This window comes from Opisthocomus hoazin, chromosome 3 (assembly GCF_030867145.1).
Source record: "Opisthocomus hoazin isolate bOpiHoa1 chromosome 3, bOpiHoa1.hap1, whole genome shotgun sequence".
Taxonomy (NCBI): domain Eukaryota; kingdom Metazoa; phylum Chordata; class Aves; order Opisthocomiformes; family Opisthocomidae; genus Opisthocomus; species Opisthocomus hoazin.
The window spans coordinates 59,819,599-60,107,956 of NC_134416.1; the positions used below are offsets into that span (position 1 = coordinate 59,819,599).

Below are 288,358 nucleotides of genomic sequence, written 5' to 3' on the forward strand. Positions count from 1 at the left end.
CCAAACACGCACCGATGGCGCTGAAGCCCGACAGCCCTGGGGAAGCCGCAGCCCCTCAGCAGAGGGCAAAGCCCCTGCCCAGTGTAAGAGTGGTGGGGGAGGCCCCGCCCCAGCCCTGCTCCTCTGCCCCATCACCTCCACCAAGGGGCTTGGCTGCCCCAGGCCCCGCAGCACCAGCGCTCGCAGTGCTCCTGGTGAAGAAGCCACGCTAGCAGCCACGGCATCAGAGACCACTTGCAGCAGTTGCAAACAATTAACTGAAAAGCCAAAGCTCATTTCAAATAAAGGGGAAAGCAATGACAAAACAGGCACCCGAGTGTTCATAGGCTGCCTTGTCAATCCCCAGGGCCTGACAATGGAATCTGTGAGCTGCAGTGCTCAGGCGATCGCCTCCCCCGGCACCAACAGTGCCTGCAAGGTGCCACCTCCATGAAGTCCACGCAAGTCTTGAGTAACCCAGTTACCTGAATCAAAGTATTTTAAACACATTTAAATTGACCTAAAAGAAGACTTCTTCCAACAACATACAGCTTGTATGTGCTGAGGGCAGCACCGGACCCGGTCAGACCCTGTGGACAGCACACCAGGCTGACTCACCTTTACCGAAATGAAGAAACAACAGGCTGCAACGCTAATCCTGCTGTTCTGGGCTTCACAAAACTTTTCATGACATCACATCTTTTGTGACACTTTGTGGCCCATCTGCATTCCTCTTGTAAATCTAAGTGTTTGCACCACAGAGCATTACTTAAGGGGAGAACAAGGGGACAGGGGACAACCACATACCTTACCTGTTTTTATAGCCCGTGTCAACACAAGCCTGGAACAGGTTTTGTCAAATCCGTCAGAAACCCAGCAGGAGCCAGGACACTGCACCAGCGGGTCACTGGGACCGCGACACCAACGTGAATCAGGACACAAACCTGGGTTTTGCCAGCAGCAGGTTACTTGAACGGGACACGTGACAGCTTTTATTCTCACAACTGACTGAAACACTGCAACCATACAATGAGCCAACTTCAGATATCTTGCATACCAAGCAGGGTTTCCCCCCCTAATAAGGTCTTTCTACTCTGAAAAAATAGCAACCCAAGTTATTGCCCGAATTTTATTTATTGGAAAATAAAAAAAAACCAAATTGAAACAATGAGCAGTACCTCTCACATCACATCCCTACCACAAGTCTAAAAGCATCCACTCACATCGACACCGTGCAGGATTCCAGCCAAAAAGAGGTCTGACCAAGCTTAATCTGTCAAGGCTTTCATTTCTCAGCACGTACCTCTGACTCACAGTGCTTCATCTGCAGAGGGAAAAATGCCTCATCGGGACCAAACGTGGCTTATATCCAACACCATTCTTTACAGCACTCTCTAAAACATGCTCTGACAGCAGAAGCCAGCAGCACCGTAGCAGAGGACGGCTGTCAGTCCATCCTGTCCCAGGGAGATGGCACGGCCTCCCAGCACAGCCTTGGGCTGAGCCCCCTGCCGCTCCTCCATCCTGTCACGGATGCGGATACCCAACGCGACGCCCAGCTCAGCGCTGGCGCTTCCACTGCTGACCCGCTCGGACACAATGGGCTGCTACCAGGTTTCGTCTGGAGTTTCTTGTGTTGCCGACGACCTTACCACCGCCAGCAGGAAGGCCTGCCACAGGATTATGCTGCAAAGCCTACGGTTTTAACCGGACAACCCCACTCCCACGCACTGGACGAATTCCCCGTCTGAACTGCAGAACACAGAGTTCCCAGCACAGCGAAGTTTCGGCTTGGGGCAGTGAGAGCAGCCCTTGCTGCCTGCTGGAGTGCCCCAAGGCCTACCCTGGCCATACCCGCTGGCTACACAAGAGCTGACAGCCCTTCTACAACTTCTGCTAACTGCATCCGAAAGGGGGGCCTGTGGGGAAGAGAGCAGGGCAGACATCAGGAAAAAGGCCAAGGCCAGAGGTTGCTGCATCCTAAAACTTCCGAGGCTGTTCCTCAAGTTTCTTTTGATGTTCGAACAGTGCAGCCTCCCCTCCGCTCAGCAGCCTTGTTCAGAAACACGCAGAGGAGGGTGCTCAGTACCTTCACTTTTCGCAGTCACGACTCAAAACCACCTGCAGCTAATCCGGCTGAAACGTTTCCCACACAGAAACGTGACTATGCCTCTGCAGGAACAGGTCACGCTGTTTCAAGCAGACCATCATCAGAGGGCTGGAAGGTGTTTAAACATCCAGTCACTTGTCTCTGCTAAGTCACGGTGTATTTCAGTGAGCTGGATACAGTCCAGCCTCAACAGCAACTGAACCTGAAAACAATCCTGTTACCGTGGGCTCTTTATTTTTCTGATCGAAGTAAAATGTAAAGTAAAACTAAAACACAGAGTCTGAAAGCACTTGGGGTGGTGGCTGGAGAGGAGAAGATCATGCACATTTTAAATGAGCTTTCCTGTCATAGAGTTACCTTTTTAAGACAGTCCAGCAGTATGTCCCAACTCTGCACATAAAGAAAATCTTAATCACTTTACATGTGCTTTCCATGTTGGCTGAATTCCAGCACAGGCAGGAAGACGAGCCCTGCCCATCAGTGTCAGATAAGAGAACTGACTTGAGAGAACAAGTGGAATTCAGAACCAGTTTTTGTCCATCTGCCTTGGCTCAGAGTCCTCTTCCCATCCTACCATGACAGAGAGGCCCTGTGGCTGAAATCAGGTTGGGAAACAGGAGCGCTGCACACAACTGTCCACACCAAAGGGCGAGGGAACAAAAGGAGACCTTGCCAACGGGAAGGAACCCAATCAAAGCGTAAGAGCGTGCCTGAGCCCCAGGGCAGACTTCACCCTTCTCCCCTCTCTGCCCACCCACTGCCAATTCAAACTGGCCATCTCTGGACCCCAACCTCTGATGGTGCAGAGAAAAGGGGGGGGAGCACGATCCACTGACTGAGCACGAAAACCGTCATGGCCAGACCTACACCTGCGCAGGAGGGTGGCCAAGCCCACACAAATGTTTGTTTCAGTTGGGCTGAAGTTAGCCTGCTGTTCTGCAGCCCTAAAGAACATCGCATCTTCTCTGCAGGGCCAGGAATTTGTGCAACAGCTATCTGGGACATTCAAAGCAGCAAAAACTGATTTCCAAGCATCACGTCTTGGTTAAAAACAAACCTCCCTCTAGAGGGTTCCAGACATTTGCCAGTTTTATTGGCATGAAATCTGCATGAAAGCATGGTGAGAAAACAGCCCTACCAAATCCCGGCAGGTCTCTGGGGAGGAACAACCAAAGACAGAGAACCTGCTGTGAAAGACAGCAAGCGGGAGAAAGCCAGGCAGTGATGTAACCAGAACATGGGAAAAAAGGGATTTCCCATGAAGCAGCTCCAAGACGAGTGAGCCAAGAGATTAAATGGAAAACAATGACAACTGCTTGTGAAGGACTGATTTGGTATCCTACCAAGAAGAGCTGTGCTACAGCGTTTGGGAAATCGTGGACCAACAGACGACAGTTCAGGAGCTCCCTCACTTTCTGCTCAAGAAATCGTGACCAACAGATAAAGGAGTTGAGATAGAAAATGAGATATGCATGAGGGAATTCACTGGGATCTTTGGCAGCGTTTCCAGATACTGCCCCATAGAAAAAAACAGCTCCTTTTCTCACCACTCAGAACTGAGATGTGCATTTCCCCAAGCCCCACGTCCTTAGGGACAAGTTGAAGCTCGAATCACTGACATTGCTAACACTGCTGGCATGAGAAAATTCCCTATCAGAGTTAAGCAACAGCGACCACAACCCTCAGGCTGTAGAGCAAATGCTCTTGGGCAACACTGAAAATAAAGCAAGTCAGTCTTTCCCTTCTTGGGAATCACCAAATGAAGCAGAGAAGAGGCAGGCAGATCCATGACACGTTAGGTGAAGGAAAAAGGAGAAAGACAGCTATTTCTCCTCCTCCCTGAAGAAGACCTTTATTTGTTACACGTCAGGGGGAATTCAGGCACTCTGCAACTGAAAACACTCAGTCATCCTTTGGAAAAGCCTCAAATTCACAGGCCTGCACTAGTATTGAAGAAATACAGAACAGAGAAATAAATCATTTGGAAGATTGTCTCATTTTTCAACTTCAAGCTGTCTTACCCTTAAATAACTAGAAAATACCTAAATGGATCAAATATAATGCTTCATTTTACTGGACTAGTGGCACAGTACATTAGTACAGTAACAGAATTAGGTTGGGACACGTTCCTTCTGGACTTCAAACACTAAGATTTCTTTTAAGTCCCAATACTCCTCCAGTGAATACCGCACTCCATTCCCGGTTAGAAGATGACCTAAAGCGTGCTCTGGTCTGAACAAAGAGTTGATCCCCTTCACCTCAGAAATCGCACACGTGACCCAACTACAATGCAACTGTCACAACACTGAAGCAAAAAAAAGAGACGAAGGGACTTATGTTCCCTGAACAAAATGCAGAAATCGACTGGACTTCAATGCATATTTCTAAAACAAGAATCATCTGGCCTTGGAGAGACTAGTTCCTTTTAGTTGTTCTCCGTATGGCAGCAGGGAGAGCTCTGAAAGCCTCCTGCCTGAAGAGCTCACTGCTTTCTGACAAGCTGCTGTCGCCCAGACACAGCACGGTCACACTGCCTACTCCTCTAGGGATTTGCGTGTGATGTCTGAACAATTATTGGAGAATGTGAGGAACACAAAACCTGATGAGAACATTACCTATACTACAGGAACTTCTGACCTGGGCATACAGTTACCTTTTCAAATTTTAAGCCAATTTTCAAAAGAGAGAGGCAAGCAAAGGAAAAAACCTACCCCCCCCCCCCCCCCCAACACACACAAAAAGCCCCCACAAACCCAACCCTAAAAAAAGAAAAAATAGAAATAAAACAAATCCCCAACACACCAAAGCCCTGCAAGCTTCAAGGCAGAGAGAGGTGACTCTGGATGTTAACCATCTCCATGGCCATGCTCAGGAGTAGAAAAGCAGGCCTTTGTGGAGTAAATAGCAACTTTCTGTTTTACTGGAGAAGAAACTGCAAAAGAATCTGTTTTCCCAAGAAAGAGAGACATCTGCCTGAGGCTGAACTGCCATGGTATCAGGCACCTGACTGATAAATGAAAATGTTCTACTAAAATACCTCAAAGATAAGCTGCCATAGCCATTTCTACCTCCTCAGGAAAATAAGCTTCACACGCTTCAGGTTCATCAGACTGGAGGAGAGGTGATTTAAGCAAACTGCCCCTGGAAGACACAGAAGGAGACAGTCTATCAGTCAAATGAGAGGAAACAAAAGCAAAGGACTGAAGGTAGATTAAGGGCAGTCTGAGCTCACAGTTCCCTGTACATCTGGACAGAGGTGGATATTCAGACTCACTTCAGCAAAGATGCCATTTCACGCTGGAGTCACGGGTTCCAAGCACAGCAGCAATGCTTGAAAGAGAATCTAGCAAAACCACAATTACATGGGCCAAAGTACATCTGTGCTGCAGTATATTTCATCCCAAAATGCACAATTTTTCACAATCATTAAGCAAATGACTTCCCCCTGCAATAGCCATCAAAGTGTAAAGAATGAGAGGAAAAAGCGCCACTTAAATGTCAAACTTATTCTTTTAATGTCTTAAAAAGGTCACAAGATTGCTTTCAATCTTATTAATAAATTTTATTTGGACAAGTGGAGAACAACTTGTATCACAACAGCTTTAAACAACACAATTAAAGACTGCAGCACTCCAAGGAGGCTCACAGATATGTACAGTATATGAAGAAAAAAGTTGCACCTCAGAGCTGATCATGATCAAGTTAAAAATACCTGACTTAAAGTACATGTGCTAATAAACTTCCTTTAGGTCATGACCAGCATGAAAATAATTAGGACACAGGTACTCAGCAAAGTTTTCTGCTAATGGGTACAGCAATATGCTGCATTTAAGGATTAAAATCAAATTCTAGTTTAGTGTTAGCACTGAGCCCTTAAGAGAAATCCAAATTTCTACTTTTCCCCATTTACAAACATCAAAGCTATTCCCACTTAAGGGTGTGCCCAGCTGCACACAAATCAAGTCCTTGAATGATAAAAACTTTTAGCGCTAATACTGGAGGTCTTACTTCCCGGTATAAATTTGCCTTTCTGGCCATTTCACATATCAGTTGCTACAGAAAATACTTGCTAAGTTAACTCCTCAGGAGAAACAACGCAGGTCTCTGGAACCAATCACATCCTTTCTACAATGAAAATGATCTGCCAATTCAAGTTTCGTTTGTTCAGGAAGACAGAAGATTTAAGGCTTCGGTGGCAAAAATAATCCTCTGAGCAGTTTTTATCTTAAGTCAAGCTGTCACAGGTATGTTTACTTTTTCTTGACTTAAAATCCCTGGTATCAGGTTTAGATAACATCCACCTGTTAAGTCTGGCAAGAAATCTCTCCTTCCAAAGAGGTTGTCCTAGATCAACCATTTCAGAAGCATTTGAGGATAGTTTGTTTAAATTTTTTTTAATTATAGCAACATTCAGAACTTTTCAATAAGTTGATGAAGCAGTGCTCATGGCATCATCTGCAATTTTGGTACTGGCAGGGTGTATGCTTGCAAAATATTTGACATCAGTGTCATCATCCATTTGAAGCGCCATAATTGTTTGTTCCACAGCTTCTTGATGAGAGTTGGCAGAATTTAGAAAATACTCTGTAAGAGAAAATGCACAAGACTTATAGGAGGAAAAGACAGCAGATACTTCAACACAAACCTCAGCATACTGTCATGAGGTTCAATCTCAGGAAACAGCGCAGACACAGAGTCAAACTGGAATATCTGAGCAGGCACACACTAAACTTCTGAATATACTTATGAAATCATCTTAAAAACAAAAGTCATTCCATGTTTCAGAGCACAGTTGCTCTAACAGTGCTGTTACAGTACAGGATTTCTTTGGTCCTTCCTTATAAAAGTAAGCGTGACAGACTCCATGAACAAAGAGGAAGAAAAAGCCTGCAAGAGACTCAGGAGTGTGCTTACAGTTGTGATGGAGGGGAGGTGTCACAAACCCATGGCCATGCCACTCCATTTCACTGGCAGGCTTGCCAAATAACTATCAAACAATAAAACTAAGATAACATGAAATAAGAGTGGAAGAAGTTCCAACATCTGACAGCTTTAATGAACTACACAAGTTACATAAAAGCAGGTAACTACAAACAGCTCATAGGAAGGGCAATTTAGATCTGAGGTTTAAAAACTTCTGAACTTATTTTTTAAAACCTGTCTTTCATGATCTATCCACCATCCCTATCACACACACAACATCTTTGAGGCGAGGACTACCTGTATTATAAGCTTACACAGTGGCAATGAATGGAGGTGTACCATCCGGGTGGGGAACACAAAAATAACGAGGACAACAACAAAAATACCAATACTACACGGCAACAGGAAGAACAGCGACAGCCTTGACACAGTTAACAGAGGATAAATTACTGCACATCAGGTGATCCAGCTTAACTGTCTGCCTATGCTTACTCAGAGTCTCCAACACGCACAACGCAGCTAGCAATAGCCTAGCTCTCACTGTGTTGGCATCCTCTGTGTTGTCCAGCATTTCAAACATGATGCATTTTTCTTCACACTTTCTATGCTAGAAACAGCAGTCCTCAAGCCAGTTTATGGGTTTGAGGAAGAAAGTGACTAGAAATGGATGAGATATTCCAAGTGGGGACACTCTGCTGGTTTACAAAATAGCATGATATTTCTAATGCTATCTTTCTTTACAATGCTTTGTTATCTGAACACTGCTGACTCCTCTGGCACCTAGTATACATTCAGGATGCTTTCCTAGGCAAATTCTGCAATTTGAAAGTTGCACGTCTGATTTCCTTGAAGAGACTGGAGAGAAAGTTTCTTCCCACTGCTACCATAAAATATAAAAACAAACAGCAGCCATCTCTTCTCCCCGGTGAGAAAACAGATGGTGGATTTGTATGGCAGGACTTTTCTTTTTTATCCTGATGACACAGAACATCAACAGGTTTGGTTTTTTTTAACCAAACAAAAGGCACTGTTCAACAACTTCAGAGTCACTAGATGTTCATTTGTGCTTTCTCTGCCCTGATGACACCTCTACAAACTAGCTCATTCAGGGAAAATGGTACCAAAAGAACAGGCTGGAACATAAGCAAGAACTCTTATTTCCCCAGCGCTGCACAACAGTGGCTCTGATACCACAACAAGGTTCATGGTTTTATCTCAGCCAAGGTAACATTCCACACCAAGGAGACAGTAAAAGCAAGAGCGACCCACATCTGATGTTGTTTCTTTTTTCCCATCTGACTGTAGGAAAAGGGAGGGACAAAAAGATACACAATCAGCCCACTGCAACTCTTTCTGACCGCTAACCTTTCTCTAAAAGGGTCTGCTTTAACGTTTTTGCAAGCAGGACGCGAACATTTGGAACTCTGTCGGATGCCAAGTACAGTAAGTGTGGCAACAGATACACAGCAAACTGGTCCATGGGCAGGCAGTCATCTTCACTGATAGTCTGGCAAGAAGACAGAAGCAATTTTATTAGATTTCAGCACAGTGAAGATAAAATCCCAACACATAATCAGAGCTGACAGGTCTTACTACCTGCATAGCATGAATGCACTAGGCAGTATCCACAAAGTCTTAAAATATGGCACAATGCCTTCTAGCACAAAGTCGTACACAATGAAGCAAGTTAGGGCTGAGGAAATTCAGGCTCAGTTAGAAGCTTCATTTCCTATGAAGTCTGTCAAACTTCCTTATTTTTATTGGGGTTTTTTGGTGTGCTTTTTTTTTTTTAATCACTGTATCGTTTGAAAACAGGGAAGAAAAATAGAAGACCTTCCCAATTCTTTCTAAGATTGATTTAGTCTTTGTCTTAACTAGGTTCTATATTACAACAAGAACAGTCCAACTCAGTAACATCCACTGTACCCAAACATGTTTCTCTAAATAAGCTCAAAGCTCACATTTCTCTAAATACTTCAAAGAACTGTCCCGCTTGGGCAGCAGTCTTGTTGGCTCCTCTACAACAGCCTCCAAAACTGACCCATTTCCTTGGGACCCCTGCTAGTTTCAACTCTTCTGCCTAATTTGCTGAGAATACATTGGTTTTGACCAAGCTGCACTAGCTGGCTATGGAGGTACAGGCAACCCCTAGCACTTGACTTCTAAAGGGCAACCCAAGAAAGTGGCAGACTGCTGCAGCATGTGGTAAAAATCTCACTTCATGATGAGTAACAAAGCAGCTTCCCAATTCAGGGATTATTTTGCTCTGCTTTTGTTTTAAACTCAACATCAGATCTGACAGCCTGATGTTAATATGCTAAGCTAAAGATGCATGCGAGTTCATCTGTGAAGCAGCACTGAAGAAAGCACCTGTGAAGCCTATTCCCTTGGAAACAAAGTTCTTAAATATTCATGAAAACAGTGTCCATAGACAGCTGAAGAGTTCCAGCTGCTATGCCTCCCTTAATTCTTACCACCACCCCGCCCCCAAAAGCAAAGATGATGAAAAAAAAGACATCTCACCTGGCAAATAAAGACAAAAGTTTGCCGACCAGACCATTTCTGGCATCTACAGAACTTTTCAACAAGTTCATTCATGAGGTTTATCACAAAGGTTGATGGTGAAGCCATGTACAGCTTTTTTACCATTTCACTAACCTTGAAGAAATGAGAAGAAAAAAAGACAGACACAAAAGTTATTTCTGACCACCAACCCTCAGAAGTTAGAAATCCTGAATTTACTTAAATTGCCTTACCAGCTTGTAAGAAATCCAACGGACAGAAGACACTTTGTCTGCACAGAGGCTGAACGCGATAGGTCGCAAGTAGTCATAAATATCTCTGGCACTGTACAGGTCTAGAAGCAAGATCAGTTGCCTGCAAGATGGAATAAGAACCAAGGAGAGTACATTATAATAATAAGAAAGATAGCTTTAACTGTGAATATGATTGTTTATATGACAACACTTGCCAAATATGCGATGTGGCCATAATAAAGTTACTGAAAGTCAAATCTTCTGTTTTTCAATGTCACCAGTTTGACTGTGGGTCACTTGCAAATTTTAAATTGCCACTTATTCACAATAATGGCAAAATGCTGCATGACCTCCAAGAATGAAAAACTAGGGGAGAGGCAAGGGAACCAAGGCTGCGTTTACAAGACAGGAACCTGATATCAGCTACAATGTACATGCAGCACAGCGATCGAGCCTTGAATGACGCCGGAGTGTGCACGTACATCTGAATACCTGGTAAAGACATCTCACACACGTAACATGTACAGCTACAATGCAACTACTCTGACTTAGTTTGGTAAGTATCCTCGGTCACTTAAGTATACAGATTTATCAAATCAATAAACTTCCTCTACTTCAGAGTATACTGGACAACTAGAGAAATTATCAATCTTCAATTTTTAATGAGTTTATTAAGATTTCAGCAGGTTGCAGACAGTCGTACGTGTCATGAATGGCAAAAAGTACGTCAAAAGACGTGGCGTGACATGTTACAAGCAGCCGATTGAACGTCTCCATACCAGCAGGAACAGGCAAGTGATTTGTAGTTAGTAAATCAAAACAACACTTCGACATAGCAAAAACATTATGACATCATGATCAGATGTTAAACTAGGTCTCTCAAAATTTTAATTCAAAAGATGCACTGTAATTAGTCATTACCATATGCTCGTTTCATCGTTCCTGCTAGAGAAGCCCTGGTCCCAGAGCCTCTCCTCACAGGGTAAGTGCTGCAGCCTTGACCATCTTGGTGGCCCTCTGCTGAACTTGTTCCAGCTTATCAGCATCTCTCCTGTTTTGGTATAGACACACTACTCCAGATGGGATCTAATGAGTGCTGACGAGATGGGGCTAATCTGTTCCCTCGATATACTGACTGGGCTCCTGGTAAGAGCCCAGCACCGTGCTGCCAGGACACCCTGCTGGCTCATGTTCAGCTCACTGTCCTCCACGACACTCTGGGCCTTTCCAGCAGAGCTGCTCCCAGGGCAGCCAGTCCTCAGTCTGTCCCCCTGTCAGGGCTCTTCCTTCCCACACGCAGGACCTGGTATCTACCGCTTGTTGAATTTCATGAGCCACTTTGTGTGCTAGCTTTGCTGAGCAACTTGACCCTTCAAAGCTGCCTCCCACAGGAGCCCACCTACCAGTTATATGAAAAAGCCAAAGTCTGCTCAGATGAAGTCCAAGGTCACCACTCTACTACTCGCCTTCTTTACTCCCCTCAATATCTTGACCTCCTCCGTTTCACGGTCTTGAATCCAGCCTACTCATCAAATACAGCAACTTGAAGTCAAATCGCTAGAACACTTCTACTGACTTCAAGAGCAACCAGATGTGGTCTTCTCTTTTGGCAGCTTATTTTTTATGGAAGGGTAATGTTTTCAACATTCAGTGATGGAAAAAGACATTCAAGTTCCAACTATTATAAGCGATATACAAATACTGGGAATTTTTAAGCAAGGGGGACAAGTGGAGAAGGATAAAGACTATCCACTATTTAAAAACAAAATGAAGAATGTCACTGTAAAACATCTATGATTTTAACATTTTAAAATATCCATAACAATAAAAACAAGCATCCAGGAAACTACATACTCAGCCAGCTCAGCACGGAAACGCCAGTTCCTGCTGTTATCAGTCACTAGGAATTCCTGAAGCTGATAAAGATACTCTCGTCTTTTGTCAAGATGAAGCAGCTGTAACAGCAAATACAAATTTACATGAAGAAATGTAGCCTACAATCAGCAGACAGAACAAAAGCTTTCAAATACAACTAATGAAACACTTGCTTCTACTTCAAAAAATAAATCTTTAGTAATAGCGTTGCTTTCCAGGGTTAAACCCTATCATGCTTAAGTCTGTAAAATCATATGGGGCACTACCGAAAGCAAAATCTGATCTTTCACCCTAGGAAACAATAGGGGAAAGCAGTAAAGATAGTCTTGGTCATAAAGGTTTTATGACTTGTGTCTTTAAGCTCCAAAAATGAGGCAGCTACAGAAAAACTCCTAAAGAAATTTTAGAATTAAGCTGCATAGAGAGGTCAGAGCCATCGAAAAAAGCTTAGCACCATCCACTAGCACCTATATATTGAATAAACACGCACAAACCAGGCTCTTCAGAGAAAAGAAAGTATCAGCAACACAGCATCTCCTGCAAAATATACTCTAATATTGAATAGACGTCTGTATGGATTCCCATAAAGAGTTATGCTGGTGCTATGTTAAAAAGCAAGTGCATACAAAGAAGCAAAATACGTAATTGCACTTGACCAGAGTTGAACACAGACATACCTTCAGAAAGTCATGCAAGTGTTTAAGCACACCTATCCTGACTTCATCCAGATCTTTTAAAAAGCCATTGAAGACAGGAACTAAATCTCCAGCTGTAAGCTGGTCTCCAAGGATGACCGCAAGTTCATGTATAGAAAACGCTAGTGTCCTCCGAACCTTCCACTGTAAAACAAATAAATAGATTAATTTTATTGATGTATCACCTAAAGTGCTCCATTTTAACTTGAGGGTCAGTATCCAAGCTGCACTCCCAGCAAGCTACAGTACTTACAAATACATTCAACAGTGTCTCATGTAACAATCTGAAAATTAAATTGGGAATTTTTTTAAAAAAAGAAAGAAAGAAAGAAAAGGAAAGAAAAGGGGACAAATTATGAGGTATCATTTCTTCCACCTGAAGATCGAGGAACTAGGCAAACAGAAGTAATGAAAATATTTTAATTTTCCAGGTGTCGGGAAGGAAAATAGTATTCCTGACATCAGTCCTCTCCCACACATTACTCTCTGCTTTAAATTCTTTTGGGTAAATGAGTTCCATACTACTATTCTCTCACTCATTTAATTTATAAAGCAGAATAGGATATCTATCCCATAATATTTCAGCTGGCATATTTTAGCTTCCATAATAGATAAAGTTTCACCCACACTGAGTGCTCAGCAGTCCAAGGACGAGTAGAGCCCTTACTCACCCTAAATTGAGGGGGCACTGTTTTAACGGATTAACTATTTCAAATAAGTCTTTTTAAAATAAAATACCATCTATTAGTCAGCACTTTCCAATTAGCATGGGTATTGTTCATTTGCCCTGGTTTGGTGATTCAATCTTAATTCAGATTAGACAGATGATAAACTCTGGATAGTTTTGAATACAGGCTAATTTGGTTTTACTTACATTTTAAATTTATTAGCTGGTTGTTTTTAATAGCTGCAAAAGAGTTCGGAAAATATGAGCAATAGCCATGTATAAAATTACTCACTGCACATCACTGAGAACTGCTGCTCTGACATAGCAAGCAGCAAGTTCGAGAGGTGAATTAGTCTGAGAATGTTTAAAAAAAATAAAAAGAGCATCTCCAAAAAAGGAAACAAGCGAGGACTGGGAAACAACTGTAAACCACCAGTAAAATGCACAGCGCCACCTCCTTACCACCTGACAACAAGGAAAATGCTGCTATTTCCAGCATTTGTTTTTAAAACAGCAATGCTGCATGGCGATAGTGATGTTATCCCTTACGACTAACTGGATGCAACATCAAAAGGCCACCAAAAGGCCTGGCGTGAGGCTGACTCACTGAGCTCCAGACACGCCTGCAGGAGCACACGCCTGCTCATGCACAGCAGCACAGCCCAGATTCCCATACCTATGAGAATCCCAAGCACTACCGTAAGATCTCAAGCGAGCAGAGGAAATGAGAGACCTCTCCTCACACTCCCACTGGAGATCCACCTCCAACTACCCCATTTCTTTACTACCCGAGCACCACACACACCCAGCTTCCTCTGAGACAGCTACACTTTCATTCATTATACGAATAAATAGTATCAGCAACAGAAAGCGCCACGTAAAAAGCAGAGCAATCCAACACCCAGTGAACAAGAGAAATCATCATAGAAGTTCAGATTATTCATTGCCACATGACAAAAGTTCAGATCGTTCACTGTCTGAGCTTCTTGAGCTTACCTGCATGTCAGATGCCAGCGTCTCATAGGTGTCTTTCAAACAGTGCCAATTCTGTCTGCCTAACGTAAGTGCCACGCCTGGCAGGCTGTAGGCACAGTGTTTGGCAATCTCGGTATCAACTGTTTGTGCACGAGATGGATCAGTCATTGATAAATACTGATCCAGCAAGGCTTGAGGTACAACATCCTACAGCAAGAAAAGGGCAGAGTGTTTACACTATTTTCAATAAGTCCTCATAAGGCTTACTAAAATTTCAGGGCACGCTGTCAGAAGAACATTTTTTTCCCCCACAACTACAGAGTATTATTAAATGACAATCTCCTAATAAGAATGCAAAGGTTTTGTATTTCCTAAGTTCCACCAAAAAGTTCTAAAGAAATGATGACATGACTGCGGAATATTTGAAAATATACAGACTAATGTAACAGATGAGTGGGTGGATCACTGTCTACTTAGGCAGACCGGAAAATTAAGAGGCTACATTCTACCTTTCTACAAACATTCAGGCTCCTAGGCTATGCAAACTGGCCATTTTAACTCATCCATAAAAATAGGAATGGCTCAAAAATAATTTTCCTGTCGCTGTAGGTGACCCTGCTTTGGCAGGAGGGTTGGACTAGATGACACACAGAGGTCCCTTCCAACCCCTAACATTCTGTGATTCTGTGATATTGCTTCCAAACTCCCTAAATAATCAGCAGGAAGGAAAACGCTTCTCCAGAGACAAAAAGATCTCTGGTGAAGACCAATCCTTCTCTCCACTGAGAAATTAAAGCATCTGAACTGAAGTTTTGCAAAAACCTCTTTGTGTTGACTTGAACACTGTCAAGTGTCAACTTCAGCTGTTTATCTCAGGCACTGACCCTACCGAAGGGGGTGCACAAGAGCAGTTCCTTAACACATCTAGCGAATAGTTTGGCTCACAGCTTGGCTCACATAAGCAACAAGAGGGACTAAGATTCCCACTCAAGGAATTAGGCTGGTGCAGGGTGGCACACTTAATACTGAACTCCGTAACAAACATTTGATACCTTTTTGGGGAAAAAAACCACAGAGTTTGAGCTTAATGAAACACTTTCACAACTTATCTGCAAAAAGCTCTCATGAAGTGTGGGTGGTTCTACTCAAAACACTTCACAAAAAAAATCCTGTTTCCTCAATAACCTAAATTTCCACTACACAATAGTCTCCGTAGAAAATAAAATAAAATGAAAGCAGAGCTTAGAAGTCTGCAATAACTGTTACTATATCAGAAGATACTGTCATCTCTTCTACATAATTAAAACAGAAGCAACTGCCGAATTAAGCTATTCTCTCTGGAAACACAGAATATTTTAAAATTATTTATTTAAAGAGGTTTGCCGTATTTTATAGAAGCCACATTACATCAGAAATGATTCAATGAAATGCATAAAAGAAATCCCCATGTACATAAAAAATGCCATTTATCTGATACATGTAAGAAAAACAGAAGCCACTGTCATTTACCTGTACTTTGGATTTTCTTTCTTCTTCAGGGCTGAAACTACTGTTGGTGCTCAAATCTGAATCATTATGAATGTAGTGAAGTGTAGAATCCATATTCTACAGAAAAAGTCACACAAAATACACTCAAGGATTAAACACAAAACAAGTGTCAACATCAAGCAGTGCTGTCCTTACCTCAGGGTCTCTTACTTAGATCGAAGGAATACATGTTTTAATATCAAATACGATTTTGCTACAGCCTGAAATCAAAAGGCCTGTAAGATAAATCTTTCTGCTTTAAGTTTCAAACACAGGCTCCTCTTATTCTGCTCCATTTTGGTTCTTATGGAATGAAAATCACAGGAGAGCAGTACCTTTGAGATTGCATTAAGGAAAATGTTACTAACACATGGGTCATATTGCTTCCCCCCTGAAGGGAAAATGAGAAAACATCTGTAGTGGATTTTGTTGGATTTGTTCCTTTGGATTTGTGCTAGAAGAAGGTCAAAACAAAGCCACTCTCACACTTAAGAGTAGAAACTGATGAGACTTATGCTGTTGCTCCTTTCCTAGAGGATCTCCTCTACAGATAAGCGTCACTTTATAATAGAGTCCTAGTGGACCATAGCTTCTAACATCAGTCATCACACCTCTCAGCAGTTCTATTAAAATAATTTTTAGCAGTCATTCAAGCATCCTGGCTACATATCTGGGCCTGGAAGACAAGGACTGAGACACTGTTTCAGAACTCTACCAGGCAGCAGAGGTCTGATATGCTAAGATAAACTGTGCTGCTGAGGGGATGCACTGTCACTTTCTATACCAGTTGAGTTCCCCAAATACAATGGACTTTGCATAATCAACCATGAATTTCAACAAGTATGTGATGAATATCTGGAAAGTAGATCAGGCTGGTGTCTGGAAGAAGAGGGGAAAGGCATTTTTGCTAGATATGAGCCACAGTATCTATTCACAGACGCTGCAGGTTACGCTCTCAGGGTCAACACAAGCACTGAGAACGTGCCTACTCCACCAGCTGTTCAGATCGGTTTGACAACGAAAATTTTCCAGCAAACTGTAAACTTCTTCAAAAAAGCCTCCAGGATACCATCTGTCTTCCTTGGTTTGACTTCGGAAAGTTGCTTTTTCCTCTTCCACGAGCTGCTTTCGTTTGAGCACTAGTTTGTAATTTTAGTCACTGAGGTATAATTACAGGTGATAAAGAACAAGCAGAGCTGTGAGGCAATTGCATATTGCTGGCACAGCAGCCCATGTCACCTGGCAGGCTTAGCAAGCAGCAGCAAGAGGGTGTCAAAGAGTCAAGGAAAAAACAGATCTGCAAGTGACTCATAACCAGATGCGTCCAGCAGCATGCAACTCCAACTACAAAACCTCCAGAAGCTCTGAAAACCATCTCTGCAGGATTTTACACTGACAGTCAATTCTTCACTCCATTTTTGCCTTTTTTTTTTTTTTTTAGAAAGAGATAATTTTCAGCATTGCCAGAAAGTCACCGGCTTTGACCTCTTTCAAATCAAGAAGTTGAGGCAGCCAGCACAACACAGCCACAGTGCTTTCCACAAGTTGCCCAGGTGCTTGTGACCAGAGGCTAGTCATCCTTTCAGCTACAATAAAAATTAGAAGACTCCATCTCACAACCTCTGCTACCCCAGCATTAAAAGGCTAAGTAAAAAAAAAAAACACAAAAACAAAACAACCCAAAAAACCCCACAACCACCCCCAAAAAACTCCAACTTTATTGACTGAACTAAGTTGAACAACTAAATATACTGAAGAGTGTCACAGATGGGAACATTTTTGCCCAGCCAATTTTAACGTCAAATATGCATCCCAGAAAGGAAGAGCTTCAGTACAGAAGAGCACAGTGTCAACTGGTATTTAAGTCACCAGAATACCTCTACTCTTGCAGATGAAGTTCCATCTGCACTTCTTCCATGTAACGTGCACACACTGAACTGAGCACTGCAGAGAGCCAGGACATAAAAATTCAGCAGGGTTTACTTCTTGCATACCAAAGTGGTGAACCACCACCTTCGAGATGCAAAATCTTTGTCATGGCCTTACAAATCTCTTATGTGAGGTTTCCTTTCGCTGCACTGTAACAAGAGCTCCACGGCTGTGCTCCACAGACTCCTGCTCTGCACCATGGGTTGCACGCAAAGCCCACAGCACCAGGACAAGTGGTGCTGGCGTGTCCTGACAGGGTCCTGTCTCCTCCTGGGATCCACCCTCTGCTTAAACAGAGGTCCTTATACCAGACAGGAGTGGGCTCATTTTAGTCCAGTGGATTTTTTGGTGGGTTGTTTGTTTTGGTTTGTTTGGTTTTTCGTTTTTTGGGGTTTTTTTGAGGTAGAGGGAGGAAGGAAGGAAGGAAAAGAAAAAGAAAGGGAGGACTTGCACACCCATCCACTGGCAATGCAACTTGGGCGATTTCTTGAGGCTTACATTCATTTATCAAACCTTATAGACAGCATACAACCTAAAGAAAACAAAAATCGTGGCTCTTGAGGAACTATATGACACCTACCCTCATCCTCAACAAACAAGCTTCATCTTGGTCCCAAAATCTTATCTGTTCACTCTGTAACAACATTTATTTTCATTTGAATAGAGAATCTCTCTAACAGGCAGCATTAACACCTTCAGGAGCCAATACGGCTGCAGAAGAACAGGCAAAGTGTGATTTTGCTTTGTGGTATGTATGCAAAACTGTGAAGGCTGCTTCCAAGTATGAAATGCTACAGCTTGAGTTTTCTAAAGTGTCCAGTACCCTGTTGACACATTGCTAGCCAAGACTTACAAAAGAAACACACACACACACACCCCCCCCCCCACAACACCACAAAAAAACCCACCACCATCACACAACCCCACCACAAAAAAATCCACCCACACCTGTGAAAATCAGAGCTCTCTTCACTGCTAGGGGCAACAGTTCACTTGCTCAACATATCACAGCTTGATTCCCAAATTCTAGGTCACCTCTATAACATCCTTTCACTTGTAAAATGAGGACTTGATTCAGTGCCAGTAACAAACAAGGTACTGACTGATTGAGAGCATCCTTTTAAAGAGTAAAACTGAAACATGCAAAACCAACATATACCAGCAGTGTGACAGGTTCTTAAACTTTGTCACCATCATACTCTAAAGAAATAAAAGGGCAGGACAGGTCCCTCTGAACAAACACCACCCTCATCACCCCCAAAAATCGGAAGGACAGAGGATACACTTACACTGCCATTTTACAGGTGACCATTAGAAAGAAATGACTACAACAGATCCCACAATAAAGAAACATGAGCCTGACATCAGGAATTGGGGGCAGGTTGTTTTTTAGAAACAAACCAACCAACCACATTTGTAGTGCTAAATTATGATTATGCATAAACAGCAATATCCAACTAAATGTCACGTTCCTCCACTCCACATATGTTTTTGGGCTACATGGCAGTCCAGCAGCTTAGGTGAAAAGTTAATTAAATGTCATGTAGGAACACTGTTCTAATTAAAGAAGGTTGAAAATGTTTGCACTGGACTGATGTCAGTTCCTAGGCTTTTCAAAGATATTTATCAAAATTTCAACTGAAAATGCCATTTAGGCAATATGATATCACTTGCTACACTTTTATGGAGCATATTTTGGAACCATTGCTTTCAATATATCTATAGCTTTAACACCACCAGAGCTTGTGGCACTGTATGTAGTGAACATAGTGGGTTTGGCCTAATACACAGTACGGAACAGAAAACAGTATCAAATGCCACAGACTTCAGTTGGGCAGGATGCAGTGGTGGGTGCTGAGAAAGTGCAAAACAATTTTAAATGTTACTGATCGCCAGAATCCACTTTCTCTTTCACACAACATCCTAGATTGCCGGTCCTGAACTGCTCTTATGCAAGCCAGTAAAGTACTATTAAACATTTTCACAGGGAACACAGGGAACAAAGTACCTCTTTCTCCTGATGGGAGGGAGAGCGAGGGGGAAGACACTGGAAAAGGGGATTCATTTATTATCAGTAGGGTGCTCTTTTAAGGAAGGCATTTTCACAGTAATAAACTGCAGTAGCATTAAAACATCTTAAAATGTGATAGCCACAACAGAGATCGTAATGGAAACAATTGCAAGCATTTACATGGACAAGCACGAACTGGCAAAAACAAAGGCATCCAACACAACTCATTTTTAGTAACTAATGCTTCAATACCAACCAACAAAACCGAATGCCACGCTAGCCAAAAGTAGGAAGCATTTGGCTGCAATTACTGCACAAATGCATGACACAGGTCCATCACTGGAGCCCTGGCAATCCTAAGGGGGCGAAGCACAAAACTCACTGCTTACCTCAACAGTGTCACCAATTAAAGGCATAATATCAGCCAGTACAGGTTTAAACTTTTGTTGGTCATTGATGGTTAGTTCAGTCTGTGAGTCTGTTCCCTTGCCGACACTGGCCATTGTCTCTTCTTGAGGATCCAAACTGGATGCTCTGAGTGCAGCAGACAACACCTCCACTTGTGCTGCAGCGTATGAAAAAGAAATGCATGAGAGACTGAACTGCAATAAACTTTTAGCAAGTCCACAAATCAGCTTCCACACAGTGACTAATTAACTGAAAGATGGCAGAAAAACTATGGGTGAGGTACAAATTTAATATTATTGACTGTTAGTAAATCCCAAACCGGGGATAGTTAGCATAAAATGTAGGGCAGATTAACACTCCACTCTTTTCCTAGGGTGCTCAACCACGCTACAGTTCAGTGAAATTTGTCTTTAAAGCAAAAAAACCCAGGAGTAAGAGACTGCTGTTATGGCAGGATCAGTTCCTTAAGAATCTTGGTACATACTAATGGTGCAGTCTTTGGGGCAGAACCGCACATGAATACTAACTTACTGACTGGGTCTTTTGTGGGAGGTAGGAATAAGAGAGAGAAGGGAAAAGTAATTCAAATAAAGGCTGAGAAAAGGTTTATTCATAAGGATTTAGGTTATGAGTGGCTGTCTCTATGTATATGGTCATTGAATTGTTAGGTTTTTATAGCAACTCTAAAGCACCGTCTGTATAGGAAGATGCTAGACCCCAGTAACTCTTTTCTGAACAGGGTACTTTAGCCTCCTTGCATCCTCCAAACAAATAATGAAGGCTGCACTGTTTGATGTAGTCTTATTCATCAAAAGAAAGCATTAGCACTTCACTCTGCCATCCACTTTTGAAAAAGATCCACCAGTTCTGAGACTGCTCTGCTTTCTATCCCTATGCTTACTGCTAATTAAAAAAACCTTTGTTGAGAAATGTTCCTTGAACATAGCCTGACCTAAGCAGATCAGGTACCAGAGGCAATCTTAGCTGCAAGCAACACAGAATTCAGTACAGACTGATCTACCCCGCCTCTCTCCTCCTCTGATTCCTTCCGAGGAGGTAAGGAGGAATAATCTCCTGACCCATTAAATTAACCCAGCCATCCAGCAGCTCTGTTCCTCCTAGACTTTGGCTTTCCCCAGGTTTCTTCAGTGCTCATTGTGGAATTAAAACAACAAACCATATGCTTGTTTTTAATCCCATTTTGCCATACTAAGTTACAGAATCTGAATTTCTCTCTCTAGCTTTTTTGATAGTTATTATCAAGAACTAAACAATGAAAATTTTGACTTATTTGTAGATAGAAGAAACAGATATGCAACACATCTGTTACAAGAAGCAAAATTATAACTTGGCACAATCTTAGCTAGCAAAAACTGGAAAACACTCTACAGGTTCATTGGCTTCTAGGTTGAGTCCGATGAGCAGGAATAAAGACCATTCTTTACAATATGCACTGCTAGCTCCGTAACTGCACCAAATTTCTGGTACAATAACTGAAAGATATTCTTGCTGTATTACGGTAATTCACCTCAACAGGAAAAACCACAGCAAGTTAGAAACTTAAAGCCAAAACCAACATCATACTAATACTTCCACTATAAACGACATTATGTTGGAAAATATAGTTACAATATCTAATATATTATAATATATAATTTTTATATAAATATAATATTAGGAATTTTACATATTGCAAGATTAACAAAAGCTTGCTATGACTTCACTCTTCAATTGTTACTTCACTGACAATGAACCTCTGTACTTTAAGGCCCATGAGAATAAACAAGATCAAGGTTAGTAAATTCCTCCAGAACTTGGAAGTTAAATGAATAAACCCCAAAACCATGCAAAATAGGTGGCCATTTCAAAACATCTGCTATGGCAAGAAATGCCTGTCTGATTTCCAGTTTATTCTTATTTGGAGAAATCAAACAAGAAAATAAAAAAAGAATTATATTCTGCTGCACATCAAGGAGACATTTTTCATGAAGACTTCTTTCATGTGGGACAATTTCATGAAAAATGTACGCTCCTCTCATTATCACTTAAAAGTCAAGAAAGCTCACCTCAACTAGGTAACATATACTGCTTCAACACTGAATAAGTATTTACTGAAAAATCCACACACAGCTCCAAAGATTACTTCTAGTAACAAGAGTGAAGGTATCTCAGCAGTAATTGGGAATTTTCCAAGACACATTCCCCACCCATGCCTCACTGTCAGCCTGCACGCCTGGACCACCCTTGCTTAGGGGCTTAACAGTAGGAGACTACACATCCCAATTCCCTCTGCCTGCCCTAAAGGAGATATGACACAAACATGTATCTCCTCAGCTTCTGGTCAATTCTACAGTCCCACAATGTGGAGATAAAGGACAGAAGAGACTAAACTCCCCAGGATTTCATAGACTGGCAAGTGCCTTCTTTCTTCTTTGCGTGGTTCTCCCTAGCTCCTGTCACCAAGGATGACTCCAGTGCTGTCATTCACTGAAAGGTGAATTACCTGAAGTCCATAAACATCTTAGGGTCCTAGCCAAACAAAGAGCCAAACACAGTCACTATGGAAGGTTTCAGAACAGTGGAGTGCTTATTAAAGGAGGAAGAAATAGAGAGTGCATGTGTGAGCATGTGCATGTATGTGCACAGCTCTACGTGGCTGCCTTGAAGATACCAAAACTTGAGACAGCATCCTAATAAGCAGTCTTCATCACCCCGGGCTCAGGTGCCTGTAATCTTCTCATAATCCCATCACACACTGACACAGTCCAAGATCTCTGCTGATAGATCCCTCCCGAATGAGGTGGCTGCTGCTCCTCCCCATGTCCCACAAAGATCTTTCCTACAGCCATAAGACAGGCAACTTTTTCCAGAAAACCATTAAAAGTACAAGCAAAGGACAAGGCTCTCCTCTCATGCGTGACACCAAGAAATGCCTCGGAGCTCTCAGAAAGCAAGGTTTTGGGGGGAAGACTGGAAGTGAATCTGCTGGCTAACTAGCTGTCACAACTACCCTCAGTAAAAAAATGTAGTGTAAAGGTCAGTTTTGTGCATAACACAACTCATATTGCATTGGTAAGGTAAAGTCAATGTTCATTGATCTTAAACCATCTTCTAATTAACTCTTTCTTCCTTTGACTTCTGCTTCAGGTGAGAAGTATTTTTCAGCAAGGAATTATTTACTCTTGGCTATGGTACCTGCATCCTAAAATAACTGGCACAACCTTTAAACTCAAAACTACATTTTACCTGGCCTTCTTAAGTTTCCTGGCGCTCAGGAGTTTCTGTCCTTTGAATTTGCTTTATTACTGTTTTCTGTTTCTCCTGATATTTCACTATAAGACAATGATATAGCTAAGTGGCATGCTCCCTTCTTTTTTTCTGAAGGATCTGTCTTCCTTACCCTCGCTTCTCACTCAAAGGCAAAAGCTATGGGCTGCATTAATGGGTACAGAGATGCAAGTAATTAAAACAATTTTGAAAAAGGAGATTTTTCTCCACTTTGTCCTCACCTACTGTTCCATTAACAATATATTTTAGACTTTTACTACAGGCAGCACCAGCAGCCTAACTTATAAACACAGTTTTTATAAGGGAATGGGATCAATTGACCCCCACATTTGGGCTGGTTTATGCCTATTAGGTCTCCATTTCGCGTAGCAGCCTGTAACTGGCATAAGCCACAGTAAGTGCCAGTAACCTGCAAGTCAGGCTTTGTGTCTTCCTCCAAATAATATTAAAAAAAGCTGACATTACATGATTCAGCACTTTCTATGCAGAACACATGGAGATAAACAAAGCTAGAGAAAGCGTCCCTGGAAAGAAAAATAAAGAAATAAAAATATCTGGGGAAAGAAAAGCAACCTCTGAAGTAAGTGATAACAGCAGCAGCCTCAGGAAGCTGGAGAAAGGTGACCTGAGTAAAGACCCTGTGACAATTTTAAAAGAGCCGGCGTATTTCAAAGCAACATGCAGGCTTCCATCTCCCAGTTTGAGACCCTCAAGATGTCTGGCCAGTGGATTGGAAAAGTCCTGTTAACATGGATTACATACCACTGCTTAACTTTGCATAGCCTGTGTAGCTCTGCTAGCCAGTAGAGTCTGTCTGTGAGAAGCCAGGCTCTCTTTATCTTGGTTGATGACTGCTCAGCTACCTATTATTACTCAGATTTATCACTTTGGCAACTAGCTAATTCTGGAAAGCCTCAAGCTAAAGATTTTTGGGAGTGAGATTCAGTTAAAGCAGCTTATCGCTTTCTGAGAACGAGATTACAGAAAAAAATACGTTCTACGGCAGTTGCTGGTCACTTAAAAAATTGTATTTGCTAGGGACCTCATCAGTCTCCATGCCTTAGAGCAAGGATTTGAAGTTTAAAATGAAAACTGCTGTGATGATAGGGAGGTACACTACAAAGACAAAAAACACAGTCAAAAGTTACAAACCTAGGAAACCCCCAAACAAACAACCAGCACCCAAAACCCACACAAACCCAGTCTCTTCTGTGTATGCAAATAGTAACCCATTAGTGCTTGGCAGCCAAGACACCTGGAAGATTCGGGTATGCACTGAGCATATTGTACTCTGGGCTGCATGAGCTGGCAATGCCCTTCCTTTCAACTGATCCTTCTCCTTGTCATAGTATGCTGAGGCACACTTAGATGAAAACTGACTTACTCCGTTCTTAATATTCCTTCTATAATGATGCAAGCAGGTGAGGGAAGAAGCACCTTGCACAACATAGAAGGGTGAGGCGAGACACTGAAGTAGAGGAATGCAGAAACCAGAAAGCAAGAGAAATGAAAACAAAATAGGAAATAGGAGGGGAAATACATGCGGAGGGAGGGGATAGGGGTGCAAAGGTATAGTAATTGCTATGGCTGCACATACAGTACAAAGCACAGAAAAAAAAAGTTAAAACTGTGCTCCTCTGACTCTGAAAGAATCATTGCTGGTTGAACTCCAGTACCAAATCTCCATACCTGTCCCAGTTGTCAGGGACTGGCTCTGAAACCAACTGGCAAAATGGAAATAAACCTCCATTGATTGTACCATGAAGGACACCACCTTATTACCACACCAAATATTCTGAAGAGTCAACTAATAAAAATCCAGTGTGATCTTAAGAACCTTCAAAAACCTTGTGCCAATGACCCCAGCCAATACAGTTCCACACAACAGGTATTAATTTTCTTCTTTTTTTAAATTTAGAAAATATTCTCCAAAACAAAACATGTTAAGAGAAGGATGCTGAAGTTGCAAAGTCAAGCTCTAAGAGCCTAGGTACAGCCAGAGTTGAGGCTGTCAGAACAACTTCACCTTCCTGACACACGCGTAACATCGCGCACTATAGTCTCGTTCCCAAACTACACTTTTGCTAACTCATACCCACTTCATCTTGTGATGTCTCTGGGATATTTGCCCCGTTTACTATAGAAGCCAGAAGATGTGTACCTATGCGATCTCTCCAGTATGGCAGGCCTCTGCTTACCCACCACAGAGAACACAGCATCTTCCGCTCCCATCCCTCGGCTGAGAATGCAGCAATAAAGACAGGAGCACAGCATGGATGCAGGAATCCAGGACTTGGGTGACAGCAAACCAATGAAGAAAATAATGCAAGAAAAAGGAATTTTAAAAGAAAGTAAAGGAGGAAGAAAGAGAAGAAGAAAAAAATGGTACTTCCTAGCTTGCTCAGTCTTTGCTGTCAAGAACCAGCCCACTCGCAGTACAAGACCCATAAAAACGTAACGGCTAGTCTTGTGGGGGGGCAGGGGAAGGAAAGACCCTAAGCACTGCTTGGGACCAGGGAGGGCTCTTTGGCAAACACTTGTAAGCCACATATACTGACAACAAAATTATCTGTGAAATTAAGAAGCTTCATAAAATTTCTATGAAAATAACAAATTAAGACAATCTTTGGACTGAGTATTTATACCATCAGTTTGCAACAACAGTTTTAGATGGTAAAGATGGAAGCATTATTCCTGGTATTGCCATGAGCAAAGAGGCAGTCATGGCTCTGACCTTCTGGATCACCCCCAAAGGGAGTCTACCTCCCTCTTGTCACAATTCATGGGAGTGCAAGGTCCAAAACATAGGCATTAAGTCAGCTACTCAGAGACTAAAGTTTGGATACGTACCACTTCCTTGTGTGCTTTAGTGTTTGAGACAAGCATGTAAAATGAATACTATTCTATCAGGTTTGGTCTCGATTTCCTTATGCTTCAATGCACTTTGTGTAAAATTAAAATAGCAACATTACCAAATTTAAACAGGCATGCTCTTAAATTCCAGTTTCTGAAGTATGTAGACTGAATAATGAGAGTACAGACGAGGAAAAAAGTGAAACAAGTAGTTCTGCATTCAGTGCAAGGTTTAGAAGGTGTGCTTCATGGGGCTTCACTACACAGCCTTGATAAAGTCAGAGGTTCTGTGCGGGGTAAAAAGCTGACAGAGTAATTAAGACCACCCACCCCACATTAGAATAAACAGCACTGGTAACCTGGTAACCCTAACTCCAGTCTTTCCTAACTTGTGAGCACAGGACACTTATGGTGTTGACAACAGAAAACACACAAGTGCTAGTCAACAACTGCACAGAAAACCTCAACACCCAGTCAAGAGAGCTACAAAAAAAACACCTCCACCTGCTCTGAAACAAGACATGAAGACACACACACACGACAAAACCACCCCATAACACAGGACAATTCTGGATGTATAAACACTTGCCTACATAAATTTTCATTAAAAGTGTTTAAGATATGTTCTATAACTGGACAGAACAAGGTTTTATAAAACAAACCTGAACAGCAGTGCAAGTTTTAACAGTGGGCTTCAGTAATGGGTTATGTGAAGACTGAGATCGTTAGCAAGGCTGAATTTTTTTTCTCATCTCTCTCCTTAGAGAGAAAGTCCCCAAAGCACTCTTAAAGCAATAAAGTTTCATCTGCTGACTTCACAATAGATTAAACAGAAGCAACCCAAAATGGATTTGAGAAAAGTTATTAGCATATCAACCTACTAACAACAAAAAGAAACTGAAAGCAGTATCAAGTTTATTCTAAAAATGTTTTTCCCACTCCCAACTTGCCCCTCTTTTTCCTTCGCACTTTTTCTGGTATAGAGGCATGCATTCCCCCATGGGTTTTTCAGATCTGGAATAACGTGGCTTCTTCCTTAGTGGTACCTCTGGACTTTGTCTGCGACACTCAAGCTTGATGTCCCTTACAATTTATTCAGCATACGAATATCAAGAGAAACCTGTCTCCAGGAGGTATGTGCGAAATAGCCAAGTCATTTTAGCCCAGAAGGTATCTCGGAGGTGCTGCTCCACCAACCATCATACTTATGAAACCCATCCGTACCCTTCAACAGTTTTTAAAATGCAGGATATGCGTTCGCTTCAAGAATTCAGTATGGATCGATTCTCAGTTTGACCCAAACTTGGCACACTTGACAACATGAAACTGCAATAATAAAGATCTCGCAGAAAAATGGAGAAACCTAATTCATTAAAAATAAAATGGATAATTCATAAAATGAAAACAGTTTATCATACTTTGATATTTAAAAAAAATAAATCTTAATCTGCCTTCTTATTTTGCATGTATGCTAATTACAAATTCATTTCCTGATCAACAGCTTATCCCATTGAACCATCTATTAGATTATACTGTCAAAACATGCAGTCAGAATTTTCTACAGCTAACTGTATGTGTATTCAGTTTATGGAAGGAGTCATACTACCTTTAAACATCTTTACACAAATGCAAGCTCCCTTTTAGTTCATCATCAATTTTCACAACTAAATCAAAATAGATATAATCTCTTTGAGGACCAGGAGAAAGCAGTACTGACTTTTAAAACAGCTAGAAGGTTTTAAAGCCCAAACTGCTAAAGCAACATACACATCTCTCCAAACACCAAAAAAGATTCAGTATCTTTACTATACCTTTAACATCTGGATCATCTATATGGGGTTCCAAATTTTCTATCATTTCTTCCAATTCTTTCCTTGTTGCCATAGGAATGTTTGGAGACACTGGCATAGTGAGTTCCTGAATTTCTCTGTCAAGTATTATCTCAGAACTCTGCTGAAGCTCGAAGTCAATATCTATTTCTGGAAGCGGAGTCCTCCAAAAATGGAAAGAGTTGTATAATTCCTGCTCTGAAAGAGAGGCTTCCTGTGAATTCAGCCCAGCCTCCCGCAGACCTGCTGTACGGCAATGAGAACTTTGCTCATTTTCGTCAGCCATTTCCCCACAAGATTCTGAAGACAAAGTGCAATGGAAGGATGACTCGGTCTGGAAATCGCTTTCCCTCTGGGAGTTATTTGACACTGTATTTTGATCTTCCATGGCATTTTCAAGTCTTGTTGCAAAATCGTCATTATCAACACATGAAGACAGATCCTCTGTCCTGCTGTGCTCATCCTCTGTTGTGACATCTTCTGTAGTCCTGACTTGTTCACTGTTGAGTGCCAAAGAAAATGAACGTTTAAAAAACAAAACATACTTGCAAACAGATGCTCTTGAAAATTCACACACATGCCATCAGCTTGCTATTTATCAAAGTAGATTTACTTACAGCATAGCAAAATAAATCACAGAATCACAGAATAGTTGAGGTTGCAAGGGACCTCTGGAGGTCATCTGGGCCAAAACCTCTGTTCAAGCAGGGACACCCAGAGCCCGTTGCCCAGGACCAGGTCCAGATGTCTTCTGAGTATTTTGGAAGACGGAGACTTCACAACCTCCCTGGACAACCTGTGCCAGTGCTCGGTCATCCTCACAGTAAAAAATAAAAATTAAAAAAAAAAAAAAAGTTTCCTGCTGTTCAGATGGGACCTCCTGTGTTTCAGGTTGTGCCCACTGCCTCTGGTCCTGTCACCAGGCACCACTGAAAAGAGCCTGGCTCTGTCCTCTTTGCACCCTCCCTTCAGGTATTTGTACACATTGGTAAGGTCCCCCTGATCCTTTTCTCCAGGCTGAGCAGTTCCAGCTCTCTCAGCCTTTCCTCACAGGAGAGATGCTCCAGTCCCTTCATCTTGGTGGCCATTCCTGAACTCTCTCCAGTACGTCCACGTGTCTCTTCCATGGGGGGCCCAGAACTGGACCCTGCTGTCAGCACTCCTCCAGCCCAGGATACCAGTGGCCTTCTTTATTGCAAGGACACATTTCCACCTCATGGCCAACCTGGTGTTCACCACGACCATTAGGCGCCTTTTCTGCAAAGCTGGTCTGCATCTGATCAGGCCCCAGCATGTACTGGTGCCTGGGGTTGTTCCTCTTCAGGTGCAGGACCTTGCATTTCTCCTCCTTGAACTTCAAGAGGTTCCTGCCAGCCCATTTCTCCAGCCTGTTGAGGCCCCTCTGGATGGCAGCATGACCCTCTGGCACAGCAGCACTCCTCCCCATTTTGTGTCATCAGCAAACTTGCTGAGGGTACACCCTGCTTCACCATCCAGATCATTAATGAAGATGTTAAACAGGACCGGGCCCATTGCTGATCCCTGAGGTACACAACCAGTTATTTGCCTCCAACTATGTGTTGCCATTTAGCCAGCTGTCAATCCACCTCGCTTGCCTGCTCATCCAGCCCATACTTCATCAGCTTCTCTAGGAGAATCTTACAGAAGACAACGTCGAAAGCCTCACTGAAATCTAGATAGACTATATCCACTGTTCTCCCTTGTCTATTGAGTCAGTCATTTCATCACAGAACGTATATCCTAAGGTATTCTAAGTTACTGAACAGTCATGTATTTTCAGTAAATAAATGAAAATTTTGCTAGTCTGTTAAGTAAGATGAGAAGTTCCAGATCTTTCCATTTACCAAATAGTCAATTTATATAAGAAAGTTCATTTTCTTAACTTGCAGGTCATACAGAAGAAAAACAAGGAAGAAAATAATTCGTAGATTTAGCAAATTCTTTACCTGTTTTCCTGTGCAGAACCACAATCTTCTGGGTTTTTACCATCTTCTTCTTTAAAGTACTGGCCACTGCTGGATGGATTAGCAAAAGTCGAAATGAAAGGCCCCAGAGACTGAAAAGCAGCTTGGCGGACCTAGTGGAAAGGGACCAAGGTGAGAAAAAAGTTTTATATATACAAAGCTTGCCATCCTATAAAACATAAACGCCTGCTACTAGGAATTGGTAGGGTCATAAGCCTACTGAGGAAAGCAACAGCAGAGACTTTTGTCTGGAAAGAGTCAGCCAACTGTATACATAAAAGTGCTAAGTGAAAAAAAAGTTAATAAAAAGCAGAGTAAAAACAGTTAAATCACAGATAACTGTTGACAGGCCTACTATTCGCAACCAGAGAAATCACAATTACCTAGACAGCAGAAGCAGGTAAATTTGAAAGCTCAGGTGAGAATTTTAACAACTTGAAAGGAAAAAAATTACCTGCAGTGAACAGACATTTCACTACCATAAGTCTGACTGATAATAAACAATATAGCCAAATAGGAAAAGGACAGAAATGCAGAGTTTATTTGCTCCTCCTTTCTCCTACTATTTATTCTCCCCTTCTCAACAACTATCTTATCTACCTCCTTTTTAATTATTTGATTAATTTTGCTGGGCTAAAACTTGCATGACTTTCCAAGATCCAAGAGCTCATGCGCCTGTGCAAAAGATCTACCTTTGGCTCTTGGAAGTAGTCTGCACAATAGCTAACTTAACAGTTTGAATAGTAGATCTTCAAGACAAAAAAAACCACAACCCACCACCCAAAAAACCAAAAACACACCCACACAAAAACCCCCATCCAAACCACAACGAAAAAACCCAAAACCAACACCACCACCCCGCTCCCCCCAAAAAAGAAGTTGGTGGTAGGGAACCTGAAGACATGCAAATAAATCACATTTAATTTTCTAGTTTTGTTAATGGTTTTCAGCAATGTTAAGTCACAGGCAGTTCTGTAGCAAAGAAAAGCCATCCCACTGACTTACAGTTTTTCTTACATGCTACAGTGAAAGTGTGAGGGACTCTCTATACACATTCACAAACTAAGCCGTCTGAGAAGAATTTTGCTTGAGGTGCATGTAACAAGTTTTGTTATCCACACCTATGAGGAGAAGTTCTATATGGAACATCGTAGTAAGATCCTTTAAATATGACAGCTATTCAAGAAATAAAAAGAAATTCTTACCCATCGTGAAGGATCACTAATCAAATTAATAAAAAGGGTTGACAATTTTGTCCTCCGGACTTCCTGTGATGTTGCACAAGAAACTGCCATGAAACATTCAGCACAGGCTTTCCTAACTCCCCACACGTTATCAGAGCAGAGCTGGAAAAACCTTGGCAGCTGTTAGGAACATAGGAAGTTTGCAAGTCTTAATAGGTAGTACTTGTTCCAAAGCAAGTTCTTCTTTCACATTCATTTCCTTCATTTCATTCTCTGCCCTCATACTCAGACACATTAGTTTAACATTTGCAAGACAAAGAACACACATTCAGTAGCACCACCCTTCTAATCTGTTGCTCACATGTTACTTACGGATACAGACAAGGAAAATTCACCTGTTTGAAGAATAGCAAGAAAGTACTAGCTTTCCAATCTGATTTATATCCAAAAAAACCCAACTCTAAAAATATCCCCAATCCCAGAAAACCCATCATAAGACAAAACCTCATCTCTACACCACTCTTTTAAAGCAGGTTACATTGAAAGGAACAAAACCATAAAGAATACTAGTGCATTAACATTTTACCTATCAGAGACCCCTTCAGATTTTTGTAAGATTCTCATTGAAACGCAGAAGAGCGTCTTCAGAAAGAAATAAAACCATTCTTTTCCACCTAAAGTTCTCATTGTTAGATTCACCAATCTCTGTCACCGCCTATCCTACAAAGCAGGGCCTGAACTACACAGAGGAATAGGGGAATGAGAGAAACACTGCATTTGGTCCAAGAGAAAGCAGGTTTGATCAGAACAGTGCTTTTACCGATAAAGCTGAAGCATTTTGAAATTGCGCAGGTGCTCGAGTTTTTTCAAAACAGTAATGGTAAGGATGAAATGGTGGACAGAGTGCAGGTGAGGCAGACATGCAGGTCACCACGTCACTGCTTTCACTTGCCACAGGCAGAGTGGCAAGATGCAAGTAATACACTGACTGTTGCTACAGCTCTGTTCTCGATTATTGATGTTCAGCTCTTCCTACTTCCTGCAGCAAAATTTTCTGGACTTTGCCTCTGATTAAAAAAAAGCATTTATGTTACAAAATGAAGTTTTATCTAAAGCCATTCAGCTTTTTGGCCTCCTTTTTAAAAGAGTCCAAAAGAGAAGAAAATGGCATTTTCTGTTCTGGAAAGAGATCCCCAACTATCCAGCCACGTTACTGCCTTCGCATAAAATAACCACCACTTTTTTATTTCAGTCTAATTGCACTCTCTGCAAAGTTTTAATCCAAATTCATGACATGCATCACTAAGAGGCCATTTGTGTGAGAGCAATCAATTTACATCCTCAATCAAGAAACACATGGGATGGAAACCTGTGCAAAAATACTTCATTATCAAATGGCTTGAATTGCACAATACCTACGCAAAAATGCAGCAGACGCTGTAAGGACATAAGAAACGCCCTGAGGGTCACACTAGGCCTACTTGACCAATACCACATCAGCAAAAGCTCCAGGGTCTCTTGTTGAAGTCCTGCTTGCGTCTACACTCTCTCCAATATAAGTCCCTTGTTAATTTATGGCACTGACTCATCAACCTCCTCTGGCCCTCAGCAAGCTCACTGTCCACATCCCCAAGAGGAGAAAGCTTGAAGAAGGATCCCAGCGACCATCAAGCTGATTTCTGCTCCCTAGTCCTGTCATGTCTCCAAGCCTAGCAACATTCACCAGCTCCTTGGACCTGCCAGGGGAATGGGGGGCACAGTTCAGATCTTCTGCTCACTGCTCCATCTAGTTCTGTTCTTTTTCATTCTGAATTTGGATCTCTTCATTTGTTATTGCCCATATTAGTTTATTTTCTTTGTCTTTCTTTCTCTTCCCTCCTTCTCAGGAGGGCTGCAAGGCCTTGTTAGTCAGGAAAATGGACTTTAAAAGATTAAACCAATGAACAGCAGCATTAAGTGATGCCATTTAAAGAGACTACATAAGCCTTGCCACTTCTAGCAGTCTATATTCCCGACGTTCCTTCTCTATCTGCAATCTCTCATTGCATTTATGGACATTAGAAGCCATACTCCTGCCTCCTCCTTGCCTAATGTATTTTTGAACTTGCAAATACTCTCTGCTTCCACAGCCCAAAGTAGTTTCTTTAGCCTGCTTTAAACTCTTCTCCCAGCTCTAGAATCGAGCACCCCTTAGCTCCAGACCATTTCACTTGGCAAGTGAGAGTTCTGTATTCATAGTAAGTGTCTTCAAGATTTTGTAAACATCAGTCATAACCTCAGGTCAGCAATATCGAAGAGTCACAGCTTTTTTAGTCTCTCCTTACTCAGGAATGTAGTAGTTGTCTAATCATTTTAGCTGCCCTTCTTCTGTACCTTGTCCAGCTCCACTATTGAGTTGTATTAAACAGAAAAATCCTCTACGAAATGGCTTACCAGCATTTCTTCAGTGGCTTGCTGCCCAACCACGCTGCAGATATCTCCAAAATTGGCTGCACACACCTTGCAGACAAAATGCAAGAAACAACCGCTAAGACCACAGTTTTAATAGAATGAGCAAAATCAAAGGAAAAACATTAACAGCTTTTAAAACCATAAAACCAGGTTTCAGTGCAAATTCAGTATCAGCTACTTCCCCATTCCATCAGTTCCCACGGTTTCAAAAAAAATTAAAATTTAAAAATTATTTTATTCATTTCAAGTTAATCAGCCTTTTTTAATCATGAAAGAATCATCCCAGAACTTAAGTCAAAGCAAGGGAGGATAGAATGTGTTCAAAGTGCTGTCAAATGAAAGAATACAAACAGTTAGCAAGAAAATAATCTATGCAATGGCAAGGTGAAACCAAAAACATCCTCAGCACCTAAATATCATGATGGAATACTGGTTTATTTTATCTTAATGAGCATCTTTAATTCCATCTATGCACAGAGATACAAGCTCAGGTGGCTGATGCTGTATCAGTTACAGCTGGTTCATATTTTCGTGGCTACCTACACAATTATAATGACAAGCAGACTCTTTGTTTCTAATAACAAAAGTAGTGACTTTGGAAAAAAAAACTCAGGGTCAAATATAAAATCTGTGGAAACATGAGCTACAAAGAAACCCTGTAGCTTTCACCTTCTACATGTCACAAATGAGATCTAGCACGAAAAAGTCATTTCATCAAACGCAAGTTCCAAGTTGATGACACTCCTTTTGCAGATAATGCAGACCAGATGCTGACAATTCATACCTTACGAACATGAAACATTCTGCAGTCACAGCACATCTCGCAAAACCTAGGAAGAACAAGTCTTTCCGTGATGTCCTTTCCCACCATGGAGGCCATTTTGCACATTATCTAATGGCAAGACAGACACTAATCAGGGATGCTTGCACAACACACAATTCCATGTCAATTAAGCAGAGGCTTTTACATTTACTTTTCATCCTGATATGTATAATTTTATTGAAAATTGTGAAAAATATTGGAAAAAAATCTGTATTTTGAATTGAAAAGGTTTGGCCACTTCTGGAAAAGCATTTTTTTTTTTTCCTTTTTACCCTCCCCCTGTCATGATGTAACACAGCTGTAGAAGACATTTCTCTTTCACCAAATTAAATCAAATTCCTAACTAATGGAGTTAACTGAGCTCTCGGAAATTACTCTCCTATCTTACCAGACTTACAAAAATAATTAAAAAAAACAAATACAAGATTCCCTCATTATTTCAATACTTAATGAATATATATTTACAATTAACAGAAAATTATTGACACTTAATATGCTTAAGTGACTTCTACAATTTCTGCATGATTTTAAAACTAATTGCAACACTCCATATTGCGCATATGCAAGTCCCTAACATAATACTAGTGAAAAAGCATATCCAATCAAAGGCAGTGACAGCTTTTCCCTCTAACGACTCTTTCGTTCTGATTTTTCAACTTTTTTAAAAAGAAGGTAATCTATAAGAATTTTATGTTTAACTTTTCTAACCAAGTCAGTAGAACTACTTTAATTTATTTTCCTATAATAGCAAATTGTTATTTTCCTAACCTCTAGGGGCTTGGTGAGCTACAGAAGCCCTTCTTAAGTTTCAGTATCTTCAAAACAACAATGATGGGTAAAACAATTCTGCTTTAAATTTTATTCCCTTAGGTATTTATAAGCATCTTCAAGAAAATACTAGAAATTCTGTGCCAAATACAATAATGCCCAGTCTGCTTCTTGTTTACGGGTCCAGCCACTTTATGAAAGTAAAATATTAATGAGGTCCCTCTCAACCAAAAAGAATTAAAAAAACTCTACTCTGAAAAAGCATCAACATACAAAAGCAAAAATTCAAGGGAAAGATAAGGACATACATCTTCTGCTATTTGTCCTTTCTAAATCAACTTACCAATGTGATTACTATTTATTTTAATTCAACATGCAATAATTTTTACTTATTAGGGTTGTGTCTAATGCAAAAAAACCCTACTAACCAACTATGAGTTAATCAACTCAGATGCTTATTATTTCATCTAATAAAAGAAAACAAAATCAATGAAGAGACTAGACATACAGCAAAGACCAAAAGAAATCAAGCATTAAAGATTTTCCACTGATGGAAATTTTCCACATATGCAATTTAAACGTCCATTAAAAAAATAAACCTGAAAAAAAATAAGAAGTCAACAACAGCAGATGCTTTAGGAGTCAATAAAATTCAGCCCCCGCACTGTCTTGTCTAGTTGAGTTTTTCTTTACAGCATATATAAGCTATGGAATTTAAATCTAACCTTGACTTGAGTGTAACACAGCATGGAAAAAGTTACAGATTAGTTCTGGATACCTATATGATTTTTTCTCTTTAAATACCACATGGATATGCATCTTGAAAACATATTACCATCACTGCAACAGCAAGCATTCAAGCAAACTTTATACTGTGTGATTTGGTATTGCTGTTACTTACAGCCACTGCTTCCGTCTTCACATCATCATTGCTGTCTGGAGCTGTCAGATCTATCAGAACAGGGCATACTTTGGTCTCCACATCATATCTCTCTATGAGTTCTTGCTCCAACAGAACTAACAACGCTGCCTGACTTGTTTTTCTCACCTATCATAAAAAGACACAAACTGAACCAAGGAATTTGAAGATAGGTTTTTTTAATTTTTGTTTAAATGTGTCCTGTATTTTGGAAGCTGTACCTATATACTGCCACACACCTATAACAATGGCAGTTGCTGAGAGGGCAAGTGCTCCAAAACCACTTGTGCAAACACTTCATGTTTGAAACAAACTATGTCTGAACCCAAGAACACCTGCATATTGTAAGCTACGGCAATGCTATTATAAAAGTGTCCACCTACATGCATCCCAACACACAGGACAGCAATGTCAGAAAAAGTAGTCATGGCAAAGCTCATGCAAGAAAAGCAGCACAATTAAATGGGAGTAACAAAGTTCTACGGAATGTGAATTTCATTAAACAAATCCTCTTTTTCCAAGATTACCAAGTTTGGCTGACAATGAATAACTGCGTTTATTTCAAACTATTTTAAATTCTGAGAGACAATTTTGCTTAGTCCCATGTAACAAAAGAAGATTGCACAGAATTAAGATAAGCATTAATAATTGACTTCATACGTGGCTAACCCCTGCCTCTCAAAAAGTTCATCAGAAGAGAAAACATTACATAAAACAAGAGGCTATATACTGGAATGAAGCAGTTTTGAAAACACCTTTGAGATCTTTGTTTCAGAGGAAACCAGTCAAATGAACTATGGAGTGTCAACAGAGGTCAAGATAATGAACAGAATTGCTGATTTGCTACCAAGAGAATATCAAACAGAAGTATGGTTGCTGTATTATACATGACTTATAAAACGAACTATTAAGAAAAACAGGGTTTGGTACCTTTTTTTAATTATGGAAAATCTGGAAAGGGCAAGGGGAAAAAACAGTGACAAACTCAGAGGCCTAAAATACGTAAAATAATGTATCACCTAGGATCAGTCTAGTCCTAAATGACATGGAAAAGCCTAGAGAAAGCTTTAGACTAGCTAACTCATCCATGCAAAGAAACAAACCACGTAAGTACAATCCAAAAACTTTATTGGATCGATATACAAATAACTGGTTATGAAGGTACATAATGGTGTTACACAACTGAATCATACTAAGGAGTCAGTTTTGCATAACTACTGTTCCTTTTTGCCAGAATTTAAATTATTTAAGCTTATCAAAATGACTGTTTGATTTTGTTCATAAGAATGTAATACCAGATAAAAGGCCCCAAATCAGAACAGATCACAACAGATGAAAAAATGTTGGAAATTTTCTTTAATTAAAGTTCAGAGTGGCACGTACTTGATTCATGCTATGCAAAACCTTTTTACCCTGAGATATTACACACTTGTACGATGCTAAATTATTTAAATAGAAAAACCTCACACTAGGTATATTCAACTAGATAATAAACTATTTGTAAAACACACTTACCTGGTTATTCTGGTCTGCGAGGTATCGTACCACAATAGGCAGTAAGTATTTCGAAAAAGCATATGGGATTGAAGGTCTGTTTTCTTGACAGAACATAGCAATATGAGGCACCTGTTCCATCAGCTCCGCCCGCACTGTTGGCTCTGTCAGGGTCAAAATAAAACCAAACAAGGCACAATAAATGTCTACAAGTATACTGCCAGAATAAGCTTTTTACAGTCCTCTACATACAAACTATGTTCTCGAGTGTTTATGTCAGCATGTTTATATCAAGCTTCATTCTGACAATCACCATCTTTTTGCAAAACCAGGTACAACTACACTCCGTTTTGCTAAACTACTAAAAAGACGGGTCCCACATTCTCAGTAAATACAAAAAAAAAGAAGAACAGGTGTAAGAGAGCAAGCCACCAAACATTACGAGTATCAGATCTCTCTGAACTCCCTATGAGCATCATTTGCTTCCAAGAAACCTGCTAAGCAGAAAGTCAACCCAACACTGGTACCACTACAAGAAGAAACGAACTACTGAGGGGGACTCCTGGCCACAGCCTCTCATGACAGCAAGATCCCACTGAGCAGGAAAACCAGCCACAACCACCAACACTCTTTTTCATTCTTCGCTTTTTAAGGCTACTAACATTTTTGTCAGATGGAAAAGGTCCTGCATCTTTCCAGTTGCTTCTGTTAAACCTTTCAGGTATGTTTTTCATCAAAGTTGGTGACTATTTACAAAAAATTTATTCAGTTTTTAACTCAGAAAACAGTGCACTGCTTGAATGAATCGTAATCCCAACAGAACATGCACATCTATTTGGGGGATGAGAGGAGAAACAAGAAAAGAAATACAAATGTGGACTAAATTCCAACCACTAAAAAACCAGCTTCAATTCAAGAAGTAGGTCATTATCACAAGCCTGGTTTCTACATATGAATCTTTCAGGTAAAACTTCATGGTATGACCAGAACCATCTTCCTTGGAATTAACATGGCACATTAAAAATACAAACTTTTGCTAGACAGAAGCATGTAACTTGCATTTGTATTTAACATGGCCAATGCATGCAGCACTTGGCTTTCTTGAATGTTAGTTACAAGTCACAACTTCAGCCTGAATAACAAAGATAAAGCAAGTACCATGCTGCATGCAGCCTCTTCTTCACTGAGGACAGTGAGAACAGAACAGATCACAGCACACAAAGCAATCAAATGCCTATGGGCTCCATTTCTTTGGCTATAGACTTAAATTACTTTTTGTATAAAAAAACATACCAAGATCCTCTGTAAAGTTTATGAATTGCTGACAGTTTCAAAATACAAAATGAAATCCCAGATAAGTCAATACTGAATAGATTTGCTGTTCATGACAAGAAACAAAGTCTTGCAATCGGCTCTGTTTCTCTTCCCAAAACACTAACAGGAACACACAGGACAAAAGCCTTTTTATTTAAACTTCAGATCTTCCAAAACACGTACAGGTTTAACTACATAAGCCATACACACATCCTGAAATTTCTACTGAAGAAGTCAGATCCCGAAGAAGACTACTCAAACTATGTGCAAGCTTTAGCAGACTTGTATTAATGAACATGAACAGATAACAAAAGGCTAAATTCTAGTTTGGTGAACACTCTGTCTGTAGCACTAAACATGACAGCTGGCCAAAATAAGCACCTGTAAATAGGACAAATGTAATAGTTAATCAGATAATTAATTCTGAAAGCTAAATTCTACATATCATATTAATGCAAGGAAAGCAAATACTACTTCTTGCAGGTGTTCCAAAAAATGTAGTCAGAGATTAAAGAGTTACCATCCTCAGTCTAAATTTCTAATTTCAGCCTAACTTTCTATTGGGAGCTTGCAGTACCTCCTACTATTAAAGTTGCCTCGTACTTCTTATCATAGTAACTCATCTTTTGCTTCCTTATAAAAATGTGCCAGAGCAGTCCCTAAAACATGAGATGGCATAAGCTGCAATTCTTCATTACGATGAGGTTGGGGGGGGGGCGGGCACGGGGTGGAAATCTCAACCAAAGTAGATCAGCTGTTTTCAAGACTAAAGTCAGCAAAACCATCTATCTTATTCCTACTTTGAATTCTGGTCCTCTTATCTGACAAGGCCTAGCTTCTTCACTTCTGGAAGAGGGGCTTGAAATGTGCCAGAGAAAGGAGTCCTTTTATATCTCAATCTGTTTTCTCCATCCGTGTGAAAACCTGCCCAAAGGTGGCTGAGCTAAGAGGCCTTGAAAACACTCTCCAGTGGCACCTACCCAGTAGCTGACAGAGAGCACAGCAAGTACAAATTGAAGAGTCTTTCCTTGTGGAGCACATTTTGAGATGAGAAAGCCATCATCGCTGCAGACAGACTGTACACAGCCCCTCTCCCAAAAGCAACTCTTTTGAAAACGCTGCAGATGAGAAACAGAGCAGAATGAGGAACCACCAGGCTGGGTAAGGAGGGATGGAGGGCTGAGAGGAGAGTGACAAGGAGACAAAACTGCAAGTAAAGGGAAGGGAGACTGAAACTTGCTGGACAAGAAACTGGAACCAGGGCCCAATGCCAGCGCGGCAGGGACTTGCTCCCACCTTTCCCATAAGGCTGCTATTTTAAGACATGCCCGGGACATGATCTAAGTGTACAAGAGGCTTGTGTCACAACACCTATCACTAGGATCTTGTTCTCATTCCTTAGGACCCCTGCCTCATTCCTTGCAGCAGACAGAAGATGACTGATGTGGAGAAGGCACAGGGGAGGGGGAAAGAGGAAGATAAATTTGGCTGAGGCTGCACGTTTGGCAGCAATGCTTCTTAAATTGCTTCCAAATTTGCTTCAGGCAGTTCCCATCCTTCCAACCCCAAAACTTGCTGCTGGCCTTCCATTATACCAATGCAACTGTTTGTGCAGCCGGACTACAAACCATATCAAAGAACTGATCGGGCTGATGCAGCTTTTGCCCCACCACAGCAGCATGATTAAACAGCACGAACTGGCACTTAGATTGGTCTCCCTGTGCAATCACACATTTCTCTCAAGTAGCAGAACTATCCAACAATGGAAGCCAGCAAGTGACAGTAAGAGGGCATAGGAACTGCTTACTGTGATATTACCATCAAAACTGAGTAAAAGAAGTAAAATGCTGAGAAACCAGATTTGTTCCATTGCCTAGCATGAAGCTGTGCAAAATGCTCGTCAAACTCTTCACGGAGTAACGCATCCCAAACTCTATGTCTTCACTGAAGAAATACCACCGCTGCTCTTAAAGCCAACATGAGGTCTGAATTAAGCATACCAAGAGCTATGTATAAAGCTTCAGACACTAGGCACTCAAAATGGGCAGAGTGTTTTGACTTTGATACCTCCACAGTTTGCCCACCCACTGGTAAAGTAATGGCAACACTCCCTTTCCCCAAATTGACTAGGTTTGCTGTGAAATTGAATTAATAAATTTCTTTCTGAAGCATTCCAGTAAGAGAGCAATGCGTACCAACAACATAAGATCCTTTCATCTTCAGAACAGGGTTCATCTATTATGTAGCACTTAAGAGAGTGGCCACATCACCTCACAATACTGAGAGCTGCTTGCAGATGAGAAGTGAGCCCCCTTCTTCCTGAGCTACTATGCAAGTTCTGTCTTTGTAAGGAACACAGACAGATGAGACGATGCAATTAAAGATTTGAAAAATTCATGCCCAGGAAAGAATTAGAACTGTCACCTTAGTTCTTACATTCCCTAACTTTTAAGTACATGGGCTCTGATCTTAGTAAGGTCAATGCAAACCAACAAAGGAACCACCACTGCGTATGTAACTGGCTGTGTAATGCAACACTGTAATTCACTATCAAAAAGGCATTTGTGGTGTTCTGGGAAATTATTGCTGCTACGCAAGAACCTGAACCTTAAGATTATCAACTTAGGTAAGAGCTCAGTTATTCCAAATGCTGAAGTATATGTTCCAGTGTGTACTGAATAGAGCCTGATCTTGCAGTCTGACGGGGTTATCGCAGAGCTTTTTTTTTTTTCCATTATGTTTCCTAAAGACCCAACTAACAAAGCCAAAAATTTCCACTAAAGATCCAACACTTTCTCATTCCCTTCATCCATTCCTCAGCTTTGGCTTTAGCTTAGATGGGTGTCAGCTCTGAATACAGATTCCAGCAGGCTTCAAAACATGACAGTGTCTGCCATTTCAGTTTAAATGTTTCTGTTGTTTTTACCAAATGTATGGTTTTGTCATCAACACAGTGAACGGAGCATGGCAGTATCAGTTAAAATTATTACACGCCACTTCTTAAAGCATAAGCTCATCCAGCTGGGGAATACATCTGTATTATGTATTTTTTGCATTGTACAATACAGTCAGGACCAGGCTTTCACACAGTATACACAAAATCTGGGTGGAGAATTTTGCTTCACATCAAGACTAAAAGTTTCTATCTTAGGCACTCTGGAAAATCACTGTGTACAATTAGGTTCTCCATAACATTTGCTTGCAACAGTATTTTTTCGTTTGGCAGAGGAAGTATTTTTAAATGCTGCTCTTCTCCTCCTGAAGGTTCAAGTCTATGCCTTAAAGTAGCAGGATACTAGAAGAGCTGCAACTTGTCAAAACCAAAGAATTTGAAAAGAATGAATATAAAAAAATAGATCTCAGAAGCAAACTCATACTGTTTTTCGCATTCATTAGCACTTTATTTCATTCTGTCAGGTCTTGTGTATTCTCTAGGTGCAGAATTGTACCAAACTGAGTTTTAGAAATCAAGCAAAACTAGAAGAACGACAGAAGAAAGTGAAAATAGACTTCCATTTCTTCTGTTTGTGAAATAACTTTGAAAAGTTGCCAGAATAAAATGACACAGTTCCGCTTCTCTTGATTTCCAGACATTAAATTAGCAATATATTCCAACTGACATCTCCAGAACCTGTGCAGACTTTGATCTGCATGCACAAACCTTCAGTTTTAGCTGTTTTACAAATGACCATTTAAATCGACTTCCCAAACTGACTCCAGAATCATAGAAGTAATGAACTGTTCTTTCCTCACCCTTGAAAAAACATCTACATTTCTCCTAGAATTTGACACCATCTCTCATGTAAGTAAAGTGTCAACATACTCATTTAGCTCCTAGCACATACACTTAGCTTTCTTATAGAAATTTGTAATGTCTATTTCATCTCTGCTGAGGCTTCAGTTCACTCTGTATTCCACTTCAGCTATGAGAAAATAAAGCACCACAGTTAACTGCATAATGGAAATTAGAAGGGGATTATTACAGAGCTGCACAGCATAATACCAACTAATTGCTCCAGAACAGTTATTTGTAAATGAAGTAATTATTCCAGTGCAAGCTCACAACTAGATTTATTTCACAATAGCTTATTCTGCAACAACATACTGTATTTAGAAGAAATTCTGTAAAGCTTTTATTATCCCAAAATGACCATTCTGGAATACAAGCAGCAGTCCATTCCTCCTACATTTGTGAGAGGCTGTAAAGTTTTTGTGTTGTAAAAGTGCATAAAAAGAACAACTACAGGTGATGTTAATCCTGCTTTAACTGGCAATTTTGATGAATGTTTTAAGTACACTTGAATATTAATAATATTAATATTTGTTCTTATTAAGGGTTGTAAGAAAGTGAAGACATAAGTACACAGCTGTGCATTTACACTTTCATTCTTTTAAAAAAAAATTTGGTGAAAGGCAAATGAAAATACTGATTTGTATGTGCTAGACAGAAACAAGCAGCACAGAAAACACCTTCACGACCTTCCCCCTCCAGAGATTCCCACTTCTGTATTCAGCCTGAATATAAGGTCTACAGCATACTAAGATGCCAATCTGCATACAACATGGCAATAGTACTGGATTTGTATACATGTCTATTCTCAAACTGAACATCATTCGCATGATGAAATACAAAGTTTAAGTTGTACAGTTTATCAGCTCAAACTTTATCTATCCCCTTCTTTCCCAAACATAACTTTCCCTTCCTGTCTTTTTTTCCTTCTAGTGTCATCCATATTTTCCCTTTCCATTTCTCTCATCTCCTGTTTCATCTGTCCCTCCAACTTTCCTACCTTTTTTGAAGACAAAAGCAAATCTAGAGAAGTTAAAATACATTGTAACCAGAGCCCATCCCTTTTAGTCTTGGAGTCCATCAGAAAGACTGATGTGTCTGACGTGTGTGCTGCTTCAGTAGGTTCTGTTCTCTTACTAACCAGAAACGGACTTCATTACTGACTGGCAGAGCAAGGAGTGAAATACAGACTAATGAGAGAGCGTAAAGTCACCATTAAGTCATCTATCGTCAGATGCATGGAGAGACAAAAAAGGACCTCATCAAGCAAAGGAAAAAATTCTGAGCATAGCCAGAGATGGGAGAAGAGGTATGGAAAATCCAGAAATATGAAGATGAGGGAGGGGAGAAAAAACAGGTGGAACTACTGACAGCTGGGAAAGGCAAATATTAGCATTCCCATTAATGTAGCTGACATAACGAAGATTTTGTTAAATGAAATGCTGCAATATGTGCTATTTGACAGGTATTGTTGTCATCTCTCACTATACCAACAGTGGTAATTGAAATGGTCTTACTAACATCGATTAAGTGCACTATTAAGTAATTAAGGTTGTGAGGCCATCCACATTAAGCCTGATTATGCAGCTTCAAAACTTAATGACCAATTAGTCTAAAAATTGCTTTCTAAAATCATTTTGTTTTGCAAACTGCATTCACAACTGACTCTATGTAGTATAGAGACTACTTTTCATTCAGGAAAAAAAATAGTTGTTTATATTCAAGCAAATAAGCACCAGTCCTCCAGGAAGTCACTTTCTCCCCCCCCCCCCCCCGCCATCAGTTCTTTAGAAAGATACCTGTATGTATCTGTTTCATAGTACACTAAAATATCACGTATATTTTAGAAATGAAGATACAGATTCTGCCTCTAAAAGGACTCTCAGAAAATAAGATTTAAAGCTTCTAGCGCCCGGTTTTGCAGGCACACTAAGCACAATGCCAATAATGCAATAATTCTGGCTGAGGCTAACTTTCACAGCCAGTTAATTGCACTTGTGTACACAGTGGTGAAGTTTTATATCTGATAAACCATTCACAAGCTGGTACTAAAAAAAAAGTTTGAATAATACTAATTTACTCGAGTGAAAAAGACAGACATAAGGGCCTTGTTCAAGCTCACATAAGTCTGTGGCTAGTCTACATTTGAGAATAAAGCAGGCCCAGCTGTTTTAACACCAAGATAAGCACTTTATCACTAACAAGGATTTAAGGGGGATAGATTAACGTTTCTATGCCAAGCTGCTTCTTGTCTTCTACAGGTTCCAAGACACCATAAAAACATCTAAGTCGGAAGCCATAACCAACATCCCTAAAGAAACAGAGAAAATTACGAAGTGATTAAACAGCATATTCAAAAGCAATACAAGGTAGCATCTTTCTTACCACAGCTGTAACTATTCTAGGGAACTCCCTACCAAAGACAGCAGGGAAGGCCAAAGTTCAGAAGGACTGAGAAATACCCAGACCCCACAGGAAAAATCACAGACTTAGCAGTAACACCCAACTACAGCAATGAAGACAAATACTGAAGAAAATCAGCCTTCCGAACAACTGAGATTTGGAGAAACAGTTTGTTTGGCAAGTAAGGGGGTTGGTGGTGGCAGATTATTCCCCAGCTGCCACTGATGGGTTTCCTCCCCTGGAACAGCTATCCTGTGCTGCTGTTTACATACAGCAGGACATGGTAACAGGGCACAGCAATTCCTGTGTTCCATCAGCGCTGTGAGCGGCTCCTTTCCAGTATCACCTGAAGTGTTTTTTTCCCCCCCCAGCAGAAACATACTAGTAATTTTAAGGCTGCAAAACCACAGGTAACCTGGAACTAATTCATTAGAAAGAGTCCAAACTACCCTGTCAGGAGACGATCCGCTTTATGTCATTTGTATGTGCATTTACACAATCGTACTCAGAACTCTCCTTCACAAAATACAATTCCCTACAGCTCGCTGCCTGTCCACTGCAACCTACACATTGGCTGTTGACAGAGAGCTGTTAAAACACCACTTAGCATTCTTTAGGTATAAGCAATACACATTTCCTCTCCCCCCAAAAGAAACTTTCATAAATTAGTGATATTAATAAGATATTACTCAGAGTACAAATGAGCTCCCACCAAAAGCTATTTCTTTGAGAATTTTTTGTCAACAGTTTAAAAAAAAAAAAGTTTTAGAGCTGATATTTGCCTTTGCCATGATGCCTCAAAAAATTTAGGTCATGGCTAGCCTGTTGGTATATCAAAGTCTGTGTCAATCATACCAAACCATAATTTCATGATTTTTTGAGCCTTCCATCCTACAATAACATTTGGACCTAGACCTTTTTCTAGTAGAGATGAATTTTTATTTCACACTAATGCAGTATTTAGCACAGAGACGACATTTAGCTTCTTAATGTGTTATCACAGTACATGAAGACTAAAACTAATTATCATTTTGAAGTTCTCTTGCTCTCAAACACAGAAATGGCTGTCTCATAGCCCCAGCTTATTAAAAACAACAAAAAACCCACAAAAAAAACCCAAAGCAAAAAAAAACCACACAACCCACACCACCCCAAAAAGCGCCAAACAAACAAAAACCCCAAAACAAAACAAACCCCAAGAAACCCTAAACATGTTTCTTTTTCAAGCAAAAACCATGTCTGAAAAACATCAGCCCAACTACAGTACTTCTGAAGCTGCAAGGTATTAACAGGACAGAGGACTCCCTGGACAACTTTAGGGCAGTAGATATTTCTAGCTTGCTGCTGTACCCATGTTTTAGATAACCGCAGCAGCAGCACAAAGAGAGCATGGATATTGTGTACCCCGGGTATATTCTTCAATTCAAACATCATTATCCCAACTACTTCCAAAAAAAGAAAAGTACCTTGTTTTGAAAAGAGAAGAAAAAATAACTCCAAATGTTAAAAAACAGGCATAAGACTAATGAGTATCACCTATTAGAAAAGAGAAGCCTTGTACATAGTTTAGTTTGACTTCCCTAAAGTGTGGTTTGGTGGTTTTGTTTTTTTTTATGTATTTAAACATGAAGGCTTGACTCCGGGATGGGTCCAACCATTGAGACATTTGGCTATAACCAAGCAAGTCAAAAGGCACAGACACTTTTACAACGTTTTCTTATTCCAAATTTGATTGGGTTTTTTTACTTTACAGAACAAGTTGGGAAAAATATCGTATATGGAAAAACACATCAGATTAGAGAAAAATTAAGAACAAGTCTAGCAATAGCAACCTTAAAAAAAAACAGAACAAACCCAAACAAATCCCAGAAACCACTGTGCTGCAGTTTGAATAACAGTCAAGCACATATATTAAGATGACACAAAGCAGGTCTACTTCCCCAGTGAATTTTCACACGGTTTAAGACACAAGGATATTCTAATTACCTGTCTTACAGAAACAGGGTAAGTCCAATACTGCAACTGCTCGAGGCACAAAACTCAGTTTAGTTTGCAGAAATTTAATTTGTGGGGCACCTGCAGAATCCAGTGCTACTAGTTTGGCAGATCTGAGAGAACTTCTACAATGCAGGAAAAGCCTGAAATGCTGCTTTTACTGACGCTGAGGAAGATCAACCCTGACTAAAAATGTACTCCACCCTTGTTAAAGGAAACAAATTGATTTGAGCTCAACTCTTGGCTTTCATTACATTTCTACCTAAACAAACTCCCATTTTACACACTTAGCTGGTCACCAATGAAAAGCTTAAGGCTGTAAAGTTGCTGCACAAGGCCATTTCCCCCTGGACACCTGTGTCCTATTTTCCAGACTTTAAATGAAGCTTCAGAAAGTTTCTGATGCTCAAAACTGTTAATGTGATCACCCAAACAAACACTGTATATACAGACTTCAGAAACTGAGCTTTGCTAGGAATGCACTCTAGACAGTAGCAAGCCACTGTTCTCAATTAAAGACATATTTCATAGAATCATAGACTGGTTTGGGTTCAAAGGGACCTTAAAGACCATCTAGTTCCAAACCCCCTGCCATGGGCAGGGACACCTTCCACTAGACCAGGTTGCTCAAAGCCCCAGCCAACCTGGCCCTGGACACTTCCAGGGAGGGGGCAGACACAGCTTCTCTGGGCAGCCTGTGCCAGGGCCTCACCACCCTCATAGTAAAGAATTTCTTTCTTATGTCTAAGCTAAATCTACCCTCTTTCAGTTTAAAGCCATTACCCCTTGCCCTTGTAAAGAGTCCCTCTCCATCCTTCCTGTAGACGCCCTTCAGGTACTGAAAGGCTGCAATCAGGTCTCCCCGCAGCCTTCTCTTCTCCAGGCTCAACAACCCCAACTCTCTCAGCCTGTCCTCATAGAAGAGGTGCTCCAGCCCTCTGATCATTTCTGTGTCCCTCCCCTGCATTTGCTCCAACAGCTCCATGTCTTTGCTGTGCTGAGCGCTCCAGAGCTGGACGCAGGACTCCAGGTGGGGTCTCACCAGAGGAGAGCAGAGGGACAGAATCACCTCCTTCAACCTGCTGGCCACGATTCTCTTGATGCAGCCCAGGATATGGCTGGCCTGGACTGTGAGTGCACATTGCCAGGTCATGCTGAGCTTATCATCAACCAGTACCCCCAGGCCCTTCTCCTCTGGGCTGCTCTCAATTCATTCTCCACCCAGCCTGTGTTTCTGCTTGGGATTGCCCCGACCCAGCTGCTGGACTTTGCACTTGGCCTTCTTGAACTTCATGAGGTTTGCACAGGCCCGCCTGTCCAGGTCCCTCTGGATGGCATCCCTTCCTTCCAGTGTGTCGAACACACCACACAGCTTGGTGTCGTCGGCAAACCTGCTGAGGGTGAACTCAATCTCACTGTCCACGTCACTGACAAAGACGTTAAACAGTGCTGGTCCCAATGTGGATCCCCGAGGAATGCCACTCATCACTGGTCTCCACTTGGACACAGAGTCATTGACCGCAAGTCTTTCAGTGTGACCATACAGCTAATTCCTTATCCCCCGAGTGGTCCATCCATCAAATCCATGCCTCTCCAATTTAGAGACAAGCATGTCATGCGGGACAGTATCAAATGCCTTGCACAAGTCCAGGTAATCTTAAATAACTACTGACTTTTTTTTCCTCCCTCTTAAAAAAAATCCTTGGAGAGGTACTCAATACAACTACGTAATGCTTACAATATTTTTTTTTCCCCTGGCTAAACAAGGACATTCCCTCAGAAAAATAAAACCACGCATTTTAAGTAAGACCGTAATGACACAACAACAGAAATGAACAGAATACTCTTTTACCCTTGGCTAGCGTCATGTTCTGCAATTCTGGAAGTGGGGAGAAAAACTAACAGACATTAAACAGAAGAAAGATTTTCTTTTCACACAAGATTTAATACAAGTCCTACAACGACAAAAAAAAAAAAAAAAAAAATCACAGAATCTTTAGGGTTGGAAGGGACCTCTGTGGGTCATCTAGTCCAACCCCCCTGCCAAAGCAGGGTCACCTACAGCAGGCTGCACAGGACCACGTCCAGGCAGGTCTTGAATATCTCCAGAGAAGGAGATTCCACAACCTCCCTGGGCAGCCTGTTCCAGTGCTCCGTCACCCTCAGAGGGAAGAAGTTCTTCCTCATGTTCAGACGGAACTTCCTATGCTTCAATTTGTGCCTGTTGCCCGTTGTCCTGTCACTGGGCACCACTGAAAAGAGTCTGGCCCCGTCCTCCTGACACCCACCCTTGAGACTTTTAGAAGCATTTATAAGGTCCCTTCTCAGCCTTCTCTTCTTCAGGCTGAACGAGACCAGCTCCCTCAGCTTCTCCTCGTAGGAGAGATGCTCCAGTTCCCTCACCATCCTCATAGCCCTCCGGTGGACTCTCTCCAGTAGCTCCTCATCTTTCTTGAAGTGGGGAGCCCAGAACTGGACACAGTACTCCAGATGGGGCCTCACTAGGGCAGTGTAGAGGGGAAGGAGAACCTCCCCTCCTAATGCACCCCAGGTTCCCATTGGCCTTCTTGGCAACCAGGGCACCCTCCTGGTTCATGGTCAACCTGTCGTCTACCAATGAACTTCAGATCTTATCCGACATTTTGCTGCTGAAGCCTTCCTTCTGATGCTTCAACTGTATCAGCTACTCTGAAATCAAGCGCTTAATTCTTTCTAGAGCATCTTCAACCCGGAATTTTGTTGCAGCTCTGTCCACACCATTTTTCACTTCATCCACTCCCCCACCACTTTTTAAGCACTCTGTTTCTTTCACATCTGTTTTTCACTATTCTCTTGCTTTTGCCTTTTATTTCAAACACCTAGTAGTCTCAATATATTCAAGAGCAAAAGCCTCTCTATATCTACAGAGCCCTCCTACTCATTGCTTGTATCTGCATCTTGCTCAACAATATCTGCTTGCCTCTCCTCTCTTCACAACTGGTTCCCCAAAAAGGATGAAGGGAACAACTTCAGCACTCAAATTCTACCAAAACTAATCGGAGTTTTGCAAGGTTCTTTTCAAGGAAAGAAATTAATTTTTATCTACAAATCTAAAGTAATCACAGATCTGCTGAGTAGCCGAAGTACATAACAGAAATTACTCAAAAACATACTAATGGAAAGTAGTAATCTTACATTTTGAAGAAGCTTAATTCTGTCGAGGAAAACAGTAAAGAAAAAAAGTCATCTTGGGGGGGATGATTTAGCAAAATGAACTTTTACAGCGTTTAATTGCATGTGCAGAAGCCTAGTTTGAATATTGAACAAGAGAAAGAACATATTGGTCCTGTGCTGAACATAGGTTCAGCAATTCTGACTTTCACTCATTAACCCAGTAAAATGTGTAATGCTACCTACCTGAATCATCAGCTAATCTGCTGATTCTCTCCAACACAGCAATACAATCTCTCTCATCATCACTGACTTCCTTCAAAGTGTCCAGCAAACTTCGAGCCACCATTTGCCTAGTTTACAAGAAAGATTAAAAATTAGCATTATTTGAGTCCAGAAATACAGCCTAATCAAAAAGTTGTACAATCATACAAGTTTCTTAAACCAGTGAAATTTTACATAGGTTCACTTTTAACTCAGTGAATTTAGTCCTGCTTTGGGAATTCTTAATTCTGATACTCAAGAGTAAAGAACTGTTAACTTTAAATGTAACATTAAAAGTATCCCTTCAGTTTACAATGACAAGGGAAACCAGCCACAAAGATAAAAAAAATAGTAACCATCTGCCAAGTGAGTGAACAGGAGCTGAATGTTAGGAAGTCAGTGTAAGCCTTCCATCCTCACCTCTGAAGACACCACCACTATTGTCAGAACAGTTTTAAAGAGAATTATGAACTTCTTTCACAAACCAAAGCATGAACACTCAAGCTGAAGCTTTTCAACCAGTGGTGACGTTTAGAAGCTACTTCATTCAAAGGCTATGAAAATAAAAGGTACTAGCCCATGTGCGCCCAAGTCACACATTAAGCAAAGTAGAAAATGAAACATTAAGAAAACATGAAACCAGTCAGAATCAACTCCATTACTGCTTCTAATACATGAAAACTTTTTCTAAGGATTAACTCATCAGTGACAAGATATAATCGAATTTGGGATTTTGTCCTCTAAGGTTCTGTTGAAGCCTATGTTTCAAAGTCATACCCATCAATTACCTAGAGAGCCCTAAACATTAAGTTTTTAACCAATGCAGCTGGCAACGTGTGGCAATCAACATTTCTCCTCAACAACAGCCTATAACTGCATAACTTTTTTTCACCCTTTTGGGCAATGTGGCCGAAAATCAGTTCCAAGAGCTAGCAGGATTATCCCAACAGTGGAATGGGCCAAGGAACAGTGTCCAGCATGCTGCTAGCTCTGGTACTGCCCTGGAGCAATTCATCAAAATGCTGAAGCAGCAAGGGTCAAGTGCCAGATATTTCCAGAATTGACTGACGGAAACACTGTTAGGATGTAGCCTGGATATAAGCACTGTTGACAAACAGCAGTGCTGCAGACAAGAGCAGAAGTATAGCTAAACCTGATCATGTTCACAACAAACAGTGAACGCGAGAGAGGGTCACAAACTGGTAAGAAACAGATGGTTACATTCCTAGTGTACGAGGGAAGCGTGAGAACCGTATAATTCCGTGCAATTGGAGAAACACAGCAGGTTTTCATGAACCCTCAAAGCTAAGCAGACATTTCCATTTCCTCAAACTGAAAATCAATAATTTAAGTGTTTCACACTGGCCACTTCCAAAACTATCTTAAACTAAACTGTTTTGACATACATACAAACAAAATCCTCTAAAAAACAAACCGCAAAAACCTGCTTGTAACAAACATCTCCCTCACTCTTCAACCTGGTAAAAGTGCAACATCTCTCAGCAGAGATCCTGATATGCAGTTGGAAGTTCAGCTATCAAAATCCTAATGGACGGGAACAGACTACATGACACACTAACGTAAAAGCAGAGTTGACTTGGTCTTTTAAAGGGCTGGACACCTCTGAAAAGAGAAGAGGAACAGATGAAGCATATATCATTAACCAGCCTGCCTGGATGCATGTGTCTCCTACACATTAGACAAACTTGGAAAGTGAGAAACAAGTCAACTGACCCACTGAGCTGGGCTCAGCAAGTAAGGAACCACAATAAACAGCACTACATCCCATCTGGCTCCTGGTGACTAACTATGGAATGCCCCCCTGCTATGCTGGGAGTTTCGAGAAGACTAATCTCCTCATAGAGCTTTGTTAACAGTATTCTGAACTGTGGTGGGTGAATCCCACAGTAAGTCTTTGCTAGTTTCCGTGAGTTGGACGAATGGCTATGCCACTCTGTAAGCTGAAGGCCACAAGCCTTCTGCTAAAGAGGAAGAGATGAAAACACAAATCCTAACCTGAAGTAGATATGACTTATTTATTAAATCCACTCAAAGCTAAAAAGGGACATTCAACTTTTTCCCTGTGCTAAAGGCAGAACATAGCCCCCACCTGCATCCAGGTGGTACTTCCCTCTGGCTTGTAAAAGAATCAATTGATCTACTTCTGCATGTAGCAGATTCTGGTATAAAGCATTACAACAAAAGGCAACAAAGCAAGCTAAGCTCACTTTAGAAAACCTAACTGGGTAGGCAGCCAGTAATAACAGGGTAATCTCAGCTTCATCCATCCAGTATTCTGGGAGACAATGTCCAAACATTACGGGCTCTGACTTAATTCTGCCACTACCCCCAACAATCTGCCAGAATTCTTCTTGTGCCTCTAAGGCACAAATACAGGACACGGAGCTAAACCTACCTCACACTTGCCACAGGCTGAGTGTTAGCACGTAGGCACCTAACGCGGAATGACTTGAGCCCTGCAAGCTCACACTTTAACATGCTCCACTTACTGGAGAATAGAGAGTAAGCAATGGTCCCTGGTGCCCTGTCTAGCAGTCTGATCCTTCTTCTCATGCAAGCGCTGGTGGTCAAGATACAAAAAGCCTACAACAGGGGGCTGCAATGAACTACCAATGCATAGTAGCATAACGTAAGGCAAGCAGTAGCTTGCCCAGCAGCTTGCCAGGTGAGTACCAGATGAACATTTGTGGAATTGTAACAGAGCTCTGAAGGATGACCTGTCTGGTCTAGACACAAACAGAACAACAAAAATAGGTGGACATGCTTCATGCTCAAGAGGCAAGGAGATCCCTCCTGCAACACGGAAAAAGGGGATGAGCAGGTTTCCTCTAAGGATAATAACACATCCCCATAAACTGCATTCTAACAGGGAATCAGGCTCCTTCAAGTACATATGTGGCAGAAATGACTCCACCAACATTAACGACGACAGTGTAAGTGACTGCAATGTCATACATTCTGTTACTATACATTACTCCCTGTTATCAGGGCACGGTTTGGGACTAGGATTAACTTCCCATTCCCACTTCCCTCCTGCCACTGGCTTAGGTCTGTGCAGTGCTTGCTTCTAATGAGATACCAAGCTCCACTAAGAACTTCTACCTCTATACCTTCCCAGAACCACCAGAGTTGTCTTCATTGCAACAATTAATAGAATTGCATCTTCTTGCCCATTCAGTCAGATCTTGTACCCGAATCCTACAGGTCCAAACAGGCTTTTGCTAGCTGCTCTGGCAAGTGAAGCTTCAAATCAATAACCCTACAGCTGTGAACTCTCAAAGACAATTATTTATTCACCATACGTGTCTTTGGTATATGACTGCCACCTAAGCAGCAATGCATCTATTTATCCATTAAACAGATCATAGACCAAGGAAAGTGCAGAGGTCAAGGGCTGGAATACAGCATGCACTACAACTGCTGCAGCTGTTATGTGCAGAAGTGGAGGATAATTAGCAAAGTTCAATTTTTCACAAGCATGCATGGGGAGAGCTTGTCCAATGGTAGAAAAACTGACAGTTGCGGTATCTCATGGGCACACTTCACTGCAATTAGCAGTGGGAGAAAATGAGGATAGATTACAAACACCCTGCCTTTAAGTCCACATGCAGGGGGCATATTTTGAAGACTCTGTGCACACAGACTTAATTAGGATTTGTAATTATATACTTCAAGAGCAGCCATAAATATCTTTGCTTGGCTCATTCAAACTCCTTTCACACACTCCTTTGACCTTACCTGGAATCAATACCGGCAGTTCTAGGTGGTATAATTAGGATGTACTATCACCATCATTAGCCCTTTAATAAATTTCTACTATAGAATTTCAATTAGTTCATCTGCACAAGAAGTGCATTTAGCTTGTAAATATATGTTAAAAGAAAAAAAAAGAGAAGATAATTTTTTCTTTGCTCGTTGTTGCAGAACTTCTAAATCAAGATTTAATGACATTTCATATTTCAGTGAATATTGGTAGCAGTAACATAGGTTAACACTGTTTTCCCCAAACAATCTCAGAATTTATTCTGAAAAAAACCCCAATCTCAAAATCAACATTTGTGTACCCTTCTTAAGAAGAAAGGCTAAATATGCAGAGGTACTTTCAGTACTGTTGAAGTAATTACGAGTTCTCTTAGTGCTCTGGGAAAATTCTGCTGTTTTATGGTTCAGTTTATACCATTTTAATGTATACTTATAAGGTAAACTTTCTCAATCTGTATTGTGAAAGTTAAGTTTAAATAATTTATTTTCCATGAATGTATCTGCAAATATATACATAAAAATGTGTTTTGAGGTTTGTTTCATTTTTACTAAATTTTATTCTTTGACATACAGTGGACTCAAAGACCAAAACATGAATACAGAGGAAAGGAGAGTCAGAGATTAAGAGAAATAACCTAATCTATCCTAAAATGATGAGAAGTGTCCTAGTCAGAATGAATGCCACTACAGTTTCACCGCATGGCTTTGGCTTAAGTTTGGCATTTCCTTACAGTCAGTACTCAACAAATGACCCAAAAAGTTTTACACTGGGCTAGGCTGCACAGGCAGAAGGAAAGTAAGTGGGGAGATAAAAACAAAAGCAGCTGTGGATAACCAAATTCTCAATTACCTTGTGTATAATCTCATCACACCTAAATGAAAACCAGGCAAGGTAATTTCTTACACTTAAGGAAGGTTTTGATAAAATTCTTAAGATTCCAAAGATACTGTTTCAGAGAGGTTTTTGATACACATTAGAGTGCAGAGGGATGAAAACAGCATTCTTCAGTTTTAGTGGGGGTACTTTCTGCATGCAAATCCTAGTTTTTAAACACATGCTAAAATTATGTTCTTGACTCTGCAAAAGGGAGTGGACAACTGGAAAGGCTTATGGCATAGCTCTGATACATCTAAAACTTCACCGTTACCCTTATTTCCTTGGAAAGAAATTAATTTCTCAGTTCCTGGAAAGCCTCATTATGTAACAGAGCATATATTCTAAAAATTCTAGACCATCTTCCAGAATCACAAACATGTAAAACCAAGGTTTATATTATGCCTGTTGGAGTTAGGAATCCGATAACCACATTAAAATCATCATTGCCACACATGGTGCAGCCTCCTTTGTGATGTCAATTTCTCTTCCAGCTGGAATCCAGAAAGCAAGAAAGCTACCTTCAACCAACCACATCAGAAACCACATCTGTGCCATGAAGTCGAAGGAGCATATATTTTAGCCAAAAAAGACAAGTTACCCAGAATGCTTTAGGCCAAATCTTCACCTACACTGTACAGAGCGAAAGTGCTGCTGATAAGCTGTACCTGAGTACACACACCTACACTTCATCCCTCTTTGAGATCCAATATATCCTTAGTTACCACTGAGTGCTGCTCTACAAGTATTTTGAAGTTAAACTATTTCAAAAGACACCAGGTATTCTCCTAAGAGAAAAGCAAAGAAGTAGTCCAGAACACAAAAGAAGCATAGCAAGAGGATAACTTAAAAATATCTACGTTGACATGTAGATATAGTCTTGATAGCCAAGACTGGTCATACTGATGAATAAGAGTCTGCTGACAAGATCTGCTTTGGTGTGAAGAGAAAGGGCAACAGCAATTCCTAAAAAATTAGGCTGATCAAAAGGAAGGGTCTGTTGTTCAGGAACTGCCTCACTGTTCAAACAGATCTACTGGTGAGCGTTGTATACTTCTGAGCCTTCCCAATGAGGAATGGAAGGAAGTTAACAGCAATAAAGCATAGGAAAACCCACAAAGGATTTTTAAAATGAGAAGAAGCAAAAGCTATGTTCCAGTCTGCACCAGCAACTGTTTTTTAAAGCAAACAATAAAAGGAAATTCTCATCCACGCATGCATGCACACACACCAGTGCTACCAGACACAAGGAGACCTTGTGTTTCAGGGTGATAGTCTTGGCTTTCTGCTTGGCATCTACTCTTGCTGCAATATGATATTGGATTATTAAGGCATATGCTAGAGCTGCTTCTCAAACCTGGTCTGGAGGCTGCCTCTTCACTAATAAAACCATAACCAGAGGCCTGCTTGCCTTGGTTTTCAGCTACAAGAGGGGTCATTTATGGTAGCACTTGTCAGGTTCCCCTCCATTCTCATAGACAACGACAACATCTGTGGTGCTGATCAGCAAAACTTAAAAAGTGAGGATGTAGACTACAACATGCCAAAAATTGTCACATAACAACTACTTTGACCATTTAGGAAGCTATTAAAGGATTCCCTACCTCATTCTTTTTTCCAGTTCATCCTGTCAAAAATCATACATGTTTAAATGAAGAAGCAATTCCTATTTGCAAATTCCAAGTCCAACCTGCTAATATTTCTTAGCATGCAGACATAGATCCATTTCTATCTCAGAACAACTGGCTCTGGACTTCAGTCAACAGCTGAGAAATCATGAGTGCTCAAGGAATCCATTCAAAGGAGATTAGGCTTTTGTAGTAATTGTTAAAAATCACTTCACTTTAATAATTCAATATAATGACACACTGCAAATGATACATATGTAGATGACTAACCAGATAGAAAATGATAATGCAAATTCATCCATTTAAGGCTTGGGGGGGGGGGAGCAGGGAAATAAAAATATCTTACCCTGATTTACCCATGCTCAATGATTACGTTTCAAGGTTTTGGGCATCTATAACTTTAATGTTAAACTACACATAAGTCATTGGGTGTGGTTATACCATACTAAGAGACATAAATTAAAACACATTTGATTATTCTTATCTTTTCCCTATGAAATGCTCCAATTCATCTGTCTAGCAAATATATCTTTGATTATTCCCAAGACTGACTAATGCTGAATCATCATAAACTGCCTGCAATAGTTACTATCACTTACAGTCATCTAACTGCTACTCACGATTATATCACTAAAGGCTATCATATGCTATTTCCTATATTTTCTTATGCTACATAATACAGTAGGCCTACAGAGAGAGCTAGGATTAAACAACATGTTTATACCAGCCAAAAAAATCAACCCTAAACAAGCAAACAAACAAACAAAAAACCCCAGGAAAAACTACAGTTACTCCACCCATCTTCCCCTGCAGAAAAGCACAGGCAAGCACAGGGTGCATAAAGCTGGACAGCATCATCAAAACGATTTCAAGCTTATGCATGCCCCACACCCCATGCAATCCACACTGAGAGCCTCAGAGAGACAGTTTTTTCTTAAATGGGCAAGTAAAATATTAGAACCATTATTCTTGTTTAAAATTCAACTCACACAACTTGAGTTTCTGAGTTTGTTCTAATCCCTACTGGCTCTTGTTACATAATTGTCACCTATAGCCCTAAAGGCTCCTCTTCCCTCGCTCCCCATGAAAAGTCAAACACACAAAAACTCCCTCCTGGTTGGCAAATTGCTGATTTCATCTCAAATTGTAAAGTATCAAAAACTTTGGATTTTAGGAAAACAGAAAAACTTCAAAAACAGGCATTTCATTATTAATTTATGCAGGCTATAATAACAGAAACCATTCTATAATTGTTAGCTTCAGCTCAATCAGAAGGAAAACCTTCCAAACGGGGTATGTTCATACAGGTAGTTTGGAATTTTAAGTACACTTCATATGACTAAAGTTAAACACATGGCTAAATCCTTACAGAACTCGGGCCACAAACAACAAAATAGAGGCTAAACTACAGGGTGGTTGATCGTAGACTTATCTTCTGCGTACTACTGAATTAAGAATTCAACATAAAAGCAAACATGCTCTATTATTTACTTGGAGCCCAGACTAAACTGTGTTAAAACAAAACACCAGAAAACCTCGACCTTAGCATATTTTATACATTTCTGTGATCTTGTAACTGTTTATAGTTAAAATTAAAATAAATGCTTGTTTTTAATTTCTCCATTCCATTGCAGAGTGTCTGTGTGCAGGGGATGGGGTGGGGGTGTGTGTATCTGTCTGAAGTATGCTACAATACCTGGGCTTTTAAATGAAACAACTAGCTCTGTGGCATTACAGAAATAAAAAGGGGGAAATGCAGAACGCAGTATTAACTGGACAAGACAAGACATTCTTTTCAGCAGTTTTTCCATTTTCAGTAACCAGAAGCAGCAATACCCAAACTATAAACTAACTGTGAGGATGATCCTGCAGAATGCTTCTTGACTTCCTCTGGCAATTTACAGTGCTGCTCATCATCCTTTCCTGACCTTTCATGAAGTATTTTCTTAAAGTCACTTTCCACACAGCTATGGATACAGTTTACTATTATCTTCTAGCCATGTCTCAACAGGAATGTTAGCATCCACAAAAACCCTAAAAGTATGTGGTCCAATTAATAAAAAAGTTCAATAAGTCCTGAACTACACTTGTTTAAAAGCTAAGCAAATGTTTTTCTCTTATCATTAATATTTCGCTCTCTATAAGCAGAAGAAATATCAGCAAACAAACTGAGCAGCTAAAGAAATTGTACAGGTGTTGGGTTGGGCTTTTTTTTTAATTATTTGTATTTCATGCAAATTAACTTCAGTCAGATTTGAATCAGATGAATAGTTTGCATACTGTTAGCCAGACAGGACATTTAAAAAGCATACCTGTTAAATATGTTCTCACTTGCAGCGTACTTGTCCAGTCTTCCCAAAGGTGTCAACATTTCATCTTGTGAGACAAAGTCCAGGGCTGAAGGTATAATAATCACATCAGAGTCTGAGCTGTAGTCATCCACACCAACTATCAGAGACATCAGAAATATTCCTTACAATCACAGTAGTTTAACGCTATAATGATGTCTGTTGTTGGTCTGAAATACAGAAGCCTAGGCAAGGCCCCACTGACCAACTACACTGCATTATTCCACCTAGCTTTCCCCAGCCCCCATAAAGCCTATTCTGTACAAGTGATTGATTATGTGTAAATTGGACTAAATGTTGTTTAAGTAATTTTCTCTAAATACCCAAATATGACATTTCACTAGACATCCATACTTCACGATATTTTTAGCTGACAAGGAGTATTTTTATACCTTATATTTTTATTAAGCAAATGACTTTTAGCTAATTCTAAAGTCAGCTTTTTGAAGACGCATAGACTAAAATCATAGCAGCAATTAGCCCAGAGATAGAGTTAATAGAACATCATCTAATAGAACACAAAAAAATTTTTTAAACAAGAAAAATCTAAATTAGGCATGTTAAAAAGTTCAGATGCATGTTGCTATATCCAACTACCACTTAAACTAGGCACAATTCACCTACTGCATCATTATTATCCAGTGCATTAATAGGGAACTTAATCTAAAGAGACACCTTTATCAACATGGAACCACAATGAAATGGAAAAGGGGTCCACCCAAGCTCTGCAGAGCTGCTTGAAGAATTAGGATTCGAACTACCACCTTTTCTGGCTTCCATATGCCCTCCAAACTGCTCAAAAACTCAGTCCCATAACAAACACCTGAGCCTGAAAATACAATCATTTATTTGCTAGTATTACAAATGCATTCACTTATTTGCAAGAACCATCCCAAGTCACCCATTTTACTCCTGAAAAGACAACACTGCAGTACACTACACCTATTCTTCAGTCTAGACAAGATTCTCTGAAAAGCCTTTTGAAAACTGGCAAATAGAGACAGATGGAAAACAGACAGATATGCAGGTCCAACAATGATTTTTTTAAAAAGCAGACTCTACAGAGGAAATGAAAAAGATTGTGGTCCCCTTACCTTCCATACAATTACATTATGTTACATAAATTGGGTATCAGACATTGTATCATTATCTTCAACATTCAGAATACACAAGCAGCTATCATTTTCTGAACATCTTCCTTAACATATTTCAAATGTCAAAAGATTTAACACCAAGTTCTCCATAAAAGTAACATTTTTAGATCTAAACTGGGTTAATAGCATCCCTTTACCAGCAAACTAATCCTCCCATTTTCTAGGTAGAGAATCAATGGACATCATTTAATTGGTCACAAATAAATCCCATCCCTGGAGGAGGGTCCAAATTCTGCAGTTTTGATAAGACTTGAAAGCCTTGCCAGAAATCAAACGAAAAAGTGATGGGAAAAGAGCAAGGGCATAAAAAGAATCTGGGACATCAGGGCAAGGATGAAAGTGTACTAGCAGCTGCGAGACAAAGTAGATGGAAAAGAAATTTGTGGAGAAGAACTAGCACTCTTGGATACGCCTAAGGTAAAGGATAACAAACTGCAGGGGGAGGAGAGAAAGGCTCAAAAAACAGCTATTGCAGCACTTAGCAACCCCAGGTCTACACAACTGTTTGAATCTGTGTTTGGTTTGGGCTTATAGGGCTTATGGGTTTGGGTGGGGGGTTTTTTTGGTTGGTTTGTTTTGGGTTTTTTGCAAGATCAGTTTTATTTTCATAGGAAAGGTTGGGGAAGTTAAAAATGCACTCATAATGCAAGTTAGGATTTTATGCCATGTTAACAAAGAACAGGCCTTTAATTCAACCTACTGATCCAGCTAAAACCAGAGGTTTTCCTGTGTTTATAGTTATGCCATATACCTTTCTCACACAGGTAAGTCCTTCTAGAATAACTATTTCAGTTGAAGGGACCTACAACGACCATCTAGTCCAACTGCCTGACCACTTCAGGTATGACCAAAAGTCAAAGCATGTTGTTAAGGGCATTGTCCAAATGCCTCCCAGACACTGACAGGCTTGGGACATTGAGCACCTCTCCAGAAAGCTTGTGCCAGGGTTTGACCAACCTCTCAGTAAAGAAATGCTTCCCTCATGTCCAGCCTGAACCTCCCCTGGGCTCAGCTCTGAACCATTCCCACCCGTCCTGTCACTGGATCCCAGGGAGAAGAGCTCAGCACCTCCCTCTCCACGTCCCGTCCCCAGGAAGTTGCAGAGAGCAATGAGGTCGCCCCTCGGCCTCCTTTTCCCCAAACTAGGCAAGCCCAGAGACCTCAGCCGCCTCTGACAGGACATTTTATTGTATGTGAGCTCCTACTGTCTGAGGGCTGACTCAAAACATAGTTTGAAGTAACAAACACTTTCTGCAGCATCCACACATGAAATAAGTTACACAGACAGTCCTCATTCTGGGAAATTTTTTTTTTTTTTTTTGTATCATTATAATTGCGCTCTTCACTAAGGAGCTAAACCACTGCACTCAGATTGATTTCTAAACCACAGAACTTAAATTAATACAGTTAAGTTGTCACATAACCAACTGGGGAGAAAAAACATCACTAATATTCAGTAAGATTAATTCTATGACAGTGTCCTATTTTCCTATTTTGAAGTCTGTTGATCACACTGTAAATTTAAGCACATAAATTGAAGGAACTATGTCAAAATGCCAACGAAATTATTGTCACCAATATAATTATTTTTATTTAGCTATCAAATGCAGAAAATAAAAAAAAATACATACATGCTGACCATTATATCAACCACCACTAGTTTTACCTCCTCTATTTCTCTCTTCTCGACCTCATGTTCCATGTTCCTCTCTTCCCCCTCTACATTTATTCTCCCCTTGTACTCCTACAGTGAGTGGTCCAATGTAGATGCCATCTTACACAGTGCAGAACATAGCGACTGCTCACTCTGTATGTCTTAACACATAAATGTGCACCAAAGTTGACTAGAAGTCTGATGCCTTTCATTTAGTGAACCAAACATTCTGATAACTTTTGCCTTGTGAAATCAGTCAACCAAACTGCTAAATCCACTCTATATCAGATGTAAGTATCAGCGATAAAAATATGTGCAGCTGCTTACAATGTATCTGTTTGATGTCTCCTACTAGTTCAAAGAGAAAGTGAGGTGTGTGAATTTGACTCTGCTGTGTTTGTGAACTGTAAAATTAAGTTTAGCGCTACTTTGGGCTTGATGTGGCTCTTCAACTGATGCCAAGCAACAATCACTATTTAAACAATTCCAGCATCTCAGCTCATATTCACAAAAGAGAGCATTCAGATGGAAGCATCCTGATAAACACAACACTAGTACCAACAGGGAAGAGAGGAGGGGATAAAAATAAATAAATCTGCACATAAACAGTTAGTCTATAGTTCTTCTGAAGTACTGTTACAGTTATCTTACATATTCATTTTCACTTTCAACATCAAGACACCAATCCAAGTGAAAAGAGGCACCAGCCCAGTAGTATTCCCATTCTAAAAAAGCCCCTCAAGTGGATGTTTGCCTCTAAATTGCCCCAAATATGATTCACCAACAATCTAACCATTCCTCCTCTATAATGCATGAAGAGCATACTTTGCATTATTCAACCTATTTTGCAATAAACCAGGTCACTTTGATATTGCCTACACTTCAAAGGTTATTCCAAAAGGGCTATCAAAAAGGCTGTTAACTGAATCATAGAATGCTTTGGGTTGGAAGGGACCTTTAGCCCAACCCCCCTGAAGTGAGCAGGGACATCTTCAGCCAGACCAGATTGCTCAGAGCCCCGTCCAACCCGACCCTGAATGTTTCCAGGGATGGGGTCTCCACTACCTCTCTGCGCAACCTGTTCCAGTGCTTCACCACCCTTACAGTAAAAAATATCTTCCTTATATCCAGTCTAAAATCTACCGTCCCTTAGTTTAAAGCCATTACTCCTTGTCCTGTCACAACAAGCCCTGCTGAAAATATTTTCCCCATCTTTCCTATAGGCCCTCTTCAAGTACTGGAAGGCTGCAGGGAGACCTTACTGCAGCCTTCTCTTCTCCAGGCAGAACAGCCCTGACTCTCTCAGCATTTCCTCGTAGGAGAGGTGCTCCAGCCCTCGGATCATCTTTCTGGCCCTCCTCTGGGTCTCTTCAGCCCTCCTCTGCTTTCCACCCAATTTTGAGCACTTGCCCAAGTACCACAGGACCTTTTGCAAAATTTACAAGTGCAAAAAACACTCCTGAATACAAGTGTACTGGTTTGGCTGGGATAGAGTTAGAATTCTTCATGGTAGCTTGTATGGGGCTATTTTGTGCACCTCCAACCTACTCACTGGCAACACAGCGTAAGGAGTAGAAAAAGCCTTGACACTGTGTAAGCACTGTTCAGCAGTAACTAAAACATTCCTGTGTTATCAACACTAGTTTCAGCACAAATCCAAAATACTACAAAGAAATTTTACTCTATCCCAGCCAAAACCAGTACAAGTCTTGGCTAGTTCAAATGCAGAACATCAAGATTCATTCCCACCTCAGAATACAGACTAGGCAACAGGGCCACGTTACTTCCCTCTACTGACACAGAAAAACTATAGGTCACTTATTTTCTCCACTTTTTCGAACCAGTACAAGTAAGTCCAGACCAAATGCTTAGAAGGCATCTGAACTACAAGGCATCACTGAAAACTTACGCAAGTTCAGAGCCTAAATACCTTTTAATCTGGTCTTACACATTCACAGCAACATGCAAAAGAAGCAGAGCTAAGAAATCAGGAGTTTCTATAAAAACTCAGTATCCCAGCACTTTAAAGTCATTAGTGGTAATGGGGAGGAAGAACAATAATTGGACAATACTGTCAAAAGCAATCACAAGGCTCCTGTTTTCTGCCTGCATAAGCACCAAAGCAAAACAAAACGACTAAGCACATTAACTTATCTCGACTAAGTAGTTTGCAAACTTCTCTTCAAAACTCTACACACTGCTACCATCAAACACAAGGCAGCATCGCATAACAAGACAAGCACTGGATTTTGTTTCAATACCTGACTATGCCTGACCTGTTGTACGACACAAGCCAAATAACTCCTCCTCTCTGTACCTTCATTTTCCTGTCCCATCATTTTGACTGTTTTTTGTAGAAGTTATTCAGGCTTGTCTGTCTTGCATCTGGTCCATACTGTACCAAGAATATATTAACACCCCCAGCTTTAAGTTCTCCTGTTTCTCTTAAGTTCTCCTGTGTTTTATGGCAAGGATACAACAAATACTTGCCACAATTATTAACTAACATGTATCATAAAGCAGTTTTGCCGAGACAGACTATGTTTAGAGGTGCTTAGGCAACTATTGACAAGGTTGGTTGAGCATACAACAACAAAACAGAAGTCCATTTAAAACTCAGTCTCATATAATATCTGACTTTTCTACTACATATCTCATTTTCATAGTATCTTTCACAAAGATCTGGATCACATTGTGTCTTTTATAGATAGCTGCACAGATCATGTCTGAATAAATAATTACTATTTTTCTTTTGTTTAATAATGCACGAACTCTTTGCCATAGACTGTTCAGTAGCAAGGTCTACAGGTATTCTTTTTGTTCTGTGTCTGCTATGGGCTCCACGGCAGAAACACATCCTCCCTCACTTTCGCATGGAAACTCAGTAACAAGACATGTATTCTAAAAATGAGCAATTTTAATTTCTCAAATCTGAGCAAGAAACAATTTTAAAGATTCAATATTTCCAACTGATAGTGCAGTTCCCTTATTTTATCTTCTGCATTCTCAAGAAGTCTCTATGGCAATTGCTACAGATATATCTAGGAAAATGGACTCATTTTTATTCAACTGTAGTACAGGCTATTTGCTATGGTCTACATCAATTGTTACCATAAGCATGTTCAGGTTAATACAGCACTTATATGCAGAAAGGGCTTAATTCTGTTCTGCTGTTCAAGCAAGTAATTTTTCTGTTAAATTCTAAAGTAAAAATATAGTCCTATCCGCCCAAACATTTGATATCATAATCAAAAAACAGCAGCAGCAAGTTTTGGTTTAAGTCACCTTCCTCTATGCTATGAAAGAATAAATCCACCTTATATCCAGATTTCTGCAGAACACAAGTAGTGTTCTCAGCCCTTAAATATTGTAATTACATTCCTTTTCATCTCATTTTCTATAAGAAGTATCATTCTGCATCTTGATGCTCTGCAAAGAGAAATCCAGCTCAGCATGAGTATGGAAGCTAAACATCTATATTTGTCCATGGTTATGAACTCCTTACTCTCACCCTTTCACAGTGCACTATATTTCAGCTCCGGATGGAATCACAGACCAAAGTGTTAGTCACACTATTTCAGCATCATTTGCTATCATAAATGTACTGCACTGCTTTAGCAACATTAACTAAGAGCTACTACAATGACAGTTACACAAATATTACAAAATGCATTTGTAATGCTGGGTTCCACCATCTGGCCTGCCAGATCCAGGTATGATTCACCAGTGATCATAGATGCCACTGTCAGAAAGCAGGAGCTGATTTTTCCAAGACACTTCAAATCACCTCAGTTCTCCTGCTGCAGTTTGAAAATGCAAACGAGACACCGCAAATTTACCTTAATACTGCATTTTTCTCTGAAAAATTTTGCAAGTTTGAACAGTGTGTGATTTTACTCAGCAAAATCACAAAACAGGTGAATAAAAGTATAAAAAAGATCTGCGGGTGATAATTTCATATTCCAGTCTGTGCACCATATCAGCAGATATAAGAACCATGCTTCCGTTTCTCTGTCCCTCCCCCAATTTTCTGCTTCAAACATGGAGCACTATCCGCCTCAGGCCTCTTATGAATGTGGTGAAGTCACCACACCTGAATGCATAGACTTTGCTGTCTGCACTCCAAGTTTGGTGTGATTGGCTTTGGGGGAGAATGAGGAGAGAGGCAGGAGCAAGGAAGAAGATAACAAGGAGGAAATGCAAAGCAACTCTGATGCAAAGCTGCTGTGCTAACAGCAAGGCTAAAGGCATCAGCCACTACGTAGCACTTTCATAGCAGAGTCTGCTAACAGCTTGAAGCACAGACAGAGCAAACCTTTTAAAACAAAGCTTTGGTACAAGCTTGTGGGGGGAGCATTTAGCAGATGAAAGAAAGACACAGGAATCAAAGTCAGCAGCCGTTTACGTACAAAACTTACATAAGTATGGCACAGCAAACTTAAAGACCCACTAGACTAAACATAACAGACTAAGAGAATATTTTCATTTAGCAAAGGCCTTAAAAAAATAAAGATATATTTATCAAGCATGCCTAAGGAGTCGCATTTCTCATCACGCATCAGAGGAAGCATGGGGCGATACAAAATTTTTAAGCAACAAGGACAGATGCAGCTACAAACAATTTTGTCTCCTTGAGGCAAACACAAGCAGCATTGAAAATCCCAATTTGCTTTGAAACAAAGAATAGTTCTATCTCTTATTGCTCACTAGTCATTTATTTGCACAACAGTGGAATGTACCTTCTACCCATTAACGGTTTGACCTGCAACAAAAGCTGGTCCAGAGGAAACCGCCACAAAGAAAAGGACATCCAAGCTACCAGTTAAAACAATCAACAGTTTATATTTTGTCTGCCAGTTTCCTGTTGGGAGCATGTCACACCCATCACCATGGTACTCAAGTCCCCTACTAATTAAGTCCCTGTCTTTTACTCCTTCCAAACAACTGCATTCAGTTAAGAATTGTGGAAAGAGGCTGGAGTGAAGCAAAAGTCAGCTAGTGCGAGCAGTTCCTCTGATGTACTTTTTTCTCCTCTACAAGTTCCTTACAGTCAAAGAAATGTATCCACCCTCTCTCTGCAGAGCACCGCTGCTTGTGGGGTTTTTGATTGTCTCCATGACTGAGAATTCTGTAGCACTGCAAAGAGAATTCCACTTCCATCTTCAACCAAAAATGTTTTCCCTATGACAGGAGACATGCACTCACTGTGCTTGGGGCCACGCTCAAGTTCTGCCCCTAACTGGGTATCTTGTAAAAACAAAAATATCGAGTTCAAACTACATATGGGCTAACTGGAAGGGAGAGCATTATGAAGGAAGCAGCTGAATGTTCCAAAGGCCTGCGCTAGCTTTGCAATGCTGATGCGACACCAGGAGTTAGAACACATCAGCTACTAACCCAACTGCATCACTTGAAGCAAGCGTTGCTCCACTGCACAGTTACTTCGACTGGTTCAGTCACAGTAACTGAAATGCAATTACTTGGGCTAGACACTGCAGAGAAGGCAAGTTCTATGACTAGTACATCCATAATCTATAAAACATGGCTTTCCAACATAAATCACTTTGAACTTCCTAACTGTACTCCTCCTCCCTCCACTTAAACACCAGACAATGCTCTTGAGACGTTGTTTGACAGCATTCAAAACTCTTTGTGGGATAAGCCTTTGTGTTTCCTGAGCATTCAGAGGCGGAAATTCTTTCTGCAACTCTTCACGCTTTTCTTCTTTCTGCAGCTCTTCCCACTTTTCCTGTCTGTGCTCAGTACAAGGTACAAAACTGGTCTATGGGAGAATACTAAATAGTACAAAATGCAGTGGGTTCACTCTTAGAAAAAGTAAGGATAGCCATGAGTGTTAATTTCACTGTTATTTAAAACAGAGTTTCCTCCAGTAACAGATATATACAAGCAAACTTGCACAAGCAGTATCCCTACAGACTAATCAAGCTATTCCTCCTGCAGTCTAGAGAGGAAGGAAAAGGTGGCCTCTCCTTGTCTTGGTTTCGGCTGCCACCGGCAACAAAAGCGCCACGCGGCCGCCCCTCCCCCCGCCGGCGTGCGGAGGAGAATGGAAAGAAAGAGGCAGAAACTGGTGGGTCGGGATAAGGGCAGTTTAACAGAACAGCAAACAGAGGGAAACAGGAACAACAACGATACAGATAAGGAGAAAACACGACAAAAACAGACCCGCTCTCTTGGGCCGCACCGGCGCCGCACGCTCCCGAGCCGCGAGTGAGTTCCTGCCGCCCAGCTCCCCCCCACCGGAACCCAGCATGACGTCACATGGTATGGAATAACCGGCTCTGTTTGGTCAGGTGGGGTCAGCCCCCACCCCCCGGCTGTGCCCCTTCCTGGAGTCCGGTGAAAATTAACCCTGTCCTGGCCAAACCCAGGACATTATCCACCCCTTATTCCATACCATCTACGTCATGCCCAGGTCCCCCATTGTCCAGTTGATCACCACCACTTCTCCTGTCTCCAGATATCATTCCCTTAGTCTATGGATCATCACTCTAAAGTGTCCGTTGAGTTCATTTAATCCACGACTTCGGGCTCCATCTGTCGTAATGGTCTTCCGTGGCAGGAGAGGTGATGTGTGGTGATGGGCGGTCACTTGCTGCATCCGGAGCTCATGGCTGATGTATCTGGTGTGGCCCGTGCCCACAGTCTGCAGGAGATGTTGATCTTGATGAAGTTGCTGGATGCCAGTTGTTGAAAACCAGGTCCAGTTCCATCATCGCTGTGCTCTGCTAGGTTTTCATTGAAAATGTCCATCCTTCTTTAATCTGGAGAATTCTTACTATGCTACTACTGGTACACAATATAACAATTATAACAGTGATAACAGACAGTGACAGGGTTATTTAACAATTAACTTTATACAATTATTTATGGACTATTGTCGCCCAAAATTAAATCCCCATGAGGTACACATCGGACTTCCCCATCCTTCCGCATTACCCACCAGGTACACCCAGGTCCTTGAGCAAAAGCAATCCCGCGGACGGGCTTGCCTTTGCCCAAGGCAGGACTAACCCAAACCGTCTTCCCTAACATGTTCCGCATGTGCACTACAGGGACTTTATCCCCTTCTACGGGGCGCTGAGGTTTTGACTGGGCCGGACCAGCCCGGCTGGTGGACCCTCTGGTGTTAACCAACCAGGTGGCCTTTGCTAAATGGGTATCCCAATTTTTGAAAGTCCCATTCCCCATTGCCCTCAAAGTGGTTTTTAGCAGCCCATTGTACCATTCGATCTTTCCCGAGGCTGGTGCATGGTAGGGGATGTGATACACCCACTCAATACCGTGTTCTTTGGCCCAGGTGTCTATGACGCTGTTGCAAAAGTGAGTCCCGTTGTCCGACTCAGTTCTTTCGGGAGTGCCATGTCGCCACAGGACTTGTTTTTCCAGGCCCAGGATGGTATTCCGGGCGGTGGCATGGGGCACAGGGTAGGTTTCCAGCCATCCGGTGGTGGCCTCCACCATTGTGAGTACATAGCACTTGCCTTGGCGGGTTTGTGGCAGTGTGATGTAGTCAATCTGCCAAGCCTCCCCATATTTATATTTTAGCCATCGTCCTCCATACCACTGAGGCTTTACCCGCTTGGCTTGCTTGATTGCAGCGCATGTCTCACATTCATGGATAACCTGTGCGATGGTGTCCATGGTCAAGTCCACCCCTCGGTCACGAGCCCATCTGTATGTCGCGTCTCTTCCTTGGTGGCCCGAGGTGTCATGGGCCCACCGAGCTATAAACAGTTCACCCTTATGTTGCCAGTCCAGATCCACCTAAGCCACTTCAATCTTAGCAGCCTGATCCACCTGGTGGTTGTTTTGATGTTCTTCAGTGGCCCAACTCTTAGGGACGTGGGCGTCCACGTGACGGACTTTTACAACCAACTGCTCCAGCCGGGCAGCAATATCTTGCCACAATGGGGCAGCCCAGATAGGTTTGCCTCTGCGCTGCCAGTTGTTCTTCTTCCATTGCTGCAGCCACCCCCACAAGGCATTGGCCACCATCCAAGAGTCGGTGTAAAGATAGAGCACTGGCCACTTCTCTCGACTGGCAATGTCTAAAGCCAGCTGGATGGCTTTCACCTCGGCAAACTGGCTGGACTCACCTTCTCCCTCGGCAGTTTCCGCGACTTGTCGTGTAGGGCTCCATACAGCAGCCTTCCACCTCCGCTGCTTCCCCACAATGCGACAGGACCCATCCGTGAACAGGGCATACTGTTTCTTATCTTCTGGCAGCTGGTTATACAGTGGGGCCTCTTCAGCACGTGTCACCTCCTCCTCTGGCGATGCTCCAAAATCTTTGCCTTCTGGCCAGTCCATGATTACCTCCAGAATTCCTGGGCGACTGGGGTTTCCCATTCGGGCGCGCTGGGTGATCAGCGCGACCCACTTACTCCACGTAGCATCGGTGGCATGATGCGTAGAGGGGACTCTTTCTTTGAACATCCAGCCCAGGACCGGCAATCGTGGTGCTAGGAGTAGCTGTGCTTCAGTGCCGACCACTTCTGAAGCAGCTCGAACGCCTTCATATGCTGCCAGAATCTCTTTTTCAGTGGGCGTATAGCGGGCCCCGGATCCTTTGTATCCCCGGCTCCAGAACCCCAGGGGTCGACCTCGTGTCTCCCCTGGTGCTTTCTGCCAGAGACTCCAGGTTGGGCCATTCTCCCCGGCTGCGGTGTAGAGCACGTTTTTAACATCTTGCCCTGACCAGACTGGACCAAGGGCTATGGCATGAACTGTCTCCCGTTTAATTTGTTCAAATGCCTGTCGTTGCTCAGGGCTCCATTCAAAATCATTCTTCTTCCGGGTCACGTGGTACAGAGGACTTACAATCTGGCTGTAATTTGGGATGTGCATCCTCCAAAAACCCACAACACCCAGGAAGGCCTGTGCTTCCTTTTTGCTGGTTGGTGGAGACATAGCTGCTATTTTGTTGATGACATCCATTGGGATTTGACGGCGCCCATCCTGCCATTCTATTCCTAGAAACTGGATCTCTTGTGCAGGTCCCTTGACTTTACTTCGCTTAATGGCGAAACCGGCTTTCAGAAGGATCTGAACTATTTTCTCCCCTTTCTCAAAAACTTCCTCTGCTGTGTCACCCCATACAATGATATCATCGATGTACTGCAGATGTTCTGGAGCTTCACCCTTTTCCAGTGCAGTCTGGATTAGTCCATGGCAAATGGTGGGACTGTGTTTCCACCCCTGGGGCAGTCGATTCCAGGTGTACTGGATGCCCCTCCAGGTGAAAGCAAACTGTGGCCTGCACTCTGCTGCCAAAGGGATGGAGAAGAATGCATTAGCGATGCCAATTGTAGCGTACCACTTGGCTGCCTTTGACTCCAGCTGATATTGAAGTTCTAGCATGTCTGGCACGGCAGCACTCAGCGGTGGTGTGACTTCATTCAGGCCACGGTAGTCTATTGTCAGTCTCCACTCTCCAGTAGATTTTCTCACTGGCCATATGGGACTATTAAAGGGTGAGCGAGTTTTGCTGATCACTCCTTGACTCTCCAGCTGGCGGATCAGCTGATGAATGGGGAGAAGGGAGTCTCGGTTGGTACGATACTGTCGCCGGTGCACCGTTGTGGTCGCGATTGGCATCTGTTGTTCTTCAACCCTCAGCAACCCCACAACGGAAGGATCCTCCGAGAGACCAGGCAAAATGGACACCTGTTTAATTTCTTCCGTTTCCACAGCAGCTATGCCAAAAGCCCACCGATATCCCTTTGGGTCCTTGAAATACCCTCTCCTAAAATAGTCTATCCCAAGGATGCACGGAGCCTCGGGGCCAGTTACAATGGGGTGCTTCTGCCATCCTGCCCAGTGAGGCTCACTTCAACCTCCAGTACACTCAGCTCTTGGGACCCCCCTGTCACTCCCGAAATGCAAATGGACTCTGACCCTTTGAACTCTGATGGCATTAAAGTACACTGTGCACCAGTGTCCACTAGAGCTTTATACTCTTGTGGATCTGACGTGCCAGGCCACCGAATCCACACCGTCCAATAAACACGGTTGTCCCTTTCCTCCACCTGGCTGGAGGCAGGGCCCCTCTAATCCTCGTCAGAGAATTTGCTGCTCACCTGCTGTAAAAATGACTTGGAGGTCCCCTCCAGAGGATCGGAATCAAGGTCAAACTGTCTACCTGGTCTGGAGCGCTGGCTGCTGGAAACTGGAGCGGCATTTTTCCTAACAGAATCCCCTTTTGTGATTGTTTTACCTCGCAACTCACGTACTCGTGCTTCTAGACTTGAGGTGGGTTTTCCATCCCACCTCCTCATGTCCTCTCCGTGGCCACGCAGGTAGAACCACAGGGTGCCCCGTGGTGTGTAGCCTCCGTATTCTTCCCTCTCCTGAGCAGGAAAACGCTTGCCCCTAATAGCTGAGACACTGGCCCGCACAGGTGGGGAGTAGGACCAACTCTCTTTCATTTGTCGGACCTCCCGGGCCAGTTTCTCCGCAGCTGAGACAAGGGAGGAAGAGAGACTTTCCTCATATTGCCGGAGTCTGACAGCCACTTCATCCACTGTTGGTGCATCTTTATCTTTCCAGTTTACAACTGCCAGTGAGTTGGCATATGAGGAGGGTGCGCTCCACACAAACTTCCTCCACATGGATTGTGAGCACTGGAGTTCATCTGGGTCTGTGGGTACCTGCTCATCGTCTGTGTCACAGTAAACCAGCTCCCGCACAGCTAATTCCCTCAAGTACTGAATACCCCTTTCCATATTGGTCCACTTGCCAGGATAGCATACAAAATCATCACTGAAGGGGTACCTCTCCCTCATGCCTGACAGAAGTCTCCTCCAGAGGCTGAGGACTTGTTCCTTTTTCCCAATGGCCTTGTCAATGCCCTCGTCCCCTGGCCAGGGATCCCAGCTGCTTGGCTTCCTTGCCCTCTAATTCCAAGCTGCTGGCCCCGTTATCCCAGCACCGCAGCAGCCAGGTGACAATGTGCTCGCCTGGGTGGCGGCTGAAATCTTTCCACATGTCTTGCAGCTCGCCCAGGGACAGGGACCAGGTGATGATCTCTGTCTCTATCTCCCGCGATGACCCTGGCTCATCATCATCCCTCCCAGAGCGATCTGCTCTCTTTGCATCTTTCTTTAGTTTTACAGGGGCGACTGCTACCGGCACAGGTTGGTCATTGGGCTCAGTCACTGTGCCTGTGGCTGGAGCTGCAGCAGCTGCCATGCCCGCCGGGGGAGCCGGGACCACACCAGTGGCTGCAGCAGCCGTGGTGCCGGTCGGGGGGGCTGTGACTGCCTGCTGGCCTGGAGGGGCTGCAGGGCCGGCTGGGGGGGCAGTGCCAGTCGCAGCGCCTGCCGCTTCGTTTCCCCCCCTTTCCCCTTTAGGGCACTGAATCAGGTTGAACATGGCTCGGTAGGCGTGGGCCAGACCCCAGCACGTTGCTGTGACCTGTGTCTCTCTGGAGTTCCCAGGGTGGCAGCACACTTTTTGCAGATATTTTACTAGCTTTTCCGGATTCTGTACTTGCTCAGGGGTGAGTTTAAAAAACATCGGGGGTGTCCACTGCCCTAGGTACTTGCCCATGCTGTCCCACACACGCAGCCATTCACAGCTATCCAGCCCCGGGGCAGGTCTCTGCACGATGTTCTTAACTGCTTGCTTAACCCTAAACAAAACCTGAAACCCATTCAGGAGGCATAACAATAGAAACCCGCTGGCCTGAGCATCCCACGGGTACTCGAAATTCTCAAAAGCCGTTAGGACTGGCCTGAAGGAGAGGGGGGGGGGAGAAAGAGTGGGGGAAGGTATCCCCTTCGGTTTTCCCCACAGATTGGGTTTGATTATTAACAAATTCTAGGACATAGGATCCGAGGTATGGAAATGACCGCAGTGCCACATGCAAATACAAGCCTAATTTCATGCACATTGACGTTATCATGTCATAAGTCGATATCATACAGTATAGCAAAATCATCACCCTGATCCTTTTCCCCGACGTAATGAACAGCACCACAGGGAAAACATAGTGCAAGTATGGATTCAAAAACCACAACCATCTGATCACAGACAGAAACATTTTTACCGGCGACTGTTTAACTAACACAGAAAAATGCCTATAACAAGATTTTAACAAAAATCTAAGAAAGCAGTTTTAACACCCGCTGCTCAGCCCTGCCGTTATCCCTGCCCCATGTTGGGCGCCAAATTAATGTCTTGGTTTCGGCTACCGCCGGCAACAAAAGCGCCACGCGGCCGCCCCTCCCCCTGCCGGCGTGCGGAGGAGAATGGAAAGAAAGAGGCAGAAACTGGTGGGTCGGGATAAGGGCAGTTTAACAGAACAGCAAACAGAGGGAAACAGGAACAACAACGATACAGATAAGGAGAAAACACGACAAAAACAGACCCGCTCTCTCAGACCGCACCGGTGCCGCACGCTCCCGAGCCGCGAGTGAGTTCCCGCCGGGCCGCCCCCCCCACCGGAACCCAGCATGACGGCACATGGTATGGAATACCGGGCTCTGTTTGGCCAGGTGGGGTCAGCCCCCACCCCCCAGCTGTGCCCCTTCCTGGAGTCCAGTGAAAATTAACCCTGTCCTGGCCAAACCCAGGACACTCCTCCATTCAAATATTTGAAAACTGCTCAGGCACTACGGCAACAAGACAAAAAAATACTAATCAGACTTGTTTATCAGAGAAAAGCGCTCCAACAGTCTGCATTAGCAGTCATGTAAAATGTCACTTTTATACATCAATATATTCAGCTTTTACGGATATTGTATCTCAGAGTAATGCATATTTATTGTACTATTTATCTTTCATTTTTCTTTACCTTAAAAATAGTAAAAAAACTCCCACCAAACCAGTAGTGTCAACTCTCAGGGCAGTTGTTCTGCTGTTGCAAATGAACACCATTCACAAACATATTTTGACACTTTATTCAACCTATTCATTGGACAGGATTTTAAAAGCCTATTGCCAGAAAGAATCAAGAAAAAAACCACGCTAATTTGTGTTACACTATACCTTCTAAAGCAGACAGAGAAGCCCTGATGTTCTGGGTTACTTTAAGGGCAGCTGTCCCTGCCTCCTCTTCCAAAGCCAGAATTGTTACTCCAGTTCTCAAAGCAGAAGCTGTCCTTTCATCCAGTTCTGCTACTGTTACAAGTCATCTCTCGCAGCCACTACTCTTACAATGAAAACTTCCTGCCCACACAGAGGGAGAGTCTCAGCAGCAAAAGACACACACACAGGAAAGAGAGGCATTTTATCTTCAAAACACTGCGGTCTGCTACCTCCACAATAGGTCAGCAGTCAGAAACAACTACACGAACACCAAGGTTTCACTCAAGCTTAAAATCTTGAAAATTTTCATCTTTTCTCCTGACTCGTTCACACCTTCTCTCTTTCTCTCCCACTTGGAAAAAAACAAAAACGGGAAGGAGAATAGTTGAAACCCTAGGGGATAAACCAGGAGACAAAGACAAAATTTAAAAAAAAAAAAAAAAAAAAGGAGAAAAGAGGAGCTGGCAACCTTAATGGAAGATTCCTGCCAGAGACAGGAACATAAAAGGTGGCTGGTGAAAAGCACGTTTCCACATCAGACATGACGCTACTGGCCTTGGGAAGCTGAAAGCCTAGAAAATGACCTCTTCTTCAATCCTCTGTTAGGTGTAATGGAGAAAACATGTGCAGCTGCATGAGGAAGTCTCATTAGCCTATATCGTATATCGAATCAAGCACAACCCTTTCCTCGCATCACCTCCTTCTCTCTAGGATCCTAAGAGGTTGCTTGAGAAAAAGACACTAACCTTTACCCACCTGAGACAGCTAAAAATCAGAATTCCATGGGGACACTGCCATCCACCTAAGTCTCCCAGTTTCTATGAGGGTCAATCACCACATTAAAAGACAAAGAAATGAACTGAAGAGTTGGGAGAATTAAAACCTAATCTCTGGGGAAAACAACACACTTAACAAGTATGCCTCATTAGCATTAAAAACCAGTTATTAGACTCCCAACCGAACAGAATCTCAGTCACACAAGAGAACAGCAACAGAAAGTCTGCCATTAATTTCTGTTATTATTTTTTGCCACAAGACATTAAAGACTGCAGATTATCGAAATGCCAACCCAGTAACTCCAACTGTCTCAGCACTCTTTCATCAGAGCTAAGTCTCTGACATGACCAAAAGGTCAGTACTGCAACATGGTATTTGAACATTATGTTGGAAATTTAGTTATACTGGAATTAGGTCTAAGAAGTGACCTGACTTGCAGTCTATATGTAACACCTAAGAGTATAAAAAAAATTGCTAATTCTTGTTCTGTGGTAAAGGAACAAAGGAACCACAATACAAAAGCTCCTGATACACCTATGTACAGCTGCAGGAAAGGTAAGGTGAATTTTAACATAGTAAATGCACCTTATCCCAGCATAATTCAGTGCAAGGGAGTAAGAACTACAACACAGCATCAAGCTGTGATTGTGGTCTGACACCACAGGGAAATACAGACTGATTTCATTCAAAAACAACAAAAAACACCAATCAAAAAACCCACCACAAAACCCTTTTGACTTTAAGTATTACGAAAAAAGAAAAAACTTAAAAGAAAAAAATTAAACTGAAATTAGCTTCTATTTGGTAAGAGGCTTGTGTGCTACCCAAAGTCTAACAGAATAATTTAATTAAAAACATTCAACGAATACAAGATCAGTTCTAATGCCAGATGATTTGCTGATCACCTGGAACAAAAACATATCATCAGAGTTAAACCAGCTTTTGACACCTGCAGATACACAGAGTATTTTCTTCAGCTCAGCTAAGTAACTGGTTCACTCACAGGTGAGAACCCTGCTGGGAGGAGAGGCTAGAAAGACTTGTCCTCCCTTTCCAGTTAAGACCTCAATACTAAAACTAGATGTATATTAGATTACAGGTGCTGTATTTTTTTTTAATCTTTTGAACTGTTTAATTCACTAGTAAAATCCAACCAGCAACACTAGATTTGCTACTTGTAAAAACCATGTTATCGCTAAATTTTAAGTCTATCTTACTGTCAAACACTTATGCTAAGGAAAACAAGTTTACACACAGGTGTGTACACATACATATCTATAAAAAAATTCATTTAACAGTTCTAAACTAGAATGCCTACACTACGCTTAGATATTAAAATATAATTTTCTGCATTTTTATTTAAAACATTTGAATGCTAAGTCTACTGAAAAAGGTAACTATCACTCACCATTTTTCAACATCATAAAAGGTAAACCTTCAGAATCTGAATATTAAGCTACATAAGCACCAAAGCATGTATATAGTACTTGCAACTATCAAAAGCCCATAACTTCTATGTAAATGCAGCTGCCAGTTATCAATAATAGGCAGTTTTCAAAAAACACAAACGCAAAACAGTATTAAAACCAGTTATTAGATGAAAATTTCTTTACTCTCCTGATTTAAATAACAATTAAAATCCCAAGTTAAATGAAGCTATCCTCTTTCACAATCTGAATTCCAATTACAGATGGCTCTGTTCTTAAGAATACACATCCTGCACACATCAATGGACAGACTGAAAGAAGTCAGCATCTTGGTACATTTGATTGCATCTATCTGTACTGATCAGTTCAATCTTCAGAAACATCCGGGGGGGAAGGGGATGTGCAACACAAACTATCTAGGAAGAGTCACAAAGAACATCTTACTTCTCATCAGAAACACAGCGTTTTACAACCCTTGATTGCTTTTCAATCATTTTTGTTGGTTTTTTTCTGTTCTATACTTAGCTTATACAGTTACACTATTCTATTTTGATGTCATAGACACAAATCAAAGATATGAACCGAAGCCAAATTTTCCCTGACTTCTTTTCACATACTGTGCAAGATTTTAGACAAAGACTGAGGAAGCCAATCGTCCAAGTAGACAGCTGACACTGAATCGCCACCTTAATTTCGCCACCTTATAGCAGCCAGATGAGATGGGGAGTCTTCTGCAGGCTTCCACTTTGAATTTTTACCCCATTGCCTTTAGGGTGGGGTTTTTTTTTCCTTAATGGATATCATGCAAGGATTTTTGTTATGTTCACCTTCACACAGACGAAATGCAATGATTTGTTATTTATTTGAGGGGTTAGAGTCAATAACAAAGTTGCCTTTCACAATAAGAACTTGCATTTAGGAATTAAATTTCTTTTATAACCTTCTGTATGGTCAGCCAGGACACATTCATTGATTTTTTTTTTTTTAACTTCAAACTACCAAACAAGGAAAAGCCATTGGCTGAATATGGGAGAATCAGAATTTCTTTAGTTACTATCACAGCCTCTGACATCAGGAGCTACCTCTACAGAACCAACATATTAGCTAAAATTAAAGTACTGAAATACCACATGTCAAGCTATGTAACTACTTAAAGCAACCATCTGTGTAATCCACCATCAGGTGTAAAGTATGCATTCACCTGGAAAAAAAAAAAATCATAGATTTCCAGTGGTTACTAAGCAACCAAGAGCAGAAAATAATATGAAGCTTTCAAAATAGAAATGCAAACCAAAGCTCAAATTAATTATTTAAAAGTCAATCCAGCTGGTTTATCAAGCTCTCTCTAAAAGCTTTTCTTATAAAAGCTCCTGTTTAATCTCTGACCTCTTCAACAAATAAACAGAAGGCAATTTTTAAATAGATGCCTTCCACAGCATATATTCTCAAGGTCTCCCACTACTCTAAAAGCGGATTTACTACTTTCTGTTGAAACCCAGGAATGTTTCATTTAACCTAAACACTTACAAAAATCTCTTTGGGAAAAGGTAAACGTTTTTTTTTACAAGCAACTATTAAAACAGTACTCCAAAGATATAGTAATTCACTGTTTTATATTTCGGGTTAATTATCATCCAACGAGTTGGCACAACAAATGAGGGGAGGCACAAATTGTACAGTCGTACAAGTTGTTGATTAAGCTCCAACTTGCCAGTAAAATACTTAATTCCAGAGGCCTTAAAGACAACTTTCATAAAACAGCTGTTCTTAACTCTGCACATCTAAAAAGATATACAGATGCTTGGTTCATTACTTTTAGCAGCAACTGTACATCGTTGTTCGCTCGACTGCAGGACTTTCTCCTACCGTTTTAGAACATGACCAACAAAAGGTATCTATTAGTCACCTTAATGATTCTTTCATACTTTTATTGTATTAGAAAATAGTGAATCGCACTGTAAATTATCATTATTAAAACAAACAAACATTGTGACTCAGAATCAAACCTAGACTCATTGATGGGCTACAAAGGAACACCTAATCTATTAAAATGTCCTAATTCATATGCCTAATCAGAGACCGAGCTTCAGATGTCCAATCCAAATCTGTACACGTGCACCCAGTCTTACTCCGGGTTTCTCCAGTGCACCTGACAGACGTTTTGCTATTGCTTGATACCAGATCAATTAAAACCCCAAAGATTTATTGAAAACTGCATAGTTCACTTTTCAAAGTGGCCAAATAATTGATCCCATCTCAGCCTTTTCTTAAAATTCATATTATTTTACATTTACCTAATTTCTCCTCTTAAATTGCACCACCATTACTACAGGTACACCTGCACGTCTTTTTCCTTCTTTGTTCTTAACTATAGCTTAGCACATTTAATAGCAAGACCGCAGCTGGCAGAATCACACGCGCATCAAAGCTGCCAGCACTTCCAGTTTTCTCACAATTGCATTACTGCTTCAGGAATACACCTCTAAACCAGTGTCCAACTCTACTGCTCAAAAGAGCTGTGAATATTTCAAATATTTACAATACAGAGGTACTGTAGGGTGGGGTTCAGGCTTGGCACAGCCAAGCAAAAATCGCAGCTTTTTGTCATTTTTTTGACATTGTCCGTTTCATTTGTGCAACCATGAAATGTAAGCCCAAACAACGCATCAATTGGGAATGCTTTCATAAATCGCGAAAGATGGGTACAACACACAGCTATTTCAAAGAAATGTCACGCACAAAGGAACAGCGCTTTTGACTAGATACGTACAGTCTCCCTGGTCTGTATGATATTTCTTTAGCTCAAACCCACCTCACAAGAACAAAACCACATAAAATTTAGAACTATAAACGGCGTCGTGTGACTGAACTATGTCCAGACAGCACACATCGATTCCTACAGATTCCTAGTTCTTCTCTTAATATGCCTAAGTATTGAGCTATTCACTTTCATCTACTTCCATCAAAACCTCAGTAATTTTTAATAAGGTTTCAGATTTTTAGATCTCTACAGCTCCTGCCTTCAGGATGCTCTCATCTGGACTGAGTTATATCTCCACACATATATTGTGTTTTTAAATGCAAGACGATAACATTCAAACCTTCACCAGAAACCCAAGGTTCTGAACCACCTCTCCAATGACTACACTCATATATTACTTCAACTCCTGTAAAAAAAATCATCGTCTAATTGGAAATTTAAAACCACGCTTTTTTTTTTAAAACGTGTGCCATTTCTGAGACAGTCCTCTTGCAATCACAGTTTCCAAACAGCTATGCTATCAATTTGAATTTCAAGCCAGCGGAATTGACACACAAAAAAAAAAAATACAAAGCCTTAGAGAAAAGGCTCCCTCTTTGTGCTAGGCAACGTAGGAGAAAAGCCTTTTAAACATCAGCTCACAAAACCGAAAAGGATGCAAAACATTTACGGTCAAATTCTGAAAACTTCAAACAACGTTGCCCTAAAAACATAAACCAAAAGCTCTTTCTCCTGCAACCTAGTCCTGGCGAGCGGGTCGCTGCGCAGACCGCGCTGTCAAACAACATCCCTTCAGACAGCGACCAGGGTCCTCACGCCCATGGGGACCGCGAGGCAGGTGCCTGCCTCACCGGCTGACTCCATTTTCGCTTTCCGCCCAAAATTCATCCTCCTCTGCTTCCGAGCAGCTCCCTCGGCACTGACAGGGCCAGCAGCCGCCTCCCCACCTGAGCCACACCTCACCGGCCGCCCAGCCAGGCTTCACACCCTCGAGTTAGCAATTCCGCACCAGAGCCACGCTCTGCCATTCTGCCCCCTGACATTAACCCTTTCCCACAACACCTCTCCAGCGGGGTCGGGGAGAGGGGGAACAAACAAAACAAAACGAAAAAAAAAAAAAGAAGAAGAAAAAAAAATATAGATGTGTCGATCGAAAGGGAACGAGCAACCCACGGGCTGCAGCCTCCGACCCGGCGGGTCTCTCCTCCCCGGCGGCGTCTCCCCGCGCCCGGGCCATGAGGGGACGCGGCCCCTCGGCGGCCCGCCGCCTGCCACGCCTCCCCGCGGGCCGCCCGCGCGCCCGCGGCGGCCCTTAACGGAACCGCCCGCCCCCCCCCCCCCCCGAGCCCCCGCGCGCCCAACGCACCCCGCTGCGCGCCGCCGCTCCCCCGCGGGAAAGCCCGGCGGAGCCCGGCCTGCCCCACGCGCGCCCGGGTGCGCGTCATGTGCACCGGGAAGCGCGGGGCACGGCCCCCTCCTCCTCCTCCTCCTCCTCCCACAATGCACCGTGGGCGCTCCCCGCCGAAGCCACTTCCTCGCCCGACGGCCGCCCCGCGCCGCCGCCGCCGCCCCCCGGCCCCACTCACATCCGTCGATCTCCTCCTGCAGGTCCTCCTGGAGCAGCGACAGATCTGCGGGAGGGGAGACACACCGTCTGCCGGGCCGCCCCGCGCCGCCGCCCTCCCCGCCCCGCAGCCCCCCGCGCCGGACAGCGGCGGGAAGCGCTGCCGAAGCCGGGGGTGGGGGAAGAGGAAGGCTGGCGCCTCACCAGGGAGGCGGCGTGTGCGGGGAACGGGGGGGGGGGGGCGCTACCTACCCGCCATCTTGCTGCAGCCCCCGCGGGGCGCCGGGCTGCTTTCAACCCACGGCCGAGCGGCGAAGGGGGGGCGGCGGGAGGGGGCAGGCCCCGCGCGGTCCAGGCCCCGGGCCCGGCGGCGTCTCCCCGCGTCCCCGGGAGAGTCGCGCAGGGAGGGAGGGCGGAGGAAGGCGGGAGGAGGGGTCTGGGCCGGACACGCTGCCCCCGCCTCCGCCCGGCGCTGAGGCGGCCGCGCCTCCCCGCCCCTCGCTCTGACTCACGCCCGGCCCGGCCCGGCCCGGCTCGGCCCTGCCCGCGGGCGCCGGGACCGAGGACCGGCAGGGCACGGCCCGCTCACCTGGCCTCACCGCTCCCTCCTCCGTCACCGAGGGGCTCCTCCTGCCGAGGGGCGGGGAGGGTGGCGGGGCTGAGGGCAGGCCCCGCCGCCGGGACTGCCCCGCCGGACCCCGTTGCGGAGTCACCCGGAGAGCAGGGTCCGCCACCCCGCCGGGTGCCTTGCGGCCTCCCTGGTCGAAAGGTGCGGTTTGGCTGGGGCTGTGCGCGGGGGTGCCCGCCGTTGGCCGTGCCCCGTGGTGAGCGCTGGTGGCCGTTGCCGGCTCTTTCCTTAAGTTTTCCCGCTGTGAATTGGAAGAGTAAGAATGTCGGATTGAAAAAAAATTCTCTTATTAGTTGATACCAGAGGTATCACTCGGTAAAGGAAAGGACCGTGACTGACGCTACCCGGGAGTCTTCTCTGAGTCTTCCGCAGCCCGATTCTTGTTTCAGTAGTAATGGATGGAGTTCTTGATACGCAGGAAAGCAGAGTGAGTTACTTTTGGCTAGTTTTTTTGAAAAAGGATGCACTTTCAGTAGCTCTGTTTTTAGGTGAATGTTTGACAGCATGTCTTGTAAGCTGGTTTTTAACATGGTACGGTGGTTTCTATTTTGTAAATAAGTCAGGCAGGGATTAAATCTCTATAGTCATTCATTCTTTTTGCCATCGTGGCTGAAAATGTGTAATCTTCTTTTAAAATGCATACATACCTTTTCCTTACGATCCTACAGAACAAGCTCTGCCCTGCTTTGTACCCGTACAACCTTTAGACAAGTCACTAGGGCCTACTGGATACTGATTATCCAACACCTGCTTGTATTCAGATATATAACCTCAAAATCTGAGTAAATCATGTAAATTCACCATGACTAAGTTATATGAATCATCTTGTTTTCTGCCAGTGTAATTTAAGAAGAGATCAATGGGAAATGTTTGACATCCCACATAGCTGGCAGTGCTGGGTGTAATAGCAAAAGACCTGCAGCAGAAGAACAAAGCATACCTGAAGATCACATTTTTATCATCTCTATTACCACGAGTTTTTCAGGAAGTTTTCGCTCCTCTCCGCTCTACATCCTTCACCACAATCAAGGCCCGGTTTTGCTTCCTCTGAATTTAATAGCCAGAGCTTAAAATGCGTTGTGCTTTATTTTACTGAAAGGATCGCGGGGTTTGTTTCCTTTTCCCAGCTCTTTACAAAGAGGCAGTAATGCACACTAACCATAGATTACTGTGGTCTGAGGGTGTCAAAGCTACCTTGGCCCTTATCATCAGAGGGAGGAAACTTGGTGAGATACATCTATGACAACTGGGTTTATAATTTGGAATGCACCAGAATTACTGCTCTTACAAGTGTATTAGTAGTGTTAATTACTGTCAATTAATTATTGCCCCATATATAATAGTCTCTAGAGTATTTAGGATCTTTGTATTTCTATGTACATATTTGTTTGAAGAGAGGAAGAATGATTTATGCAATAAAGCAAGGAAAAATTATGATTGCAAGAGATCATACTTAACATAAATTCATGCAAATGAATTTTGGATCTTCCTACAGGCATATGATCTTCTTAAGTGGTGGTTAGTTCTTTCTCTGTAGGCAGGGCTGTGTGGTGCTTAAATAGCACAGATAAGAAGAATCAGTGTGATTTAGCCTTGCCAGACAAATTATAATTGTTCAGGAATTACAATTTTTTTTGCTATGTGTTAGCCGTAGAACATCAGACAGTGTTCCTCAGGCGCAGTTGTTCCCAGCACCATTGCTAGCAGCCGTCAGGAAAGGTCTGTTCCTCTGCAAGTAGAAACTCTGTGGCAAAGCCTTTGGCTCGTACAGTGATACGCACATGGAGGAGAAAAAATAACAATAATAATATAAAAAATTATTTGGCTTCCTGCCAACACAAAATGCAAAATCCCACTTAATGAAAAGTAACCAGATATTTCTAAGCGTCTCGGCCTCAGGAGGCCTTTAAATCCCCAGGTACACCTTAAGGTATCCCTGAAGGGCCAGATCCAGCATTCGAGTTGATTTTAAGATTCCCTGCCACTGGTCACAAGCAAGGCAGGCAGAGACCCCGTGAGTGTAGGACAGACGTGGACTCTTGCAGACAGCGTGGTGAACTGCTGTTCTGAAATAACATATCTAATTATGAAAGAAAAATTTCATGACAGACTTGCTTCATTAGATGAGACGTGTTAAGGAGCAAGCAATGTAGCACCTGCCAAAACGTTCTGGCAGACTTTGTGCTGGAGTTCCCACAGTCCGTTTGAGTAACCTTGCAGGCACTGAGAAATATAAAACTTAAGAAATAAACTCACATTCGCACACTCTGTCTCATGGAAAAACACACTACAACAGGTGGAAGCCAAGGCTATGGATGGGAGGATACAAATGGAAGACTCCTTGGCAAGGTATGTTGCGTGTGATAAAAGACACCTGTATTGCTGTCTACGTGATGTGTCTCAAAAAAGGCCACAGCAATCAGCAAGACATAGTAGTTACATAAAGTACTACATAAATCCTTTCAAACCTACACAAGTGACCAAGCTAGACACAAGATACCCAACATCCACCTAGAAGTTCCTGCAGCATGTTCTGTAGTTGGATTAGTGACATTTCTTCAGTCAAAATTGCTCCATATATAAGGACCTCAGGCTTAAAAACTCTGCAGCCCCAAGAACTCACCCATATTATCTATTATGTTATTATCTACCATATTATCTATTTTCTCTCGTTTGCTGTGAAGACGCAAGGCTGATCAGACAACAATGCCAGCTTTCAATGCCCACACGTTCACCAGCTTTGCATTTCTCCCAGGCTACCCTTTGTGCGTGGGAAGAGCTTTGCATAAATATCTGCACAGCCATCTCGCTAAACTCCTTCGGATTCCTCTGCAAAACTCTTTTCCTATAAAGCCTACCAAAAAATGTATCAGGGTTAGACTGCTGGTGCACCAAGGCAACAGCTTATCCTCTTTGAGTAAGACTGACTCATAGTTTTCTTGTCCACCCCCAGGATTCTGTCTGCACGCATATGTTGTGCTTTATGGTTAATCTATACACTGTTTACTTTATAGAGCACCTTTTTGTTCTTTACAGAGTGCTTAAGCAATACTAGCCCATGACTAAACACACAGATTAGGATACATACACACACCTAAGCAAGTGTAATACAAATGGATACACATGAAAACCTGGTGGCTGAAGCCTGGGACACAGTTGATTTGCATTTGAAAATGTATCTCATGTTGAAGCATTTCTGCTAAGAAAAGGTGTTCGCCATGAAGCTTTTCCTTCCTTCTCTCCTTTCCTTCCTTATTCCTGTTCTTATTATCTCCCTCCAATAAAAGGGGCTTTTTGGTACACCCCTTGTGGTTGTGGAAGTTCTTGACTGTGCACCAATCAGTTTTATTTAATTTTCCCTGTTTCCTCGGTAAGAGCATGAGCTGGTGACTGCCTGTGAACCTTAACATCAGAGTCCATCTGCCACTGCTCCCAGTGAAGGCCCCGCAGAAAGATTATAAATGTGTTAGCATGCCAGCCATGAATAAATTAACACCTAGATTTGCTGACAAAGAGCTTGGCTAATACAAAGTTAAGTTTGCCTTGTGGGTTCCTCGTGTCATTCCAGTTCAGCAACAAATTGAGTGGCAAGTTCAAGTGATGCTCAAACCTCCGAAAACTAGGAAATACCTAACTGAGGTGCACCCTGGTGCAACGTTAAGGCTGCACCTGGAGCTTGCAGCTGCCCTTGGCATGAATTTGCAAGCAAATCTATCACACCAAAGGCATGAAGATAGTAGCTGTGTGGGCAAAAGGGAGAGAGGCATGTAAATCAGGAGACAAGTCTTGATGCCTCATTTTGCGATTAAGACTACCACCAGTGGTGATAGACCCAACTCCTTTGGCTACAGACGCTGTGTGAGGGTGATCTGTGATTTTTATAGCAGGCAAGTGGAAGTCTAGGTCTGTATCTGATCCTATAGGTGCTCAAGCTCACTGTGGAAGAGGGCAAAGAATTAATGCATCAGAGGCTGTTTCAGGGAACTGTGTCTCGGTGTTCAAGTGCAGCGTACGAGCAGGATTCCCCATTCAGTAGCACTCACGTGGACACAGGTTTTCCTTTCAGAGAGCTGTGCTACAGCTCTGAGATGCTGTGCTTCAGGAATCACGTCATGCGTATGTATGCTACAGGAAGACTGAATCACTGATCAAACAAGGCAGGTTCAGGTTGAACCAATGTAGCTTAGCTCTGGATTTCCTGGTTCTCAGAGGTTTGTGTCTCCCTGACATGCTGGAAGGAAACAAGACTGGGCAACCAGAAACTGATTTTTTTCCTCACTGAATTGCCCATTGATTTTTGTTTGTTTGTTTTTGAGCAGAGAGAAAAAAATCCCGAATTCTGGCTATTTCAAGAAATTACAGCAACCACATATATGTGCACCTGGGATACTATTGTGGTAGATACCAATATCCCCCAACCCTCCAAATCATTTTGAAAGGAAATAAATGTCTTTATTCTTGTCTTACAGGTAAAGAAATGGAGAAGAAAAGAAGCAAAGTGGTAGGCCTGATACTGCTTGAGGCCTAAGATGGAAAATAGTGAATGAAATAAAACATACCCCAAAAAATCTTCTGTGCTATATTTTTGCTCTCTGATGCCATTACATATATGGCAGGTAGCAGTCTAATGCGTGGCTCCTGATGTGCCAGCTCTGGGCTGTATGCCAGGCCAGACCCTGCCTCCCTGTCAGACTGGCCCTTGAGTCAGCCAGGCTTTCCAGCCCTTCCTCAGCCCACTCAGTCTCCCTTCCCCACCCAGCCAGTCCCTACCTGGCAATACCTAACCTGATTTTCAGATTAATATATTTGCATTTATTCACTCCTTCATTTCCTGGTCTACTGCATTTAAATTTGCATCTCTCTAGGTCTGCTTAGATACTGGCACATAAAATCAGCTCACACTCTTCTTCTTCTGAATCAGAGATGAGGTATTCAGATCCCAGAACACATCTCAGAGGGACAAATGGGACTGACTTACCACTACTGCCAAACCTGCTTTTCCTTTTGGCAGTTGTCCTCCAACATCAGCTCCACAGCCTTCCAGCCTGTCCCTTCCTGTGATCCTTTCTTTTCTTACTACAGCACTAGCTCTCCCCACCCTCTTGCGCCGCAGTCCCGAACTCCTCTCAGCAAGCTGCTGTGTACAGCACTTTTAATTCTGTTTTCATCAACTGTTTTTGAACTTTCTTACTGTTCTCTTATACTCACATCATTGCATTTCTCCAAAGTGAAATAGAAACAAAACCCAAATCCTAGCAGAAGTGGAGTCTGGCAACCTGTCTGCAGACCTTTTTCAGATTTGAACTGGGCTTAGGTCAGTTTCAAGAGTGACACTGTTTCACAACCCATCTGAATACTGGCCGGCTGGAAGTCTTCTCAGCCACCCTATTCAGCCAGCAACTGAATTAGTTTAGTCAGGGAGAATCGGGAACGTGCCTCTCCAGGCAGAGAAGCTGATTCGAAAGGTAGTAGGTGATATTCTTTTTTTTTGCTGATTCGAAGGGTAGTAGGTGCCAGTGGGACGCATGTCAGGAGAATGATTGCTTTGGGACATGGCTCGTTATCCTGGTCTGTGCGATTGCTAGGACCTGTCAAACCTAAAAAACGTGACGGGTGGAGAAGTCAAAGGGTTACGTCCTAAGAACTCTTTGTTTAGATAACCCTGGCTCTTGTAGGAAGCACACTGAATTTCAGGGTCAGTTACACACGTGTATTTTAGACCTCTGGAAGAGTCAGTCTTTAGATGTGTGTGTTTGTACAGTCTTTGGAGGGCAGATGTGAACATTCTGCTTGTGCTCCAACTCAATCAGCAGCTGTGTGATTACAGTTCATGTAGCATTGAGCCCAGACAGATGTATGGACAGACAGTGGCATGACATTTGGAAACCAGTCAAATATATGCAAAATATAGCAGAGGTCAATTCACTGCAGAAATAATTGAAATCAAAATTGTTGTTCCCCTAAAAGAGGAGGCTGAGAGTATTCTAAAAGACTCGATGTGTGTGTTATTTACAGTGTTAGAAAATGTGTAGAATCTACAGACCGTGAGAAAGGATTGTGTAACACAGAAAACAATCCCCAAAAGCTACCCAAAATAAGGAGGCCAACTGAATGATGGTTCTTGACATGTGCCAGTTTCTACACAGAACTTTTCAGCTATTGAACTGGGAGGGAATCCAAAGAATGAAGTGGGGGTTTTTTTCTGAAATAAATGTACACAAAACTAAAAGGGTTACAAATAAACATAAACCCCCATGTATAATCTCTGAGGGAGATGGTGATACAGTATGAGTTACCAAATCTGTCAGTATACAGGGCCAGATGATTTGTAATAGTATGTATCAAAAAATTTAAAGAGCTGTCTGGTCTAAAAATAGTTCTTTTGTTTAATTAAACTACCTAAGATGTGAAAGGGCAATTAGAGTCCTAAAGCAACTCCCGGCTAGGCTCATTGTCTCAATAATTTCCAGATCAGCTTTTTTCACTTGATATATAAATGACCATTTTTTTTAATTTTTTTTTTTTTTTACCATCATACGGGGCTCGAACCACTGGGTGCCTGGAGTTGGTAAAAATATAAGCTGTAATATTTTTTAACTGTGGGAACAGTTCAAGGGTGTCAGGTATATTAAGAAGATTTACATTACAGCATTTTGACTTATTCTTGGATTTGAGCACTGGCAACATTTCAGGTTCAAAGGTTTTTGTTTAAAATGAGATTTAATGTATGCAGACTGTAGCATTGCCAATAATATCTTGAACTGGGTGTGTTTTATTGGGTGATTCATAAAGAAAGTCAGACAAAGTATGCACAGTGGTATTGGAATGTGGGTGGGATCAAAGTAATGATTTAGCGGAATATGTTTGTCAAGCACAGCATACAGGAAATCTTCTTTCTGAATAAAGATGGATTTAGCCCATGAGAACCTCAGTATATTTCCAAGTGTCATTTATTCCAATGAACCCCTGTGAAATATCAAAGTAAACGAGAAATCTGCTTTGTTCACCCTCAGATATTCCATTGGCAATGAGACTACAGTCAGACTTGTTGGGAATAAAGGGCAGGGAAATGAATAAAATTAATAAAAATAACATTGATTTAAAGGGACACTGTCTGCAGCTCCAACACGGAAGAAAATTCTATCTGTTCTCTAACAGGGTGGCTGCAACATCTTTATTTAAATACAATTTTGCTATTAATTGAGCATCCATAAGCCTGCTGAGCTGGATTTGTTGTGATTGCACATTTGCATGCACATACCTCACTCTCTCTGCACTCTTCCTGTTCACATCTCTTTCCAGGCAGCACTTGGAAAACCACAGTGTTGATTTTGTTTCTCAGACTAAGGAGCCACTCGTACTGAGAACAAAGAGCCCTAACACTGGGAAACTGAGTCCTACTCAGAGGCTTTCATTCTGGTACAAGTGATAGGTTTCCTAAGTTCAATTAGTAAAAAGCAAGCTGTTACATTTATAAAACATCTGTTTAAATTCCTTATGTTTAATTTCTCTTTGGCTCCTGATCAGGAATTATGTCTCTCTTTTTCACACCGCTTGCTGAACAGCGGGAACAGAGTAGTCTGCCTTTATCCCTGCTTTCTGCACTTTGAACCACCTCAGCAGCCCGGCCATGCTTTCCCACAGCCCCGCAGGGCTGAGGGGTGTCGTGGTCCGCTTTTCTGCGTACCCAGCACCACGCTGTACACACACTGTGCGTCAGGGAGCCAGAGGAGACAGGCTTGCTCCTTGCTTTAACGATATTGGTGCTATTTTTCAATGCCTCAGTATGGTTCAGTGGCTAAATGATGTTGTTACAGTGGTCCTAACTGCCTTTGTGGCAAAATCAATGCATTCATGAGGCTGGACAGCTTACTGGAATAAAAAGAAAACTAGCAGAAGGAAGGCTGTAGATACCCTGTTTCATAAGCAAGAGCTTTATGGAGGAGAGGGAGCTTGCAAGATTCACATTCCCACAGAACCAGGGCAGATGGGAACTCTTCTGCTAACAGCAGCTAACAGAAGCACTCCAACTCCAGCCCCGGTGCTGGAAGGGATTCAGTATAGGAAACAGTGCAGTTATATCATTTTCAGAGGGCTTTCTCCGTTTGACTTTGGAATTTCAACGTGTGTGTATAGAGAATTAATATTGCACAGATGCTATTTAGCTGTCAAAATTTCCTATCAATCAACTGTGTTTTTTGAAGAGTATGAATGCTATTAACCCATGGGTTAATGGATCAGCTTTAAATAATATATTACATCCTTTCACTCAAATGGACTTTAAAATTTAAATTCGATAAAATATACAGGGAAGATTTTAGTTTGTAATTTGCCTCAGTGAGAAACAGATGAAATAGAAGGCTGTGCTTGCTGTGCTGTCCATTAAAAGCTAACCTGTACTGTTCTCAGCATTGTCAGGGAACAAAATTTCAATCTATTAGGAACTTGAGAATAAAGCAAAACTTCTTTCTCTTGGAAAGCTCTAGTTTGTATGCATTACTTACGATAACTTTTGGTAAGTAAACAGAAAAGCAGGCAGTGTACATCGTGCCAATGCAAGTTAGAAGAGAGGCAGTGGAAACGTGGCTTATCCTGAAAAACCAAGCTGTTAGAGCAATTTTGTTTCTTTGATCCAGAGGCAGAGCTTTCACAAAGATAGAGCTGGGAGCAGCACGTCTTGCTGGAAGATAGGCTTTATGTGTTCTTATCCTCAGAAATCTCTGCATCCTTTTTTTCTGCCACATTTAGCTGCTTAGGTGCCACTAACACAGGATACGTATGTTGAGCCTGATTGCTTGCCTATTTTACTTCTTCCCTTCGGCTAGATAAACAAACCTACCAGCCCCTGCTTTGAGCTTGTTTTTGGGGGGACCAGTCCAAGAACAGGTGTAGAATAGGTGTCCCCTCAAAGGGATGCTTATGCCCTCACTCCTGTGTTGGAATAAATAAGACGCTATGAACTTGCTGTTGCTCTGGGATGAGGCACCCCAGCAGCTCTGCTTTTGGGTAGAAGTCTTTGTACTCACACGGCATCGCTTACCTCCCCTTCCTGCGGGATAAAGCCAGCCGGGAGCTCAATTTTTCCCCATCCTCTGCGCAAATCATTTGCGACCCAGCTCCCCAAATCCCCCGTTATTTCCAGAGCTCCGATTTCCCTGCTTTCCAGGTTGCTGTTTGTTCTGCAGCCGCCAGCAAGCGCTGCGACCCAGGTCACCCAGATGCTCCGTGTAGGAGCCACAGGGGACGGATATTCCCACCGAGGTGCGGTTCACCTGAGCTTTTTTGGAAGCAGGATTATGGTCGAGACACACGCCCAGAAGTTCAGTGAACGACAGTAGCTCGAGTAAAGTCTGAATCGTTCATGGGCTAAGCCCCTCCCTTGCTAATGGCTCCATGAACACCTGGACCAGGGGGCTGGGGACCACATCTCCTGCCTCACTGAAAGGATTTGGCTTCAGTAGGGCTATCTTGAACTCAGACGTCAACAAAGAGTTGAAGAGTTCAACCTAGAGATATTTTTTTTAACATGTCCTAACACCAGAATGAGACTTTTGACTCTTTCTGGGTTTTGACTGAATGATATTTTGTCTCTGTCAAAGTGTCAGATTTAATTATTTTCTAATCCATTTTATCACCCTCCTGATATCATTAGAAAGATTATGACTGTGGTAGCTTCTCTCTAAGGTTGTCCTGCAGATTCATCTTCACTTCACTGACTCCATTACTGCAGATAACTAGTGCCAGTTCTCTTTAAACTATACTTTCACAACTGACCTTTCCAGTTATTGCTCTATTATGTTTATTGTCATCAGTTCTTAAAACTTTTCTGACTGTGAAGGTGAGGGATGTTATTTCCTGATCTACCTGCTGCTTGGTGAAGGTACGTCTGCACACCCTTAGAATGCAGGTTTAGTACAGAGCTTTGCTTGGCATTTAACTGTCCTAAAAAGTAACATTTAGAGCCTCATAGTACACTGCAGGATCTTTGGACTTGATGCACCCATCACCATTCAATCACCTTTAAAGAAATAACAAAAAATGACTGAAGGGGAGGGTGACAAATCTGGACTGATAAAGTACGCTGCATTGTGCATATTTCCAATTTCTGATCCTCAGGGTAGTCTCTTCGCTATTAGTTATGTCAGGGTAATCAGCATCTGTTGGTGCACTCAAGGCCCCGACAAGTTACTGCTTATTTAAAGATATTACTATATTATTACTATTCATTAGAAAAATAAAGCTGTTGATAAAGCAGTGCATTCTTTTCCCCCTTGTAAAATATTTTATTACTAAACATTCAAATACCTACCAAAGAAAACACACAGACTTCTCACTTTTTTTTAGTTTTCAACAAACTCAGATTAGCTGTGTTGGAGGCAAATTCTGAAGCCCATAAACAGGCAGTACTACCACTGATGTACATGGAAATTGGAACAAATATTAAATAAGGACTTGTTCTGAAAAGAAAAATACAGACATTGTAACAGCAATAATTCTAACCGGTGCTGTCAAGACTTTGCTAAACTGCAGGTTTGTTTAAGGGTTAATTTGTCCTCAGGAAGTACATAGACCCAAAAGGGGATCTGGAGTTTACATCAAACATCCTCTGCATTTCAGGACTGTTTACACTGGTGGTGGGAAGAGGAGAGGTCACACTCCCAGACTCTGATGTAAACTCATTCAAACACACAAAAATTTTATTCATAGCAGAAACACACACACAAAAAAGAAGTTAGGAGCTCTAACTTTCATGTGGTAGGAGCTTTTTGGATTGATGGGAATTTCTTGATCAGATTTTTCTTTGAGATTTCTTTCTCTGATTGTTTTTTTATTTACTGTTTGGACTGCAAAGAACCCTCTCACTGTTAAATCTAAACAAATCAATCAACTTTTGTCCATAAGATAAGTCTCCTGAGTCACCACCTGGCTTACAACTGAATTTTCTTTTTTAGTTGCCTCATAATTGTTTATAATGAACACCCAATTCCACTGATGCAGACAAAAAGATAGGAGTGACACCACAAGCTGGCTACAGACACCCTACTCACCACCTAAACTACTGTAAGGCCAGGATGGGTAGATGCATTTTCATTTGAAAATTTTTCCTTCGAGGCTTGTTTGGAAGATGCCTGCTTGGGTCTTCTGTAACCAGAGGAAGCACCTATCAACATGCATTCACTGCCTGAGGATTTAATGAGAAAAATCAATGTGAAGTTCAAACCTTCTCTGGCTGGCAGCACACACACACTGGGCATGTTTCAGACAAACCTGGTGCCCACTTGGCAGGACAAATTTCTGACAGTATAAAAGCCCTGTTATCTCTCCTTGGCAATATGCACAATAGGAGCCTGCTTGCTTGACAATAAAACGTTGGCCTTTATATAATACTCTTTTCATAATTTACAAGGCTAAACTTAATTAAAAGGAGAATTGTGGATGCCCTCCTTTCATCTGGTAGTAAACACAGGCTCCTTCACCCCGTACAAAGCTAATGGTGGTAAACTGGCCAAAGTTAACCGCTAGACACTATGCTATTCTGTATGAGAGTAGTGTACTGTGGAATATACAGCTAGAAGGAAACAGCATTACTGTTCAGTAAATCCAGTTGTAATTCACAAGGAGACCCTCACTGGGCTGCTCCTGCAGTGAGCTGGAAGGCAAGAAGGTATCGCTGTCCTGCTGCAACGTCTCCTTGTGTTCCGAAGTAGAGACCTTTCTCCAATTATTGCTCCAATCAGACAACATCTAGCTGGGTGAAGCTGATCTTTACATTACCTTTTCAAGCAGCAGCTAACAGGTATCAGCTATGCCAGAAGCATGAAAAGAATGGAACAAATGAGTATCAGTGCCACTGAAAGTAAACTGAGACAGTTCATGTCACCTCCATGGTCTCGCTCATAGTAATCACCACGCTGTCTCATCAAACTGTGCTCAAAATTGGCATTCCAAGGAGAGGACCTGCAAAACGAAACATGTTACAATAGCTACGGACACTACCGAATCGCAGCCTTGGATGCCCACAGTCAGTGAACCCCCCTGTTTTGGACTGCGCCTTGGTACGTGAAACCACAACAACATTTTGTTTGGGTTGCTGTTTACACTGCAAACACGTGCACGCTCGGGCATGGTTTTGTACAGAACGCATCATGAGAAACGACTCATCCAGCATCATCGGCTTACATAAATATTTTCATAAGGTTCATACGGAAAAGGAGATTGATAGTAAGATATGGAGCTTTCATCAGGAATTTAATGTATAAATTCATCCTGTATATACAGGATTACCTTCATACCATGAAGGTAATATACAGGCTGAAGCAGCTGGATGGCTTTCGCTGGACTAAATGAAATACATTGGTGATTTCAGTCTCAGTAGAAAGAGCTCTAACGTGATTCATTTGTGACACACCAGGCCTGATGTCCAGCCTCAACAGTTGGTGTTGACTGGCAAATTTACTTAGCGATACAGGCAAATCATCTATTGGATCACTGAGTCATGACTTCTGTTATTTCAGGTCATCTCAGAAATTTCCTTTTACACACACTGAGCTTTACCTTTAAATTAGTTTGCTTTTCATTTGTTGCTCGGACAACTACTATTACAAAAATTTTCCAAAGCCTTGGAAAACCCTACTCCTAATTCCAGTCCAAATCCATCTAAGGCAAATTTATGTCTATTTTTTAATTGAGCTGATATTTTGCTTCAGCTAGTTCTTGTTCTTTCTTTGTGTTTAATTGCCTATGGTATTTGTAGTGTTCTCAAGTTGTACTTTGGCTTCTATTTCTCAGGTGTAAGAAAAGAGCATTTTTTATTCTTTCACCATCGAACAGTCTCAGTGGAGAAATGTAGCGCTGTCACTAGCTTGGGGCTATGGCACATCACTTGCAAAGAATGAGAAAACTTGCATTACTTTTCACAAGCATCCGCCTGTGACAGGAGATTCCCCTGGTTATTAGCCATAAACCAGTAAACTCGACCCTCTTGAAAAATGTACATTTATACCGCCAAAAATCTTTCCCAACCACTTTAGGATGTACCGGATTTGCATGGCAAGGTTTTGATAGTGGGGGGGCCACAGGGGTGGATTCTGTGAGAAGCTGTCCGAAGCTTCCCCCGTGTCCGACAGAGCCAATGCCAGCCAGCTCCAAGACAGACCCGCTGCTGGCCAAGGCCAAGCTCATCAGCGATGGTGGTTGCACCTCTGGGATAATGTATTTAAGACGGGTAAAATCCCCTGTGTAACAGCAATATTGCAGCAGGAGAGATGAGCAGGAATATGTGAGAGAAACAACTCTGCAGACACCACAGTCAGTGGAGGGGGAGGAGGTGCTCAAGGCACCGGAGCAGAGATTCCCCTGCAGCCCATGGAGAAGACCGTGGTGAGGCATGCTGTCCCCCTGCAGCCCATAGAGGTCCATGGTGGAGCAGATACCCATCTGCAGCTCGTGCTGGACCCCACACCGGAGCAGGTGGATGCCTGAAGTATGCTGTGACCCCGTGGGGAGCCCACGCTGGAGCAGGTTTGCTGGCAGGATTTGTGACCCCATGGGGACTCACGCTGGAGCAGCCTGTTCCTGAAGGACTGCACCCCGTGGGAAGGACCCATGCGGGAGCAGTTCATGAAGGACAGTCTCCCATGGGAGGGACCCCAAGCTGGAGCAGGGGAAGAGTGTGAGGAGGAAGGAGCAGCAGAGACAGCGTGTGACGAACTGTCCGCAGCCCCCATTCTCCCTCCCCCTGCACCGCTTGTGGGGAGGAGGTAGAGAAATGGGGAGTGCAGTTGAGCCAGGGAAGACGGGAGGGGTGGGGGGAAGGGGTTTTAGGATTTGGTTTTATTTTCTCATTACCCTACTCCATTTTGGCTGGTGATAAATTAGTTTCCCCAAATTCGATCAGTTTTGCCTGTGACAGTCATTGCTGAGTGACCTCTCCCTGTCCTTATCTTGACCCTCGAGCCTTTCATTGTGTTTTCTCTCCCCTGTCCAGCTGAGGAGGCGGAGTGACAGAGGGGCTTTGGTGGGCACGTGGCGTCCAGCCAGGCTAAACCATGACAAGGAACACTGCATCTGTTTCAAGGTCTATCAAGAAGCATGCCGGTAAGCTTTATACAAACAACCCCCAGTTATTTTTTCAACAGCAATAATGCTGCTTTTCAACGTCCTTGGCACTGAAAGTGCAAGTAGGATCTTGTAGAGGTTTACTCGCCTCTAACCTTTTCCAGAAGATTTTCTCTTCAGGAGGGAGTGACTGGACCGTATAAATGCCACAAACAAGAGATGTTAAAACATGAAGCAACACTACAATAAAATGAAGTAACAGGCAGCTGCAGATTCTCCTGGCACTGATGCTGGAACCAGTGGGCTATGAATGGGCTAATTCAGTTTTTGCATGTGAAACGAAGTGGAATAACCATACAGAAGTTAAAAAATTGCAGTGGCTTAAGGCCTATGTGACTGAAATCAGACTCAGGTCCTCAATCTCCAGCAGGTCATCCCTGCACTTCTCTGGTTTTCATGTCTGCGAGTGGCATGATGCCTTCTCAGAGCATACCATAGAATCAAGCACAGAATCACAGAATGGTTTGGGTTGGAATGGACCTTTAAAGACCATCTAGTTCCAACCCCCGTGCTGCGGGCAGGGACAGTTTCCACTGGACCAGGTTGCTCCAAGCCCCATCCAACCTGGCCTTGAACATTGCCAGGGAGGAGACATCCACAGCTTCTCTGGGCAACCTGTGCCAGGGCCTCACCACCCTCATAGTAAGGAATTTCTTCCTAATATCTAAATTGATCCTCTTTCAGTTTAAAACTGTTACCCCTCGTCCTATCACTACTCTCCCTGATAATGGGTTCCTCCCTGTCTTTCCTGTAGGCCCCCTTTAAGTACTTGAAGGCTGCTATAAAGTCTCCCTGGAGCCTTCTGAGTAAACAAACGAGCAAAAAATAGCATCTTCCAGACTTCTAGCCGTTTCGTAACCACTGGATTTTGCATGGGATCTAGGGTCTGAGCTGGAAGCTGCTCCTCCTGCTCAAAGAACTGCTTGCTCAGCAGCAGCTGCTTTCCTTTTAAAAGTTTTTGGCAGTTCCTTGGGCAGGCACCAGCAGCATTTCTCTGGCAGCAGTCATTACTGTACTGCACATTTGTGTCATCTGTGGGACACAGAGGCATTTCTCCCCAGGCAGTGTGGAGTTAACTCGCCTCCTGCTCTGTGCCTTGGGAATAAGAGCTGGGATGGCAGCCCATAGTAGGAGGGCCTGGATTGAATTTGCCAGTGAAGAGGAGGGATAACATTTTTATGCGAGGAAGACGCTTGCCAAGATATCGAGAGGGAAAGCAACAGTGGGAGAAAGGAAGTAACTCATCAGGTGCTTGGGACAGAGAACAGCAGTTTTGGGAGCTGGGCACACATCAGGGTCTTGGACAAACCTTTCTCTACGTAGGTCACTCACCGGAGAGAGAAAGAAGGAGGAGGAAGGCAGAAGCCTTCATAATCCTAGGAATGTTGCCAGCACCTCAGAAGCATCCAGTTTGCTACCAATACAGGTAAATGCCAGTACACCACTTCTAGAGAGGAAGAGGCTGAGGTTGTAGGAAACTTTTAAACATAGGACAAATTTTCTATGAGCACAAGCCACAGAGGGGCAGGAACACGCTGTTAGGGGCAAAGAGGAGGGCGGCAGTAGCCCCAGCTACCATTGTCCCCAACCGCTGGAGGACCACGTGCGGGGACAGAGCGCTGTTAGGTACCCAGCCCCAGGTCTCACAGCCAGCCAATGCTGCAGGTAGGAGCGTAGCACAGTCTTCTTACTCCTGGTCTTGTGCCTCTAAGCAGGAGGCTGTCTTCCTTCTGCTGTTACATGAAAGCAGTGGTGTTACACTGAAAAAACTCGGGTGAGTGACAGGAGAGTCCTGCTTGCAACTAGTACTACCTTGAATTTCCAGACAGAGACAGGCCTGAACAAACTTCCCAGTTTTATCACTCTCAGAAACACCTTGAGCCAGATCACATCTTGCCGGCTTAAGCCCAGTCCTGAGGACCTAAATCTCTCACAGTAAGGAGCAATTAATTTGAGATTAGTGCAATTGCACTGTTATAAAATTAGAATAAATTAAGGATGGTCTGGCTCCTCCAGTTTCTGGACACTGAAGCAAATGGTTTCCACGGCAAGCATGGATTACTTGCAACTCTAAAGGAAAGCTGCTCAGAAACAAGGCTGCTTGGCTTTGCAATTCCCAAACGCAAAACAGAGTTGCATAGAAAGAAGTGAGGTAAATCATTGCTTCAAAACTTAAAATTATTCATCGAATAAGATGCTACACAAGGGGAAAAAAAGAAAACCTTTAGGATGCAAAGACTTGTTTTCTTTGCTTTTAACCAGCCATTTGAAAACACTGCAACATGACCAATTCCTCAAAAATGTTTTCCTGACCACAGTGTCTTGCATGCAGACAAACACATGGATTATGCCAGTTCCTGGAAGAATGAACGTCATTAGGTTTTTTTAATACTGGAGCAGCACATCTGTTTGTATTATTGTTTTTCTCTCTTCTTGTCTCCCTAATTTTGGGGGTTACTTTTTTCCTTTTTTTTTTTTTTTGTTCCTAGACTCTTCGTTTAAATGAGTAGAACAGGTTATTTTTTCCTCTTGTTGTCCATTTTTGGTTTGGCTTTTCAGACTTTTTGCCTGTGCAAGTGAAATTGCCCTTCCTTAACATTGCCTTTCCTGCTCTTTCAGCCTGAACAGCTTCCACTGGGCCATCTTCATGCTACCTTTTTAAACAATTTGCTTGCTCATTAGTAGCTAATTAGTTATTTGGTGTCTTCAGAAGTAAGCTTTTGAGGTCTGGGCCTTAACCTTTTTTAGCGAGGGCTCCTGTTTCACCACTGTCTATTTGAGAAGTTTCCCCAAAGCAGAAGAAAGATGGGAATCTGACTTGTTTTCCCAGGCAAATTTCTCCAGCACTGTTTTGTGCGAGGGCGGTGCTGAGTCACGCCAGCAATCAGAGGTGTACTTACGTGCCTTTGAAGTCAGCGGGATGTATCACCGTCTCAAAAATGGATGGGCTCAAGCAAGTGCTCTCGCAAACTGGAACTTCATTAATTGTACGCCAGTGCACGCCTGCATTGAGAGGTTTCAGAAAGTTAAGGTGCGTCGGTTAAAACTGCAGACTCCATGCACGTGCAGTAAAGTGCATCGATCTGTTGTAGGGTTGCTCTCTTTACCACTACATCATTGTAGCTTCATGCAAGCCCACCTATGGACAAGCCCTCAAGCTGTGCTTGTGACACTGACAAGCTTTGAACATAGTGCACCATTTACCAGTCTCTTTCTGTAATCCACAACCTAATGTGGATTAGATTAGAATCTAATGGAATTCAAGTGTTTCTTGCTGAAATTAATTCAGCTGGTATAACATTTCACATGTAAAATAAGCAAAAATTCACAAACTTCAAGAATTACAAAATCTGAACCAAAGAAAAGGGATAGATGACTAATGGGATACAGTAAAGACATGGAAATGTTTAAAGACACAACAAAAAAAAAGAGAAGAATTTATGGAAAGACGATCGTGAACCATAACTGTCTGTGAATCTCAGTCCCTGAATAGTGGAAAAGTCTGAACCAAAGGTAGAGGAGCAACGTTTAACTCAGACTTAAAATTGAAAGAAAGGATGGAGAGAGTTGATGTAAAACCTTAAAAATTCATATCTCGATTTGTAGAATTAATTACTGGCTGGAATGTCGAGCTCCTTTAAATTAGTTGTGCTATGAATGCAACCTGTAATAGTTCTAGGTTAGTGAGCATATCCTATTTGCTTACTGAAAGACTTTATTCTACAACGCATTCTTGTGGAAAAATCATGAGCGGACAGAATCCTAGCAATATTCTGTATCAGTTGTCTGAAAACCTGCTGTGTTTTGTTTCTCTTTGTCAAATTCTCCTAAAAAAAGAGAAAAGCTTAATTTAACCACAAGCACCTCCCTGACGAGCCTCTCCTTTGACCTCTCTCTTCTGATGCCCTCTCTCCCAACAGGCTGTGACACCCCTTCACAAATGCTTTCTGTTTTCCCCCTTGGGGATAGCAACCACTCTGTTCCAAGCGTTTCCTTGGCCTAGGATGTGGGAGCTCTGGAAGAGCGCAAACATCTCCTTCCAGCTTATCAGCATGTCAGACCCAACGTGGAACTAATTAGCGACATAATGAACGCCACAACAGTTTATTGCCAGGAAGCTCCTTAATGACGTGGCAGTGATCTCACAATGACTAATCACACACAGAATCACAGCATGGTCGGGGTTGGAAGGGACCTTTGGGGATCATCTAGTCCAACTCCCCTGCTGAAGCAGGGTCACCTACAGCAGGCTGCACAGGACCTTGTCCAGGCGGGTCTTGAATATCTCCAGAGAAGGAGACTCCACAACCTCCCTGGGCAGCCTGTTCCAGTGCTTTGTCACCCTCAGAGGGAATAAGTTCTTCCTCGTGTTCAGACGGAACTTCCTGTGCTTCAGTTTGTGCCCGTTGCCCCTTGTCCTGTCACTGGGCACCACTGAAAAGAGTCTGGCCCCATCCTCCTGACACCCACCCTTGAGATATTTATAAGCATTTATAAGGTCCCCCATCAGATTTTCTTTATTTCCCTTTAGCAATTCTACCTGACAAATCAGTGAAAGAAATTAAAATAAAACTAGAACCAAGGCTCTGACTTAGAATACCTGACAGGTGATGTTATTCCGCCTTCCTAGGGCTGCAGCGTGCAACTCTTCTCCGTGAATCCTGGGGCTTTGGCTACTGAGAGTGAAGCGGGGCAGTTACGAACCCCCCTCACCGATTTTGGGGGACCGGCCCTAGCGTCAGCTGCAGCCGAGCGCCGAGCGCAACTTCTCGCTACGCGGGGCGCAGCCGCACCGTCAGCCCGACGGTGCCCGCTTTCATCACACGTGGGTGCGCGTTGCCAGCGTCGGTAAAACACGGAGTTATGGTTTTAAACGCTTTGTCCCCAGAGTAAGTCAAACTGAAAAAAAAGCGAAGGTGGTGGACGGGTTCGGATCCCGCCTCCAGGCCAGCACGCGGTGCGCGGGGCTCGGCCGGGTGCCCTCTCTCAGCGGCTGTTTTTCTCCAAAAAAGCAAATATTTCGACGGCATCTCCCCGCTCACAAGCCGACCCCCGCACGCCCCAGCCCTCCCGCAGACGGGACCCGGGGGGCTGCGGGGGGGTTCGAGGGGGGAGCAGGGGCGAGGCGGGGCCGGGGCCCCGCGCACGTGACCTCCGCCGGCGGCGGCGGGGCCGTCCCGGGGGCGGGCGCGGGGGGCTGTGCGGCGCCGCGGCGGGGCAGGGCGGAGCGGAGCGGAGCGGAGCGGCGGCGGAGGGGGATGCGGAGCGGCCGGGCCCCGGGCAGATGATGGCGATACGCGAGCTGAAAGTGTGTCTGCTCGGAGTGAGTAGAGGGGACCGGCGGGCGGCGGGGGATGGGGTGCTCGCTAAGCAGGGGAACGCTTCCAGCCCCCCGCCCCGCCGCGGGTGCCGCGTCTGCCGCGTCTGCCGTGTCCCGGGCTCGGCCGCGGTGAATTCCTCCACGCCGCGACTTGGCAGCCGCGCACCGGCCTGCGGGGGGGGGGGGCTTTAGTGGTTTTTTTGGTTTCGTTTTTGTCTTGCTTCCGAACTTTTTAAAAGTGAGAAGGGCGTAGCGGCTTTGGGGGGGCGGGGGCGGTGACCCCCCCGGCGGGTCCCCCTCGACTGCCGGGGCCCCGAAAGGCTCCCGGGAGGGCCCCGCCGCCCGCCGTCCCCGCTGCAGGCGTCCGGGGCCGGTGGTCGGGCAGCGCTGGCTCCCCCCAGCCCCTGCGGCAGCGGCGGGGGCCGGGGGCAGCCCCTGTGGTGGCTCCGGCTGCCGGGCCCCCGTGTGCCGGGCCGGTGCCGGGGCTGCTCCGGAGCTCCCGTCGCTGACAGGAATGTGCTCTCTGCCCTTGCTTTTTCTTCCTTGGCTTTTCTGTTTTTTGTTTGGGTTTTTTTTTTGTTTTTTCCCCCCCTCCTTGGCAGAGCGGGCGGGCGGGCCGGGAGGGCAGGGCCGGCACTCCCCACGGTCACCAGCGGGGCATCCCTCCTTCGGGGGTTGGGTATTTTTAAAAAATCAAACATTTCAAATTACCGGGTGCGAGTTAGGCTGCTTTTAGGTCCGTATCATAGAGTGGTTTGGGTTGGGAGGGACCTTCAGACGTTACCTAGCCCACCCCCCTGCAGTGAGCAGGGACATCTTCAGCCAGACCAGGCTGCTCAGAGCCCTGTCCAGCCTGGCCATGAATGTTTCCAGGGAGGGGGCCTCCACTGTCTCTCTGGGCAACCTGTTCCAGTGTTTCACCACCCTCATGCTAAAAAATTTCTTCCTTATATCCAGTATGAATCTACCCTCCCTCAGTTTAAAACCACCACTCTTGTCCTGTCACAACAGGCCTTGCGGAAAGGTTTGTCCCCATCTTTCCTATAGGCCCCTTCAGGTACTGAACGGCCGCACTAAGGTCTCCATAAACATTCGGAAAAGCTGCATGAATGAAGGTGTTTTAGAGTGAATTCCCTTTCATGCGGTACAAGTGAGCTGAACATTTTAAAAGCAAACAAATACAGGCACTCCAGTTCTCTCTGATTGGTGTCGACGCTTACCACAGCAGGAGTGGGTACCTTGCCCGTGGAGTAAGTGCCAGGACGTGGTGCCAGGCCACTGGAGAGTTCAAGTCAAAGTGTTTGGCAGTGACTATTGCTCCTTTCTCAGTTAGAATTCCTGCCTTCAATTTTTAAAGTGGCGTGAGGACAAAAGAAAAGTGGTTTATACAAACGTGAGGAGTCTGTGGTAGAGTATGTGGATGTGTCTGTATTTTTTTTTTTTTCCTCAGCAGAAAATCCTGTAGTTTTAGGAAGTGTCTTGTGGAATGCCATTCCTCTTGCCCCTTATTTATTGCTGTTTTGTAACATTAAAATGTAGTGGAGGTTTTGCAAGGCAATTGTTTACTTCTTTTAAGACAGGAAAAGAAACCTACAAAGTAGCTCTGTGTTACTAAGAGTATGCAATTACTCTGTAGATTCATTAAAATGATTGGGTTGTGGTGGGAATGCTTAGGAGTATCTAAGTGCCTGTAGTTATAGTTGCTTACTAGTTAGTGAGATGTTCCTTCCTGAGTTTTAATAGGGTATAATCCTAGAAAACCAGCTACTTCTGACCGTAGACCTCTCATTTACCATGGAGGTTGACACTCTTTTTTCCCGAAAGAGAGGAATCCTGCATATGACAAATCCCCTCAGGAAGTTCAGACAGATGTCCAGAACAGGGAAACCTCACACATGACCGTGTGAACAAGTGCAGGAACTAAGCTTCTGATCTGCTTGGAGGCTAGATGGCAACTCAGAAGTATGTTTTCAGATCTACCAAGAGGAATCTTGACGGTTGTCTTTTCGGTAGGTCCTGGACCTGGTAGGTTATTCTGTATTACATCTAGTAGATCTCCTGATAATCAGTCAAGTTTGGCATGTCCGAGTCCCAAGGTGAGTTCCCATCCTTGTTAGAAATAGCGATTAAATTGGTTTGTAAATGTGTATCTGTCTCCACTTCTGAACAAAGCCCTAGGCTGCACCTCTGAGTCGGCAGGTCGAGAGAGGTGATTCTGCCCCTCTACTCTGCTCTGGTGAGACCTCACCTGGAGTCCTGCGTTCAGCTCTGGAGCCCTCAGCACAAGAAGGACATGGAACTGTTGGAGCGGGTCCAAAGGAGGGCTACAAAAATGATCCAAGGGCTGGAGCACCTCTCCTATGAGGACAGGCTGAGAGAGTTGGGCTTGTTCAGCCTGGAGAAGAGAAGGCTGTGGGGAGACCTGATTGCAGCCTTTCAGTACTTAAAGGGAGCCTATAGGAAAGATGGGGACAATCTTTTTAGTAGAGACAGCAGTGACAGGACGAGGGGTAATGGTTTTAAACTAAAACAGGGTAGGTTTAGGCTAGATATAAGGAAGAAATTCTTTACAATGAGGGTGGTGAAACACTGGAATGGGTTGCCCAGAGAGGCAGTGGAGGCCCCATCCCTGGAAACATTCAAGACCAGGTTCGACAGGGCTCTGAGCAACCTGATCTAGTTAGCAGTGTCCCTGCTTGCTGCAGGGGGGTTGGACTAGATGACCTCTAGGGGTCCCTTCCGACCCAAAACTTTCTATGATTCTATGATCACTAATGGTCCAAGGCCCTGAGCTCTGCAAAGGGCTGGGACTTGGGCGGTTTCTGCCAGCTCAGAATCCCCCAATGAGGAAAAAACAGGCGCAACGTTTGCAAAGCCAGCGTCTCCACAAGCCCTGAAGCCCTGTTTGGCTGTAGAGGGTCCAGGTGGGAGGGTGAGGGGAATAGAGAAACCAGAGCTGTGCTCCGTGCTGCCAGCCCTGTAAGCTAGCGCAGTGCTCCTGGGCCAGCGTTTGGCCTGGAGCCATTGCAGTGGAGATGGCGAGTAAGTTACCGGCTCCTGGACGTAACCCCGCATTGCCAGGAGGGAACCTGGCCTGTAATTTTTAGCATAAATCTGGCATAACTGGGATTTGGGTATCTGCATTTCACTTCCTCCTCCCACAGAGTCTCTTGGTTTTTTAAAAACTCTCTGCGGGTGTGATGGGAGCGATTTGGAGCAGCCTGACATAGTGCACAAGAAGGGGATGGTCATGGGGTTTGCAGCTGCTGAAGGAGACACCATCAGAGGGAATTTGGGGCGGCCCAAGGCCAGGTGTGAGTCAGTTGGGAAGGCAGGCTTTGCTGCTGGCGGAGCTTTGCTGTTGGTGAATTTGAGAAGGCAGTGCTCTTGGAGGAGAGCTGGTTCCAGCTAGCTGGTGGGTTGGCAGGAGCAGGATGCCTGCCTGATGGTTCGGTGCCTCACAGCCTTCGGTGCGGGAGCTACAGAGGTAGCTCTCTCGAGTATGCTGCCATGCAAGCGGCCCCAAGCCTGCTCCTAAACTGCTTCCCCCAGTAAATTATCGCTGCTGGGCAGTAAGGTATCTGCACATGGAAGGTGTTCATCTCCATCAGTGCAAACACTTGAGCATCTGCACCAAGCCCTGTCTTGTCACCCCAAACTCAAACTCATCCTGGTCTCTCGGTCCAGTCTGTTCCGTGTTCGCAGCAGTTGTCCCTCCAGTAGAGGCCACTGGCTTCAGGGGCTGAGCAAGCACAAGCTGCAGCTCAGTTTATGCTGCGGGATGAAGCGTGGCTCCCATTTGGCTCGCACGATGTTTCCGTCCTGAGTGGGGACCCTCCTGAAGGGGTGAAGGAGAGAGGGGCGGAGGGGGGCTGGGGTGTTCCTGCACCGGGCTCCCGTGCTGAAATGCGTCCGGGCGTGCAGCTGCCAGGTTTCCTAATCTGGCTGTGGCTGCGGAGTGCCATGTGCCTTGGCTCCCTGCGTTCTCTTTCTGTGCGCTGGAGGAGCGATTTACAGCGCTCTGCCAAGTCCTGACATAATTGTGCGTGGCAACCACAGAAGAGATTGCCAGGTTTAGGACTAAGGCAAAGCTTCTTGTCTTTGTCACTTCCTGAGGAAACTTTGACAGCCCTTCAGAGAGGCTTTGGGAGGTGGCTTGCTAACTGCCATCCAAAGTGACCTCCATTACTCCTTTCCTTTTGCTTTTGTTTATTAAATTTTAATGCTGTGACTGTTCTTCATAGGACCAAAGAATTTAGGGTTGGAAGAGGCTCAGAGGTCATCCCTTGGCCCTAAAGCTCGTCTTACAACTTTCTTGACATACGTTTGTCTCACCTATTCCTAAAAAACTCACGATGAAGCTGTATCTTCTCCCCAGGGTTATCTCCCAGAGCTTAAGTGCTCTTACTGTAGACGGTTTTTCCCAAACACAGTGCCTACATCTTCCTTGCCTGAGATTTCATTTCTTCACCCTCCTGTCTGTGTTTCCATTTTCTTGCTCATGCAAAATCACTTGCTAGCGTGCGTTCTGCTAGCATGTAGTTGGAAAATACTGTCTGAAGTTGGTAAGCCTGCATTTGTAAAAGGAGTGACATTTTGTCTCTGGAGGAGGAGGAGGTTTCCTCAGGAGTTCCTCCACAACTGAATCTCAGTTGCTAGTTATGGAGAACAGTTCATCGCCCTTGACGATGTCGTGCACCTCGGTGTGCAGCGTCTGCACATGCAGGCTGTGGAATTCAGCTCAGAATTGCTTGATATTCAAAGTGATTTGGAATATGATAACAGTTTTCTTAGGGAGAAAAATCTCTCTGGTTTTCTTACCTTCATGTCATGATAATGTAAAGCTCTGGATTCTGCTGGATGGAGAACAAATGTAGCAAAGCATATGTGTGCGTGTGTCAGACCTTTCGGTGCAAAGCTTAAGTACCCACTCTTCACTAAGTAGCTATTATACTGAACACGTATGACTGAGAATCTTTTAGTTTGTGTTGGTCTTTATATGAGACAACAATTTTATTTCTCTTTTGACTCTAAAAGGTTTGTCATTATTAGTGCTTTTACTGACTAGATGTCCCAACCCAAATAAGAGCACTGCTGTTAAAAACGAAAGTGCACCCCTGGATGGGTTGTACCAGTTAAGGGCCTTTCTTCTCACTGGATATGTGCGAGGGGGTCTGTGTGCTAGGATGAGTATCCTACTGAAGATGGTAACACTACGCAGGTGCAGAAGCTGTGCGTGCATCAACAGCTGCAGTGCTGTAGCCTAAACCAGAACAAGAGGGACCAAAGTTAGTGCAGACGACAAAGGCGGCCACAAAGAGAAGAAAATTGTACCGATGAGTAAAAGTATACCTTCTAAAACTTTGTCCACACAGTCAGAGACAAGAACGGAGAAGCGGGTTGCTTTTTTTTTTCCATGTTAATGGTGCATCATCATCTACTTATTCATTCATGTTTTATTATGTAAACAAGTAGCTCTATCACGTGAGAAATTTTTCAGTCATGACTTTGCATGGCTGTCTGTCTTGTGGGGTCACTGGTGTGAAATGTCCACCATTGCAGCCTTTCCATCAAAGGAGCACTCATCCGTGTCTCTCTGCTAGCCACTTATTTCTCTGCATTGTAGTTCAACATCAAATCACGTGTAAAACTGGACAATGATTTAAAGTCCATGGGGAACTGAAAGGCAGACAGCCAGACACACGGTTAGCGTGACTACATATGCCTCATTTCCTTGGGAAATGGTATGCTTGGTATTCTTCCTCGGTATTCTTCCTTGGTGAAGAATACTCTGAAGTTTGCACTTACGCATGCATATTTCCATACCCTGTTGTCCCTCTTTGCCTTTGAAAAGAACAATCTGCCAGGATGCTGAAGAAGTCTGGGAATGTGGTCATTTTGGTTTGCTAGGGGCGGAATATTGCATAAAAATCCATTTACATAGCAAGTGAGAAATGCCTTTTCTCGTGTCACTAAGTAATCATGTTCAGAAGCCTAATCTACCCTTTTCTTCTTACTTTATGAAATGTTTAAATGACTAAATCAGATTTTTGCAAAGTAGACATTAAAAATGTAGGTGAACAGTTTAGCTGCATTTAACAGAGTTCAGGATTTCATACTGACCTTGGCCTTACTGCTTTCCTGATGCATCTACAAAACTTTATTTCCTTGTATCTTCCAAATGTTTTGGGTGGGATTGCTTAGAAAAGTGAGTGGACTGGGTTACGACCAGAACATCCTTCTAGGAAAAGGTGAGTGCGGAGGCCACATTCTGCTTTCGTTTCCAGCAGCACAACCAAACTGGATTTCTGAAGAAGCGGAAGGGAGGACTTGAAGCAGGTTTTACTTCCAGAAGCTGCAAAGCCTCTGAAGGGAAAGCTTGTTGCTACTAATAACTGGGCAGCATAAGAACGTGCTGTGGCTGGTGTCTGTTGCTGCATCGGCTCCAATCTGCTGATAACCAGCTCTCGGGTCCCAGCCGCTGCTTGTGACTTACCTGTTGAATGAGACCATGCTGTGGCTGTCGTCCAGAAATCATATGTAGGCGGTAGTTTTACTGTCTCTCAAAGCGTGTTTATTTATTTTGTTTATAGTGTTACCAGTTAGGGGGTTTTTTTAGGTTTCCCCAGCCCCTTGCTTCAGTCCCTCTTTTTTGTTTCTTAGTATTGGCTGAAAAATTCTGAAACTTCTTGATTGACAGTAATTCTGAGAAAAAAAAGTAAATTCTTTCTGTGAAAATAAGGAAGTTGAATTGGTACTAAACTCAATTTTTTTGTTACGCCGATGAATGCAGTTTTTAGGCCTTCTCAGTGAAGTAGTACTGAGGCAGACTGTGTGAAGCAACCAGAAACTCCACGCGTGAGGACTGCGTGGGGAAAAGAAAAACTCTCTCATTCTCACCAGGCAATTCCTTTTAACTGGCTGAAGTCGAGCCATATCCAAAAGGCCATTTTAAATTTGCATTTAAAGCGTGTTTTCTGAGACGCTGGTTGATGGTACGACTTGTTTCCAAGGCGATAATTTACCTTACTGATAGAGTGTGTTGCAGTTAGGGTGCAGTTTAAGGAAGTGGCGAAATAGGCTGAGCTGGTCGTGGGCAAAGGCCTCTGAACCTGCAGGGCTTTTGCATGCGGTAGTGTTTATAAATTACAGTGCTGGCAAATTTTGCTCCTGTTGGGTTGTGAGCTGAGTATGTGGGTGCTGCAGACCGCAAGTGTACGGGGTGGACAGATGTATTTTTTCCAAAATTTCTGAAGCTAATGCCTCATTGAGAGAAGCATTTACAGGGAGGCTGGAGCCACAGCTCTGCTCCGGTTGCTCTCAAAAACCCACCTTTTCTTTTGCCTCCCTTCTGCTCCTTCTTCCAAGTGCCATCTGCCCAGTCTTCAGGGCCGTTAGACCCTCCAGGGACTGTTGTCCTGGCTGTGTCCCTGTTGGGATGAGATCAGGGTAAGCACCATTTTCTTAATTTCCTACGCCTTGGTTTTGAAGGGGAAGACAAGAGGGGTGCATTGAAGTAGGACACAGCTGGCTTTGGCAGGTTTGCACTGTTGACCCCACCTTCCCCACAGTTCAGGTCCTGCCTCAGAAAACAAGCTGTTGAGTGCAGGGCAGCTTGGTTGTCCTTAGCTTCAGTGGCTCATCAACCTCTGTTGACAGGGGGCTGTAAGTTTGGAGTTGTGGTTTGACCTCCTTGCTATCATCTCCACCTCCATCTGGAGGTCTGGGGCTTCCTCTGCTCATGCTTTCCTCAAGCCGCTTCTGGGATCAGCCCAATGCCCAACACATGGATGGATACTGAGAGGTGCCCTGCGAAAGGGATAGGAGAGGTGGTGGGAAACTGGGTGGGTTTGTCTGGTCTGGTCTGGTGGATCCAGACATCGAAGAGCCTTTGCCCTGGCTAAATTAGGTAGCGTGCCCATCAGGCATTTCAGTCTTGATCTCAGGATTTTGTAGAATGCTTTGGATTGGAAGGGAACTTTAGAGGTCATCTAGCCCAGCTGCCCTGCAGTGAGTAGGGAGATTTTTAACTAGACCAGGTTGCTCAGAGCCCCATCCAGCCTGGCCTTGTTTGTCTCGTTCTTTTACAGAGCTCGTCTGTAAAGCTGGGAGCACCAAGGATCTCATTTTCAGGGCAATGATAATTTGCTGTCTCCAGAGCTGGCAGTGCATGTCGGTTCAGTAAGCATCTACTCCCTCTTCTGCTCCTCGGCTTCCTCGCCCGTGCCGTGGATGCTGACTGATAGCCGAGTGCTTTCAACTCTGGGTCATGGCTTCAGCTGCTCCCCACCAGCTCTGCAGCCCCATGGGTGAGCCGGACCCCCGGCAGCCAGCACAGCGGTTTGTGGGGCAGCACACGTGGCCGAAACACCTGGCTGTGGGTCGCTCGGGCGTCCCTGTAGCTGTCTGCAGGGGTGGCTCGAGGACACAGGGAGCAGGTTGTCCTTGGGCAGTCCGGGCAGCGGCCCTGCCTGCTGGGAGAGGAGGAAGAGGAGTACTTGCCACTTCCTCTCTCTCTGGGAGTTTCTTGCTCTGATGGACTTTGCTGCTGAAAGCCACTACGAGCTGGTGCTCAGCCTGGTCTTTTCCTTCTAGTTTACATGGCCTGGTATTTCTAAATGCTTAACCTACTGACCTTTACAGCAGATTTAAGCTGGTTAATTTTTTCCCCTCCGCTTCCTTTGGATAATAGGCTGCATTATAAAATATCAAAAAAACCCCAGAAACCCTACCTCTGTCCAGTGCTAATCACACCGATGGGTTAGATCGTCCCACGCTGTTTGGACGGGGCAGAGCAAGCCTTCAGTGCTCTGCTACTTGTCGGGGCTTGGCATGCCCCCCACTAACTTGCCTACGGGCAGCTCAGATGAATATAACTCTGCAGCCTCTCACCAGAAGGTTTGTGAGAGCTGCCGTGGGGCACACGCTTCCCAAGTAAATGAGAATAGAAGATGTTTTTATTCTCACGGAGGTGTTTTTCTTCTCCCCGTCTACCTTGTAGAGACTGGGTAATGGTATAAGGGTCAAGGCGAATGGAAACTTCTTAAACTCCATCTCAACTTAGCTTGTAATACACCAGGAAAGGCAGAAATTTCAATTTTCTTCTGAAACGTCTTATACACCCTTCCCGTGAATGCTTGTAGTTTTAACGCCACTGCAAGAAGACAAATCTGAGCTTTCGAAAGCCGCCAGCAGAGGTGGATGGGAGGCCGGCGGGGAGCATGGCCTTGTGTAAGCAAATGCCGGTGGCTGGATTTACGGTCTCCAGCCTCACAGGGCTGCTTGCGAAGGCTGAACAACAGGCAGTGGAAAAAACACTTTTTATTTTCGCCTGGCTATTTTTAGACATAAATGCTAGTTAGCGTGTGGTTTTTATATTTCTTGGAGGAGAGGGCAGAGAAGTTACGGTTTTGCACTTTTTGTTTTGGACAGAGTATTTGGGTAACATGTGGAAGTACATGTGCGTGAAACCCAGCTGCTAAATACTTTGTGTCCCCGAGCTGCTGTTTCCTCCCTTGTCAGCAGAGCGACAGGATGCTGCAGGCGTCATCGGCTGTCCCGGCTGGACCCGTCAGCCTCTGCCAGGCACAACTGCAAGGGAAAAGCTGTAAGGGCAACCTTTTGAAATCATCTGTGTCAGCCTCTTGCAGGAATTCACCTCCGGTTAGGGACTCTGAGGCAGATTTTCCTTTGCGTTAAAGCCTGTCTACAGGACCAAAGTGAGTTAAACAGGCTCCAAAAGTGGGTTTAATTTTGAAAAATTAGATTTTCTTTTTTTTTTTTTTTTTTTGGCCTGTTTAAGTCTGCAGCAAACAAAACTTAAGAAGTGTAGATAGGAGCTAATGGTTCGTGTGCTTCTGACTGATGGGATGTTTCTGGAGCCATCTGCATGTCCTCCCAGGCTCACTGGTGACTTGTGAGATACAGTGGGCATTGGAGTAACCCTCCAGTAACCTTCTTTATCTTATGCTTGTAACCAGTAGCTGGTACCTTGTCTCCAGGATTGCCATGGCATGTGTTCTCCGGATGTGCCCATTTCTTGCTTGTGGGGTTGATGCTGCAAATTCAGCAAGAGGAGGAATCCTTAGGCATTTGGTCAACATCTGGTGTCTGCCGACATAGAGAAGCTGTAGCAGGGATCACCAGGCTTCCCAAAGACTGGTGTGAAAAGCATCCCTGAGAGGACTCCCTTGAATGCAGTGTGGAGTCATACCAAGGCTCAGGTTGGCTCTTAGGACTTCAATTCATTTTTAACTACTTGATGTAAGGGGGAGAAAGTACACTGTCGCTGTTTAGTAGTTTAGAAGTTAGAAGCATAGTACAACAGAAAAATGGAGGCTCTTGTCCATGTGCAGTCACTGTTTTAATCTCAAGCAGCTTCTGCCATCTGTGGAGACAAGTAAAACATTTGTTTGCTTAAGACAGTCTTTGTAAATTTAAAAAACCACCTCTGACTGTCTGACAAACACCACTACCAGTCTGTAAGGGCACACTTCCACTTTGTGGCTGGATAAATCTGGCGGTTGGTTAATTCCTGGAGGGATAAGGGAAACGAGATAGAAGAGATTCCCTTTACTGGATAGGAAGCCTATTATCTCTTTTCCTCTTTTTTTGGTTTTGGTTTTTTTTTTCCTTAGCTTACTAAATATAAGAGGGTCTATTTTAAGAGTCATAAAATCAACACTTGCAATATGTCTTGTTAAAGCTGATAGGAACAGGAAGCTTCCAACCACATTTAGGCCAGAAGTCCTTCATGGTGCATAATCCACGCTGACTTCAACCTTTGCAATACTATGCAGACAATCTTACTTTTAAGTTATTCGGTTCTTGAGCGTACTACAAACCAAATTTTCTCTTATGTTATCCCTGAAGTCAGCATTTTGCTTTTTCTGGACGCTGTCGCTCTTGTGGAAAATTCAAGGAAGGTTGGACTTTGGTTTTGTCTTAGTTTGCTTGAATATCAATGAAGGAATTAAACATTGTCCCCCACATTTAATGTCTTTGACTGTTACGACTCTGGCAGCAGAGTGTAGTTTGTGTGAATATTCTTCAGAGTCAATTGTTCTGTCCTTTGATGTTATTTTTTTTGCCTCCCCTTGGATTTTTTTTTTTTTCCCCCAGCAGCATGTGCTGGAAAAGAATAAATGCATGCCTAGGCATTAGACAGACAGTTGGAGCACGTTTTATGTGACAAAAATGGCAGTTGTATAAAGCCAGATAGCATAAATGCTGATTTAAGATTATGTTACTGAAGTCCTGATTGGAGTAGTGTCCTTAAGCACGTGTTGAATTCTAAGCATTGGGGTAATCCCTCTTCAGCAGTATCAGGGTACATTGTTCAGCCTTTGCTGAATGGGCTAAATTGAATCCCAAGCTTAAAGTTCAGCGTTTACTTTAACACACAGCTGAATGCAGTGCAGTGTGGAGGACAAAGATAAAATGTTTATGTAAATCAAGTATTTGAGAGAACACAGCTCTTCAGTGATTCCTGTCCTTTAACATTAAAAGCAGATAAAGTAGCTCAGTTTTACTTCCAGCTTGGTGTTCAGCATCTGGTAGGCTCTCTGGAGATGGTGCTTTGTTTGACCAGGTAATTAGGTTGATCCAGAGTTTTGTGCCCAGGTTTGCCTTCTCCTTTAGACTGGTGTGAAGAAAGAGAGAGAATGAATCTTTGGCACCTGTAGAATAAGTCCAAATTAAAGTTTGAGGGAGAGTGGCAACCCTACAGCCTGGCAAGTTTTTCAGGAATAGTTTAAGTGATGACTGGTAGAAAAAGGGGTGTAAAAGTCAATGTAGAGGAGATTTGGAGGAACAAAGTGATAAAGAAAGAGACTAATGGAGGAGGAGGAGGAGGAGGAGGAAGTGGAGGACCGAAACTGAGAGACCAAGGGAGAGCATTAGAGGGGTGTTGTGGGGGACTGGTGGGAGGGAATGAGGAACACGGCGGGGTAGAGTCGGAGCAGGAGCGAGGGAAAGAGAACCTGAGAACGAGGAAACAGAAAACCACACAGATCGAAACAGCGAAGGGACTAATAAATACAAAATGATAAGGTGGGGTGAAAAACCGCTACCACTTCTCCCTTGGTTTTAGCTTTCAGTTTCCTTTTTTTTTCCTTTTAAAGCAGTAACTTTGTGGTAGACATTGGAAACATTGTTTCATTTATGTTTCAAAACACTTCTGTCCAGCTGAACCTGCAGAATTGTTGTTTACATTGCATTAAATCAAGCTGTGTTTTTTGACCAGTTAGGAACCCTGTATTGCAGATCTGGTAACTGAAAGGGAAGGTCCGGTAGGATCTCGTGGGCCACTTGAGATGTCCAAAATCCCTGTGCCTGTCGTTCTGATGTGTGTGGCATCTACAGGAGCTTTGGACTGAGTCTTATGTGGCCCTGAGCACTCAGGCTGCACCACAGAAAGCGTGTTCAGCACCCAAACAGCCTGTCCTGAGAGGGACTCCTTGGCACCCTCCTCGGTGCCCTCCTTTGTACCCTCTGTGTGCCTCTGTCTCTGTTTTGGAGGGAAGGATCAAACTGGCTCGTCGTCTAGCCCAGCTATTCTTGTCCCTTGAGGAGATGTCCTTAAATGTACTAAACTTCATGGTTTAGCATTGCCATTTGAATTGCTCCCAGCATGTTTTTTAGTTGAGATTTGCAAAGTCCGTATGCTTTTGGCCATTCTGGATCCCTGTTTCTGAGTGAAGATGAGAAAAACTGGCCAGGTGAATCATAACTTTCTTCTGAGAATCAGTTGTAAGTTAGATACTTCTTTCCTAGTTATTTTTGTGGTGGAGACAGGAAGGTGCCTCAACAACAAAATCTGTTCCTGCTCATTTAAAGGGCTTTTCTCTAAAATGTTGAATTCCTGGCACTAGTGGTTCCAGATTTAGGAGCTGCTGAGTTTCATTCCTGCTGAAATCAACAGGAGGTGAAAACATTCAAGAAGTCAACTGCTTGAGGGTTATGGCCTTGCATTGATAATGTCTTCTGTTTATGAGCCTGCTTGGTGCAGATAGCTTTACTCTCAGTAACTTCACAGCAGCACACAGTAAATCCACAGATAAAAAACTCAGCCCTGGGTTTTATTATACTGTGCTTGCTGTTACCTCTTCTGTTTACTTGCATGGGTGACAGAGGGGAGAGCACCAGGTGGGTCCTTATATGATGCTGTTTAAAATAAGTGGTGATGTTTACTGTGTTAGGGAGAACTTCAAATGCAGGCAATAGGTGAAATGAACATGAAATCACTATTAATCTAAGTTAATTAAATGTGATAGTTTGGTCAAAAATTTTCTAATACAGGTTTAGGTTTATGCAAACCTCTGATTGTCCATTCCCAGTCCTGTGTATGAATTCAGAAAATGAAAAACCCGGGTTTCAAGGGTTGTAGACCTCTCCTTGATGCCATTTGATGTCCATGTAGGTGTACATGATCTACATTTACGTGTTACCTGCATTTAACTGTAGATAACAAATGATGGCAAATTCCAGTAAATCTCAACTCGCCAAATGACGGCGAATCCCAGCAAATCTCGACTCGCCCCCTTTCTCTGATGCCCTGGGGGAAGGCACACGTGTCAATGTGTCTGGAAGGGAAATGAACACAGGTTTCCAAAGGCTGCGGGTGGGCTGGCAGAATGTCGGGGCAGCCTGAGTGAAGAAGGTGCCATTAGCTGCTGGCTGACCTTTAGGCTGCTGCTAGAAGGAGACTGGCGTGGACCTTCAATGGTCATCAGAGACTGCTGATTTTACATGTTGTTCTACCGGCTAAAAACGAACTGGTAAGCAGAGACAGAGGTTTTAGCAATAACACCACTAACGAAATCCTTAGCCCCTGTCCCACCCCTGTGGGGATGCTGGCATCTGGCTGCCTTTGGCCAGCAGCGAGGCATGGAGGAGTTGTTTGCCTCTGGTTGCTGGTAGGTGACGTACCCTGTACTAGGGCTCTGCTAATTCAGAGCAAAGATCTGGGGCCGTGAGGCTGGTTCCCGTTTGTTAGGGGAAATGTCTTTATATAGCTGCCCCCGAAACTCTGCCTCCTTCCTCTCTGTCGCCCGTTGCTGCAAGAGGGAAGGGGTCGGGCTGTCTCTTCTCCAGGACTGAAGTTTTCAACTGGTGTTTCAGTTGGCATTCATAATTTGTGTGGCTTTTTTCTTCCTCTTTGGTGTGAAATGCAATAATAAGTTGCAGGTGAGGTAGTTACAAACTGGGAGAGGGGGATGTCTGGACATTGAATTGAGTTGCTTACTGGGCAAATTTGAAGGTATTTCAGCCCTTTGACAAATTTTCCAGGCAACCGCTGGACAGTTTTTTATATTACTGAAATAGTAAACTGAATACCAAGAGCCATTTCCTTAAATGCTGCACCTAGTTGATGTGCATGCAGTTGATTGCAGAAGAGCCACTCACATCATTCAATAGAAGAAAATGACTTTGCTGGGATTTGTAGGCAATCTGTAATATGAAACTATAATGTATGGATTGTGTTATTAATTCCAGACTGGTTGGAAGATTTTGAACATCTGCTCTGTGGGGACAGGTATACAAAATCTTTTTTTTTTTTTTTTTCTTCTCTTTTTCTGCTTTCTGTTTAGCAAGTGCCACTAGCAAGCCTGTATTTTGAAATTATGGCCTGTCATGATAGGATTTCACAACGGAAGAGACAGGGTGTTGGAGTATGAACAGAAACTCGTGTCAAACAGTAATTCAGGTCAAAGATTATTTCCTTGTCATACCATTATTTTGAAAGCTTCAGCTGCTACCAATATATGTGGGGAAGGTTCACTTATGAAAAAAATTTGGTTTGGAAAGAATAACACAGAATTGTTTATCCTGTTTTTTTCTGCCAAACTGTACTCAGAAACAATATTTGTCAGGATGCTGTTGCCTAACGTGTTTACTGAAGTATAAAAGCCTCAGGTTATTTATGTATTTAGTCTGAAAATTGAATTTAGTTTCTTTGATCACTGCATTGCACAGCAATGATGAATGATATTCAGCCAGATTGTTATGCTGGTGTGTGTGCATATGGCCTGTAGACGTAACAGCCCCTGCCATCAATACTCATTATCACTGACAATGTGAGGTACACTGACTTGTAAGTTACTTCCGTAACACTTATACCTTACTTAACTTTTTGAGTTCTGGGCCAATTATAAGGACTCCTAAGCAGATATTATTCACACAGATTTTTACTGTATTTTAAGTAGGAATTTATCTGTGTGAAGAGTAGTGCGTCAAGTGGATTTTTGTGACTGCATGTATATTTTGAGATAGAGTGGATTGGAAGAAGATGACAGTGTGCAAATGTTAAAAGGTCTCCCAAGTTTGTCCAGAAGATAAACTCTGACCATTTATGTTGCCAGAATCAGATATTGCTCTTGGTAAAGCTGCATAGTCATTAAAGCAGGACTTGCATTTTTTCTGTGTTTTTCTTCAGCTGTATTTAGCTCCTCCCTGTTGAGGTTTCACATGGTGGAGAGACCTGCTAAGTTTGTCCGCGGTTCTTACTTCATTGGGCGGGAGATGAGTGGTGACCACCACACATCTGTGGCACCACGGTAGGAGTTTTCCCACAGTAAATCAGGACTCTCATTTCTCTTCCTCACTTGAAAAATGAAACGGTGAACATGGAAGTGATCATACTTAAGTATCTGTGGTGATGCTGAGCTGGGAATCGGCAAGTCGGTGTCAGGGAGAGGTCATTAACGTGAACTGGGGTGGTGGGAGTGAAGAGATGGGGGTGCATACCATGGCATGTGAGATAATACACTTTCTTATCACTTATAGGGCATCTGGCAGGGTAGGATTATCTGCTGGTCTGTGTTATGCCTTGCCAAGAGGATCCTATGATTCAGTGATCAGTAGAGAGCAAACAGTGGCATGATTCTTATTTGGGTGGTAGTGACTCTATAAGAAGTCCCACAGTGACAGATATCCTAAAAATGAACAGCAACAACAAAGTCCCTTTGAGGTGTGCAGCACTGTTGTTACTTTGCAGGCTTGGGTGTTTTTTTCCTTTCATGGTACACTAATACGTTGAATCATGTGTGGGAGTTGGGCATCCCTTTGCAGCTGCCTTTGCGACGTTCACACCACTCACTGTCACGCAGGGCTCCCAAGGTGCCCAGGTTTCCAAGGGAGGGTGCTCAGGCACTCTTCTGCTTTCCATCTCCATCGATTACACCTGTCTTGGAACTCCATCATGCAATCCTCTTTCCCTCCTTACCCAGGCTCTTGGTTCCCAACTCACTCGAGCAATTTAGCCAGTGCTCCTTTCTCCTTTGCTTCTGTCCCAGCATGGCCAAGTTGACCGTTTCCTTCTCCCTCAGCACCAGGAGTCACCAGGTGGTGCTATTTCCCAATTAAATGCCCTCCTTTGCATCGCCGCACAGCCCTTGGACAAGGGTTTCACGCTGTTTGGGTTTGTGATGAAGCTTTCTTGGGTGAGCAGCTGCGTCAGGTAGTGAGGGGTCTTGGTCCTCGCTGTGCGTTCAGTCTCAGGTCAGTTTTTTTGAAGCAAAGTTGTTCCCTGTGACTTAATCAACCGGTGCCTTGTTTGTCACTGAGGTCCCAAAAAGGGTGGACTGCTTCTACACAGCTTCTGACTACACTGTTGTACGCAAAACCCACTTTACTGTAGTGTAAAGCATGAGCAAGTCTCACTAAGGATGTCCTCCAGCTTTGCACTGCTGGGTCCCCCCCATCCAGTGGGAGGGTTTTTCACTCGATCGTTGGCATGTGCTGCTACTCCAAAGGAGATTTGGAGTGTGTATGTGTGTGAGTGCTCCCTTGAACGGTGCTCCTCCTTTTTCTTCTTTCATCCTCTCATCTTGTGAGGCGGCTGGATTGATACTGCCTTATTTGCAGCTGCTTTTTGTAGAGATCATGCTCTTACTTGAAACTGCAGAGGCAGTTCAAAACAAGGAGTTTAGCATCTTAAGCAAATAGCCGCTGCCCCCAAAAGCCACAATTTGAGATGAAGGAATGCAGACAAACATTAAGTTCTCGTCTTCCTTTTCACCAGGCTAAGCACTTCTTCCTCCGCAGCTGTCCATACAACATGCTGTTAAGGGCAGAAGAATTTGACTGATTGAGATTCTGCTCTTTGATTTCAATTTAAAATCCTCCATTTCTCTTGGCAGTTCAGCTACTGTTCTGAATTTGGTAACTTGTGTGGAGAGGGGAAGGAAATGTGTAAGAAAAGACACAGAGGATTAGCTGGAAATTTGATGCGGGGAAGTGGTTTCTAAATAATGTTAATAACGGTTGAAGGCTGTTATCTTTGCCATCCACACTGATGCTAGCATGGCAGTGTGGTTAGCTTGCACTTTGTATGGTAAGATGCCGTGATTAAGCATATATATATATTTGAATTAGAGTATGGGTTAGGGGTGTTTTTTTGACCGAAGTACATGACCTTTAAAAATTGCCAAGTTGGACACTCCAGAGCTAGGTTGGCTGCAGTGTTAATTTATTGTTATTATTTTTTAATATACTCTACAGTGTTGCTGTTTTTGAGTCATGTTACAGAGAAAGGAACTGAGGTAGCTGGAGCACCGACCCACAGGCTATGTTTTCTCCATCAACTGCATTTCTGTTTTGCCTTATGGTTTTATTTATTTATTTTTATTCTGTTGGAGTTATTATGAAGAATAGTTTTGGAGGAAGCTTCTTTGTTCTCCCTTCTTCTTCCCTCTGCAGCCCCATCTCATAAAAAAAGGTCGCTTTATATTCCCATGCCAACTTTACACACGAAAGAGTTGGCAGGCTGTGGAAGAGCAGCACGGTTTTACTGGGAGAGTAAAGGTACAGCAGCCACGTGGGCCACGTTGTGATTTCTGGGGTCGTAGGTCGTTAAACTGACCACTAATCCTGCCACCCGCTGCTAGTGCAGTGTAAAATAAGGGTTTGTTCCTTACTGCTGACTTAATGCCATGTCAGTCCCTGGACTACGTATGAAGGAAAGATTGCTCCCTTTCTGACCAGGTCATCTTTCCAGCTCTGTCTCTTGCCTTCTTTCAAGGTGATAATGTTCCTTCTCTCGAGTCCCCTCATTTGGAGAAGTCTTTCCACACTTGGAGTCAAATCTTCGGCTGAGGTTAGTGGAATGCCTTCCTAGCTGCCAGATGAGAGAGAGCACTTTGGGCAAATCCCTTTGAAAACTGAGTGTTTGGGGAAGAAAGAGGAGGGAAGATACAGCTGCTCCACTCAACTTGAAGTTCTTCAGGCTGCAGCTGCGACTCTCCATGCTTTCAACCCAGTATATGAAGAGCTTGAGATTGGAGCCCTAGTTATGACAGCAGGATAATGCCAAGTATCTTGGAAACACTCTAGGAGAGACTTTGGTTTTATATAATATTACACAGACAGATAGATGAATGTCTCTAGGAAAGTGAATTTATTGCTAACATTAGCTACTATGCAGACATTAGCTGCTCTTCCGTCTCTCTCATCTCTGGCCAGGCACGTTGCTTTGATAGAATGGTAAAGTGCTTTTGGCCGTCTATGCTTGCTTTTGTACCTCATGGTTTGGTGAGGCCACGGTGTTAACTGGAGCCTGTGGGCATACCTCTGACAGAAGTAGATAGATGGAGAGGCTGTAACTAATACTGCAGTTGGGGGATGAGGGGGCGATGGGGGAGGGCTGGAAATACTCTTTTTTTGTCTATAAGAGACAAGGATGCAGCAAAACATTAAAGAAGGTGTATTTGTAACTTGGGCACAAGGGTTTTTCGTCTCTAAAAGATCAGTGAGCTGTGACCTGGTGGAGAGCAATGCACCTGTGACAGGGAATACAGAGAAACTTATTAACTCCAAGTAGCATACAAGATGGCAGGACAAGTAGGACTGTGTTCCCTGGCTCCAAGTATGGCGGATGTCAGAGCAGCTACGCATGCCCGAGTTTAATTCCACAGGAGCCATGTGTGCAGGGTGAGTGCGAAAGGAAACCATGGGCTGAGTAATCAAACCACTAAGGGAGCCAAAATCTGGCAGCAGGCATTTGGCTTCGGTGTCTGGTTGGGGTGGGAGAGGTGGACAGGGCAACAGACACTTTGAGCTCTGAGGAGAAGCAGATGGGCTGTACGTGTTTTGCTAACCGACCTGGACTGAAGGAAAACAAACTGAGAGAAGGGATCATATGATAACACTGGATGTTCAGAGGTGTACTGGGTTTGTGTGGCAAGGTTTTGGTAGTGGGGGGGGTTACAGGGGTGACTGCTGTGAGAAGCTGTCCGAAGCTTCCCCCATGTCCAATAGAGTCAATGCCAGCTGGCTCCAAGATGGACCCGCTGCTGGCCAAGGCCAAGCCCATCAGCGATGGTGGTTGTGTCTCTGCAATAATGTGTTTTAGAAGGTGAAAAAAAAACCCCTCAGCAACTGCAAACGGAGAGAGGATTGAGAAAATACGAGAGAAATAACACTGCAGACACCAAGGTCACTGAAGAAGGAGGGGCAGGAGGTGCTCCAGGAGCAGAGATTTCCCTGAAGCCCTTAGTGAAGATTGTGGTGAGGCAGGCTGTCCCCCTGCAGCCCATGGAGGTCCATGGTGGAGCAGATCTCCACCTGCAGCTTGTGCTGGACCCCACGCTAGAGCAGGTGGATGTCTGAAGGAGGCTGTGACCCCGTGAAGAGCCCGTGCTGGAGCAGGCTCCTGCCAGGACCCGTGGACCTGTGGAGAGAGGAGCCCACAGTGGAGCAGGTTTGCTGGCAGGGCTTGTGACCGCGTGGGGGACCCACACTGGAGCAGCCTGTTCCTGAAGGACTGCACCCCGTGGAAGGGACCCATGTTGGAGAAGTTTGTGAAGATGCATCAGTATAGGCTTGGGGTGGACCTGCTGGAGAGCAGCTCTGTGGAGAGGGACCTGGGTGTCCTGGTGGACGACAGGTTAACCATGAGCCAGCAGTGTGCCCTGGCTGCCAAGAAGGCCAATGGGATCCTGGGGTGCATCAAGAAGAGTGTGGCCAGCAGGTCGAGGGAGGTTCTCCTTCCCCTCTACACTGCCCTGGTGAGGCCTCATCTGGAGTACTGTGTCCAGTCCTGGGCTCCCCAGTTCAAGAAAGATGAGGAGCTACTGGAGAGAGTCCAGCGGTGGGCTACAAGGATGGTGAGGGGACTGGAGCATCTCTCGTACGAGGAGAGGCTGAGGGAGCTGGGCTTGTTCAGCCTGAAGAAGAGAAGGCTGCGAGGGGACCTAATATATACTTACAAATATCTGAAGGGTGGGTGTCAGAAGGATGGGGCCAAGCTCTTTTCAGTGATGACCAGTGACAGGACAAGGGGCAGTGGGCACAAACTGAGGCACAGGAAGTTCCGTCTGAACATGAGGAAGAACTTCTTCCCTCTGAGGGTGACGGAGCACTAGAACAGGCTGCCCAGGGAGATTGTGGAGTCTCCTTCTCTGGAGATATTCAAGACCCGCCTGGACAAGGTACTGTGCAGCCTGCTGTAGGTGACCCTGCTCTGGCAGGGAGTTGGACTAGATGACCCACAGACGTCCCTTCCAACCCCTACCATTCTGTGATTCTGTGAAGAACTGCAGACTGTGGGAGGAACCCCATGCTGGAGCAGGGGAAGAGTGTGAGGAGGGGAAGGAGCACCAGAGACAACGTGTGACAAACTGACCTCAGCCCCTATTCTCTGTCCCCCTGTACCACTTGTCGGGAGGAGGTAGAGAAATGGGGAGTGCAGTTGAGCCAGGGAAGAAGGGAGGGGTGGGGGGAAGGTGTTTTAGGATTTGGTTTTATTTTCTCATTACCCTACTCCATTTTGATTGGTGATAAATTAGTTTCCCCAAATTCGATCAGTTTTGCCTGTGATGGTCATTGCTGAGTGACCTCTCCCTGTCCTTATCTCAATCCTCGAGCCTTTCATTGTGTTTTCTCTCCCCTGTCCAGCTGAGGAGGGGGAGTGACAGAGGGGCTTTGGTAGGCACGTGGCGCCCAGCCAGGGTCAACCTGCCACAAGAGACCAGACAGCGTTAATCCTGGAGAGCATTAATTACTGGAGAGAGTCCAGCAGAGGGCTACGAGGATGATGAGGGGACTGGAGCATCTGTCCTATGGGGAAAGGCTGAGGGAGCTGGGCTTGTTCAGCCTGAAGAAGAGAAGGCTGCGAGGGGACCTAATAAATGCTTATAAATATCTTCAGGGTGGGTGTCAGGAGGATGGAGCCAGACTTTTTTCAGTAGTGCCCAGCGACAGGACAAGGGGCAAAGGGCACAAACTGAGGCACAGGAAGTTCCGTCTGAACATGAGGAAGAACTTCTTCCCTCTGAGGGTGACGGAGCACTGGAACAGGCTGCCCAGGGAGGCTGTGGAGTCTCCTTCTCTGCAGATATTCAAGACCCGCCTGGACAAGTTCCTGTGCAGCCTGCTGTAGGTGACCCTGCTTTGGCAGGGGGATTGGACTAGATGACCCACAGAGGTCCCTTCCAACCCCGAACATTCTGTGATTCTGTAATCCCTGGCCAGCAGATATTTTTCTGTTTTAAAATGGCTATTAGGAATATACGGGTGCTATGAAAGATGCACATCAGCAGCAAACAAATAAACTCAGCACTCGCCTGTCTTCTTCGTCACTGTACTGCCTGAACACTTCACAACTATCACTGATTTAAATCCCCATAATGCAGTTACAAGGTAAAATCAAGTAATTATTGTTTTCATTTAACAGCCAGTGAGCTGAGAATGATAGAGCCAAGAATTCCTGTGCCAAATGCAGTCCTTGCAGCACTAGGAGGAAGGATTTTATTCTGATACAGCAGGACTGACTTGGTTGGGGGTAGAAAAATGTCTCTGGAGAAGAAGCAGTGTGCTTCCTACATGTAGAGGGAATTAGAGTTAATCTAATTCTACAGCGCACCAGAGGAAAAGGCCTTATTCTGTTGCTAATTTGTGCTCCACAACACGTGTGTTTGTGCTGGGGTCTTGCGGAACTTGGTTCCAATATTCAGTGGGAGCGTTGCTGTTCATTTGGCAAGTACCGTTCACTCAGGGAAGTGCACGATAGCACGTGGACACTCCTGAGGGCCAGCTCTGGTCCCAGTTCTTCCCTGTGAAGAATTTGCTCTGGAACTGTGTATCCTTCAGGCCTTTGCAGAAACTCCTTGTACATCACTGGTGGCCTAAAGCCATGTCTGATGTCATTTGGAGCTCTTGTCACAGAAGAACATTGCCAGGCTTGGTAAAGAAGAAAGTCAAAACAATTGAAGGTGGTGGTGTTGGGGTAGGGAGGAAAAAAACACAACAGGCCTCCGGTTTGGTAGAGGGCTTGTCAGGGAGCTGAAAAACGGTGCTGCCGCTTTGGGAAGCAGGCGTGCCCCTGGGGCCATTCTGTAGCTCTGGAAAGGGGATCCCAGCGAATCAACACAAAAACGATCTTCTCCCAGAATCGTGTTGCTCACAGGGGAGATGATCTTTTTTTCTCGTTGTACAGGGCTGTAACGAAAACTGGAATTGACAAACATCATTTGTGTCCTGAATGAGAAGCGTATTCTTTTGACGGGAGAGGCGAGGCTACAGAGCACGGCCGCCCGCATCCCGCTGGCTCGGGCTGCGGCCTCGGGCGCTGCAGTGGTGGTGAAGCGGCTGAGAGCCGATGTGTCAGTCTAGGAGCTGCTCTTGTATTTTCATCTGTGCGCTCATGCAGTGGTGGGATTTGCTCACTTGATACGTCCTGCAGATGGAAAAACTGAATACAGTGAGAAGCTATTTGCATTTCTTCCTAGACACCGCTCTGCAGTGCATGGCTGCGTTTTTGCTGGGACAAGCCTGGCGCACGGCAAATTCGGTTTAGTCCCAGGAGTGTCTCTGAACCCAGGTCTTCTAAAGGTATTTTTCCTTACAGCAGTGTTTTCAGACAAGTCAGTGATACCCAAATACAGGGAAGGATGAAGGATGTGTTTAAGGCTTGCAAAAAGTTTATGGGGTAGAGTAATTCTTGGATTAAAATACTGCCCTTGGAAACTGTGAGTGGAAGTCTCTTGTGCATAACTTTTCCTTGTATGTTCATACGGTTGATAAAAATCCAAAGCCAGTTTCAGATGCTCTTCAAGCTGCCTGCCACAGCCTTCCAGAGCAGCTGTAACTGGATTAGTAAGACGTGGAAAGTATTGCAATGCTGCGTGCATCTGATCATCTGAGTAATGATTAAAATGTTAATGGCAGGCATAGAGGACTAAAGCAGACTGCGAATTGCAGAGCTTTATGTTGTTGTTCAGCTTCTTGCTTTTTCACCTGCCCTGGAATTTAAAATAGACAGCCGTGATCCTGTACTCTGCCTTACCACATCACGTGCCTTTGGGTTAAGGGCTGGCATCTCCCAAAGCGTTAAAGATGCAGGTTGGCTATCTCAGTGCTGCATGCCAGACCTTGCCCGAGGAGTGACACTCCTGCTAGATACCAGGCTTGACCAGAGCTGAGCAGACATTTCTGCAAAGGCCCGGTGACACTTGACGCTGTAGGCCTGGCGATTCGTTTGATGATAGCTACTAAAATGCTAACCATCTGGCAGCGCTGCGATGTGATTACGCTGCTGTAAATTTTCAAATTCCATCAAAGTCCTGCTGAGGATAATGGGAATGGGCCAGGGGGAGTCAACTGTAAATCAAAAACTAAAGCGTGGCCAATTCTGACGGTAGAAAAAACTGCTATTTTAACATGCAGATGCTGAACTGCCAAGTCAAAACCAGCTGTGCTACTAGAATGAAAGGTCTCTCTGGATTTGCATTTTTTGTAAGACTCACTGATTATTTTTCTTCCCCAAAAGTTTAAACCGTATCTTTCTACCTCAGATTTGCCCGACCAGTTACAGAGATTTTGTATGCCTTTTTTTAGTATTTAAAATATCAGATGCTTTGATGATAAAGGACAGTTTTCTCCTTTTTGGCAACTTTGTACAAATTCAAATGTTTTCATCTGTACATTTTAATTACTCTAACAATGAAAGTTCTGCAGTGGACAAGGCAAGGACCTCTCCTTCCTCTCTGCTGTAGCACTGGCAGGAGTCAGATCAGTATAACAAAGAGGAGAATTTAGCTTGGGAAATCTTGAGCATAAACTGGCTCCTCTGTTATTTTTCAGTTAGTAATGGACCAGCCAAGACGTTTGTCCGGTGGCATGAATATGTGACAGGCAGCCAGGAATTGTTGCTTCTCTTCATAGTCAGGAGCAGCCAGCTTCCTCTCTGAGCAGATTCTCTTCCAGGAGAGTGGGACAGCTTTTTGACTGTACCCTTGTTCTGTATGTTGAATTGAGCCTTTTTTTTTTTTTCTTTTCCCCTCTCTGTGTCTGAAAGATGACAGAAGGCAGCATTGGTTCACTGGAAGGTGCACTGAGGAGATCATCAGTGAGCCAAATGGGACCACCGTTGTTTCTGGTGCGTGCGCTTATCGCACCTCTTGATGCTAACCTGTCTTGATAAAGCTTCAAAACAGCTTGCTGGTAGGCTCCAGTATTGCCTTCTGCCTGGAACCCAGGTTCTTACTGGTGTGAGCAGCTTTGTAATTCCAGCTGTCTGCCCGATAAAGAACCTACACCACAAGAAGCTGCCTGGGGGTTACACTGCATTGGCCCTGACAGCATCGGTCGCAGTCTTTTTCTCTGGATCGGGGACCCTCAAAGGAAGGGCTGAGCTGTCAAATGCTCACGGTGCCTTTGCAGTGAAGGTGGTTAGCAGGTAAGCTTTTGGGGAGTCCCAGCACTGAGGGGCAGATGCATTCCTGCTGTGAGGGGCAGGGGAGTCCTGCCGAGGTTGGTGGAAGTCGCGTGAGCCGTGGGATGGGTTTTTTGGTTGTGGGAAAGGATAAAGACTTGTAATTTCTAAGTGTTTCTTATATTAATGTTGACATAATATTGGCTTTACCTGCTTTTCTGGAGCACTTGGTATTAATGCCTTCCAGGTTGTTAGGGTATGATCGTTCTTCTTCCGATATGGAAGACAAACGCTTGTTAAACCTAGTCACTTTTAATGAGACCGCTGTCTGTAGATCATATCTCAATGAATCTTGGTTATTACAAGAAATGCTTTGGAGGGACAGGCATTTGTAATTTGTAAAAATTTATACAAGTTGAAGTACCGTGGATTGACTCTTGGCATTGTCAAAGATGATGGGAAAACTTCCATCCTTCCAAAGGAGCCATGTGCTGGATCCCTCTGTTAGAGATCAGTTCTCCTTTGCTCCGCAATGCGGATTTCTGTGGCACCCGTCTCCAGGGTATCTCAACCCTCTTTTAAAGATGAAATGGGAAGTTAGTCATGAGATCTGTGGTGGTTACAAGCCAGATGTTCTTTTTTTTCCTCCTGTGCAAGTGGGAGGACAGAAGGCAGTTTCTTCAGTGTGTTCGTTCTTAGTGTGCCATTTCTTTGCGTGAAATGTTGTCTAGTGTTCTTGTTTCATTTACATTTCCAAAATCCTAGAGTCATAAGAGGATTTTTGCATGGTTTATCTAATTTTGCATATATTAAAAGAGCCCTGTGTGTTAACATAGCACAGAAAGGTTCTGTGTAGTCAAGAAAAAATAGCTGTTGCAGCAATGTGCATGATTATAGGGCTGCTGTTTAGTCATCAGTCACAATACGAGTGGATTTTTTTGTGAATTCAACATTTATTCCATTTCAGATGTGATAAGAATTTACATGAGGAGTTTAGTTTGCTCAGCACACTAGGGCTTGACCCATCTGAATCTATTAAAAGCTATTATAACATCAAGACTAACATCCTAATCAGGGATGTGTTTGCAGGGTAGTATAGTTCCCTTGATTTTGGAAGAGTGCTTGGAGGACTGAGCCCTGTGGTTGTGCAAAGGTATAAATGAGACATTCACATTTAAATGAAAGAGCTAAATTATTCTGCATTAGATTTTTCTGCCAGGATGCACACATCTGGAACAGTGGATAGAGGAATATACCAACTGCCTGTATGTGATGGGAAGATGCTTTTGTTTTTTAATATGTTACTCATATTGAACTTCTGCTTTGTGGGTTTTTTTTTTTTCCAATCTTCCTCTATGCTGCTGCAAATCAGCCATAAGAAATCAGCAGCTCAGTTGTTTTCCTGCAAATTAGTTGCCAGCATCCTCTAATTCTGCTGGCTTGAAATACAGTCTCATCTCCTTTACAGTAATGTGAGCCGAGAAGAGCCAAGTGGGGCGGTTCTCCGTGAGCAGGAGTGTGGGTGGAAGCACTGTTTTTTGTGGCATGCTGCTCTCGGTTCTGGTGCTCTTAAAATCCTCGTGCGTAAATCTCTGGGTAAAGGATTTTAGAGGAATAGAGAGTATCTTTTCAGGGTTAAAGAGTAAAAATCAGGAATTGCTTATGCTTGCATCGGTTCCTTGTATTTATCAGAAACATCTGATACAGCTTCAGATTTCCACATCCATTTTGCTGTCCAGTGGGAGATTCTGAAGTCGTAGCTACTTCTGCTGAACTAATAGCGGTTCGCTTACTGTAGATTACACTCCTTTCCTTCCCACCGCACTCCACCCCTTTTGCTTATCTTGGTACAATGCAGTTTATAATTGGCATTTTGTAAATTTGTTGTGAAGAAGAAAGGAGAAAAGCAAAACGTGCAGTTGGTCCTATGAATGACTCATCAAATACATAATGAACACCTCGATTCAGAATAATTGTTTCATATTTACTCCTTTCCTGCCACTCCTTTCATGGAGTGGTACACTCTTGATCGTGATGAGTCAATTCGTATAGTGCTGAAACCTGTGGGTTTCCCATGGATAAGGATTTCTCTGAAGAATTACAGGACCTGTTTCTTGAAGTGTGACATAACTCCTGAGAGCACATGTTCTCAGTTTCTGAAACTTGGCCAATCCACTCAGCTCGATACTGCGGTGACCTTTTACATAAGCTAAAATTTTATTCCTTGGTATATATGTGCACCAGCATGGAGTAAAACAAAAGAAACCCCAACGGAGTGGAGGGTGTGAAAAGCTGGCGAAAAGCAGAACTTTGAGAACTGAGAAAAGAAGTCATCTGCACGTATGAATGTTACCCAGGCGTGTGGCTTGACAAGTCTCATACAATCATTTGAAGAAAAAGGAACAAATCAAGGTTGATCATCCCCGTTAGATGTTAGAAAAACGGACATATGTATGGAAGTCCATATAGCAAAGGGCAATGCAGATGGCACCAGGAAAGCTTTGTACAGCCTTAGCATGGAGGTTTAATTAAATCCATTGCTGAGAAGTGGATGCCTTTTCTACTTCTTTGACCATGCCTCCCTTGACTTCTGCAAGATTGGCTTGAAAGATAGTTCCCTGTTGTCAGTAAAAGATAAGGTCTGATTAGTGGCAAAAGATTACTGCTAAGTTTTCAAGTTGTATAGTGTTTGTACACTATGATTTACTTTGCTTTCAGGCAGGTGAGTGTCTAATTTGATGGGTGTGGGTATGATAACATGGACTGAAAATCGTCTAAGTAGTTTTGAATTCTGCGATGGAATGGTAATCACTGCCTGAAGTAGGAAGCTTTTTCTTTTTTACTTCCTTCCTCTCTGTGCTCTAATTATACTCTGGTAGATGGCTGCTTATATCCTCCAGGCAGCAAAACAGAATCTGGGAGTGCTTGTTTCAACTGAACACCTTGATGCAATAAATTGCCTGGCTGCTGGAAAGCACTGGCCGCTGGCTGAAACATCGGTCGTCCTAAAGACAGACTCATTTGTGGCCCGGGTCCATTGATTTCACTGGAGTTACACCAGGGGTAGAGTTAGCCCTGTCTGTAGTCCCAGCAACTCCAGGAGCAAAGTGTAAGAATGCCTTTAAGCTTCTTAAGGGCTATTGGCGTGCCTGGCATATGCTGAAGTTTAGCCATGCTTGTTGCGAGAGATGCGAGGGCGATAGAAACTTTTAAAGTTCCTGTAACGTTAGCAAGAAACGTTAAGAAGAGCCATGAACTGAAAGACGAAGAGGTAGGAGCTTCCAGGAAAATGAGCTAAGCTTTAAGCCACACTTGAGGATATCCTGTCCCTGCCAGAGACCGGGGTCCTCTTGTTCAGGAGCTGTAGTTGCGCTGGCCTTCTGAGTGACCTCTCAAGGGAGCTGAAGGAGGCAGATGAAACTAAACCATCATCGAATCACAGGAGTTAATAACTAGTTTCAAACACGGTGGCAGAAACTCTGTCCCCACAAGAGGGAAATGTAATTCCTTGTACCCCGTGGGTGGTATTTCTGGTTTCTCCACAACGTTTAAAATCCAGAGTAATAATTAGATCCTCAGTTTCAGCACAGAGGACCTTTCTTTTTTTTTTTCCTAATGTGTTTTGCCATCCTGGTCTAGTAATTATACAGAGATGTCAGCTGGAATTGATAATGAAGGCAAAATTCGGGAATAGCAACAGGATGTGTTACTGCTATTGATCAAAGGCTATGGAACTGATTTTAAACACTGCTCCTCTCTTTGATCTTTTTTTCCTATTGATTAAACACAGTAGATAAACAACCGCCTGTGTAGCATGAGCATTTATTATGGCTTTTAAGCTGACTAGAGGACAGTTTTGAATTAAATACGAGAGTTTAAATGATGGTTTTCTAATAAGTGCTGTCTATAAAGACTTCACTTGCAATGGCGATACAATTTCATTTAAGCATGGTGAAAGGAAATCTAAATACAGGCATTCTTTTTCTTTCGTATTTAAAAAGAAGATAAAATATTGCAAAATTCATTGTAGGAAAGTCAAAGGTGCCTTTTTTTTTTTTTTTTTGTATGTAGTTATGTGTGGGCAAAGGCTAGGGTTTGGGGTTTTTTTTGATATGCAGTTGTTTGTGTAGTGCTCCCCGCAAACTGCGTTCTCTTGTCCTGGCACTTTTCAAGAAGTTTGTGTAAGTCAAATGTTGTAAAATGTGGATACAAATGGAACTACCAGGTGCAATTTGGTAGTGCTCCAGTCACTTCCAATGAAATTAATAGAAAACTTTCTGTTGACTTGTTAATGAGTTAGATTGGACCCTGGGCTGTCACTGTTAATGTCTTGGAAAGGTCAGGATCGATTTTCTGGCATCCTTTTTGTCTCTTAGGAGGCTGTTTGCAATTCTGTGGGAGACGTAGCGATATTGCTGTTCCTTTTCCTTGATAATTGTCTGCATAATTTAAGTTCCTCTGCCTACCATCCAAGGCTTCATGGAAGAACAGAGACAAAGCGAAAAAGTGTGCATTTTGGGGAAGTTGTTCATATCTTAAATGCCTAAAATAGTATTTCTGCATAATGTCAAGCTTTCCTCCACCCCCCAGGTTATTCTGGATTTTATTCCAGTACTGTACTGCTGTTATTTTTCCTTACTGATGGCGGGGGAGGGTTAAAAAAAGACTATTACTGCAAATGGAAGCGGCCTGCCACATTGCAGTGTAGAGAGCAAGTTGTGTTGTATTTAAAGTGGTGCTGTTTCACCGCAGTCCAGTAAGACAACCTGCCCAGGGCTAGCTGCACGTCCCTGGGGATCCAAATCTTTGGATTCCTGCCTTTTCAAAAACACCTGAAGCCTCTGCGAAGTTTCTCCCAAGCAGGCTTGTTTGTCTTGCTGTGAAACAGTTAGTTCCACCAAGTTAGTGCTGTGTCAGTGTACTGAAAGGCTGATGTTAGTAGTCTGGTTTGGAAGCATGCTTGGGCTGCCCTTGCAGCAGGCCTGAACAAAATTGTCTCTGGTTTTGCTGGGTAATGCACCATGTATTTGAAGGTACAGGATTTTCTTTTACAAGTAGATGGCTATCACAGAATGTTAGGAGTTGGAAGGGACCTCTGTGGGTCATCTAGTCCAACCCTCCCGCCGAAGCAGGGTCACCTACAGCAGGCCACAGAGGACCTTGTCCAGGCGGGTCTTGAATATCTCCAGACTCCACAGCCCCTCTGGGCAACCTGTTCCAGTGCTCCGTCACCCTTAGAGGGAAGAAGTTCTTCCTCATGTTCAGACGGAACTTCCTGTGCTTCAGTTTGTGCCCACTGCCCCTTGTCCTGTCGCTGGGCACTACTGAAAAGAGTTTGGCCCCATCCTCCTGACACCCACTCTGAAGATATTTATAAGCATTTATAAGGTCATCTCTCAGCCTTCTCTTCTTCAGGCTGAACAAGCCCAGCTCCCTCAGCCTCTCCTCATAGGGGAGATGTTCCAGTCCCCTCACCATCCTCGCAGCCCTATGGCTATGCTTGAGGTGCTGCAGTCCTTGCCACAGGAATACAAAATCCGCCCCCCAAAAATACAAGGCTTGGAGAGAAGGGAGTGTTGGGAAGAGGACCAGGTTGTTCTATTCACAATGCTGACATTTGAAAAGGATCATCCATGTGCTCACTTTGCTTTTGAAACGTCTAATCAGCCCCACTTGCCACTAGAGAGGATTTAATTTCACAAATTAATATTCTACTATTTCATCAGGTGAAACATTGATATCTAGAGTCTTCTGAACTCACTGTCATGCTTTCCTTCATTTTCAGGATACTGGGGTTGGGAAATCGAGCATCGTTTGTCGATTTGTCCAGGACCACTTTGATCACAATATTAGTCCTACTATTGGGTGAGTACCACACATAGTATCTTTTCTCTTCTGTACAGAATTTAACTCACTGCCCTCTGCTGAGCTCCTTTGTTTTCCTTACTTTCAGGGCTCTGAATACTGTATATCTTTTTTTTTTTTTTTTCCCCTCCAGCTTCTCAGTCTCACTCAACTCTTCACTCTTCTTTAATGGCTTTCAGCTCATGTTACCTGTTTAGAGAGTCTGGGGCTGTCCCAAACCAGGTCTGCTCTGCCCTCCTTACCTTAAACTTGCTGTATTGCAGCATGCTTTGTTATGGAGAGGCTGACAGAGCTCTGCCATTCTTCCTCTGTGAATGAAGTCTCTTGAAATGGCCTCTTTTCTGAGGCTGTCCAGAAGCACGCTGCATTGACTTGTGTTATGCATGGCCGTGACTTCCAGCTGTTCTGTTTTGTTTTTCTTCACCCATCTTACACCAAGAGATTCTTAGATATCTTACTCAGCTGGTGTCCTTTTCTTTTTGTCTTGTCAAGAGTTTCCCACTTTAGATTGTGTTTTGGTCATGGGACCTTTAGGTCATTGTCCCTACCCATGGCAAGGGGGTTGGAACTAGATGATCTTTAAGGTCCCTTCCAACCCAACCCATTCTATGATTCTATAACCTTAGAATTAAAATCACTTTAATTCTCGCTGGTCAAGGAGGTATCAAATCGGATCCTTGGAGCTTGAGGAACCGAAACTCCACAATCCAAGAGGCAGTGGTCTGCATGATGCCCAGGGCACCCTATAGCTGAATAATGGCAGGAGAACCATGGGGAGCCCGTAACGTACCTACGCTGTATGTCCTGCCAGGCTGGGCTGGAACATGGACAGTGGCTGTTCACAGGTGCGGAAATGCTTTCGTCTAGATTTAGGACATGTCATATTATCCTGCCTTTCTCTAAACAGGGACAATGCAATTTAAACTAAGTAATTTGTACCTGTTCTTCTTTAAAAATTGCCAAGATTCCATGTGTCAGACCATCAGAAGCCTATTAGTCCTGTAGCTGATTTTAATTCCATTAATTAAATGTCTTAGGGACAAATCTGCCAAGTGCAACGTTACCTGGAAAATTTTGAAAATTCTTGGTCTCTTTTGGGAAGGGAAGCTAGCGTGGAATGTTCACAAAGGAGTAGTTTGGGTGGGAAGGGCTGATCTGGCTTGTGTGTTGGAGCTATTTTAAATCGTCTGTGAAGGATTGGTATTGATTGCTGTGCATTGTTCAGAGGGTTAGATGGTATCTTCCAAAGATCTGCCTTTCGATGCATGAAGGAGTCTCAGCTGGAAGTTACACGTTGAAGTTCCAGGACAATTTTGTACTCCTGAATGTAATGAATCAAGAAAAATGGACAGAGAGAGAGGAAGCATGTAATGAATAACATTACTGACTGAAGGACACTTGTTTGCAGTGAAGGAATAGATGGGAACTGGAGTGGTTCTTTACTTCTAAATCATCAGCAGCCTTTTTCCCCAAGTAGTTGTTGTTGCTAAGTAAATGTCTTCTGCTCAAATGGAAAAAAAAAAAGATCCCTTTAATTTTCATAATTATGATAACAGAGGGAGAATATTTTTTTATTTGATCATTAAAACGTGAAGGCTTGCTTGCACGAAGGTGATATTACTTGTCTGTATGGATAAAATTTTTGTTTTTACTTTTATTTTCTTCCAAATTAATCAAATGCTTTAAGCGTACAATCCTTGCATCTGCAGTAGCTACTGCAGCTCTAAAGTTCCTGTTTTTGAAGCTGTAAAGTGTTGCTTAATGCTTTGAGAAGGAGAGTGACAACTGAAAGCACACATCCTGAAAACAACCAAAGAAAATGCTGCTTTTTTTGCCTTACTTAATAATTTTATAAGCAATGCAGCATTGTTAAATTCGAGCAATTTGCAGATGGCTGTAGAGGAGAACTCTGGTATATCGTTCTCAGGAAATGTTTTGATCAGTCATGTCATTTGATGTTATTTAGTGCTTTTGTAATGACAGCGCATTGCATCAAATGCATCTTTGAGCCAGGAAAAAAGTTACCAGAACAGAGATTGTTGAGCAGTGTTCAGACAGGATGCAGGAAAAAAAGAATCTGCCAGGGTTTGGCAGTCTCTCCTAGGCAGCTTTCATCTGAAATGCCGTAATATAGAAAAAGCCTATAAATTTGTAACCTTCTTTCCTAAAAGAAGAAAAATCACACTGTGAAAACACAGACAAATTGCATTTCCTACAAAAAATACAAGAAACCACGAAGATTTCCTCATCTTAGTTGAGAGGGAAGAGAACATTTTTCCATTTGTTCACCACGTGCGTTCCGGCAGGTGCCTTTCCTGTTCCCTGATGATCAGTCTCCTAGGTTTAACTGACAAGGTGCACATTTGTTTCCTGGTATGATGCTGGCGGATGCCTTTTTCTCGGGTCCGTATCACCAAGAAGGTGGAGCTCGCTAGCGGCAGAACGTACATGTGAGCAGCAGGACCATTTGTATTCCTGGGCCCATGCACAAATGCCCTCTGAACATCAGAGGCATTTCCCTTCTTTTAAAATACATACATAGATATCACATATTTTGTCTGAGAAAGAGGAGACTTTCGCTTTTGTAGGCATTTGTCCTGGTTTTGGTTAAAGCAGAACCAAAGCTCTTTTAGTGAATCTTCCTTACAGCTAAGTTCTTCTAAGTAACTGCATTTTTCTGAAGTCGTCCACGTATTTTACAGACAGTGTCCGCTCCAAAGCTGGTAACACCTAATGCTTATGGTTTTACTGAGCTAACGGTAGGAGTGGAGTGCAGAGAAGGCTGAGGTCTATAGGTTGCGTATTCGGTGTGTTGGTCATGTTACAAATTTCTGTGGCTTCCTTCTTTCAGAGCGTCCTTCATGACTAAAACTGTGCCTTGTGGGAACGAGCTTCATAAATTTCTGATCTGGGACACAGCTGGTCAGGAACGGGTGAGTATTACTTTGGGTTATGTCTTTGTTATCCCTATCTCTTTTAGTGTGTTGGTGTAATTTTTCTAAACCTTTCCATCTTCAGACAAATTTGTAAGTGTAAACCTACTGAATCTTTCCACTGCTGCTGGTTGGCAGTCACCAAGTATGTAGGTTCCCCTTTCACAGGTGGGGAAAATGCAGAGGAAGGCTGACCATAGCACTTACCTAAAAAATAAAAGCCTGGTGTGAATTATCAGCCACTTTCCTCAAGACATCTCGGGCAGTGCCCAAGAGGTCTCCAGCTCCCCTCTGGTTTCATCAGGTTTATGTGTGGCAGCTTTCGTTGGTGTTGGAAAGCACTTGACTTTCAGCACATGGGGTGACAGGTGGTCTGAGCTTAGGTGGTGACCCCAGGGCTTTCTGGAGCTGGGGCATTGAATATGGGCATAGGTTTTGTCTGCTGTTATTATTCTGGAAATTAGCACTGGCAGCCTGAACCACTTAGGGTTTTCATCTTGATTTTTCAAATGTGGGAAGTGCGTTGCTCAAATGAAGTAGCCTTTCCTTTGGCTTTTCAGAAAAGCCATAACGGAGTTTGTGGGCATTAGTTCACATTGACTGTATGTAAGCCTGGTTGGTCGTTTGTTTCTTTTGATAGCCTCAATGGCAGTAGCATAGGCTGTAGAATTGTAGAGTTCTCTTAATATATGCCCACAATCATCTTGAGAATTTTGAAAGAAATGGAAAAAACAATTCACACATTTTAAAATATCTTCAGACTTTCTTGTGAAATTGCACTGTTCCTGTTCATAGAAGAATGTAGCTATGCTCACGTTAGGCTGGGGTAAAATAAGATGCTTATACTGTAATGTCAGTCCTGGTACATCCCACTGTCTTGTCCATACCTTGCATGTGAGTTGTGGGTAACAAAGATTCTTGCTGGTAAGTGCAGGAAATGCCGGTGTTTTTATTCACAATGCGCAGCATAATGTAAAGCGGCTCTGATGAAATCTGTTGGCTCTTAGCTATTCAGTATGTTATTTATGATGGGAAAATGGATATTGGAAAGCAAATTTGAAGTATAGCGTAATTCCTTGCCTTGAATCTTGTTTGTTCCATTTCTGCATGGCCTGGAGCTGATAACGGACTAATTATTGCAAGAGGTAGCAAAGGTTCATTTATCTTTCCCATGGTTTGAGTTTCCTTGCTTATTCTCTCTCTTCCCTCCGCTGCCCCATGCTGCTTTCTTTTTTTTTTTTCCTTTTAGCTCTTTAGCACACAAAACTCAATTCTTGACATTTAGATATAAGTATTAATCTATTTTCCCACATAGCCTTAAGAGTCTCAGCTTTTTTTTAAAGTAGGTGAATGTTAGTAAAGTCATATTTACTGAACTAAATGATGCTTCATTTGAGGCAGGAAATCTGTGACTGAGCTCTGACTCTTGGACACCAAATGCATCCTTCCCATCTAGTCCCTTATGTTTCCTCTCAATGTTTTTTTAAGCTCGTCGTTTTTGAAACATCTGCTTTCTTTTTTTTGTGTGTGTCCAACAATGATGAGCAGCGACCACCACAAACCTTAAATTGCTCAGAATCTATCACAGATAAGTTCTCTTATGGGTTTTCATGTGTAATCATGAATTGTAACCTCTTTAGGGCAGGGACCTGCTTTTTCTTCTGTGTTTGCACAATGTATTTCCAGTCCTTCACTAGGACTCTAGGGAAACTGGGTTGATACAGTAAACAAAGTTGATGGGTGTTGAGTGCTAGCCACCCAGGCAGACAGGTTTCCCAAGGCGAGGTCCATACTGTTCTGTGTCATTCTCTGTCCTAGAACAGCTAAACACATGATGCTTCTCAATAACTTGATCACTTCAATTTGCATCTGGGATTTTGGTTACTTTGTCTTGCGTTGCTCCTTCTGATCTGCTATTCGAGAACAAATGTCTCCCCCTGTTAATTTCTTTCTCGTTATCTTCTGAACTACACTGATGACCCAAAGCTTCCAGCCTACCCCAACTTTTGGGCCTGTTGCTGTTTTTCATAGTGTACTAATAAATGCCTTCTGAGTCACGTTTCTGGCTTGAGAGCTGTTGTCCTTCCCTTGTTCTTTGCGATATTTGTTGAGGCTATAATGTTCCACTCACTGCTAAAGTCTGGAAGCTTCGTCAATGCCCCCGTTGTCTGTACTGCTGATGGCAGCGTTTAGGACTTCCTGCTCTTTCAACATCGCCTTCGTTTGGCTTCGTTCTCCTGAACGCAAGGCCAAGCATAGGGCTTGTGTGTGCTTGTTCTGGAGTCAGGGCTCTCTGTGCTTCCCCAGCTGTGCCAGGTGTCGCTGTGTCTGTGTGCTGAGGTGGAGCCTTCACGGCAGAAGAGCCCCGGGTGAGATTTAACTGAAGCTTTACTGGTGCCGTGAAAGTTAAGCTCAAACCTGAGAGACGGTAGAGTGGGCAGGTGGAAACAACAGCACTTCTGTGCTCCTCATTCGAGTTTCTCCTTGTTCATACGTTTTCTCCTCCTTTTTCATGAGTTTCTCTGGGCAACAAACTGGGAAACTGCCAGCTTGGAGAGCATAGAGAAATCACTCTGAAATTTCTTAGTTGCGAGGCGTTATGTGATTAATGCTCTGTGAGAACCAGTGTGCCTTCTGGCAGCCTTCAGTCAGCTGGGAGAAACTGGAAATTCAAGTGACTGCGTCTGAAAAGGAGCTGTATCCTGGGTGCCTGGAGAAGCCAGCGGGAAGCAGTCAGCACGCCCCTGAGGCCTTAAATCATCTTTTGGTAGCCACTTGTAGTGTTGCACGCCTTCGGAAATGCTGGTCGTTGGTGGGTTTAAAAGCTTGTAAGAACATGTCTGTGTATTAAGAACCTTAATATACAGGCCAGCCGGTCGGAGATTGGTCATGGAGAACAGGTGACTTGTGATTCATACGGATAATAGAGATACTATTTCATTTCTTTTCTGCCAGGAAACTCAGAACTGTAGGCAGAGTAGAGAAGGAACCAGAATTGCCATTTTGTGGGAAGTGAGCAAATGTCACTTCTGTAGAATGACAAAAATGCAGCAGAAAATGGATGTCAAACCAGTTCCTATCGTAACCTTGGTGGGAGCAAATGCTCAGTGTGCTTCCCGGCAGAGACCCTGGAGAGGGGTACGTGGCTCTCCAGCAGCCCTCATTGTGAAAAATTCACGTTGTACTTGATTACAAAAGGAAAGAGCTTCTTAATATTTTTTTTTTTTTTTGCTTTTTTTTGGATAGGAAGAACCTTGAACTGGCAGCAGAGTTAACAAAATCCTAGTTTTCTGTACCTACGTACCGGTGTCTGCTTTGTGTTGGTGTGCTGTCAGACAAGCTTGCTTTATTCTGCTCTTCAGAGTCGCTTTCCCTCCAACCCACTGTTTTCCAAATGTCACTTTTTTCCCCATCTCACTTTTCCCCCATCAGCTTTAAATTGTTGCCCTGGACTTCAGGACTTAAATGGACTACAGTGACATTATTGTTAGCAAAGATTCCCTCTCCTAAGAAGAGTCTCTTCACAAGTTAGTTAATGATGTTTCTATTAGCATATATTTTGGCTCATGGTGCCCTAAGTAGCTTCTAATTACAATGCTTTGTCTGAATGCCTTGGGTGGCTGCCAGCTTTCCATTTTGCCAGCTGAGGAATATCGTAGCAAATAGTTAGGGAGCCGGAGGGCCAGGTTTCTAGGGCAGGAAAATTTATCTCTGTCCTTTTTTAATTTACTGTGTTGAACTCTGGGATTTTTAAATTTGTTTAATAGAAGGAGTCTCAATTACTTGAGCCCTATTTAAACCTTGATAGGAATTACCCTGAGTTGTAGGCTTTTTTTTTTTTTTTTAAACTGCTCCATTTCCAGGAAAAGGCTGACTACTGAGATATCTGCAGTGCTTTATAGCCCCCTCTTTTCTGGTAGTTGTCCTGGTGATTCAGAGATAGTGTCACAAGGTAGGGGGTGAAAATGCTCCTGGCGAGGAGGAGTTGCCCTTGCTGCAGTCTTGACTGGGACGTTGAGGAGCTACTGGAGACAGTCCAGTGGAGGGCTACAAATATGATTAGGGGACTGGAGCATCTCTCCTCTGAGGAAAGGCTGAGGGAGCTGGGCTTGTTCAGCCTGAAGAAGAGAAGGCAGAGAGAGGACCTTATAAATGCTTATAAATATCTTAAGGGTGGGTGTCAGGAGGACGGGGCCAGTCTCTTTCCAGTGATGCCCAACGACAGGACAAGGGGCAATGGGCACAAACTGAAGCATAGGAAGTTCCGTCTGAACATGAGGAAGAACTTCTTCCCTCTGAGGGTGACGGAGCACTGGAACAGCCTGCCCAAAACGGCTGTGAAGTCTCCTTCTCTGGAGATATTCAAGAGCCGCCTGGACAAGGTCCTGTGCAGCCTGCTGTAGGTGACCCTGCTTCGGCAGGGGGGACCCACAGAGGTCCCTTTCAATCCCGAACATTCTGTGATTCTGTGTGATTCTGTTTCACCCCTAAACTGAGCAGCCTAATCACTGAGCTTATTCATGCTTCCTCTGAAACCAGACTATCCTGAGAGTTGACACCAACTATCAATGACTTGAATTACTTCTGCAGTCAAGACATGGCTGGAATTTTGCTTTGCGGTTTTAGATAGGTAAATATGATGGTAGCCCACAGCTCGGTCAGCGTGGAGGTGGTCCCTTGGTCGTGGTGCAAGGATCTCCCTGCAGTGAGCTACAGCTTGCATGCTGCGAAGGTCAGCAGGTGATTTAGTAGTATGTGCATTTGTGAGAGCTCAGGTGGCATTAGAGCTAGTAAGTGAATGTGTTATTTTTATTTAGAGTGAACGTAAAGCATGGTAAATCATTTGAGATGCACGTGGATGTCTTTTTTCTTAAGCTTCGACAAACTTGCAGTGTGTGTAGCTTGACAGCGAGCCACTGTTTAGGTGTGATGTCTTTTGCATCCTTTGTTTAATGACCGTAAACTTCAGAAGAGCTAAGCACAGGTCACTTCTGTGATGCTGCAAAAGTTTGTTTTCTGCTTACTTAAAATATCTTCGAAAGATTATCCTAAAATGTAGGATTATTTTTCCTCTTCACGTTAAGAATTCTTGCATATTTGAGAAAAAATGCTTGTTCTTATATATATATATATATTATGTATCTTCTTCAATTGAACTAGCAAAAAATATCTCTAGGTCGGAGACAGACAGATCTTACCTGATTTATTCCGCTTCTGGATCCTGAGAACTGGAATCACAGCCTTCAATCATGCAGGGAAAACTGCTCAAGGTTATAATATGCTAAATGGTATCTGATAGCGGCTTTCATGCATAACATTTTTCCATTCGCTCTTTGCCAGCTGAGAATGTCCGGAATTTTGTGTCCTTCCCCGTGCTGCTGCTTGTGTGAGAAGTTTATGTGTCAGGATAATCTGTTTGATGCTTCTGGTGAAGGTGACGGGAACAGGACGTGTAAATGCCCAGACTTGGGCACGCAGAGGCTCCCGAGCTGTGTAGTAGATACAATTCATGGTGCACCGACTGCTTCAGTGAGCTCATGCAACGCAGTGGTGGCAACCTCTGGCTCTTCCCTCATGAGTGCTTACCTGATCCACGGAAGCAGTTCAGGCAGCTCTCCTAAACAGGCTGGTAGTAACAGGTTTCTGGCACCGGTCTACCGTGCTGTTCACCATGATAACCTCAGTGGTTCAGGTTGTAGGAATGGGGACCAAAGCAGGAGGAGAACTGTGCTTCAGATGGGTTTGGGGACAGGACTGAAGGGGTTTGTGGTGATACCTGTGAATGTAGCGAATGTAGCAGATGTAGCAGATGCAGATAAAAGTTATCACTTTAGGTCTCAGAATCATTGCACAACAGATTAATTAAAACTAAAGCAAGTATTGGTTCTCTGTGAATAATTGGCAAGGTAGTAAGATAAGAGACTCGTGAATAACCCCACTTAGCTCGGCCTTGGGAGAGCAGATGCGCAGGACCATGAAAACAAGGAGGCTACAAAGTGAGCATAAGACTGTAACGAAGCAGCCTTGAAGGACACGGTATACGTGATCTTAGAACTGAGTTTGCGCAGAAGCAAAGGTCAACCAGCAGACATCGTGATGAGGAGGGTAAGCCTTCATCGAAGACCCCTGAAGACCACCTGATGGCGCCAACAGACGTGCGTGAAAGATATTAACGTATGCTAATGAGTTCTGGGAAGATCCATGAATATGATAAGCATTTCTCGGGAATGTAATGAATACGTATGTTAACATAGCACAAACATCTAGTAATCATGTCTTTTCGGCACGCACATTTTGGCGGAGATATCCCCTGTGCATCCAGCGCTGCCATAAAGAATGCCCGCTTTCTAAAACTCCAAACTTAAGTTTCAGAGAGTGAATTATTTTGCCGCTTTCCGGTAACAGTGGGAGTGGCATGGCAGGAAGAGCCAAGGAGAGGAGAAATAGGGCACCCGCAGTCACCCGCAGAGGAGCTGGGAGCAGACTGCTGAGCGGTGGGACAGAGGCGCGTGAAGGTACTGGAAGAGCAGGGTGAGTGTGTGTAATAGGAAGGGGAAGGAATCTGCGGAGCTGTGTCACTGCACGCACACGTACATGGCTAGGAGAGAGCCAGAAGCTGTGGCTGTCCTTACTATTAATGGCACCCAGAAGAAGAAAGGGTGAGGAGCTCTGACCATCAGAAGAGCCGAGTGGTTTGGTCTTGGCCGCTCAGATGCAGCATACGTGGTCAGAGAGCAGCTTCTCAAGAATGGGAATGAAATCTAGTCAGATGATCACAGCTGTCAGGAAGCAAATCTTGTGCTGCTGTGCAGCTGCAGGTGCTTGAAAAGGCACCATGTGGAAAAATCTTAGCTGAATTCAGCCCGTGATGTGAGAAGGTGCATAACACTCGCTGAGCACTCGTCCGATTCTGCTTACTGTGTGCATCCATACCCTTCCCAGCCGTGCTTGTAGGCAGAACTATGCTCCTTTTGCAGCAAGAGCAAGTGATGTTCTTTGCAGTCTAGGATAGTAAAAGCAACCCAATAGAGGGGTTGTGGGTTTTTTTTGTCGTTGTCATTGGTTTTGTTTTTTTACCTCTTGGCTGTGGAGTTTGGAAGAGACAGCCCTGCTGTGGCGGTAAGCTGGCGCTGGTGTGTAGCACTACAGGGGGTGCAAAGAGCTGCAGACGGGGATCAGTGTTCCCTGGTGTCCCTGGCAGGTGGAATGAATCCAGACTGTCTTCAGCAGCATTCGTCAGCCTCTATGTGAATAGGCGGGAGTGGCAGTTTTTTATTTCTGTATTTATTTGGCCACTGTTTTGCTTTCTAAACCAGCATTACATAAGACGTGCTTAAGAGACTTTCACTACCACAGCTCGGGTGTGATCTACGTTGTGTTCCCTTGAATTTGTTTCTCTCTTCTAAGTATTGCGATACAGGTACTCTGTGGGTTTTCCTTCTTCCCCATTCGGTACTGTTAGTAGAGAGGAAATGTGAAAAGCATTACCTACGACCAAATACACGCCTCCATGGTGAGATGCACAGGAAACGAAGCAAAATCCTACAGAGCTTTTTTAATAGGCAGTAAATTCCTTAATGGCTGGTTGGTTCCATTTTTCTGCCCTGTGCAAAGGTGAAACTTCGGTTGACTTCATTGAGATGACCCGATGAGAGGTTGTGGGATCCCCAAATGCTCCTGGAATCAAGGAGAGCAACTCTGTTTGTGCTGAACTTGCATTTGCACCGTCTAAGACTGCATTTGTCCTCTGTGCTGCAGGGCCTAACAGCTGTAAAGGTTGGGCACCTTCTAGTCGGATCCTGAGAGAAAAAGGGGACCCGCTTTCAGAGGAAATCTCATAACGCGCGTGTGGCCTCACTTCTTCCTTAGTGACAATGATGATGAACTGCAAGTGCAGAGTGGACATGTTGGTAGAGAAGGAGTACAAAGGTGCTCTGAACTTGGTTAACATTGCACCAGTACTGGTGCGATGGTGTAGGCACGTAGCACGCCGTGTGGGAAGAGTCTTAAAAGTCGGCACGAAGCTACACAAGTCATTGATGTTAGTTTTTTGAATGTCTTCAGTAAGATAAGTTTCTTACTTATTTTGCATGGCCCTTTTGGCCTGATTGCAGCTGTTGAATTGGAAAATGTACGCCTACAACTTAACTAATCCGTTGCATGGGTTAGTGACCTCAGCCTCACAAGTTGTTATCAACCCCTACAAAAGCAGAACAGGCCTAATGAGTGATGAAGTGGGTCAGTATTTGCGAATGGGCAAACTTCTTGTGGGTACTGAAGGAGGGGCACAGGGCTTCCAAATTTACAAAGGAGGTGAGCTGCTAATCATAGTTTACTCATTATATGAAGACAGGGGAGGCATTCCCAGTGCCTAGAAGGATGTGGTGGAAAATGGTGGGAAACGGCAGGGGTGAAATTCAGTAGTATACGTAGCGAGTCCCTGTACCTTTTGACTCCCAACAAAAATGTGTGCTGTAAAGTTGTAGGTGATTTTTTGGAAGCAGAGGAGGAAACCCACCTGAGAATGCATTTACTGGTTAAAGGATGTTCATGTGTGTATGATGCAGCCATGAGAAATGTGTTACATGTTAGGGGAAGTGCAGTTAAGGCTGTTTTATGTCTAGAGTGCTGTGTACAAACCTGGTCACCATCAGTCAGGAAAAATGAACTGCAGCTGGATCAGGCACAGAGAAAGACAGTTAGATCCTGCTTTCTCCCCATTACCTTATCTTCAGACTGGAAGAGCCTGGTTTAGCAGGCTGGCGAAGATACGACTGCAAGACTGCTCTATATTCATATTTCAGCTAAAGGCAAGCATTGAATTTTAGTAAGTCAAGGTGCAAGTAAATGACAAGTAATTTAGTAATTAGGAATTCAGAATTTTATTAATCGACAAAAGACTGTGATCCTTGTAGAAGTATAAAGGAAAAAAAGGGGAATGATTTTAGGCTGGACCTTGGTCGACTTTTGAAATGGGTTAGGGGTGTGGTTATTTGTGATGGTGGGAGCTGATAGACGACTGTTTTGGGTCTATGTTTCCCTGCTAGTCCGTGGTGATGTGAGCTGCTGCTGGCTGCGGGTTGGGGTGACATCTGCCAGAGCGCTGCTCTCGGCTGCGGGTTATGGAGGGGCTGACCCCCTGGCAAGTTGGGGCTGTGACCTGGGAGTCCGTGTGGCAGAGCCAGGGGTGGCTGCCCGAGCGTTTCAGGTGGCCCTTCTCAAGAAGCAGAGCGGTTCTCATGCCAAATCTCAAACTGCTCCTCTTTCTCCTATTTTTCTTGGGAATTACTGGATACAGAAATACTGAGCTGTAAAATCAAGGTTATAGACATTGTAATTTGCAATACAGAAGGTAGTCCCATGAGATTTAATTTTGTGAGCTAATTTTTTTTGTGTGTCACTTGTTTTGCGCATCTGTCCCACATTTGGTTCTTGGCAGGTGAAAAATGTTCACATTAGTATTTTGTATCTCTTTAATTTTGTGTGACTGTCTTTTTCCAGGTAATTAGGCCAGAAAAAGGTTCAAGAGGACTTTGCTTTTGGGGACTGATTTAAAAGAAAAAAGGAGGGGGGGGGAAGCTCATCAAATATAATTGCGCATAATATTTTTACTAGTATGTTTGTGGTATTGGAAGATCCATGCTCATAAAAAGCATTTGTTAAGAGTCTATTATTAGATCATGAAACTTACTCAGAGTTACAATTTTTCAGCCCCTCTTGATTCATTCAGTGTTGCAAAGAGTCTTTTCCTGTTTTCTTGTGGACAACAGTGATTTCTTATGACTGGGACATAGTGTGTATCATCATGTTTGGTTATTAGACTGTACAAAAGAATGCCAAAGGGGATTTAATTCTGGTTTTATTTGATATCCTGTACTGTGATAACTGATAATAATTGTTACTAGTGTACTTTCAGTTGTTATTAAACACTTTCAAAGTATTTTTTTTTTCCTCACAGACCGTAGGAAATTGCATTAAGATACATTGTAGTCCTATTTTGGCCACTTTGTCCAATGTAAAATATGAAATCTTGAGTGTCAGGTTTATCCAGGTAGGAATATAAATTTACATGCCAGATGAAATCCATTGCATGGTATTGAAAAAAAGAATCCTGATGCTACCTGCCCAAATATGGATGAAATTTTTTGCTCCTTTTAAAAGACCTTATAGTGGAAGTAAGTGTCCTGTCAGCTGAGCAAGTAAAGAGATTTTCGGTAGTGTAGAGTAGGGAGCTCACATTTACGTGTTAATGACGACTACTGAACCTGAGTGCCTTTCAAAGGCACTTGCCTTTCTGAGCCTAGCTTGCTGTGGTCTTGTCTGCCCTCTTTCCAAGCTTGTGAGGAAATGGAATATTTAAGCAGATTATTTTGTCTTAAATAGCAGAGGAACCGCATTCCTCCCACATGCTGCGCCTCTGATCACTGCTGTTTATGTTACTTGAGACAAGGAGCAGGTCAAACACAGTTCGACGTCATTTGGCATTTCCATTACTGAAATGCAACACACTGTTGAAGTGATTAATTAATCTCCAAAAATGTTTCAAAAGAAGTTTTCTTTGTTTCTGTGTATTGCCTGCACTAATTTAAAATGATTATTGCTTCCATTATAGGAAAAAAAGGGTAAAACTGCCAGTGGCAGTAGAGTGTACCAGCAGAGATTTGCACAAAGTAGTTCTGCAAGTGCAGAGCTATTTGAGTGTGGTCTAAGCTGATGTGAATCTGGTTTCTAGTGGTCCTATCCTTCCTCCTTTTTCCATGCTTTCCCACCCCTTCTTTTTGGCTGAGCCAGGGGCTTATTTGATGCACAACAAGCTGATTTGGAAGTCCAGCTAAAAATTAATCCTAACCAAAAAATGGTAGTTTGCATCCTGGTTCCAGTTTGCATCTGGTTCTGCTTGTCCAGGATCCAGTGAAAGAGGTCTGCTTTTCTGTTTTGTTTCTTTATTGTTACTATTTTTACTTTCTGGCCCTAGCACTGACAACATTCTTCAGTGAAATAGCTATTATGGAAAATGTCCTTGTCACTTGGTCAAAAGAAAAGGGAGAGAAATTCTGAAGATGTTGTACAGGTTCTCAGTGTGCTTTCTAGGCCAGTATTGAAGGAATTAGAAGCATGTGAGTTTAACTGCATGGCTCCTGTGAAGTGTGATTACTGTTATCTGAGAGCTCTTTGTAAATTCGTGAATACCATGTAATCTAGATTAAAACCAAATCAGCATGTGTGTAGGGTATGTCATTTTTTTTCCAGGAGTTTACAGAATGGGAGGAGTGTGCATACACCATGAAAGGTCAGATCTACCTTCTACAATTAAGGTCCCTGATTTTCAGACTACTTTAACACAACACACGTGCTGACAAGCAGGTCTTGGAAATCGTTGATGTTTGTAGGAGATAACTTCTTGTCACAGGTACTCAGTGAGCCAGCTAGGAAAGATGCCCTCCTAGACTTGCTATTTGTGAATAGAGAAGGACTCGTGGGCGACGTGATGGTAGGTGGCTGCCTTGGCCACAGTGATCGTGAAATAGTTGAGTGTAATGAGAAAAAAGCACAGCAGAGTTGCTACCCTGGACTTCCAGAGAGCGAATTTTAAGCTATTCAAGGAGCTATTTCGGAGAGTACCCTGGAAATCCACTTTTGAGGGCTTAGGAGTCCATGAGTGCTGGTCAGTTTTTAAGAACGACCTTTTAGAAGCACAGGAGCAGGCAATTCCACTGTGTTGTAAGTCAAGCAAGAGGGGCAGAAGACCAGCTTGGCTGAACAGGGAATTCCTCATGGAGCTCAAGAGGAAGAAGGAACTGTGTGATCTCTGGAAGCGAGGTCAGGCTTCGCAGGAAGAGTACGGAGCCGTGGTTCCTTTATGTAGGGAGAAGACGCAAAAAGCCAAATCTCAATTACAGTTGAAACTGGCCAGTGTTGTTTCAGATAACAAGAAGGTCTTTTTTAAGTATATTCATAGCAACAGGAGATCTAAAGAAAACATTGGACCAGTACTTGTTGAAGATGGTAATCTGACTAATGGGGATGAAGAAAAAGCAGAAGCATTCAATGTGTTTTTTTGCCTCAGTCTTTAATAATACTGATAGACCTTGGGCTGCCTGGTCCCCTGAGTCAGAGGACCACCAGTGTGGGAACAGTGACTTTCCATTGGTGGACACTGGAATTGTAAGGGGCCAGCTGTATCAGCTGGATGTTCACAAGTCCATGGGGCCTGATGAGATTCACCCCAGAGAGCTGAAGGAGCTAGTGGATGTTATGGCAAGACCCCTTTCAATCATCTACCAAAGGTCTTGGGAGTCTAAGGAGGTCCCTGCTGACTGGAAGCTAGCCAGCGTTCTTCCAGCCTGCAAAAAGGGCAAAAGGGAGGAACCAGGGAACTGCAGACCTGTTAGTCTAACCTCAGTTCCTGGGAAGATTATTGAGAGGAGATTATACTGGGTAGTACTGAAAGGCTTTTAAAGAATAATGCAATTATCTGGCACAGTCATCATGGGTTCACAAAGGGAAGGTCCTCTTTAACTCATTTGATATCTTTCTATGAGAAGGTCATCCATCTAGTAGTGGGTGAAGGGAAGGCGGTGGATGTATTTTTTCTGCATTTTAGTAAGGCTTTTGATATGTCCCTCACAGCATCCTTCTGGACAAGTTGTCTGACTGTGGGGTGATCAGGTTCACAGTGCACTGGGTGAACAACGAGCTGAAGGGCAGAGCTCAAAGGGCTGTGGTGAACGGGGCTACATCTGGCTGGCGACCGGTCACCAGTGAGCCATGTTCCTCAGGGCTCAGTCCTAGGGCCAGTTCTGTTCAATATATTTATCAACAATCTGGATGCGGGAGTTGAATGCACTGTTAGCAAGTTTGCTGGTGATACCAAACTGGGAGGTGCTGTTGACTCTCTTGAGGGACAGGAGGCTTTGCAGAGGGATCTGGATAGATTGGAGCACTGAGCAATGATTAATGGGATGAAATTTGACAAGTCCAAATGCCGGATTCTGCACCTAGGACAGAGTAACGCTGGGAACAAGTATACCCTGGGAGAGGGATGGCTGGAGAGCAGCCCTGCAGAGAGGGACCTGGGGGTGCCGGTCGGCTGCGGGCTCCGTATGAGCCGGCCGCATGCCCTGGCAGCCCCGAGGGCAAACCACACCCTGGGGTGCATCAAACCCAGACCAACCAGCCAGTCAGGAGAGGGGATCATCCCGATGGATTCAGTGCTGGTGCGGCATCACCTCGAGCTCTGGGTGCAGTTCTGGGCCCCACAATTTAAGAAGGAGGTGAAGGTGCTTGAACGTGTATGGAGGAGGGCAACAAAGCTGGTGCAAGGGCTGGAGGGAATGTCCTGCAATGAGCAGCTGAGGACTTTGGGCTTGTCTAGTTATGGGAAAAGGAGGCCGAGGAGTGACCTCATTGCTCCCTGCAGCTACCTGAGGAGGGGATGTGGAGAGGGAGGTGCTGAGCTCTTCTCCCTGGGATCCAGTGACAGGACGGGTAGGAATGGTTCAGAGCTGCGCCAGGGGAGGTTCAGACTGGACGTGAGGAAGCATTTCTTTACCGAGAGGTTGGTCAAACCCTGGCACAGGCTTTCTGGAGAGGTGCTCGATGCCCCAAGCCTGTCAGTGTTGGAGAGGTGTTTGGACAATGCCCTTAACAACATGCTTCGACTTTTGGTCATACCTGAAGTGGTCAGGCAGTTGGACTAGATGGTCGTTGTAGGTCCCTTCTAACTGAAATAGTCTAGTCTTAACACCCTGAAAATTTCTGTCATGATCTGGAAGCCTGAAAATTCTGGAAAGCGTTTATTGCATTAAATACGCAAGTAATAAAGCCACACACTAAAAGCCTGCAAGGTACGCATCTACCCAGCTCCCTCAGGATCTTGGCTGATCTCTTTTCTTCAGACCATGCTTCTTGACCGATTCCTCTTTTCTTTTCTCATCCTCCTTCCTGCTGTTTTCTCCTATTAATGAGCTCTCCCACCTGCCTTGCTCCCCAAAACACTTCAGCACTCGACCATCTGTCACTGCTGCTGTGCATCCTTACTGTTAGAAGAGAAAGTATCGACCTTGAGCTGGAGTGTGTGAGCTGTGATAAATAGCTTACAAACTGGCAAATGAACCAATACTACAAATAACTTGCTTTATACATTGCACACGAAACAGCAAGAAATGTGGAGGCTGCTAGGTCTAAAGTACAGTTCTGAGAGAAAGACGCATCCAGTAAATCTGCAGAGATTTGCAGCATGACCCGTGGATCCGTGCATGTTCACTGGGCAGTGAGAATCATACCCTGCCCTAATAATGCGTTTGATGTAGGAGATGACCTTAGTTATTAGCTGCAGCTTTACGTGGAGCTTTTGCAGGCCACTTTGCAAATAAAAATTTGTAAAATTGCTGCGCGAGTAGAGTGAGGCTAAATGTATTTTCCAAGAAAGATTATTTTTGGTTTGCTTAAGACGAAGTTTAGTTGAATCAGCAGAAATGCTTTTTGACTTCCTTTCTCTGTGTAATTATAAGCTGAAATTCTAAATCAGCTGCTTAGTCATGGTAAATTATGAAAATTATGCTGTTCATTGGCAAGATGTTTTTATAATAAACACATTTATTGCTTGTTTTTTTTCTTAAAGGATGTTTCTCTTGAAACAAAAAGCTGAAGAGTAACTTAAACTGCAAGAACCCGTGTTTTTCAAAATACCTGTCAAAGTATAGGAGAAGTAAACGTGACAGGTGTTCAGAGTCTTCTGACAGGTTAATTTTATCCAAGTCATTTGCATGTTTTAGAAAACTTGAACCCAAGCTGAATCCAGTCTGTTACAACTACAAAGCAAGATGTTGCTGTTTGCCAGGGGAAGGGGTCTATATGCTGCTGGGTTAGGCTTCCAAGTGTAGGTGATCTTCATGCCAAAACTTGTCCTCAGAGCCCATGCCCCATAACGGAAAAGATGTATTGAACCGGTAGGTGTTGATTGCCTAAATCCAGCGGGATGAAGAACAGCAGGAGATAAGGGAGTTCTGTTTCCTTGGCATTTAAGGAAAATTGGAAGTGGGCAACCACTGAAGAGGTCTGTTCTCTGTGGGATGAAAGTAAGTCAGTGGTCCTGCCACGGCAAGTCTTTGTGACCTGACAAAGTGTGTGATAATTCTAAATTATTAATGACTTTTTTTTGTTGGGGGGGTTATGTTTTAACAGTTTCATTCCTTGGCTCCAATGTACTACCGAGGTTCAGCAGCAGCTGTGATAGTTTATGATATCACCAAACAGGTAAGACCTTCTGTACGCTTTTTGCCTGTGTTAACTCCTCTGCTTGGGCCAGAGTTGGAGTTAAAACCCACAAGTGCAGAAATGTTTATGTGTTGATCCCTGTTCATGTCAGTGGGGTTTATATGCTTTGGTAGTTTGTGTAGATTTGGATGGAGGTGTCCAACTGCCTTAAAAAATTGAATACAAAGTCCTGCTTCTGTGTTCATCATAGAATCATAGGTTGGAAAAGACCTCTAAGATCATCAAGTCCAACCATCCACCCAACACCACCATGCCTACCAAACCATATTCCGATGTGCCACACCTACACATTTTTTGAACACCTCCAGCGATGGGGACTGCACCACCTCCCTGGGCAGCCTGTTCCAACACCTGACCGCTCTTTCAGTAAAGAAATTTTTCCTAATATCCAATCTAAACCTCCCCTGACACAACTTGCGGCCATTGCCTCTCATCCTATCACTAGTTACCTGGGAGAAGAGACCAACACCTGCCTCACTACAGCCTCCTTTCAGGTAGTTGTAGAGAGTGAGAAGGTCCCCCCTCAGTCTCCTCTCCTCCAGACTAAACAGCCCCAGCTCCCTCAGCCCCTCCTCGTAAGACTTGTTCTCTAGACCCCTCACCAGCCTCGTTGCCCTTCTCTGGACACGCTCCAGCACCTCAATGTCCTTGAGGCACAAAACTGAACACAGTACTCAAGGTGCGGCCTCACCAGTGCCGAGTCCAGGGGCACAATCACCTCCCTGCTCCTGCTGGCCACACTATTCCTGATACCAGCCAGGATGCCGCTGGCCTTCTTGGCCACCTGGGCACACTGCTGGCTCATGTTCAGCCAGCTGTCAACCAACACCCCAAGATCCTTTTCCGCTGGGCAGCTTTCCAGACACTCCTTCCCAAGCCTGTAGCATTGCATGGGGTTGTTGTGACCCAAGTGCAGGACCCGAAATTTGGCCTTGTTGAATCTCATACAGGTGGCCGCGACCCATCGATCCAGTCTGTCCAGATCCCTCTGCAGAGAGTGTGTTGTTTAAACTTCATCTAGACAAGGGGTTGGAGACTGCATTTTGTCAAAGTTTCTCTGGATTTCCTCTGGCTAAGCAGACAGGATAATATCCTGCAATACCCCCTCTCACCACCACCACCTGTGGTCTCTGTGAGGAATTGAATTGTTACTACAAAAAGCAGCTGGACACTTTATCAACTGAACAGAAATTCATTTATTTGCATATTACTGATTTTAAACAAATTCTTTTTGACTAAGCGTATCATCCGGGACTCCTGTGTTAACTTTGAAACCGGTAACAAAATAATAAGTCTCTGACCTTTTGTCTCAAGATTATTCATTTGGAATGAAAATTGTATTTTCAGACCCTAAGCTGCTCTTGCCCATTTCTCGGGCAGAGGAGGGTGGGAGGCTGTAGCTGAATGCCTCTTCCACTGCTTTGTAAAGAAACCTCTGCTGATAAAGCTGAGTTAGAGGAGACATTAATGGATGGATGGTCATGACAGTTCACTAGCATTTTATTCCTTCCTGCCGACTGAATTATTTACTACTAGGCGGAGAGGGCTGGCTTGGTTCTCCAGTGCATTAGTGTAGTGATCTGTGGCTGATGATGGTAGCCACTGTTGCACAGCGGTGCTGTTCTCCGTTGTTAATTTGCCAAGAAAAGATGAGGAAGAGTGAATCGTGCTGGATTGATGCTGGTTTTTAATTTAAGTATCTTACAGTTGATCTTTGTAATGCATTGTATGTGGAACTGCTCTCAGAATAAAGAGGGGAAAATAGGAGAAGGAAGGTCAATGTGTATTTCACTCTCTGATGCTTAATATTCAGTGTTGATCATTAAAGCAGAACGGATGTTTTTTTCCCCAAATGACTGATAGCGCCCTCCCTCCAGCGATACTGATAACAGCTATTGCTGATTTAGATACAACTCTTACATGCATTTCTGAAGGGGAAAAGATGATTTATAATCTATTTGGGAGCTCACTTTGAGTTTCAGTAATAATTTCAACCATGTGTTATAATTAGAATCTCGAGGAACAAAAGTGATTTTAATGCTATTAGTTCATTAGTGTAAAGAAATAGAAAATGTAGTAGTAAAAGGTAGGTGACATCAAAAAGTGTTTGAATTTTGTACTTGGAGGGAAAAAGCCCAGTGAATTGTAACCTGTTTCTTTGGTTCCATGATGAGTAAATTGAGTTTTACTAGGTCACAGATTCAGAAATGGGGGGGGAGGGGGAGGCTGTGAAAGCTCTCCTGAATGTTACCAAAAATATGACAGTGGTTGAGATGGCAATCCACTGGGCAGAAACTGAAATTAGGCAAATGAAGCTCACAGTAAAAGTGAAGGAAATTAGCTACTAGCCAGACTTTTAAAAGAGTTGTGGTAGTTTCTTCATCACTGAAAATGTAAGAAAAACATTCGGTGCTGCTTGGCGGGAGGTGGGGAGAGCAAAGGGGCAAGTGTCCAAGATCAAGAATTAATTTGAGGAAGTCTTATGACCTAAAGTTTGAAAAGCAGATTACATAGATACAGCAATCTTCTGGTCTTGTGATCTGTAAAATTATTATTGCATTAGTACTGTTAAAGCTGTGTTCCTCTAACTTCAAAAAATGAGCAACTACATCAACAGACACTAGACTGTTAGCTCACTTGTTGTTTCTCTGACTTAGGATTCATTTCATACATTGAAGAAGTGGGTGAAAGAACTGAAAGAACATGGTCCTGAAAACATCGTAATGGCCATTGCTGGAAACAAATGTGATCTTTCTGATATCAGGTAATACATCCATTTTTGTTGTTGCTTTGATTGCAGAACTATATTGTTTCCTTCCTTCAGGCAAACAACGTGTTTCGTTGTTGTAATAGTGTATAATTTTGGTCAGCTGTATTGAACCTTTCCTAACACCAGTGGTTCTACCAATGTACAACCTCATCAGCAGCAGTACAACTTGAATTATGTACTTTTTTTAACCTCTTTTTTACTGCCCTTCCTGTGTATTTGTACGATCTACACTGTTTAGCTGCCGATTCATTGAGAATGGAAAAGTATTCTCTTTTTTTCCTTCCATTCATGTTAAAAGGTGCAGAACGTGTTAAGTGATGAGCAAAACCAGCAGTGTAATGCTAGAAGGATGGGCCTGAGGTAGATTAATGTTATTCACAGAGAAGCTTTGTGCCTTGCAACAACTGAAACTATCCCGTAATACTGGATGTAGAAAGTGTATTTTTGGGTTTTTTTAGGAGTGTAACCTCAAGTAAAACTTGTGTCACTTGCGTAAAGCAAAGAACCTTCTGGGTAAAAAGGGGGGGGAGGGGGTTGAATCTGCCCTCCTGCAGAAGAGCTGAGATGATGCTATTTGGGATAAGGGTGAAGCTAGAGTCACTCTTCTGCTTGTTAGCTCTATTTTGGATTTGCATTTATCCTTTCTGGAAATGGAAGCACATTCTGCTGTACGGTAGCGATCCTTTGTGTCAGTCCATAACTGTTATTTATTGCTTCAACTGTAAGCACAGACTCAATGGCCGTATTCGATGCGTTCCCCTTAGGACCTCGTAGGCTCTCATGGTTCTTTGAATATGTCCCTCTGTTGTTTTATAATCATTACTTTGACCCAGGTTCACCAGAGCCCTGAAGCATGTGTGTAACTTCAAGTAAGCGATGTGGTGCCTTGCATCAAGGCATATAGAAGGATTGGACCTGTGTGGTTTTTTGGGTGTTTTTTTTGTTCCCCACCCCTCATCAGTCATGAACCAACGTAAAACTGTGAGTCACTGCTTCCTGTAAGAGCTGATGGTAGAAGACTCCTGGTTTCTGTTGGGCTAAGAATCAGGGACATGGCTAGTGTATTGGCATCTCCTACATGATATTGTGATCTGCTTGTTAGCCTGGTGAAACTGAGTCCTGTAAGACAAAACTGAAGGTTTCCAAATATGAAATAGAAAAAAGAGGAAAGGACGATTACAAAAATAAAACCAAAAACCGGTTAGCATGAATTGGAGTTTTCAGTGGCCCTGAGAGTCACTTTAAATTTATTGCTTGAGTGTTCCCAGCAATACAATTGCCTGATTAAATCAAGGGTAATAAGTCTGGAGACTGTGACAAATGGCACCAATTGCAAATGAATCCATAGCCAGCCCTCCCTCTGCTTTTGGTAGCATTTGCCGTGGCAGCAAGCTTTTAAATGCTGTTCCACAGGAGGCAGGTTGACCTGCAGACATGAAGAAAAACCTGCACCGCAGAAACATTGTGAGAATACTGGGGTTCCTCAGAGAGCGACTGTGATCTTCCTACCGCCTTATTCTCAAACACTGCCTGTTGTTTACTGGTTGCTGATCATCTGTTTCTTGCTCCCGTTCAGCCAGTACAGCTCTTCCATGCACAAAATGTTCTGGTGTTTGCATGGTGCTCATTGCCCGCAGTGAGCTAATGTCGCTTACTTTTTTTTTTTTTTTTACGGAGGGAGCTTTTTTTGTCCCCAAAATTATGAATAGTTTTGAGACTATTTTTTTTTTCATGCAGTTATTCTTTCTGCATCCCCCAGCCTTTTTCTCTTTCTAAAGTCATCCAGTGATGTCCAGCTAAAGAGATTTTGGTGGAAAAATAGAGAGCAGACTATCTTGTACGTGATATGTTTTCACAGTTCTCCCAGAAATCTGATTGTTTATGCAATGCATGCAGCTGTGTGCATTCTCTGGCTGCTTTATGTCTTCGGATTTACTTCGGTAAAAATGAGTTTAGGTGAAATGTGTCACCAATCTATTAGATTGTTTCCAATGAGTAGAAAATACACATGCCTTTGGGCATAGAGAATTTAAAAATAAGACGATGTGAGCACGCAGGAGCAAGCTGCTGTTTGTATGCATTTTTGGCATCTCTCTTTGGTTTTGTAGAACTTTTGGCAGATGTTTTTTGCTGGATATCAGAGACAGCTGCTTTTAAGACCGAAGTGAATAGAAGCAAAACAGGACACGCTGTCCAGGTCCAAGCTGGTTTGATTCTGCTATCTCTGTGACTGTAGGAGATAATGTAAGGAGGAATGAATGGAAGCAATAAAAACTGAATATTTTCCTCTGCGAAAAGACTGGCACTGTTTCTCACGAGCATTGACCATGTTACCCTTCTCGTTTAGCATCTAAAATTTGGTTTTGAGCTGCCAAAATGGATTAGGGACACTCGGGGGTCGTGCTGCTGTTCTCACTTGTTGTTAATAGACTATGAGCAGTTTTTAGCACTCGAAGTAAATTTCTTCTTCACTTTGAAGGAATTTCTACAGGTAGATAGGCAATTTTGTTTAGTATAAATCTTCGTCTATGTTATAGTACTGTCAACTCTAGTACTGTTGAGTGTTTGGCATACTTTTAAGTAGTAGTAATAGACTTTTCCTTCTGATATGTGTCCTGTCCTTCTGACAGGTCATTTAAAAGAAGTTTCAACGACGGGAGCTGAGACTTCAATGTTAAAATGTTCTAAGTGTCCAAAATATTTTTTGAGCATTACAGAAGTCAGTAATCATAACAGCAACTAAGAAGTGTATACTTCCCTAAAAATACGGTGCACCTTAACAAATCGTGTTCACTGGAAATTGCCAGATCCTTGGTTAAGCGAATTCAGCAGAATTTCATGCTTAGACCTTCCCTCTATGCATACCGAGTATTTCTTTATTCAGTAATTATTCAGAAAATCTCAAGGGAGAGTGAATCAATAGAGTGATTTGGAAAGGATAAAATGAAATAATTTTTCATCTTTCAGAATAGGTTTTCCTCTAACTTTCACTGTAGCCCTGGAATAACACTTTCTCAGCACTCCACTGATGGGAAGAAGGCAAGAAGCTCTTCAGCCCGTCTTGTGTGTGTTGCATGCATCTCAGCTTAGAGTTCAAGCTTTTGTGCTTTTCCTTTGTAACAAGATAGCATCTTAGCAATGCTGGCATCCAGATTATGGTAATTCCACTTGATGTATGCAGCCTTCTTGGTGCCGGCAGAACTGCATGGCATGATGTGTGTTGCCCATGTGCTGTAGACGTTTATAGGCTTCCTTTAGAAATGTCATCAGGGAAAGCTAAGAAGTTTTGTGACACTTCCTTGGAATGTTGTCACTTGCTGCTGTTTTACCTTTTCCTTGATTCCTGAAGTTTGCTTTGTCACCTAAATTATGGCAAGTTGAAAGTCTTTGTGACGTCACTCCATGCTGTCAAATTTCTTCCTTTACTGTTGCTTGAATATTATGTTACATAGTTAGGTTCCTTTTTTCTTATCTCCAGGGCCATCTGCAGGTGGTGGTACCTTTCATAATAAAGGTCAAGGTGCCATTTCAGAAATAGTAAGGGGAATGCTGCGTTCCCTGTGTCTTCCCCGATATAAAGATTGTAATACAAAGAAGCAAGTAATGGAAACAAGCTCTGGATCCAGATTCTGGAATTGCAGGCTAAATTTCTGAAAACCATTTGTAATAAATCAGGCAATTGTTCTGCCCCTCTGCATGTTTCCCATGAGCAGCAGATCCGATTTATTTATAATATGTACCTCCGTAAACTAGTTGTGAAATTGCATTGCTGTGCTCCCACCTAGGTACCTTCTGCTAAAGCCTAAGGCACTCATACTAGGAGGAAATTGTACGTGGAGTCTCTGTATTGGTACATCAGAGCTGCGGGGTGAAGGAGTTGGTGCAGATTCTGCGTGTGCGACAGACAGCTATAAAGCCACACGAAACACACCAGTTGATGTATAGAACAATTGGAAGAAAAATAGTGCTGGCAGCCTGGTGTTTCAACGTGTGCTCCCCTGACCGGGTGTGATTTGAGTGCCTGTTAGCATGTTCAGTCTCTGACCCTGAGCTGTTGCTCCAAAAATCAGGAATAGTGGCGGTTACGGACAGCGGCAGACACGGGTAGGTTCAGCTTTGCCACCTGGTTGAGGCAGATACAGGGTCAGCGTGGGGCTTGCCTTGTGTCTGAAGCAGAGGTCTTTTGCATGTTGTAAACTGCATTTACCAGCTTTTGGCATAGGAAGTGTTGGCCTCAAAATGAGGATGTGCTACTGGTGATTTTAAGACGGTGTCACTTCGGTGACGTGGCGCAGAATGGTGGTTTTCCCCCAGTGAATCTGGCACTCTCAGATTGCTCTTGCCAGTAGCTTTCATATTTATTTCAGAATCTCTGGTTTTCTAGCTGCTTGCAGACAATTAGACACATGATGCTCTTACCGTTTTCTTCCACAACAGCCATACCCTATCTTGTTTGAACACTTGCTGTGGACAGTGCTGGTTGCTGCCTGGATCAGCAGAGTTGTGTATGTCTTTGTTCTGGTGTTTTAAAGCTTTTCTTATCGGAGTCAGGTTTAAAAAACAAATGAATGGGGTTTTCATTTAAATTATCTTCTTTTTTTCAAGGCATGGATTCAGGAGCAAGTCCAAGAAATCTGCAGATCACTGGTGAAGTCTTGATGTTTTGAATATGATGATCTAAATGCCATACAAGAAAGAAAGATAGTACTGCTTTTGCAGGGAAGAAGAGCATACTAATGCTTTTCTGATTAGGCTGTGTTTGAGGTCCTTCTGCCCCACTCCACGAAAATTAAATGATTTATTAAAAATTTGGTTTCTTTTATTTGTAATTTGAGGGGGGGGTTGTTTGTTTTTTGTTTTTGTAGGGAGGTTCCCATGAAGGATGCCAAAGAATATGCAGAATCTATAGGTGCAATTGTTGTTGAAACCAGTGCAAAGAATGCTGTTAACATTGAAGAACTTTTTCAAGGCATAAGTAAGTAAATGCTCCCTTTATTTATTTGTTTGTTTGTGATTGTTTGGTGGTCTTCTGAAAATAGCTTTTGGGTCTAAAAACCTTCTTTCCCAAGGACATCAAGAAATCCACTGGGCTAGTAGTGTGGCTGGTGCTTATGCAGATGTGAACTAAGAATGACTTTGAATACACAAGAGAAAAACATAGTAGATAGTAGATATGGGTAAGCCTGTTGCTTCTAAATCTGTATAGAAATCCTGACCTGGGTCACATCATCTGTTTCAGACCAAGCCTGCTGTGGAGGTGATACTGTTGATCTTATCATGTTGATAAAAACTAAATGTTGATAAATGTGCCTGGAGGCCTATGATAAGTATAAAATAGTCATTGCAGTGGAATCTGTTTAAAAAAAAAAAAATTATCTCCAGATCTTTTAAACAAGATGAGACTGACATTCTTCATGAGAAGAAAAAATGTCTTACTCAGTTTGCCTTCTAGGATTTCCAGATGTGGTCTCTGGCTGCAAACGGGAAGGACCTTGCAGGCTGGAAGGAACTTCAGGAGACCTTCAGTCCAACTTCCCACTCAAAGCAGACCCGATAGTGAACTCAGACCAGGTTACTCGGGCCGTGGTCTGGCTGGACTCAAGAGCAGAGGTTCCACAACCCCTCTGCACAGCCAAGTCCAGTGTTTAAATAGTCCTCACAGCAGCATCTCCCCCTCAGTATATCCAGTGAGAACCTCTCCTGATTCAGTTCACAGCCACCATCGCTCATTGTCCTGGATGCACCTCAGTAAAGAGCCTGGCTCTGTCCTGAAAGGAGGCTGTGGTGAGGCAGGTGTTGGTCTCTTCTCCCAGGTAACTAGTGATAGGATGAGAGGCAATGGCTGCAAGTTGCATCAGGGGAGGTTTAGATTGGATATTAGGAAAAATTTCTTTACTGAAAGAGCGGTCAGGTGTTGGAACAGGCTGCCCAGGGAGGTGGTGCAGTCCCCATCGCTGGAGGTGTTCAAAAAATGTGTAGGTGTGGCGCTTTGGAATATGGTTTGGTAGGCATGGTGGTGTTGGGTGGATGGTTGGACTTGATCTTAGAGGTCTTTTCCAAGCTTAATGATTCTGTGATTCTTCACGACCTTCCCCATAGGTACTGAAAGGCAGCTTTGCGTTCCCATAAGCCATCTCGTCTCCAGGCTGAATAGACCCCATTTCCTTGGCCTCTTCTCACAGGGCAAGTGCTCCAGCCCTCTGATTGTCTTGGTGGCCCTCCTCTGAACTTGCGTCAGTTTGTCAATGTTTTTCTTGTATCGCGGGACCCAAAACCGCATGCGTCACCTAGCTTGTGTCAGGCCACGTCTAGGAGGGGATAACCACTTCACCTGATCTGCTGGCTTGGTTCTCATTGGTATGGCTGGGGATGCTGTTGGCCATCTTTGCTTCCAGGGCGCGCTGCTGGCTCGTGTCCAGCTTGCTGCCCTCACGTCCCTTTTGGCAGAGCTGCTTCCCAGGCAGGCAGTCCACAGCCTGTCTCATAGCCAGGGGCTTTTCCTTCCCACAGCCAGGGCTTGGCAGTTGTCCTTTCCAAACCACGTAAGGCTCCTGTTGGCCCATCCCTCCCTCCAGCCAGCCTGCAGCCCTCTGAACAGCAGCCCTTCCCTCAAGGGTAGGGTACTATCTGACAGCTGAAGTGGGTGCTTCTGAGTTGGGTACTATCTGACGGCTGAAGTGGGTGCATGTTTTTTTCCCCCTTCAGACCTCTCATAGAAGGTATTAAGCAAGGTACTCCACTTATAACTGGCCTACAGGTAGATACATACTGTTAACCACTGGCCTGTAAGCCTGATGATCCATCCAGTTTTTCACACAGCTAATAGTCTGCCTATCTAGACTAGAACATCCCAACCTGGATATACCAGGATGATGTAGCAGAAAGTATCGAAAGCCCTGCTAAAGTTGTGGTAGACAACATCCAATGCTCTCCCTCAATCACAGATCCAGTCGTATTGTCATGCAGGGCAACCAGGTTGGTTGGACATGCTTTACCTTTGGTTAAGTCCATGCTGACTGGTCCTGGTCACCTTCTTCACCTTCATGTGCTCAGAAGCAGCTTCTGAGAGCATTTGCTCCATGGTTTTCCCAGGAAGCAGAGTGATGCTAACTAGCCTGTAGATCCATGGTTTGTTACTGCCCTTTTTGAAGACAGATATAACAGCCACCTTCAGTCACAGGGGGCCTCGCTCGTTCCCCACAACCTTTCAAAAATGATAGGGATGGTAAAGAATGGCCTTGCGGTGACATTGGCTTGCTCCCTCTGCATCCTCAGGCTTGTAGGGGTTGAGATTTCGTAAGAGCTCCATGACATGATCCTCTTCCACTACTGATGGTTCCTCCCCTCCCTGAATCCTGTTCTGGGGTGCAGAGGCCTGGGAGACAGCATGTCCAGAAACTCAACTTTGTTTCCCCAAAGTCTTTATTTTGTTTTATTTCACGTACTTATAATCAGCTCACATTATCTACCACACTTTGCCTGCGATGGGGCCTGTTCAAGTGTTTGCTTCGCTTGCATAGGATCTATTTGAAATGGTTAAATAGAACCGATATTCCTAGAATATGCTACCTTTCTTTGATCCTCTTTAAAAAAGGACGAGCATGCAACATGGCTTTCTGGAGGAACTGGTTCTTCCTTGTGATAGTTTACTTGATTGTCTGTGTCTGGTGGTTGTGAATGTTCTCGTGGAGGAACTCATCCCTGCCACGTAATTAGATAATTAGTTTCCATCTTTGATAGGCAATGCTGCAGCTGGCAGTGTACACTGTCCCTAATAATGGATGTAATAGATGAGGAAAATCAGCTAAATTAAGTTTAGTATGAACTAGATACCCAGGCAAGTGCACTTAATTCCACAGGCAATTATTTCTATATATAGAAATATTTGGTCTCAGTGGATGTACTCGTGACCTTATCAAGTACTCAGCGGAGAGAAAGGAGAGAGTTGGTAGTGTGTGTTTATAGGAATATAATGGAAAACAAGTGAAAAATGCTTAAGTAGCAGGAGAATTAATTAGTATGATTGTGACTGAGCAGAGGGTATGCATAACTTTCTGATGTTTTACACCACTTCAGTCTTTGTGCCGTTTCCAAAAGAGTCTGTTTATGCCCAAGCTGCGTGGCAGCATTTCTGCCTTTTCAGCGTCTGAAGTCCCTCTGTGTGGCCGTGTCTCATACCCCATTGACTAATTTTATTTGTGTGGTGCCCGAGCAGTCATGCTGCAGCTTGAGTTTTGCTTTCATGCCGCCCAAGGGTTCGTGCCCTTCTCTTTGCACTGCTGTAGAAGGGCATGGTGCAGCTCCCCAGCTTCTGAACGGGGGGACAGCAGCTCCTGTTCACCTCGGATCTTGTGGGCAGGCTGAATGTGTTGTCTGTTTTACAGCCTGGATTTGGAAGGATATTCCAACATGCGTGGAGAATTTCTCCATTAAAAACCTTCTTGAAATCGATACCCCAAACAGAAAGGGTAGATTACATTTTAATTTAGCTAAAAAATTTACCTCTTGCTTGCTTATGCTTTTCGTTTCCCAGAGGCATTTTAACATAATGATTTTTCCTTCCAAAGGTGTCTAACAACTGTCTCTTTTCTAGGGAAAACGTTGTGAATGGAGTGAAATAGTATAATGGGGAAAAAATTACTCACCATAATGATATAAAGGAGGTGGAAAATAAGAGGGGAACTGGGTTGTTTTGCTGACAACCAGATAAATCTTGGAAAAATTATAGAGGTTGTAGACAGATCACTTCATTTTTAAGGTTATTATATTACATTGTTTTAAAAAGATATCTTAAAGTAAGTTTCTCTCAGGATCTGAGGATTTGACTGCTTTGAGGGATGTCTTAATAACGCAGCCTCAACACAAATCCATTGTCCTTAATTCTTCTCAAGAAAAAACAAGAAGTGAAAGACTAGATCAGTAGAAGTTTCTGATTTTATTGAAGATGGGGCAAATCTGGCAGGAGAGGGACTCTGCAGTTGGTGTACTCAGGCAAATAGGGTTGAGGAGGCAGACTGAGCTCAAGAGTCAGTAAAGTTGGTATTCTCCAAGCTGGAGAGTTTTCGCTGAGCTGCATAATGCAATGCAGCTCCTGTCTGCCTGTAAACAAGAAAAGAATATTTTTAGTACAGTTGTATATTCCCCACTTGGTCTAAATATTTCCCAATGTCTTTCTTGAAAGGTTTTTGACATAAAAAGGGCTTAAGATTATAGTGGTTTTTCATGTGTTCCAGTAGTTCTTTTTTAATAGCTGAGTGCCTATAGGATCAATTGTTATTAATTTTTTAGTTCCTAACCTTAGAAGAATCATAGGCACAGCAGCTCCTTGTTGTTGGTTTATACTTCAGCGGCAGCGAAAATGCCAGGAATGTATTCTACAATAGCAGTGTAATACAGTGTAAAGTTGTGCCTGTGCAGGGGCTCATACCGGTTCTGTATTGCCCCTTCTGGGTTGTGGGGCTTTAGTCCACTGACCACTGCTTGTGCCTGGGCAGGCAGCTTACCCATTCCAACTGGCTGGTTTCCAGTGACGAAACCAGCTGCCCCAAGTGTACTGTCATTTAGTAGCAATCACACCCTTGCAATTTTCAGACACCCGTTCATTTAACAACTCACATAAGCCTTAGTTACCTTATTCAAATCCAGTGCACGCCCAGCTGCCTCCCTTCAGCCTGGGTGTATCGCCTGTTACCTTAGCGTGAAGGTGCCCCAGATACGAAAGAGAAGATTACATAAAAGCCATCCTCCATAAATGATGGAGCCACGACTGTGCCTCCCAGGTTAATTCCAGTCTGCGTCAGCAGGTCCAAAGGTAAACAGGCAGTGGGACGAGCAAGCTGCTGAAGAATGCCTAGCCAGGTGAAATACGAAATAAACTTGTGCTTAAACAGGAAAAAAAAAAGGAAAAATGGGGCATGTGTTATTTTTTTGAAGTCTGGCAAAAGGGGCAAGATTGAAGCATTTCAGCATCTTCTGTTGAGGGTGAGAGGGAAATGAGGAATAAGATTATCAGAATCACTCTATGGAAAGTGTGTAAAGAGCTGTTAGCCTGCTGAGTCTTACTGATGCTAGTACTACGAGAAGGAGAGACAGGCTGATGTTTAAAAATCCAGATAAGGATGTTCTTCCTAGATGAGGCTTTCTAATTAGAGCAGAGAGTTTCTGTCTCAGTGTACAACCTTTCATGTGGTAAATGCTCAGTTATAAATGTATGAAGCTATTGATTTTCTGATGCCTTGCCAGCAGCTCGTATATTGAATATTTAATGTAACCCAAATACTTGTTTCCTAGAAATGCTGGGAGATTAAAAAAACAACAACAAACCCAACCTCTAGAGTTTACAGTTTAACCAGTTGTATACTGGACAAACTAGAGAAGAATGTATGAAATGTCTGTCTCTGGAAGAGGGAGGGATCCTTTCCAGCAGAATTTCGATGTTTGCACTGACTCAGATGGACTTGGGTGGGTGGAATTTCTTTTCATCCTGTTATCTGCTGATGTGTGGGTATCTGTGAACTACTGTGAAGAGGTCTATGAAAGATATTTTGAGAAAAGCAAGTTTATGTTGCAAAGCAATTCACGCATGCCATTTTTAAGGCAGCCCAAACTCATAACTGAATTTTCGTAGGGGATGTTCACCTGCTGTGAAAGGATAGAAAAACATTGCCCCAGCTTGTAAGTATTTGAGATTATATTCTTTACAGTTTATGCTCCCTGTATTTCTAGGATTAGCTCTCCTCTTGCTTTCAAATTTTAATAAATGAAGCAAAACTCACTGGCCTTTGGATTACTCTGAATTTAAACTTCTGAGGTCTTAGATTTCTCTCGAACCATAGGAGAGCTCTGCAACATAAACTAGTAAATAAACCATAACAGCCCAAAGTTAATTACAGCAGGACCTCAAGTCAAGGTTGGATCTCTTAGTAATGAAAGTCATTAGGAATTCTGTTGTTTACTTTGATGCGTGTAAGATTTAAATCTTGGTGAGATGTTTTTCCCTGCAGATTTTAATTAAATAGGCAAAAATTAGTTGCATTGCTGCTTCCCGTAGCAAGAACTTCAGTGTCAGCAGTCTATGCTTTTGCTTTAAAAAAGAAAAACACAACTCTTTTTTTCTTGCATGGAGATGCTATTAGAAGTATTAAAATAATTGCAACTTAACTATGTTTAGTTATTCAGTATCCTTTATTGTAAATATGTGCTACTTGCGTGAAAACTTACAACATGAGGTAAACAGCAGTCATCTCTGTCAGTTGGGGAAATCCTGCTCCACTGCAAGTGTGGGGGAGAAAAAAAAAATAGAGACTGACTAGCAGGCCAGGCTTTATAAACCATGTGAGAGATATGGGGAACTTCTACAATACCAGTGAAACTGGTTTCAAAGGATGAAAGGATTTGGGGAGATAAGACTTGTGACTGTCCTAAAGGTTCAGAAAGAGTCTTGTATGCAAATGCCAAAACTGCTGGATAAGATGTGCCTGTTTCATTCTGCCATGCCTTCACAGATGGCTCTGCTTTATTGTCCTGGTTTCGGCTGGGATAGAGTTAATTTTCCTCCCAGCAGCTGCTGTGTTTTGGATTTAGTACCAGAAGAATGTTGATAACACTGATGTTTTTAGTAGTTGCTAAGAAATCAAGGACTCTTTCCAGTTTCTCTTATTCAGCTAATGAGCAGGTGTGCAGGAGCTGGGAGGGAGCACGGCCAGACAGCCAGCCCAGGCTGGCCAAGGGAAATATTCCATACCATGGACGCCATGCTGAGTTTGTGAATGGGCGTTGGCTGGGGGCAGGAATCCTCTTTTATTCTCTTTTTTTCTGTGAGTTCAGTCTTTTTTCCATGAGTTTGGCAAGTTCTGCTAAATTCGTGAGTTTGGCAAAATCCGTGAAATTCGTGAGCTCTGGGAAACCTGAGGGTTCCGCGATAGCTGCTTGGGGACTGACTGCGAATCAGTCATCAGGTGGCGAGAAAACTGTATTGTGTGCTGTTTGTTTTGCATATTCATTATTATTATTAGTAGTAGTAGTATTTTCCTGTGTTTTACTGAACTGTCTTTATCTCAGCCCAGAAGTCTTACTTTTGTCTGTTCTCCTCCCCATCCCACTGCGGGGGAAGGGGAGGGGTGAGCGAGCGGCTGTCTGGTGCTTAGTTGCCAGCTGCTGGGTTAAACCATAACATTCATTAAGGAGTTTTATGGAGAGCAGTGCTTTGCAGGGGCTCACCTTGCTATGATACAGCCAGCAGTTCTAGGAGGAGGTTCTGGCCGTTGCATAGCTGTTGTACCACTACTTGAAGAAGTCTGGCTTTTCTCTGGTGAGCCACAGCAGTCATATCCCCAGTATGCCACGGCATTTGTCAGGCTGCTGCTCCGGGGCGAAGTGAAATGGATTTCACATCCTGCACTGACAAAAAACTCCCCTTCCCTCAGTCCCCTAAAAAAATAAAAGTTGTACACAGCTTTCAGACAGAGGAAGGATGGGACCGTGATTGACTCTTACCCTTAGGAGAATTGTTGTGGTTGTGTTAGATGTTAGGACTGTGCTTCTTTTGGACTTGGACTTCATCATCTGGAAGTGCCAGCTCAGGTTGATTGCATCACATAGGTTTTCCTTTCCACTAAGCACTGAAAGAGCATCTGTTCAGTGCACTGTTGTGTTTGTCTCTTTGTCAGCATAGTAACCAGTTGGGTTTTTTCCTTACACTCAACTTTGAGGCTGTTTCCAACCTTTCACGCAGTCTTGTACAGGTCAATAATGGAACTAGTTTAATGTTAAAAAGCTAAACAAAACCAAAAAGCCCAACTCCAAGCCTGATTTTTCTAAGTTAATGGATGTCACAGCTTATAACTGGAGCATCGCATTCAAAAAGTAACAAAGAGTGGATTTTATTACTGTGATGATGCATTCTGCTTCCAGCTGCAGCAGAGCAGTCCCCATCTGCCTGCCTGCAAGTTCTGCATGTGGAGCTGTCATCCAGTCCCTGTTGTCTCTCTTGCTGCCCCGCTCCAGTTTTCATTTTTCTCATTGCTCATACTCTGTCATTGCTGAGCTGGATGTCAGGGCACTGCTGCCCCTTTCTGACATCAACCGCATGAAAGAAATAGCATAAATTAGCAGTGCTGTAGGTTATCCAATACAGGAGTATTTTTTATTGCTCTGGAACAGAGACTATGTATGCCAGTGAGACATACACTTTAAAATGAGTGTATTCTTTCTAAATTAATTCAGTTTATGACCTCTGTTGATCCTGATTCCGTGCCAGCTATATTTGAGTTGGTGTCAGCAATATGGATCCCATATTTATCAGGAGCTGAATGACAAGATGTGATGATCATGGTGCTTTTAGGGAGCAGCAGTGATTGAGCTGGTTTAGAAGCGGGAAGTGCAGATGCAGGGTCAGCATTTCACTGCTCATCCTGAGTGTTCTGCTGCTGCTGAAACCTTTCTCTCTTACTGCGTCTGCTGCGAGACTGGCTGTCGAGGAGACCCAGGGAAAGAAAATCGGTCAAACAGATTTCTACTGATCATTTTTATCCGCTTCCCTGACCCTTGGTGAAAAAACACTGCATCATTTGCTGTGGAGCTGATTCTGAGGTGTTAGACTGAGTTTTACGCTCCAAGAGGGTTTTTCTTGTCAACTGTGCGTCAGATGGTAAAAGCTGCTTGGGCAGGGATAAATCTTGTTACTAAAACTAAAATGGTGTAACTTGGTGGTTTAGTAAATCTGGTAGTAAGTGAGAGAAAACTCACCTACTAAAAAAAAAATCCTTAACCTTGAAAAACTTCTAGACTGATTAAAGCTTTATTTCCTTGGATTGAATTCAAGGGGGGGTATACAAACAGCAGACAACATGACTAGTTAATGACAAACAGTACTTAAGTTCAAAGGCCAGAATAACTAATCAGCAAACATTACGTCTAGAGATTTTTTTCTCTTTATTATTTGTAGTTTGTTATCTGTGTAGGTTTTATCGTTTTGAGCAATGAAATAAATCAAGGTGGTTCTTAATGACATATATTGTGTCCTGCTCTGAACTGGACAAAGTGCTCAATGACCTTGAAGCCTGCTATGTTTTTGCTTCAAAGATAAGCTTGCCTGCTTCTTTGCATACGCCTCAAGAGTATTTTAGAAAAGACCTGAAACTCACAAGAAATACAAAACATGGAGTGAAAAACAAATAGAGGTAACATAGTTGTTTAGTGTGGACTTCTAGAATGAAAGTTAAGCTAGTTTACAAGCTGTCTTTTTCCAAATTTACTGTTAGAAGAACCAAATGTTTAGCAAGTATTTGGGTGATGGTATGTAATGGAGAGAAAACACAACAGAACTAATGCATGGAAGAACTGTGTCTATAACCACCCATCCTGCTTTTGATTTTACTTTGGAAGGGCACTTACAAACATGAAGCCCAAACATAAGGTGAGCAGGGTGTGAGGTTGATATTTTAGTGACTTAGAGTGCAGCATTGTAATGTCAGTGCTTACCCATGCTTCGGCCCTCGAGATATCTGTTTCTCACTCTGTTGGACCAAATACAGTATCTTTAGTTTAGTAATGTGAGGAATTTTCCGCCTCTCATTCAGTTGTACAAACACCCAAGATTATCTGCTTCAGAAGTCACACTTTTGTTGTATAACATACCTATTCAGAACTGACTGAACAAGAGAGGTGGAATTTCGGTGGGCTGGACTCAAGGTAATGTAGGGACAAGTTTTACAGCTGAAGTTTTGCTGTTTGATTTCATTGGGATTATGTTTTACCTGAATGCTTTTAACTCACCCTCCCACAACCACCTCCCCAAGCAATTTGTAGGACTCAGGCTTCAACATATACATACATAATTCATAGAATGTTTGGCAAGAGAGAGAGCTGTGAATAAATGCAGCAGAGGATGGGGAAATCTAAACTGTAAAATCCACCTGGATGTGATGAGCTATTCACAGGAACTTTATGCTCTCTGAAAGTGGCATGTAACAAACAAATGTTAAATATTTTAATTCTTGTTATTTAACATGAGTTATAGTAAAACCAGGAGTAATTCACAGTAAGTAGATTCAATTTCAGTAAAAATTTCCAGCAAATCCACAAGGTAGTGAGAAAATGCATTACCATGACTGTAAACACTCCAAGATACCGAGGGAGAGATCACTCAGTGGGTTTAATGGAAAAGCCAGGCCCACACCAGAGACTCAGGATAGATTGGACCTGGGAAGATCTTGTTTTTCAATTTATAATTCTGGTTATTAAGCACACTGTATGTTGTCCATGAGTAGGAAGCCAGTGAGACAAAAGATGCGGCAGTTCTAAAAGGGCACACGGGGGAGGGAGTTGGAGCAGTGCCTTCTGCCGCTGGGAGACATCTCTAGCTCTCCTGTGATGGCTGAAATTCTTTCAAACACTTAAAATAATCACCCCATAAGATGATTAAAAAGTCAGGAGAGTTGGGGGGGTGGTGTTAAGTAATCAAAGCTGTCAACTGGAAAGACATGGGTACTCCTCAAGGGAGGGAAGGATTCAATGAAAAAAACAGATTTGTTTTTCAAGTATAGGCAGCATGTGTTTAGTTATAGTGCTTTGTAAAACCCTAGCATACAAGGACTAAATCCCATGCAGATTTAGGACAGGCAAGATCTCATTAAAACTAGCACCATTCACATTTAAGTGGAATTAGGAAAAAGCCAAGAATTTTCTCTTCCTTAGTTGTAAGGTGCCAGTAAGATAACTGTTTTTTTAAACACAGAATTTCAGTGTACTTTATGCATTCTCAATAGCTATATTCCATATATTTTTTTTAAATGTGAAAATCATCTTTCTTAAGCAGGATGAAAGGAAAAAGATTGAAGGCACACAGGAGACGGTTGTTTCTGGTGAACTTTCACAGATGTAATTCTTACACAAGCCAAATCGTTCTGTTATCTGCATGTGTTGTTACTACATCAGGAAAATTGAATTCACTGTCTCCTTATGTGTTTCAGGTCGGCAAATTCCACCCTTAGATCCTCATGAAAATGGTAACAATGGAGCAATCAAACTTGGAAAGCAGACTTCACAGATGGGTAGGCGGTGCTGCTGACCCAACTTGATCTTTTTAGGTTTACTTGAAAACAGCACCATTTACTTTTTCACTGAGAAAGGACTTTGTGATCTCAGTGACATGCCTCCTTATCTTGAAAGCAGTCATTCCAATACTTCCCAGGAGCAATAATGCAAGGACCAGAAGCAGCAAGCTTTACTTCAAAGGAATTTTGCAAAACCAGTTGGAAAATCCTCTCTAATATCCTGTCAAAATTACAATGTCAAAGTACTCCAATTCTCTGTTTAGGCCAATGACTGTTTGTTTTTTTTTTTAATAAAAAGACCCTTTTATATATAAATTTTAGATTTGCTGCAAAAACTTCTCTTCTTACATTGCAAAGTGGACTTGGCATGTTTTTAGAGTTTTCTCTGTAATAATACAGTGAAAAAAACCCATAAACCCTGAATTTTGGCTTATAGTTTCTCTGTCATCTTTCTAGCTGGACTCTGCTTCTGTATTTTTCTAAGTCTGTAGCTTCATCTCCTACTTCCAGTAAACATCAGCAAGAAATGGACTAAATCTGCTAACTAGAAAAAAAAATGGATCCAAAGGATGAGCGAATTAAGTTTTTACAGGCTAGAAGTCAAAATCTGTGTCAGGAGGTGCTGTGTATGTGAAAGGAGTTGTCACGAAGGAGGCTGCTGGACCCCATGCAGTTCCCAGTCTGCTCCAGAAAGAAGTGAAGACGCAGCCACTGTGCTTTGCCTGGATTGATTCCCTTTCCAGGGCGTAGGCTTCATTAATTACTGAAATTGTAAAAAGAACATCAATGCCAGCTTCATCTTCCGCTGCTTACCAGGTTTCCTCCAAATCTGTGCCCCAGACCAAAGTTGTCTCCGCTCAAAGATGCCACTTCCCTGGTTGCTAAAAGAGAGGGCCATGCTACCCCCCTCCTTCGTGGTCTCGCTTCAGTGCTCCAAGAAGTCTTCAAGTCAGAAGAACGGTATTTCTGTACAAAACCAGCTTCAGAGAGCACAACAAAATTTGAGGTCAAAGGCTGGAACCTAGTAAAACAAACCAGAGCGTTTCTTTACAAATGCAATTTTGTGAATTTGTGGAGTCGTCTCCTTACCCATGTGGGGATGCGGTATGGAAGACCCGCTGCATGATACCTTTGAAGCTCGATGCACTTGAAAATAGAGTGTAGAAAAAAAATTCTAATAGGTGGTTATGAACTAGAAATAATGCAAAACTCTATGTATTCTCCACTTCTGTCTTTCATGAATGTGTGTGACTGAAATGATAAAATATGAATTTATCTTCTTCATCAGTTTCATTGGAAATCAGAACTAGGGTAAGAAATGCAAGCTTGAAAACCAAAGCCCAGCCTGCATTCCACAACGTTAATTTGTTCTCTTATGAGGAAAATAAACCTCACTGCACATTTGTTGGGGGACTTTCAAAAAGCAAACACAAGGGAAAAACAACTTTCCACAATCATGAACAGGCAGGCTAGAGCTAGGTTTCCGTGTTTATACATAAAAAACAGAAGTTATTGCTTGGTGGTGAGATTGCTTTGATAAAACAGCACTAATTGTTAGGGCTTGAAACAAAGCCAGATGAAATCAACAGGAACATTTCTTTGTCTTCAGAGGGCTTGAAGTAGTTATAGGTGGGAAACATCCCACGGGATTTTATTCAAGAATCTAAGCTGCATCGTTTTTTCATGTATAATCCATTTCTCAGATATTTTAGACTCCTTTGAAAGCACTCATACTGGGAAGTATGCCCTTGGATAATACACAGACTTGGGCAGCTACCATGAGAAAGTATAATTCAGGTAAACTTTCAGTTGTCACCTGTGCTGATGTATGAACCACCTCGCTGCTTCACTGCAGCAACTATTTTACAGATAATCCAGGGTTATTTAAATGAAAATTTAGCAATCATCGTTGTTGATAGCTGGGGAGGAGACAGGCTCCTTTAGGGAACGTTTCATCCCATCCTAGTACAAGCAAGTCTGTCAGAGGTGCCTGGCTCTTTCACCTGGCTGTGGAGGGAGGGGTTAACCTGCCCTTCAGCACTTAAGAAATAGCACGGTTACCAATATCACATTCATATAATTTATGGGATGTGTGACCCAAGGCTGCAAGAGGTCTGGTTCTTCCTAAATAAAACCAAGTGAAAGGCTAGAGGTGTTACCAAGAAAACAAGGTGATATCGAACCGATGTTTTGAAAGGTGTCATAGAGTAGTTATGCATAACTGATTTTTAAGCTTTCATAAATAGTTGTGGCATACTTCCTTTTTTTAACGTGATGTCTCAGAACTCCTTAAACCCTACTTGAGATGTTTGAAAGCTTTGTAAGACAATTCTACCAGTAGCTTGTATACTCTAATTTGTGCTAGAACTGGCAATTGATGCTGATCTGTGCGGAGCAGATACTGTCCTGAGCAACCAGCTCTCAAAGATGCCATTGAGCTGTATGTGAATCAGAACAGGTTTATGAGCTGTACGTTAAAATAGTTCAAAATTGGAAGTTGTTATAATGGATCTCTGGCAGATTTTAAAATTAAAATGCTGGGTAAGTAGGCTCAAAGATATTTCTGTGTTTGGTGGGCCAAATCTAAATCACCTTATTCTGCTTCTAGTCAAGAAAAAGATGTAAATGAATACGGATTCTGATTGTGTAAGTTTCTGAGATTTGGGTTATGGTGAACTTCAGTAGGGAACTCTGAAGTCACAGGTGAAAAAATAACAGGCCACTGTGCTGTGCGGAGCAGCTCGCATTTTCTGTGAAGACAGGGCTCATCTGCGATGATGATGATGTCTCTGCTGTTTGTCAAAGCTGAAGTGCAGCTTTAACCTGCCTCTTCAAATGGGGGAATGGTTTGTTTTAAAAATTGTGATTTTCAAATGTAAAATTCTTGATTTCTACTTCCTTTTGTTGCCTGTGTTGCTTGGAAAGTACCACCAACCCTTCAGAAACAGCCAGAAAAATGACATACAAAAAACGCCCAAACCTGGAGTCAGAAGTTTCAGCAGCAACCGGAATTCCTCTTAGTAGTTAATGGCTGGTGAAAAGCTAAATTGCTGTACAGGAGCACCTGACTCCGTAGCTGATCTGCTCGAATAATAAGAAGAATAATAATAACGCTGCAGTTCTTGGTTGGCCAGCTGGTGCTGGATTTGTCCGAGACTCGTTTTCTCAAGAGAGCTGGCCGCAGGACTGAAGCACAGGTTGCAGTGCCAAGGATGTTTGGTGGAGCTTGTTTGCACCGTGACTCAAGGCTGTGACTGTCCAGTTGTGGGTGACTTGCTTTTCTGGCTCGCCATAAACTAGTTTAAAAACGAGATAATGAAGGAACGAGCTTTCATATATGCTCTGCATATGGGTGTGTATATAAGTACAGTTTTATATTGTTATGCTGACACGTGGTGTTTTTTCACTATGTCTGGTTCTCATATACTGCACATTGTATTCTGTAAGTACATTTTTTTGTTAATGATCATTTCACCTCTATGAACTTAAAGCTACAGACCGAAGGTAGCGAGAAGATGGAGATGCACATAGGTACAATTCTTGACTTGCCATTCTTATGCATGAAAATGGCATATTGTAGAAAAAGTTTGTCTAGCAGACTGAGAAATCTAAAAAAGGCCATTACTATCCAGGAATTGGGACTCAGAAGTATTCAAGTTACACTGCAAAAAAAAAAAAAAAAAAAAAAAAAAAGAAAGAAAGAAAATTAAAAAAAAAAAAAAAAAATTATTGTCCATGGTACAGCAGGTCTATCTGAAGTGCCACAATATAACATAGGTCTGTATCAATACCTAGAAAAGTTTCCTGTCGTCCCTTGTCTCCACTAATCCTTCATGGCACGTGGTAATAAGTGTGACCACATAGATTATACATGCGAGCACTCTGACTATAATCAGACCTTCTCAGTACAATGATAGTATATTTTACTATCCTACCCTTAATTATTTAAACCAGAGTCAGTGATAAATTGTCAGTTTAAAATCACCTGCTAAGTACTCTTCCTCTGTTTTTTTTGTGTAAGGGCTTTGACTGGGCTGGACCCACTCACTTCATGTATGGGATGCTGCAATCTGTTAATACTTTACCTTCTGTTTTACATATTCATTGTATCATACCTAATAATATTTTTTCCCCTAAAATGTAGGTTTTGTGTTTTATTTAACCTACAATGATTAATGCTAATAAATGTTTTAAATACCTCTGAGTATGTCTGGTTTCAATAAAGCAGAACAAAATAGGTCCCATTTTTTCACATCATTTGCTGTTGAAAAAGGGCTGTCTGCAGTCTGTGGATCACTTACCTGGGATTTAAATGCTGCTTGGAACGTGTGTGGCTGACCTTTTAGCAGAAACTGAATGCCTGCTTGGGGGATCCTGCAGTGCAGATGAACTTTCAAAAACCAGAAAAAGATTATCTGAAAATCCCTTTACTAAGTTATTTGATATATCCATTAGAAGAGAGTTACCGGAGTGGCCAGTATCAGCTTGGAAATTTAAAGCAGTAGCTGTCAGTAAAAAGTGAGCTTACAGTTACCACTTGCTTTAAATAGCAACCATGACTATGGCTCAGAAGACACTTTCATGTGTTTTTATTCTGGCAGCACGTTTAATTTTTTTTCCCCTACTTCATGTCCCTTGAACTTGTCTTTACGAGTTAAGAATTAACACTCCCTTTAAGAAGGATGCAGTGTTTCATACCTCTTAGTGCTATTGTTTCAAGAGATCTTTAAACTCACCAGAAGTTTTTTGCACTGTCTAGTTCATATTTTCAAAGTTGTTACCACAACTGAGGACTCTGCATAAAGGGTTGGGGTTTTTTAAGCAAAAACAGGTTTTTGGAGTACAGCTTTTCTAACTACCATGGTAAATTCAATGCGCACCAGTACAGAAGCACCACAGTAATTCAAAGAAAAGCACAGAACATTTCTCTATGTAAGGAGAAACCAGTATTTCAAAGAGGATTACATAGGTTGTGAGTTTAGTTACTGCTGGAAGATACCTGGCGAGATCTGTTCCCTGCTTTAAAGTATTTATAATCACACTGAAAAAATTATGTATCTTATCTGCAGCTATGCGTGAATAAAAATGAACCCAGGTACATAACCGTAAACTGTAAAAGGTGATGTACTTAATTCAAGGAAAGCCTAAGTAAGACCCTCTTAACGATTATCAGTGTGTTGGAAAATCAGAAGTGAATGCTGAGTTTCCTTTCAGTGTGGGCAGTTGTGCCCCTCAATGGATCAGTCCTTGCGTTGTCAGTGGGATGTTTTACCTGGCTTGGAAACATGTTCTTGCAGCACTTTAGGTAAGTTTAGAGTTGAATTTAGCAATGAGAGGGGAGCTGTAGAATTGGCTGGAAAATAAACCTCTTCTGCTTTCCTTTTGAAGACTGAAGGTTGTGTCGCAGGGTACTTAAGGAAAAGTATTTGACGTTTCAGCCTTCAAAATCTTCACAACTGCAGCTTCAGTCTTTCTGCAAAGAGCATCACAGGACACCCTGCTGTGATCTCCTGAGTGCTGTTCTGAAATCAAGATGGCGAGGCTGATGAAATCTGTGTATCGACTTCATACCGCCACCCCCCCACCTAATCTGTAAAAGTGTTCAGGCTCCTACCAGGTTTGTGAAATGCCTCCCTTCCCTGAAAGGAAAACACCAAGCCGCAGGATTTTTTTTTTTCTTTTTGTTCTCTCAATGTTGTTTTACACAAGGCTACGGAGTAATTTTCTTAAAAGCGTTAAAACACTCATGGGAGAATAGACCGGCTATAAGTCTTTGTACAAATGCCTCTGTTAATTGGTGGACGTTACTCCCTAAGGACTTGGCGTCAACAACGGGATGCATTCATGTGTAATGGGGTCCTTGACCATTAATAAGATTTGCTTTTGATTACATCTGGCTTTTAACAGCTGGACCAGGGGTAGATTCAGCGCTTGATATAAATGCTCTCTCACCGTCCAAAAGTAAGACTCTTTACTAGAAACCGTAAAATCAATGGCTGACCACATGTAGCAGGCTGAGATGAGAAGGAATAAGTAATAGCATAATGTAGCATAATAAAACCTTTTTCGTGTCTGAAAAATCTATTTCAGATGGGTTTCTTGTCTTTCAATGAAGAAGAGTCCTTATTGCAAAATGTCTGTATTTCTGATACTACCAAGTGGGTCTTGATGTAGATTAGTTTGCATTATCACTTATCACTGCTGTGCATCTTGTAGGAGCAGGAGGACAGGCTCATGGTATTAGCATTCGTAATCACTCTGTTTTCAATAGATGTGGTGCAGAAGTGTTACTGAAATTGTTTTGTAACACAGCTGTTGTGAAAACTGAAGATAGTACACTGGCAAAACTTGAAGTGTAAGAGACCTGTACTGACTTGCATTTAGTGTCACACCAATTAACAAGTTTTTGATAAGATGCCATTATTCAGTGCAGAAAAGTCTAGGACTAGGGTGGAAGTGAATTTTGAGGCTTCTGGTTAGGTATTAAAGATTTATCAGCTTTGGAAGGATTTCTTTTTTCTGGCTGTTGAATTCCTCCAGCCAGAAATAATTTTTATCCCTGAGACTCCCTGAGGTATTTAAAAAAAAAAAAAAAAGCGGCTTTCTTTGAAAAGTACTGACCTTATTTTCTCAAAACCTCCCTGAGAACCCAAGCTTTATCTTTGCCGTCATCTGTCTAAAGTTCCTGGAGACACACCTTATTTATGATGAAACACTCAACCCTTCTGATTACCACACACTGAGAAGTTTAGAAAACAAAAGTGCATTTCCTCCAAAGTCCATTTAATTCACGTTTACTTTACCTAGTCACTGCCATTCCTGCTCCCTCCATGACAGTAAAATACGTGTTTAAATAAGAAGATAAATACCTAACAGCTAAATCCCTGTTCCCATACAGCAAATAGAGTACTCTGGGGAAATGATCTGTTAGGGACTAAGAGAGAGACAACCCCTAGGCTTCTGATTACTTGTTGACAAGTACCAATCAATAAGGAAGTCAGCTTACTTGTCTACGAGATGCCCTTGAGGAAAATGAACATCACGTTCCTTCCTCTTTGTCGATACAGCATGAACTGGGGGGCAAGCGATAGCATTGCTGTTACTGACTGACTTTAAATAAATAAAAAATGAGTAAGAGGATAGTAACAGTTTCTCTTCACTTGTTTAATAGGGTCAAAATGTAGGTTAAGCACCTTGTGAAAGAAATCCCTGCTTCTTTTCATCTTCAAAGAATCTGGCTGCTTTGCTGATAAATATATGTCAGGAATTTTCACAGGTTTAGCAAGAAAGAGCAATGGATGCAACCTGGGTAACACAGTGCATTTCAAAAACCCTTTCCAATATTCTAGCTCTGCAAAAAATCAAGTTAGCAGCAAACCTAGAATCACTACCAAATATCCAAGTTCCTGTCTGTTCATCACTCATCACGTGGGACAATTTTGCACTGTAAATATTTACCAAAAAAGCATAACATCTATAGTAGGAATCTAATAGGAGCCCTCAGAAAGAATGACATTCAAAATAAAGACTTAAATTTGCTCTACTAGTTCTTCACACACTTGGGAACCCAAATGAGAATGAAATAGCTTTCCTAGCACCATTCCCTTAAGAGATACCGTTTGTCCTCTGATTTTTACCCCATTCCGTAGGTCATTCCTGATTCTCAGGAAAAATGTTCTTTCAAGGTGGCAACCTGACCTGTCTGCTGGCACCTAACCAGCTCTCCTCCTGCGGCACAGCCCTCAACACCCGCATGGTTCTCCCCATGGTCACAGTAAGGAGGGACAGAAGGCTTATTAGCCGCTGACATTTCTAATGGAGCTGACTCCGTTTCTTGGCATTTTTGAATATAAAGGAGGCTTTTGAGATATGCTGGAAATACGAACTCATAATGATCTAGGAAAGGGCTCTCAATAGATAAACTCACTTCCTTGTGACAGAGATACCAGAAAAGAAAACTTGTTTTTTTAAATAAGTTTTTCACCACGGTCGTCTTTTATTATTTTTTTTTTTTTTAATGCTTCTAGGAGGTGAAGTTTCTGGAGGTGAAATAGGTTTCTTGAAATGAGAACAAAGCCAGAAAGTCACACTGATTATAAAATTCTGAATAGGGAAAATGATGTTTACAACTGAAAAGAAGGGACAAACAACATGATGATGTCCTACCCTGGAAGATCGTCTTTGTGGTGGGTCACAAGCCCGTCGAGGTGACAGAGAAGGAAGAAAAGTGATGTCTGAAATGGAAAATATGAATTTGATGTAAAAAGGATATCACATTATAAATGGTCCATATACATGTATTTCATGGCACAGCCACGTTAACACCGTTGTTACTTGAGAACCCTAGCTAATAAATGAGCGTAAACAAATACAAGGTTAAGAGTGCATCAGGTGCCTAGACTCCACCTGTAAAAAATGATGCTGTATCTTTACCTGTGGGTGTGCCTGAATTTACATAGTCCAAAGTCCACTGAACAAAAGATGACGCCCATTCACGTAGTCCATGACACACTGGTTACTAAGCTGGAGCCCTGAACAAAGGGCTTTGGCAAATACATTCCAGGGTACTTACGTAGCCACCCTGCCTGCATGGTTTAGCTTTTCATGCAGACTGATTCTGGCTGAATGATGTCTTGGAACGATGGGTAGTTTTGCACGAAAAGGGCAAATTGTTCCAAAGAAGACTAAGGAAGAAAGGATGAGGTGGTGATAAATGTATCCGAGTAGGATTGCATTGACTGATTAACCGCATCATGTAGTATGTACCTAAGTACTTGCTGCTGGGAGTATAAAGGCTTTACAATAACACAACATCCATCACTAAAAGATAAAATGGAGGGATTTTTATTTTATTTTTCCCAGGAGGAAACTGATGCTTTAGAAAAATACACAGGACTTGAGTCATCAAGTCATCACTGTCAGCGGGCATGTCTTTCAGACACCTCGCCTCATCTCACTGCAAATCACACACCAGTGAAAGATGCATACCACGGCAGAAAATTGCACCCTTCCGTGCATGACAGACGCAGTTTAAAAAATTACAGGGCCTGAAGCAACTCTCAGATTAGAAGGAGAGCCTCTGTCTGAGAAGCCTGTTTTGCATCACATCAGTGACAGCAAGGTGAGGATGTCTGGGAGGTACAGGTTTCAAAGCTCTGTGAACGTGGTTACTTGGCTATTTGGCAAGATGACCCAGCCCATGTCTCTGGTAGTGAAGGAGAGCGTGAAGTTATTGAGGCTGCCTTCTGAGAGGTCTGCTTCTGAAGAAAGCTAGCCTTTTTGGTGAAATGGTGTCAGAATTCCCATGAGAGGTCCCCATTTCCTGAGATGTTTGAGGAAAGATGTTGCCGTTTTCAACCAGTACTGGAAATTTTACTTCCACTTAGCAGGCGCTCGAAGGCATAACTAAATCCTGCATGTTAGATAACTCCAGTGTGTATTTTAAACCAGCCAGCCACAGGCAAGAAATTAAGAGTTCAGGAACTTGTGATTTTCTTTTGGTATCATCAGATCATGCTGGAAATGTAAGCAAGCCGTGTTTGAAGGTAGGTGGCCTATCTGATTTCATACACAACCATGTCACAGAAAGTGTATGATGAGGTGGTACAAAGATTCTCTGCCAAATTTCAGAGTCGTCTGCAAGTTTGATCAGAACCATTACTATAATGTCACAGTTGTCATTCACCTACGTCTTTCATACTCAGTGCTGGTCTATGGAGAGCAAGATTTTGACTGCTCATGATGGAGCATAAATTGTCTCCCTTCTCCCAACAGGGTAAATGCCTCTAATTTAGGCATCTGTCACCTCTTCAACTGCCATCCTTCTATGAGGCCATTGAATAAGAGCAATTTTGGGTCGGGGCTTTGAGGCCTTGAGGCTCAAGGTTACCTCAGTGTATGGTGAATTACCACACCGTCAGGCCTCCATGGCAACTCCATCACTTTCATCAGAACTGGCCTCTGTATTGCCTCATACAAGAGTAGGCTTTGTGTGTCTTTTTGTGCGTTTCTAAGTTTTCCTGTGAGGCAACTGCAAATATTTCATTTCCTTATGATGTCATCTGGTATCTGCTGATGGCACAATGAAGGAAAGTGTTGAGTTTAATTAGCTACTCAGCTCACACAAAGGCAAAGAAGACAGTGAAAAGTGAAAATGTGCAGAAGTCTGTTAAAGTTCATCTTGATTAAACTCTACTGTTCCAGTTTCTACAAAAGTAGTCAGGTGACTGAGAGATGTTACTATGGTCATCCCATCAAGCGAATTACTTCTGCTTGCATTTAAGAATGTATCCTTCTGTGTTATCCAGGCTGAAACAACTGGAAGTTTGGTCAGTCATAATCTGGCCAGAAGCCCTCCCATCCTGTCCAGTCTTTTATAATGAGTTGTTACTGGAATTTGTTAGAATTGAGTCAGTGGCCCAAATGAGTCATTCAGAAACCTCTATCCAGTTCACCCTCTAAGAGACAAACATAAGATTTAAAACTTCATTTCACTTTTCAATAAATATAAAGGAAAAAAATTGTGAAGAAATATCATGCGTGATGTCACTGGAATACACAAGCTTTCCCAAATGCACAACAGTTTTTAAGGAAGAGCCTAATTCTGAGATTTAAAATGTGACTTGGTAAAAATCTAATGATGCATTTCCTTGCTTTGCTGTCCATCAAAGCTATCCAGATCAAGCCTCCTAAGATTTGCTGACGATTACATGCCAGACTTGGAAACTCAACTTAGAATGTGAAAATTGCCTAAAGAGTGATCTTTTTGTCTTAGCCATCCTTAAGATTGAACATCCAATATTTTAACTTGGTTAAAACTTTTGTTACTGATGCATAAGCCAAAATCCCGCTGAGCTGTTTCTGTCACAATCGTATTTTCTCTGAATAGCTAACAAGAGCAAAATGCAACGATTTCTTTTTTGCCTTTGATGTGAGTGAAACTGAATTAATCCGGGGACTAGTTTCTGGATAAGAAAGCACAGTTTTAACTAATCTACTTTGAAAAGCTCATTTTTTCTCTTATAATAATGAAGTGATATTAAATCCTTTCCCTTTCACTGTATGTGTGAGAGAATGTTCATCAGTGAAAGCAAAACACATTTAAACATTCTGGGTTGAATGCTCCCAAGAGTATGACAAAAACTGGTGGAGATACTCTTGGAGCTATTCATTCATATTCATTCTGAACAAATATTGGTGCACAGGGGAAATTTCAGATGACTGGTAAAAAGTGAACATGGCACACTGTAAACAATAAATGTGATGGGTTTGGATAATTACAAGCATTACATAGACCCTTGGCAAAATACTAATAAAGACAGATATGGGAAACAAAGAGAAATTAATTCATAGGTAGTAGCTTATGTAACATTAATCAATATATTTTTAATGGAAAATAGGTGCATTCAAGTTCAAGCAACAAGATGAGACAATGCATTTGCTTAAGGTAGACGTATTGACTTAATACACATGGATTACTTTAAGTCATTCGATGTAGCCCTGCATGACAATGTGGTAAAAAGCCCCAGTACTATATAAAATCAATTTACCTGCACCGAATGCTCTGAAAACCAATTAGCAGCTACATCAGCATGTTTCTACTATCTCCTAATGGGTTATTTAACAGCTTCAAAGGAGCCAATGCAGTTCAATGTCTTTATCAGTGATCTGGAAGACAATGTAAACCCTTTGCTGAAAACTTTGCAAGTGACACCAAAATTGCTGGAAAAGAAAGAATGAAGAGAATAAAATGACATAAGGGTATTTAACATGCTGCTCCAGATCTTAAGCCTTAAGCCAGTATTTCAAAATAGGATGAGTCTCAATGTGGAAGAGATACTATCCCCCGTCTGTCTACGGTGGGAGTCTCTGAAGCCTCTGGTGCTGGCTCAGAGACGGAGGGTGGTGAATGAATAGAAACGACTGTCTGATCCACTATAGATTCCCATCTTCCTCATTTCTATTATTTACCTTACTTAGGGAAGGGAAAAAATGCAAGGAATGGCCAGGCACAGGAAAAAAAAATCACATTCCAGGTTTGCAGTGGCTGGCTCTGGTTTTCTACTAAACCGCTATTAATTTATATTAAATTGCTCTTTCTCATACTAGGGACAAAGGAGGAGAAAAAACACATGCCTCATTTGAAGGTGAAAGGAGGGGAAGCTTGCTGGCCTGTCTGTCTGCTAGCCAGCGGGCAGAGAGGGGCAGGAGCAATGTGGATAAGGAGAGAGGGAAGGGAAAAAAAACCCAGGAAAACAGGACAGAAGTAGTTTTGGGGTGATGGAGTGGGAGTAGAAGGGTCTCAATGCACTATAGTGTTTTTCTTTCTGAAAAGCAGAATTGAGGCCAGGAAACCTGTGGAATTAAAAAAGTGATTGCGTAGTTAAAGTTGGTACTAAAAGGCATGCTCACATAGTATTTATAACCATTTAACTCTATGAATTTAACAGTGGAACATCTATTTGTGTGTTTATCTGCAATAGGTATGTAGGCACAGTAGCGGGTGGGTGGGTACACTCTCCTAAACTTCCCTGTTAGTTCTTGGTGTTGGGAGAGGAAAATGGTGAATATTCATGGTTGTAGGTGGAGAGCGGTGCACAGGGTTGCAGTGCCCATAGCGTAGGTGGGACCCGCTGAAGGGCAGAAGGGACCAGGTTGCCCACAGGGAAGGCGAGCATCAGGGAATTGTGCACAGCGTGAGAGACCGCTGGCCGATGGACGCACATGGGTTGGGAGTGGAAAGGTCCCACAGGGGGTGATCCAGGTCAAAGCATCCTGTGCTACATGGGGCTTTCTGCAGCCTTTTTACCCCTTGCAACTTCAAAAATGCTGTTGGGTATTCCAGCTTTGCCCCTGCAAAGTGTTCATACCTGTTTTAAGGTGACCCACTGAAGTACCAGAAACAAGTCCGAGAGACACGTCCCTGTTTTTGCGCAGTGGATCAATTCCATATTGCAATCTAACAGGTCCTCATGGGAATCCTTTGTACGATTAACCTATAAATAATTCAGTATTTGGCAGTCAAAGAATCCATCAATAATATTATGCAGACTTTTTTTTTTCTTACCCGAATGCAAAGTAAATAAATATTTCATAAATGACCTCTCAGGTAGGGTGTTCAACGTTGTGTGCAGCCCAGAACACGTCTGCAGCAAACAAACTGGTGTGAGGAGATGATTCTGGAAACCTTGTGTCTTTACTCCTAGAGATAATGAATTAATCAAGAGCAAAGATCTTCCATGTGTGTGTTAGCCACATATTAGTAACCTTAGCTTCCTGCATCTGTCAGAGGAGCATTTTGAGCACTTCCCAGTTTCCTGCCGCAACACAAGGGTAACAGAGGAAGAATTTCCAGGAGATGCACACAACCCATGGAAGCAGAGCAACTGCAGATGCCCACAGGAGCTGTGATTTTGTGAATCTGCAAACTCTGAACTTTACGCATATTAGCATTCCTCCGGATTGCATAAACACGTGCAACTGCAGAGGCAGAGCTTTAGCTGGTGTAAGTGCTTGTGATTTCATTGATCATCCAGAGTGGAGGAAAAACTTTATGTTATTTAGTAACAGACTATGGGGGAATGGATATTTCCTCGTCAGTCACTATGCGGTGGAATTGACAGTGTTAGGTTAATGGTTGTACTCGATGATCTTGAAGGTCTCCTCCTACCTAAACAATTCTATGATTCTATGACTGAATTCACTGACAGCCTGAATTTCTCTATGTCTCCCCTTTTTTTTGCTCTGCCCATTTTTGGGCTCTCAGCTGATTTGATCTTTCAGCAGAGACAAACATTTCATTCTCACATTCATGATACCTATTTATTTTTAAAGTGTTGTTAATATAGTTTTTGCTGTCTCTTTCTGTTTGGTCCTGCTTGATAGATGTAAAAAAATAGCTGTCTGCGATGTTCTTCCTTGAGAAAAGTTGCTAATTTTTCCCCGGAGATCTTCCCCTTGTGTCTGTCTTCAGTCAATTCTACTCAATTTTCTAAGAAAAATCTAGCACTGCTTCTTCAGTGTGTGTTTACTTTCTTTTGTAACCGTTACAAATAAATGTACCCTGGGAAAAGGACTTGGATTCTTCTCATTTGCAAATACCATTAACAGAATTGTGGACCAAATTCCATACGCAGCTCCAAATTACACACTCAATTAGGACCCGATCCAATGCTCATTAAAGTCACTGGAAAAATTCCCCCTGATTCTAATGGACTGTAGCTCAGACCTTAGGGAATGGACACTTCCACTGCGGATGATCAGTTTAATCTTTGAGCACGCTGGAATTTACACAATGATAGATTCACAGGGCTGGCAAGGACTTCAGAGGTCACATCTCAAGGCAGGATCAGCTAAATTTATATCTCCCAACAGATGTCAGACCTGTTCTTAAAGGTCAGTGACTGGGACTCCATGGATTGCGCTTCCAGGCAGTCTTTTCTGTTAATTATCCTTACTCTTAAGCATTCTTCCTACCTGCTCTAAATCAGTTCTTGCTCCGATCTATGCCCATTACTTCCTGCCCTACTCAAATTAAGCGGTAGCAGACTATTTTCTATTTGCAATAGCTTTTAATGTATTTGACTACTGCTGACCACATGAGTCAGTCTTGTCTTCCTTAGGCTGAACAACCTCAGTATTTCAATGTGTTCTCATGTTTCAACCTGTCTGTTTTCTGGACCTTAGTCACTACAGGTCCTCTCCTCTGGACTCTCTCCAATTACCCCACATCTTTCCTGGAGGAGAGTGCCCAAAACTGGACACAGCACTTCAGTGCACTTCTTACCAGTGCTTTGTAGAGGCAAAGCACTTCATGTGTCACGCAGAGTCTCAGGGCTCTGCTTGTCTTTCACACATTGATACGACATTATTCGCTCCTATTTACCTTGTGATCCATTAGAACTGAACCTAGGCATAATGTGAAAATACAATTTGAGGGCTTCCTGGGACCGCTCAGGAGATGCTGAGGGCAGAATTAGCATTGCAGAGCTGCTGTGTGTGTTAACAGAGCAAATGAAAGGGAAAATTTGAACTCCACTTGTCAGATGAGTTCTCCAGCCCAAGGCTGTGGAAGACCATGATGTTGTTTGCAAGAACATCAGATTGGAAAAGGGATGCAATGACCACAGGGCACCACCACGCCGTTTCTGCAGATTTATTTCTCAGGTTAAGACTGCTATTTAAGAGAGTTTTTCTCTTCTGGAGGTGAGTTTCAACTACCTACTAACATTTGTGTATTTAGCTATGCGTAAATGATTTTTGGCTACTTTCTAGCAAAGTGTTCATTTGTGCGTTTTTAGAAATGCAACACCAGCAAACAACAACCAACACATACACATTTGATATTTTCTATACTGAATTGTCTCATTACATCCCTCATGAATGTATATGAACTGTAAAAACCAATTCTTGAATACACTATTCAAAAATCCATTTCCTTAATAACTTTGTCCTTTATCACAGGACTAATGGTTTTAGCACATTTGAAATTGACTCAGGAATCATTCAGTTCTTTAAATGCTACTTTAAACCACAAAGATAAGACACATTTTTTGTCTTGTTCCTACATAAGCTAATGGTGTAGGGCATTTTCGTGTTCAGCACAAAAGTATCAGGTCCAATATATGAAAAGTACATAAAATTTCACACTATAGCTATTTATCAGAATGCCATTATATTTTATTAGCTTCTCTCTACTTGAATATTCAACAGCATTATATTTTTTATAATAATGTCACTAGGTAAAGAACTACACCGTAGCTGAACAAACTTGAAGATATTCAACTAAGATCTACTTTTCCAGTCTATGAAAACATTTGAATAATGCCATAAATCTTCAACAGTAAGTGCAAACTGCAATTTTACCTTGATTTACAAAATAAGTGGGCCTAAAATTATATATGAAACTCATAAGCAGTCAAGAGGATGATGACTAGATCCTGCTGTATGAATAGTTTCATATTTCAGAAGATAAACTACAGCACAAAAAGGCCAGGAATTCCCTTAAAGAGAAATTAAAACACACTCTTACCTTTATACCTTTGGATTTTGCAATATTCACTGACTTAGCAGCACAGGATGCATGAGATACTTCACCGAGTGAGATCTAGAATTTTCCCATTAACGCAACACATAATGTAGCACTTGGTTGCTTCTGACAGTCTTAATAACACCAAGAAATTGCAAAGAAGGTGGTGATGTTGTTTTGTTGAAAGACATTTTCAAGTTCAGAATTGCTGGCACTGAATAAACTGTGTAATAAACAGTGGAAAACAGTATTATGAAACTGAATATTGAATATTCAACGGCATTATGTGTTTTTATAATAATGTCACTAGGTAAAGAACTACACCGTAGTTGAACAAACTTGAAGACACCTACTCTGCTACTTCTCAGGTATACAGAGATCTTGCTTAACGTTTAGGAGCAAACAGTTTTGAAAAAAGTCAAGCCATCTCCAGACTGAGATATTATAACAATGATATTGAATTCACTGTGTGGAAAGCATCAACATCTACAAAGACACAGGACAAATGTTGGCCTCAGATTAAGCAAAATGTTATCCTTTTGCAAGCAGTGATGAATATACTGGAGACACTTCTGGAATGACATCATGATCTCACCAAAAGCAGTGAGACGATTTCTATTGACTGCAAGAGATCGAAGATTTAATTCCTGAGCTGTGCTGTGAGGTGTTAAAATGAAATGAATCAGAGGTTGGGGAAGGCAGCCAGGTTTTGCTCATCAACAGTACAGGTGTTATTTAGTATAAAAAATTACACTAGTCTGAATGAAATAAAAGCATTAGGTCAGAAATTATACTAAACGCAACAAAACAGGTTTATGCTTTATTAAGGTTTTCAATGTGTTCAAACAACAACATAAACTACATTAAAAAAACATGTTCATACATAATTACCATTAATCCACTCACTCCATGTTTATGTACTGACTTCCATTACTATAACACAAAATGAGCAGATTGAAGCCTGACAGGCAAGCACGAAGCCCGGCTGCCCTGGGGAGACTGTGAAATCTCTGTGCTCGGAAGGCGTTAATGACCCACAGGACAAAGCCCTGCGTGACCTGGTCTGAATTCAGCTTTGACCCTGCTTTGAGTTGGAAATGGAACTACGGCCCTCCTGGGGTCCCCTCCAGCCTCAGCGATGCTGTGATGGTCCCTCTGCGAGCCACAGCCTGCTCAAGGCTGCGCTCCGTCCTTCCTTCACTGCCTCTGGATATGCTGGTGATCGGGGTTAACCCAGTCCTCCCCCAGCCCCTGCACATCCCCTGATGTCAGGTTGATCTATCGCACAGCCGTGTCTAACAAGGTATTTGCACTGAAAACCACGCATGGGAAAAACTGTAAGACCTGTTCTCATATTAAGGAAGGATCTTAATTTCTGATTTGCCTTGGATTTTCTTATACAAGAGACGGATAAAAGAACTAGAACACAGGTATTTCTGTCTTCTAAATCTACATAGAAGAAGCTTCTTTCGAATTTGTAGTCCTTACTGTTATTTTTTCACCCCATTAAAAGGAGAAAAGACAGAACCTTCTGTGGCATTTAGTTTTTTCCCCATGTCCTGATTCTTTGGAAGCTGAGACCCATAAATTCTTCTGGTACATAATCACCAAGTAATTCTGGAGCTGAAGTATTGTTTCTGAGAAGTGTATGCTGTAGCTTAATCTTTGGTGGACTCACAAACAGAAACTGAGAAAGAGTGGAAGCAATAGACTAAGTGTCCGTGTTAACAGAAGAAGAAAATATACTAGGACAGACAAAACCCCTCTATCTTCCAGATCCCAAGGGTAAGAATGCATAAACAGAGTGGAACATCGGTTTTGCTAACAAAGCTCAGCAGACTACCAGAGAGTAACTTTAAACATTGCATTGCAAATAACGGGTGTAGTTTAAGGTACTGGTTTATGTGCATCATAAAATAAGTCTGTTGCGGGAAAATGGCAGCCAGAGCAGTTGCAGACCTCCAGCAACATTTTCACATATATGCCATGTAACTCCACTTACTGAAGCCAATGCCAACCAGGTAAAACTGCTCTGAAGTACTTTTCTACAGCACTTCTCGCTTCTTTCTTCTTCAGTCATTGGTGGTATTGAAAGTCACACAGATATTTCCTGTCAGCAAGAGAGGCACGGAGAAAAGTGCTGAAGTAGTCAGGCGTGGCGGTGGCAGGCATGCACGAGAGGCAGGTGGCCGAAATGGAGGGCGAAGGCTCTGGTGGAGCCAAGGCAGAGCCTGAACCTAAATTACTAGGAGGGTCTCCCCTGTCAAACGGCCTCAAAACCTTCCTTCGCGGTTGAGACAGAGGTAGAGGTACTCGCCAAAGAAGTTTTGTCATCCACAAGTCTTACTGTGATAAGTTGATTTTGAAGGTAAAGCATTTAAGTAATTTCAATGTCTTTATTATCAGGACGTATCTTTCAAATGGGTTATTATGTCCCTACACATGTTCTTACCATACCTACACCTGATTGCAAGAGAGGAAAAATAAATGTGCTAATCCTTCTGACTTAATTTCCATCACCTGTACTCCAACCTCGCCTGAATACAAACTTATGGTTCCTACAGCCAGATTCTTCAGTGGTAGATTCAGATGGATTTAGCTGTCTAATTGTTTTTTCTTGCTTGTTTGTTACCAATGTACTCAAATATCCCAAGATGCACCACCTGCTGGGAAGTATGGTATTAATGAAAAGGCCTACTGTGAACACACTGTGTCTGACAAAAAGTGCAAGTGAGAAGGATGGCAAATACCCCGTGTTCCTGCCTACAGATAAACAATGGCTCTTATTTCTCATTCAGGCTCTGCGAAAGCTCAGTCCCTCTCAGCACCGACTCCCTGTCGATACTTCTAAGCCTTCACCTAACAACAACGTTCCAACTACAGGCCAGTTTTTGGCTGTTTTCCAGGCCTGTTGGATAGCCGGGCCCACCCACCTCGGTGCCCAGGTGCTGCCTGGCGGGCTGGCAGAGCTGCCTTTAGGCTGGGCCTTAGCCATCCCAGCACGGGTACCTGGCAGCAGCCGGGAGCTGCCTCCGACGCCTCAGGCCTCGCCCGTGAGCTGCCCGGCCCCACGCCACAGCCGCCAGCGGCCACGGGGAGTTCGAGACTATTCGCCCCTTTCCCTGTCCCAACTTGCCCTCGGAAACCCGCCACCCAGGCTCGCCCTCCCTCTCTCCCCCACGTTCGAGGTACGGGCCACGCACACCGCCCGCGGGGCCCTGAGGGCCGCGCTTCCTGAGGGATCGCGCCCGCCTCAGCGCCCCCCGCAGACTACAACTCCCGGCAGGCCCCGCGCCGCCCGGCCACCGCCCGCCGCGCGACACGCCGGGAGCGGTAGTTCCCGCCGCGGCCTCCAGAGCTGCCCGGTGGCGGGAGGGGGGAAGGGGGGTACCGCTTCTCCCCGCTCCGGTCCTTCGCTCCGGCAGGGGGTGGCTGCGCGGCCCGGGCTGCGGGGTCCCGCTCTAACCGCCGGCGCGGGAACGGGGTGTGTGCGGGGGGAGGGGAGCGGCCAGGCGGGAGCTGCCGTTGGGCGGGCGCATGCGCGCAGGGGGCCCCGCCGCCTCACCGCCCTCGTGCCCGCGGAGGGGCGGCGTTGCCGGGCGGCCGTTGAGCCGCCAGTGGCGCGGGGAGGGCGGCTCGCGGCGGCCGCGCGCGCGCACCAGCAGCAGGCGGCGGCAGCGCCCGCCCTCGGCCCGCGCCCCGCCGGCAGCGCCCGCAGCCGCTGCCCGGCCTCCCCCCGCTGCCCCTCCCCCCTCCCCGCCCCCCTCCGCCACTCCGCCTCCCGCCGGAGCCAGCGAGCGAGATGGCGGCCGCCGGGGCTCTGGCGAAGCACGAGCAGATCCTGGTGCTCGATCCGCCCACCGACCTCAAATTCAAAGGTGAGGGGGAGCCCCGCGCGGGGCGGGGGGGCGGCTCAGCCCGGCCGGGTGTCCCGGTTCGCCTCGGCGCCGGGCTGCCTCCGGCCGCCTCGTTCCGCGCCTCCCCCGGGCCGCGGTGCCGGCCCCTGCCCGCCCGGGTCCGTCGGGGGCGGGGGAGGAGGCGGGGGGGCGCCGCCGCGCCGGTGAGCGGGCTCGGCCGCCGCCATCTTGGGATCCCGCGGGAACTCCAGAGCGTGCCCGCGGGCCCGGCGGGGTCCCGCCCGCCGCCTCGCTGCCGTGTCACCGCTCCGCTCCGCTCGGCAGGCCCGACCCTGGGGCGGCGGGGCTCGGGGAGGGGACAGGGCCCGGTCGGGGGAGGGGGGAGTCCCTCCCCTGTCATTTCGCGGGCCGCCGGCGCCCCTCCGTCGGGTCTTCCTCTGGCCGTGGCGAGTGGGAGAGGCCCCGGAGCGGGCGACTGAAGCCTTGGCCGCCGTGGGAGGGAGCAGGGCGGGGGAACTGGCTTCAGGAGGCTGCCCTCACGCCTGGCCTTTCCCCCCTCCCGCCGCCCGGAGCCCAGCCCTGGCCCCCGCCGGCATCCCCGCGGGGGCTGGCGCGGTTTTGCGCCATCACTCCGGGCTGTGCGAGTAGGCGATGGGCAGGCGCCCGCACCCTCCCGCCGCTGCAGCCCGGCCCGCTGCGCCGGGCAGTGCCTCCCCCCGCCCTTTCTCCGAGCTGTCATGTTTCAGGCAGGTTCTCGGCAGGTAAACAGGCAGCTCGCTCCTTGCTTGGGAGCCAGGGAAAGGAGTGTGTGCCCTTCGGAAGTTTCTGTGTGTCGGGTGTTGCGTGCCGACTGCGTGACTGTGACAGGCGTGACATGCTCCTGTCAAAATTGGTCCCAGATAGTGCGGTTATCATTTTTCTCTCCTGATAAATTAGATAGTTGTGAAAGGAAGTCTCTTTCAAAGATGAGTGATCCTTGAAAGGTAAGGGCATAAAGAAAAGCAGGATAGAATAAGTAGCTTCCAGTAGTATCCTGTGATTATATCTTATACGCATAAAGGGCATTGAGAAAAATCCCAGAACGTTGCAGATTTAGAATCAGCAATATTAGACCTTTTGTTTTAAAGCTGTTAACGTTATCTGAATTTACACTTTAAATTTTGTGACATATCAGCACATGTACTTGCCTAATCCTATAACTGTGTCTATTTTATTTTCCATTTTTAGTAGACTCATTTTTCATTGTTTTAGAGGGACAGAGTGGAATTTATGGTGTTGTAAAAATCTTTAAATGGACAACTAGAACAAATTAATGTTTATATTAGAAAAGAACACTGTATTCCTCCAAAATAGCTTTGGCTGGCCTGGCTTTTAGAAATTAAACTGAAGTCTGGTTTATCAAGGAGATTTTTAACAAACTATACTTGTTTTATTGATACATCAAATCAAACCCCAAAATTTTTCTGATCACTCATAATGGTTTGTTGCTAGCTTCAATTTTTAATTTTTTAAATTGCACATTCGTAGACAGAGTCATAACCATAACGGGAACTTGTCCTTTTCATTTCTGTTTTGTGGTGTTAAAATGTTGCCAGGTCTGGCTGCAGTGAGATTTCAATACACTGTGTTCTTATTGCAAGAACAGGTTGAAGGAAAAAGCATTATTATTATTTTTGAATTACAGAGCTGCTGTGACTAATTTGAAGGTTTCACACGAGCTGTCTTCAATCAAGCCATGTTTATGTGATATGAAACAAAGTGTTGATACAGGAAATATAGAATAAATACTAGATTAGAAATTCTGTCTGTATGAAGCCATTGTCAGTCAGTGATCTTTGTTGTGCTGTGTGTTTATGTACTTGGAGCATGAAATGTGTATTCTTTAGGCATAAACTTTGGTTTCAGGCTAATACATATATTAAAAAATTCTGTAGCGCAGACTAAGCAAAAACAGAATCTGAAGCATAATGAGACTGCAGTCTTAATACTCCATGGAAAGCACGCTCTAGTACTATATTATTACAGTAATACACTATAGAAACAGCTATCTATTGAGAGAGGATTGAGTGCACTCTCAATAAATATTTTCTAACTGCTTATTATTCTGAGGTGTTTTAAAAGGTTTGTGGGCGACAAACTAATTCTGTTCTGAAGTGCTACGTTGAAGACTACAGTATTGGCAGAATGGTATTCCGAGTGTTATCTTTTAAAAAGTAATTGGTTAGTAAGAGAATGTGTGACTCAGAGTGAGTTTAGCTTAGTCTAGGAAAATCATAAAACTTCTTTTAAAAAAAAAGGTGTATATTCTTTCAGTGCAGCTGGTTATTCAAAGTTATTTCATTGGGACATTTATCCATTATTATTATTGACTTAATACTGTTGATGTGTATGTAACAGAGATCCAGTTAAAGTCTAAACATCCAAACTGGACAAATAATTTTGTTAGTTTTCTTGCCTCAGGAACTTATGAATTTGCTGACCTCTAGGGTGACAGTGAAATGTGTTAGTATGTCCTGATGCAAATAATGATTTAAATTAAAAAGTACAGATGATCTTAAGGAGTTGTTGACAAGGCTTCAAATCCATTATTGCCTGATGAAACTGTTTTTTTGTTTTTTGTTTTTTTTTTTTTTTGTAATCTACATTAGTCAATGAGCAAAAATAAGTTCTGTAATACATTTATCCTGAATTTTATTCCACACAATTCAGGAGGAGGTCTAAAGAACGTGTCCCATAGTGGCTAACACATTATTTCCCTTGGTGACCAAAAGATTAGAATCCTGTTTTAATAGTGCTTTCCATTCCTAGAAATTTCAGCCATTGATAGCATTTGGGGTCATGGTTAATTCCCTCTGCTTCTATGGTAGCTGGGTTTCTTTGGATTCTGGAACCATCAGGAATACCTAAGGAAAACCACAAAATACATACATAAGTACTTTTCAGTATGTTGTGCAAATGTGACAAGGGGAAAAATTGTACTTAGAAGTGGTGAAACTAGGAGGCAGTTGATACACTAGGTAACATCGCTTTCAGAGACTCAGTATGGAGTGCTGAGAATTTGCCTCTTGGTTCTTGTATCCAGGTCTTCAGCCGTATTACTCCTGTAGGTTAGCTTTCTTCTGTGTTCTAGTCTAATGTATTCTGTTTAGCTTCTCAAATCTGAAGTTATTTGGGTTTGTTTAGAACTGGATAGGAAGAATTGAAACATGAGACACTTAAAAGCAACTGATTTGGAAGGTGGAACATCTTCTGCCTCTTATTGGGGGCTTTTTCATGTGACTGATGCATGTAATCATTGTCTGTAGCTCTAGTTTAGAGAAGATTATGGTAATCTGGAACTGGTTCGTTGTGAGCAAATACTTTTTTTTAAATTTTTTTTTTTTTTACAGTTGTGTAGTTATGTAGCAGCACTTGAAGCTTTCAGTTCAAAGATTTCTAGCATTTTTGTGGAAATTTGGTCTTCCTTAAGTCAAAGAAGCCAGTTCTGCAGTTGTGAGTAAAGTGTGTTTAAATTGGTCTTGGATGATGGTCCTTTTTTAAAAACCTTTGCCAAATCTTTAAATCAGTCAGAAGACGTGCTTCTGCAACACCTAATTGAAAATCAACACAAATTGATTTGATGAGCTTTGGAAGATTAGTAGACAGTGTTCAGAATTTGAATTTCTTGTGATTCAGAGCAATAGTCAGACATTATAAAAATGTATGAATATTCTGAATTGATATTCTTTATTGAAGTTCTTGGTTACAAGTGTGTGAAATCCAGTTACCTTACCTTTGTAAACTTCTGATAATAATGAGGCACGCTTTTCCTTTTTTTTTTTTTTTCTTTCTGCTGTTATTACCTTGAGGGTAGAAATAAGTCAGTAAGTAAGACTGAACTCAACTTGTGAGCGTGTCTGTGTGCAATAAATTTTCCCTTTGATGGGTTGAGTAACTGGGGGAGATCCAGTATTACAGATGATGTTTAATTTCTGATTATTAATCTGATTCATAATCTAGTGTTTTTAGTGTGTAAAATCATCTGTCAGCTGGTATACATTCAAATGACTCTTTCCAGGTGAGGTACAGAGCACTTCACTTAAGTATTACGGCTCATTCTGAAATGCAGATTTTGACGACCTTTTAAATAATACAAAAATACCGCTGTAGATTATTTTGTAATTGTTACACTGTTCTTGGTAACATTGACAGCCACAGGCTATGTGTTGCTGCAAATTGAGAAGGTGGAATTTAGAGGTAAAAATAGCTCAATGTTAAATGCATCCCCTGCCCTCAAGGTCTGCTGCCAGAATTGGCCCAGGATATCTTTCAGTGTAGGCAGGATTTAAAGTCTCAGATGTGATCTTGATGCCTTATTTGTGAGTGTTTTAATTACATCAACTTTTACACCTGTTTTCACTCTATTCGAAGTACCAGCAAAGTTGTGATGTCCGTGCTTTCTGAGATAGGTTAAAAAAAGGCAACTGGGATGTTAGTTTTCTGGTATCTTCGTTCAAGAATGTTTTTGAAACTAAACAATAGGAGTGCAGAGGGGGAAAAATGGTTATAAGTGATTACTAACACAGTTGTGGCTTTTTGATACTTTGAAATGATCCTATTTAAGTTAATATTTTTGCTAGCAGAGTATTGTGTAATTACAAAGATAGAACATCCCGTAGAATGACTCAATATTCAAGAAGTAGTCTCTGACTTCTTGGTGTTTTTTGTGGGTTTTTTTTTTTTTTTTTTAAATCCAGGAAGGATTCCTGGAATTGTTTACTCTTCCTATATATCTGTACTCCTATCCATTGTTTTCTGGCTCAAATGTAATATTTGTTAGTATTTTAAATTTTTTTTTAATGATAGGTATTAATGAAAATTGAGACACAAAATTTTTGGCAGGAATGTGTTGAGGAAGAGAAAGGAAGAGAATTTTTTTTAACCAAGTGTTGCTTATTAGGTGATATTATGTTAATACGTATGTCTCTACCACGGTATTAGACTGCATTTACAACTGACTAATAAAAAGGGAGTTGTATTGATCTGTGAATTGTAGGTGTTAGATTATATTTTGGCAGATCTAGTTGGGCATTTGTTTCAAGATTCAGTAATGGAAGATTTTTCTGTGATGGCAGAGGCATACAGCAGTGAAGATTTGGAAGTTTTGTCTTTCAGCAGCAGTTTGTAGGGCTCTGTTTTACTTAATATTGCATCTTCACTAAACAAAGAAACACTATCCATACCCTCACTCTCTTGTACTTCTAGTGTAGTCATTGGTATAAAAGCTTCACCTTTACATTGTAATTAGTATAAAGTGCCTGCTCATTCTGCTTGTTGAAAGCCTAAGCAAGTGTTCTAGATCACTGTAATACATCATTATTAATATTGTGAAAATACTGTATTATACATGAATATTGTACCGTTGTTCAAGGCCAAGTTGAAAAGTAGAAGCTTACCATGAACAAGAGGAGCTGTTCTATGCATCAGTTAATACGTCTGAATATTTAGTGCACCAGCTGTCCGTTGTGGTATTATGAATTGTTCCTGTTTCGGCTTGGCTGTGGTTTATGAGTATGTTTTACTTTCTGACCAACTTTGTCTGTGGAAGATGTTTGTTAACCAGATCTTTGTGGCCATCAGTCATTAAAGGGTTTTTACATGCTCATCTTACAAGCCATAAATTCAAGCTGGAAAAGGCTGCTGGGGAAAAATTGCTGTGGGTAAAGTGGAAAAAAAATCACTGACTAATTAGATAAGTATTGCATTTTCCAGTGTGAAAGTTGTCAAATTACAAGGCTTTTATTGTCAGATGAGCTGGATAAGTGTAAGTAAATTTCTTAAAAAAAGTCATAAAAATGACTCTACTAAGAGAATTTCTGATGTATTGTTGTAAATAAAAACGCAGAAACACAAGTTAGAATTTTAGTAACTTTGTTTTCCTTAAGGTATTAAGACTTTCTGTTGCATAATGATCTTGCCCTCTTTAACTTATCTTGCCTTTTAGTGTGTGTTTTTTTTTTGTATTGTATACAGTTATTTCATTGCATTGTAAACTGTTTGACAATATAGATGTAATTCATTTTTTTGGTTTGAAAGTATTTAGAAACACATGGTTATGTAAATTAAAATAAATATTTTCAGTTTATTTCTATATGAACAAGATCTTGAGAGTTAAGATAGCTTGCTAAGTTTTATCCTGGTGTAGGACTTCAGGTGTTTGGTTTTCAATAACATGAAAAAGGAAGAAAGTAAAAATAAAAATAATTGTTGGAATTTTTAAAAGATAGTCACATGAGAATTTTTCCCTCCTGTGTTTTTCAAAATGTGGTCTCCCTTGGAGTAATTCTTAATTTGACACTTCAGCGCTTGAATAGGTCTGACCTCGATAGTACGCAAAGCCTTAGAGGAAAGGATAATTAAAGACACAGAGGTAAATGGAACATGGAATAAAATGCAGCATGAGTGTCCTGGGTAGAATGTGCCAGTCTGATCTGAGACCTCCTTCTTTCTATATGTCTCTTTCCTTGATCTCTTTTGTGTGCATCCCTCGAACAAAATCTGATCTTGCCACTGGATGTCATTACATTAGTTCATAGAATCATAGAATGATTTGGGTTGGAAGGGACCTTTAAAGATCAAATAGTCCAACTCCCATCCTATGGGCAGGGACATCTTTCACTAGATCAGGATGCTTAAAAGCTGCGTCCAACCTGACCTTAAACACTGCCAGGGATGGGGCATCCACAACTTCTCTGGGCACCCTGTCCTAGTGTCTCATCACCCTCATCATGAAAATTTTCTTCCCTATGTCCAATCTAAACCTACCCTCTTTCAGTTTAACTCCGTTGCCCCTTGTCCTGTCAATACAGGCCCTGGTTAATAGTCTTGCTCCGTCTTTCTCACAAGCCCTCTTTATATATGGAAAGGCCACAATAAGGTCTCTCTGGAGCCTTCTGTTCTCCAGCCTGAGGAACCCTAATTCTCTCAGCCTTTCTTCACAGGAGAGGTGTTCCATCCCTCTTATGATTTTTGTGGCCCTTCTCTGGACCCCACTCTAACAGTTCCATATCTGTCTTGTACTAGGGGTCTCAGAGCTGGACACAGGACTCCAAGTGGGGTCTTATGAGAGCAGAGTAGAGGGGCAGAATCACCTCCCTCGACCTGCTGTCCATACCTTTATTTATGCAGCTGAGGATATGGTTGGCTTTCTGGGCTGCAAGTACACATTGTCAACTCCTGTTCAATTTTTCATCCGCAAGTATCTCCCAAAGTCCTTCTCCACAGGGCTGCTCCCAGTCCATTCGTCCCACAGTCTGTATTGTTATTGGGGATTGTCCCAACCCAAGTTCAGGACCTTGCATTTGGCCTTGTTGAACTTCATGAGGTTTGCATGAGCCCACCCTTCAAGCCTGTCAGTGTCCCTCTGGATGGCATCCTTTCCCTCAAGCAAATCAACATCACCACTCGGTGTTGTCTGCAGACTTGCTGAGGGTGCACTAAATCCCACTGTGTCATTGATTAAGATGTTGAATATTCTTGGTCCCAGTACAGATCCTTGAGGGACACCACTTGTTACTGGTTCCCACTTGGACAGAAGCATTGACTGTAACTCTTTGTACACAACCACACAGCCAATTCCTTATCCATCTGACAGTCCATTCATCAGACCCATATCTCTCCAGTTTAGAGGCAAGAATGCTGTGGGGGACAGTGTCAAAGGCCTTACAGAAGTCCAGATAGATGACGTCCGTAGCTCTTGCCTTGTCCACTGATGCAGTCACTCTGTCTTAGAAAGCCACTGGTTTGGTCAGGCACAATTTGTCCTTGGTGAAGCCATGTTGGCTGTCTCTGATTAACTCCCTGTCTTCCATGCCGTTTCAACATATCTTCCAGGAGGGTCTGTTCTGTGATCTGAATATTGATTATTTGATACAGAGGCATATGCAAAACTAACAATTAAGTTGCAGGTAAAAGAGCTTAGTGGAAAAACAAAAGGTGGAGAAGGGACAAGCTATGAAATAAATTGTAGCACAGCTGTTGGGCTACTGGAAGAGAAGGGCATTTCTAAATGATGGACTAGTGTCATGCTTGAACTCCGTTTAGTATCTGCATTATGACCTTGGTGTGGGTGGGACTGGGCTGGTAGAGCTCATTGGTAATGCAAAGTTAGGAGATGTGATGAACATAAAAAAAATTTCTCCATTTGGTGTACGCTAATAATAGAACTGCTGTTGTCTCATTTTAATTGGAAGTGATGAAGAAGGAGTAAAACTGGAGACTAGTACTTAATCACAGGTTTATTGCGAGTGTGATGAGTCATGAGATGGGGCAAATATGAGACTGTAGTTTTGTAGTGAGGGAAGCATTAATGTTGAGGTTTATGGCATTGATGAAACTATCTGAATGCATCCCTGGCAACGCGTAGTCAGAGAAAATGAACCCAAATGGGAATGGTGCAAAGCAAAAGTTATTAACATAAGTGAAGTAGAATAGCTTGACTTGTTTATCTTAGCAAAATGAAGACTGAAAGGGGATCTGATTGCTGTCTATAAATATATCAGAAGAGGTAAGCACTGGGGAAAAGAAAAGCTATGTAGGCTAAAGAGTGAGATTTGTACAAAAATGAATTGGCATCAAGTGGCTATGGATGTATTTAGATCGTTAGAAACTATCTGAATTTAAAAACTGAATCATGTCAGTCTGAACCAACCCTATAAAAATTATGTGGAGAAAAGTAGCTTTAAATTCATCAGATATCATCTTACAAAATGGTTTGTTTCATGTGGACTTTAGAAGACTTCTGGGTCATGAGGTTGGTTATAATGTTCTTGAAAGTTTGGTAGGACAGTGGTGGTGCCTACTTAAGCTAGAAGCTGGTATGTCATGTTACATTCTAGGACATTGGAATAGCTTGACTGAGGTATGTGTTTAAGGTTTTTTTTTTCTTTGTAAGAAGGGATGTTCATAAATTTAAACATCATATACATAGGAGTAACTGCTCCATATGTGAGGTAAACTTAGTAATTATTTGTAGGAGTATGATGTTGATTTAACACATTTAACATGTTAACAGTATAATGTTAGTAGGATGACTAAGTCTAGTAGACCAAATAAAAGTAAAAACTGTTTGGTTTTTAATTTGGATGTCAACTAGACATGCTCCATGTTACAGCTCAAGTTAGAACTCTAGCTGCTTCTGTAGAAGTGCACTGACTAGTCCTGGGAAGCGTGGCTGCCTTAGCTCAGTACTGTGATGTGAAGGTAACGAGGGAATGCAGTTTGTGATCCTGTCAGAGTGACAAGGTTGTGACTGAATACGACGTTTGTTTAAATTAAAGCAGGTGTTCATTCTCCTGAGTGACTGTAGGATATGCTGTACTTGGCTTTCGGAGATTTGGGAGATGGAGACCTGTGGTTTGTACTTCCAGAGAGTGAAAGGTCACCCTGAAACTGAAGTGAGCTGTGCATGTCTTTGGGAGGTAATCAAGTATTAGCTAGACATGTCTGTAGGAAATTTTACTATCTGATATATAAGCCTGTTTAGACCAGGCTCTGTGTTACGTGTTGAGGCTGTAACAGTCAAATGCCTGAAATTGTTTTTTTTTTTTAAAAGAACTTTTTGGGCTTTTGTCCATACTGGAAGAAGTGTGAAATTGATTTATTTTTAAAGTTACTTTGTTACACTGTTAGGATAATGCTTTCAAGGAAACAGTGAAAACCACAAGAGCTCTGGTGGTCTGTTTAATGTTTGAGTGTGGCCTCTTGATACCCAGTTCTTGGAGCATGCTGGGGAAAGCGCTAGGTAACAGCTTTTGGTCAGGTCTTCTGTGGAAAGACTTGGTTTTGTTTGTGCCACTACAACTGTCACCTGAGATGATTACAAGTGTTCTGATTACTGTTACAGATTTAGAAAATGTCCTGGGTTTGGCCAGGACAGGGTTAATTTTCACCGGACTCCAGGAAGGGGCACAGCCGGGGGGTGGGGGCTGACCCCACCTGGCCAAACAGAGCCCGGTATTCCATACCATGTGACGTCACGCTGGGTTCCGGTGGGGGGGGCGGCGCGGCGGGGACTCTCACTCACGGCTCGGGAGGGTGCGGCGCCGGTGCGGTCCGAGAGAGCGGGTCTGTTTTTGTCGTGTTTTCTCCTTATCTGTATCGTCGTTGTTCCTGTTTCCATCTGTTTGCTGTTCTGTTAAACTGCCCTTATCCCGACCCACCAGTTTCTGCCTCTTTCTTTCCATTCTCCTCCGCACGCCGGCGGGGGGAGGGGCGGCCGCGTGGCGCTTTTGTTGCCGGCGGCAGCCGAAACCAAAACAGAAGAGTATCTTGTATCTTGCAATTCAGATTAGAAAGGTGTATCCAGTTGGAAATTTAGTATTTGAGGATGCATACGTATTTTAAGCTGCTGAATATTTGAATATTTTAAACAGCAGATCTGGGCTTTTCAGTGTCACTGAAACCTTTTGAAAGCTGTAGCAGGTTAAAATACAAACCAAGTTTAAAAGAAAAAAGAAAGGGAAAAGTTAGTTGTTTATTTAGTTCTGTTGTTCAAATCTGCTAGTATTCTTGGAAATCTAAGAGCCTCTGTAATTAATCAAATTCATTAGTTACCTGGTCTTATGGAAGTAAAGAGAGTAGTTGCTCCAGCAGGAAAGGTTTATAACACAGCCCTTACTGAACTAAATTTTTAAAATTAGATCAGTAGTGAATAACTGCTTCTACATATTACTTAGTTGTTTCAGGACTTTGAGGATAATTTGCTGGTTTAAATGTTCATGTTTAGCAGTAGTGAAATATTTTTACTGCTCTTGTTATTTCAATGGTGAGAGCACTTTGGAATGAATAATACTTTATCATTAGATTCTTAAGACTTCATCCTGATGTCATCTGCCTGGACTTGGGCAAAGCATTTGATACTATCCCACACGACATCCTTGTTTCTAAATTGGAGAGGCATGGATTTGACAGCTGGACCACTCAGTGGATAATGAATTGGCTGGATGGTCGCACTGAAAGAGTTGTGCTCAACAGATTGATGTCTAAGTGGAGACCAGTGACGAGTGGCGTTCCTCAGGAGTTGTTATTGGGACCAGTGCTGTTCAACAACTTTGTCAGTGACACGGACAGTGAGATTGAGTGCACCCTCAGCAGGTTTGCTGACGACACCAAGCTATGTGGTGCGGTTGACATGCTGGAGGGAAGGGATGCCATCCAGAGGGACCTGGACAGGCATGAGAGGTAGGCCCGTGCAAACCTCATGAAGTTCAAGAAGGCCAAGTGCAAGGTCCGACAGCTGGGTCAGGGCAAATCCCAAGCACAAACACAGGCTGTGCGGAGAATGAATTGAGAGCAGCCCTGAGAAGAGCTTGGGGGTGTTGGTTGACGAGAAGCTCAACATGACCCAGTAATGTGCACACGCAGCCCAGAAGGCCAGCCATATCCTGGGCTGCATCAAAAGGAGCGTGGCCAGCAGGTCGAGGGAGTTGATTCTGCCCCTCTGCTCTGGTGAGACCCCACCTGGAGTCCTGCATCCAGCTCCGGAGCCCTCAGCACCTGGGGAGGGAGACCTCATTGCAGGCTTTCAGTACCTGAAGGGGCCTATAGGAAAGATGGGGAGGGACTTTTTAGCAGGGCCTGTAGTGATAGGACAAGGGGTAATGGCTTTAAACTGTAAGAGGGTAGATGTAGATTAGCTATAAGAAAGAAATATTTTACTATGTGAGTGGTGAGGCACTGGCACAGAGAAGCTGTGTCTGCCCCCTCCCTGGCAGTGTTCAAGACCAGGCTGGATGGAGCTCTGAGCAACCTGGTCTAGTGGAAGGTGTCCCTGCCCATGGCAGGGGAGTTGGAACTAGATGGTCTTTCAGGTCCGTTCCAACGCAGACTGTTCTGTGATGGTTCTGTGATGCGAGTAGAATTGTGAACTACCAATTTTAGTATGCTCTTGATGTGTATTTGGTAAGAATAACAAAGTAACCAAACAAAGCTAAATTTGAAGTAAGGAGCTCACAATAATGTGGAGGTTAAGTTTACGTAACAAACATGCCTTTGATGTTAGTAACTTGACAATTCTTTAGTAAAGGCACTCTTTCGATAGGAAAATATCAAGAATAGACATATATGGCTGAATTGGACTCAGACTGCTAGATTTTAAAGTTTAAGCTAAATACAAGCATTAATACCTTTGGATGAAGTTATTTCATGTTATACCATGTTGTTAATAGTGGTTTTTGTTGTTACTGGGGGTAAAGAAGGCATTGTCCATGTTTAATATCAAATGCAGCACAGTCTCCTTTTAGTCTGTATCTTATGTAATATGTAAAGTAAATCATGATCTCTTTACCAGAATTCAAGGTAATGATCTGTGGCTGTACTTGACCCTTGAGATAGATGCTTATTGCATTTTTGCTGTATTTTTTGGCTACTAATAACTTGTCAGTAACAAGCTTGGCTGAATATGAAATTTTGATCCAGAAAGAAAATATAAGAAAAAGAATGGTTTGTTTTGTCTGCTTTGAAATGCCACTGCATTGTAATCCTATCTTTTCTCTGTCAGAATGGCAGCCAAAAGGTTTCGATTACCATTTCTCAAACCAGCCCCCAGTAAAGCATGCGTATTAGCATCTGCACAAGCACCTCTAGTAAGTTGTATAGCCATATATAGGCTCTGCTTGCCACTTTGACAGAGGAAGATGAGCCCTTTTAGGATTAAAAAATGGGCATTGTCTCAGCATGTTTTAGAAGGAAAATCTTTGACAGATACATCATCAGCATGGATGCTGACAGCATGTCATTGTGAGCAGCTCAGATCAAATTTGATGTTACCCATGATGAACAGTGCTAGCCTGGAATTAGCCTTCAGGAGCTGTGGACATTGAGGTGTGTCAGCTCTCTTATAAAGTCTTTTTTGCATTCTGACATTTACATGCAGGTTGATGATAAAACTAATAATTATTTCTCAAGTGCTAGGGTAGAATAAGAAGTGAAAGATTCTGTAGTATTGCTGTAATATATGGCTATCTACCTGAGAGCCATGGTTATTTGTAGGTATTATTAATCTTGCACCTTCATCCACTGATTATTCCTGATCATTCAGACCTATAATGTTGAAGTAAGAATCCATGAAACCTAAGATGTTATGCTTCATAGACCATGAATAATTTTAACATAGGTGGTTTGTTTGAGTCAGAATTTTTCTTCTAGTTGAAGAAGGTATTTGAATGGTCATGGTTTTGATATTTCAAGAGGAAAGAATTATGTTCATTGGTAATGCATGTTATGAATTCTTTTCAGATTGTTTTCACAGAGGTCTGGATATTAATTTCTTAAAACTAATTTATGGAAATAAACAACATTCCTCTCACTTTCTTTTGTGTGATCTGTGTCACCTATGCTTTTTTGAGAAAGTGCTGTAAAATTCCATGTGGAGCAATTTAAGTGCTTTGTGTATATTTTAAGATTAGTTTTCTTATCTGGCAGTCAGGGTAGTTTTGACTCACTACAGAACATTGGTCTTTCATTTTTAGACATCTTTCCTTCAGTACCATTGGTGGAAAATGATTAGGTCAGGGAATACTAAAGTAAACTGGACATACCTAACTAAGGCCATGGGCCCTGATGGAGTCCCATGAGTGCTGAGGGAGCTGACAGATGGACAAGCAGGCTGACAGAAACCTTGTGAAGTTCAGCAAGGAGAAGTGCAAAGTCCTGCACCTGGGGAGGAACAACCCCAGGTACCAGTACATGTTGGGGTCTGACCAGCTGGAGAGCAGCTTTGCAGAAAAGGCACTGGGGGTCCTGTTGGATGACGAGTTGATCATGAACCAGGAATGTGCCCTTGCCGCAAAGAAGCCAGTGATACCCTGGGCTGCATTAGGAGGAGTGTTGCCAGCAGGTCAAGGATGGTGATCCTTCCCCTCTGCTCAGCACTGATGAGGCCACAGCTGGAGTGTTGGGTCCAGTTGTGGGCTCGCAAGTACAAGAGAGACATGGACGTACTGGAGAGAGTCCAGCGAAGGTAATGGAGGGACTGGATCATCTCTCCTGTGAGGAAAGGCTGAGAGAGCTGGGGCTGTTCAGCCTGGAGAAGAGCAGGCTCAGGGGGATCTTATCAATGTGTACAAATACCTGAAGGGAGGGTGGAAAGAGGACAGAGCCAGGCTCTTCTCAGTGGTGCCCAGTGCCAGGACTGGAGGCAGTGGGCATAACCTGAAACGCAGGAGGTTCCGACTGAACATCAGGAAACACGTTTTTACTGTGAGGATGACCGAGCACTGGCGCAGGTTGCCCAGGAAGGATGTGGAGCCTCCATCCTTGGAGGAATTCAGAAGCCGTCTAGACATGGTCCTGGCAACTCGTTCTGGGTGTCCCTGCTTGAGCAGGGGTTTGGATGATAAGACCTCCAGAGCTCCCTTCCAACCTCAGCCATTCTGGGATTGCTATGTCAAATGATGGGAAACAAAAACAAATACATTTTGGCCTAATTAAAAAGTTCTTCATTACATCATATAAATTCACATTACATGGGGATATGTTAATTTAACTTATTGTTTCTTTTTTCTGTTATTATTTGTAATTCTGGCAGAATGAGTTGATGGAGATCTTACTCTGTTCCTATCAGGTCTGTCATAAAAGTCAGTTAACTTGTTCTCAAAATTTGTCTTGCTGGCTTTATGACATTACTGCTAGTTTTTGTCATGCTGACTTTGACTCCTTTCTCATTCATTAGGGCTCAAATTGTCAAATACAGTAAATGATTTTTCTTTGCCTGCCCAACCTGACTTTGTGTGCTGAAAGAAAACTACCCTGCCTGAGTTTGGTTTGCAAAGAGGTGTTTTGCCGTGAAGTGTTCTGTATGTTTCAAGTGCTCTTGGAATTTCAAAGGTGATGAAGCAGTTGTGAAAAAACAACATCCCACTTAAAGCATATAATCCCAATAGTTTGTGAAGTTAACACTGTAATTTACACAGTTTAAGGAGTTTGGATTCCTTTTGCCAGTCTGTGTACTTTGTGTGCTTATGTTGTTTTTAGATGTGGCTGAATATATCTCTTTACTGTACCAGTTTACAGCTTAAAAAAACTTTAGTTCTGTGTATGAAATACTGCCCTCTGGCAGAGTCAGCTTAGGTATTAGCTTTTATAACAGCTGCAGTTCAATGTCTTAAGTCTAAGAGAACAATATGCTTAACACTTAAGCTATTACATATAAAATGCTGTTGAATTTGTTTAATAATGCGTGCTCATGTACAACTCTACAAGTTACCTGCCTTCTGATTATCAAGGATGTTATGTAATTTAATAAAATGGTAATTTCTTACCCGATTTTAGGTAAAGGTGGTATTCTATGATAGGCTCTGTGTGTACATCATGACAGCCTTACTAATTTTGTGTGGAGCTTCGTGATAACCAAACCTGTCCACTTCTCAGAAGTTCTTTATGTTCACTCTATATTAACAACAACTAGAGATACTGATAGTGATCTCTCGCCTTTCCCAGGGGTACCACAGGCTGATGTGGTTTGTTTAAGCTCTTCTTTGCCACGCTAGAAAGGCATATTCATGTCATCATTTTTCCCTATGTTTGACCATCCCAGGCTATAGAAGGATGGCTTTTGGTGGGGAGGAACTGAAGGAGACCTGAATTTGAAGAGAAAATTGACACTGTAGATATTAAAAAAAAAAAATCTCTGCACAGTAATGCGTAGTATTTTGGTTTTACTGCAGTGTAACTGGCAAGCTTGTGGCAAGCTGGGAAGCTTGGCACTGTGTTTCAGCAGTGGAAACTGGCTCTGCAGAATCTGTGTCATTTCTTCCTGCCCACTAGTTGCTGTAGTCCGAGATGTGTAGCTGCCAGAGGCAGTGCTGGCATTAATGTTGCAGTGGCTGTGCTGTAAGATTGCCGGAATAGAAATTCAGTACATAATGGTTTTGGAGATCTGTAGTATTTCTGAGCGTGATTAGGCAGGTGTCTATCGTTGCTTCCTAAGACCCTCATAAATCAAAAAGACAGGAAGAATCTCTGCATGGGTTGTCGCTGCTCCATTCAAAACAGTTGGAATAACCTGGCACTCTCACAACTTTTATTCTAGGAAAATGCTGTAGTTGGTGTCTTGAATTTACACTACTAAGTTGGTCGCTGAACTCGCTGTCCCCTTTAAAGTAGCTCTGACTCCCAGAGTTTGTTAGATTGAAATTATTGGTTTATAAAGTAATGATCTCTTGTCATTAGACATCATAGTTACATCAGTGTAGCTTGAGGATTTTATTAATTTACCACAGCTTCTGAAAAGCCTAGTTGCAGATCCTGAAGTCCATTGTCTTAAGTTGCACAAATACAAGATAAAAGATAGTCTTAAGCAGTTTACAATGCAAGTATTGGGCAAACAACAGTAGATGAGTACTCATGTGGTATTTTGTGTTGTGGATACAGTTAGTCATGAGCCTGTCTGAGGTTTCAGTGCTCAAATAAAAACCAGCTTTGGCCTGGGTGTCATGCAAGCAGCAAATGAGATGCTCTTTTTGGCAGTATAATGCTGTCCTAGTGTAGCTGTGTGTTTTCCAAGATGAAGTTGGCATGCATTTGTCTGTCTTGGTGTATATGCAGAATGTCTGTATCATCTTTGCCTGTTCGTTTCCTTGTTTAGCTGTTATCTGTATGGTATGGCTTGAATCCTTTCTCTTTCCTGGTTCTCCCTTTCTCCCCCATTTCTCTTGTTTTTTTCGAGGAACCATCATAATTTAGGCTTTTGCACTCAGGCCGTTAGTGCCAGCTTGTACTTTATTTCCCCACTCCCCCAGGCGTAGTGGTATTTATGTTTGTGTGAATGGGAGCTCCAGAATCCTCTTCAGCTGTTGCATGGTTTCTTTTTTGAAGGATGTGTCATGCTGATTTAGATTGTGTGGCTCCTCTGAATGGTAATAGATAATTTGTTTCCAAGTCATTATCCTTGTCTCTGTTCCTGCTAGTCCATGCTCAGAGGAGTGCTGTCTGTTGGTATGCCACTGAACTACCAAAACAGCTGGGTTGTGCAGGAATAGTGACATTTAGTTGTCTTTTGCATTTGTGTACCAGTTTGTTACCAGCAATTTGTTAAATCTGATGATTGTGAGTCTTGAGAGGCTTTATACAACTTTGTTTTCTTTAATGCTTTTAGAAAGCAGATGAGAGGTAAAGCTGTTAGAAGGGTGCTCTAGACCTTGAAAGGCTCTGAAAGAAATGTCTGATACCAAAAAATGTCCTTGAGCTAAAGGCTCTTTTTGGGAAGTATCCAGGAAATGCGAAGGAGGTTACTGCATTCATGTACCTGGGATTCTTTTTTTTTAAATTATCTGCGATGTTAGAATGGACAGTAAATAATATAATAATTTGAAGAGTATTTTGAGTCCTATCTCATTATTATGCACTTTGAGAAAGCAGGCGTGAGAGGACCTTTTGTGTCTCAAAACAAACAGAACTTTTTGTTTGAAGTTTACAAAACAGTTTATCGTCAGTTTATAAATTCACTGCTTCTTTGTCTTGAAGTAAGCTATTTTTGAATGGTATAGCTCCTTTTCTTCATGACTGCACCTTTCAAAAGGAGCCTTTTTTCCTTTGAGCAGAATTTCCTTAGTAATAGTAATTGAGAAGGTTGAGAAGCAGAGCTCCTCAGGTTGTCTAGAGTTGCAATTAAAAAAAAGCAACCCACATCTTTGAAAGCCAGGTTCAAGGTGCTTTATGCTGCTGGACACTGCAAAGGCAATGCCTAGGTGGCTATTAGTAAAACTCCCAGAATAACTTCCTTAAAAATGTTTGTGTAGCTTGAAAAAATAAATGTTTAGTCTCTTGTGAGTGTATCAGCAGTCTTGGATTTAGAGGAGTATTCGGCTGCCTGATTTTAGTTCAGCTTGTGGTATGGGTTATGGGAGTTATTTTTGGATCAGACGTTAAGTAAATGCAACCGAACCCTGCCAGAGCTATCAAGAGGCAAGTGGCAGGAAACTTTGAAGCAGCTTTGTAAATCTTCCTCTTGGCTCTTGTGTCAAGTTTACTTGGATTGAGAGAGTGACTATTTCATCCACACTGTAAAGACAGATTAGAAATGAAGTTTCAGACAAGTAATACCAGTTCCTGTTCTCTCAAAAGAGTCTAGTTGAATGTAAACCTAGCTCTCATGTATCTTCATCTACGTCTCGGTATTCTGGTTCTCAGTAATTCACATTTTAGTCCTTTATTGGCTTGTATCGAGGTGTTTTGTGTCAAGACTTTGTTTAGCACTCTCAAAATCAAGGATTTGGAATGAGGGAGAGTTACAGAAACAGAGATTGGTCAGGTAGTGAGCCCTCTAGTGTAGTAACATGTTTGACAGTGGCCAGTACCATTTCCTTCAGAGTAGTCCAGACACCTTTGTGGAATAAGGTGTTCGGAAAAGAATGGACTTCCTTTGTCTCATGCAATTAGTGGTTTTGCTGTGCCTTACTGCTTGTTCATATCATGTATGTTTTTCATCCAATTTAATCTACAGTTTGCTTTCTTTGCAGTTTTTTTTTTTTAAATGGAAAAGTATTGTCATGTTTTCAATACTGATGAAAACTATTTTGTAGTAATTTAATGTGTAATTTTTAAAGAAGGATAAAGAAGACTCTTAGAAGTTAACATACACATGAAATATTATTGAATAGATTTCATGTTCATGTGAAATTCCCTTTTCTAAGTTACATTCTTCTAGTGCCTGTGCAGTTTTGCTTTCAGATGACACAAGCATAAGGGAGATCAACATAGCTCAGAACACTGTGAATCTTGCTTTTTGTGCTGTTACTGTATGGCATCACAGGGAGGTGATCTCTGTTGGAAGACATGCTTTTGCAGCTTGACATTGAAATTATGCCTTGTCCAATTCAGTCTTAGAGGCAATTGCTATCCTGATGGTTTAACATAAACACAGTTTACAGAATACACTGCGTTGAATACATAAATATGGCAACTACAGCTTCTTTCTATGGATCACTTGGAGTATATGCATAGATAGAGTATCATCTCTCTTGCCTATTTTGAGTTCAAAAGATGAGGTTGATGTCTGTTTCCGTCAAGTCTGTAGGAGCTCTGAAGGGCAACAGAAGCTGAAATATCAAGTTAGTATGTTTCAGTATCACAGTGTTTTCTTTCTTTAAACATTTGAAAAAGTTCCAAAGTATGTGTTGCTTCTATTCCTAAAGAAAAATCCAGCAAAACTTACTTTTGCATATGACCATTACCTTCTAGGTATTTAAAATGTTAAGAACGATTTGGTAGAATTAGCATACGTATATATGAACTTTTTGCGCCAGCAGCTTTAGTCTGTCATACTGTTTAAGAGTTGTTTGTTCATTGCTGTCATGTATATTGTTATAACTAAGGTGACAGAGCATGCTTTGCATGTAACAGTATATGTGCTTAACAGATATACGATTTAACCTGCTTTTAGAAGTTTGTTGCCATCAAGATATATTTTAAGAGTAACTTGTACCGTATAACAGATTTCTTTTCCAGAGATACATGCATATTTAAAAAAAAAATCAACCTTTTTTTCAGGTCCCTTTACAGATGTAGTAACTACAAATCTTAAACTACGAAATCCATCAGATAGAAAAGTATGCTTCAAAGTGAAGACCACAGCGCCTCGTCGATACTGTGTGAGGCCGAACAGTGGAATTATTGACCCAGGGTCGTCTGTAATTGTTTCAGGTAAAAATATATCTATGCAGTTGTAGGTTAGGTGCTTTTCAGGCCTTTCATGAAGTTCTCTAATGCTTGGTCTTAGAGGCTGTTTGAAGTATGTCAGCTTTTTGAAAAGTTGCCCTTCATTAGTGCCATTAGTGTCAACTTGGTGTAGAGCTGCAATGATACATGAAAAATCCTCTGTACAGAAATATTTGCCATTTGTCACATTTATCTGCAGCTTGCTGAAAGGAGGAAAAGAAAGTTGGAAGTGGACAGTGACATTAACAGTACCTGTGCTTCAGACTACTGTATTCATGCTTGTATCTTGAACTAGGGCATTGCTTAGCTGCCCTGATGTGTTTAAAGTTGAACATTTGACAGTTCATTGCATTTAGAAAAAAAAAAAAAGGGCAAAACAGTTCATTCGCAATTGTAGACTAGTTGTTTTGACCATAGTATTGGTTCCTGAACTCTATTGTCTCATAATTCTTCCATTTATCACAGTATTAGATGTTAAGTGGCAATCATTAAATTGCTTTTAAAAAAAATTACATTTTCTGTTATTTTAGGTAGGTGGAGCAGTCTGTAGCCTTCAAATTTGAAAAATCTAGCACATTTCACTATAGAGACACTCTCTACTTATTCTGTTTTGGTTTTTTTTCCTCCCCCTCCTTTTTTTCAGTGAGGGGATGAAATAAAGAATCCTTACTTTTCAGCAGAGTGTGAGCCCTGAAGCCAGACAGTATTTCCTTTTTTTCCATGAAACTCCATGTAGGTTTGGCTTACGTGTTTCATTCTGACAATCAACAGAATTTCGACGGCTGGACGTATAATGGTCTAATCCTGTACTGGACTCTACAGTGTCAAGAAGACCAGGTGTTAGTAATCATGGGAGTAGACATTCTCAAGAAAATGGATGAAGACTAGGTATCAGTCTTCTGATTTGGTAAATGATTTTTGTAGATCATTCAGTCATTTTGAGGCAGAAATCTCCACAATGAATGGGGATTCTCAAACCAGTGACTGTAAGTGGTGAGAAACTTTATTTCTCTGGACCTACCATATTTCCCAGCTTGGAGAGAGGAGAATCCTGCTTTTTATAGGCTGTGGTCTTACAGGTTGTAGAGAACACGGGTGTACAGGTTTGAGCTCCTAGATCTCCTTAGTCTAGAAACTTGATTTTTGTACAACCCTTGGAGTGCTGTAGCAAAGCAAAAGGGAAACATGGAGCAATCCTCAGAGCTTTTCAGATTCATATCCTTGTACCCTTTGGGAACTTTAAAAGAAGCAAGAGAACTAGCTTCAGGTGATACGTTCAAATGTTGCGAGGAATAACTTGGGAAAACTTCATGATTGATTAAAACCTTATAATAACTTCCCTTGTAGGAGAGACACCAGTTTTCTAATCTAATATGATCTATAGAATGTGACCCTTTAAAACTTGAGTATTGCTTACCATGTACTGTCCAGCATCTTGTGGATGAAAAATAATTTTACTGAGAATTGGTTCAAGATTCAAGTAGTCAAAAGCCTACTTTATTTCCGTCTTCAACTTCGATTTAAAGCCATGTTGTCTTAACTGTGTGTTTGAGCTGGTATCGGGGATCTTTCCCGTGGGTAGTCATATATCGCAATCAAGATATTGCTGGACTTTCTCTTCAGGGAACTGAATAGATTGAAGTATTCCATTTGCCTGTTGTAAAGTGTGTTTTCATAGTTGCAAATCATCCTTATAACGCTTTGAGTATTTCAGTTTTTCAGATGAGGCAATACTGGAGCTGTAAACAATATTATAGCTTCATGTTCACCAGTAAAGGGAAACAGTGTCATACTGCTCGACTCTTCAGTTTGCATAGCAGGCAATCTTTGATATCCCTTTTTCTGTGTTACTGGATTCCCATGCAGTTATGCAGCTACGGTGACCTCAGGATGCTTTCATGTGCAGTTGTTTAGTTACAGCGACTCCACAGTGCTTTTCAGAATTTAGTTCTCTTCCCCAGAGTGTCAGCTTCATCTTTTTGTTTTTAAGCACGTCATTTCTTTTGGGTCACTTGGTAAGCCAAGTGCGCAGATAGTTTTTCTAGTGACCCACTTTGTTATCTCATCAGTCTCTCAACTGAATGTTTTCAGTGCTGACTCATCTTTCATATAATTAAAAATAGATTTCTCTCCCATTGTTGTGCAGAGAGAAACCACGGGCTGAAATTTTGGGTTCAAAACTAAATGTTGAGATACTGTTAGCTGACTTCAGCCTGTATAATGCATCGTGCTGATTCAGAATCAAGCCAGTTTTTAAATTCATTGTTGGAGGTGTGATTTAACAGTCATTGAAGGAAGTCTATGGGCATTTTGTTTATCATTCGATTGTAAATCACTAGGTAGCTGTCTTCAGCCATGTTCATACTTTTTTTTTTTTTAAAAAATACTGATTCGGTAAGACTTGTTTTTCTTTACCTAAATTAACTATTTATTGTTGTATCATGTATTGCTTGTTGTTAACTTGTTAGCAACAATTGCTTGTTGATGATTTTTCTTTTCAGAATATAGCGTGTTACTCTTCTTCCTTCACAACTTGTTATGTTCCTTTTTACTGTTCTTCCTTTTGGTTTTCAGACCCCTTTAAGATTTATTGTGTGGAGATAAAGCCCTCCCTTGAGTAGAAAACCTAGGCCTACTAGGAAAGACACTTGCTTTCATAGCTATTTGTTGCAATTCACCTAGAAGTGATCTCTGGACTACTCGGGGATTCCAAGAACATGTTGAAAACTGTGGCTTCATATGTTCATTAGATTTCCCATCATTACTTAAAACTGTGAAGAGCTTGAAGAGCTCTTTGAATTTGTGGATTGTCTTTTTCTGGTGCTTTTCAATACAGTCAGGTTTTCAGCTGTTACTGAGTTGTCAAAGAACATTAAGTTATTTAACTAGTTATCCAAGGATTCTGCCAGCAGGTGAAGAAGTTCTCTGATGATGAAAAGATGGCTTTGCCATCTTTCAAGTTATGCCACCTGTTCCCTTGGCTTTAGGGAACTGAATTACTGCTTGCTATTCAGTAGTCTGTTGATGGAACAATTCTTAGTGATAAATTGCTATAGGATCTATACCTGGAAGAAGCATTTAGTTTGATCAGTTATGTTTTGGATCACGGTGATACCAGTGATTAAGGAAACCTGACTTTTAAACCTTTCCAAATAGTATTGTTTGAAAGCATGTCAAGTACTACAATTCCTTTATATGCTTTATTTGTGAAATATATGGGATTCAGATTATTTACTTATACTTTGATTATACTGTATGTAACATTTAAGGAAAAAACCAAAACCAGATAACCATCCTGTAGCAAACACCTGCAACTTCTAAATAGTATTTAAGGCCTAAAATTTTTCATAGGTACTAGTGATTTTGGAAAGGCTAAGTTTGATTTTGTTACTGTACTTAGTATTTTATGAACTAATGCAGTTCAGTCCTACCATGAAGAATTTACTCTGTGTGTGAAGGTAAGCACGTTGAACTGTACGTCCAATGAAGATTCAGAATTGGGGAAAATATAATCGGATTGTTGAAAACTGTAGCAGTATCGAAGTCTACAGGCTGAATTGGTTTAGAATGTATGGGAAGGTTCTTCAGAGCATACAATATGGGGTTTTTTGGTGTGGTTGGTGTTTTTGTGTGTGTGGTTTTTTTTTTTTTTAATTTAATTTTAGCTAAACCAGTATTTCTGCTATAGCTTTTTCATTGCTGTAAATAGGTAAATACACAGATACCTGTTGATAGGACTCCATAAATGTAATTCTTGGGTTTTTTTTAATCTCTGTCTGAAACGACTTCCATTTTTCTTTTAATTTTGCATATATATATACTGAACTGGAATCGTCACTCTGTGGAAGACAAGTGTGTATACACTGTCAAATGATTTATCTCTACCGTTCACTCTGAGTCCTCATCCTCTGGTAGACCAAGTTGCAAGTGTACCCACGTACACATATTTAAGTATACTTTGTGTCATCCTGTACTCCCATCTGGAATAAGGTGACTTTTTGTCTCTGAGCAGGGACAAGGGGGCTAACGTGATAGTTCGTTTCAGGGCCCACTCCAGACAGACAGTGTGGTTGGAGGTAGACTCTGCTCGTTGTGTATCCGTCCCTCTGCTTCAGTAGTCCCCCAACACTACCATAACAAACCTTGTGTATTCAGGTATTTCTGCAAACCCTTATGTTATGCCCCTGGATATGCAACTATATCCTATAAAAGTTCTAATCTCCTGGTCTGTATTATAGACATCATATTATTTCAGTCCCTTTGAACTAAAGAAACCACAAAATAGTGATGCCAGGGTGACCTGGACAACGGCTATGTGGTGTAGAAACATACAGCCTGCTCCTGCGTGGCCTTCTACAGCTGGGATAGATAAAGGTACTGTGCTTATTTTATTCCAAAGAAAAGTCCTGTGGTGTTTACTTGGGTTTTTTTTATCTTACAGGATCTGTTTGTTCATGCTTGTGTATGAAATGTCTTTTAGCTATAGTACTGAAATCATCATATCAGCTATACCAGACTCTGAAAAACTTTAAGACCTTTCCTCTCAGTACCTGTTGCTGCAATGTGTATCTGCTGTATTTTCAACAGTGTCTTTGCATTTGAACTTTCAGTGACTGTTCAGTGAGAAGCAAATCTAAAGTGGATAGCATGCTTGTTACAGTGAGCAGCTGAAGAATCACAGTTTTATGCTTTATTTTTTCTTTGTAACAGTAATGCTGCAGCCTTTTGACTATGACCCGAATGAGAAGAGTAAACACAAGTTTATGGTACAAACAACCTATGCACCACCAAATATTTCAGATATGGAAGCAGTGGTAAGTAAAAATGGGGTAAAATAACTGTTGTCCTTTTTTTTTTTCCTCAAAAATGCAGGCGTAAGTGTAAATGAATCATGTTTTTGCAAATGATTTTTGGAGAAGAATTGGGTTTTCTCTGAAGTATGACTTCCATACATGATTCAGGGTTTTTAATATTAAATACAAGCTTTGTTCTTAGAACTCGCTTAGTGAACTTGTTGAATGGAAATAGTAGTGAATCTAAGGTAAGGTCAGTTCAGTGTTAAAATATGGGCGTGTTGTACCTTACGTGCAGCTAATCTGAAGGGGATAAAGGTTGTATTTGAAGGAATCAAGAGTATATTTAAACAGCAAGCCTGAAGCTGTATGAAGTGGGTGCATTTGGTCTGGGAAGTGTTGAAGTGAAGTGTTGAATGGGATTATAATGAATTGAAATATTTGGAAGACTAAGATATGTCTCTTTACAAGTTACCAAGTGGCTAAACACAACACAATTGATAGATTTATTTTTTGTTTTAACAGAACATATTGTAGATTCAGTTCTGTGTTCACTCAAGGCAGAGGAGGAGAGGGGAAACAAAGGAGTAAACATAAGGTTTTCTGAATCACTGAAACCCACTAGACCTCTGCAGGTTTAGGCTCTGTCACCTTATATGAAGGCAAAGACTACTATGGCGTCACTCTTCACTGGAAACAGTGGAAAGCCTTTTAGATTTTGTTAAGGTTTTGAGGCATGGAGCTAGAAAGTTACATCTCTCTTCCTTGTTGGTCTAGTTTACTTTTTCTTAATATGCTCTGATAGCTCTTGGATACATGTGGTAAGTGAAGCGTAACAATTTGGTGAGGATGTAAAAAATCCACTTTTGAAATACCTTTCAGATAACTGCTTGCTCAGTGTGCTTAAGTATAGAATACTGAGAAACAGATCTTGCAGAAAATCGGTAATTGTAGTTATAAGTTACTGTACAACTAGTGCCACTGAAAAAATGAACAAGAACAAAAAAAGGAAGGATGTTATGAAATGCCTGGTACCTCCTGTAGTTCTAAGGTAACTTCGGAGAACCTATTGGAAGAATTGCTGCAGACTTCAGATCCATCTTTGAGCTTAAAGATTTAAGGCAACTGCATGAAGTGTATGCTTTGAAAGTTAATTGTCAGTTGGGCAGAGAGATTCCAGCATATTTCACAATTATTTAAATATATTGACAACCATTAGAATTTAAAATGTTTTTTATAAACAGCTTTGAAAAATTCTCTAGGCCCGAATTGTAATGCATTATGCAGTTGATGGAGAAAATGATTAAAAATCTAAAATACGAAGAATGAAAGAAATTTACTCTGGAACTAAACAGAGTCACTAGAAGGTGTCTTTCGATCTTTTGTTTAATTGGTGCTTCCAAGATAGGGAGTACATTTACTGACAAGTGGTAGGTCTAGAACTCTGTTCTGCAGCCGACTCACATGGTACTTGTTCCTCATTGTGTGTTAAAGGAACCACTGTATTGTCCCCTCCCTATCCCCTACAAACCTCTGGATCCATCTTTGCATTCAATTTAATCATTTCCATTTCCAGACTTAATTAATCATTTCTAGCTTTCATTACTTCACAGTAGTCAAAGTGAACAAAAAGACATTGCTCAGAAGCAAGTCTGAACATTGCAGCTAGGGTAAGGACAGTATTCAGCTATATAGGAGGCAAGTACTAAGAGCAAGCATGTGAACTGTTCAGATGTTTGCACAAGTCTGGCATGTTAAGTAACTATATTCATTGTTGTCTTAGTGGAAAGAAGCAAAACCTGATGAGTTAATGGACTCCAAATTGAGATGTGTGTTTGAAATGCCCAATGAAAATGATAAACTGGTAAGTAAGCAAAGAGTAAGAAACTGTCATACACTGGCTGGTAGGATTTTTTTGCTTGTTTTGAATTTTTTTTTAAACCTGTTTGATTTGTTGATTAAATGAATTGTAGGAATTCGTACTAAATTAGACTGGAGGGGTGTTTGGTGTATAACTTTTCAAGGATTCATAGAATCATAGAACAGCCCAGGTTGAAGGGGACCTTGAAATACCATCTGGTCCAGCCTTTCGTTGGAAAGGGAGCATCCTGTCCAACTGCATCTTAAAAAACCCCAGTAATGGAGACTAGTGCCAAAAAGTATTGTGCTCTTGTTATTTTTATTATTGATTTGCTTTAGCGTTTTATTGCTGTCAGATTAAAAAAAAAAAAAAGAGAGAATCTTATACTGCGTACAGTGAAAAGTGAAATGCATCATTTGCTTTTTAAAGTATTAAATTCTTTTCAGTTTTAAAAATTCTGTTTCTAATTCAGCTGAATTAGAAAAGGAAGTACTGATTAGAAATTAGTGCATGCTTTGGGAAGCCTAATGCGTTTTTTAAGGTAGTGGTAAAGATAGATAATCAGACAAAAAGAAAAATTCCATTACCTCTTTCATGCGTTTGCCTTCAGACAAAATCTATTCCAGTTGTGTAGGATGTGACAGTTCCATTGTGTACAGACTGAAGATGCGTGTTTTATGTTCGTGATATTTGGAATAATAGTTAACTGTCAGTTACCTAGAAGTTGTGCAGAAGATGACTAAATTGTTATTAATTGACTCTTTTTTTACCCTCATACTTGAAATTCTGATTTGTGAAACCTTGCTACTGCACATTCTGCATTTTCTGAGGGCTTGGGTATTTTTTTTTGGTGCTGCTTCTAGCATTGTGAATTAGAGAGCAAAGGTAGGATTTCTGTAAACAACCTTATTCACTTTGTGGCCTTGACGTTTATTTTTAGTAGTGTTCAGTTTTTACAGTAGTCTGTAAGGCATGTTGGGGGAAAGTAGCATGAATCTATACACGTAAAGACAATCTCATTATTTACATGCATAAGGAGTCTCAGTGAAGGCTGCTAGGTGGCCAGTAGCTGTCTCTGCTACTTTGTTTTTGGAGTGTGATGTGAAGTTGTTTTCAGACAAGACATCAGTATATTTTTGGTGGGGTTTGTTTTTTGATTTTTTTTTGGGGGGGGGTAAAGGATAATTTATGAGATGCAGCCTTTTATTCACGTGTAAGCTGCTTGAGACTGTGTTACCTGCTGAAATTGTAAAGGTTAAGCATTTATTATCAAGGCATTTTGTTGTCTACTTGCTCTATTTTTTACCTTCTTATTAAATTGGAAAAGTAGCTCCTGCTATCCAGGAGACTCGTGGAGTGCTTTGAGGATAGCTTCTTAAGCCAGGTAATAGACAGTCCAACCAGAGGGGATGCAATACTGGACCTGTTGGTCACCAGTGCAAGTGAGCTAATTGGTGATGTCATGACTGGAGGGAGCCTGGGCTGCAGTGATCATGCACTGGTGGATTTTGCAGTCCTAAGGCATGTGGGTCAGGCGAAGAGTAAGGTCAGAACCCTGAATTTTAAGAAAGCCAACTGCCGTCTCTTCAAGGAGTTAGTCAGGAGAACACCCTGAGAAAGGGTCCTCGGGGACATAGGAGCAGAACAGAGCTGGCAGATCTTGAAGGACGCTTTCACAGAATCACAGAATCACAGAATAGTAGGGGTTGGAAGGGACCTCTGTGGGTCATCTGGTCCAACCCTCCTGCCGAAGCAGGGTCACCCAGAACAGGCTGCACAGGACCTTGTCCAGGCGGCTCTTGAATATCTCCAGAGAAGGAGACTCCACAGCCTCTCTGGGCAGCCTGGTCCAGTGCTCCGTCACCCTCAGAGGGAAGAAGTTCTTCCTCATGTTCAGACGGAACTTCCTCTGCTTCAGTTTGTGCCCATTGCCCCTTGTCCTGTCGCTGGGCACCACTGAAAAGAGCTTGGCCCCATCCTCCTGACACCCACCCTTCAGATATTTGTAAGCATTTATAAGGTCCCCTCGCAGCCTTCTCTTCTTCAGGCTGAACAAGCCCAGTTCCCTCAACCTCTCCTCGTAGGGGAGATGTTCCTGTCCCCTCATCATCCTCGTAGCCCTCCGCTGGACTCTCTCCAGTAGCTCCTCATCTTTCTTGAACTGGGGAGCCCAGAACTGGACACAGTACTCTAGATGAGGCCTCACTAGGGCAGAGTAGAGGGGAAGGAGAACCTCCCTTGTCCTGCTGGCCACACTCTTCTTGATGCACCCCAGGATCCCATTGGCTTTCTTGGCAGCCAGGGCACACTGCTGGCTCATGGTTAACATGTCGTCCACCAGGACGCCCAGGTCCCTCTCTGCAGAGCTGCTCTCCAGCAGGTCCACCCCAAGCCTGTACAGGTGCATGAGGTTGTTCCTCCCCAGGTGCAGGACCCTGCATTTGGCTTTGTTGAACCTCATCAGGTTCCTCTCTGCCCAGCTTTCCAGCCTGTCCAGGTCATGCTGAATGGCGGCACAGCCTTCTGGTGTATCTACCACACCTCCCAGTTTGGTGTCATCAGCAAACTTGCTGAGGGTACATTCTAACTCTTCATCCAGGTCGTTGATGAAGAAGTTAAACAAGACTGGGCCCAGTACTGACCCCTGGGGGACACCACTTGTTACCAGCCTCCAACTAGACTCAGCGCCACTGATGACAACCCTCTGAGTTCTGCCATTCAGCCAGTTCTCAATCTACTTTACCGACCACGCATCCAACCCACACTTCCTGAGCTTCCCTAGGAGGATATCATGGGAGACTGTGTCGAAAGCCTTGCTGAAGTCAAGGTAGACAACATCCACGGCTCTCCCTTCGTCTACCCAGCCAGTCATGTCATCGTAGAAAGCTATCAGATTGGTCAGGCATGATTTCCCCTCAGTGAATCCATGCTGACTACTCCTGATAACCTTCTTTTCTTCCACTTGCTTGATGATGAGCTCCAGGATAAGCTGCTCCATCACCTTTTCCGGGATGGAGGTGAGGCTGACCGGCCTGTAGTTCCCTAGGTCCTCCTTCTTGCCCTTTTTGAAGATTGGAGTGACATTGGCCTTTCTCCAGTCCTCGGGCACTTCTCCTGTCCTCCAGGACCTCTCAAAGATGATGGAGAGTGGCTCAGCAATGACATCCACCAGCTCCCTCAGCACTCGTGGGTGCATTCCATCGGGGCCCATGGATTTGTGGACATCCAGATCACTTAAGCGATCCCTCACACAGTCCTCCTTGACCAAGGGAAAGTCGTCCTCTCTTTGTAGGCTTCTTCTCTTACCTCCGGGGCCTGGGATTCCTGAGGGCCAGTCTTAGCACTGAAGACTGAAGCAAAGAAGGCATTCATTAGCTCTGCCTTCTCCGCATCCTCCGTCACCAGGACACCCGCCTCATTCAGCAGCGGCCCCACGTTGTCCCTAGCCTTCCTTTTGCTGCTGATGTAGTTGAAGAAGCCCTTCTTGTTGTTTTTGACATCCCTTGCCAGCTTCAATTCCAGGTGAGCCTTGGCCTTCCTCATCGCATCCCTGCATGCTCTCACCACGTTTCTGTACTCTTCCCAAGTGGCCTGCCTTTCCGTAGACTCTTTCCATAGAGTGCAAGAGCTCTCAGTCCCCAGGTGTAAGAAATGAGGAAAAGAAAGCAAGAGACTGGCATGTCTGGGTCAGAACCTGCTGGTCAAACTAAAGAGCAAGAGGGAACTGCACAGGCAGTGGAAGCAGGGACAGGTATCTTGGGAAGAGCATAGGGACGCTGCCCGGTAGGGATGGGGTCAGGAAGGCCAAGGCACAGCTGGAGCTGAACTTGGCAAGGGATACTAAGAATAACAAGAAGGGTTTCTACAGGTATGACAGCCAGAAAAGGAAGGTCAAAGAAAGCATACCCCCCTGATGAACAAGAATGGTGAACTGGTAACAACAGACGAGGAGAAGACTGAGGTACTTGACAACTTTTTTGCCTCAGTCTTCACTGGCAACCTCTCAAGTGGATGGACCGCAAGACAGGGATTGGGGGAGCAAAGTGTCTCCCACTGTAAAGGAAGATCAGATTTGTGACCACCTGAGGAACCTGAATATACATAAATGTATGGGACCTGACGAGATGCATCCCACAGTCCTGAGGGAGATGGATGATGTAGTTGCCAAGCCACTCTCCATAATATTTGAAAAGTTCTAGTGGTCAGGTGAAGTCCCTGGTGACTGGAAGAAAGGAAACATTGTGCCCGTTTCTAAAAAGGGTAGAAAGGAGGTCCCTGGGAACTACTGACCTGTCAGCCTCACGTCTGTGCCTGGGAAGATCATGGAGCAGGTCCTCCTAGAAGCTCTGCTAAGGCACATGGAGGACAGCGAGGTGATTTGAGACAGCCAGCATGGCTTCACCAAGGGTAAGTCCTGCCTGCCCAACTTAGTGGCCTTCTATGATGGATTGACTAGATCAGTGGGCAAGGGAAGAGCTATGGATGTAATCTGTCTGGACTTCTGTAACGCCTTTGACTTGGTCCCCCACAACGTCTGTCTCTAAATTGGGGAGATACGGATTTGATGGGTGGACTGTTCAGTGGATGAGGAATTGGTTGGATGGTTGCATCCAGAGGGTAGTGGTCAACAGCTCAATGTCCAGATGGGGATCAGTGACAAGTGGTGTCCCTCAGGGGTCCATACCTGGGAGTGGTGCTGTTTAATATCTTCATCAATGACATAGCGGGATTGAATGCACCCTCAGCAAGTTTGCAGATGCCACCAAGCTGAGTGGTGCGGTCCACACACCTGAGGGATGGGATGAGCTGACAACATGTGCTCACAGCCCAGAAGGCCAACCATATCCTGGGCTGCATCAAGAGAAGCATGGCCAGCAGATCGAGGGAGGCGATTCTACCTTGCTACTTGCTCTGGTGAGACCCCACCTGGAGTCCTGTGTCCAGCTCTGGAGCCCTCAGCACAGGAGAGACATGGACCTCTTGGAGCAGGTCCGGAGGAGGGCCACAAAAATGATGAGAGGGCTGGAGCACCTCTGCTATGAGGAAAGGCTGAGAGAGTTGGGTTTGTTCAGTCTGGAGAAGAGACGGCTTGGGGGAGACCTTACTGCGGCCTTTCAGTACTTAAAGGGGGCTTATAACAAAGGTGGGGACAGGCTTTTTACAAGGGCCTGTAGTGATAGGACAAGGGGCAATGATTTTAAACTAAAAGAGGATAGATTCAGACTGGATATAAGGAAGAATTTTTTTACAATGAGAGTGGTGAAACACTGGAATGGGTTGCCCAGAGAGGTGGTAGATGCGCCCTCTCCGGAAGTGTTGAAGGCCAGGTTGGATGGGGCTCTGAGCAACCTGATCTAGTGGAAGGTGTCCCTGCTCATTGCAGGGGGGTTGGAACTAGGTAATCTTGAAGGTCCCTTTCAATCCAGACTATTCTATGATTGTAAGAAATTACATCTTAGATATTAGAAAAATTATCCTTGTTTTTAATTTTATAAAATATCTATAATGTGGCGAGAGAAATGTAGTGGATTGTACAAAAGTACCTGCTTTTGTACTTTCTTTAATGTCGTATCTTCGTAGTATTGACTGTACATAATATTTGTATTTTTCCAAGTAGCAGCGTAGGGTTGCAAACTCCTTTAGCAGTTGATTTAGTCAATCCCTTAAACCTGGCAATGAGATATCTGCCAAGTCCTGAAGGAAAGCCTCACCTGCCATCACACGATATACTGACACCAGGACATAAGTATTTCACTCCAGTCAGCAACAACTTTCTTAAGATGTCTACCAGTCATAGCCAGAAGATTGACATTAAGAAACCAGTCAGTGAGGTCAAACAGCAGAAGGTGGTTTGTTCCAGGGAGGATGGGTCTTTAGGTCTCTAGTGAAGTTTCAGTGCTACTAAAGGAATGCAGTTCAGCTAGCAAACCAATTAAAAAAGCAACAGATCCTGATCTGCTTTCTCATGATAAAAATGTGTTGGTCTTTTTAAATCCAGTTAGGAGTACCTGTGTGGAGTAGCAGGATCTGGCTCTTAGGCTGTCCGTGGCTGCATTGCAGAAAATCTAAAGTGCAAGTAGATGCTGCAAATAACTGCTGCTTGCATAGGAAATTCTTGCATCTTTTCCTAGTTGCTTTGTTATTGCATAGATGTGTTTACCTTTTAATAGGTTTTCTGTTACATTTACTACTCACCTTGGGCTACTTTGGTTATGAAAGATGCAGTATGGTGGTGGTCTAAATGATGTACCTGTGTAGCCAAGCAAGGAGGAATACAGAAGCCTGCATCTGAATGCAAGCTCTTTCATTGCCATATGAATGCTGTGTTTTTACAAATGGTAAACTGGGCTATACAGCTGAATCCATTGTATTATTAATGTCTACTGAAGATCATTTTGTATTTTGAGCAGAGATGTGGGAACTAGATTTTTAATTTTATTTTTGGCTTTTTCACAGATTTTTATGTGGCTTTTCACTTGTATTCAAAATTAGTAATGTGTATTTCGGAGATGCTATGAGACTTAAATTTCGTGTTTGTGCAATACTTTTCTTTCCTTCAGTAGGAGGTGCTATAAATGCAAAATATTTGTGCCTTATGTATTTCAGACTAGTTTGTGACACAGCCTGTTTTCTTTTTGCTTTGTTTTGTTTTGTTAGTATCACAGGATTACTTTCTTCCTTTATTTTTTCCCCCTCAAGTTCAAATGCCGTTTGGTGTATTTTATGCCGTCTTTGGATGCCTGCTGGGTCAGTGTTAAGCAGCTAAAGTATTATTTTTTGTCTCAGTGGCAGGTAGTACCAAGGGTAAATGGTGCAATCTTCTCCTGCTTTTTAGTATCTGAGCTAATCAGAATTGAACTGGTAACAGAAGTCTTTGTTCAGATTACTATAAATGTAAACTTCACTGAACTATATTAGTAGCTGGATTGTTTCAGTTTTAAGCTGTGAATGATTTTTCTCTAGGTAAGTAAAATTCTAAAGTAATTCTTAATATTTGTAGAATGATATAGATGCAAGCAAACCTGCTCCAGTACTGAATACATCTAAGCAGGATGGACCGATGCCAAAACCACATAGTGTTTCGCTTAATGATACTGAAACAAGGAAGCTAGTGGAGGAGTGCAAAAGACTTCAAGCAGAGATTATGAAGTTGACGGATGAAAATCGGCACCTGAGAGTAAGTTCTGCTTCCATGTTTATATTGAAGTGGCTTCACTCTTCTTCATTGAGAGGTCTGGTTTGTAATTAGGCCAATAGACGTGTATTCCAGAAAGTAGATACAACTATTAGAATGGTTCGTAGTATGATTTTACTGTCCTGTATATACTGTATATTTTGAATTTCTCAGTGATTGAGACTTTGTGGTTGTCATGGATGAGATACTGAAGGTACGTAATTTTCTTCTTAAATGAAATGGTCCTATTTAAGGTGGTCTTAGTTACTTTAAGTCTAAATCAGAGATACCGAATTAGTAGCTTGTAATAAAGTGCACTATTATTCATTAAAAACGAGTAAATGAGATCCAAAGAGGTAACATTCTATATCACAAATTTTTAGTGAACAAGAACAATTGTTTGGCCAGAGGAGGTAAGCAAACACTACTTTGCAGTACCTTTATGTAAAGATGCCATTTCAGTAACCTGTAACTAGTCAATACGTAACTTTATCTGACTTTTTTGTATATTTGCTTTTGGGTATCTGACAATTTCATTGGCCATGGTAGCCTTTCAAAGAACTGTGAAACAATGATGTCTTCACACCTGTAATTCTGATGACATTTGAACATTTGGAGAAAGACTACACAAAGCAGATGTTTCTTCTTAACAATAAGGAATTACTGCTATTTAATTCTGACACATAGTAAGTAAAAGCAGGATTCTTCTTTGTGCCTAGAAAGAATTTCAGAGTCTTCACAGCATGGAGAAGAGGCTAGTGGATTACCTGTCCTTATTTGCAATATTATAGTTTGCTATGTTCATATTTTGGATTTTGATGTGGTGTGATGTTATTTTTTTTACTTTATTTAAATATTCACCGGTAAATTTGGCCTTTGAGTTCAGTTTTCACAATTGTAAAGAAAATGTGTTCATAATTTTTTTTCATCTGTGTGTGTTTTTTTCCCCCTCAGGATGAAGGCTTGAGGCTCAGAAAGGTAGCGCACTCGGATAAGTCTGGATCACCCACAGCTTTGGCCCTCAGAGATAACGGCTCTAATTCTCTTCCTTCACTTCTTGTTGTAATTGCAGCCATTTTCATTGGATTCTTTCTAGGGAAGTTCATCTTGTAGAAAGAATGGGTGAGAGAAGCATGCAAAATGCAGCTTCTTTTTTTTTTTTCTTGGCCAGAAAAAGATTTGTTTACCTACCACTTCATTGGTAGTATGGCCCAAGTGGCCATTTTTGTGTACAGCATCATAACAGGCTTTGCCTTTAATGATCTCGCACGATTAGAAAACACATTCTGAAAAGACAAACTGTTCGGCTACTGGACAAAATTGTACATTAAGTCATCAATAGCAGGTGTCAGTTGCACAGTCAGTCCTTTATGAAAATTCATAAATATTGTTCTTTCTTTCTGTGGTTTTAATAAGAATTCAAAAATTGTTCAGAGTCTTGTAAATGTTATTTTAATAATCCTTTAAAATTTTATCTGTTGCTGTTACCTCTTGAAAAAAGATTTATTAGATCGCTAATCCCACTCATTCAGGAATATGACAAGAGGTATTCTTGGGGAAATGGTGCCTCTTACTGTGTAAATTTTCTCCTTACCTTACTTTACTAATATCATGGCAGATTTTCTTTCTTATCCCTTGTGAGGCATTGTTGAGAGTTCTTCATCCTTGCAATCCTGTCCCATAATATTTAACATTACAAAAGAAATAAAATTGTTAACAGATTTTTCTGCTGGGTAGCCTGTTTGTGTGTGTCGTACTTTTAGAAGGGATTCCTAACAAGTTCATTGTTCATGGTAATTTGCTACTTGTAACAAATGGCTATTTTGAAGTTTATTTGCTTAAGTCTCTGGCTTAGACTGTTGTAACTGAAGCTTGTGGGGTGGGGAAAAGGTTTCCATTCCATTTGTTTAAAAAAATGAACTGTTTTCTGGCCACTTTCAGCTACAGAGAGGATGGTTATCAAACTTGTTTTGGGACAGAATAATTTGGATATCCAGCAGGTACAAGACGAGACATTAATGTTTTCAATATATTAACAACTTGCTTGGATTGTGTGGGAGTGTAATAATCAACCTTCTGTTCCATCTTTGGATCTTCTGGGTGTCTTCCAGGAGTCAACATTATTCTTTAATTTCATAAGGATACTTAGTTCACATATACTAACTTACTCAATTGTAATTCTGTTTTAGCAGATATTAAAAAATGCAATTTGAATGATTCAGACGCCCGTAGTGAATTCCGTGATGCAGAAGAGTTGATATTTCCTGAGTAAGCTTCAGCTGCACACTTTTTGAAAATTAAAATTATGCAACTCTTGGCAGATCTACCTGTGTTAACCATGTATAGCTGAGTTTTAAAGAATACAATTTTTGGGGGTCTGAAATGCTTCCCTGCACTTAATCTTATGTCTTGCCTCGTCTCTGAATATGTCATAAAACCAAACAGTAGTATTGGAACAAAATATTATCTCTACTTCTGACTAAGCATAATCCAATACAGGGAATTACTTGTAAACTGAAAAATTGTGGAAGGGATATACTCTTGTAAGCAAAATTGTGTGTGCTCTTGGACAGCTTGACTTGATGTGGTGCAGCTAAATGTGTTAGACCTTGGTATATGCACACCTTATGTAGCTGAGAAAAATGTTATGGAGAAGATGTACGTTATCTTGGTTGCCTTTGATTTCTAGTGCTTTTTAGAAAAGAAAACTGTAATTACATCATGTTCTGTCATTGCGCTCTGTGATAAACTTTTTTATAAAATCTTGCATATGTGCAAGGAAGATGATGAAGAAAATGCAAATACTGGTTATCTTTTCACTTAAGCATGCAATCAGATGTTTCCAATTTACTCGTTCCAGTGTCTGCATTCAAGTCTCCTTCCATCCCAGTGACTGGAATTACTATGTTAAGGTCTTGATTATTTTGGTTCCGCTGGTTCAGAGTGGTGTAATTCTCCTGATTTTTTTTTTTTTTTCTCTAACAGAACATTGCCGCATCAAACTTTCATAGCCTGTTCCAAACTGATTACATGGAAAATTCGGAAAGCAATGGTATGCAGGATGTAGTTTGCTTCAGACAGAGCAGCGATTCCTGCGGTGAAAGGGAGAAAAAAAAAATCCTGTGGAAGATGTTAAAATGTGTACAGCATAGCATACAGAGGTGTTCAAGGGTAGCTAGTGCTTTCAGAACTTGCGAGCAGAAAAGGGAGTCATTGCTCAATGCATCTGACTCAGGTTTTGATGTCTGGCAGCAGAAAGAAGGTAAAAATAATGATAGAACGAAATAACTTTTTTCATAAATAACAAACAGGTAGTGGTAAAACTTGGTCATGGCTTAAGTAATATCTTCAAAGTGAAAGTGTGCAGCGGTCTTGTAACCAGTGTACTTACTCATGGTATAAGGAGACTATCTTGGTTTCCAGTAATCCCTTCATAGCTGTATATAAAGTGTAATGCTAAAACAATTTTGCTCTCAGGAGTCACTTTGGATGAGATCAACTGTATTCAGTGAATTATGTAATATGGATTAAATTGTTTGTCTTTGTTCCTGAAATGGTTAGAAGTTCTTGCTTTGTCTGCCTGCTTACTTGTGTATGTAAGCACGGGGAAATACAGTCTCTCCACCGCTCCTGGTGATATGATCAGATAACGATGCCCAGAAAGTCGTATGAGGCTAAATGCATCACTTCAGTTAAATATGCATTGCAGGTTGCTCTTCTGATTTCTTAAAAGGGCAAGATGAAACAAGTATACAGTATCAAAGTAGTATTTTTAAGTTTTAATGACATAGCACTTTAAAAAAGGGTAGTATGATGGTTCGGGGGGGGAAAAAAAGCCTAGTTAAATAGAAGATATAGCTTCTGTAGTAATTCTGGGAACTAAATTTAAGTCACTTAAAAAGAGGTGTGTGTGTATATATATATGAAGTTCATTTAAGAAAAAGTTATTTCTATCAATGCTCAAGTGTTTTGTGCACTTCTACTCATTCTCTAAAAGCTGTTGACGAAAACTGTTGCCCAGGCTTGCATGTTTCTGCTGCGGTGATTGAAGCCAGTTTACATGTAAGAAGCAGCCAAACACTAGCCTGAACCTTCATTATCCTCTTGGGAGGAGAGAGGGTGGAGGGAGGAGGTGGAAGGTGACATTTTGCCAAAGGGAAAAAGACAAAGTCAATAAGCAAAACTTATCTTTCAGGCCTTCTTCAAAGATATTAAACGTTGAAGTGTCAATAAACCATTCAAAATGTAGTAGTGTCCTTTTTATTTTGGAACTTCTCCCTCACTGTATGTTCTGTAGACTGCTGATAGCGAATAGATGCATCTAGTCCACCTTGCAGGCGGTGTAACTGCCCTGCTTCTGGGTACTACTAGTAAATGGCATGAAGCTGGCACGGATGAAGATTCAGCATTGGAGTGAAGTGCAGGTGCCTGAACCCAGGCAACCCTGAGGATGCTGATGGCTTGTCAGATGTGTAATAGCCATTGTGACAAAGTTTTCTTTTTCCTATTGGGAGTCCCCAGGTATTTATGCTTGAACTGACTTGCCAGGGCAAACACTTGCTTCAGGCTGTGACAAAAAATGGAATGAGCGCTACACAGTTCCAGAGCAACCCTAATAAACATTTTCTGTAATATTGAGATGCCCTGCTCTTCATGTTTACAGGTGGCATGGAATTGTGTAGCTCATCTTTTTAACCATGTTGCTGTGAACAAAACAGTTCACCGCTCTGCTTTCTACCCCGGTTCCTGTTGAATGGCTTTGTGGAGTGTGTCCTGAAGGCATGTCTGTGTGTAGCACTGACCACTGCTGCCAGGGAGGCTCTGTCTTTGCTGATCTTGAGCTGCTGTGGCAGCTTTAGTCTGGTGGCATGCTAACGTTGGGCAAGAAGGGAGGCTAAACACAGGAGTCAGTTTTCAGAAGGATTTGAGCTCCTGTAGGAAGGACTGAAACTAATGATGACTGAATGAGACCATGCTTATTTCCTGTCTGAAGTTCTTTGCCAGGGGCACTCAAGTAATGTGACCAAGTATATCATTAAGTTGGTGTGTTGTGTTTTTCTTTTTGAATTGCAGGTTGCGTATGTTTAAGGAAAATTCCTGGTTCTGACAGGGTTGTGTAAGCAGAGGTAGCGATGGTGTTGTCACCTTTATTTATTTGCCTTCTAGGTGACAAATAGCTGTGTAGAAATGAGGTGCAGTGCAAGAGTGAAATGACTGATTCTTATATTTTATATGGCTTTCTCGTTGCTGCTAGATGGCAAGGTCAGTGCCGCCTTCCTCTTTTCCTGGGACAAGGGTTTATGTGTTTGCATGGTGAACTGGATCTAGGAACTGATTTGGATGAAATATAGTTTGTAGGGTATGAAAGATTTTAACTAAATCGTGGTGTAAGAATCTCCCACCATGTTAAAGTGCCATTTTATTTAAAGCTTGGTAGTGTTGATAACACTGCCAGCAGGTATTGAATCCCTGTTTATACAGTAGCTACTTTTGTTGCTGGCGGTGGTGGAATGCTGCTCTTCCCCTTTAGAAAAGATTTCAAGGGTGTTATGGCATCTAGGGTCAGAGGCATGAGACATGCTGTTGTTATAGCTAAGCAGTCTGAGCTAGGACATGTGAAATAAATGAAAAATTGAAAGGTGACTGAAATAGTTACTAATTCTTACCTTTTAAACTTGTGTAAAAGAAAAAAATCATTGTGAGTTTTTTTTAATATAAGCTAGTCTGCTTATCCTCCAAGTTCGGGGAGGTGGGGGGGAAGCCATAGTCTGGGAGTAATTATTTCAGGATGTTCTTGAAAGTTTGTCTTTCCATTCCACCAATGCTGATGCAGGTTCCCACGCATATGTGAATTCAGAGAGATTGTCACTGGTAATCAGGGTCTAGGCTGTTCTCAGAGTGGGTAGAAATTAAATAGTAATCTTTGTGAGTGTGTCGGTCTGCCTTGTAAGGATGGCTGATCCTGGCTTCAGAGATGGGGAAACTGAGGCACGAGCGTTGGGGCAAATATGGCTGTTAGAGATGTGTGTAACGGTGCATTGTGCTCACTGGGTTTATAATGCCTGACCTCAGCTACAGACAGCGTACGGGAGGAAAGGTGCTAAATGTTTAGGCATGTTGTGTTTGTAGTCTTAGAATGTAAAAGTGTGTCTGTGCAGCAAAAAAAATTCTGTGGAGCCAGTGCTGTTTGTACTTTTGAAGTAAAAGAAAACAGTCCTAAATCTAACTGCCCTGTTAGTGGTGGTATATATTGCTCTACCCATGGGAGCAGCAAAATATTTTTCAGTTGCTACGTTGATAGTCCAAATACAGATGATACAGACAACTACGCTCTGATTTTTGCAGGCACTTCTTCAGAAGAGCCCAGGACTTCTTTCTTAACACCTAAACATGCTTGACTTCTGCAAGAAAGGGTGATCCAGCAGTAGTAGACTCTTACAGAGGTTAAATCCACTGATGTGTTTTCACTGGAAATTATTAAACGCTTTGCTGCTATTACTGCTTTTCAGACTGCAGTACACCTCTGCACTGGTACGAGGGCTGGTTTGAGGAATGTTAATAATGAGAATGTAGTAATTAATTACAAAGATTGTGCTCTGTTTCTTAATGGTTGAGAGGTTAAATCATTGTGTAGGACAGTCTAGCTTATAGACCCATGTTTTGGAAGGACTTAGGAGGAAAGTCCACAGAAAACAAAACTTGAACCTTGGGTCAAATAGAGAGACAGCCCTCTGGAGCTGTGATCACAGGTACTAAAGAGTGCAGCTTGGGTAATAGAGTGGTTCATAGAAGGTGGGAGCTCGTGTGGCAGCTAATTTTCCTTGATTGCCTTAATCACCCCTGGTTAGTTTAAATTTTTGAAATTATAAATGACACTTGTCCTGCATCTCACGTGGGAACTGGGGAGCAGTTGGTGTCAAGTGAAGAAAAAGGGAGTGCGGTAGGGAGAGATGGTCATGGCACTTGGGGACATGGTTTAGTGGTGGACTTGGCAGTGTTTATTAATGGTTGGACTCAATGATCTTAAGGGTGTTTTCCAACCAGCCTAAATGATTCTATGAGAAGAGTGAGATGAACTGCTTCAGAAGTGGCTTTGTTGATGGCTGTGTCTTCCCAGGACAGCTGGGCTGTTAGAAAGGTCTGTACGCGCTGCCTTCTGCCCAGATGTATGCTGGAAGCTGCTGTGGCCTTCTCCAGGAGCAGGGCTTTCTCTCCAGCCTCAGGGTGTAAAGCCTCCAACGCAGTGACCAGTCTTGTAAACAGGAGAACGCCAGGAGGATTTTCATTGTATGCATGGCCAGGGCTGTCTAATCTCGGATTTCCAATGCAGCCTTCAACTTCATGGCACTGCTTTCAGACTTCACTTTCTTGCGTAATACCTTGAAATACTTTAGCCCTTGGGTCTCTCGTTTCATGTTCCAGCTTCAAGAAAATCAGAACAGATTGCTTTCCTGATTAGGTGAAATTCTCTCTTCATCCTGCCTCCACAGGAACCAGATTACAATGGCAAAGGAAGGTTAGCGCATTTGTGGAAAATCTTAACTTCTTAAAGAGAAATGGTTTCATTTAACCCTGCTTCGGCGGGGGGGTTGGACTAGATGACCCACAGAGGTCCCTTCAAACCCCTACTATTCTGTGATTCTGTGATTCTGTTTATGTGATTGCAGCATCTTAGTGCCGCTTCTCCCTGTGTGAATTTGAAATCTAATTCAAGCCACGTTTGATGCAGCCCGGGGTACGGTTGGTCGAGTTCAGGATCCTGCGTGGAGGAAGCAGGGCGATAAGCAGGATCAAAACCTTGGACCTCAGGAGGGCTGACTTTGGCCTCTTCAAGGAGCTACTGGGAGGAATGCTGTGGGCCAGGGCTCTCGAAGGCAGGGGGGTCCATGAGTGCTGGTCACTGTTTAAACATCACTTCCTCCATGCTCAGGAGCAGTGCATCCCCCTGAGAAAGAAATCTACCAAAGGAGGCAGGAGACCTGCATGGTTGAACAAGGAGCTTCTAGCGGAGATCAGGTGGAAGAGAAAGGTACGTGGAATGTGGAAAGAGGGACAGGCCACTTGGAAAGAGTACAGGAGTGTGGTCAGAGCGTGCAGGGATGCGACGAGGAAGGCCAAAGCCCACCTGGAATTGAAGCTGGCAAGGGATGTCAAAAACAACAAGAAGGGCTTCTTCAACTACATCAGCAGTAAAAGGAAGGCTAGAGACAATGTGGGGCCACTGCTGAATGAGGTGGGTGTCCTGGTGACGGAGGATGCAGAGAAGGCAGAGCTACTGAATGCCGCCTTTGCTTCAGTCTTCGGTGCCAAGGCAGGCCCTCAGGAATCCCAGGCTCCAGAGGTAAGAGAAGCCCACAGAGAGGACGACTTTCCCTTGGTCGAGGAGGACTGCGTGAAGTGATCTGAACACCCACAAATCCATGGGCCCCGATGGAATGCACCCACGAGTGCTGAGGGAGCTGGCGGATGTCATTGCTGAGCCACTCTCCATCATCTTTGAGAGGTCCTGGAGGACAGGAGAGGTGCCCGAGGACTGGAGAAAGGCCAATGTCACTCCAATCTTCAAAAAGGGCAAGAAGGAGGACCTAGGGAACTACAGGCCGGTCAGCCTCACCTCCATCCCAGGAAAGGTGATGGAGCAGCTTATCCTGGAGCTCATCATCAAGCAAGTGGAAGAAAAGGAGGTTATCAGGAGTAGTCAGCATGGATTCACTGAGGGGAAATCATGCCTGACCAATCTGATAGCTTTCTATGATGGCATGACTGGCTGGGGAGAGCCGTGGATGTTGTATACCTAGACTTCAGCAAGGCTTTCGACACAGTCTCCCATCATATCCTCCTAGGGAAGCTCGGGAAGTGTGGGCTGGATGAGTGGTCGGTGAAGTGGATTGAGAACTGGCTGAATGGCAGAACTCAGAGGGTTGTCATCAGCGGCGCTGAGTCTAGTTGGAGGCCAGTAACTAGTGGTGTCTCCTGGGGGTCAGTACTGGGCCCAGTTTTGTTTAACTTCTTCATCAACGACCTGGATGAAGAGTTAGAATGTACCCTCAGTAAATTTGCTGGTGACACCAAACTGGGAGGAGTGGCAGATACACCAGAAGGCTGTGCTGCCATTCAGCGTGACCTGGACAGGCTGGAAAGTTGGGCAGAGAGGAACATGATGAGGTTCAATAAGGGCAAGTGCAGGGTCCTGCATCTGGGGAGGAACAACCTCATGCATCCGTACAGGCTTGCATAATAACCTGCTGGAGAGCAGCTCTGCAGAGAGGGACCTGGGTGTCCTGGTGGACGACAGGTTGACCATGAGCCAGCAGTGTGCCCTGGCTGCCGAGAAAGCTAATGGGATCCTGGGATGCATTAGGAGGAGTGTGGCCAGCAGGTCGAGGGAGATTCTCCTTCCCCTCTACTCTGCCCTGGTGAGGCCCCATCTGGAGTACTCTGCCCAGTTCTGGGCTCCCCAGTTCAAGAAAGATGAGGAGCTACTGGAGAGTGTCCAGCGGAGGGCTACGACGATGGTGAGGGGACTGGAGCATCTCTCCTATGAGGAGAGACTGAGGGAGCTGGGCTTGTTCAGGCTGAAGAAGAGAAGGCTGTGAGGGGACCTCATAAATGCTTACAAATATCTGAAGGGTGGGTGTCAGGAGGATGGGGCCAAACTCTTTTCAGTGGTGCCCAGTGACAGGACAAGGGGCAATGGGCACAAACTGAAGCAGAGGAAGTTTCGTCTGAACATGAGGAAGAACTTATTCCCTCTGAGGGTGACGGAGCACTGGAACAGGCTGGCCAGGGAGGTTGTGGAGTCGTCTTCTCTGGAGATATTCAAGAGCCGCCTGGATAAGGTCCTGTGCAGCCTGCTCTAGGTGGCCCTGCTTCGGCAGGGGGGTTGGACTAGATGACCCACAGAGGTCCCTTCCAATCCCTACCATGCTGTGATTCTGTGATAGAGAGATTGATGTTTCACAGATACCAACTGCCTCCACTTACAGGAAAATTAGAGCTGAGATGAAAGACTTTTAGATGGGTGCTCCCATCCAGAGGAAGCCTGCATAGTGACCGGGAGAGATACCTGCCCTGCCTACTGCTGTTTGACCAGTTCGTGCCTGCCCGCTTGTCGCACTCGCTGCCAGCACGGGCACGGATCAAACGCCCCGGCCCTTGTCAGTGGTGTGGGAGAGATGAGCATGTTTCCAGGGAGCAGGTTAGCAGGTACGGTGGGGGCAAAATGCAGAGCTGACGCCGGAGTAAGCTCATGGAGGGCGTGTGGGGTGGGACAGGAGCTTGATTTGCCTGGGGACAGGAAGGAGGTGATGCAAGAGAAGGCTAAATAATGGGGTGAGAAATGCGAGGAGCTGGGAGAAAGTATAACCCTGCATATGTGCATCCTCGCTTCTCCAGCCTGCCCTGCTCAGGCTCTTCGGAAGTACTAATGATTTAATGATTGCACATGGGTGGGAGAAGGAATCTGATCTTCAGAGGAGCTGTAACTGACCTCGAAGCTTCTCTTAGACCAGTAATTTAAAAAAATAAGCCAGTTGTCGTTTTGAGTTCACTTCTAGAGCTATGTAGAAGTTGCATTTGTGGAACTAAATGTAGAAACGAAGCAGCTAATCAAATGCTAACATTTTCAGCAACGTGACCAGCGGCATACGGACAGGGGCCGCCTCATCTCCTTGGCTCGTGCTCTGAGAGAGCAACCCACGGCCCAAGTCTTCCAGCACTCTGTGCCTGCAGCGTGGCTCGTTAGGTGAACCACACAAACAATAATTCCCCTGTGGGCAGGCATAATAACAGGGTTATGCAAAACTGTTACATGTGGCTGGCTGCATTCGTATTTGCACCTGATTGTGTACAGAAATCTTTCTAGGATGCCTGCACACAAGCTGGTGGTTGCGGTGCGCTGGGTTACTGTAGGACCTCATGTTGTATCATATGTCTCTGACTGCCTCAGTTGCCTCTCCTAGTCCATTTTCCTCATTTAACTGTTCCTGATTCTTGAGCTACTTTGAAATTGCTAATTTGCAGGGTGACTGAGTGCAGAAACACTTCCTTCATTCTTGCCAAACGGAGCTGTCTTGTCCAAAACCCTCTCCCAAACGCACTCTGAGCCTCTGCGAGTATTGGAGACCTTCAAAGAGAAACGGGAGGCTTTAGCGGGAGGATGCTGACACGAGGTGAATTTCCAACATCCAGAAGCATTTGCTACTTCTTTCATGAAGTGCAAAGATACCAGCTGTCAGTGCAAAAGCGTTTTTAGATTTAAGAAGTGAAGATATTTTTGTAGGAAACCGTTCCCAGTCTCATGCCTGATGGCTTTATGCTACCTTTTGTGTAGCTGGACTTGATAGTTATCTCCTAGTTCTGGTTGGAATCATGGAAGCCAAAGCACTTGCTCTTACAATAGGGTGAGCCAATAATAGTCTGAGATTTAAAATTAGACTGCTTGTCAAAAGGTAGTCGTGTTTTTCTGCATATGTAGTGTATCTGAGAGTTTATGTAGCTCTTAGAACAGTGTTAGTGAATGTGTGATACTAATTAAAAATTTTGGTAATTCCATGAACAAAGTACTTGCATATGATCTGTGTCTGTATGTATCATTATGTTTTCCAGTTGCCATTTATATATACATTTTTGGACAGATGGGAATATGTTGAAGCAATGCAAATTTTACATTTTGGTAATATTTTCCTTGTAGTATTGATTTAAAGAAAACTCTGCAGAAGCAGTTGTTACAGCTTAGATGATGCAGTGATTTCAGAATCACAGAATGTGATTTCACAGAAATTCACAGAATTTCCCCAGCATCCCGTACGGAGTGCGGAGAAGAGATTCCGGTAGCGTGTGCTGTGCAGGTTCAGAGAGTTTTGCCCTGATGGTGCGGCACTGGGCATGGGCAGAGCTTCATTTCAGCGTTTCTTCACTCCTGAAAGCGTAACCTCACATTTCTGCAGAGCGTAGTCCCTGTGACTCATTTTACTGCCGCCACTCCTGCGAATGGTGTGCTCCTCTGGTGAGGAGAGAGGAATGAAATTGTAGCGTTAGTCTGATCCTCAGGGAAAACTTATGAAATAACTCTGAAAAAAGTGTGTATGTTTTATTTTCTGTATGCTAAAACCAGGGGCGCAGTAGAGAAACTGGCTTCAGGGCCAGTACATGTTTCCTCACCAACCGTATCCTGGGCTGCATCAAGAGAAGCGTGACCAGCAGGTCGAGGGAGGGGATTTTGCCCCTCTGCTCTGGTGAGACCCCACCTGGAGTCCTGCATCCAGCTCTGGAGCCCCCAGCACAAGAAGCACATGGAGTGGGTCCAGAGGAGGGCCACAGGGATGATCCGAGGGCTGGAGCACCTCTCCTGTGAGGACAGGCTGAGGGAGTTGGGGCTGTTCAGCCTGGAGAAGAGCAGGCTTCAGGGTGACCTTATAGCAGCCTTTCAGTACCTGAAGGGGCCTACAGGAAGGATGGAGAGGGACTTTTCACAAGGGTGTGTAGTGATAGGACAAAGGTGAATGGCTCTAAACTGAAAGAAGGCAGATTTAGATTAGATATTAGGAAGAAATTCTTCACCATGAGGGTGGTGAGGCCCTGGCACAGGCTGCCCAGAGAAGCTGTGTCTGCCCCCTCTCTGGCAGTGTTCAAGGCCAGGTTGGATGGAGCTCTGAGCAACCTGGTCCGGTGGAAGGTGTCCCTGCCCATGGCAGGTGGGTTGGAACCAGATGATCTGTAAGGTCCCTTCCAACCCAAACCATTCTGTGATTCCTGTTAACTTGCCCAGTTCCCCAGGCGCTGATGATCCTTTCTGAATGTCGTGAGAGATGACGGTGTCCCCTCTTACCTTGCCGGCCCTCCCCTGCTCCATCGTTACTCCCCCCCTCTCTCAAGCGGTCTCAGTTGATCGCTGCGGTCAGACCGAGGGACAGCACGGCCGCACTCCGTGTGGCGGGAGCTCTGCTGACGCCTGCGCTGAACCCTTCAAGCTGGGCTGGCTTCGCTCTCCCCGCTCCCCTAACCCCGGTACCGGAGGGGTTGGCGGGGGGTGGGGGGGGAGAGCTGCCCCCAGAACTCGCGCTCGGCACGGCGTGGCCGCCAGGTGGCGACGTCTGCCCGCCCCGGGGCCGCGCAGGGCCGCTCCCGGGGCCGCGCTGAGCCGCCCGCCCGGGGCCGCGCCGCGCTGTGCCGCTGCCGGCCCGCCGCGGAGCTCGGACGTGCCGCTCACCGTCGCGGCGGAGCTTCGCCTGCCTCTCGTCTATAGCCCTGAAGCCACTCGTTGCCTTTGCTGGGAGACGCGCGGTGGTTTCCCGCGGCGCCTTGCAGGGCGGTTACCAAAGCTGATGTGGATGCGTTGTTTTAATGGTCCTTGGGGGGGCTTCAGGCCGCTGTTGGGTGCCGAGAGAACACTGAGCTGGGCACTTACAGAAATTCGGAAGGCATGCGCCTGTCTGTCGAGTGTCTGTCCTCTGGATGAAGGCACGTGGGCTTTTTCCGTGGGTGGAATGGCAGAGTTCAGCAGCGTTAATCCAGGAGATCTAATTCCTGACAACTCCAAGACCAGGCTTTTTCCCCCAGTGTTTTTCTGTTTCTCTGTTTGAAGACAGCACTGTCCTGCGCAGCTTGCTTTTTCGTGTTCCAGGAGACCGCCTTGGAAACAACCAATGTAGTTCCCGTGGGAAAAGGCTGTTGGGAATTGCAGCATGGTCGGGGTTGGAAGGGCCCTCTGTGGGTCATCTGGTCCAACCCCCCTGCCGAAGCAGGGTCACCTACAGCAGGCTGCACAGGACCTTGTCCAGGCGGGTCTTGAATATCTCCAGAGAGGGAGACTCCACATCCTCCCTGGGCAGCCTGTTCCAGTGCTCCGTCACCCTCAGAGGGAAGTTCTTCCTCAAATCATGTCTGCCCGCTTTGAGGTGGCCACCATGGGCAGTTCCCATTACTGGAAGACACACAGGAATTTCATGACTGTCCTCGGGGCCTGGCAGCACCACAGCTTGAATCTGTTGGACGCACCGGTCCGACGCCCTGGAGCAGGCTTCTGAAGAAGGGGTGGGGAGAAGGTGCTCGATCAGTGACTGCTCAGGCCAACGGCGCTGTTTCCGTAGCTATTGAGGGCACTTGTGGTTTGATTCCTCACCACCGTATTTGTTTCTGCCTGAGCCAGCGGTGGAGTGGAAATTTTATTTCCTTATTATTATTTATTGCTGGCGGCAAACAGCAATTTGCAAAAATCAACCATGGTTGCACTGAAGAAGAAGGAAACTTCTAGAAGGAAAAAATTCTTTGCCGATACTTGTAGTAAGAGGGGAAAATAATGGAAAATTACTGAAACCATAAAATTCAGAACACATCGTGCTGTTTTTTATTACCTAGCCTTCCCCGTTGTGTCAGGAGCGAGTGAGTTACACTACGTGGAATCTGTTTATGTCTGAATTCATCCGTACCCAGCGCTTTGTGTGGAAGGGAGGGAGGCCACTTCTTCACAGGCTGTGGCTGCTGCGTTCAGAGTGCCTTGTAATTAGGGCAGGCTTCCTGAAAATCAGGCTCATCTTTCAGGGATCTCCTGAGTCACTTCTGAAAACTCGGAAACTGGTCAACTCCAAAGCTTTTGATGGTGGTGGTGGTGGAAATCTCACTGACTGCATTTCATCTCTTCTTTGCCTGTGCAAGGGAGGCAGGAGTGAAAATGCAGAGCACTGAGGAAAGATGCTTTTTTTATCCTGCATCTTTCTTTCAGTTCTCAGTTAATTTGAGGTTTTTCTTCCTCTTTAAGAAAAGTGTGTTTTCTAATTCCTCCCTGCTCTCCAGCCCCCCCCCCCCCCCCCCGCAGGTTGTAGCCTTCAGAGCAAGTGAGGTGGAATAGCACAGAGTAAAATGCTATTTCGTTTGCTTACAGCTCACTTATGAAAAATACTTGGTTTCTGTTGAACTACACCCTTTGTCCTGACACAGCTGCTCCGACCGTACCCTCCTTGCAAGCCAACAGCGTCGTTACTTGCTGGGCACTTCCAGCCCCCTTTGTATTCAGAGAACCTGAAGATGAACCTGAGCAACCTGGTCTAGTAGAAGATGTCCCTGCTCATGGCAGGGGGGTTGGAACCAGATGATCTTTAAGGTCCCTTCCAACCCAAACCATTCTACGATTCTATGATTCTATGTGCTGTGAAACCCAAATCATCTCAGCTGTATCCATCAGAGCTGTTGTTTCTAGTGATGTGTTCTCAAGCAAAAATGTTTTCTTTGTTAAATGAGCTTTTCTGTGCACAAGTTATTCAACAGAGGAATTTTTGGTTATCCCTTTCTGAGACATCTTTTTTTACAGGTGGGAAGTCAACAGAACGGAAAGCTAACACGTGCAAGAGGCAAAAAAATCTGTAATTTTTCAGTTAGGCTTTTTTATTTCAATCAATAGTTTAACAAGTGCTTAAACTTCCCTGGCAGTTTAATCTGGAACATAGTTGAGAAGAAAAATATCTTCTATAACTTTACAAAAATAAAAAGATTTCTTTTTTAAAAACCTGCACTTCAAGCAAGCACACTCCAAGCAAGACAGACATTATATCTTAAAATATGGACTTTTGTTCATAAAAATGACATTCTACCCCAGGGCAGCAGGCACAATATGTAAACGGCATAGAAACGGAGTAAGAACACTTGTTTTGATTTTTCTGATCCCTTTTGTCCTTTTTCTTAAATAGAACCTATTAAACCAATTTGCCCAAGGACTTCTTTATGTTACCATTTCTTCTGCCAGGTGGCTCCTTGAGTAGGATATTACTGAGGGAGAAACTTTCACCTGTCTTGGCAACACTGGCAGTTATTGAAGATACCAACATTGATTGTTTCACTTCTTAAAGCTTCTGCATTTCGGTATGGGACGAATCACTCGGTTCGCAGGTCTTCCACTGCTAAACCACTTGTGGCTTAACTTCCTTAGCAGCCAGGGCTGCCAGCACATGAGTTCAAGCTGGAGAAATAAAGTGAGTGGAATATATTTCATCACAAATGTGTATGGTGCTGTGTAGCAGTTAATGTAGTGCGTGATGAAACCAAAAGATCAGGGAAGCTTAGCTCCTAGTTCTGTGCCTGTAACCTAGGAGAAGTCTTGTACAGAACATGCATTGGCAAATAAGCTATGCACTCCGAAGACTTAATTATATCTTTGACCAAACTGGCTTCTATTGGCTAACAGAAAAATAAAGCAAGAATGTATAGGCACAAGGAGGGAAGCTGGTGCAGCATATGCTAAGAACCCAGATCATAAAATTACGTTTCTGGTCAACACTACAAATAAACTAGAGAAGCCCCAAATCAGATTTCTGGCCCTTTATGAAGGCCTTTTTCAAGTATTTCATTTTTAACTGTATCTCTAGATGACAGGAGAAAAAAAATGCAGTTCTTGTACAATTTGTACATTGTCTCACGTTTGCAATTAGTGTTAATGGTAAGCCTTGGAAAACCTAGATCATGGGAAGTCTGTGATTGAAAACCCAGCTGAGACATGAATGTGTTTTTTAGAGTGAAGAATTAGACAGGTCTTTCTTGTGAAACTGTTGTAGTATTTCTGACATTGAGCAATTTACAGAAGAGCCACAAAGCACTGATAAACTGTAGATCATTGCCCTGATGAGTGCAGAACATCGTGGTGTGGAGCAGTTCCTTTGCTCTCAGCTTCAATCCTGCATCACAAGCATGTGCAGATTTCAGCTAGGACCGAGCTGCGCGTGGCACTTGCATGGGGAAGGAACCGGGTCTGATAACTCCTAGCCATTGACATTTTTTCCAGAGATGAGACAGCCTAAAGTGGAAATGGCCGATGGTGGTGGAAGAAGCTTGTCTCGTGATCTGAGGAACACCACACCATATCCATCCTCATAAATAAAGACTAAGAGAAATTCACTCATGCCACTGTCTCTTGAACAGAAGTCGGAAACAAAGCTAGTATTTGAAAGGACTTAACTGTCTTGTAGTAGCTCAGTAACTCTGTTGGAGATAAAACTCAAGTCTAGCAAGAGAAAATCAAACTCGTTCCTGGTTCCTAGCTTCCCTTTCAGAGGCATCGTGTCTCCTTGACCCTCTAGTTAAAGCTGCTCTTGATGCCTCCCTCCCAAGGAGAAAAGGGAGGGGGGCAGCTGCATTTGTGCAGCTCTTGCTCCTCCCTCTGGTACAACTGGTCCCGTCTCTCTCTCTCTCAGGTGGATGCAGGTTTCTGCCTGCTTTCTTGATCTGCCGGGGGCCGCGGTGTGCTTGCTGCTGAAACCCTTTACTTGTTCCTGCATGAGATCACCTCACTCAAAATACGCCGCTAAATAGGGCTGCAGAACATGTGAGACAGCACTTGCTTCTTTACTTTGTCCACCCGGCTGACACAAAATCCAAGGCACGTGGCGTACGTAAGGCCTCAGGACCAGCGAAACAGGAGCCGTCCCTGCAGCCTTGTAGCGGCAGCTTACCTGTGTTGTGTGCATCGACAGAAAATGCTGCTCTGTCCGGCTTTAAGGGGGCTTGGTTGCAACTATTCGCTAGATACGAAGGGAGGCCTTGAAGCAATTACGTAGCTAAGGAAATTGAACGAGAAAGTATTAAACGACTAATTATTTTTACAACTTAATGATTGTAAAAATGGCTTAAATTACTTGGATTTTTTTTTAATTAGAGGTATCGACCGTTTAGCGTTATCTGAATGGAGGGCTGTTGATCTGCTGTTTCTTTTTGTGTTAGGAGCTGTGAGATAATGACAAGACAAATCTTTATGGATTTCCTCCTTATATATGTATCTACATCAGAGCTGTGAAGTCAGAGGGGGAAGCTGCTATCGCAGTACTGGTGCGACACCGAGCCCTTCCCCAGAGCTAAATTCTGATGAGAAACCCAGTGTTGCGGAGAAGAGTACCACAATGGTAAGATGGCAGAGATGACTGAAGCAGGATCATAATGTTCACCCCAGCAGCTAAAAAACCCTAAAAAAATAAAAGGAGACCTCCTCCCTCCCCCCAGAAGTCTGCAGTCCTAAAGTGCAATTACTTTTGTGCAGTCATGTCAGGCCAGGGATCAGACTGGATGAAGTTCAAAGCACAAACATCAAACGAGTGCCGTTCGGGATTCGAGGAGGAGGGGGGAAGAAAGGAAAAGAACAACAGTTCTCAGGCATTCAAGTGCATCAAGAAAATAAATGTCCCTTTCTTTTGGAAGAAAAACAACCCCCAGTCTGGTGGAATCCTGGCTTTGTAGTCATGAAAAATAAGTTTTTTTCACTTCTAGCTGAGAATGTCCCAATATGACACAGTACAAATAAACAACACCAAAGCAAGAGCTGGGGCGCTGGGATATTTTTCTGGTGCCCTGCTGCTATACAGCCTTATTTTATTCTCCTCTGGTGACTCTTCAGATCTGGGTACTGATGAAGCGCACTGAATCAAAGGCATCTGGTAGGAAGTGGCTCTCTTCTCCGGTCGGTCAGGGCTGGACCCGTCGCTCGGTCTCTGGCCATTGTACAGCAAGTACCTGCCCCGGGCGTCCTGCTCCATTTTGAAGATTTCGTACTCGGTGTGAGGTAAGCGGATGCCGAGCGCGATGCAGCCGTTTGTGTGGGTGACGTCTTGCTGAACCCCAACTTGCCAGGACCCCTGTGCTCCGCACTCGTTCCCGTTGAAGACGTTGAGCAGAGAGGCTGTGGATATATCCATGGGAGTGACCTTCATGTGGTTCACTGCGAGAGAGGAAGAGAGGAGCCATCAGCAGAGGGATGGAAGCAAAAGCAAAGACCATGTGCGGATTGGGGTGTACCCGTGAAATCAGAATTGTCTCTCTTTGTTTATTCTGAAACCAATTGTTTATGTTGCAGGTGTGGCCAGCGAACCCACCAGCATCATTTTACGTCCTTGACGTAATTGCTTCTCGCACAGAACGCACACGCACACAAACTCGCTTCAAGAAAACCTGATAGCGACGTATCTCAGTCAGAGATTAAGCAGAGCTTTTAATAAATACCAGACGACCCTTTACAGATAAAGCCTGGTTATATTAGGAGATAGCTAAAAGAGGAAACAATAAAGCTTTACTTAGGTTTTATTACCATCCACAAGTAGGGCTGTTTATAATGTATTTTTTAACACATTGTCCTGTAAAGCTTATGAAATAATTAGTTCCAATTGTAAATTTTGGAAAATACCACAGCTGCACTATCTTCCTATATTACCTGCCCCTTTTTGTATGAATTATGAAGTATTTCTGAACCACAGAGAGATGCTTTTTCTCATATCTCAACAGTGGCTGCAGCTTGCTGTGTCGAATGCAGAAGTGCTGCAGCTTTTCCAGTTCCAAGTTGCCTGTATTTCAAAGGAGCTTAAGGCACATAAAGTTTTATTTTTCAGCCATGGTTAAAGTTGGGAAAAGCAAATAATGAAAAAATGAAACTGAATGAGCCCGTGGAACCTGAATAGAGACTATTCCTGGTGAGCTTTTGACAGTGTATATCAAGAAAAGCAGGTTTGAATGGATCAATGCTGACCAAAACAGAAGCAAATAACCAGCCCTCATGCCTCCCAACACACCAAAATCTCAAAATTCTCTTGTGGGTCATGAACAGTATATATGTCTTTTTATAGCAAGACATGTTGGGAGTTTTATTCTGAGGTTTTATAAACAGATACTCCACTCAAGGGCACATTTTTTGTCCTAGCTAGTGACCTTTTGATCATCTGTAGAAAGTGAACTGAAAAGTTTTACCAAAATCAAATTAGTGACCTCATAGTGAGATAAGTTGGCATACCATAAACCAGAAATTCAAGCAAAAATTGTATTTCACCCCAGGACCTGAGCTGGGACATGCTCCGTGCAGCAGTAAAGAGCAAAAGCTCTGACAGGCAAGGGTATCTCCCGCCTCCTGTGAAGATCACAGATTAGTAAACCATTTCTTACAGTTAGAAGATTTCCTAAACTGGAGTCATGCAAGAAGGTACATGTTTCTCACACGGTAACTGCAATAAGGAGGAGAGGAGCTCACAGAGTGCCTGGGGCTTCCAGAGGCTCCACTGGGGCTGGCACCAGGGCGGGACATCGTGTTTTGGAGATGTTTGCTCATGTGAGTGGCTGAAGCCACTGAGCTCTTTCTAAGCAGGGTGCTATGGGGTTGTTTGCGTCACCACCGAGCGCTGCTTCCCAAAGTACCCGAGGGGTTTTGGTTAGACACATCTAGTCGTCACTGTGGTGGGATTAATCAGAGCTGTCTTTCGGGACATCGTTCCTTGCTCTGGGGCCCCTTGGAAGCTGATGAAAAGACTTATTCTGCTGCTGAATCTGTCTTCACTAGAAAATGATTTATACCACATACGACCTGAAATGCCTTCTGAAGGTGCTTTCTTCTCTCTACTGAAGCAGCCCTAGGACACAGATCTAATCTCAGACACTTTGCTTAGATGCTTGAAGTCTGGCCACGGGACTCCAAGATTTAGTAATGCGAAATCTTATTTTCTTGTGCTCTACTTAAAGATCTCTGCCTCAAATGAGTATTGCTTCAGTGGTGCAAAATACCGCGCAGCTGTACAGTTTGGCTGAGCATTCAAGGCAGCGCCTGAGAACTTCTCAAGAAATGACTAACTCCTGAAAATGACAGAATGAAATCATCAGCAGCCAAATTGGTGTGAGCGAACTCTGCTCTGGTCCGTAACTACGTGACCACCCCCACCCCCAACGCAGCGAGCCACTCTACCTTTGAACACAAACTCCGTGCCGCCCATCACTTTGGACGAGTGCACTCCTCGGCTGTAGCGTCCCTTGGCGTAGATAGTGAAGGTGGGGTTCTTGCAGATGGGGTCGGAGTAGTGGTAGTAGTGACCTTCCCAGGTGTTGTTGTTGTCATGGAAGATGAAGTGCCGAGTGAGGAAGAGGACCTCCGGTCGCACCTCGCAGCGCTGGCTGACCCACTCTCCGTGTAGCCCTATAGTCAGATCTGCCTTGGGGGGTAGGATGGGAGGATGGTGCTCGTCCGACCGGTAGATGATTCTGCACGCAATGCACGTGTGGTCGTGGTTCTGAAAGGAAGCAGAGAGAAATCCTCGTTAGGCATTAGCCATGATAGAGGGCAATGAATCAGGCCACCTGTTTCATGTTGAAGTGACACCAGCTCAACATTTTAAGGAATACATCGCTATTTCTTACCTTTTTAATGTTCTCCTGCAGATTCTCACTCTTCAAAGCACCTGAAACACGGCGCCATTTGGTTTTGTATGCATAAGACTGTACAGCAGGAGCAGAGTTAGGAGATTAATTCTGCATTTATCTGAAACTAACACTTCAGTTCAGCTTTTTATTGGATCTAGAGAAGGCTGACTTTATCCTTCAAATAATACAAGAAGCTGGCAGATGATAATTTACTACAGTAGGGCAACTCTCGTGATAGAAACGAGTACATTTGATGAGCTCTTATTTTGCATCTGTCTTCCTTTTAGTTGTTAACTTTGGGTACCGTAGACGGATGCAGGTGTCCTAAGTACATTTTGCAGTTGGGTAGCAGCCTGGGAGAAGAGTAACCAGCAATTTTAAACTTTTTCAGCTTTTCTGAGCCCTAACGCCAGCTTGTGAAGCGTATGACAGGGCCAGCTGCCGCCGGACAGGATCAAAGCTTTCTGGGCCTCTCCAGAGGGAGTGGGGTATGTGGTGCCCGCCGCGGTCCTCGGCAGCTCACTGCTGGGGGCCAGGCACCAGCCCCAAGCACCCGGGTACCCCCTGCCCCATCCATGACCGCTGGCGGTGATTTACAAGGGGCCTACAGGCTCCAACTCCGTGGCAGCAGGGGAGGGAGTTTTGTACTGAGGCTTCCACCTCCTGACATCAGAAAATACAACTACAGACAGTTGTACATTGTTCCTAAGGCTCACTGTTTCCACTCCTGCAAGGCTTTTTCTTGCTGGCAAAAGCGTTTGGCCTAGCTATTCTCTTTTCAGACTGTGTTTTGCACTATTTCAATGGTAAGAGAGACAGCAGCATTAGCATTTTTCTCTGCTCTGCTAAACCTTGAAGTAAATTTTATGGACCAATAAGGGATTACAAAACTAATTTTTTAGCTCACTTCATTTATGACACATAATTAGATCAAGAAGAATAAATGCCACCCCGCAAGATAAAAGCAGGGCTTTCTGTTTTCCTGGTACCCATTTCGGGTTGGCGATGTGCTGTTGGTTTACATCTCGGGCTCTCCAGTCGGTTGGTGATGGGTGGAGGGGCTGCGCTCTGAGCTGTAAGCAGGCTTACACTCAGAGTGAAAGGCAAAGACCACACAGACAGCTTGCACCTTCATCTTTCAAGGACATTCAATCCTTCCTGGAGGGAGGGGGATGCACTGGGAGGTTACTCACATCCACTTTGTCCAAGCTGCGAGGTCTCTTCCCGAAGTGCAATTCAGATTGCACAGAATCAAGAGCCGAAGCTCCCCACGCAGCCATCAGGCAGACAGATTTATGCAAATACTTTTCCTTTGCGCCCTTTTCCAGCCCTCTTTTCTGAGCTCTCTCCATAATGTGAATATTCACATTCATCGCTCATACTTTAAACTCCATGTGAGCTGCTATGGAGCCAGTATTTCTCCACCCACTGCCTTCAGCTCACAGCACACTTCAGGGGTGATGTTTACACAGCCTTCACTAGTGCCCTGAGTTTGTCTCATAATATGACCTCAGGTGGCTTCAGAGTCAACGCACAACTCAGGCAATGTATCCCTTTCATACATATTAAATAGGGTTTATGTTTGCCTCCCTGCCCCAGACCAGACAGACACCAAGAGTCAGTGAAATCAATGGAAAGTCTGCTGTTCTACATCCCTGGGATGTGGGATAATGGTCTGTGTGCATAATAACTATAAATGGTGTAGCTCAGGTTGATCCGAATCAGTGTGGGCCAACAGCCCCGCTTTGATCAGGAGGTCGGACTTGGTGACCTCCAAATAGTCTTTCCACCCCAAAACACATGGTCTTCTGGGAACCATATGCCAGCATGGTATTAAAGTGGATGCAATTCTTCCCCACTGTGCAGCTTGTCAATTAATTTTAAGGTACATTTTTCAGCTAAATTCTGCAAGCAGGTGCAAGGGCTGTTAGTATCTTAGTGAAAATACAAATGACATTTAATTGAGTAATTTAACTGCAACTGGTGAAGTTAGCACATATTTGTGCCATAGTAACTGACAGCAGAGGCTGGTGCAAAACATCTGGCTCTCCTGAACCCTGAAAGCAGAGATAATGCATAAGGACTGTGAATCTGCACTGTTTTCTGAGATTACAAGTTTTAGTTTGGATTTTCTGATGGCCAAGAGAGGAAGAACCAAGATCCAATTAAGTTTCCTGTTTTGCTCTAGATTTCTCTTGTGATCTTCCCGTGTGACTTCACCTCATTTCAAAGCAACACAGACAATTACAGGTCTGTTTGGGACAGGACTGGTAGGAGGCTAAATAAAGACACTGAGCTGTCAGAAAGCAGACTTTTCAGGGCCTGCATGTGATTAAAAATAAAATAATAAAAATAAAATAAGTGTTATATTTAAAAAAAAAAAAAGTGTAGCTCTATTTCTGGAACAAACCTTCAAATACAATCGGACAGAAGTCCTGTGTCCACCTTCCTCTTGCCTACAGTAAAATCTCACCAGGCTTCATCTGCAAGCTTGTCTGGGACTTATGAAACCTGTCTGTTGAATCTCTAGCTCTCTTCAGAAGGTGTCAGTCTTTTTCTCCAGAAAGCGGTCTGGTTTACTGGGCGGTTTGTGGCTCAAGATTTCTGGGAGGCAGATGGCTTATAAATGACTAGAAAATGAGTTGGTGCTGGTGAAAGGTGGAGACTGACTGCCTTGGCACATCTTGGGCAGCGGCAGAGCCACCCCATTTCCCTTGAGCTCCAGCAGTGAGCGGGGATGCCAGCAGCCAAGCATCCGCCCCGTGCGGGGCAGCACTGCTGGTGCTGCAAGAAAACTGTTGGGTGAGGTGTGCGATTCCGTTCACTGCCAGCCAAAGCACCAATGAAACACACTTTTTTGAAGTGTAATAGAAATAACGCTTTTTCTTCTTGGAGATCAACCTCCAAAAGGTGCTGCCGCTGCCTTGCACAGACACCTGCAGCAACCCAGGCTGAGGGGTTGCTCAGTGGAAGATGCCGGTGTCTATTGAGCACTTGTTACTCCAGCGTGGCTGTCCCGCCATGGGGCAGACTGGCCTCGCTGCTCCCTAGCACTTTAAGGGCTAACAAACTGCACTGATGACAGTAACTATTGCTCTGATTGCCCCCCTCCCATAAAGTGAAGCAAGAAAGCAAGGAAAAGACAGTGTTATAAAACTAAACATAGCTTATATAAGCTGAATTGGTCAATAGTAGGAGACCGTTTCTGCCTTCTCTATTGAAGTAAGTTGAAAGCTCTTATCATCTCATAGAGAAGACCCTGACAGAGCAGTATGGTGGTTTGGTTTATATTCACATTTCCATCTCAGGAGCCTGTCCTCCACAATCAGTTTGTGAGCCAAGGTGATTTAACCTGGGAACCAGTGGTTTCACAGAATCATAGAATCATAGAATGGTTTGGGTTGGAAGGGAACTTATAGACCATCTCGTTCCAACCGCCCTGTCATGGAACGGGACTCCTTCCACTAGACCAGGCTGCTCAAAGCCCCATCCAACCTTGGCCTTGTTTCTGTTGCCCTTGTTCAAAATCTGAAGAAAACCAAATACCCAGTCTTCCTGGTCACCCTTGGCTGTTTGTGGGATTCCTCTGTTGTTTCTCAGATCTAGTGAAGGGACAAGAAGGAGATCTGGAATCAGTCCTATTTGCAGCAATGTTGGTTTTTTTTTTTAAAACCAGGAAGGACTATAAAGTATAAATGTTCTTTTTGCCATTTTTCTAGCAGTCATTCTAGGTTTCTTCTCTCCTCTACAACATTAAAAACCACGGGTATTACAAGTGAAGGCTCTGATGCTGAGCAGGGAGTATTAGCATTGTTTGATGTCCTGTTCATCATACTGGGAGTGTAGAAGGTGCAGACTGGTCAGACCTGCGGTTGCTTGGCTGTAGCCAGCAGACAGAAAAAGGTTCACAGAGCTCCATAGTGGAAAAAAAATACATAACAATGAGCAGCCTCTTTCTTCTTATCTGGGGTGGGTTCATGTCCTGCGGCATAAGGAGGAGTTGCTTCTCAAAGCTTGCAAAACTTGTGCGGTGTGACTACGTTGGCTGTCATTACACTGCGAGTGGGCAGACTCACGGAAAGTCCAAGTTAACTCACAGAAATCGAAGTGAAGTTTAGCAGTATAAACACTTGTCTGTAGCTCATCTGGCCCTTCGACCTCCGCAGTCCTGAACTGCTGTAGCTCTGTGCAGCCCTTCTAATCCGAAGGCTCTGCCCCGGCTCGGAAGGCCTGGCCCGTTGTGCTGCTGAGACGTGCCCAGCCTGCCTGCCTTCTGCTACTGATGTGTGCCCAGGTGAAGGGGCTGGGGTGACCGGGAACTTTTTGCAACCAAAAGGGAGTGGGACAGGGGGAGGTTGGGGCGGTGAGGAGGGAAGGAGCAGTATCCCTTTCGCAGGCTCGCTCAGGCATCTCCTACGGCCGTACCCTGAACGCATCGCTTCTCCGAAACCACTGCCTGAATCTAAGCTTACACAGATGTGGTTTTTTTGCTGTGATACTATCTATCACAGAGTTATGAACTACTTAGTGGAAGAATATGCCACATGTAAACTCCCTCAGTGTGATTTTTGTCCAAGTAATGGATGAGAGAAAGATCTAGTTTTGTTGTGAGGCACTAGGACTTAATTATGGAGCAATTTTTGCTTAACAGTTGACTGTATTTTTCACTGTTGCTTTTTCAGGTCGGCTGCTCTTGGCTCGTAATTACACTAGCTGAGGTTTTGCAAATCACTCCATGTGTCTCAGGGAAAGATTATTTTCTAAAAACAGACGTTCAAAGAAAATAGGGAACAGAGGCAGAGGACATCTGAGTCCAAACATGATGAAGTACTCTCTAATAAAAAGCTTATTTGGGCATGACATAAACTAAAAGGCAATAACATGAGCCATGGACAGGATGAACATCTGTTCCATGCTTTGATTATCTTAGGTGTACAGTGCAATACTTCTTATAACAGTGAGGTTTTGCTAAAAGGACTGGCCCCTGAAATGGCTGCTGCCCAACAACTGGAAGACCCCTCGCCATGAAGGGTGCCTCCTTGTAGCTCCACAACGACACATTGAGGGTGCCCCAACTCCTTGCCCTTCTGGGTGCTTCTTTAAAGCCAATTTTGAATTAATCCATGAGGCCATGTGGGCTGAAATAAACCTGAATGTCTGGCTGGAAACTCAGTTCTTGTAGTCAGGGAGAAAATAGTTTGTGATCTGAAAATTTCCATCAACATTTTTCCTTATCCCTCCCTCCTGCTCCCTCGGCTGAAGTGGTAACAAGGCCAGAGAGCTCTGGAAGCCAAGCAGGGAGATTTCTAATCAAAAAAGCAAACAAGGATGAGGTTCCTTGATCTTTTTCCCAATTGCTGTGGATAGTCAGAAACATAAACCCTCTCAGCATTGTTTAATTTTCTCTTAAGTTCTATGGGATTCTATGGCTGCCTAGGACTAATTTGCCTCTAATCAATTCATAGTGTTTTTTATGGCCCAGGCCGAAAAATTATCACGCAACTGGGATGCTCTCCGAGCAATGGCAAAATGAGCTTTGAATAACATGTGGAAAGATCTTTTTGGAAGGTGTTCTAGTTTTCTTTGAACACCTTTGTATTTCAATGCTACTGTTACAGAATAAGACATCTATGGACCAAACAAACCCTTTTCAAAACGTGCAGAAAATCTGCCCTTTACTTCTGGTTCAAGCAGAAGCTGAAATCAATGCCTTGTATCAAGGAGGGAACCTGCAGGACATACTGCAAGTTGTATTTAGGGGCAAAACAAACAAGCAGTAATAGTAAAGAGGAGGCTGAAAATATCATTATTTTCAGCTAAACACCTTATTCAAACATATTTGCTCTTTGCCCTATCTATTTATTCTTTATATCCTGAAAATGTGTCTATATCTCACTCTGAAAATTTTAAACCACTATTTGTCTGAAACAGCTCAAATTGTAACTCAGTCCTTCTCTTGTACAATTGCAACAGTTCACTATTCTAATATTTGGCTATTTACATAATGGAAAATTAACATTATCTCAACTATAACTTACTGCTTTTAAGGGAAGATTCATTGCTCACATTACTTAGAGTCTGAGAGATGCAGTGCATTCTTAGAACAGACTGAGAAATTAATGCAGTAGTTTTCATTAGATTGTTGTTTTAAAAAGGACATGGGAAAATATCTCATTGAGTACATGCAGTCTGGAGGAAGAGAGATACAAAGCAAAATTTTGTTTTCTGATGTTCGATTTTTCTCTGAAAAGCAAATGTTTCTCTTCAAAAAATGAGAAACACATTTTTAGGGGATTTTTTTGTATTTTTAATGGAGAGTTTTGTGCATTTTCTGACAGGCTCTCTCTGTCATCTTTTATCATTGCAAATAGTTGGTATTATACTGGACCAGACACATTAAGAAGACAAAAGTTAGTGATGTGTAGTAAGCTCCTTAACCATCCAAAAACATGGCAGCTCCTGTTATAGCAGGCTTGGTGCTGGGGCAGACGGGGGTCTGCTGCTGTTCGGAGCTGACCCAGGCTAAAGGAAAGCAGTGAACAATTCTGAGAAGCTGTGAACCCAACTAGTTTTCTCAGCAGCAGTTTGTTTTACACCTACAAGGTCTTTAAACTTGCATGAAATTATACAGCAGCTTCACCAAGTAATTTGGGAAATCACCCCTCCTTCTCTTTTTATCTGGAGCCGCTGCACAGTGTACATCCTTCCTACACCTTAACCTGGTTAAGAGATTCAAGTACCAGCTCTGCCTCAGCCAGATGGAAAAGCGCATGCTCTTCGCAGTCGGCTGTGCTGCCCTTGGACTCCTCCTCGCTCTCCCCTTCCCCCCCACCAATGCCCGTGTCAAACCAAAACCCAACCCCAAACCCTTACCTTCTTTCTGTAATGCCTCCCTTGGGGCTCAGGCCTTTCAACTTTCACCTTTTACTCAAACCCAGATACTCACTGTGGCTACTCTAAGTACACCCTTCCCTCTCTGTCCCCCACACCATTGCCAGCTGGGCCCGGGCTCTCCTTAAGGGCTGCTGCCATTACCCGCCCCCCCAGTTACAGTAATACCACATTGAAGTCACTTATTTTGAATTTCTGTAGCAATATCCTGTCATGTACTGACATTAATAATATTTCTACAAGGCCCTACTTCTGCTGTCTGAGCCCCCAGGTCTGCTGGTGGCTGGTTACCGCTGCACAGCAAGAAGCAGGTCTTGTTCATCGTTGAAAAAGGAGGACAGGTTGCATCTGTATGGTACTGCAACAGCAAGGGCTAGCACCCAGCATAGCCTCGTTGCAGGGAGGTGGGCAGGGAGGAACCCAGTGCCAGGCTTCCTCAAGCGCTGAACTGGTGGCCTGGGATCTTGCGGAGTCCAACAGTCACAAAAGCTGGGGTAGGAAACTCCTGCCGTGTGAATGCTTGTAATACCATGAGGGAAAGGACTGAAGAAGAGGGGAAAGAAAAGACACGCTTAGCAAGGATTGCTCATAGCCAGCTGAACACCGTGCATCACGGGCAGGGCTAGATGGGACTGGACCGAGGCATGCCTGGTCAGAATGCTTTAAACCACACCACCCAAGAAAACCAGGTGCCAGTTTTTAGTGTTAGTAACTGAGTGCTCCCAGGATGAGTACAAATGGAGACCCTTGGGAGAACGTCAGTTCAAGGAGATGCTTCCAACTCAACAAAAAAGTTGCATGGCTTTGCCTCACATTGCCAAGGAGACGAGTCCACACAGAGGACACTTTTATGAATTGCTTAGTGCTTAGTATAGTATCAAGGTCTGCTCTTGAACCACTCTAGATAACTGCAGACCAAGACAACGCTTTAACAAACGGCTGCAATCTCTCTCCAACACAAAAGTGATAATTTGCAGGCTTTCCATGACCTCATATGAAGCTGAGTTGGCTAATGTGCATCAGGCTGGCTCTGGGGAGTTGACAAGCACGGCTGACACAGTTATAATTCAGCCTGCCAAAGGGAATGAAGAATAACCGAGATTTAAAACTTTAATTAAAAATCTTGAAGCAAGTGAAATGCTGGAGAGAGCAGTAACTCCTTTGCAGGGTTGTCAGTTTGGGATTTCTTTTGGTGGGGAACAGAGGAGCTGCAAGCAGGAAGGAGGGTGCAGATTTATCTGCAAATGTGTACCATATATTTTAAGATATTGAGGAACAGTTTTTATTAACTGCTCCCATGAAGGGAAAGATAGTGAACGAATCCGAAGGCGCTACCATTACACAACTGTCTGATCTATGATGTTAATTCTGTTGCACAACCCTGCGTAAAACTGAAATAAACACAACCGACTTGAAATGCAAAAGTCTTCTGGTTGTTCTTTTCTGATATAAACTACTTTAGCCTGGGCAAAAGACAAGAACAAAGACAAAACTGGCCCTTCTCTCACATGAATGTGTTTGCATGTCATCTATTCCATTAAAATAATACTAATTTATGGTGACATGAATATTTTGGGAAGCATCAACAAAAAAATTCCTGGAAAACCCAAAGGGACAGCTTGAATGTCCATCTTCAGGAACAGAGTATTTCAAAATAAAGCTGCCTTATGTGTTTATTAGGCCTTTAAAAAGCAAACTTTATAGCCCTCTGAACCATGTAGCAACATTACCAGTGAGTCCTCCCTCCTCTCTTACAACAGATGAAGCAACTGTGTTTAGATGCCAACAACAAGGAAGGTGTTAGTAGTTTAGATACATATGTTGAGTTGATCTGAAGGCCCGTGTTTTATTTTGCTAAACTGAAGAGTTAATTTTGATCCCTGGTACTGTATTTGTGCCGGGGCAGGCTTTTACCGCAGTTGCAGAACAGCGATAGTTTAAGTCAACAAAGATGAGCAAGGTTTTAAAAGCGACGCTTAACTTCTGAAGGTTCATGCACAGAGTGAAAAGCGACCTTTCACTTCAGCCCTTGCCCAGCACCAACGCTGGCGTCGGCAGTACGCGCAGAGCGGTGCCTTCGAAGGAGCGCTCCTCTGCAAGGCCGCGGCCAACGGCGCTGCTGAGCGTGGCAAGGACCAGCCTCAGCCAGAACCTGTTGGCTTCTCGTTTCTCTGCAGGGCATCACACGCACTGTTATGGCTCACAAACCTGGAATTAACCTATCTGAACATTCTTCTGGCTGTTCTTCTTTCGCTCCCCTCAATTTCCCTAACCAAGAGCCTTTTGCAAATAATAATGAACAAAAGAAATCCTTCAAGTGTTGGCTTAATCTAGAAGTTTAGTGGCACTACTCTGGCAAACAAAGGAGTTTTGTCCTCTGAAATTACTCTTTTTGGTTGAGATAATGTTTTGCATATTTCTCTGAGGTGATCCACATGTTTAACATCTATTTATTAACTTATGCTTGCCTTTCCCTGGGAGCTCCTCAAGTACATAGCATTCCCCTACAGATGAAGTCACTGAGTTTCAAAGAGACGAAGACTCAAATTTTGAAAAGCACAGAAAACTTTGTGCACTTTGTTCTTTCACCGCCTGGCTAAAGGAAAACCCAAGCATCAGTCCCCATAAATTAGATCTGTATTAAATGCAAATGCCAGGTGCTGCTGAAAGTCACCTCCCAGTGGCAAATAAACTTGTAATAGAGGATCCATCCATTGGAATTGCCTTTTCAAGGGAAATGTCTTACTGAAAGTGTGTGGCCAGCAAATGTTTGAGCATGGCAAAGGCAGAAAGAAGGTTATCCTAGCACGTTTTAGGCTCGTTCCAGACCACTCCAGCCTTATTCCTAAATAACGATCTAACTAGAATGATGGATGATCACAGCCCTGCTCTGATCTTCCCCGTTACTCTGTCAGATGATAAAATAGCATAAGGAGTTCTTTGTTTACAAAGCACTATTGTTGAGGCAATTAGATGCAAAATAAGTGTCCCAGTATTGCCGTTATACACATTTCCTGCCATTTTAGAGCAGATGTGTCTGAACACATCTTCTGTCCTTCCACACGGTGAACAAATATCTGCATTCAAGCCTTTCTTCACACTGCAAGTCCCTGTATGTGTTCATAAATAAGGTAGGAGTTTATGACCGATCAGCCAGGCTCCTTGGCGTTGTCCTAATTGGGAATATTTTGCATAATAGGTGCGATGATGGCCAAGCAGTTCCCCCGTTCTGGCCTTTCCACCCGTGTGCTCTCATGTTGGCTGAAGAAGCGGCATGTGCAATAGCTTGAATTCCTTGATAAACTCGCAACATCAAGAGATGTCAAAGATGTTCAGCCCTGTTCATCAGCAAGTCTTAACTGACATCTTGAACAAGGCTAGAGGAACACTAAGGTAAATCTATAGAGTGACCTATTCATCAGCTGCACTCAGGAACTTCCACGTATTTTACAGCAGGAATTTGTTTAAGGTATGCTCTTATCTAAGAGAATTCGTAAAGCCTTAAGAGATGACATATATATTTTTAAAAGCTCCCTGATTTTATATGAACACTTGAGATACGGTAATCTGTGAATTTATTCAGATTTGTAGCTCAGCATAAAGCTGTCTGGTTTTTGGACAGCCCTTTTGATTTACCATCCTGTGGTGAAATCGCTGCAGGAATCTGGAGAAGGTCCAATTCTATTTGTTTAAAGTCCTGATCATGTGGCTTTGGCATTCCTAACATATCCAGCAATCATTTGCTTTTAATTACCATTCATTTCAACCACATAAGTAATGAATGTGGCTACCACATCCAACTTACAGGCTGTGTAAACTCTTGAGCTGGGTGGAACTTTCTTCTATATAGAGGCTTACCTATAAATTTAACTCAAAATGTGAATCCTCTTAACTTATTTTAAGCAGGCCTTTATAAGTTGAAAATAAAAATAAATAAAAAGGAAATGAAAAAAGCCTTAAATGAAAGATTCCACACAATACACCTGATTCACTTCAGAAGCAATTTCCTGGCCTCGCCAACCTCCCGGTACGACTGTAGAAACCTTAAAAAAACAAGTTGATTTAATGTTTCTATTTATTCATGGTGTCCGGTTTCCAGAGAAGTCTGTGACTTGTAGTTTTAAACTCAATTTAGCATTTAAACTCATTTTCAGCTGGGTCCCAGTGGAGCAACAATTAGAAAAGGAAAAGAGTTCAAAGAAGAAGGGTTATAACCTTTCAGCGGCAAGTTTGCCTGGACTTCAAAAAAAAAAAAAAAGCGTCTCTGTTTCTATTCTTCCTACATTTGGCAAACACTAGGTCAGATGGCTGGGTTGCAAACCTGTTGGTATAGTGAACTTCACGGTTAGGTACAAACCAACACCCAGAAGTTTTTCATGGCAGCTGAGGCAAAGGTTCATTCTTTCTAGGGGCACTGTTATTTGGATCATGCTGAAAGCTGAGTATCAGCAGGCCCAGCTTCTCTTGAGGAAAAAGAAAACTCACATCAACTTTGCGCAAGAGGAACCTCCTAAAAAACACGAAGAGAAGCTGTGCTGTTGCAGACTGTAAACTTGTGTTAAACCTATGCGCCTTTTGCTGTCGAAGGCTCCAGCTGAGACTGGTGTCCCAGCAATCCACGTGCTGTTATATACTTCGTGGGAGCCACGCAGGCCTTGCAGGCAGGGGCTGGAGCAGCAACAGAGGTACCGCGTCTCTCCAGAAGCCATAACTGGCGAAACTGGGAGGGGAGCAGTGGCCTGCAAGTCAGGACCCGGGGCCCCAGTTATTAAATTACAGAAGTTTCATCACGGAGAGCTGGAATCTGTACGTATTTTCGTGTACTCAGAGTTAACCTGTGTTTTCTACAGTAACAGTGCTTTCTGTAGCCAATCTTATGAATGGGCTTCCAGTGTCATAAATTCAGCCTTGAGATTCAGCCTCTGCCAAGACCTGGCTACCAAAAATCTTATCTGGAAGCACTGTACTTCACGAATACCAATGGCTAACTAGTTGGCTTGCTTGCTGTTCCCCTCCCCTAGTTCTTGTCAATATACGATACGGAAGCCTCCCCTGGGAGCCACACCGCAGGCTCTCCCCGATCAGAGCGCACAGGTACCCCCAGGCAGGACCTGCCCATCCGGACACGTGGGACTGTGGGACAATGGCACGCAGAGTGACCAGGCAGAGGCTGCTCTTACCCTCCACACAGAGATGTCACCCGCTCTGGTCAGAATGGATCGGATCATGCCTGACATAATGGACTTTGTGAATGTGAACGAGAGTTTTCAGTGCTGTCACAGTTTACTCAGCTAACCTGGCTCAAGAAAGAGACCTCTTATGCAAGATTTGATCCCTTGAGCATTATATGTTAGAGGCATTGTATTTTAGAGGGAAAAATGATGCTACAGTAACAGAAGAGACAGGCAGGAAAATCGTTACCAGTGTCTCCTAAAATTACAGCAGACTTGGACAAAAATCTTATTTTTATAAAGCTGGTTGACAGTACACTTGATCATTCTGATTGTAATGAAATTACTATGAGGTGGAAGTGTAAGCATTTACTATGTTATCTATCATCCCATAATAAGAGAAGAAGATTTGACTAGAAAAAATAATCAGCTAGGGTGAGTTAAATCAAGATTTTGTCTCTGTTTCATCTGTTCTACCATATTTTCTAGAACAGATAGCTGGCATCAGATAATTTGTACCTACAGATACCTGCAAGGAAGAGATTTAGGAAAGAACCCTCACTCCCCAAAAAAACAAAAAGAAAGCCGATGTCCTTGTTTGAATTAAACAAAAATAAAATTTTGATGAGAATGTGCTGTGGTTCATCAGCTGCTGTTGAAACCCTCCATTTTGGGAAGACATGTTTAAAAAGAAAACACATATTTGTCCCTTGTCACTCGAAGAGAGCATAAGAATGACAGAAATGACAGAAGCCTTCACACAGAGGCACAGTTGACTCTGGATTAAAATTATCCCTAGGCTAGGCTATTAAAATGATTAAAGGCAGGTCAGGTAAGGTCCTGAACTATGGAAATTTGATGTTCACAGGAGGCAGACGCAACCCAGGGCAGATGGTTTCGAATGGAAGGGAAAGCCAAGACTTTCTCATTAAAACTCTCCCTTCTCCTGCTGTGTTTCCTGCTATTGCTGATAAGCTGTAGCTGATTTTTTAATTGGTTGTGACAAGATTATTAAAAATCGTAATAATAATGGATAATAACCCATTAGCTGGAAGTGATGCTGTGGCAGTACCCACTGGAGCACAGCAGCAGCGGCGGCAGCTGGCAATATGGTTCCAATTGCTTTCTGCCTTTGAAATATCACCAGGGAAGATCTACAGACAGACCTCCTGCTACAGGCCACCAGTGTCTTCTCTTCCTGTTTGACTTTTATTTAACTTACTACAGGTTGATCAGTTCCCAATGAAGCTGACAGCACTTTGAGGCCCCTTTGAAAACTGAATTATCAAATGGAATTAGTGCCCCACCCAAAATTCACCTGTTTTTCATTTTCTTAATGTGTGTGCCTGCGTCTGGATCCATGACCTGCACAACCTATCAGTTTTTTTTCCCTTCATGCTGTCCCTTTGATGTGTCTACTTTCCAATTTCCTCTCTTTTCTCTTCAGGTTATGGATCCCCCACCTTCCATATACTGATACAGTTCGATTTCCTCTCTCCCCAGTACTCCCACAGCTACACAAGCATCCGCTGATGCCTGTTTCTCCTGTCCTTTTTCAGCTCTGCATCAAACTTTCTCCTTCCTCAGCTGCTAGCCTACATCTGTGGTCCCAGCCAACCACTTCCACCTCTGCATACAAGTCTTTGATCAAATCTTCAGAGTGGCCCTTATTGACCTTAGTTCATCAGACTACCTTCTGCATATTTGATGCAATCTCATAAACCACAGAAGAGTGACTAATCTCATGAAATATGCTCTGTGACCTTTTTTTTAATTGGCTGCACCACCAGTAAGGGTGCAACCCCACCTCTTATTTTAGAAGCACATCTACATTTTACATAACACTAGTGCACTGACTCAGAAGAGCTGAATAATGTGGACTTTGTCACCAGCATCTTAAAAAGAGGGCATATATACAAACACACCTACCTTGGCATTTTGAAGAGGAGGCTGGTAACTAGAGGGCCGATAGTACCTCCTCTGAGTAGCATCAGTGTGAATGTCTCCAAGAAATAGCTCCTCCACAAGGTGGTCCAAATTGTGGTGCAGGTACTGCTTCTCTACACGGATGAGCTGGAGTTCATGCATGGCAAAATTCAGAGCTTTGGTGCATTCACAGCCATTCTCTTCTCTCAGCAAATCGTAGCTCACATCCTGCTCCCAGGGACTATCTTCTGGTATAAATCCAGGACACGTGTGGTTCACCAACTCACTTAATTTTTTGGCTACTGCTTCGTTGTGGCATATGATCTGTACGTTGCGTAGCTGATAATCAGCTTCAGTACCCCCTCGGATGATCCAGGATGCCTGGCGGAGACGTATTTTGCCACGTATAACTAATGTGTAGATAGGGTTTGTGCAGCGATTGCCACCGTAATAAAACTGATAGGCCTTAAATGTATTATTGTGGTAGAACCTGTAAGATCTTGTGATGAACTCTGGGCCTGCTCTGACTTCGCAGCTGTGGGAAGACAGAAAGTGACAGAAACAAAATTTTAGCAGGGTGGCACATCATGCACTCTACAGGTAACGAGACTGACCAAACCTGCATGGGTCCATAGAGACACTTGGGTGCTAACATCCCTCTAGCATGAACAGGAGTAAATAGGAACTAACATCTGTGACCTGCCAATTAACCAACAATTTCCACTGCTGTCACGCTGTTATTAATATCTCACTTCATAGTGATCATATCAACTAAGGGCTTTATCTTTTGTAGGTTTAAATACTTTGAGTCATGTTTTTCTAGGGACCACCATGTGACTCAGTTCTGTGAAAAAAGCAGCAGCTTATTAAACATCTATTCTTCTCTTTTGCATGGTAGATTTAGCAAAAGGACTGATAACATCAGAAAGTGAAATGTGAAACAGCCACAGAACAGTACAAAGAACTAGCTTCTATGCTGCTGTACAAGCTTCTCAGTGGAGCTCCACCAGCTCTGGTCTGCAGAGGACATGCAGGATCATGTCCTCAGCTTTCCACTCAGCCTCTCAACAGGGGTGACAGTTAATGCAAACTCCTGACCGTTAATGCAAATCTTCTATTTGGTTTGAATTTGGACCATGCAATATTCAGATTTTGTGGTTTCTCTTTTTTTTTTCCTGAAGGTGTAAATGGCAGTTAAATTCCACTTCCTGTAGACAGTCCTTTTGTGCCTCTGACCTTGTCCCCCTTGTCACATCCACACTGCTTAACATAAATACATTCCTTTCTGTTAAAAAACCCCAGGCTTTCCTACACAAGTCACTTCAAATAAGCATTTGAATATTGCCTGCTGAGACATAGAAAGCAAAATAGCTCTTCTGAATTAAAAGTCATCATGTGCAGAGAGTAACAGAACTGGTAAAACACAGCTTCTTAATTTCTTTTGCTAATAAAACCTGTGCTAGACACATGTTCTGAAAATAAGGACCCATTCAGTGGATCTAACGTGTGTAGTCAAAGATAGTACAATGTTATGTTTGAATAAGCATCCATTTTGGCAACCTGTTGGACTCTTTCCTATTCAAAGGGAGATTTAAAGACATTTCACAGCATGCTGTTTAAAATCCAGACAATAAATTGATTCATCAAGGCAGCCTTATATCATGCTATTCTAATGTACGTAATACTGCTCCTTCTCCTTTTATATATAAACATACAGGAAGCATCTGGAATTTAGAGCATCACCATATTAAAGAAAATACTTCCTGTTCCTTCTTCCCTCTCTGCTTCCTTCCCCTCTTCCACATACATCACTCAAACATCTTATTCTGTCTTTGCTTACCCAGTAGACACCCAGTGTCCCTCAATATTGGGAGGCATCTGCACAGTGATCCGTGCTCCATTGTGAAGGTGTTTCAGCATGTAATGACACTGTGACTCCTTGAAAGCCCTCCACGCACTCTTCTCCAAGGACCGAGGGTGGGACCTGCTGTCCGGGTGAAGAAGAGCAGAACCTTCTCCCAGCCCTGTGACAGAAAAGTGTAAACCATCATGAGACCCTGCCAAGAAGGGCTTCAACATCATAAAGGAGGTTGTGAACATCTTATGCTGAATGACACTTGTTCGCAATGTTGTATGTCTACGAAAATACTGTTTACATTTCTTTTCTCATCTGAAAAAAAAAAAACCCAAACCAGGAAGCTCTTCTTCTCTGTCAGCCCACGAATAATCCACAAAATAAATCTACTTTACAAAATACACTGGGGAAAAGGACTTGATCCAAAGCGTTGCGTTTCTACACGCAGGAGATGTGGCTCTGCACCTGAATTTTACAGACACCTCTGCAACCTCTGGTCAGGACAATCAAAAACCTGGACCGTGGAACTTTTAGAAAGTTGCATCCAGATTTGGACATAAACTTTGTGGTTTCAGCCTGCCTCTAATTTGAACGCTTCCATAATAAACTTGCAAATAAAGACTACTCTTTAAAGCCAAGGGAAAACAGATATCAAAAGCAAAGCCTCTGCACACCGGAAGCCTCTGTGATGACTGAGGTGCTCAATTAAAGGCAGATTCTGCTATTTTTATTTTAAAGGGGAAAAGGAATTTCAAAAGCTAATTTTATCTCCAGCACACAGTAATTTTGGTTTCTAGTAATGTATACATACAAAACCCACCAGCACTCTCTCTACACAATATTAATTGAACAAAATGAATACGTAACTTCAGAAGGAATGTGTCTTTACTCTTTTAGGCACAGCCTGCTCTGAGGTATGTTGGAAAACATGGATCAAAAGCGAAACACACATCTAGAGGTTAAGAGGTGACAAACATGAACCTTACATAATGGGTTGGAAACTGTATTACTTTGTCAGAAGGAATTTAAGAACCAGCGGGACAGAAAACGAATACGGGGTGGGGTGGAGGGGCTGGTTGCGTGCCCGGGAAGTCTCAGGAGAGGGGGATGTCTCCCTAACACGTGCTCCCAGGGATAGGGTCTAGGATTCACCCCCATCTTTTCTGGTGCCTTCTTGGCTGACCCAGCTCAGCAACTGGGCTGTTGGGGATCACCGGTGCGTGGTGCAGCCCTAAGCCGTGCTGAGCTGCCTAACGCAGGATCCTACGCTTTACTCCCCTATCCCCAGCTAATGCGTAAGCATGTGCTTGGGCAGCATGTAGCATCGCTACAGAAGTTACAAGCAAATCAGTATTATTTGTTTTTATTTGTCTCAGATCTTTGCCATTTCCTACTGCAAGTGGTGTCAGTGATTCATTATGTTGGCTAGGTCTCAGATCTTCTGAAATAAACTTGGGTAACACCTGGGAAAAATGGCATTGCTAAAAATATGAATACATGTCAACCATTTAAAAATAGCAATTCCTAAGCTAAACAAAGGCAAGGACTTATCCAGTAGGCAAGGTAAAGAATAACCAGAAAGAATACAGTAAATAGTTGTATGTAAACAGTGCTCACCGCTGAATGATCTCAAGATTTAATGAGATTAATTAATACAACCTCACAAAGTTTTTACTGGAAAATCTGGTAACTTTGTTGCAGGTTACAAATAATTCTTCCACCTGAATGAGAATTTACGGCCTTACTTTCTAAAGAGTAATAAATACTAGGGATGCTTTGATATTTGAACATGTCATCTGAGATGCCCTTAAAGGAGCCTGATTTTCAGCGGGTCAATACTTCTCCCCTTCTGGAAGTCAAGGCTTCTCAGGTATTTCTCCATTGGTGAGCAGAGTCACTGATATTAGCACCAAACAACTCCCATTCTGCACCCAGAAATGGCACGGCTGCTTCAGAAATGGTACGGCCAAGGCAGGGTGACTCTCTGCTTGAGCAGACTGCTCCTTTGGAGAGGCAGGATTTACTAGACGGGGTCAGTGCTTCATGTACACGGTGGTACAGCCTCCTGGGCTGAAGCCAGCATCCCTGCACAGCAGCTTTGTGCTGTGCCGTGTCCGCAGCCCCTCTCCCCTGCAGCAGCACATGACACCCTCAAAAACTGGGGCTTATTTGGTTTATCTGAAACCTTGTAGGTATGGGGCAGATATCACAGGCCCTCATACCGCCAGGGGAAGAGGTTCACCCAGGTACAGGTGAACTTGCCCTCTGATTTTGCCGTTATGAAGCCCAGGTAGAGACTGAGAGCTTGCCTTCTAATACCCTTCTCCATCTCCAAGTCTTTGCACGCTCAAAAAGCCCATATTACTTCAGCACCTCATTCTGAAATGGGGTGAGTGCTCCCGTCTGTCTTCTGGGTCAGAAGGAACTCCTCCTGCAAGGTACCCAGTAAGGCTGTAGCCATCAGTACTAACTCTTTCAAACGAAACACAGCTGTCAGGATGTCTCCTGCAGACAAATCATCTCACACTGAAAAAGTCTTTGAAAACTTACATTTCCACTTCAAGTTGTTAAGCGTTTGAAATCTGCCATCAAGAGGAGATTTTTAAATGGTTCAAGTGACTATTTCCAAGGCATATTTATTTTATCATTTGCGTTTAAACAGTTGTATTTTGCGTAGCTCGTGTCGTATGATTCGTGAACACAGACGCACTTAAAGAAGAATGATTTACTCATTTAAACATACTTGGGCATTTAATTTCTTCAAGCAAAAATCCTTCTGTGGGAGGATACCATCTTGTATGTGCACATATCAAAGGAGAAAATGCAGTAACCACATTATACATTCCCAATTACTCCCTGGAGGAAATAATGAAAAGAAGGCGTTATTGAAAAGGACTCAAACTTTATGTGGTATTATACAGTGTCTTTTCTCTGATACAGCTCAAAAGTAATGGGGTCCCAGCTCTCCCTGTCACATGTCTGTAGTTCCTTCTGCAACTTGCAAATGATAAACTGTAACGAGTGGATGGAAGGAGATTTGCACAGATAGCCCCAGAGATCTGTACCCAAGAAGTGGGTATTCCGGATTCTATCCATCCAACCGCGACAAATAAGGGCAGGAACAAGTTTAGGTAATGGAGACAGGCATGAGAACGCAACGCAGGCTGCAGAGGCAGTGGAAGGCATGAAGAAAACTCACACATGCTGGGTAACAGTAGGACTTGAGTATCAGAATACGAATTACAATATAAAATTAAAAGGCAGCGATGGGACCTTTACCTGTGTTTGTGTTGCTGGGGCAAGGAAATAATTTAGCACAGGCTCCTTCCTTACTGAGTAATCATTTCACCCCTTTTATGTTTACTGACATACGCCTGTACATATGGCTACCATACAGAGGTGCCGTAACTTCCCCTTGTACCATCTGAAGATCAAACCAGGAGGCCGGTGATACGCTTCCCACAGAGGGCATTCGACCGGACACCGTCTGCCCGTGCTTTCCCTGGCAGCAGGTGCTCAGGGGCAGCTCCACCCTTGGCAGCGCACAGTGAGGTGTTCTGCAAAACTGAGGTCCTGCAGGGACAATGCTACTAATTTTAAAACAAAATCCATCAGGCCTTGTTAAATGGGACGTTGCTGAAAGGCTCGAGGTTAATAAGTGCTTTCACAAAACTGGGAATCAAATGTCTTGGCTCTTTAAAAGCCCACTTTGGAGCCTAGACACAATTGCAACATAGTTGGAGCCACTACTTTCATTCAAAGAGATCCAAGTCTGCTATTCTCTACAGCACAGACAGATGGTAGGTTTCTGTATCTCCATGACAAGCCATGTAAGTATCTGAGACTCAGCTGACAGTATCTCAGACTCTCTCTGACTTTTACATTTTTGTGTGAGAAGGAATCTTACCTTCTTGTTAAAAATAAATAAATAAATAAATAAAGCCCACCATGCTATCACTCAGAAGTGTGACAGACGTCAAACCAAAAACAGTCTTTGCATGAGACTAATAGCAATAATTCTGTGAAGCCTCTGGTTGGCTTTCACTTCAGCTACACCACAACCAGAGGTCATAAGGTTGTACCGCCCACCTCATGGTGGCCGTTTACGCAAAAGAGCAAGTCCAAAAGAAAGAGGAAAATTCCAGAATCCATCAGAAATGCCAGCTAGAAAAACAAAGCAAAACAAATGCATTTTCTGATGAGTTGATACCCAACTTCTCTTTCATAATCCAGCCCTAGCAGTGTAGATCACAGCTTTAGCACCAAACCACTTGAAAATAGTGTAAGAGGTGCTACAGCTAGCTGGGGATCCCTGCCCAGGCCCTCACAGATCACACTTGGCAGGGGCAGATGCAACATCCATCTGAGCGGGGAAGTGGAGGTCTGCACAGCTGTCACTCCAGTAAGACGTAGACAGGAGCACACACTGCACCAGACAGGGGACTGCAGGCTCTCAGGTTCCCCCAAAAGCCTGTATCTGATGTGGGAAAAACCATTCAAGATAAAAATAACTGTTAAGGGAAAATAGGTTACTTTCAAGTTCTTCAAAGCTTTCTGCACATAGCTGCGAGTAAAATACAGATCTTAACAGGGCAATCTGTTGGGAGTCCGTTACCCAAAAGCATTACAAAAATTGCTATGACAAAGCTTTCCGCCAATGTTTCTGCAAAAAACTGTGAGCTGCTAGAATAAAAGTTTCTGTTTTCTGAAAAACAGTATGCAAATCATGTACAATTGCAACACAGATAATGGTACGTAGAGTTGTGCTTGAACAACAACAACTCTTATAATTCAATTCGTGCTTAAACACCCCGACCAAATTCTGTTCTCAGCTATGCCAGACTGCAAAAGTATAATGCAAATAATCTAAACTGTTTAATCAGTTTAATGAACACCTCTACCAGAATCTAAACCACGGCCTCAAACATGTCCAAGTGTAGCGCTTCAAATCAGACTCCAAGCTACTAGGTGTTCAGCAGGTTCACCCTTGGCTAAATGGGAGAAGAAATGTTACCGGAAAGCAGGATTCAAACCTGGATTTAGACTGGGATTGCTCCGCAGGAACCACTTCACTTTCTTTCATTTATAGCAATGTAAATCCAGAAGAGGATGTAATGTAAATCCTAGTTTCATTACAAATTAAAACAACCTCGAGTGATAGTACAAGTTCAAAAATGTGATGGCTTCATCTCTGACAGAAACATCTTAATGTTCACGCTTTACTCCTGCAGCAAACTCTTTTCAAGTTAGAACTTGTTTGAAACTTGAAAAACCTTACAACAGATAAAGAGTAATTGGCTGGATTAAGTTTATAGCTGTCCTTATCTGTGCAGTTGCCCTGCACAATTAAATAAATAGATATTTGGATTACGCTCTTTCTTGATGTGGGATAGTGTTAGATAACGCCCATGACAGGCTTTTAGCTATAGTGCAAACTTACGTAATTGCCATGGAGAATATAACGTCCTGTTACCAAGCCGTGGTCTGTGTTTACCAGTGTTTTCCCTGCACTTGAAACTTCAAAGAGTCCTTGCAGGACTGGGACCTAAATTAGCTACTACAAACAGAAGGGCTGGGAAAGGAAAGCTGGGGTTTATGGTCATGGAAGCAGACAGGACAACAATTTCCTTTCACACATATCTGTTGCCTTTCTTGTGCACATAGTTTCCAGGTACAGCTTTCAGAGAGATGGGAAACCAATGTTTCAGATCATGGAAGATCCTGAAGAGAGATCTGAAGTATGTTTAGATGGGACAGCTAAAAAAGAAATTGCTTCAAGGCTGACCAGCCCAGCATTGAGGCTCTCTGTTATCCTACAGCTCGGTCTTTACTCAATGCCCCATCTTGGAAGAGGTCAGAGAACCAAGTGCCAAGCAGCTACACAGCCGATAACCTCTGCTAAGTTGAACTCTGGCTCTTAGTTGGGATGACTGCTGCTACCCATACAAGGTGAAGTGCCACTGCCCAGAGCGTGGGCTTCTTTGTGAAGTCCCAAAGGGTTAAAGCCCACCTCCCTCCAGGGCTGCAGGAACCAGTGGGTGCAGCACTGGGGTCTAAGTGCCACTCAGTATCCACGGCAGTTTGATCTTGCCCTCTTTGAAGGAAACATCTTCTCTCTGCCAGACATCTGCCACGCAGCCTGCAGACCTCTACCCGTCCTCCACCCACACCTTGGCACCAGGATTTGTTCAGGCAGAACTGCCCTCGACGTCGAGGGGACTTGTGTCCGAGTACAGACAACGTTAAACAAGTTCGCCACGTATACTCCTACTCCCTATCAGCCCTGCTTAAAGCGTCATGTCAGTAATAAAATACTCACCTTGCCTTGAAGAGCTGAAGGTATTTGCCTTCAGCATGGTTTAGGCTAGTTTTGGGCTTCGCCGCCTGGCAGCCCACCTCCTACGGAGTACAAAAAATTGCCTGTACTGTTCATGACACCTGCATCGTACCACTGTTAGCCCACAGTCAAGCTACAGAGATGAGTGAAATTGAGTTTACGCTAATGAATTATGAATAAAATTAAGTCTGTCTTCCAACTCTACAAGTCTTACACTAAGCAGCGTGTCTTCCCCTCTGTCTCTCTTCTTTGTCTTCCAGATTTCCAAATGAAGTATTTTACTGAGGGAGCAGATCACATCAGCCCCTAGCATGGAGCACAGTATTTGTCCATTTTATGGATACAGGTATTCGTATCTTCTGATACATTTACTTCCTACTTTCCTAAACAGGTTTTGAAATAAAACACTTCTATGTAACTAATTATAGCAATATTGCCAGAGAACTTTTAAAAGCATAAAGTTTTCATCTGAAAAGCCTAGCAGTCCTGTCTTCATCATCTTTATTAGTGCTATTTCTATGATGTTATCAACAAATCGCTTTAAGTTTTAAATTCATTATTCCCACAGTAACGTAATCAGAAATACACTAAAGTTCCTTCTTAGCACCTGTATTTGTAAAAAAAAGTTTACATTTACAAAAGAAATTAGCCAAATTTGTTTTGAATCCACTTGAACGTAGCTCTTATTAATCAGGTTTTCTGGAGCTGAATGATCTTCACATCTGACATTTGAAACTTTTGTGGCTCTTTGTCTAAGCAAAGAAAATAGTGATAATGGACAGCTTCCAGCTGCAAACTTTTTTTATTTCCCCCCACCCTAACATTGTACAGGTTTTATTTTGATTAATGAAGACCAGTTTTTCCAAATTTTAATTCACTGATGTTAAAGTAGGCATTTCTTCATTCAATAAAAGCAGAAGCTTTGGCCTTACAGGACATTTTAACTTGTGTTATAAAACTTTAAGCCCTAAAAATCCTCAACCACCCACCCACACTCACTCGCTATTAACCCTTAAATTGCCATGTGCAGCAGAAAGGCAAAAGAAAACATCATGTGCCGTAAAGAGGCTTAACACTGCGATCCCCCAGGGATTGCTGGTTATTCTTATATACTACCAATGCGGGCTAGCCGCTGACCGAAGGATACTCCTATTGACTCTGTGGCACAGAGGGAAAAGCTCGAGGCCAACTTAAGGCTAGCAGGGTAAACACATTTAGACGGGCTACATTTCAGTGCATTATGTGTCTCTGATGTCCTTTTCAGGTTTGTAAGAGGGCAGTAGTTTCCCAGCGCTTGAAGCTCAGATCCAAACTGTGCACTGCTACATTACCGAGGTACGTTATCTCTGCATACAAGGCCCTGAGTTGTACCTTTCTACAAGAACTTAGGTTTATGTTATTTGGTGATACCTAACTGCAGATGGAAGAAATCGATGATTTCCCTCCTTCATCCTCTTTTGGCAGCTGCTGTTTTGATCTGATCACTGGCCCTGATTTGTTTCCTGCTCCAGCCAGGGTTCAGCTCTGCTCTGTAATTCCAAGCAGATGAGCCAGGGAGTCCAACCCTGTAATTACACCTCCTCTCTTTACCCTCTAACTTCAAAACTCCCATTTCGACTTTCACATCTCAGATCACAGTTTTAAAGAACACCTCTGGCGTCCCGGCAGGTCTGGCACAGCTGAACATGTTTCTACGCTCTGCAGATTTCATAGCTGAGCTGTGAGAAGGGCATAAAACCCCCTCCCGGGGAACGGGGTCTCTTGCTCTTTCTTTCTCAGAAGAAAATACACAATCAGAAGCCCATGCTCTTTATTATTTATCGAATACCATCTGTGTGCTTAGCACTTGTACAAACACAGAGACAGACAATCCCTGCTCCACAAAGTCAACCCCACGAACAGCTTTGCAACCCTTCCCCCAGCTGACGGATCTCACACTGAATCCACGTGGGTCACTTGCATTGTAATCGTTAAAAAAAAAAAAATCCTCTTTTGACGAGTAAGCTTGGGGTCCTAAGAAATCTAACTGAAGAAAGCTGGATGCTACAAAGCACTTCAGAACTCAGAACGCTCTTTGAAACGACGCTGTGACTGAGCAGGCTGAGTCACTCTTTCAGCAGAGTGTTGCGCGCCCAGGTGTCTCAAAGCTGGCTGCCCAGTGCTGGGCATACCCAAGGAGCTCACTCGACAGCCTGCTCCGCAGAAGTCGCCCCTGAAGGACACCGGCTTTCTGGAAAGATGGGTTATCCGTCTCAGCGCCTGAGTATGGATTTACAAGCTGTACGCGCACGCTGAAGTCCAAACGCGCTGGCTTTTCTCCCCGGCACCTTGCCCGCTGCGCGGCTCCAGAGCAGCGTCCGTCGGGGCTCAGCCGGGAGCGCCGGCGCAGGACCCGCGGCAGAACGCTCCTGGTGCCGCACACGGCCCAGCGCCGGCCAACGCGGCTGCCTGCGGCTCCCCAGCCAGCACCCCGCGCCCGAACCGTTCTTCCAGGCGCGGGTCCCGCGGGACGCCTCGGCCCGGCCGCCCGGAGCCCGGCGGGGGCACCGCTCTGCCCCGCGGCGCGGGAAGCGCCTCCGCGCCAGGCGCCCGGGGCAGCCGCCCCGCCCGGGCGGCTCCAGGCGCGCAGCCGCGACCCGCCGCCCCCAGCTCCGCGGCGGGGCCCTCGCCCGCCCCGCCCGGCCGCCGCCCCCCGGCCCGGCGCTCACCGTGCAGCAGCAGCGCTGGGAACAGGTACCGCATCAGGCCGCCGTGCGGGGCGGACATCTCCCCGCCGGGCAGCGGCCACGGCCCAGCACCGGGGAGCGGGCGGCTGACGGGGCCGGAGGCCGCCGCCGCTCCCGCTCCTCAGGCCTCCCGCCCCGCACACCGCCGCCGCCCCGGCAGAGCTCCGGCCCGGCCGCCGCTCGGATGCCCACGCCGCCGCCGCCGCGTCCCCCGCCGTCTCCGCGGAGCGCGGCGGCGGCTCCGCTTCATATTTCCCCTTCCAGCAGGAGGAGGAGGAGGAGGGCCCGGGAGGTGGGGACTCCTCCCGGGGCGGGGCCGCGGGGCAGCCAGCGCCGGGGCTGCGGGACGGGGCGGCGGGGGGAGCGGCCGGAGCCGGGGCGGGGGGTGGGTGCGGGTGCGGGCAGGGCTGCGGCTCCCGGTGCTGAGTCCCGCTGCCCGAGGGGTGCGGAGGGACAGAAAGCCGGCCTGCAACCGTCCGTCAGAGAGAAACCGCCTGCGTGCTTGCGGCTCTCCCGGCGCACCGGGCAGTTTAAAAGCTGCGGGCAGGGGCCGAGGCTGCCTTCTCAGGCGCCGCGCTCTCCCGCCCGCTTTCCCCCGTGTCCGTCGTTGCTTAGTTTTCCCTTTTTAGCCTAAGCCCGAGGCCCTGGTCACGCAACACTTGACACGCGCGCTCGGTGTTGTACACGTGAGCGGCTCGTGTCCGAGCTCGAGCGTAGGGCTTTCGTGTGCCATGGCCTCCGGACGGGGACGGCGCGTCTGCTCGGTGGTGTTCGGGCTCGCGGGCTTGGCTGTAGGGCCTCATGGCAAAGAATGTGTAACGGATTTGGAGAAAATCAGCATAACTGAGTTTCGAACAGCTCAACTGAGCTGAAGTCTTTACGCGCTGCGTGCTTAAAAAGAAGCCCAAGCTGATGACTCCTCCCAGCTCCCTTGAGAAGGAAGAGTAAGTTTAATCTTCCTCACTTACAGAGGGAGGAAACTGGGACAGAAACAAGTAAGTGGTGAGTCAGAACTAGAGCTCCGGTGCCTTGGATTCTCAAGGTTACGCTTGCTCCTTCACACAAATGTTTTTCAAGCCAGAAAGGCTGGTTAACAGAGCACTTGGTGGCGGTCTGTACAAGCCGGTAGTGGTCAGATATCTTCAGTGACCTGGAGAGGGAGGCACACAGAAAGTTACATCCTTTGAGAAACAGATGCCCACCAACATGAACAGGTAACACTGGGTAAGGCCAGAGAAGCACCCTTGCCCAATGGCGCTTGCTCATCTTCCACCCGTTCCTGTAGTTGCCACAGAGGTGTGTGTGGAGGGAGGTGATTCTTGCTGTAGATGTGGTGCATTGGGACAAATTTTTTGGGAAGCCTTGTGTATCCACTTGGCTGTTTTCAGAGCTAATCCAGGGCAAAATTCTGAGTTTGCCACTTGGTACAATCCTACAGCAGCAGAGATACCCAAGTAGTTTTTCTTTACCAGAAGGTTCTGTAAGTGAAACAGATCCAGTGAGCAAGGAAAACAGCAATGTTCTCCTAAATACAGTACAGGCATCTGCATTTCGGAGTCCTGGGGACCCGTGACGTACTTCACAGAATCACAGAATGTTTGGGGTTGGAAGGGACCTCTGTGGGTCATCTAGTCCAACCCCCCTGCCAAAGCAGGGTCACCTAGAGCAGGCTGCACAGGACCTTGTCCAGGTGGGTCTTGAATATCTCCAGAGAAGGAGACTCCACGACCTCCCTGGGCAGCCTGTTCCAGTGCTCCGTCACCCTCAGAGGGAAGAAGTTCTTCCTCATGTTCAGACGGAACTTCCTGTGCTTCAGTTTGTGCCCATTGCCCCTTGTCCTGTCACTGGGCACCACTGAAAAGAGTCTGGCCCCATCCTCCTGACACCCACCCTTAAGATATTTATAAACATTTATGAGGTCCCCTTGCAGCTTTCTCTTCTTCAGGCTGAACAAGCCCAGCTCCCTCAGCCTTTCCTCATAGGAGAGATGCTCCAGTCCCCTCATCATCCTCGCAGCCCTCCCCTGGACTCTGCTCTTTGCTTCAGATCTGTGTGCGTGACCGTTGCCTCTCCTAAGAGAAGATTCTGCCAGGATGATCAGTGAGATAATGCCGGGCATGCAAACGGGTGATATAAGGAGAAGAGAAAGGCAGCGTATGTGGGGAAGCAGGTTGCCCTCTTGTTGGCTGTGAGCACCAGATTATTATGAAGGCGTCCTGCCTGGTGGAAGAAGCCAGCTTGAAGAGTCTCACATGTCTGGCAGGTGTACAGATAGTATGGTGTGTAGGAAGGCTTAGTGTAAGTCACCTGCTATTTACCTGAGTGTAAAAAGGTAGGTCAGCATCACTGTAAGCAGTGACGAAGGACTAGCAGTTTTGAGGTACAATTTTATAAAAGCAGCAACATCCAAAAGGAGAGGCTTATTCTATGGGCACAACCTGCTTTACTGTCCCCAGATCAACCATCACAATCATCTGCAAAAAGATGAGACTGAGAATTGCCTGTAAAAAGTTGTTTATCCCAAAATTCGATTATCCTAGAAGCTCTCAGTTCCTCCCTGTGAAGTGACAGCCCCCCATGGCAGCATCACTAACAGCTTTTCATAAGAGGAAAGGGCAATAACTTTACTGCTCCATTGGCCAACTTGGTAAATTAGCCTCTGCTTGTGATTTACTGTCAGTGCAGCTTCAGATGTAGTAATAAAATAAAATTAAATCAATACTCAGTCAGCTCAGACACAGGAGAACTTCCCCAAAACAACACAGATGTATCTTTTACTTGTCTTTTTTATTTTGAGTTATTTTAATGGTATGGGTTTTTCCAGCCTGATGCACAACATATATTTTTTAAATATGCCCGGTCCTACTTGTTTCATTACTGTGCCCCTGTTTAGAATATGTTGTAACGGGAAGCAGTGACAAATAACAGCTCTTTGCGCTTTGATCTAAGCAGCATGTCACATCAGTGCTCGTTAAAAATTGTATTAACTGATCCAACCATGACTTTCTGAACTTGGGCTTCTGGGGCAGGTTATATACCTAATGTCAGTATAATGTAAAATCATTTACAACGGCATCTCTCGGCCATATTCTCAAAAATATAATAGGGGTCAAAGCATTTCAGAGAGGAAGTTATCAGCAGAAGTTTGCACGGAAAGGAGCTGTGCTGAAAAAAAACCTGATGGGAAACGTATTTTGTGGCTTGGACCCTCTGCAAAAAGTATTAAAATAGGAAGAAAACTAACTTGTTGGACCTGTTGTGTGACACTTCAAAGATCTAGGCATGTCAGCATAGCGCTTGTCTAGTTAAAGTGCTGGCTGGCTGGCTGGCCGCCAATGCCAATCTGGTGGTGAAAGATATTTAAAAGAGACAGAGGATGGGAAAGAATGGAGGCAGAGTGTGGGACACTTTATGCTATGGAGAAGAATGGGATGGGGCAGCACCCTTACTCACTCGATAATGCTTTGGCGTTGCCACAACTATGACTTGCTAATGGCTGTATTATCTTTTTAAAAAGACAATATCTTCTCTTGAAGAAGTCAAAGGAGCAGGATGTAAAGAGTTATTGGAAAGGAGTGGAGTGACTGATTTGCAAAGAATCAAATGTCTGTCAGGTTTCTGTTGTGAATCGTCTGTGACAAATTCATCAAAATAAGTGAAGATTTGGAGAGAAGTTTACCTACATGTTCAGCTTGAGTTAGAATCCGTGAGACCAGCCGGGACCCTGTCTGATCTGTAGAAATATGCACTATGTGACTTCTAGTTTTGGCTTCAGCTGTTTGAGGGAGAAGTTTAACTGTTTTATGATGTAAAGCAAATGGGAATTGGTTTGTTTCTCCATTCAATTTGGACTGAAAATGCTATAGTTTATGGAGTATAGCAGCGTTTATCAGTTACTGCATTTATTGTTCTTATATTTTTAGAGTAAGGTGATTAAGCTGATGATTTTTTTTCTTACTCTTTGATAAAAAAAGTAACTGAAAGAGCCTTTGGCAATCTTTTCTATCTGGTCAGCTTCCAAATTGTGCAGAATATTTCACTTTCCCCTACCAGAGACTTGATCTTCAATGCAGCCACTGAAGCCAGTGGAATTTTATGATGATTTTAAGGGATGCTGAATCTGGGTTTAGTTTTCTCAAGCATGTACCTGTGGTCATGCTTACTTGCAAACTGCAGCTCTGAGATGGTATAGGTTACCACAGAGGTCTGTCCTTTATTGCTCTTCCTTGTTTAGGTAGATAACTAATCCGAGAAGTAAATTTTGGAAATGAATTTATTTTAGTCATCTAAGACACAATACATATATTGAAGCTCTGCTACCTCGTAACAGACATGGAAAATACAGATCAAACATAGTGAAAGTGAAGGTCTTGTGGCTGTTGTCAAGATAGGCTCTTTTTCCGCTGTTTTTTTCAGATGCACGCAGAGACGTGCAGGCACACACACACAGCGCCCATCTGCTAGAACAGACTTACTGGTTTCACAAAATTGTAGTTATATGAAGCAGGTATTTTAGTTTTCCTAGCGCAGTTTGAAAAGTAGGTGGGAATAAAGGTATAAAACGACATCAAGAGTAGACCCTGCAGAGCTTGGGCCATCCCAGATGAAGAAATCAAAGAAAGACGTAAAGAACTCAAACAAAGCAAATGGCTTTCCATAAAACAAGCTCTCTCCTTCGTATCTCCACTTGTTTCTGGCATTTCAAACGTGCTTGTGATTTGATTGCTCAGAGCCAAAGAGAAACTTCTCTGTGCAGAATTACATTACTACGAGCATGGACAATTTCATGGTGCTGTTGCTGCAACCAGAGCTTTCGGGCCAGGTTCAGCTCCCAGTGAGCTCGGCGGGGGTCTTCCCATTGACTATAGCGAGGGCTGGATGAGGCCCTGGATGAGGCTTTTGGAAAGGCCAGCTGGAACAGCGGGCGCTCGTTGTACGTTGACGGCATTCACCAGGAGGCACGGCAACCAGGGGCCAAAGGTATTTCTTCGTCTAGCGTACGTACGAGCTGCCATCCTTACCCTCTCCAGCGTTGCTGCTTTCATTCATTCACGGCACTGGAATGCCGTGAAAAGGAGTGTGGTAGAAATGCCTTCGTAAGTGGTGTTTATGCCTTCTATTGTTTGCACAGTGGCTTTCTGATGTTGTGAATTAAAAAAACAAACCACCCCACACAGCCAAACCAGCAGACTGAAAATCTGTTGCAGTCTGGGCAGAAGTGCCCTCCATATATCTTCTTGCTCTGCAGAGCTGTGCAACCCGTCAGAGTAGCGAGCAGTTTCCATCGCTGAAGACAAAAGAAGACTCCTGGAAAGATTTACACACATGTACGGTGTTGTTCGTTATTGCTTGTATTTTCTCAGAGTGAAATTAAACTTCGTTTTTGATCAATTTCTCAGAGAAGATGGAAGTTCTGGCAATTTTTTATAAACTATTCAAAGAAGCAGATTTCATTTCCAAACTGAAAAATGGATTAATGTGACCTGCCAAGCTTGTGTGAGTGTCTCAAGCAGCTGATGCACCTGGGAGCTACTTTCTTCGTTTGTATTATTCTTGTCCTCCCTTTGGGGCCAGTGCTTCTCCAGGTTAATGACATCCTTGGGGGGAATGAGGTTTGCATCCCTTGCGGAGCACTGCCCATGGTCTTCCTTCCACTTGGCAACCTTCTGCAGCAAGGGAGAGGAAACACACAGGGGAGAGAAAAAGAGTGGGAAATTGAACCTATTCCAGGCAGCTCTGTTCCAGATAGAGCTGTTCCTCAGCAAGGAGAGGAGGAAGCTCTCCTGTCCTTCTTCCCATAGCTGACCCAAGTGGTCAGCTGGACTGGGTGGACCCTGGCTGTTGCCTTGAGGGAGGAGGTGGGAAATTTTCTTTCACGGTTTTGTTCGGTGTTTGTATTTGGTGGTGGGTCTCTTGTAATGCACCTTAGATACACAAGTGGCCAAATACAAGTTGAAAGTGTGACCTTGTCTCACAGTGCCCTTGGGTTTTTGTGGTGGCCCTTCGGCCAGCTTGTATCCAGTCTCATTCTTGTACCAAGGTTGTTTATTTCTCAGTGTGATATTACAGCAGTCATTTTCAGTCTTGATCTCGAATCGCAGGTGTGACAGTCTTGGAGGTCTGCAGAGGTCTCAAACATACCCACATGTAGGCCTTTTTTCTTTCTTCATTACAAAGCTGACTCTTGTTCAAAACATTCACTGAATTTTAGACTCAGGGTCCTGGCTCTCAAAATCACTTGTATGTTCAAGCACAAGTGCATTTTATCAAAGCTCCTTCCCAAAGGGGGCTAACCAGCATCCTTCAGCAAAAGAATACCACTTCCATGCACTTCCAAGCAATGACATAATGAAGGTGTCGTCGTGGCCACTGCTGGCACAGTCGGCTCCAAAAAAACATAGAAGCGTATGTTTTTCCAAGTAGTTTTAAAATAAGGAGGGGGGGGGGAAATTAAGCAATTTAATTGAGTTACCATTTCTGTTCTTGGCAGCTGAGGTGGAACGGAGGCCAGGGGCAAGCCTCTGCTCTCGCTGGTTGTTCAAGGCTAGTGCAAGGCACTTGGTTTCTCAGGGCCTCAGTTTCCCCAGCTGCAGAAAAGGAGTACGAATCTGAGGATAACTTTGTGGACTAAAAGCAGGGCATGTACAGTATGAACGGTAACTTAGAATAGGAGTTCACCCACGGATAGAATGGCATTAATATGGCTTTAAATAAGATCTATCACAGAATCGCAGAATTGTTGCGACTGGAAGAGACCTCTGGAGGTCATGTGGTCCAACTGTCCTGCTCAAGCACGGGCACCTGCAGCCATAATGCCCAGGACCATGTCCAGATGGCTTTTGAATATGTCCAAGGTGGAAGACTCCAGAACCTACACAGGGTAACCTGTATATACATCATCTTGGGGTATTCCCAATCAACTGTAGTAAGTTTTGAATTCCTTCCATCATTTCCACCTATTTACCAATGTAAAATGTATGTTATATACATATATTTGTATAGGTGGTGTATGTACATATACAACACATATATGCATAGAACATGTCTATTTTATGTATGCATAAAATCTTGGAAACATCTGGCTAGCACATTATCCAAGCACATGCTTTTCAAGTCAATACACAGCCAGCCAGCTTGCTGCCTGCCTGAATAAAACTGCAGTCTTCCCAGACAATTCTGTCTGCAGCTGTAAGGTGTTCTTCAGGCTACTTTAAAGCTGCCAGGTTCTGTAGGAAAACTGCTTATCTGTGAGAAAGTATTGCCGGCAGCTTCTTGGAGAGAAGCTCCAAGTTTCTTGGAGCAGTAGCTAAATTACAGTTGTAGGTAGTAAAAAGAGAAGAGAAGAAGGAAAGAAAAGACACCAACTAGCTGAATTCTGGCTCTTTTCTTTCCTCTCTTGTTTCTGTGCTTGGTACAAGAAGTAGGAGGATAATACCTGGGGTGCCGTAAGACATCTTTGTGTTTTCTGGGGCAGGTGCTATTTAGGCTCTAGAAAATAGCTGGTGAGTAGCTGCCCAGAGTAACAGAGAGCTGCTCTGTCCCCTTTTGCGTCTTTGCCTATTACAGACAACTGTGCTGAGCGGTCGCATGGTCTTTGTGTCTGGAGGGTACCCCACACCTCCCCTCCTGCCTTGTATTTTTTTGGTCTGGGCAAATTTCCAATTAACTTGTGTCAAGCAGCACGGAGAGGTACCTTCTCTTCCTGCCGTGGGAGGAATGAACAGCAGGGCAGAAGCTCTTTATCCCTCTCCCATTCACTGGCTGCAGCCCTTGGAGCTCGGGCACCCACTTCCCCGGCCCTCCTCTCAGACCCATCCCTTCGCACTGCTGCCTAGCCTTGCACCACCGAGGGATGTGTACCTGTGGAGGGTTATAAAAACACCTGGCCAAAGGGACACGCTCGCACCTCCGCTGCCTCATGCGGTAAGGGGCACGGGGGGGATGCTCGAGGAGGAAAACAGAGAGCAGAGATGTGGACCACAGAGAAGGCAGCCAAGGCATGCTGACCCTCGCGCTGCTCTTTTTCTGTCAGACACACGCACACAAATAAACACCCCACGCGCAGGCGACCTGTGGAACAGTTTTCCCCATTGGAATAATCGCAGCTATTCCAATTATAACCACACGTGTGTGTGGCTTGCTTCTGGCAGATCATTCAGTGATCTCAAAGCTATCGAGTTACTAAAAATATCACCTTGAGCCTGCTCTTTAATTACTGAACTGTTCCTCATCACGTTACAGAAAGAAAAAATGCATTTGGTAGTAAATGTCTGATGTGAAGTAGTCTACACAGCTCTCTGCTCGTGACGCAGGGGTGGTAAACTCCCTGAAATATTTTTAATGAAGCATTTTGCAGAGGTTGCCTCTATTGTGAATGAAAGGGCAGGCAGCTGCTGCTGCTTTCGCTTTGGTCTCTACTGTTCCAGACCTGGAGGAAGCTAATGTGGTCTGAGCGAGCGGCCAGCGGTGACTCTTCATTACCGCGTGCGTGAGGAGCAGAATTTTCTTCTGAGCATCACTGTGTGTGAAAGGGGAGTGAGCTGCCTGCAGTGAGTGGAGCCATTTGGAAGGAAAGGGAAGGTGTGAAGTTCATATGAATTCCTTGGGTCATACCCCATGGATTTTTGTTTTTCCAGTCGGGGGCACAGAGAGACTCAGGCAGTGGAAAGGAGCTAATATTTCACTCAGAGAGTGTAGAACAGAGTGCCTTTCTGCCTACTGTCTATTTTTATCATTGTATGTTATGAATATTGACCATAGCTTGGCTACTGTTTTCTGACGGTGCCACCACAACAGGGTGCACATTCCTGTGGGCTAACACCCCCGAGGAACACAGGGGAAGGGGAAGAGGATTAGGGACGGCTGGGTGTAAAGGGCCCTCTGCAACATGCTCCACCGCTCACAGACTCTCTCCTCCATTGAACATCGAGACAGGGAATTAAGAACTCAAGAGAAGTGCAGTTTAATTGCTCAGATGGTTTCATGATTGGCCATTACCAAACGGTTATTACTCATCTCATTCCTGTCTGACAAGAGTCTGTAGCTATTTATGAGCTCCCCAGAATTTCTTATACTTGCTTATACTTGGTTTTGGACATCTTGACAGTACAGAAGTTTGCTCTGAAGAGCTATGTATTCCTTATTCACTGGTAACACGTCCTGGATGTAAGCACTGGAAATGCTTTTTGGCATAATAACCTGTATCCCAGGAACAGAGAGATGCACAGCGGTCCTTAAATAAAGGATAGCAATTAGCCCACTTTTTACTAAGTCTGATGATGATGAAAATATTTATCTCTTTACTTGCTTTTTCAATTTTCAAGCATACCTCTACCACCAAGTATGTTGTTCCAGGTTTTGTCCAGGTTTATGCAGTTCAGTAGTTTGCTACTGCGGTCAGTGGGAGTTTCACATTTGGTTTCAACAGAAGTGGGATAGGTAGATAGAGCTTGTGACAGATCCTTTATAGTTCAGTCTGAAAGCAAGTGCAAACAACTGAAAGAAATGTCTTAATAAAGATAATTTGCATGTTGAAACTTACATTGCGTAAATGTGCCATTAATATCATTAATATCTTCCTGGAGATAAGATGCAATGAATTTCTTTGAAGATGAATTGCTCAACTCACCTCTGGCATGACTTCAGTGGAATCTCACCCACTTCTGACAGTGATTTATTTTGTCTGGAGCACTTTCCTCTGGGAGTCCAAGATGTCTATCTTTGCAAATCCACACAGTCTCACATCAGAGAACTCAGAAGCAGGACTCTCAAGTTCCAGTACTAGCTCAGCCATGAACTAGCATTATGCTGGTTATCTCATTTCAATTCTATGGGCCTTGGTTTAATCATAAATCTCACAGGCATACTTATTTCTTGCAAAACTTTTCAGAACCTTGCTTTGAAAGGTGTACTCATGAAAAATACGAATTACCACAAATTAAATGCTTCTAAAATAATTTGCAAGCAGGGAAGAAGATTCATTCCCACTAAAAGGAAAGGAGGAGATGTTCCCCGAGGCTGTTGTAGAAATTTTTGGTCGTGCCTAATATGATGGAACAGCAAAGAAATATTCTTGAGGTGTTTGTTTGCAACAGAAAGGAGGCCCTGTCCTCAGCTTTCTCTGTTGTTGTATTGGTGTTTGTCTGTGTAAGCAAAAGCTAAAAGTGTTCACTTCTACTGTAGGAGAAGTGGTGATGGTTCAGGCTTGAACATGAGTTGTGATGGGCTGCAGTTAAAATTTGTCACATTTGACATGGAATGGAAAATTGTCTGTACAAATGTTAGTTTAAGAAAACAATGCCAACTTTTTAATCCTTTACATTAAGTGAACAACTGAGTTCCTTTAACCCACTTTTATGCCTCCTTGATGTTGGCTAGGAGCTGGTTTGGGTCTGAAATGGCTTTAAGTGTTCATTTTCAAAGTCTTAAGTTTTAAGGCATGCTTTGCATCTTGCCTCCAAGAAGGTATGAATAATAAGAGTGGGAATGGAGGCACATTTCCACAGTCGAAGTTTCCAGGAAATCTGCCTATATTGCAGCAACGCAACATGGACTTTAAGAGTGGATGGAGCCCTTATTGGTCCTCTGCTTTCATACCTCCAGCTTTTTTCCATATCTTGACTTTATGTTTTAAGACCTCGGGATCCTTCTCTCTGTGATGATAACACAAAGGGACCTCTGGTCTAGCCTGACCTCTTGCTTAACAAAAGTCTTTTAATTAATAACACAGTCACTTGTTGCTGAAGTTGAAGAAATCACGATTTAGCTAAACAGTCTCAGACACATGAACAGAGCAGAGACAATTCAAAACACTCATAGGCAAAAAATATTTTATTATAGTGACATAGGGAAGTAAAACCCTCAGAGATATGGTGACAGTTAACAGAGAGATGTGCTAACAGGACAAGTTTTATAAGATTTTTGTAAAAAAATATTTATCTGCTGATGAAGGACACGGTAAATAGTTGCAGCTGAAGAAACGCTAAGGAGAATGGGGGGCAGTTTATCATACCAACTACATTGTATTCTCCTGTTACTATTTCTCTTCTGCATATGAATATTTGTGTTAAAATCCTTAAGCTGTATCGTAAGTATGTGTCTGTTGATGTATGCGTTTGTGTATATATATGTACACACATGTATACACACACTCATATATAGATATCTATGCCAAATCCTTTTATATCTAAACTGTAGATTGTGTCACAAGATTAAATGGCTTGTTTTTTTAAAACTAAAATAAAACATCTGTTTGGAAAGGCGCTGGCATTGTAAGAAATTTTTGCAGGCTGTATCTGCATTCAAGGAACATTAACCGACAGAAGTTTTTATAATTATTTCATCTCAAATAATCTCATCACATACATTCAGAACCTGAAGGATCTGTTGAACTTAGGCAAGTGCTTCCCCTGTATTGCAGTCATTAATTGTATAATGCTCTCTGTGGTAATCTGTTGTTTTCATTAGCTGGTAGTTTTCTGAGCTCTCTTAGCTGGGTCCCTGCTTTAAGGTGAAACATATTTTTCAAAGACTTCAGCAAGAAACGATTCATTTTTCACCACTTCTGTGAAAAGCAAGAGAAAAAGTTCACCCTACTTATCAGAAAATGCCCTCCGTCAAGCTAGTGAAGAGGCCTGGGACTAAAACAGGGGATCTGGGGATCCGAGTCCTTCTTGTACAAGGGAACCATGTGTCTTTAAAAAACATTTATTAAACACGTGGAAAAAGATGACTCCATCTGAGGCATCCAGAATTAGTGAGCATTTAAAAAATAATCTAAATTATTTACCTCTGGTCTAATAGTCTGGTCTTTTTACAAGGGTGTGTAATGACAGAACAAGGGGTAATGGCTTTAAACTAAAAGAGGGCAGATTTAGATTAGACAAAAGAAGGAAATTCTTTACTATGAGGGTGGTGAGACACTGGCACAGGTTGCCCAAAAAAGCTGTGGCTGTCCCCTCCCTGGCAGTGTTAAAGGCCAGGTTGGATGGGGCTTTGAGCAACCTGGTTTACTGGAAGGTGGAAGGTGTCCCTGCTCATGGCAGGGAGGCTGGAATGAGATGGTCTTTAAGGTCCCTTCCAACCCAAACCATTCCATGATTCTTAGATACCTGTGTCAGAGCAAAGAAATGTGGGCTTTGAGAAAGAAAGTTTTCTCCCTTTATCTGTCTGAGTAGAAATAAAAGCAGGAAAACAGCAAATTGTGAAAAATTTCACATTTTTCCAGCTATAGTTGTCCTTTAGTAAAACGCACAAATTGTGAAGCGTGATGGATCCAATTCTGTGGGTATTTCAGCATGGAGCTTGGCAGGGAGCAGGCTGGGTGGCGATACTGTGTGCATTTTGTCTGTTGCAAATAGGCTCAGTCAGGCTGAGAGACTCTCACGGCCATTTCCACTCCATGCGAGTCATATTGCACACTGTTGCACCCTGCCTTTGGGCCCTGGAAAGGTAATAATTCATGAGCAGATCCAGGCTGTTCATGAAGCTTTTGGGAGTCAGGCTGTTCAGTCTTCCATACAAAGCAGTGTACATGCGATACCAGTGGACCACGTCCTGGACCTTTTAGATGTACAGATACAGAGGAAGCGAAAGTGCCGAGAAGCTTTCAGAAGAGCAGAGACCCAAATGTGTGCCATATTGATTTACATGTGCAGGTGGCTGTCCTTTAACATCATTACACATCCAAATAATTGCACCAGGCTTCCAGTTCTTCCCTTTTATCCCTACGCTCATGTCCCCTCAACCATGCAGACTAAACAACAGAAATGCTGTTTCTTAATTTTAGGCCCCCTTCTTTCCCATATGCTTTGTGTTTTGGTTAGGCAACTGCCTAAGACTTTAGAGACTCCTTATTAGTATCCATGTGGATGTAATTTAACTGTCTTTTATTCCAGTCATGCTTTTATTTGAAATTTTAGAAGATAGTGGTACAATATGAAAAAGAAACAAAGAAAAAAATATTTAACACGTGATTCCTTTCAGAAAAGGCACATTGTTCTATGAAATGGTGGACCACTGTGCAAAATAAATCAGACTATTAAAGAATAAGAAATAAAAAGGAGAACCAATAAATAACGGCAAGTAGCAGTGTCCGGCAAATACTCATGTACTGGCCAGACACCACAGACAAAGTTAAGGCTCCATTCATGCATGTGCTTGTGTTCTTGAATAATCTTATACATATGGACATCCATCTATACCTGTTTCTGGAGGACATGGTTCTGTGTGAACAGCCCTCTTATGTGGAATGAACTGATGCATCCATTTCACTGTGAAGGCTGTAGGTAAGTGGCACTACAGCATTGAATTAAATTAAATCAGATGAAAACATTCTCATGATATCCTTAAGGAGCAGGTAAGCATTACCATGTATGTACAGGCAAAGATGAGGCATGCCATATATTTTCATGCAAGCACTCTGTAGGTTAGGCAGCTAAATTAATTTTGACTGAGGTCTATTTTCTGTCTTTGCTAAGTGTATTGGACCGAACAGTGTAACATACATGCTTTTTATGCAGAATAAAGCAAGATCCCATATCCGCATAGCTTATTTCTGGCGAAATCCCTTATATGTTTGTAAACATTACTATTTCCTTTCTGGAAGCTCCTAACACTGTGCATGATTTCATCAGTTTCTGGCATAACGATTTCTGACATAACACATACTCGGGGCATGCAGCACACACACACGGAGCATTTACAGAGGCCAGCATCAGCTGCGCTCTGACGGAAAGATGGGAAGGACAGGCCAAGGGTTAGGTGGCATCCCAAGGGACACATTCCTTGGAAACAGGTATGAGGGATGCAGAGCACCACGTGTCCAGGACCATGGGGAGGTCCGGGTGAAATGGACATACAGCTGAGGCCAGCATTGTCATTTGGCTGTTTCTGCTGTAGGATATTGTATGCCTGACAGGTGAATTGAGACAGATTTAGGTTCAGTGCTTTGCCTATTTAAACGGAAAAAATTTGCATCTTTGAAGTTGCATTTTAGACAATTTTTGATTGACATCTTTGTTCTGTCATCAGTTTTCCAGAGTTGAGTATAGAAAGATAAAAATATTGATTGTATTTTGTAACTTTCTTATGACCTTTTTCTTTCCAATGCAAAGAAAAACATGAAACAAAGATAACAGAGAGAGAACTGTGAGTTTTCTCATGCTTTGAAAGTAGCCATTGTCAAAGATTTTAAAAAATAATAATAAAAAATGAGTGGGGATTGTTTAAAAAACACAAACATCAAATCTATATGTTTACAAAAATCACAGTTTTTGATAGAGTAAAACCCTCTTTAACTGCAAAAATGCCGACCATCCTGCGGACTGAATTATACAATGGTTTGGTGACAGTTTCGGAAATGAAACCTAGAAAATTTAGCTCCCCATGTCAAGCAGGCGACATTGCCCCATTCTTCTTCCAAGCAGAGCCAGTTCTTCACGCAGGATGTCTCACTAGTGTGGAAGACCTATTCTGAGAGTCTTCAGAAAAGCTGAAGTTTGGGATGAGCCCAGCAGAAATGTTACTGAGCCTTTTGAGACTGAATATTTATTAAGCAAGCCCAGAGGATTTTTAGCTTGACCCTCTCAAATTTAGCAACCAGGATTGTTGTTGAATGTTCAGTTGTTGCTGCATTAGTGTTTATGGTTTCAGTGTGTAAAAGTAAATTAAAAAATATCTTTTATGAACAAATGGGGGAATGTTTGCATGTAAGTAAACAAGACAAAAAGTTCATAGGCCTTGAATTTTTAGCTACAGTTGGACAAACTTGAATATATCATAGTTCGTCTTGACAATCAAATACGTTTACCCATTTCCTCCATACATCTGAAGTTTTCCCTGTAAGAAGGTTTGTTTTTTCTTTACTCTGGAGGACAAGATAATCCAATGCAGCTCTTGAAATGTCATACAGGCATTTATACAGGAAGTCAGTAAAGCAGGATTATTTTTTTGTTTTGTTATTTTTTAAGTGAATTATTTCTCTTTAGCTTTGAACTTACAGTTTTGGTTCAGCTCAACCTGTCCTTTGGTCATTCTGCTCTGACATGTCATGCTGATGAAGTGCCCAAAGCATGGGGAATAAGGTATTCTGTGGATTAATTTATCCATTTTTTACATACCTTTGGTACATTGCAGTGTAAATATAAGTGACTGTTTGTCATCGAGCATGTGCAGTTCCCCTTAACTTCAATATGGGTGCAAGTCCTTATTGATGGCTGGGAAATTTCTCAGAAAACTCCACAAAAGACTTATATCCAGAAAGGTCCTATTCTGTGGTAAAGATGAAGGACAGGAATGTTGGAAGAAGAGTGTCTAAAGCAAACTGTTGTTCTCACAAGAAGAGAGTTGGCAGGTAACTTGGATATGAGATGGCTGAGATGCTAGCAAAAATCTGTCACAGAAGTAGTTTTCAGCATCAGAGGTAGAAGACAGGAAGTAGGAATGGCAGTGCTGGCCAGACGAGGAACCCATCTAACCTAGGGTCCTCTCTGTTTTAGAAGCCGTGAATGTCTAGGTAAAAGAAGAACAGGGCTCAGTGCTTAGTGAATTGTACTTGCCTGGTATGCTCTCTTGACAGCCAGTGATTCGGGGCTCAAACCACCCCTGAGCTGGAAGTTGCATCTGTAAAATGCAGTGGTGCCCTGCGAACCTTTCTTTTGTACATTTGTCTGGTTGCTTTTTGAAGCCACTTGTATCCACAATATCCTGAGGCAGAGCTTAATAACATGTTGTGTGAGAAGCTGTTGCCTTTCCCTTGTTTTCAGCCAGCCACCTTCTTGCTTCACGCCATCCCCCCGGCTTCTGCCTGAAGGGGACAGTGCTCCCATTGTGCCCAGCTTGCTCCCCCTGTGACACACATGTGTGATTTATGGCGCTCTGTCTTACCCTCACTTTGTCATTTAGTTTCCATCCTACTCTCTTTAGCGATTCCTGGTTGGGAAGCCACTCCACACCTTTGATCATCCTTGTGACCTTTCCCTGAACCTTCTCCAGTTCAAATATATCCTTTCTGAGGATGGAGGAGCAAAACTGCATAGGGTATTCAAAGTCCAGGCACATGAGAAATACATGTAGTGGCATAATAACAACAACTTGCTTTGGTCTTTTCTTTGAAAGCGCCACTCTTTGATTTGCCTTACTGATGGCTGCTTGATACCAAACCTGTATTTACGTGAAAATATCTACACAAAGGATTGTACTCTAGAGGGCTAATTGGCTCAGAGGCTGTCATTTTAGACTAGACCAGCCTAGCTGAACAGTACTAATACAAAAAAAAAAGTTTGTTTTAAGAAAAACTAATACAAAAAAAAAAGTTTGTTTTAAGAAAAACAGGCTAGAATGATTAATTTTTTCAATCCAGAATGAAAATAAACATTTTTAGGGCAAAAAGTTTTGTGTGAAAGTTTTCTTCATGTTTCTTTCTGTCTTTTTTTGTAAGAAATGTTATATTAGTTTAGAGATGATTCAGGTAGCTTCAGGCCACAAGCGTTACATTCGGACCTTGCAAAAGACTTTGAACTAATGAAATACAGTGAATCTGGAAGATCATAATGGGTCTTTGCAGTGCGAGATGGTGCTGGGCAAATTCTTGAACTTCTTTGAGTATGTCAATTAAGTGGTCAGTGGATAAAGAAAAATGAGTTGGTGAAATTTATTTAAACTTTGAAAGACCTTTGACAGGAGCTATTAAAAAATTAAGTAGTAACTGGCTAAATGTCAAAGAGTTGTTATTACTGAAAAAGCAGGAAGAAACCAATTTCCATGAATGATCAGTTTTCATTATTACAAAACCCTAAGAGCAGGGTCTGACAAGTTTCAGTATTAGGGCCAATGTTTAGTGTATACAGTAATAACTTGGAAATGATGGTGAGCCCAGAGGCAGTAAGTCAGCAGATGGCCCCCAAATAATTTAGGTAAATCAAGGTGAAAGAAGTAGGTAGGAAGACAAAGACTGGGAAAAATTTGGTGAACCTGAATAAATCTAGAAAAATTAACTACTTGTAGCAAATGAAGTTCAGTATTGCCAAATACAATTTGATACATTAATACAATTAAATACAGTAATAGTTATACAAACAATCGATAAATGCAGTGCAAATGTACAGAAGTGCTCTGCACACTGTAGACAGTTCTATGTTACAGGAATTCAAGGAAAAAAATGAAAAATCTCTGCTCAGCATGCAACTACTAAGCTGCTACAAGTGGCATATGCAGTAGGGAAAGTCCTACCCACACAAGAAATAGAAACTATTCAGGTAGTCAAATCACTGCTTTTAATTTAAGAAGTCTCTGAACCACACAGGTTTGAAAGACAAAACATTCATAAAGAACATGATTTTGAAAATGCTGCTTCCCTTTACAAAATTATGGTCTTGGTAACTGCTAGAAAAGTGTTCTGACTGGCCAAAACCCCCACTTTGACTAAATTAGCTTAATTATCAGTCTAAGTTTTTTGAAGATTATAAAGATAACTATCTTTTGGTGTACCGACACTACCAGTAAGTTTGAGAAAGTTCTCACATCACAGGCTCAGTTTACTAAAGACTCACAGAAGTTGTTTCTATTTTGTGACTGACCAGTGCAGTATTATAATCCTTCTTCTTGTAGAGTTAGGGGATAAAGCACATTTGAAATTTGTTTTTCCTCAATATGCAACCTTGTGTTATTTCTGCCTTGCGCAAACATATGAGCTAGTAAAGCCATTATCATAAATATCCAGAAAAAGCAAACATAAAAGAGCAAAAAACAGATGGAAAACATTTGTTTAGAAAGTTGATCAAATATGTGCAGACTTTTTTTTTTTTCCTTTTTTGCCCAATATTCACTCTCCTATGTAGGCACAGAGGTAGCATTACTTCTTCATGTATGCAACACTTTTCATCTAGAGAATTCAAACCCTTTTACAAGCAATGAGCGATAAATAAAATTCAGTTTAGTATTACATTGCTGTCATCTGAACTGCACTTGCCCATGGTGTGAAGCGGGCAGGGTATACCGATTTGAAGCAAACTCCTGTAGTTTTGATAGCGTGCCAATATTGTGTCAAAGGGGCAAAATAAATGGTAGAAATGGAGTTTGACCAGCAGGCTTGAATCAACCCTCTAATTGCAATGAAGAACATCCTGGGTCTTTCTGTGACTGCAAATGGGAAGGGGCAGGATTTCAGCCAGACCCTCTGAGTGATTCACTGGGACAGGAAGGGGATAGGCAGAAGGTGCAGAGGGCTGCAGCATTCACTTCAGAGGTTGCTCAGAAGACCTGCAGTATCGTACAGACCCCTTCCGGCTGTTTTTAATGCGGGAGGAGGCGTGTAAGGCATCAGAGAGCAGTCACCGTGGGTTGTGCACGGAGCCCTTGGTGAACTGCTGTCTGTCTCCTTTCTTTCTTTTTCTTTCTTCTGCTGAGGTAGATTTGCCGCAGCTTGTATCAAATGGATTCCATTTGTCAGTTTTCAGGGTTGTTGCAGTATCTTGCCTTACATCTTGATTGACTTTTCACTCTGTGCTTTTTGCTCTGCAGCTGCTCACAGTTCTTCACTGTAAGTTGTCACAGATGTAGACTTTGACTCAGATGCTTGCAAAGTGAATCAGTGGCAACATCTGTTCCCCCAGAGGGATGGGTGGGTGCACCAGCATCAAACCACCCACAGCGGCAGTGCCTATGGAAGCTGGTATTTCCTGGCTTGCATTCTGGAAAGCGTGTTCATCAAGGGGGGAAAAAAAATCAGTCTATACTTCTGTGCTTTTGTGCATAGGTGTGAAGACCTCCTCTAAATTTAAAAAGACAAGCTCAGAGACAGGGAGTCATGTGGCATTCAGATGACTGTTAGCACTAATGCCACATGACTCCCTGTCTCTGAGCTTGTCTGAAAGTTCCAGTTCGATCCAAAGTTTCCTATATGGTTATCACAGTCGGAGACGGCATTTTCATGTGTGGCAGACGTTCCAACACCTTGTAAGGAATTATTCGTTATTAAAACAAAAATAATTTTGTTGGTTGCATTTTCCCCTCTGTTGCTTTAGTGGACCTGCACACACGTACCTGAATCTCACCTGTATGGATAGTCCATGCAGAACCAGATGTGGATCCTGGTGGGGTTCTACCAATCTGCAGTGGCATATGCAGTCTGACAAATGAAAAGCAGTGGGATTTTGGGCAGTTCAGAAGAGGAGATACTGAGAAGAGGAGAGCATATGTGAGGCTGATTAGGCACCAGTTTCAGTCCTAAATCGTGACCCAAGTCTTTAGCTCTTCTGTTTAGCTGTGTATTCTCCTTTAAAGACTGCCTATGAAAAAGATTAAATGATTGATAAATCTGCAACTTCAATGGTAAAATGGAGGAAAGCCAGAGGTGAACGGCCACAGAGTCAGGAGCAGAGGAACTGATTTATGAGTAAGCATTAAAAATGAAGGGAGGTTTATCTGGGTGGCTTAGTTTCCCCTACCTGCTGTTAGCGACACAAGGAACATTGCAAATTGTGGGTGAAGTGATTGTGAAAGAGTCATGGCAAGGTGTGGTTTCACATCGTCTTTGTGGCTGCACTCAGCCCTGCAGCGTCCTATGTGGAGGTCTGGGTGATAAGCAGAAATGTCCTCTTGATTCTGAGCAATCACAGGCTGTGGATGCACGCTGGCCAGGGGGAGACTGTGTGGACATCTTGGCCCATATGTATTTTGAGGGTTTAAACATCTTATTTCTATGGTTTTAGGACAGGGCTGCACAATGTCAGGACCATTATTCTCCAAGACAAAATCTTGCCTGGAAATATTACAGAATCACAGAATGATAGGGGTTAGAAGGGACCTCTGTGGGTCATCTAGTCCAGCCCCCCTGCCGAAGCAGGGCTCACCTAGAGCAGGCTGCACAGGACCTTGTCCAGGTGGGTCTTG

The 288,358-nt window shown here is 43.2% G+C and overlaps 4 protein-coding genes and 1 long non-coding RNA gene across 9 annotated transcripts; 3 read left to right on the forward strand and 2 right to left on the reverse strand.

Annotated features, from left to right (window-relative positions):
* Positions 1–5,630: 5,630 nt before the first annotated feature.
* Positions 5,631–81,829, reverse strand: PPP4R1 (protein phosphatase 4 regulatory subunit 1). 4 transcript variants are annotated; one of them, XM_075416475.1, is made up of 20 exons: positions 81,641–81,829; positions 81,411–81,455; positions 58,963–59,047; positions 50,348–50,454; positions 37,471–37,613; positions 35,938–36,084; positions 34,230–34,337; positions 33,428–33,493; positions 31,016–31,174; positions 29,793–29,923; positions 27,808–28,325; positions 19,837–20,012; positions 15,490–15,585; positions 14,002–14,187; positions 12,321–12,482; positions 11,623–11,723; positions 9,769–9,889; positions 9,536–9,670; positions 8,378–8,519; positions 5,631–6,673 (listed from the first exon to the last, which is right to left on the reverse strand). In XM_075416475.1, the coding sequence occupies exons 1-20, from the start codon at positions 81,645–81,647 to the stop codon at positions 6,510–6,512; spliced, it is 2,799 nt and encodes a 932-aa protein (XP_075272590.1). In that variant the 5' UTR covers positions 81,648–81,829; the 3' UTR covers positions 5,631–6,509. The 4 variants fall into 4 exon arrangements, with proteins under 4 accessions (XP_075272590.1, XP_075272589.1, XP_075272588.1 ...); XM_075416474.1 differs by having other exon boundaries at positions 58,963–59,098; XM_075416473.1 differs by lacking the exons at positions 81,411–81,455; positions 81,641–81,829 and adding an exon at positions 81,191–81,271 and having other exon boundaries at positions 58,963–59,098.
* Positions 81,830–81,894: 65 nt separating this feature from the next.
* LOC142360862 (uncharacterized) lies at positions 81,895–86,574 on the forward strand. Its single transcript, XR_012763460.1, has 3 exons — positions 81,895–82,443; positions 84,313–84,365; positions 86,486–86,574. It is a non-coding gene; the product is annotated as an uncharacterized LOC142360862 (long non-coding RNA).
* A 14,782-nt stretch (positions 86,575–101,356) lies between these two features.
* RAB31 (RAB31, member RAS oncogene family) lies at positions 101,357–173,212 on the forward strand. 2 transcript variants are annotated; one of them, XM_075416477.1, is made up of 7 exons: positions 101,357–101,457; positions 131,892–131,971; positions 134,823–134,904; positions 150,091–150,162; positions 152,841–152,947; positions 157,819–157,928; positions 168,925–173,212. In XM_075416477.1, the coding sequence occupies exons 1-7, from the start codon at positions 101,419–101,421 to the stop codon at positions 169,020–169,022; spliced, it is 588 nt and encodes a 195-aa protein (XP_075272592.1). In that variant the 5' UTR covers positions 101,357–101,418; the 3' UTR covers positions 169,023–173,212. The 2 variants fall into 2 exon arrangements, with proteins under 2 accessions (XP_075272592.1, XP_075272593.1); XM_075416478.1 differs by having other exon boundaries at positions 101,371–101,442.
* Positions 173,213–188,789: 15,577 nt separating this feature from the next.
* VAPA (VAMP associated protein A) lies at positions 188,790–224,151 on the forward strand. The gene is made up of 6 exons (XM_075416479.1): positions 188,790–188,913; positions 208,420–208,572; positions 213,298–213,401; positions 215,164–215,244; positions 222,242–222,418; positions 223,370–224,151. Exons 1-6 carry the CDS (start codon positions 188,838–188,840, stop codon positions 223,526–223,528), a joined length of 750 nt encoding a protein of 249 aa, XP_075272594.1. The 5' UTR covers positions 188,790–188,837; the 3' UTR covers positions 223,529–224,151.
* A 13,624-nt stretch (positions 224,152–237,775) lies between these two features.
* Positions 237,776–268,634, reverse strand: APCDD1 (APC down-regulated 1). The gene is made up of 5 exons (XM_075416480.1): positions 268,451–268,634; positions 259,391–259,574; positions 257,554–258,085; positions 243,111–243,432; positions 237,776–241,109 (listed from the first exon to the last, which is right to left on the reverse strand). Exons 1-5 carry the CDS (start codon positions 268,506–268,508, stop codon positions 240,658–240,660), a joined length of 1,548 nt encoding a protein of 515 aa, XP_075272595.1. The 5' UTR covers positions 268,509–268,634; the 3' UTR covers positions 237,776–240,657.
* Positions 268,635–288,358: the final 19,724 nt, after the last annotated feature.

Excerpts from the sequence above, each read along its gene's own strand:
- PPP4R1 (XM_075416473.1), bottom strand. The coding sequence starts at position 81,269 with ATGACGCGCACCCGGGCGCGCGTGGGGCAGGCCGGGCTCCGCCGGGCT. Across the intron at positions 28,326-29,792 it reads GGTTCTGCACAGGAAAACAG|TGAACAAGTCAGGACTACAG; the intron begins GTAAAGAATTTG and ends GGCACTCAACAG. Across the intron at positions 20,013-27,807 it reads AGATGATCCAGATGTTAAAG|CACAAGTGGAGGTGTTGTCT; the intron begins GTATAGTAAAGA and ends CATACGCTGCAG.
- RAB31 (XM_075416477.1), top strand. The coding sequence starts at position 101,419 with ATGATGGCGATACGCGAGCTGAAAGTGTGTCTGCTCGGA. Across the intron at positions 134,905-150,090 it reads ACACAGCTGGTCAGGAACGG|TTTCATTCCTTGGCTCCAAT; the intron begins GTGAGTATTACT and ends ATGTTTTAACAG. Across the intron at positions 157,929-168,924 it reads AGAACTTTTTCAAGGCATAA|GTCGGCAAATTCCACCCTTA; the intron begins GTAAGTAAATGC and ends TATGTGTTTCAG.
- VAPA (XM_075416479.1), top strand. The coding sequence starts at position 188,838 with ATGGCGGCCGCCGGGGCTCTGGCGAAGCACGAGCAGATCCTGGTGCTC. Across the intron at positions 208,573-213,297 it reads GTCGTCTGTAATTGTTTCAG|TAATGCTGCAGCCTTTTGAC; the intron begins GTAAAAATATAT and ends TCTTTGTAACAG. Across the intron at positions 215,245-222,241 it reads CCAATGAAAATGATAAACTG|AATGATATAGATGCAAGCAA; the intron begins GTAAGTAAGCAA and ends TAATATTTGTAG.
- APCDD1 (XM_075416480.1), bottom strand. The coding sequence starts at position 268,508 with ATGTCCGCCCCGCACGGCGGCCTGATGCGGTACCTGTTCCCAGCGCTG. Across the intron at positions 259,575-268,450 it reads CCCAGCGCTGCTGCTGCACG|GGCTGGGAGAAGGTTCTGCT; the intron begins GTGAGCGCCGGG and ends TTTCTGTCACAG. Across the intron at positions 243,433-257,553 it reads CTCCTCTTCAAAATGCCAAG|AACCACGACCACACGTGCAT; the intron begins GTAGGTGTGTTT and ends GCTTCCTTTCAG.